The sequence below is a fragment of the Desmodus rotundus genome, chromosome 2, assembly GCF_022682495.2.
Source record: "Desmodus rotundus isolate HL8 chromosome 2, HLdesRot8A.1, whole genome shotgun sequence".
NCBI classification, from domain to species: Eukaryota; Metazoa; Chordata; class Mammalia; order Chiroptera; family Phyllostomidae; genus Desmodus; species Desmodus rotundus.
Genome location: NC_071388.1, coordinates 190,394,104 through 190,682,461, shown reverse-complemented (window position 1 = coordinate 190,682,461; position 288,358 = coordinate 190,394,104). Strand labels below are relative to the sequence as shown.

Genomic DNA, 288,358 nt, shown 5'->3' with positions numbered 1-288,358 from the left:
TGAGAAGATTTGTATAATTTGAAGGGCAAAATGAAGATACTACATTTATTATTGTGTGTTCTTAGTTAAGTAATTATAAGATTATTACTAATCATTGTTTTTCACTAAAATCACTTCGAAATATTTTTACTTTATGTCATTTACAGAATAGAAAAGTGAAATTTGTAGCATCAAGATGCACAATGAAGATGAGTAGAGACACTGTAAGTTGCAAAAGGAAGGATATTTTACTGACCTTATGATCCCCAACAGCCTCCTGGGGTCAGTTTATGTAATGTCTCTATTCTCGCTGACAGAAATAATTTTCCACGAAAGTTTATCAAGGCCAGTCCCTCTTTTCCACATCATAGTAGCTTCTTAGTTTCTCTGCCAATCCAGCTCCTTCCAGTATCGTAGCCACCTATATATTCAGGCAGCGCCATTACCAGGTAAGGCAGAATTCGGGCCTCTGGTATTTTATGTGCTACAGAAATTAGACCATGAAATCTCTGGATGCATCACAGCTCCGGACGGCTTCCTATATGAGAGTGCCATTAGAATTCCCTGTCCTCCCCCGCCTGGCAGGAACCTCACAACAAAGTCCTAAATTACGCATATCTCCCAGAACACCAAAGGAAAAAAAAGAGCTCTATCAACTTATTCCCATATACACCATCTAGGTTGTAAAAAAAGGAAAATCTCCTTCAGGGAGGGCTTGACTGAGTGGTATTAGGAAAGCTGTAGGTTGTGGGCAGAGGTATTCTCCAGTGTCAGGGCATTAACAAGGAGAAACAAAGAGTGACAGTCAATTACAGTTATTTAAAAAAAAACAACGACAAAGCATTTACTATGCAAGTCAATTACCAAATACAGTTTACTGTCTTTTGTTTAAACATCAAGCTACATAAAACCTGAACAATATGCTTTCCCAATATAAGGACTTTCCTTGGAAATCTGAATATAATATGGAAAAATAATAATAGTACCAATATGACCAATAATAATAGTACCCATAGTACCAATAGTACCAATAATAATATAGTACCAATAGTACCAACAGTACAAATTCTGCCTTACCAATACAATCTGGAAATAATAATAATAGTACCAATGTACCAATGATAATAATAGTACCAATATGACTAGTAATACAGATCCCTGTCTAGTTTTACAAATGAGGGAACTGTGCACAGAGAGGTTGGGAACTTCCCTAAGGATGCCAAGCAACCAAGTGATGCTGCAGGGATCAGAACGCTGGCAGCGGGCTCTGAACAACTTGGTTTTCCTTTCCACCTGGGAAGCACCTACAGCCCTGAACACTGGAGCCTCAGTTTTATTCTGTCCTTAGAGAACATTCTTATCTAATAAACCAACTGTCATTATTTCGTGCATTGAATGCTTACTGTGTACCAGACATGGTGCTAAACATTCTGTATGGATTAGACTTATCATAATCCATATCAAATAGTAAAATCTCCGTTTACAGAAAATGAGGAAGCTGAGGTACAGAAAAAGCATGTAACTTACCCATATTTCCTTAAACATAGGCTTGTCATGTGGTCCAGTTTAGGTACTTCCCCAGTAATTTTAGAACACACAGCCACATACGGACTTACATATATATGACGTTCATAGCAGTTTTACTTATGATGCCCAAGAACTGGAAATGACCCAAATACCCATCAACTGATGCATGCATAAACAAATCATGGCCCTACATTCAGTGAAATACAACTCAGCTATGACAGAAATAAATAATTTATAGACCTGCAACAACATGGATGAACCTCAAAAACATTATGCTAAGCTGAAAAGCCAGGTACAAAAACATACATACTGTCTGATTCCATTTGCAAGAAATTCTAGAACAGAAAAAATCAAGAGGGATCTTAATCCAGTGGGAATGCACTGTGTATCATAAATGTTACAAAATACTGGTTTTCTATATTGTGTTGGAGGGAGGAAGTAATGCAATATTAGAAAATCAGAACTCTTCACTCTTTGCTCCCCATGACCCAGGATAAATCTCCTGCCTCACTCCTCTTGCCCGCTCCAGCTCCCCATCTTTCCTGCAGCAGCAGCTGTAATGAAAACATGTTTGCTTCCAATGTTTCAGGGCCCCTCACATCTGCCTGTCACTTCCAAGGCTCTGAGCGAGGCCATGGAAATGTATTTCCACTGAAGTAAGTTTTTGTAAAATTTACAAAAAATAAGATGTTTTAACTACCATCAATGAAGGTAGTTAAAACTAAGTGGAAAACTCTTTCCACTTTCATGTCCTCCCTGTGATAATTCTACTTTGTTTGAGGGGATATTGAGGTGGCCACTGGCGTTTTGGGGATCCTGGCTGAGGGCAAGGTGAGTTGAGAGTATATTAGTTTGGGAAAAGTGGGCGATGTTTCTGTGGTTCCCAGTCCGTTTCTGGGTCTAATGAAGTGTTTGGTAGCCTTCCAGGTGTCCCATACCCAATGTGTCCCTTGTGGACTTACACAGGACTGGGGCAGTCATGCGAAGGGACAGAGGTTTTATGCCCATAGGCATGTGTCCTATGACACCGGGATTGCAAGGATGTGTGGAGTAGAAGAAGGAAACTATTGAAATGAGTGGATCTAGAAGCTAGTCTGTAGGAGATTCTTTCGATAATCAAACTTGTAATGTGAGCAAAGAGTTCACTTCTTATGGCTGGCTATTCAAAACCGAAATGTCCTCCTATTCTGAACAAACTCAATAACGCCACATGTGTTATTATTAATCATTATTAAACACTCCTCACATTTTATCTTTCTTCTGGTGGCAATCACTGAAATAGGATTTACCAGAATTTTTGAACAGGACTCCAGCCTGTAGCAACACTGAAAGCAGAAAACTGTCTGTGTATAAAATCATATGTTTTATGCATGACAATAATTGGATCACAAACATAACAAGTTGTGAGGCTGAAATCAACATCTCTTAACTATCAATGATAACAAATAAATGTCAATTGACCCAGGGTAGAAAAACACCTAAATTATCTATTTCCTCTATTAAAAATTAATGTTTTTTTTGCCCTGGCTGGTGTAGCTCAGTGGATTGAGCACCGGCCTGTGAAGCAAAGGGTCGCTGGTTTGATTTCCAGTCAGGGCACGTGCCTGGGTTTCAGGCCAGGTCCCCAGTGGGGGGTGCACAGGAGGCAACCACACATTGATGTTTCTCTCCCTCTCTTTGTCTCTCCCTTCCCCTCTCTCTAAAAATAAATTAATTAATTAAAAAAAAACTAATGATTTTTGCTCATCCTAGGAAGAGGTTTTCAAAGAATGTAGTCCAAAATGAGTGTTATAAACAGCTAATTATTAAATATATTATTTTTCCTGGGTTTTGTAATACTTTTTGTATTTCTCATCTTTAAAAATTTATAATTTCCTGCCATTTTCTCACTTACAATAATTATTAACTTTTATGCTTACTTATAGTTTTATAAAATTCTATATTCCTTATCTTACAGAAGGAGCCCAAATGATATAAACTTCAAGCCCTACGAAACTGGAATCTGCCCTCAGACATGTTGTAAGTCTTCACACAGAGTTTTGGAGCCTAGAATAAATAAAAATAATTCTGGAAGAGCATCGTAGGTAGAGTCAGAGATCTATAAAAAACCTATGCAGGAGTGCCTATTGGGGGTGGGAAACTTGGCCACCGCAGGGGCATTTGGCAAAGTCCAGAGACATGATTGACTCTCATGGCTGGAGGGAGGGCTCATGGCGTCCAGCAGGTAAAGGTCGAGATGCCCCTGCGATACCCAAGACAGTCCTGCACAGCTGCCCCCATACCTGAATTTGTCCAAATGTATTCTGGTCCAGACCGTCAACAGTAACAACACTGAGAAGCCCTGGCCTGTACTAAGAGTGCCAGAGAGAAGAGGAGCTTGTAATTATTTTATATCAGTGCTGATACCACTAAATGGCCATTCTGAAGTGGTCCAGTGTGACTCAAAGTGAGGTCGTGGACCACCCCAGCTTGCTAAAGCAGATGATGTGCAACTGGGGTGATGGCAGGAGAAGACCACGCCAGAATTGGGAAATCTGTTCCCCTGGCATCTGTGCCTAAAATTTCCGCTAATATCTCAGTGAGAGAAGATTGATAGGTAAGGCTGACTTCACACTGCCGTCTTGCCTCTCCATAATTTGTTGTTATGACATCCTGATCTTGCTAAATCTCATTTCTCACCTGTAAAATGATTCAAGAGTTGTTATACAGATGTTTAAAGTTCCTTGCACCCTTTCCTTGTAGAGTTTATTACATTGTGTTAAGAAAGCGAAGGTGCAGGAAGCACGAGCTACGTCTCCTTCCCATTTCACACTCCCACACACATCCATAACCCCGACGCCAGCATTGTCAGAGGGAGGGATGGCAATGGAAACACCAGAAAACCTAGAGCAAAGTTTTCCCTGAAGCTTTAAAAAGCCAGTCCAGGTGTAAAATATTCAGAAGAAGGCCCACTGAGGAAGGAGTTTGTTTTGCTTTGCTTTTTGCCTACCATGTCGATGAGATAAGAACTTCCAGAGAACAGAAGGAGGCAAAGTGAGACTGACCCCCTGGTGTGGAAAGTTCTGTGTCTCTCGTTCTCCTTTAGAGTGAGTGGGGGACGGAGCAGGAGCAGGTAGAGAAAAGACCTCTGAAGAAGACTGATGCTCCAAGAGTAATGAACAGCTCGCCATCCATTGCAAGCTCCTGGAAGCAGGAGCCTGGCATGTGCCACTATGCTACAGAGCAGGAGAGCAGAGAAGGCTGCAGGGGACAGTGGGACTGCATGAGGCAACTCCAGCAACTCTCTGAAACCCCAAAGAAGTACAGGAGAGGGGCGCCCCTTCCCAGTGTCCGTGAAGAAAGGGCAAAAGTTACCAGAGAGAGAGAGAGGAAAAGACTTAGCAGATGTCAGATTTGAGGAAGGGATGCCGCAATGACAAGAGGCTGAGCCCATCCCTCGGTAGTAAATGAGACCTGTGAAGTCGCAGCAGGTGCCAAGGCTAGAGAGCAACTGCGCATCTCCGCAGAGGCCTGCAGAGAACTGATGACCAGCCACCCTCCTAAGCCTGTGTCATCTCCGCGATTTAAAATCAAATTCCGAGAGAAAGAGGTATAATCCTGAATCTAACTGAGTTGAAACCTCGAGTCCCTGAGAGAAATCTGGGAAATAACTGAAATTGCCTGGACATAACTAGATCGCATTTTCTAAGTTTAGGGATAGGATTGCATAAGAGGCTTTAGAGCTTGTGAAAATCATCCACTATGTGCATATATAGTTTCAATACTTCTCAACGAATTTTTGTCTTGTCTTGATGAAGTCTCAAATTTAAAAACAAATGCAACCCTACAACAAAAATGCCCGGGTGTTTTTTAAAGAAGGGCACATAAGTTAAGTGGAACGGAATCCACGGTGTTTCAAGATCTTCCTGGTCCCCAGCGAGGATAAAACACAGTCAGTGCACAGCTTCGAGGGCAGGCGGGTGCGGGGAGCCCCCGATACATTAGACTTTGAAGAGCACGTTGTCAGGTTTGTCAGAGAGCCATCTGTCCTGTTAAAAGATTTAATAAACATTCGCTGAGCAATCTACTAGCCTATATAAAACACCATACTAATCATGGGGCACAATGAGAAATAAGAACCTTCCTTGACTCCAAGGGGCACATAAAGCCTTTTCTTATTTTGCATGTACTATGGCACCTACCATATCTGAAGAGAGAAAAGCTGTGTCTTAACAGATTCTGAGGAAAACAAAGAGGTCAAAGCCTTGAACCTGGCTGAATTGAACCAAATTGAAATAGAAATTAGAGATGATTTTGTCTCAAATAGCTCCACTTATTAATAAGCCTGAAGCATTCAATACCAGCAGCAGGCCATTTGGTATCTAATTTCAACCCTAAATATAAAGAACAACAGTAATTCGGTCCTGATTTGGTCACACCTATGGGAGAGCACAGTTGAACGATGCTAGGCATCTAAACAAAATGCCCCCTCCCTGTCCTTGAATATTCTTAGAAAATGTTATAGTTTTATATACACCATTTCTGCTTAAATATGAGACTGTCAAATCAGATATTTCAAAGGTAGCTTTCCTTCTTGGCTGTCATGGTAGATGAGATGTAACAAATGGGGGTCTCCCAGGGCACCCTCTTTGTACCCACATTATTTGAGATAAAATATGTTTTTGTAGCAGATGAAAGATATCCCAAGTATGCAGAAGAAAATCATACACATATACACAGGCCCGAACATGCATTTTCTGAGAGGGAAGCATAACAACACCTAAAACAAAAAAGGATAATCTCAGTGGAGTTTTCTCCACATTATTCTTTTATCGATACATTATTTCACACCATCAATCAACCATGAAAATCCTAGGAAGGCAAACTAGATATCTATGATTAAAGTAAAATGAAATCCTAGGATGGCGAACCTCTCTTTCTGATTGCAGCAGAACCAAAACTTTGCAAGAAGAGACTGACATGCTTAACTGCGCCTGTGACAGGAACATTAGCGAAATGCTTAGAAATCCATCCGCGTGTGTCTGCCACTAACGTGCGCCTTTTCAATCTACTAATCCATTCTTTAGTGACGAATGGCTGCCTCGGTGTTCAACTCGACACCACAAACAGAACCACCATTGCAGAGGAAAGTAGCAAACTTAGTTTCATTGTTGTTGCTATCATCGTTTTCCTTGTTTCACATTGACGAGAAAGCTGATAGGAGGTAATTTCGGGAATCGTAAGAAAATGCAAGAACAGGTAAACTTCTTAATGAAAACTGGGTTGACACTAACCTTTATGATCGCTGCTCCGGATAATGTAATGCTGTTGAAATGCCGTTGAAACACAAGTGAAAGGGATAATAAATATCAAAGATGAATAAGGACCATTCTTAGCCGTAACATGAAGGAAGAGATTTTTTCCTTAGCATCATTTCTGTAAGGCTTTGTTCTGTTATGCCATCAAAAGCATTGGAATCATTAAAAAAAAAAAATTACACATAAAAGAATAACTAAACCCCATGCAGCAGCAATTAGTTAATTCCAAAGGTATGAGGGAAATTATGGGCTTTTAAAACAGAGAGAATGAAACTTTGATATCAGTTCAAATTAATAATGACTTTCAAGGCTGATTCTTGGACAGTTGTGGTTTTTTTTCTTCTGAATGAAAAAATACGTGCACGCGTGGGCCTCTGCCACCCGAGGGAGCACATTGTTGGAAAATGACAATAGCGCCATCTGCTGTCAAAGTATAGTATCATTTCAAATGACTGGTAGATTTTAATACTATTTTGGTGGAAATCTTTAAATTATATAAAAATAAGTATATATTCTGCAAAATATACAGGAATATGAGAACACTCTTTTCATATAGATAAGAAGTCCATTCTATGCTTTTTTCCACCAGTTATTTTTGCATGCACATGTATATTATTTAAAGCACTGTTTCTACAAACAATATAGAAAAATAAATTGAAAATATACCTTATAAGATTACAGTAAAGATTTCAGGGATACTTTTGGACAAATTGCCCTCTCTTCTCAAATTTGTTTTTTTTCCATTAGTTTCCAGACTATTTTCTATATCTAATTAGCAATGAAAGTTTCCTTGTCAAATTTGGAGAATTTGTTTTTGGAGAAAACTGCATAAAGCAAGATAGTAAAGGAAACAGATGGGTTTATAACTTTGCTGTATTGCTGCTAAACATTGCCAATAATGAATTTTAAATGGTCATTGTGAATTCTTTAATGGGTCTTATATATTAACTATCTTGTAGAAGAGATAAGCCTTAAAGTCCCTGAATAAATAAACCACACACATAGAATTTTAATTAAAAGTCATACAGATTAATTGTGTTTGTTAACATTAGTCACTAAGAGTAACCTAGACAATGGCAAAATTCACCAGGCCTGGAAGAAAACAATAAGCTTTAGACAAGTACAGTTTTTTTAAATATGAAGTGTTTCCTGAAATTGTATACTATACTTGTGAAACCTATTGATATCGTTAAGTGCTACAATTGGCCAAGTAGTAAGAAAATTAGTTGGTTGTCTTTAAATCCATTTTAAAATTTTGGAATTAAGAATATCCTGCCATTTTTTAAAAATTCAGGCTGTTTCCAAGGTTTATATTTGGCTGGGATACAGGATGGGACACCTTCCCATCACATGCATCTTGCTGGCATGAATTTAACCATTGCCACATTCTTACCTCCTAGTTAAAGGACAGAGCTATGCTACTTAGTTACACAAGTGCTTCGTCAGTCATGAGCTAATATAAACACCAGAAGAAGGGATCCTTAGTAAAGTTCAGAAACTTCCTCAGTATGGTGTAGAAAACCTAGAGGTGAATGGGAGGGGCAAGGTGTAGCTGCATGGGAAGGTTGCTGATACACAGCAGAAAGCCCTGCTTTTGCTACCTGAAGTTCTGTCTCCCTTGGCTAGTCTAGGAGTTAGAAAATCTCTCCATCCACTTCCACACGTTATGGACAGTTTTTACCTTGCTCAGAGGCCCCTGAAGTCCATTCTTTTTTCTTTATTTCATTCTGACTCTCTAACCGTACGCCAAAGTGTTACTCAGGGATGCTGGTATATTAAAGACTAAAACTCTCATCTCTTTGGGTTCTCTCAGTACTCCCCTGGTCCCCCAGTCACAGAAGTGCCCTGGAATTAGTGGGTTGGGTTAACTAACGGGTTCATTTCTTTTTCATCTTATGTTTCTGTTTACAGTTCTGCTCCTTCATATTATCTTCTGTGGTGGCATGGCCCTGTCCTGAAGCGCACACACACACACACTAGATGTCCTCCCTTTTTTTTCTTTGCTGTCTAGTCCATTTTTATCCACTAGAAACTTAAGTGTAACTTAATGTTGGCGCATTTGCTGATTGTAAGCATGTGCATCGTCATCGACGTGTTTAAAACAAATCCCATTTTAATGAAATCAGATGCAGGTGGCAGACTTATCTCAAATAACAGATCCTAACTGACTCCTGTTAAATTAATAATTTGGCCCCAGGATTGATGCTAAGGGAAGCCTGTCAGCTCCAGAAAGCAATGAAAGAAAGATCTGCCTTTCTTTAGAGAAGGAGGACTTCTCTAATGAGACACAAGAAAATTCTGTTTGCAGGAGAAAGATCCTAGGGAAACCAAAGGTTTTGGAGGTGGAGACAGATGGTGACTTTAAATTTAGGTTTTCACTAGGTGGTGAAATAGAAAAGGAAATGTCGTTGTAGGAACTAGGAACACAGATAGGAGAATGACCCCCGTGCATTTGTGACATAGGGGAGCCTGGTCTGAGACAGGCGGAGAAGCTGCATTGGGAGACAAGGAACAACCAGTTAGCTAGTCAGGTGTCAGTGTCAGACCCACACAGGGCAAGTCACATCGGTTCAAGATTAGGCAATCAATGTCAGGTATGGAGGTGGTCTGGGAATTATCTACACACACGTGATGGACCCAAGTCGAAAAACTTAAGCAAGTATCAGAATTCATAGAATCCCACCACATGGCACAACAGGTTAGTGAAGCCAAAACACCCACCAGGGGTCTCAACAGGAGGGAGAAAGGCATTGAGGCATGTCCCCTCTAACATCCGTGGCTCAGGCGGCTGGTGGCGAGGGCAGGCCGCAGGAATCCGGAGCTCACGTTCACAGTCGGACGCAGCAGCGACCTGAATGCAGGCAGCTATTTCTGCAATAGACACAGCACCTCAGCAGCAGGAAAATCCCGATTTCAATGACAATGACGATAAGGACGTTCGGCCTCATCTCTGAAGGCTTTTAACAATTTTTAATGTTTGGAAGCGGAGACTAGCCTTAGAGCCAGTACAGCCTTGGTATTCACGAATACAAATGCGGTGACGTTTGCACAGGATGAAAATGGAAAGGAACGCGGGGAGAGAAAGGTTACGGGAAAGGACGTGTGCTGGGAAGGGCTCTGAGAGAAGGTCTCTGCAGGCCTTCAACACTGAAGCAGTGAGGACCTGGGGGATCCCAGCCCCCGGACCGCTGGAGGACAGGGGCGCTGGGAAGGGATTCCAGAGGAAGCAGCTGTTCTTGGAATACCGAAAAATATGTTTTTGTGGTTTAGCTCAAATCTCTTCTCTGCTTCACTGGTAGTCATAGTTTACAAAGGAGTCAAATACCTTCTGTTTGGAACACAGAACTCATGCTTGCCTTACAAGCTTCCTGCACTACGTGGAAATTCTGTTGTTCAAAAAGGTGGATGCTTTGAGCCTTCCTGTATGGGGGATGTGTAATCCTGAGGCCTAACAAAATGGTACAGGGAGGAGGGGTGGAAGGGAGAGGGAGTTATAAATCTCTTAATCTCCACTGTAGTAATGCTTTTAAATTCACTGAACTGCACATTTCTTTATTCATGAAATCCCAGCACATTCTGCTTAAAAAAAAAAGGCATTCATAATGTATATTGAAATAAATTCCATAAATGATTTACTCTTTATATTTTAGAATGGTCATTTATTACAAACAGTTTTTGCAAAATTATTAACTAGTTAAAGTCCAAACCGAGTAAAATGTTTATCTCCTCAAATTCTTAAAACGACCCAAAAATTATTTTAACATTTGTAAATTTTAAGCACATTCCAACTCTGAGTTTCATACACTAGGAAGCAAATGAATTAAATCTGCTCAGAGTCTTTCATAGTCATAAGAAAAAATAAATGTTACTTTTCATTCTGATAAAACTGTATTTTCATGGAAAATAAATTAGGCCTTAGAAATATTTTTAAAGTCAGATGTTGGGTACATTCCTATCTGTCCTCTAAAATATATTTAACAGTTCTTTACTGTGACAATATCTAAACATTTTAATCAGAAAACTTAAGTAACATCTCTACTGGAAATTATTTTCCAAAGACAGAGAATCTCCTACTACATTGTGGGCAGGCAGAAATTATATATACACCCTAAAAATCAGCTTATGTTACTGTTAACTCTAAATCATTACATTTATTTCTAAGAAAAGAAAAATTTGCTAATAGCAAATGATTTCAACTCGGAATTACACCTTTTACATTCACAGATCATTAGCACCCCCTTGTGGTCATAGGTAAGCATTTCTCATCAAAGTGCTTCCGTTCCTGAAAGAATACTTTTGAGATTTGAAGTGTCTTGCTTTGAACAGCTGATTTTAAACTGAATTCAAATAAAATGTTTATTTCTATGTAAATATGGAGTATAACATGCATCCAAGAATATATATGCATTTATATGCATATATATATATATATATATATATATATACTGTACATAGTACAATATACATAGGCAGATAAATCTCAAAATATTGTGCAGTTCACATACAGTCCATAAAATTTCCCGTAGCCTTAACAACATCTTCCAAGAATACCTGTTCACTTTTCTACTACTTGCAAAATTATACAGAAGCTTTCAGCTCCCGACAGCCATGACCTAAGACTGTTTCTCAATCCTTAGTCCATATTAGTGTTACTAGGGAATAATAATAATAATAGTAATAACAACCAAATACTAATACCCTCTCTGGGCATCCCACAGAACATTAAATCAGAACACCTGGATATGGGCCCAGGAATCCATAGTTTTAGAAGTGACTCAAATATAGCTCATATTTTAAGCCTCTGATCTAAAAGGCATGCATGAGGATTCTTCGGTTGGAAGAGAATGTATAAGATGGAGAGGAAGGATCAGTCCACATTACCTGGCAGTGTGAGCATGGGAAACTGTAGCAGCTCATGGTTCAGCACTAGCTGTTCCGCACAGGGGCTCTTAATCTGGAAGCACAAAAACGAAGACAGGTGTTTCCTCTTCTGGAGACTTAGAGATTGGTTTACCAATGCACCAGATCCATTCGTAAAAACGTATTAGTGTGTGCGATAAATAGAAATCATACAGAAATAGATATGGATGAGCTACGCTTTCCCGGGAAATCACTACTGGATTTGCACAAGTTCTGCCTTTCTATTTTAATCAGGCCCTCGCGAGTGGACAGGTGTTTATTTTTAAAGTTCTTAGGTATTTAGTCTGTAGTTCAAAACATTTCAAAGTGATTAGCACTTATATCTTAGATATTTAAAGGTATTTTGTGAATTTTGGGGTCATTTTTAAATGCCAGGCTTTTTTAAATGAAAAGGCTGGTTTTATTGCGAGTTCATACATCAAAAAACTACAGTTCATATTAATAAGACTGAACGTAATTGAATGTCAGCAGATATGGTGATTTATAAAGTATTTTGTACTCTGTGTATAATGAAAACTCTTGGCACTGAATCCTAACACTTGAGACATGATAGTGACTTTATTTCCAATAGCCAACTTGACCTAGAACCTTCTGTCATTTTTACAGTGAACTGCTTTACCCTGTTTCTACCTGTGACCCGTTTTCATCTATAGTTAAGGGGAAAAAGTACATTTTCAATTTTACCTTTCCCCCACTTTCTTCAGCTATTTGACATATTTGCAAGGCAACAGAATGAATATCTAAGCAAATGTATCAGAATTGTACGTATGTCTGAAGGTAGTAAACTCCTTGAGAGCAGACGCCTGGGGAAGCTGACATTTACCCCACTTGATACTGCCCTGACTTAAAAATATTTTTTGGAACTTGACATTGGAATCTGCTTAGTATGCTGGTAGCACATTTTTAAAACATCAATTTCTATGTCAAAACTTTGCTTTGGGTGGTATATTTCAGTTTTTTTGAGCAGCGTTAAAAGGCATTTGAAGTCAAGACTGGTGAGTAATTCGGTGAGATTGGGTAATGAGCAACTTCAAAGAAAACAAAATAAGGTACGTAGCATTAGATCTGGTACACAGTGGAGGCGGGCAACAGTTGTAAAGCAATCTCGATGTTTTATATTCACACATTTATTAAAAATGATGTACAAGAAAAATGTACCATGCAAAAACAAACAAAACCTGGGAAGAACACAACTGTAATTTAAAAAGCAAACTCCTAGTTCATGTTGGTCCATTCAAAATAAAATATTTTAATATTACAATAGAACACCTAACGGGGTCCTTTGACCATGCATACTTTATAAATACCTGGATAGTTAAATACTTCATGAGAAGAAAGTTGACAGAGAACAAGAAGTAAGACCCAAAATTTGGTAAGATCCCTAACACTTCCCCATATTTTTAAAATGCAAAATTCAAAGTTTAAAGAACACTTTTCTACGCATTTTTGGATAATGTTTGAATGTATATTTTTCTTCATTTTAAAGTCAAAAAAAGAGGCTCCCCTGACTTTAACCTCAACCATTACTGTGCATACCACCTACCTGGGGATATTGTTAAAAGGCACATCCTGGTTCAGGAGTCTGCATTTCTAAGCAGTTCCGCGTTGGTGCTCCTGCTGCTGCTGCTAGCTTCCCAATCTCAGCAGCCCGTGGGGCCTACCAGCTGTTACCAATACACTCACACAGCATTTTCTCCTCGTCCTTCCAGCTCTTCCGAATACGGTTCCCAGTCTCCAGACATGCCATTTCTTTTTCACTTTCTCTTTCTTTTCTGGTGGGTAAAAATGGATAAGGAAAAATCTCCTGATACTGTGGCTTGACTGAATTTATGTTCTCCATGGCAGAAATGTTCTCAAAAACCTCTCCCGCCTTGGCCCACTCTCCTCTCCTTCCCCAAACCTGCAGCTTCCCAGGTACCTTGATGCCAGAGCTTAGTCTCTGGCTCAGTTCGATGCCCATTTGAATTCTTGGTGTGATTCTGTGTAGTAAAATGAAACGGTAACATCAGTGTCCTGGGCACGTGAAGGTCAGAAAGCTGAATGATTCTGCTGTTAAAAAAAAAAAAATCAATTCTGTTTAAAACAAACAAACCCTGAGATAGCTGAGGCTGCTGTGTGCTGTAATAGAGCAGTTCATCTCCAAAGTACCGTTATCTGCTAAATTTTGAAATAATACTTGTTTTTATGTTTTGGTTGATATAAAAAATATTCATTCCTGCTATATCAATTTTGCAAGCCTGAGGTGGAATGATAATTACATGTGAAAAGAGGACTCTGCTAACTTTAAAGGTTACAAGGCAAAAACAGTATATAAAATTATGAATACAATTATGACTGGATAGAATATTAATAGCTTTGAATTAATATTTGAATTTTCAAGTAATACAGAAACCTATTCTGTATAAACTTCTACTTCAAAACTTTGTAATTAGGGCAATAATAGCACGGGAAAGTTCAAACCATGATAAAATAAAACCTCAAGAAATTTCTTAAAGGTTTTTATTTATTTACTTTTAGAGAGAAGGGAAGGGAGGGAGAAAAAAGGGAGAGAAACAACCAAGTGTGGTTGTCTCTCACGTGCCCCCTACCGTGGACCTGGCCTGCAACCCAGGCATGTGCCCTGACTGGGAATCGAACCAGCCACCCTTTGTTCACAGGTTGGCATTCAATCCACTGAGCCACACCAGCCAGGGCTCAAGAAATATCTTTAATGTCCAGTTTGGAGAATGCAAATAAGGGAAAAAATTATCAGTACAGTGAATATATTACATATTATACAGTAATATGCTTATAATGAAATTTTCAACCTGAAAATCTTATGATTGTTAAAAATCTATAATGAATTCATCTATAATCAACTCAGAGAAATGTATAAATAATAATCAGAAAAATCAATCAATTCTGTGGCTTTCCGAAAGTCCAAAACAAATTTGTGTATATTTTTACTGGATATGTCTGTGAATTGCTTCATTTTATATCTCCAGTTATCTAACAAATACTCTCTATATTAATGAAACAACAGTGACAAGTGCACAAGTCAAGAACAATTAAAAAACTGTATCTGCATTTCTGGGACGGCAGAAAGAGCTTCCGTTTGCGAATTGAACTCCTGGGGTCTAATTTTGGCCCCGGCACTGTTTAGCTTTTGATCTTGAAGGGGTCAACTAAGTTCTGATTTCTGGTGTCTGATTTGGTAGCCAATCTTTGAAGCTAGACAGGAAGATTTTAAGAATCCAAAGGTTCAGCTTGGAATCAAACCTCATTCTGATCTTAAACCCAGCTCCTAAAGAGTAGTTTCTTGCCTTAAGAAGCTAAGAACCTCAGAATTCAAGAGGAGACCTCTTTGTTCCCCCTCCTGGGAGCAGAGTCTTATTTGTCCCTTGCTGGTGGTGCTTCTGCCACCGTCCTTATTCGGGACTGTAGTGGCTCTAGGACTGAAATACAAACTTATTCCCCCAACACTTTCCTAATACTCAAGACTGTTCTAAGTCCCTGTGTCCTTCATCTTCCTCACTTTGACTCCTAGGCTGCCTAGGCTTTTGGTAAAGCATTCTTGCCAAAAGCCTCTTGATTTTGAGATTGATTCCTCTCCCTGGACTCCATCTGCTGCCAGACTGCTCCGCATCACCCAGCCAGTCTTACTCAGGTGTGCAGGACCCGCTCAGCAACCAGCCAGTGATAACATGGGCGGTGTTGAGGTACCACTCCTGGCATGGCCGTCTGAGGCTGACAGACCAGAAGACACTACTGCAGTGAGGCAAACAGGTCAGGTGGGAAAAAAAATGAGGAAGATGAATCTGTTTCATCACTTGAGTAGAATTTTTTCTTTACCATATATAATTGTCATGAAAAGTAGCAAATTAAGGAAACAAACACAGTTTAGCCAACTGCTTGCCAATGCCAGCCCTGAAATCATGGCACAGTGAGGTTTATGCTCCCATAGTTAAGTCAACTTCTGCTTTTTGGTTAAGTGTCAGTATTTATAAACGTCCTCTCTTCGAGGTAGCTTCATTTAGAAAAGTGGGACTACCCTGAAAGGAAGAACAGAAACAAATTTCAGCACTGACCATGGAGAATTTATTTGTGTTCATCTGTTTGCTGAAATTACCTCCTTTCCTTGATCTCTGTTGCGTACTGTGCCTGTACTTTACAAAAGCAAAAGCTCCAACAAGTGTAATAGATAGGAAGGTGTATAACAAGCCAATATCAAAACAGGGGGATTGCCTCGCATCTGGCACCTCTCATTTCAGCAAACACTATTTCAGTCAGTCACTATCATTTCTGATGACTTGATTACGTTTGATTATTTGTATAGTTGTAACAATAAATTCTTAGAAATAAACACTTGTCTGAGCATAAAAATATGGTTCCCTGGGTCCACAGAATTAGAATTTCCAGTTGTGAACTAGAATTTGCATTGACTAACTAATCGAGTCATTCTGGCGTTGCCTTTCTAGAGGCCACTAGAAAACCAGTGTTGTGTATTAACTTTAACTCAGTCACTCCAGTAAAATATTAGGGAGGCAAATGCTCTTGTGTGATGAGCACAGAGCTTTTAAAAACTGAAGACTGAACATATGCCAATGTCTCATGTCAAATCTAATATCAACCCAGCAACTCTAGAAGAGACTGCCAAGTCTGGCCCCTAGGAATTTGAACTTGCTACCCTTGATCTAAGTTATCCCAGGAAAATATTATTACTAGTTGCAAAGAGGTAATTAAAAAATAAGGGAGATAACTTACAGTGTCAATTTACGTCACTTTGTTTTAGCTAAGATTTCTTTCCTTTCTGTTCTGCAGATATTCCCAACTTGGATGTTCAATAGCTGTTTTTATTTAAATCTAAGAGTAAGGATCATCTTTCCATTAAATATTTTTTCCTAATGATGGGTAGACTGAACTACTTGGGCACAATGGTTTTAAAAGAAAGGCAACATACTTTCCCAAATTAATCTGTCATATTGAAAATAATAAAGTTACTACTGAATACTGAGCTATATTTTAAGTATGTGAAAAAATAATTTTACAAATTCAATAAATATTTATTTTATATCTACTATTATTGAATGAAATATTTTTAGACAAAATAGGGCAAAAACAGATTTAAATTAAAAATACATACTGTTTATAATCTTCTGTGGATTAGTGGGAGCTTATATGTAAATATATATTATGTATCCTTATTATATGTGTATACACATAAGATTGGTAGGTATATAACTTTTTTTTTTGTTTATTGTTATTCAATTACAGTTGTATGCCTTTTCTCCCCATCCCTCCACCCCACCCCAGGTGAACCCACCTCCCTCCCCCCTCTCCACCCTCCCCCTTGGTTTTGTCCATGTGTCCTTTATAGTAGTTCCTGTAATCCCTTCTACCCACTAAATGCTTATTGATTTTCACCTGACAAAAAATTTCTCTAATTATAATTACTTTATGGTGTCTTGAAGCATATCCTCACTTTATATGCAGTATAGAGGTCTGTCCAGAAAGTATCCAGCCATGTACTATGAAAACTAGGGACATTTATTGAAGAAGATGGAGATCTAAGAAACATTGGGCAATGACTACTCAGGCCCCTTCAGAGTAAGCACCTTGGGACCTCACACAGGTAGCCCAGCATCATTAGCGCCTGCAGCACCATGTTCCTTCTGCCCTGGTAGCAGAAGCCACAGAACAAATTTTGCCGTGATACCTTTCGTGTCAAGATCCTGTGTCAAAATCCCAGACACAGGAGTTTCTGGAATCCCCAGATCAGCTGTAGTTCTCACACTGTCAGTCGCTGATCTCTGTTGATTGCAGCCTGTACACGTCCAACGTTTTCAGGTGTTCTGGTTGCAGGCCTTCCAGAACGTGCATCACTTTCAACAGATTCTCAACCATCTCTGAAGCATCTGTGCCTCACTTTTATTTGCACTGCATTCATTGCATCATCCCTCAAAGCCTTCTGAGTCATTCAAATATGTTCCACAGAGGAGTGTTCAAGCTTAACGCAAAATTTGATGCAGATTTGTTGCTCTACTGGCTCAGTCATTTTCAATGAGATGGCCACACAGTACACATGCTCACTCAACAGTGTCTACTATCCCCACTGCCTAGTACAGTGAAATTGTCGTTCACGCATGTTCATTCCAGTCCACTCCCCTTGGCTACCAGGTTACATGGATGTCACACAAACCGTTCTCGTTATATTAACAATGGCTGGACTTTTTCTGGACAGACCTTGTATATAAGCAGGAGATAACAAAACTAACTATGTTTTAAAGTAGAAATGCCCCAAAACAAAATAGGCAGTGAGCCAAACACTGTTCTCTCAAAGGGGAGGTAGTTTTAGTTTTGAACATTTACTTAATTTGCAGGCTCAGTATTTTTTAAAAGTTGGGTATTAAGTCATATAAAAATGGAACCAACGTCTAAACATTAATCTTTCTCTTTTTCATTCCGCTTTTTATATATAGTTATTTTTAAATCAAAACCAAAGACTGCAGCAGCCACTGTCATTGTTCTGATATGGAAACAAGTGTTCAACTTGTGCCTGGTTTCCAAACACACAGCATGGGAGGAAATTCACCTTGTCTTTGCACTTTCACGAGGACTTGGTTTTTACAACTGATGTTTTTCATTTATGAGCCAGAAACACTAAAAACAAACTGCCTCTCTTTTTGGTTATCTGGGTGGTCCATTATAATCTGGAGATAAAAATAGCCCATTACGTTTGTCTCATTCCACAGTGTTCTGGAATGATTGCTATTTTTATAATGCGAGTTATTTCAGTCATTCTTGTGTCGGTAGGGCCCATGACACCTTGGTTTTGGAAAAATTGAGCTTTCCAGCCTGGCAACTGTAGAAAAGTTACAAATTGTCTCAGGAGAAGTAATTATTTGTATATTTCGCAGCCCTTGGATATGGAATGAGGACGAATCTTATATGCAGACACTTGTCTGTTGTGGCACTAACTCTCCAACTCTGGAGATGACTTTGGCACCCCCCACGCCTCAGTGCACAGGGTGTTAGGCATGTATCTGTTCAGATTCTAGGTTGAACAACAGAACTGCTTTTGTTCAAAGAATAACTAACAGATGAGTAATGTAGTGACTACCCAAAGCCAAATTCCATTGTCAATGAGGGGATATTTGGATTGTATAGTTTCATCTAACAACTATGTTGGAATTTAGATTTTTCCAACGAAAGTCAGAAAGCAACTGTTCTTTCAACGGTACCATTCTTTCTCAAGAAAACACCAGTAATTCATAAAGTATTTTCATCTGCTGCTCAGTTTTTTTTGAACTGGCTCTTGAACGTGTGTTATATTATAAACTTAACTTGTGAAACAATTTTGTGTTTTCCCTGTTTATTGTCAATAGAACTTTTTTCCCATAGAGTTTTGGAAGACTGTTAGGGCTTCTAGGTTTGGGTTTTTTTTTTTTTTCCTTGTTTTATTTGCTTCACTTTCTTTTTAAATAACTTCTAAGTGCTCATTTAGCAAAGAAGTCAAAGTGGAACTAGGAAGGCAATTCTTTAACAATGTTTTCCTCACTTAAAATTCCTGTGACCGTTACTCTGCTGTATAAATGATTTTGCCCTTAAGGCAGGATATAAATGGAATTAAGATACATCTTCTATCAGAGTGCAGAAATTAAGCTAAGTTCTTTGAGGTTTGGTGCCAGGGCAATATGTGTGTGTGTATGTGTGTGTGTGTGTGTACACATGTATGTATATATATGTACACACATACACATATATGTGCATATGTGTGTGTGTGTGCATATGTATATAAATATGTGGGGGGTCAAAATCGCATCTGTACATATGAAATTCCCAGAGCTTAGAGGGGTGTAAGTTGATATCAATTTCTCTGTAGCACTCTTGGTGGGTTCTCCCCAGTTCAGCTGATCTGGCACTTCTAAAAATAGAAATAAACTTTAACATAAAATAGATGAAAATATGCCTTTCGTTCTTTCATAGAGACCTCTATCATGCCATGCATGGAAAGCTGTCAAGCCGGTACGGATACATTTTTAGTATATGTATATATTTGTACAATCTTCAGTTTTAATTGTTATAGTACATTAACAGTGTCCCAGACACAAAATTATTTCTTGTCATTACTGTTTAAACTTTTAATACATTTCTTCACCTACTTTTTCATACCCTTCTATTGCCTTTCTCATCACATCTTACCTTTGCCTGACAACTGTTATTTCTAATGAATTTTGATTTTCACATGATTATGTTACATGTTCCTACAAGCTACCTTTCTTCTTCTTCTTTTTTTTTTTTTTTGTATTTTAGGGAGAGGGGAAGGGAGGGCCAGAGAAACACTGATGTGACAGCAAAATATTGACTGGTTGCCTTCCTTCCATAGGCGCCCTGACTGGGGACCGCATCTGCAACCCAGGCATGTGCCCTGACCAGGAATCAAACCACTGACCCTTCGGTTTATGAGACAATGCCCAATCACGTGAGTCACACCAGCCGGGGCTGGTAAGCCTTGGTCGTTGGTAAATGAAACTGAGGCTTATACTGGCTTTTATTTTAATTTAGCCTATCTTTGAGTTCGCATTCTATTATTATTATTATTATTATTATTATTATTTCTTCTCCATTTTTGAAGCTTTTCTTATATCCCAGAGTCAAAGGATTGTTTCTAGTTTCTAACTATAAAAGAACGCTAATTGTTTATTTGTATTGTACAAATAATTTGTAATTAGGCATTGTTTAGAACATGGCATTTTAGCACATACAATAAAAATGAGAAAGTAACCGTATCTTAAATCTATAAACTTTTCCAAAACCAGCACAACAGAACAGTCCCTACAAAATTTATGTTGAGGGTCATAAATGGTAGATCAATGTGTGAGTAAGAACACATGCATTTCCTTTTTGTCCCACAACCACGGCACAGTTAATCTAATAGTTTTCCACCGTTCTTTGAACCCTCAGGTAATGGTGATAGCTAAAGACAGGATATTAGGTCATCCAATTATCTGATTTATTGTTTTGTGTTCTACACGTTTATATTTTCAAATATTTCACTATGATGGCAGAAAATCTAGACCCAGATGAGGCTGTTACATGAAGTTTCTCTAACAGTCATTAGGTTTATCTAAGAACTCTAACGGATACTTTTGGTGTGGTCTCTCCTTAAAGCGCTGAAATTCAAAGTAATTAACTGAAGTAAAACCCTGTATTGTGCATGTGTTCTGAGTAATTAACTGAAGCAAAACATGTGTATTGCTAATTTTGCATGCTGTGATTAAGATAGAAATAAAGACATCCATCAAACTAGGTTACCTCTTCATCAAGGAGGAGCAGAAATATCTCCACGACTGTTTAGCTGATATCGGAGCCTCTTGGGTGGCAGGTTTAAGTGAGGCGCTATTTCTCCCCATTAAAAAAGAGAACACTAAAATAGCACAGTATACTTATCAGCATGTGAAAGGAATTACAACACATTTGAAGTTCTCTTCACTGGTAAAATCAGGTGAAGTTAAACAAACAAAAGGCATTTGTATGTTTACTGGTCTATTTTCACACTTTGAGGCATAAACGCAGAGCTGGGACGACCATCCATACCCTGAATCTATTATCAAATGTGTCCAAATGATTCCCTCTGGCCTCTCTTAAAAAACAACAACAACAAAAAAGGAACAGAAAATGATTCTATCTTCCTCATGTGAAATAGAAATCTAATTGATGACCCACAAAAAATGACAGTTGCTATATTTTCTTCAGGTTAACATTCCTCTGTCGAGTATGAATATAGGTTCTGAAAGCATTTGCTTATTCCAAAAAGAAGACCCACTTTCTTTACCAATTTTGTGGTTAGTTACTCAGAATTGCCCCTAGGAATATAAGCTTGGACTTCAGATCATTCAATAGGATTGGGGAACAGCAGAATAAGAGCACAAGTTGTTTCAGAATAATGAATAGTTTGGCACAAAGTAATTTCCTGAAAGCCAAAGTTACCGTTTCAGGAAATGCATTCTCCTGCGGTTCCCTGAGCCACAGCCATGAAGGAGGTGAACTGAACAGAATGAGAAGGAAGACCGGACATTTCATGGATATGAAGCCCTTTCTTCAGGTTTCTCAAAGTGCTGCAAGAAGCACTGTTTTAATATCACTCAGTGTGTGATAAATCTACTTAGTTTCACTTTAAAGAGTAAGTAAAAAACTGTAAACTTAAGAGATTTGAGGCAGAAATATATATATCAATATTCATAATTGCATGAACCAGTAAAAAACAAACCTTCCTATCTGATTATTTATAAATGTGTTAGCAATTATCTATGCAAAAAATAATTTTAATGAATTTCATGTTTTCTCTTCATTCTGTTGTACATTCAAAGATTCATATACATAAACATGACTTGAGACGCTTGGACCAGAAATCTCCAAGGCAGAGTGAGTTAGCTGCTCATGTGAGTAGAAACAGCAAATCTACGGTGAAAAAATGGCTGAACCCTATCTACTCCTTACTTGAACTGGACACGCAAATATTCATACTACCAAAAAAAAAAAAGACACTAAACAAAGTATTAATAGTGATGCTGAAAATGAGATGCATTTATTAGACAGAATTTAGATATTAAAAAGGAATAGCTCTATGCTCCACATTTTTAATCATAATTGCTGAATCAAGTGACAGCATTAATAACAAATGCATTGACAAAATATATGGTAAGGCAGAGAAAACAAAAACAATGGGAAATTGGAATATCTTATAATTAAAGATATAAAAATGAGCCTATTGACATGGAAAGATGTATATATTATGTTAAATTAAAAAACAAGTTGTAAAACAGTTTTATAGTCTATATTCTATTATATAATATATGATAAATAATATATTATATATAATAGTAATAGATAATATTAATATAGATATATTATCTATTGGCTTATAAATCACATATTCTAGAAGAATATACAATAACATTTTAACAGTAGCCATATAAAATGGTGAAAATGTATTTATAACTTTTAATCACCTCCTGTCTTCTAATTTTTCTACAATAAACATGTGATAATTTATGTAGAAAATATTTTTAATTCAATTCAAGAGACTTTGGGTTCATCCTGGCAGTTAATTACCATATGTGATTCAGTTTCCCCAGCCTTTCCAACAGAACATTTCCCAATGAAATAGCCATGGAAACACAACAAACAATGTAATTTCTCAACACACAGATAATTAAGAAGCTCCAGCAGCTAACTGGACACTTCTTGAAGGAAGTCCTCCTAAGTACCGTGTGAATGAAAGAAACAGAGAAACAGTGAGGGGCAGCCAACTCCTGGGGAGACCTCTCTCCCCACTCACCACCTGCTGCCCCCAAGCAGCCCCTACAACAGACATGGGGGACCTCAGACATGCGGCTGCCATATCATTCACAATTTGCCTCCTGAGATTGCCCCAGTGGTCTCCTATTGTTGCATTAGGTCTTCCCTTTTTACGACTACCGGGAAGGCTGAGCCCACAGTAACCCAAAGGGCCAGGGCATGAGAGTTACAGCAGTCTAAGACGGGAAGAAAGAGAAAGAGCACTTGGAGCATAAGAACCAAGAATGTCAAGAATACGTTTAAAGGAGAGTCCACACCGATCAGAACACTGTCTCTACCCCTTGGGGGCAGAGGCAAGTGTGGAGGCAGAGACTGCTTTCCCTTAGGAGGGGAAGGGAGCACGGAGTTTTCCTCCCCTGCTGGGTAGCCTTCCTTATTCCTGAAGCAAAGCCGTCATATAGAAATAATTGTATCAACTTCAGAGGAAGGCAACAAACCTCAGAAAGCTAAGTGCTTGACTCCAGATCACGTTAAAGTCATAATGAATTTCTGAACCCCCGTAATCAATCTTAGGGTTCCAAATAATGAAGTCAATGTGTTTAAGTACAAATGCCAAAGATAAAATTAAATGGTAGCACCAATAACCAATAAATAGAAAAAAATATGTTTTTATGTAATTTTGTTTTCTAACAATTTTTTTTTTTTTTTTTTTACTTAACTACTGGTCTGGTTCTCTCAAGCCAATGAAAGTGATGAAACTATCACTACTATTTTTTTATCTCAATATTTTTTCAAGGTTTATGTTTTATAAAAATATTATTATCCATTAGTAGGACAAGAAATATATAAGCAAATAGCCTCCAGACATACCTCGTCACCATGATACACTATTGTTTCGAAGTTGTTGATGGTGGAATTTAATTTGTCTCCACCATTAGTTTTTGAACTACTTGCGAAGAGGAATGAGACCTGTTGCGATGCAGATTTAATACCATGTTTTTTAATTGAAGATTAAAACTCTTAGGTGGCTTGTGGATGATGGTTGTGGGAGCCTTTCTATTTATCTGACTTTCTTTTAATTTCTCCTGAAATTGGTATTATAAATGATAATTCTACCTAAGTTCCATTTGGTAGAAAAACCAACGCTCTCAATCAAGATCAACATCACTTCAGTTCATATCAAATAGGAATTTAAGTGCTGCTAAATTCACTGCCAGCTAAGGCCAAACACAGATAAGGGGATGTAGATGTGAATCACTTTCCACTGACTACTGGAGAGCATTTTTATGTTAAAAGGGATAATCTTTTGCTGATAATCTAATATGCAAACTTCACAGTGTACAATTTATGCAATTGTGTCATTATTAAGTATAGCGTCCTGTATCTCTTACAGATTACTAAATATACCTCCTTTTATAACAGTCAGCAACCTCTCAAGAAGATGAAGTACTTTTTCCATAAGACAGGTAGAAAAGCCAAGTAGTCTAGGTCTTGCATCAGCTAGACTTTGATTTGATGCTTGATATTAATTGTTTTTAAGTGTGTGAATGTTATGTTATTTAGTGTGCGTAAACCACAAATGGCTCCTGGCAAGACCTCATACCATTAACAATGAGATTAGCGGAGGAAAACTCAAAAACACTCAGGGGGATTGTTTGTGCTGTTTTTTGTTGGGTATATTTTTGCTCTGTGGGATAGAAGACAGTTTAAAACAGCACGGCATGAAAAAAGAGGCGACTGACCGCAGGTTGCAAGCATGCTTCAGAGAAGCAGAGGCTTGTACAGCTCCTCTCAGCACAGGGGAGGTTTCTAACGGTCCCCTGCTGACTTCAAATGTGTTCACAGCCGGCACCAGCAGCCACAGTGGAAACTTACCGGTGTGATAATAATCACTTAGAGTGAGACTGTGGTGCAGACCCTTTTCCCCCTACCAGAAATCCCCTGAGTAAAAGCTTCATCCCCTGGGGAGACACAGAGAGTCAGAGACATGAAAACAGGTGTACATTTCCCTGACACTTAGAAAAATTGAGTAGGAACAGCTTTTCACTCTTGATATCCCCAAAGTCAAAAAAATTAGCACAAGTATGTTGCTACTTGAGCTTTAAGCATCTAACTTAGAAGTGACTTAAACAATTGTTAAGAACATTTTTCATAGGCAAAAAGTTATTTCTGCTAAATGAAAAATAAGCTTCTGGTCAGGGGGGAGAGACACTGAATATATGTGTAAGTAAAACCCCAGAATAATGCATAAAAATATATTAATTGATATTGCCTCTGGAACGTGGGGTGCAGGGCAGAGTAGGAACAATTCTCTTTTACTTTTTTAATTACTGCATTGCTCTCCTTTGTTACAATCAACATACAGAACTTTGGTAATTAATAGTAACCCTCTTTTTTTTTTTACAGTAACCTTGAACAATTTCTTCTAATGAAGGTGAAGTAGTTCTCTAAGGAAACTAACTCAACTTCTTCTAAAAGGTGAGGTTTAAGTAAATACACATAATCAAATTTCCTCAAGTTTAACATCCTATGGATCACTATTCAGGAAGGTAGTTTTTAATTAGATTACAAATCATTTCCAGATAATTCCTGTCTGTATTTTATACAACGGCCCTCTGAAGTGATGACTACACTAAGTTTAAGGAGTAGTATCATCATAGCAAATCAGAAAACGTTGGAGTTCTAGAAAACACTATGAACAATGAACATTTTTTTGTTACGTGACACTGAGCTTTCATGGAATGCCCCCAACCTCTAACAGAGAACCCTAAATTCTGGTGCCTGCACAGTATCAGTGATTGGCTCCTTTGGGAAAATTTTGGACGACAAGAGCACACAAACGCAGATCTAGCTGGCATGCAGGTGAGCCTGTTGCTGGACTCCACAAATCAAAATGTTCTATTCATTCTCCTCCACATCCTTTTGTTTTTGTTCCAGCCAAACACACAGAAGATTGGAAAACAAAATATCCGGGAAATCAATAGACTATTCTCCACAGATCAAGCTGCCAAGGCTGGGGCAGAGCTAACCTCCCCTCGGATTAAACAGGTCTGTGAAAGCCCCCATTCCAGTTTAGTGAAGGACACATTTCAGACTCACCGGTAGTCCATTTCAAGGGAATAGATCCCAGGGCAGGCCAGCACACGTCAGAATTTCTGGAGGTGAAGTCCTAGCACGCAAATGCATATTAAATATATGTTTATATTCGTCTCCATAGGTAACTATCATGCAGAGAAACCCAAGATCATAAAAAGAAAGCAAAAGTATCTGATGGAGAAATCATTCTTAAAGCATATACTCCGATTTTCCAATTCCAGAACGGAGAGTTAAGATCATTTACCTGCAGTTAATAAACGGAGTGCAATGATCACCTGAACCTGGGCCCTGAGATAGCGTCGCTCCGATCACACCTGCCCTCACGTCAGGTCCCGGTGGTCAAGTGGGTATTTGCTGAGTTCCTTTTTGTTAGTACGACCATTTTTCATTTTGTAAAAGTTAAATATCAGAAACTTTTATATAAAAACTCAACATGTTATCAAAAAAGTAAACTCCAATTAGATAAACACAGTTTCCTGTTTATAAGCATGTAGATAAAGCATCTTCTTTGTCACCAAAGCACTGTTCACTGACGCATACGCGATCTAATAGTGGAAGCCTTGTGTATGCTTTAGTGCCTTTCTCAAGAGAACTTGGGGTTTATGGACGCTCAACCCATCACTCCAAATTCCTATAGGGGGGAGAGGGAGTTAATTCTCTCTCTATATATATATGTATAAGACATTGAGGCATGCACATATTAATAAGTTAACAGGAGTCTGTAGCTAGGCCAGGAATAGAATCCAGGTTACGTATTTTTAGACTAGTGCCTCTGATTTTCACACACAATATGATACTTACCCATACACTTTAAAAGAAGCAGGAAAGAGAATTTGAGTAGCCCTAGGACTGAATAAAAATCGGCACGGCATAGCACACGTGTGTTCGAAGTCTTCTCTGTTAAGCAGGTAGCATGGTTTTCTCTATGTATTGGTCACAGCAGCCCTGCAAGGTAGGTATTATGCCCACTTTCTAAGTAGAGAGACTGAGGGTCCACAATTTGCCAAATGAAAACTCAAGTTGTCTAGGCACATGCCTGGGGGTAAGGAGAAGCTCTTCTGAGGGCACATACCCAGTGCTCAATAAACATCAGCTCTGCTCCTCCTCCAGGACTAACTCGGACACCTACACTGCTGGGGCCGATGATCTCCTCCGTTACCAGTAACGGCAGGCAATGTGGCCAAGTAATTTGAAACACATTTTGAATAATGTGATTTGGTATTAATGGGGAAGTAAAATGTGGTTCTTCTTACTCAAAAATAAAAATAACAGCAGAGAGCCAATCACAAAATACCCTTGGTTAATCACATGTCCTCAAATATATTAATACTTAATGTGGCATAATAAATATTTTTGTCCTCATTTTCTATAGGCCTGCATTGGTTTGCCGTTGTTCGAATTGCCTAACACTGATGGAGCGCTTAAGATTACCCAGATTCTAAGTGTATTAATGCACTTAATTCTCAGAACAACGTGAGGAAAAGTGCCGTTGTTGCAGATAACTTGCCATTTAGTAAGTAACAGATAGCAAGTGCGGGGCCAGCACTCAGACCCAGCCGTTCTGGCCATGCAGGGCACACACTCACGCCTTTCTCTCTGCTGCTTCCCTCTGGGCCATGTGATTCCAACCCCCTCGCTCTGCTTCACAGATGGCATCTATAAACTTGCTTTATGACCCTCTCCCCCGGCCTTTTAAAGCCCTGGCTTCTCCTGTCATGCGGACAGGCCTCCTCCAGCCTGAGTCATGGAAGAGAATAAAGGAAGATCTTGATTTCTTATTCCCTGACAGGACCTTTACTTTGGGATGATGGCATTCCTGAGATCCACCCCATCACACCATTTGCTGCTCAGCCCCCTTTATGTCAAGTCAGCACATTACTGATGTCCTCGGAGTCTTAAAAATTGAAAAACCGTGACCATAAAATTTGATACTGCTCATTAAATTAAATGTGAAATGAAAGTCTTGCATAAATAAAATTTAGTGTTAATTCTTTTTAACGTGAAAGGTGATATTTTAAGAATAGTGCATTTTAATACAATAAAAAAATTTCAACAGTAAAGATGTTGGGCTGTATGCAGCAAACGTGTTATCATAGTACAGGTTCTTCATGAAAGAGTTTTCTGTATTAATCCAAGTTTCCAAGCACTTATGTTATGTCAAACAGATTTGTTTCAAGGCTTCCCTGTTGTCTACAATTAGTTGGTCACCGAGAGTGAGACTATTTGTGAATAAGGATGGTAATTAAGTGCTCTTTCTCATAACAGGTACACACACACAGAGCAGGAGATGCCTTCTTGACGTATATTCAATATGTGACTGCGTGAGTTTAGCCTCATTTCCCCCCCAGGCTTAGACGTGTGTCTCAGCCCTGGGAGGTCCAGCAGGGGCCCACAGTGGCCTCAGTCATCTCACCTAAGTGCTCCACAGCACTGCAAGCGTATTGACATGCTCAATACGTACCTTCTGTGGCAAGGATGGGAAGTAGTGGCTACAATATTGCTCGGTGCTCTAGTTAAGTGTGTAAGTATATTAACCACCTGTGCACACCTACCCAATGAACAAGCTGTACAATTTGTAATTATTTTCCCAATGCTATATGTGTTGTAGTTATATTTATTGAGTTCTAATTTTGTTCTTTGCATCTAATAATAAAAAATAAAGCACTATTTTTTATTATTAGATGCAAAAACAAAAATTAATTTTCAAGTAAGTCATTCTTATTATTTTACAAAGGTGTCTATCCAAATGGGATTGGGTGTCAATGTTCTTTCAACATAGTTTGAGAAGGATTGCTCTAGGCTATATCTACCCAATGACGAGAAGGTTGACTCTGTGTTCAGCTCCTCTCCTGGTCGAATCTCCCCATGCTTATTTATATTCAAAGTGTCAGCTTGATTTTATTCTCTCAACACTCAAGCCAGCGATCTCACCTGCCCCCCTGAAGCTGAAGGAATCATAGTCTGTTCTTGATGGTGACTGCACTAGAACATGGGGCCTCGATACTGGTAGGGTCATCAGCCCCGAGGCCTGGTGTTTTATGTGAAGTCCGGCTGGTAGAAGGCATGCTTGCATTTGCTTCCACACGGCTAGTGAGAGAGCATTTTCCGCTTGCTGGCTGGAACCTTACCAGGGCTGACAACGTTACATGCTATTTGTCTGCACATTATCACTTCTGAAACCTCAACTGTCAAAACCCTTTTTGATTATTACCCTCAGTCTGGGCTGCCAGTGATCAGGCTGGTTGGACTGCCTCATGTGGCCTTTTCCCGACTCACAGGAGCAGTATGTGGGCCTCATTCCTTGTGGATTCAGCACCTTCTTTCTGACTCGCCCACCTGACCTGGCTGGCGGAGGGGCAGCCCTGCAGCCCCATTTCTTCCTATCGCTTAGACTGACTTACTCTTAGGGAGCAATTGCCCTTCTATGCTATAAAAACCTATATCAAGCTAACTCAGCTCATCCCGACAAATCGCAGAACTTCAAATGTCAAGTGGAAGGGGTGCAGGGTCTTGATCCCTTTCTTACCAGATAACAACTGGGCTTGATCACCTCCTTCACCGGCAAGCTTCAAGCTTTGCTCATTAATAGCCTTTTGCCAAAGAATAGACAGGGTTGGGCAAAAGTAGGTTTATAGTTGTTCATATGGAAAATAACATAATTAATAAGTAGATAAAAGAATAAACTGTGTGTTTGCATACTCACAACTGTAAACCTGCTTTTGCCCTACTCTGTATATTTCGCATAGCAGTAATTCTGCTTACCTGGAAACTCCCTTACATATTTTAAATTTTTTGTTAACCTTAACATTTTTTATATACCACAGTTCCTTTTAGACTTTGCACCTCTGACATTACCCTGACAGTCAGTATCACCATAATATTTAGGTATGTGGCCTTTCTTCTCGTGTTTGGCCAATTTAAAATCTGATCCTGTCAGTAATTTCCTGGGAGGTTACTCTGGTTCTTTTCAACGCCCTGTTCGTTCTTTTTTTATGCCTCCAATATGCAAATAATAGGTCAGGTTGCTAGTACCAATTTCCCTAATAACTTCCTTCACCTTTTACTGGATGAAACTATCAGCAAGCTAAGACAAAAATTAGCAAGTGCTCTGCTTTCAAGAAATGAGATTCTCAATGGAATGTGCACTTGAAGTCTGCCTTCGTCATTTGCACAAGGTGAATTCAATCTATTCACTTTCTTTGTCAGGTCCTCTCTAGTACACTTTACACTGATAGTAGTAGTTAATGTTTATTAAGCACCTGCTTTATGCCAGGAAATGTATGTTTAATCTCATTTAATCCTCACAGCAACCTTATGAGGTGGACAATGTCATCACCCACATTGTTCAGGCGAGGAATTTGAAGCACAGAGAAATTAAGTGAAGTGCACGTGGTCCCCCAGCTCTTGTGACAGACGCCAGACAGGAGTCCAGGCGGTCCAACTTCCAAGTTCAGCCTGGTGCCACTGGGATACTGCCTAATCCTGTTTCTAATCTCCATTCCGCCTCACACAAATACTCCCCATAATTCCATAGACTTTCAGGAAGGAATACACATTTTTAGTGTGTGGCACTTCGCTCTTCCCCACCAATCTTAATAACAGTCGTTTCTTTTGAACCAAATATTATATCCTTTCACTGTGTAGTTTAATATGGAACTTTTTTCTTCCCAGCCTCTCAGATCATATTCATTTCCTTACGTTACAACCTCTGTTTCATTTTGTTTATTAATCATGCTTTTCACCTACTCTTGGATCTATATGGCACACAGGAAAAAAATAAAAAAAACAGATAGCCTGACCAGATTAACTCAATGTACTTCCTTTAAAAGTCTATTAGGTTTGGAAACATACAGAGAAGAGCACATCCCTGTATTCCTATTACTTATCTGAAATATTTTTAAAGTGAAAATGTTGAAAAAAAGGTCATCTGTTAGGTTAAAGTTGACAGAGGTTTTGGAATTCATCTAGTTCAATACCACATATTACCTTTAGGGAAAAATGACACTGGGAAATGTCAAACGGCCTGCCTCTAGTTAGGCAGCTAGCTCCTTAAACGTTTTTTCCAACGCAATGCTTTCAGTAAATGATCAATAATTAAAATGATACTTAGCTTTAAATTTATTTATATTAACTATAGTTTCCAATACCCTCCCCATGGAATAGGTAGTAAATGTAAAATAGACCCTTTTGTCATTTTGCATTTTGAGTTTCTAGAGGTACAGTTATTCAATTATATCCATAGATGAAGACTCTGAATTCATAAAATGCTCATGGCATAGAACTTCTGTTTTAATTAGGCAACATATATTCTGAAAAATACATGCAAAAGAAGTACACACAACAAAATGTATAGCATCTCTCATGAAGAAAACTTTTAAAAATGTCAAACAGAGGCCAAAGGAAAATAAAAAGAGAACACTCGTTCTAAAAGCAATCTCAACAACAGGAAAGTAGCTATTGAATGAAAAATCACTCACCCACCTTTTTCTCTATTAGATTTTCTGTTCCCTCCCTGGATCTATAACAGATTTCTTCTCTCATTCAAGTAACACTGTATTTGTTGCCGTGGTTGTTAAATTCGTTATTTTGACATAAGTGTTATTTACTGACAGACTTTATTAAAAATATTCTGGTTTTAAATGTGAGCACTGACTTAAAAAAGAAACAAGGCATTATGAAGAAACATCTTCAAAATCTACAGCTTAATGATAAAAATCTGCACGAGCAGGTAAAGCTGAATATCCAGGAAGTCTGAGAAAATTAAAAATTGTGAAAAAACTCTGAAGTTTCGAAAGTGATATAGTTCTAATTATAACCGAACTCATATCCTTTCATGCATCTGATCCTCATATTAAAAATAAAACTCAAATATAATGTGGAAACTAAATTTCATTGCCTATTATAAGCTTCATTTATGAGAATAAAAGTTTGCAAACAGAAGCTTGAAGGATGAGATAATGGGAAAGTAATTATATTGACATAAAGAAGTTTGTTTTCAGCATTTTCCCTTGTCTTTTTTTTTTTTTTAATGGTACTCAACCACTTTAACAAGTGTCTCCTCCGTTTATCCCCCTTGGTGGGATTCACAGCTATTCTATGCTCCCTGAAGGGCTTATCTTCAGTCAGGAAGAGGCTGCAAGCTGACTAAAACTATACGGATTTTTTTCAGATCTATGGCTTCACACCTAGAAAGGAATATGTTGTAGAACGCAATTTTTTTAATAAAAATAGTTTTTAAAATAAAAATTAAGAAACTTAGTGTCACGGCCATTGCAAACAGCCTGGTTCCACAGGCATCCTCAGAAAAGCTGGGCATCTCACTGAAAGGAATGTTGGGTCAAAAATCGGAAGGGCTTGAGTTTTGGGCCAAATTTGTGCCTAAAAAAAAAACTGCTAATAAATCGAGGCAACTCACTTGCCTCTCTGTTCTAAAAACTTCCTCCTCTATAAAAAGAAAATTATTTTAATTATTGTACAGCCTTCACTTTTCATTCATATTACTTTTATTTGTATATTCACATCTCAATTGCATGTGAAAATAAATTTGAGGAGGTTTCCAAAGCAAATAGAAAAAGGTAAAGAAGAGGAAAAATATGAAGAGTAAATATACAGTGAAATTGGGGAAGGGTGGGTGGACAGTTAGTGTGGCATTCTGCCTGGGGGCAATGTTCTCTAACGCAATGACTCCATCCTAGAGACCGGCTTTCATGGTGGGAAAGAGTGAAGGAAACATGAGAATCCCTAAATTCCTAAGGGGTGTAGGTTAAAAAAAATCCATTAATTGGTTTCCTCTTTTGTTTCCATTAATAAATACCTAGAAAAGAAAGAAGCATATTTCTAAAACTTAATGTGGGCCAGTAGTATAATAACTTTGCCCTTGTATCCATATTATCATATATTTTTTAAATAAAAAAATCTCATAATTCCAAAAGTGAAAATATCTTTTTATTGATGCAGATGTAGAAAATAATACCATAAACACTTACTTTTTAGACACTACTACCATTAAAACATCAGAGAAAATTTTTATAGAAAAACAGAATTTTCAAGAATATCTAACACTTTCAAGTACTTTCCTTCATTTTTTGCCACTCTCCAATTTTTTTTTCCTCAGCCCCAAACTGCAGAAGCAGTTTTCAGTGTCTTACAGAGGCATTTCCCTCCAATCCAAAGTGAGCCTTAATAATGTATCATCAACTAGTTCCATAGCTGTTGCAGGAGCCTTTATTTACATGGACACATTTCTAGAGAAATCCTGTTTGTAACTCACAATAGTACAAAGAAACTTACACTAAAATTATATTTTGCATTTGGTAGAAGTGTAGGAGTGCTTCAAATATTTTGAGGATGTTTGTTAAGAGCTCTCCCTGGGTCAATTATGTTGTATTGTTTTGCTACGTAGCTCATGCAACTTGAAAGCAAGACTGGGTGACACTAACCGCTTGTAGCTAAGTGATATAAATGGCCATAATGCTCAAAAGATTTAAAAAACAGAATACCTTTGCCACTATATTTGGTAATTTTCTTTCTCACATGTAAAAAAAAAAGTATTTCTCTCAGAAAATCTGCTGAGTTAATACGGAAGACATTTCCACTACAGGTATTATACTAAAAAATAACAGTCCCCCTTATAGTTCATAGAAAGAAAATCAAATTCAATTTTAGTGAAGTTTTTATAACAGTCTTTTGGTTAATGATGTTGAAGCATCATGATATATTTAAGAGATATTAATTCTAGTAATAGCGATTTATCTTTGATGTCAGAGAGAGACAAAGGCTTGGGAAATAGATTTACGGTGACATATTATAGACTTACTTGGTAGGTGTTAGATTTTTTTAATCTTCCTCTGAAAAGACAGACAATGAAGTTTTATCAACTTCCTTTTACTAAGGCTAAAAATACATCCTATAATAAGATCATAAACATTTAATGAAACTCCCAGCTGTACTGAATTTTAAAATTAGGAGAGGATGGACAAGTAGTTCATAGAAAAGTAAATCAGCCTTACACATACATTATCAGTTGACAACCCAGTATTTTCATTCATCTCTGGGCCCGACCTCTCCCCTGAAGTCCAGGCATATATTTCCACCTTCCTAAATGAATCTGGATGTACAAAATGAGTTGATTTCCTTCCCCAGCACATCTAGACATCTGGGACATGTCACGGGAGAAAGCTCAAATTCAAGAAGATAGAACAAGATGACCGATCTTTCTTTTATTCTTTCATTGATTTCTGGGAAGAAGATTAAAATTCTTATTATCTCCGTTGTAAGTCAGGTTCCCCGTAAACAGATTCCTGTGAATGTGATTAATACTAAGTTTCCCCAGAAAAAAACACTGATAGAGGAGTAAGAAAATGGGACCAGTAAGGGGAGGAGAGTAGCACACATGTGTCACCAAGCTGTCTTATGGAGGGTAACTAGCTTTGTCCCACAAACAAGTCTGAAGATAGTGTAGGTCGTGCTTCCAATTCATCCTGACCATCCCGGCTGGAATTTACATACCCCTGCATCTGATAATCACTGGCCAAGAACTGTGCCTGGGGAGATGCAAAATCCCAAGTACTTCTAATAAAAAGGAGCAAAGTGAGGTCTTGCAGCCTGAGGCAAACGTTCCAACAAAGAGACACAGTGCTGACGATTTAAGAGTGAAACACATTGGGGAGCCAACCTGCATGGGATTGTAAAAAGATCCAAGCAAATTTGGGGGGTGGGCAGACTGACTGCTCCAATCTCCACACAGGTGACTACCTGAAAATATTTTCCTGGTACCTATCTTTATCCTTTCTTAATTTATTTATGCATATATTGTCTTCCCTTTATTTCTTTTCTGGGGTGAGAGGTTTCACTTGCTGGCAGCAGAGTGCTTTACATGGGCCGTGGTTACAGTACTTTCCACTCTTCATGTATGGAAGCTGTTCCACAGCTTCATGTGAGGCCAGTGGATGCGCATTATTGGTCGGCTCCGTGTCTTAACAACTCAAATATGAACACGCCCTCAGATGAGATATGTTTTCTCTAGTCCACCAGAATCTCCTAACAACATCAGTTACGATTTGATGCAGCTGTATATAACAAAAAAAAAAACACAAAGTAATAATGGTTCTCAAAGGATGGGGCCCAGACCAGCTGCATCGGCAGGACCTGGCAGTCAACAAATAATACGGTTCTTCTTTGTGATCAAGGCCCCAGTCCCCTTCCACCTTCGCAGCATAAAAGGCTGCTTTAGCAGCACCCATCACATCCCCTTGCCAAGCAGCAGGATGCAGAAAGATGCAAGAAAAAACATTGCTGGGGCTTCTGCAGGATGCTTTCTAAGGAGAGTGACACAGGTATATCTCCTTGTCCCAAAACGTAAGTGTGTTTGTATATGTCTGATAAATGGCCCTTCAATTTTCATACATAAATACTCTGGCCATGAGTAATTTACCAACTTGACGTCACTGAACAGACATGGGGAGAGATGTGCACAACGGACTTTCCACAGCCCAGCCAGCTCCTGCATACCACTGTCAAGAACGTTAATGCAGAGCCAATCCTAGCGACAAGGAAGGCTTTGAAATGAAGGCATCATTTCAAGGATATGCACTTAAAGACAGATTAAAATTCAAGGTCTATGGTTAAGCAGGAAAGAAAGAATGGATGCTGTGCGTCTCTCCACCCAGCCTTACTTACTTTGTCCCATGCCTGACTTACTATATCCATTTATGCTATCTGCTTGGATCTTATGGAGATAAGTCTCTGCCTCATTGGTGCCCAAATTCTAGTTAGATGGCTTTCAAACACAAATAGGTGCTAACATGAAAAGGCTGGGGAATAATTACAGGTGCCAAAATAGCCCAGAACACATTGCATATGATGATACTTGAGGAGCAGCATAAATAAAGCTCATTCAGTAACCAACAGTCATATACTTCTTCACAATAGGGAAAAACATAGAATGTTAAATTGTCCATTTTGTGAAGCTATGAGAAGTCACGTGCTGCACTAAAGAAAACAAGGACTCTGTTGACAGACAGACCTGATTTTAAACCACACCTCTTCCCCTTAGACTTTGTAAAAGTTTGTTCACATTCTAGAAAACTGTATATTTACACGTGAGCAAAGAATGAATTAAGTAAAACAAGGAACATGATATTTGGCACATAATTGCTCACATGTATGCAAACATCCCTTACCTGAAGGAGCAACATTAAAAAGGCATACTAGACACAGTTGCATAGCAACCTTCAATAAGAAAAGGTACTCCTCTTCTCTGTGTTCATGGGGTTAGATAATATCAGTGTAAAGAGCTTTTAGTAGCTTACTCTTTAGTTCAAGAATGTTCTCGTAGAAAATAAAGCTATTAAACTCTCCTGCCTCCTCCCCCCCATAAATTTCTACTAGTCCACACTTGGTACAATTTGTAGTCCCCTTTGCCAACCCACCTATCTGACCTCCTGGCATCCTTCTTTTGAGGACCCTTTTGATTACACTGGGTCCACCTGGATAATCCAGGATAATCTCCCCACTAGCATACCTTTAATTATGCATATCTGCAAAGCCCTTTTAGCCACATAAGGTAACATGACCGGGTTGCAGGGATTAGGAGGTGGACAGTGCTGTGAGAGCCATGGTTCAGCCCACCACAATCTGCCGTCTGGACCACAAAGACGCATGTGCATTCGATATGCCACACTCCAAAATCCCCCAAAGACTCAACTCATGACAGCGTCCACTCAAAGTGAAATATCAGCTAAGTATCACCTTCTCAAACATCCCAAATCTCATCATCTAAATCAGGTATGATGAAGATGCTGGGTATGGTCAATTTGGGAGCAAAATTTTTCTCTATCTCTAGACCTGTAGATCTAAAAAATAGTTATCAACTCCCATAATACATGGTGGAGCAGGTATAGGGTAACAGTTATTGACATTTTCATTCAGAAATGGAGAAAATGGAAAAAAAAAAAGGAGTTACCAGGAAGGGAAAACGGAGTCCCCAGTTCCAAGCAATTGAGACTGGTGATTCCTGTGCACGTGCCACACGTGAGGCAAACTTCCTGACTCCTCAGGTCGACGAGTATCCCAGGGGAGCTTTTCTTGGCTGTCTCTTTCCCTGTTCTCTTAAACTTCTGACTACTCCACAGTTTTGTTTGTGTTAGAGCTACCAGCCTCCTCTTGACTGATCTCCCCCAAGATTTCTGTCATTTGTGACAACACCAGTAGGTATGGATTCTCCACTCTCTGTTCCAGATAAGGCCAATTCTCTCAGGTAGAAGAGCAAAGCAGTGACCAGCTTTATGCCCTGGGAGGGGCCCCTGGGCCACTGCACCAGAGCTGGGGGCGGGGGCCTGCTTTTCCAGAAGCGATGCTTCCATTGTACAGGTGGTCATGGGGCAAGTGGTGGCTGCTCCAGTTTTCTTGGCTTTTCCTTCTCAACATGGAATTTCAGCTCTTTGAGTGAGATGGAAGTAAAGTGCAGAGGCTTACAAGCAGGGCCTCAATATACTTGGTGTTGTGATGGGGACAGAGCTTCTACCTTACAAACGGTGGCTGAGTGGGTAAGGAAGTCCTCTTGCTCATGCCTACTTCTACACCGTGGAATTGAGGGTAATAAAACTTCTGGAACCCTACTGCACACAGCAAGATGTCGGAGTCCCAGACAGGGAGCTGGGGAGTGAAGGCACTCCCCCTTAGATGCACACACTGGGACTAAGTTTACACAACACCATGTGAATAATGAAGTGAGTCGTGTATCAAACGCTGACTCTCATTGTTGTCACTGATATGAGTAGATTTTCTTGAATGAACACTTCCCCATTTGCTGTATGCCCTGAGGATAATTTTCTGAGGCTTACATGAATGCTTTTTATAATTTTCACCAGTTAATTGTTTTGCCAGAGAGAGAGAATTCTTATCATTCTGAAAGTCCTACTCTCCCCCCTCTTTAAGCCTCTTTTGCCTCATCTATAACGTGGAGATGATGGTAATGGTTGCATAAGGAGATGATGTGTTTTCCTGGGTTGGGAGATACTAAATACTTACAAAAAAGTTACCTGTAACTAGAAAAATAGGCAGTTATATTCTTCTTCCACTTTGAACACTTATATGTTGATAAGATTCCTTAGCTAACACAGAAGAAGTAGCAGTGTGTTGTGGATTAGAAAAATAGGGGATCTGATCCTCGTGTTATGGAATATTTCATAGTGCAGATACCCAACCTCTAATTTTAGTTCAGTCAGGGACTCCTAACGAAATTTTTGGTGGTTTACCACACAAAACTTGCTTCATATGTAGTCTTTTCCTTTACCTTCCGATTTTGCAAAATGGCCAGATGTGGAACCTGTCCTAATGAAAAAAATAACTTTCTAAAGGGATAGGACTCTTTTCTGCATGTGAAATGTAAATAGAGAAGATCATTTTGAAACATTCTGGCTAGGAAATAGCAGTGAGTTGAATAAATGCATCAATATCTGTGACATGGAGACAAAATGTTCTACAACCCAGAGGTAGTTCCATCTTTCTTCTTGGAATGCCGAAACTCTCTTTGACCCTGGAGGAAACCTGAAAGAACAACAATCAGCTATTTTAAAGAAAGATTAGCATTGTAGCATCTGGTGACTCACTTTGCAGTTGGACCCGCTCAAACTGGTTTTGACTATTTTTTCCTGCAGTACCCAGCCAAAAGATTATCCAGTGTAAGCTGGTTTTGATTTCTAACATGGACTAAACCTGTTAATTTTTTTAGTTATATAGATAAAGCTGTACTCATTCATCTTTAATTTCTTCCAAGAGCAAATTCTATGCATTTGTATGTCATAAAACCCAGATTGGGGCGGGTTAGAAACACTATCTTTGACCTTCACAACATCCTTTTTGCAAGGCCAACCTCGAGTGGAAACAACTCGCAAAATGTTTCTGAGTACTTAAAACCATATACATTTAAAAATACTTTGCCCTATAATTGATGCCTATGTTTGATGCCTATAATTCCATTAAAATATAATTTATCTGGTCATGAACAACTTACTGTTTTCTTTCCAACTGTGCAATTCTTTGAGATAAGTCTTTGGTAAATAGAGGAAGAGACTGAAAGCAAAAAAAAAAAAAAAAAAAAAAAAGTGCTCTGAGAATGGCTGCCAATGACTAGTCTTTGAACACTAGAAAAATGGAATCATGAAAGATTATATAGACCCCAGAAGGCGAATTAGGATCTCTTGCACACGCACAGAAAAATCAATCCCCTCACAATTGTCCCCAGGCCATTACAGAATCCCACCCAGCTATACCACGTTAAAGTTGTATGTGAAGGCATTCCAAAAGATAGCACTGAAGTGTGTGTCCCAAAACCTCCGTGATCGTTTGTCGGAGGCACTGATGCAGCGCTATTTTAACAAGCTTCAAAACCAGCATGAGTCAAATGAACAGCATGAAAGAATCTAGCATAAGACATAAGATTATTTTTCAACCGTCCATTTATATAGACCAACAAATATACATCATTAATTTATTTTAGTTACGTCCCCATTTTCCTTCCTAATATGGATTATTTGTATCTTCTCTTTTTGTTCTTAATGAATTTTTCAAGCCCTAACCATTTTTTATTTTATTGATCTTTGCTTATACTTTATTTTATTTCATTAATCTGTGCATTTGCTTATTATTTTCTACTTTCTTGCTTTTATTCTGTTGTTCTTATTCTAACTCCCTAAGTTCAGTGCTTACCCCATTATTTTTTATCTTTCTTGTTTTCCCTTGGATATGTATTCAATATAAAAAGTTAAAAATGTCTCTCTGGAAACTTCCAAAACTGTGTCCCACAAATTTGTAATTAATTACGTTTACTGATAGACAGTTCTAAATCCATAATTTGTATTATTATTTATTTTTTGACCCATAATTTTTTAGAATTTAGTTTCCTGGTTTGACAAGATGGGATCTTTCTTTCCTTATACACATATACATAGTATTTTCAAACCAAAATGCAATTAATTTATAAAATTTATACAATTTAAAAGTTTTCCTTTGAGCCCAATAGGTGGTTTAATTTTTCTGTAAATAATCCATGTTATTGAAAAGAATGTACATTTTGTTTGTTTTGAAGATCTATATTGAGCAGTAGATTGAGTTTTAAAATGTGTTATTAAAATTTCCTTTACCGTTACCACTTTTTGCTTAGCTTGAATTTATTAATATTTGAGCAAGTTGTTAAGTTACTCAAATATGACAGATTTGAACATTTCTTCTTATAATTCTGTCTATTTTGCCTGATATATTTAAGACAATGCTGTTTTATGCCACAGTCTCAGAAATGTTATATCTTTCTGGTGAATTGAAGCTTTATGATTAAATACATACCTTATTAACACTAATACTTATTTTCTTAAGGTCTATTTTTTCTTTTATTAATTCCTATGCCCAATTACTTTTGGTAAGTATTTTGTGATATTTCTTTTTCTATTCCGATACATTCAATCATAGTTTAAATGAATGTGAATCTTTTGTGCAATAAAATTTGTTTGAAAATCTTGGTCTTCTAACTAAGTTTACTAATGATATACATTATGATGATGTTACCTAGAGTATTTGGATTTGTTTATACCATATTATTGGAACTTTGCATTTGCTTTGATGTTTTTTCCATTCTTCCTGCCTTCTAGCAGGTAGATGATTTTCTTTCTTTGTTTTTCCTTAACTAATTTAGAAGTTTATATATTCCATTTTTATACTTTTAGTGAATATTGTTATAATGTAATGCAATGCTTGATTAACAAAATTTCAACATAATTACTCTATAGAGGGAACTAATTAAATAATTTATTTACTTCAAACAATAGGTTATATAATAAGTATTTCTTTTTTTGGATGTTCTTGAGTAAGTATTTTTAACAGGCATTCCTATGTGTACTGATACAGAACAATCGCTAATTATGCAGTTTAATAAGAAAATACAAGGAATGGTCATGGTGTTTATGACTTGTTACTATTTTTGCATACACACTTAGGCAAATAAATGAACAAAATATCTCTGGTATAAGAGTGGTTGACTCTGGAGAGCTGAAATTGGCATGTGTAAAATAAGTGTGGGAAGGAAAATACTTTTCTCTGAATATCCTTTGTACATTTAAAATTTTGTACATTTGTAAACTTTGTACATTTTCAAAAAAACAACAATAATTTCAAATATGTTAACCAATACCTCTTCTCCTAAATAATGCAAGAAACTTAGGATGTTTTAAATCCAATTTTCCCTGCTTTTACACCTAATATATCAGTTAGTATCTAATGCATTAGGCAAAGCTGCCTAACTGACAACTACAAAATCCCAGGAACACTCAACAGTGAGAAATCACTTCTCACTCATGCCTCTAGATCATTTGGGTGTGGCTGAGCGAGGCTGGACTGACCATTGGCTTCACACTGTGCATTGGATCCATATCTGCTCTAGAGGCTCTCATCTTCCTGGACCCAGTGGCTACCTGGAAGCATACTCTTCTCATTGCAAAAAGCAGGAGAGCAAGATCATCAGGAATGCACATTTCAAACTTTTTTCATTACATTACAACTGTTAGCATTTCATTGACTAAAGAAAGTTCCAAGTCCAAACCCAACATCAATTTGGTGAAGAAATATATTCCTCCCATGCATGTGAAGGATGAGAGTAGTAAGTGAGTATTTGTTGATTAATCATCAAATCAATCACATCTAGTATTTTAGCTCTTCTTTGCTTTGAAAGTCCCCTAAATAAGTCTCTTGTTAAGACTTGGTATTTAATTTGATTTGCTTAAGTCTTCAATAATTTCTTTGGCCAACATTGCTTTTTGAGTTTCATTCTTTTACACTGTTCAATTTCTATCTCACTATATAGTTCTCTCAGCAAGGCCCTTGCTAGTAAACTTCCAGTGTCTTTGTTTAAAAATGTCTTAGCTTGTTATAGATCAGAAATGGCTGGGATTTAGATTCCACAATCAAGTATGTTATAGTATTAAAATATAACTTGGATTCACAGCCCTGCCAAAACTTTTGTCTGAAAGTTAGAATTTGATTGGGAATGAATGGATCTTGAAGCACAGAATGAGCATGTTGGAGTATACTCAGACAAGCATAAGAGTTTGGAGCTGTCAAGTCTCCCTGAACCTCCCTTGCCTGCAGCAGTAGTTATTTCTCTACCACCTGAGAAGGCAAACATTTCCTCACATGAGGACCCTGCAAAAACCAACCTCACTAGCACAGTTACTGTGCAAAGTAAAGCTTATTCTTCTCAACATCCTCCAAAACTCTTCACTGATTTCAGACCAATAACCAGAGACATTTCCAAGCATATCCACCCTGCTAGGGGAAAGTACCTAATGAACTGTGAGATTTTTGTTAATTTATATTGACAAATTTCTGAAGAATGTGAATTCTAGCAATGTTAGATCAGTGGATGGAATAAACTTTGGGTCAGACCAAAGTTACAATATGATGTGCTCATTAAAAATTTTGAGTTCAATGTATAAACTCCAATAGCTGAATTGAAGTTCATTTGTTTAACTGAAATATGGAGTCAGTGATGGATTATGACTAATGAAGGTAAGATTCTAGAATTTTCCTTGCATAATGTAGAGGAAATAATCCTTCTATTTTTTATTTTAATCCCTCTATGCTTAGGAACATAGAAGTGTCAAATTGTACCTATCACACATGCCCTTTTTAGCATGTCTGGTAGGTGGGCTCAGAGTATGCACCTTTCTTTAAGATATAGAGAAATGCGTGAGAAGAGGCCACTCACAATCTTGAATAGCACTGTAAAATCTTACCCGTGCTGGTCAGGGAAGTTGGTAAGAAATGCCATCACTGGCATGTACTTCCTGACTTCAAAGAATATGATGGGTACGATTACCTAGTAGACAGCTATTATCTCGGCTGTGCCATAACTTATTGACTATATGAACAGAACACACAGATGTGAAGTGCTGTGATTTTTATTTACCCTTCCTCCCTACCCACTGGCCCACCATAGGTGGCAGAAGAGAGTAGGATGGGAGGGGTCCTTTCCTTACCAAAGACTAACAAGAGAGGAACTTTAAGAAAATCACTCATAAAAAATATATTGAAAGGGCTTGATGGAAGTGGAGAGTGACATCATCCAGCTCAGCTGATGGATTTTTTGTTTTAACTGAAGTCCACCTGAGCCAAGAAAAATATATACTTGGAAAATAATAACAGGACAAAAACAAGAAAGTAATGTATCACCCAGGTACTCTACCATTTATCATTGCAGGACTGCCTATATTTCCTGGGAGTCAAGAAACACAAGTGAAAAGTTTAATCTATCTTGTGCCACGTGGGGAGGTGATCAGCAGGGAGTAGCAGGGCAGATAACCACAGCAGAGGAAGAGCTCTGGAAGAGGAGAAACCTGGTCAATGACGGTACAGGGAACTCCAGGAGACTGGAATCTTCTCCAAATGTCATTCAGGGTTGGCAAAGTTTTGACCGTTGATTGAAAGCAGTGATTCAAGAAAAAATAAACTTTTTGGGGGGAGGGCGATTTGTATCCTATTAATTTCCAAAGGTTCAATGAATGAGTTATAAATCTGTAGGATACTAAGAGTAGCAGAAGGCAAGAAGAAATTAAGAAGACTGTGAGGTTTTAACTTTGGGCAACTTGGAAAATGATGGGTGTCCTGATGAAAGGACAGAGAGGGGGACACCCATTGGGAAGGGGCCGGAAAAGCTGATGGGATGAGTTTCAGACATTTGAGGTGCATTTAGACAATTGGGGTGTTGGGATTTCTGAATAGAAATGTCCAGAAATTAACTGGAAATGCATGAAAGAAAGTAAGAAAGGAGGTCAAGAAGTGCATATATGGTGGATGTCCAGAAAGTGATGATCTCCTTCTACATGAAAGGAATGAATTTTCCATAGCAGAGTGCTCATTAAGGACATCTCTCTAAGTCATAATGAAGAGCTCCTTTTGTCAAGAAAAATTTAAATATTTCAACTGCATTAAAGTAATGATGGAAAAATCAAAACTGGGTGGCCTGTGGCTTTTAACTATTCTTATTACTTTATTGATAGAATCTTAATCTCTTACATTTGATGATATTGTATTTCTAATAAAGTCTCTCCTATTTTTTTTTTATGAAAAGGACATGCCTTTCTTTTAAAGAGAGCCAAACTTTATTGAAAGATCCTGTCACTTAACAACTCCAGCTTTGCTATTTAAACAGCCTGGATTTGTCCTTAATGACCAGACAAGTGTCTGCCACTATAAAATTAGGCAAGTCAAACTTTTAACTTTTGGAAAGTTAAAGTTAACTTTCTGAGAACTGTTCTTCACAGGAATCAAGAAACAAAGGTGTAAGACTCTAATTTCCTGGATAGATAATTATTCCTCACCAAAAAAATTGCTATACGTATTTTCTTCTATAAGTTTGTTTTATATTGAACTTGAAATTCATTCATAAAAACTAAAATTCCACGAGGTTGTTCATTTCAAACAAGAGAAGTGCATGTAACTGGATGTCCATGGTGTTTAATAAAGCACACTCTAAAATGAATAAAGAAAAAACCATCTTTAGTCTGAAAGCAAGGGTGCCCCCCCCACTCATGGCACTTTGTGACACTTGGCAGCTCATTATCACACTTCACAGAGCCTCACGTCAGCATGTCAGATTTCTCTAAGTTCTGACAGAGTTACAGTAGTGCCATTTCACATCATCGATATTGCACAGCGAGTCAGGCAGGGGCTCCACAACAGAGTAACATTCTCAAAAGGCTTAATTACTGAACCGGGAAGATTTATTGCCATCTGGAAGTTCCTTCCCAAAGTTCTGTTCCTGAATTGTATGTAGGGTTCACAAAAATAACTTGGTCCATTTAGAAATCATGCCCTCGATTTGAAAATTAAAATTGTTATTTTGGGAATCTCATTTGGCCTAGAGATCATAGAAACCTTATGAAATATAAAGGAGCAATGGTAAATGCGACGGAAGGAAATAAAAGTGGGAGCTCTGGAAATTATTTTCTTTATGTAACATTTAAGAGTACCGACTTGGGAGCCAGATGGCTAGATTTCAAGTACCAGTTCCACCACTTATTAACCATGTGACCTTGGACAAGTTATTTAAACTTTGTGTGCCTGTTTCTTCATCTGGAAGATGAGGATACTAATAGCACTTACATTATGAGGTTAGAGTGAGGATTAAATGTGTTAGCATTTAAAAAGTGCTTGGAACCATGCATGATACATTGTGAACAAACAAGTGCTCATTATTATTTTTAGTACTAATATTTAAAAATTAATTTTTCCTCAAGATCGTTCTCATCCTAAGAGACAAATATACCATTTGAAAAGCACCTTCTAGGCTATTAAACTTTCTATGCCTAAGGACTAATAAGTTAGATATATGGAACCACCATCATTTCTTCAAAATTTTATAGCCAGGATCCCTCCTTTTGAGGAAAAGTTTGAATTAAATGTCCTCTAAATTCCATTCTAGTCTAAGAGTCTATGATTCTGTAAAATCAATTATAACAGGTGCTAGGGACTGAACTGCTATCTGTGGATGTGATGGTATTTGGAGATGGGGCCTTTGAGAGGTAATTAGATTTAGGATTGGTGTCCTCATAAGGAGGTCCCAGAAAGCTTGCTTTCTCAATCTCTCTCCACCATTGGAGATCACAGCCGCAAGCCACGAAGAGAGCCCTCTCTAGGGAAACTACCTGAAGGCACCTTAATCTTGGGCCTCGGGCCTCCAGAACTGTGATAAATAAATTCCTATTGTTTAAACCACCCAGACTATGAATATTTTGTTATGGCAGCCCAAGCTGACTAATGCAATGGGTTAAGTTACTGATAAGCAATTTCAGAAGAGAGAACTTTCATCCAAAAGAAACATTGATTCATTATCTTTTATCCTGAAGTTGCAATATCTATGAAGAAGAACAAGAAGAATGAGGAGAAGCAGAAGGAAGATGAGGAGGAGAATTTATTATTATTATTATTATTATTATTATTGAAATTCTTTATTGGTAGGAAGTTAGAAATAATTTCTGGAGAGGAAATAAGATCTTCTGTAGCCTGAGTAGAACCCTAGGGGGTAGATAGCAAGGTAAATAGAAAACAATAAATGACTATATATATATATATATACATATATATATATATACACACATATCTTAGTCATTTCCATAAATGAGGAAATTAGATAAAACAGAATTGATTTTATTAAATCATGTCATATATTGTTAAAATAACCAGGTTTTTCTGACTTAAAATTTGTTGTGAATATTTTCATATTATCACATATACTTCTATTATTGTGTTTTTTTTTGTTAAGACCCACAGCGTTTCATTAAATGGACATACTGCCATTTATTTAACAAATTTTGAAATGATGGGAATTTACAGTGCTTCCACTCCTTTCATGATATGATGAATGTGCTTCTGACTATAGTACTGGACACCTCTTAAGCAACCCTTTGGATCTTAGCATTCTTGACTGTCTTTATTTCAGACACCTCTGTGGCTGCCAGAAATGCACAGGCTCTGGTCAGCTTCACCCAGAAGCAACCAGATAGCATTTTGCCTCAGGTACCTGTGATGAGTCTCACTTCCCGTCCCAGGAATTCTTCACTGGCTCTAAGGCACAAGATTCCAAGGAATCCCTTGGGGCCCATTCTTCGTGGGATGAAATCATGACCAATAGGAATGAGAATTGGCGGTATATGCTTATCACCTTTCTCTCCTCTGATGAACAGACCTGATAATTTCAAAGGTTTCTCAGATGGCGTTACAGGATTTAGCAATGAGCTTTTCATAGTGATTTTCCTCTTTTTTTTAATCTTTGCCTCCCTTGACCAAGCTTCTTCAAATAAGGCACATATATATTAGTCTTTGTTTTAGGTTATGCCTCCTGGGGAACAAATCAAGAAACATGATATCAGAAATAACCTCAGAAAACATATCCTCAAAATAGGGTCTTCGACCTGGGTTACGTAATGGTCAGACATTGATGAGGACCCCCCTCTACCCGCCCCCCCACACACACAGAGGGTAAAACCCCCATTATGCAATAGCATCACAATTACTAAGCCTTCCTCCTTTGGCTGATAGAGATGAGTTGAAAGTAGAAGGTAAGACATCTGAATGGGGTGAGGGCAATTATAATTATTACAATTATAAGGATTGTGGTATAAGCTATCTATTGTTAACTGTGTTGGAAATGTTGAAAATTAAAATGAAGCCTCATAAGTCAGTTGTCAATGCTTGCAAACTATGAAACTCAGCCTCTGTGGAGTCTTTGATGGAGAAGCTCATCTCCTCCAGCTGCACAGCCCACTTGGCTGAATATCAGGCTCAAGATACAACGGTAGGGGTGGCAGAGCTTTAAGCAGATTATGAGGCAACATCTGGACAGATCTTCCGTATCAGAGTCAGGGCCCACATTGGTCAAGGTTTGGGCACGAGAACTGAAATAAGAACATTAAGATGGAAAAGCTTGAGAATCTCAAGCCTTACATTCTCCTGAACCTACCATTTGCTTGAAGCAATTCCTTTGCCAGAACAAAGGATGCTTCTCCTGCATAGAGAAAGTACAAGGACATCACCTGAGGCTGCTGTTTTGCAAGGTGATGTAAAAACCACCCTTGAAATGTGTCATTGCCCCCAGGCCAATAACCAGAGTCAAATCTCTGATTTACTATCATACACAGTCCCTGCTCTTGAGAGAATTAGCTTAAACACCAAAGGATTGCAGACATGGAATTTATATATTTACAAGGTTCAGGAGACATGTAGGCATGTACAACCAAGGCATTGGAATAAAAGTCTCGTCAGGAATATCTAAAGCTGGTCCCAATACTCTCCTGGGATGATTCCTTAAAATTTGGGATTATGAAAATCCAGAGAATGCATGTGACAGATTATGTTTTCCAAAGGTGACCACATTACTTCTTACCCCACATGCTATTCTATAAACTTGCCAATCTCTTATCAAGAGGTGGGGGTTTAGATCTGGGGAGGCTTGTGACTGCTTCTATGAACACAATGCAGCAGAACTGAAGCCACAAGAGTTCTGAGGTTAGGTTACTAACTGATCTACTATGTAAATGACATCACACTATTGGACCTGGTGAGCAGCTGATTCCCTAGAAAGACCCATGACCGCCAAAGGTTAGATGATAAAAGCCACAAAAATTCAAGAGCCTGCTACATCTGCACAGTTTGTAGGGGCCCACTGATCTGGAGCACGCTACAGTATCCTCTCTAAGTAGGAGCACGCGGCCCAGATACTCCATGTCAACCACTCTGTTGCATTGATACCTCTCAATCTCCTCAAACCTATGGCTTTACGGTGGTGGAGAGTCTTCCCTATAGTCCAGTTGATGGAGGAGAAACGTAATTGGGTCTGGTTCACAGATGGGGCAATACAATATTTTGATGTTTATTATAAATGGCTCACTGCTGCATTATAGCACCACTTGGGGGAAAAGCAAGTGACACAGGTAAAGGGAAATGCTTGCAATGGGCAGATGGTGAGAGTACACTTGACTGTCCCATTCCTATGGAAAGAAAAGTTACCTCAGGTAAGAATATTTAGAAAGCCCTACACAGTGGCAAATGGTTAGGCTGGTTTTTCAGTGGTCCACAAAGAACAAGTATGAGAACTGTGATAAGAAAATAGATGAAAGTGTAACAGAGGCATGTTACTGGGCATGGAACATGAGGATCTGTACCCAACTTCAGTGCCCACCAGAACACATCCACCACAAACAATGGAATGGCTTATCCTGAGATAACAGCTTGACCCTCTCCTTAGTAGGGCCAGTGCTGGGAATGCAGTGGATATAGTGGCAGTGATGGAAACCATGCACAAACCAAACAGTATGGCCTTCCTCTCATCTGGAATGACCCACCAGCTGCCACTGCTGAAGGACCAAAGGCCATCAGCCAAGAGTGATGGATGATACAGCATCGCTCCTTGAGGAGATCGGCCAGCCAGGTTGGGGCAAGTTGGTTATGCTGGATCCCTTTCCACACTGAGGGCCAAGGACTGGCTATTGGTGAGGGAAATCTTCGACTGGTGAAGAAGGGGAATGATAAAGAGCACTTACAATCTCAGGACAAATAACATCAGTGGAAATGGTTAGGTGTCTTATTTTGTTTGATCTTGTTTTTGTATGCTTGTTTTTTACTCATCTTCCAATATGGTCTTTACAGTTACTGAGACTGTCCTCTACCTTAACGGGTTCTTAACGGGCAAATTTGACTTGTACCTCTCCTTTTACAAGGGAGAAGTGAGGGCAACTTATTCTCACCAAACAATGAAGGCCCCAGAACCTGGTAGGGAGGTCTACACAACACGGGACACAAGCAGATTTCAGTGTTGCTAGGGATGGGCTTTGTTGGTATCACCCGTGGATCCTCCCCACCTCCTATTCCAGGCAACTCAAGGGCATTGATCAGTTCAGACAGGTGCTACCTGACAGCCCCTTACCTAAGGCCCAGGTAGAATGACATTCAAGTTGGATTTGGGACCCTGGGAGGGTGAGGGATACAGAGGAACTGTTTATGTGCAACCTGAAATTGTGGTAGCGTTAACTCTCTCAGGGGTGGACTCTCGCCGAATGGGAGATGGGAGTGGGTACCGAAGTGCTGCCTCTTTCCCCACAGATGGAAAACCTGGACACATCAAGCACCCTCCTGCCCATAACGGTGACTGAATTGATCAGGTATCTTTGGGCTGCTCTCTCTCCTTCCTTCTTTTACTCCCCGGCCCTCCCCTCTGCTCCATGGGATCACTCCAATAAAGGACTCACCCATAGGACTTTGTTTCAAGGTCTGCTCTGGGGGAACATGGGCAAAGACGTGACATTTCTTCACCTATTTATGTTTCCTTAGGATAAATTCTTATATGTGGAATCACTGTGTCAAAGCATATTTTTAAGCTTTTAAAGCATGTTGCCAAAATTTCTCTCCAGAATGATTTTGCATGAAGAATATATGAACAAGGCCACTTCCCCACACACTCATTAAGGATTGAGGCCATTTTTTACTATTTGGTGATTCAATGTGTAGAAATGGCATATCTTTGTTATAATTTTTAACATCAGAATAAATTTGGGCTTTATTCTTAACATGAGAATAAATTGGGACTCTATTAAATAAGCATCTGCTTATTGCCCACTTATTTATATTTGGAGAAGTTTTTATCTTTTGTCATTATATCCATTTTTTATGTAATTGCAAGACATCTTTATTCATTAAAGTTATGAGTAAATCCATTATCTTTCTTATGTGGTGAATGCATTTCACTAGTTTGCTCACCTTTTAATTTCACTTATGATGCTTTTGGACATCCATGCTTTTGTCATTATTGTTTTGGAGGTTTGTCCCACTGATGTGACGCTTTCTGCATCAGAATCACATTGTTTTATTATGGCAGTGTTAAAGTGTTTTAATATCTGATAAGTCTCCTATTTTCTTTATTAGTTTTTGAAAACCTTCTTGGCTATTCTTATAGTCATTCTTTCTAAAATTGCATTGCTGTGTGGCACTTAACAAGTAACTCTGGACATCTGAACCAGGTGTTTGTTTCATGTCTTTTTCATTGTGACTTATTTACATTGTGAATTATAGAAATATATCGCCAAATTTAGCAATTGTTTAATGCAGCAATTTTCAACCTTTTTCATCTCATGGCACATATAAACTAATTACTAAAATTCTGCAGCACACCAAAAAATGTATTTTTTTGCCAGTCTCACAAAATAAGTAGGTATAATTTTGATTCATTTACACTGGGCAGCTATTCTTGTGTTGGCTGTTGTCATTTTTTTGATTTGACAATTGAGAGAAAAGAGGCCGGTGCCCCTGACTAAAGAGTCAAGGATTGCGTGTTTTAAAACGTCCTGTGGTACACCAGTGTGCCTCCCCTGGCACTCAGGTTGAAAATCACTGGTTGACTGTCTTTAATAAACTTAACATGGTCTCTTTCTCTCTTTTCCCATTACTGCTACTTTAGTTCGTACCCTTATCATTTTTGTATCGGGCTTATTACAATTGCCTCCCAAAAGACTTACCATCCTACAGTCCTGCCCCCTCCCCCAACTCTAACATCTCTTCAAAGAATCAAATCTGGTGGGTTTTATTGGTTCTTCACATTCTTCAGTATGAAGTCCATTTAACATAGTGTACAAAGCCCATCATAATCTAGCCTTCGGATAGCTCTCCTGTTCCATCCCTCACCTCTTCCTCTCCTCTTTCCTATCCCAACACAAATGGGCCTCTGGGGTTCTTTAGTTGTTCTCAAAATGGGCACATTTTGGTGCCTCTGCCCAGGCTCCTGTTTCTTTAAAAAAAAAAAAAAAAAAAAAAGGAAGTCTCATTCTTTCACTGCTCATCTCTGCCTGTCTAATAACTATCCATACTTGGCTCAGCCCTCATGTTCTCTAAGACGCCCTTCTTGATCCAGCCTCACATTTGTTCTCTTATGCATTCCCGGCACATCCCACACATGCTGCTATCTTTTCAATGCTTATACTCCGTAGTCACTGTTGCTACATCTTTGGGGTCAAGAATGATGTTCACTGTCTTTTGAAACCCCAAAGTCTAGCACAGTACCTGGAGTATTAGAGTCAGTTAGTATATAATGTTAGATAAACCAAATAACTCTCAGTTTCCAGTCATGAATGGTGAGGGTGATATTTCAACTGAACAACATTACATAATAGAAAATTAGATAACTACATGAGAGGCTGTGAACACTGATCATTGGTACGCAAATGCAAGGCCAGAGTCAAAGATACAAAGTCGTATTCCCAAATGCTCAGACTGAGAGTGCTGTTACTTCCTAGATTAAAAAAGAAAATGTAACCATTTACAAATTGAATTTTGTTTCAAACCCATTGATTCTCAGGAATGATTTTGAGTTCATAAACATTTAATTTGTGATGTTTTCATTAGTACTTATAATGTGTTTATGATACATAATCACAGTTTTTTTTCCATCTAACTTTTACATTTTGTGACATTCTCTAGTTTAGAAACTTTCCCTTGTAAAAAGCTTATATTTAAAAAGTTTTTTACAAAGCAGTTTTGTTAATTACCTCAAAAGAAGAAGCTATATGTTTACAATATGGAAACTGTGGATATCATTTGGAAATGCTTTCAAAGGGCAAGTATGTATTCTAAATAACAAGTTATATATATATATTAAATAGTATAGTAAAAGTAAAAAAACTGATCATAAATGCATGAAGTTGCTAACACCCTTACCACATTAAAAAAAGAGCATATAGTGGAAAGTTTTTTAAGCTACCTGTTAAAAAGCAGTTTATAAATGGATTGAGAAAATGTGATCTCCTAAAACTTAAAAAAAGTAAAGACAAGGTTTCATGTTTAAAAATTTACCAAACTGATTTATAAACATGATTTAATTTTGCTGAATGCTTTTAAATATTTCTTCAGTAATATATGTACATATGCTTATTTTAATATAAATTTCATAATTCTTTAAGTTATTTTAGTGCAATATGTTTATGATAAATTTGTTGGGGGCAAGATTTCTTTAAGCACAAATATATAACTTAAGAAAGAGTGATCTGAATCCTATGCCCATTTAACATATTGACTAAATAACTAAGACTTTCAGAAATTTTTTATAAGATCTCACTTCTGATTTTCTTCCGTTGCAATCTTTCAAAAATGTATACTTTTTCCCATATCAAATTTTACTTTTTGAATGGCTTAAATTACTCTTATATTCTTGCTTCTTTTTAAATATCTTAATATCTTAAGGACATTGCTTTGATATCTCTTTTGAAATCTTTGCTGATGTTAGCTCTAAATATAATATATTGGAAAAGAAAAATTTTTATCTTTAAAATGTAATACATGTAATGGAAATTTTCAGTACAGTACTTGCTTCAAAATGTCACGCATTAAAAGAATACATCCGTCAGGAAAAAGCAAAGCGGTCCTATTGGATATGTATTAGGGGAAAGGAGAGACAGTGATTGTAGTTAAGAACTCCCAAATACTAACCTTCTCTGGCACTTAACAGGTCTCATCCTCCAACCTTTTTTATTTGTCTGCATTTCTCTTTCTGGCTTCCAGGGTTCGGATTCCATCTTCCACAGGGTCCGTATTTCCTTACACTTCATTCCCTCAGACGCCTGCCCTCTCTCACAGAGTTCTCAGCCCTTTCTTGCTGCTTCCTTACTGCCAAACACTTCATCAACCATACAGGAAAGCACACTTGAAGATGTGGCTGCAAATCAGCATGTACCTTTTTATTAAAAAAAGAAAAGAAAAGCAGAAACAAAAATGGGAGTAGTGGAGAGTATGATGTGTAATCAAAACCTAATAGTCATTCCTTTCTTGTTGATGTTCTCTTCAATACTAAATGCAAAGTCACACATGTTGGTACATAAAAGGAATCATAATAAATAAAAATATTTTTTCAGCATTTGGCACTGGGCTTGCTGAAAATAATTCAGTCTGCTGTTTCACTCCCATTTGAAATGCCAGCATGGAAATTTTAGCATCATGAGTATGTTATGGGATCAACAAAACAGAACGAGTATTCAGCCCATAACAAGTTAACTTGGCATAATTTTAAATATACTTTTTACTTATTAGGAAAGAAAAAAGTTAAAATTGACAAAAGTCATATAATATAGGTATAACATTGATCGCCGAAAAAGAACTTTCTTTAAGAAAAGAGGACATCTCAATATGTACTAAAAAGTTTTTATTGTTGACACTATTACAGGTGCCCCCCATGTCCCCTTGTTTTCCCCCATCCACCAAGCCCCAGCGCCCACCAGTGCCTTTCTATACCATATATAGTATGGACATGTTAGATCTTTTAATATCAGATATGTCCTTTATAAAATAAACTAAACAACCCTAAAGCTTGCTACATGACCAATACTTCATGTAGCAAGCAAAAAATACTTCATATAGTAAGAACGAGAAAAATTAAGTTTCTTTAATCTTAAGAACTGGTTCTGCCCTGGCTGGTGTGGCTCAGTGGATTGAGCTTAGGCCTGCAAACCAAATGGTCCCCCGTCATGGCACATACCTAGGTTGTGGGCCAGGTCCCCAGTAGGGAGTGCTTGAGAGGCAATCACACACTGATGTTTCTCTCCCTCTCCTTCTCCCTCCCTTCCCCCATCTAAAAAAATAAAATAAATTTTTTAAAAAAGAACTAGTTTTGACAACTTAAAAAATCTGATGCACACTTCTACACATTAGAGATAAACCTCCACTTGAAGCCATGCACTTCGAGGACAAACTTGGGGGGTGGCTGGGTGCCTCTCAAACTCTCTCTCTTGAGTGCAGGGACCCTTCTCAGTTACCACATTCCATCTACAGACAGCATAAAACTTCCACAGGAAAGCCCTGAGTGCGTGTCCCCAAATGTTGAAACCCACAGACCTGATTTTCTGAGCCTCCTCAAGCAAGAGTCTTTTATCTACTTTCATTTCCTGTCACTTTAAAAACGTCACCTGTAGTGTTTGCTAAATTCCCACTTGTATCTGTTCCTGGACTCTTTAATCTCCTCCCTTCACCTGCCTGTTTATTGCCGTGCTGGTATCGCACAGTAGTGCACTGCTTTAATGCCACACCTTAACAATATGGCTTAATATGTTGTCAGTAAATTCCTATTCATTACTCTTCTTTCTCAGAATGTTTCTAAGCATCCCTACCCCTGCAGTTTTCCAAACAAATGAGGATTATATTGTCATATCGAGAGAGAGAGAGAGAGAGAGAGAGAGAATCTTTGTGTTATATTTGCGAATACATTTGTGGAAAATTCACACCTTTATAATGCTTGTCATCCCAAAAAGAATAAATAATATCTTCCCATTCATTCTGATATCCCTTTATGCCCTTAATTTGGTTGATTGGTTTCTGTTTTTTCTTCATACAGGTTGTACATATTTCTGGTCAAGTTTATTCTTGGATTCTTTGTCCAGGGCTTGCACTTTGCATGGGAAGATAAGATGCCCTGTTGTGTTGGTTTGACTCTGAAATTTATTCCTCCTCCTGGGGACTGGCTTATTTCTAAAAATACCATTAGGAAAAACTCTGATAGGCTTTCAATCCATTTTGTTCTTGAGAACAAAATACAGAGCCAGAAATTTAGAAATGAGAAGCTTCTGCCTGCATTGCTACATCACCTTGTCACTGATTCTCAATAGCTGCAAATGCGACCTGAGAACGTGGCCTGCAAAGCTTTGGTTGCTTAGCAACAAATGGGACTAGCTCCTCCTCTCCCCATTCTTCTAGAAATAAAGGCTTAAGCCTTAGGGCCCTGAAGGGAAACATCAGTTAGAAGTCACAGTGAAGGGCCTTTCTTCCTTAATCTGCCTCCACTTACTTCCAAAAGCCCATCTTGCATTCCAAGCTTCGGTCACAGGACAGATTTATAAAAGGAAGTCTCATCACACCTGGGAGGGGACCACAGGGGAAAGTATTATACCTCGGGGAGGCCAGGCGCCAAAAATTCCCAGCTCCCCTCAATCTCCAGGATAACAACTTTCCCTGTTAGGAACCCAGTCTTAGCCAAAGCAGCACAGTATCATAGAGCCCCCACTGCTGTCACTCAGTGGTTTCAGAGCCGGAATCAGGGGCAGAAGCCACTTCCTGCTACAGGGTTACACTACCCCTGCATCTCCCTGTCTGTTCCCCATTGAACAAGCTTCCTTCCCTTTGTCCCTTTCCCCACTGTACTTCATTTAAGGCCACAAAGACTTACCAATGGACTCCAACAGTACCCTTCCACTGAGTTCATTTAATTCCCCAAATTCAAGAAATTAATCTGATCCTCTCCTTAGCCTTTTCAGCCAGGACACAAAGCACAGGCCACTAACTGGATCATGGCATCATTATCCTTGGTTAGCAGTCCACCCCTCAACCAAAAAGCTGTAGCCAGGGTGACGGGCCAGAATTAAGGGATGAAGAGTAGGGCCTGTATACCTCGGTTGGGAAGCAGCAATTAGCTTTTCTGTGAAACTGTCCTCATACTTTTCATTTTGAGCCACTTTGCTTCAGTTATCTCTCTTTAAATATCCCAGAGACTGTTTTCAACCTAACTTGAGGGTTCATCCTTTAAAAAATTAGTTAAGCACATTTTAATTTAGATTTAATAATAGCAATATTTAATTTAATAATTTAAACTAAATGTATTAAATTCTTTAATTTAATACAAGTGATCAGCATTTATGGAATTTCGTATGTACCAGGTGTTGTCATAGACCCTTCTTATATAAGTGACATATTATCATTTAACCCTTACATGTAAGGTGTTCATTATCCTCTTGTGCCAGATGAAGAAACTGAGGCACCAACTGGTTAAGAAACTTGCTCCATAGCACACAGAAACTGGCGATTCAGGATTGGAACCCGAGGTAACTGACTACACAGTGAGCTTTTCTCCATCATTTTAGTTTCAGTTTTCTGTGGTTTATGCTGCTTCCTCTTTTTTTGTTTTTAATGTTTTGTCCTGTGATTGATACTTTTTTCTCCACTTCCTCTGGTCTCCTTGTTCTTGTCCCTCTTCCTTTACAGGAGGGAGATTCCCTCCTTCATTGGAGGGACCTCAGGAAGCTACCAAAAGGCCAGATCAGAGCAACAAAGTGAGGAGGGGCTGGATACTCACTTTACATTCCAGGGATGCCAGTGGGGCCTAGGAATGCGGTTGAACTGTGCTGGGAAAGAGGCTCCAAGTCCCCATCCTTCCTCAGAGTCGACCTGCAGCTCTGGTCTGGGTCCCCCAGATATTAGCAGCGCTTGAGAGAATTTCCTTCCCTTTTCATAAGATTGTTATACTCTCTAAAGAAATGGCATCTTCCTTTCATTGGCTTCTAAACTCTACTCGATTTGGAAGAAATTATTTGACCGTCTGTGGTCTGTGTTTGGTATCATTTCCAAAATATTTTCCCCCTGCAAAATAAGTAACTCCCACCCCATCCCACTCCACCCTCTGTGGTTTCTTTACTTTGACCACAGGGCCCTTTTATGATTGGGGTAGAATTATGTGCTCCTATGTCGCCATTGTCCTGGAATTGTTAACTTCCTTTTGATTTATCCACCTTGAGCTAATCTTTAATTTGTTTCCATCCACATGAGGAATATTTTTCAGCTACCCAATATCACCATGAAAATTATGTTTAAATATTTTAGGAATGAACAATCAGCAAGAATGTACTGTTTCTGTACCCAGGCTCCATTTAACTAGGGTGCCTAGAAACTAATGTTAAAAAAATAACAATAATGATAATGAATGGTAATGTTAATATTTTATATAATGCAATCATTAAGTATATGTACATATTATAAATTAATGCTTATCTACCAGGAATCTAAATGTCATTATAAATGCTATGTATTTATCAAAAAATCCCATTGAGAACATTAAAAGATCATTAACCTGCTATATAGCACAAAGTTCACCAGTTTCTCGTTTGGAGTTTGTATTCTGGGATGTAGCAAAGAATTAGATTCTGGATGTCTGACAAAATTTCACTGACTGCAGTAAAAGTCAATGGAAGTTTTGCATGAATCAGATCATGTTCCTTAAGTTATTTAAAAACTAAGTATGAATTTGGACTAACAGATAGAAGAGAAATTGATTAAGGTCAAGCAGTTTATAATTAATGTGTAGACCAATAATCACTGCAGACAGTTTAATTCCAAAGGTTATTCTCAAGTAGGACAAAAATAATTTAAAAACTAACTGGGAGAGCTCTTACTGAACCTTACATTTTATTGGAAAATGTAAACAGAGTGGTACAATGGTGTCTTCTGTTAAAGGTATTGTACAGTACTAGCTGATAAATTCTCGTACTCCAGGTGGACTCATCTGCGACAAAAATACATCCCAGCATTCTACTAATAAAAGTAGAAATACACACACAGAGGCACACAAATGCGCATATGTTCCCTTAGTGTTTCACAGACTAGTGTAAGAAAATGGACTTCTTTAAGTTGTTCTACTATAAAAATACAGCAGTAAAAATGCTTAACTATAATAAATATAATCCTACTAAAACTCCCAAAACATCGAATTCTTTCTTACCACTAAAGTCTTAAAAGGGGGATGCAGCATGGTCAGAATTATTTCTGGTTTTGAAAACAACAATTATGAAAACCATTCGGATTGTGCTTTTACCAGCAACCGCTCACCACACATCTGGGAACTGGGTGATTTTTACAAATGAGGTAGCTAATGCAGTTTTGTGCTATAAAATAGTACCTCAAAATAGTACCGTACCTCTCAAGGAGCATCCTAGGTCTTGGAGATATTGAGTGCCAGGCAGGAAATTATCTCTGTGCTCTGCAGGAAAAAGAAAAATACCATAATACATGTAAACCTATGAAAGGAAAGGTAGATGGAGCAGAGAGAACGAGAGTCAGATGGAGAGATAAAAATGTAAAAAGGGAAAATTATGGCCTCCATTTGACTATAAAGTAATGATTTGGGGTTTAATGGGAAATATTTTCCTTTGCTTTTTAGTTATACTTCATACATCCTCCAGATGAGGAAAAATCACTTAAAAAATTATGGCATATGGCTGAAAGCTGACCTTATGTCCTCAGTGAGAGAGCAATTAATTCAGGCAACATTTCACATCCAATTGTAACCCTGTGATCCTTTCATTCACCTGCTGACAACTCTAGTTCATGACAGACAATTTGGAATGTAATTTTTCTACATGGAATCACTTCCATAATAAATTACCTTTGTGGCTCTTTTTATTGTATCTGAAATTATTGCTTTACTTAAAATATTAAGATAAAATGAGTCTCCTTTACCCATATTTTGAAAAGGACTTTTAGATATCCCTTTTTAAAAAAGACTTTATTTATTTATTTTTAGAGAGAAGGGAAGGGAGGGAGAAAGAAAGAGAAGGAGAAAAACATCCATCAGTTACCTTACAAGCCCCACCCCAGGACTGAACCCACAACCTGGGCATGTGCCCTGAGAGGGAGTCGAATCAGTGACCTTCTGCTTTGTGGGATGACACCCAACCAACTGAGTCACATCGGTCATGGCCAGATATCTCTTCCAACCTTTTGGTCTCAACTTTGAGAACTTATCAAAACTAATGTATTGATATTCCTTATATACCAATATTGTCCTCCCCAAGAAGATAACCCAAAACATGCATATTATTATTCAAAGCAATATAGTAATTTCTTTTGAAAACACACCTTCTGAGCCACTCCTCCCAACCCCCTGCAGCTACAGAGGGTACCGACTTCAACACGAAGAAACTAAATAATTTCAAGGTAATGAAAAATAATCTTTACATGCATTGAGAAATGTGCTTAGAAAGTAGAGTATTTCTAGCCTGTCCTTTTGCTACCACAGCTGACATTGGTCTGGACCTCAGCAAGCTGAGGCTAATGACACGATTTCACCAGCAATGTGACATTTGAGACAAATACCATGTAATACAGCATGGAGTAAATAAACAAAATAAAGAAGGACTACTCCTGTTTCACAAAGTCCAATGTCAAAAGGGCCAGACAGAGAATATAGTGACTAGAGCCTATATAAGTCCATTTGCACAGCCAATGGGCAGTGGGGACTGTGGCAAATTAGAGAGAGCAAGTCCTGTCCAAAAGAGTGGATTAATCTGCTGATAGCATATCTTTTCATGCAGTCATTCCTTAAGCACTTATTGGCACACTCCTGATAAACTCTCATTGGTCCATATCCTCATCCAGTCCCCTGACTTTCAAACCAAATATGGCCCTGACCAGTGTGGCTCAGTGGGATGGGCAACAGATCGATGTGTCTCTCACAATGATGTTTCTGTCCCTCTCTTTCTCTCTCCCTTCCCCTCTAAAAAACAAATAAACAAATGTTTAAAAAAACAAATATGCAAATGACAGCCAATGTTATATTCCAGTCAAAACTATTTACCTGAACTTTATAGTGCCATATCCAGCTGCCTACTTAACATCTTAACTTGGACATGTGCCAGGCATCTTAACAAGTTCTTGATCCTTGATTTTCCCCTCTGAAATAAGATCGTTCTCGTTCTTTTCCAGCTCAGTGAATGGCTGTACTACTTGTAGTTTTTCAAGTCAAAACCTTCAAGTAATTCATGATGTTTTTCTGTCTTCTCCTATCCTTTGAATCCAATCCATCAAGTCCTGGGGTTTTTCTTTAGAAACATGCTGAGTCAGGCTGCTCCTCATGATCACTGTTACCACTCAATTTCTGCATCCTGGACGATTCCAAACAGTCTCTTAACCATGTCCCTGCTTCCACTCTCGCTTCCTCCTCATAGTCTCTTCTCTGAACAGCAGCTAGAGATTCTCTTAGTTACTAAAATAAGGAAAATTTGAAGTGCCATAGAGACATTTAGTCTCAAGATAATCTTACTTGGAAATACAAAAATGTCTATAGTCAGGCTTCACATAACATTCAGTCAACAACAAACAGCGTATGTGACAGTGGTCACATAATATTATCATGCAGTGAAAAATTCCCATCACCAAGTGATGACGTAGCTGTCATAATGTCACAAAGAAATGCATTACTCATTTATTAGTGCTGATGCTGGTATGAAGTAACCTGTGATGCACCAGTCATATAAAAGTGCAGAAAGTGTAGCACATACAAGTATATCTAGTGTATAGTACTTGATAATGATAATAAAAACTATGTTACTGGTTTACTTATTTACTGTATTACTTTTTTCATTTTATAGTGTACTCTTTTTACTTATAAAACATGTTTGCTGTAAAACAGTCTGTTGTTTCCAGTAGCCTCACACATCTCACGTTGATGCCCCCTTGGCTACATCCCTTTCTCTTGTGCTTGACTTAATCTACTGTTGTTTTGCATAGTAACATGCAATAAAGACTTGTAGCCCAGGAGCAATAGGCTATACCATACAGCCACGGTGTGTAGGAGGTTGTGCCATCTACATCACCTAATGAAGCATTTCTCAAAATGTATTGCTGTTATTAAGAAGCGTATAACTGTATTCGATACTCTACCTTGGAGATTTGCCTTCTTTTTTCTCTTTGAATGCCACTAAATATGTAAATCAATCTCATCACAGCCACTGCTCTCCAGCACTTCAACATTATCTGACATATTGCACTTGTTCTCTAGAAGGGCAGGCTTTGCTTGTTTTCTTCACTGCTGTATTCACAGAGGCACACAGTGGTTCCTAAATAATGGATGGATGGATGGATGGATGGATGGATGGATGGATGGATGGATAGTTAGGATCCAAATCCAGGCACACAATTTTAAAGCTTATGCTTTTACCATCAAACGTCTTGACTCTCGGATGTGCCAGGTCATGAAGGGCCTTAGGAGTCAAAGAGTTTCGATTCTATTCTGGGAGCAAAAAGTTATTGAAGGGTTTAAAATAGAAGAGTGACATCATTAGATTCACACTTAAGCAGATTACTTTGACAGTATCCCTGGAGAATGTTTTGGGTGGAGGAAAACCATTTGGGCAGATTTGCAATAATCTAAGCACGGGAGGCTGATGGCCTGGAATAGGGTAGTGACAATGGAAATGGAGAGGAAAGGACTAATTAGACAATTTTTATGAGATGAATTCATCATGGCCTGGTGACTGACTGGCCATGGGAGTTCAGTGAACTGAGGAGCTAGGAATAATTTACATGTTTATCCCATTCTCTGCAGTAGGTTGGCTTGGGGGATTATTAGTTCAGTGTGGTCATGATAAGTTTAAATATCTGTAGAACATCCATATGGAATTATCATAAGGCCAGTAATAGAGAGGACTAGTCTAGTGGTTTAGATTTTAGAGTCATTTACCCTATAGATCAGGGGTATCAAACTCATATTCACCAGGGGCCACATCAGCCTTGTAGTTGCCTTCAAAGGGCCAAAAGTAATTTTAGGACTGTATAAATGTAACTACTCCTTAACTAGGGGCAAGGAGCTTGGCGCTGTCATCAGATAGAAACAAGGTGCTGAGCCAGATAAAACCAGGTGGAGGGCCGGATTCTGCCCACGGGCCTTATGTTTACCAGCTGTGCTATAAATTATAATTGGAGCTATTGGAGAAGAGCTCATCCAAGCAGACCATAAAGATTAGTATTTGAAGAGAATCTAGAACAAAAATATGAGGAAAACATGTAAAAGGCAGACAGAGGGAGAAAAGCTTGAAAAGGAGAATAAGGAGTAATCAGCAGATAAAAGGAAAACCTGCTATTTGCCCAGAGAGAACTTACTGGGCCAAGCAGCTTACTGAAGTGTCTAACATATTCTCAAGAAATAGTATGCACCAGGAGACTCTGAATCCAATTAAACCATCATTCAAAACAGCTAATGTGTAAAACCATCAGAACAGAGTAGATGGACAAGCTGGGAAGACATATGGGTTGATCAATACAATGCCATGTTTGGAATTAAATATGGTATATGATAAATAAGCAATCATGTTTAGGAAGGTGCTGGGAAATGTCTAGGAGAGAAATGATGGAGGAAATAAAAGAAAGAAATGGAATATTGTACCAAGGCCAACAGTCTATATACCCATTCTAGCTCAATCTTCCCATGACATTTGTTGCTGTAAAATTTTGCAATGCTCCAAGATCTCTGGAGATGACTCCTTATCAGCATATGGAGAAGAGGTAGCAAATTTTTGTTTGGGTTTCATGTAATTCTATTGTATACAGAGTCAATCAGCTCATCATTCATTCTGACAATAAAGTAGTCTAATAGCAAAATCAGCTCATTCTCAATGATTATTTCTGAGTATTATTGCAAGATCTCTGAGATGGCTCTCTTAACACTTACAAACACCCTTGTTCAGTATCCTTTCACATCATTCAGAAACTCAGGGTAAAAGCCGAGAATACTTTAAAGAAATATGTCTTGTTTAGTCACAGCTCACTTATTGAGCAATTAATATATACTTGGGAATCTATTTTTCATTATTTTTATTATTGATACTGTTGCAGATGTTCTCCTTCCCCCCACCCCCACTTTGCCCCTATCCTCCCAGCCTCCGTTCCTACTGCTCTCTGGCCATCACCACACTGTTGTCTGTGTCCATGGGTTATACATATGTGTTTTCAGTGTTGTACAGGCATCAGCTCATTGAACCTGCACAACAACTCTATAAAGTAGATGATGATGATGATTGCCATTTGACAAACAAGGAAGCTGAGGCCATGAGTGTCTGAGGGCTTTGCTTGCTGTTCCGGGACAGAGCCGGGAGCTCTTGGGCCCTGACCACAGCACCGTGCTTGTCTCCCTTTCAGTTACTTTGCCTGCAGTAGTTCATCGTGAGGACCATTCACTTATCAGCAGTTATTTTCTGGTGAGAGCTAAATGTCATACTCTGCCCCTCACACAATTACCCAGAATGTTACCTCTGTCATTTTATAGGGTGTGGTATAAATATTGTTTATGATGGTGCTAGCAGCAACTTCTTCGGTGCTGCTTTTTGAACTAAACAATCACACAGAAACTGAACTCGATAATGAAGCACTTACATATAGATTTTAATGTGAAATAAATATACAATTATGATCAATATTTCATCTCTTACAAATAATGGGTTTATTTCCATTTCCTGGTGAAAAAAACCTGGAGAGACGGTCTCAGCTGAGAGAACCAAGGACTGGGAAGGGGGCACAGCAAGGCAAGTGCTCTCTAACGTCGTTCCTGAGTGCTTTGCACTGACACCCTTTACGGGTTTGCAGCGCACCGTCTGAGTTCATCTTCCTACAGTTCCCTCTGGCTGCCATAAACTTCAAGGGCTCTGTAATTTCTCACACCTGATCAATGTACTTATTGGCCTGTAGGTAACTCTGACTACATAATTTTATTCTCAAAGGATACTGATCATCGTGATACTTTTTGTTTTTAATATTCTATATTAAAGTACAGTAAACATCTTTTTAATTTAAAATACAAATAAAATATAGTATGAATTTGTATTTTAATATTTTACATAAATAAACTTGAATGTCACGTACATCTGATAAACATGGATAAAATGTTGAGTATAAAAAGTGAAATAAAAATTTGGATTGATAAAGCCAGATAGCAAAGTCACTGGTTTGATGTTAATAATATTGAGTAGATCTCTGTAGTTCAAAGAAAAGACAATTGAGTGTGGAGTAAATAAATGCATGAGTTCTTGTATCCTCAATTATAGTCCAGATGGAAAAAATAAAAATGTGCAGATGCTAGAGAAATGTATGTACATTCCCAAGTATACAGAGTCAACTGTGTCTGTTAATGAGTGTTGCCCAAAGAAATTTCCTTCAGAAGCACATGACCGTTTGCAAAAAATTCTGGTCCCTTGTAATCTAGTAGTAGCATTGTTGGGGTACTTGGTGCACAAGGTTAATTTGCATATTCATTCACTGTAAGAAATTATTACTAAATTATTTGTAGTTCAAAATGTAAGTATAGAAAGGACTGCAGTGGAGTGTAGTGTCAAACTCTCAGTATCTTGACTGTGATATACACACACTCACAAACGAGGACAAGTAACATGGGAATCTAAAATTGCTGGTTGAATCAATGTCGATATCCTGGTTTAATATTATACAATAGTTTAGTAAAATGTTACCACTGGCAGAAACTGAACAAAATGTATAAGGGATCTCTCTGTATTAATTTTTACAACTCCATGAGTGTATATAATCATCTCAGTGAACTTTTAAATAAAAGGTAATTACATATGGGAAATAAAATAAAAATCAAATTAATTTTTAAAAAATCTACTTTTTATGAATTAAAAACATTTTATTGTTAAATTCCTTTTAAAGGTCATTGTGTGTTACCTTATTTAAAAATCACCTTAGGTTTATGTAATTATATGATTTTTTTGTAACTTTGGTATTCTTTTCTAAGGACGTCTTATTTGTTAATTTTTTAGTATGTAGACTTATTTCTTATATTGACATATGACTAAAAAGGAGCCCAGCCAGGTTTTATCTACAGCATACATGGGAAGATTGTTTTTTTTATTGAGAAGCAGCAAATACAACATTTTATAGCAACTAAAGGTAGAAATACTGGTTTTTACATGAAAAAAAAACTGCAGTTGTTTTCCAAATTATATGGTAATAACAATATCAGAACAAAGCTTTAGAACAATAAGAAGGAAGGGGGGAATGGAGAGGAAAAATAGTACTTATTATTTATTATAACTAATATTAATCTATGTGCCTTGTTTTCTTATTAACTCATTTGATCCTTATCACAATCTTATAAGATTGACAGTATAATGACTTCCATTTTATAGATGAGAAAACTGAGACCAAGGGTAACAAAATAATTCTGCTAAGGTCAAATATCTGGTAAGAGTCAAGGCTGAATTGAAAAGCAAGGTGAATTTCATTTAACTTTGGGCTATCTTCAGTGTACCCAAATTTCAATGTAAATTTCCTCTTTATCCAAGATAAGGCCTCATTAGCCATGTGAACATACTCAGCTTTGAGCTACAGTTACATCAGTAGAACAGATAACAATGATTATTTCTTGCTAATCTTTAGAACTTTAAATGAATTGTCCTGGCATCTTAGGAATTTTTGTGGTCCAAGGGGAAGAAAGTAAAAAACCAAATCATTGTTATAGCATCTCTATAACCAAGAAGAGAAACAAGCAAATAAACAAAATATCAAACAATAAACAATGATGTTTTTATACTGTTGATTCAACAGTTTTAGAATTATTAATATGTGTTAACTATAGTATGGTACTAATAAGATCAAATGCAGAAGTTTGACTTAATTCATTTTACAAATATTTATTAAGCACTACTAACTGCAGAGCCATATTCTGAAAACTAGGAGAAACAGGGAAATAAGAAAATTGCAATCCGTGTCCTCAAGGAGCTCAGTGTCTGTGCAGAAAGATAAGAAATGTAGGCAAATAAATTCAGGGTGAGACAGCCTGTGTTGAGATGCAAATAAACAGGCAAAATAAAATGTTTTAGTAGATGGGTATAAATGTAATTCAGAAAGGTGTCTCAGTTACTGTACTTAAGTAGCCTTGACAGTAAGGGGAATTTATTGACTCAAAAAACACAAAATTTTACTAGTAGTGAAAGTTGCAGGTAAGACTTGATCCAGCAGCTCTGTGGTATTTGTAAGTAACAGTTTAGTTTTTCTCTTCAGTTTCCTTTGTGTGGCAAACTTAATCCAAGGCTTGTTAACCTTATGGTTAAAAAATGGTTATCAATAACTACAATGAAAAGGTGTGACTGAGAGAAAAAGGGAATAAGAGAATGATGAATTGGTTAATTATTTCTACCGAAACAGCAACTGAAGTCTTGGACTTCCTTCTAACTGAACCACCTACATCCTCTACTGACCCTTGGATAACATCTCTGGCCCGGAGAATTCCAGGTATCAGGTAGGCTTAGGCCTCTGTCCACAGGACCCATAGTTCATGAACCAGTCTCTGCTCTAAGGACATGCCTGGCTGTGTCACTCCGACTGACATTAGCTCACAAGAGTCCGATTTTAGAGGAGCTGGACTGGCCTAATTTCATGCAAAATGGGTGGTTCCTAGATAAATGAGGGCAGTGTGAAAAGAATACAAGGCAGAAACCAAGTAGGACCACTACTGTCCACTCCATGCAGCCATAAACACCCCCCTCTCAGTATAAGAAGAGGCATTGGAGGTGACTCTTGAAGAGCAAGCAGTAAGCACACAACAATTCATTCTTTTCTTGATGTTTTCAGGGGGCACTTCAAACTCTCTTAGTAAGTTAAGGTCACCATTGGCTTCCATTTACTGGAGTGAAGACACCAGGAACTGTCAGGTTTTCGAGTTTCCCAGAGTCGTTCAGATTCAGGCAGAGAAGGCTGTTCCTAGGGGTAGAGTTGTTTTGACTTCTACATCTCTGGGACCTTCCTTTCCTCTCCCTAACTCCCCAAGTAAGCTCCCAAAGATGAGGTTTTCAAAACTGAAACCTCATCAGTCCAAGTGGATGCTTAATGTGCTATGAGACATTTAATTCTAGATATTGAAACCAACCCATATGGAGCCACGTTGGTGGAGAGGCTTGCTTCCCCTAATAGCCTGGGTCTGGTAATGTCTCCAATGGTCTTCTGAGGTCTCTGAACTAACTCCTCCCCATAAGTCCTCTTACTCATGTTACCATAAAGCAGTCAATTGGAGTGCTGGGGAGTCCCCCCTACCGGCCAAGATGGTGCCAGAGGAGGTACTTACACTGAGAGTGGAAAACTAGAAACATCAATGGTTAGAGTCCAAGCACACAAAAAGATTGCAAGGTAATTGGATAGGAAAACAGACCTGCCCTCCCTATCCCAGGAAGAACTGCAGGCTGAGGCAGGAAGATGAGACGGTCTTTGTGACGGAAGTCCACCATCTGCCCAGGTCGCGTGGCGCTTGAATAAAACCTCTTTTCTTTTGCACCAGCATCTGCCTCACGAGTTTGGCTTTTGTGGTGGCAGGCAGCCAAACTTCCATTTTTGTTCAGTTACACTCACACTATCTGAGGTCCAAAATTCCCCACCATCACTTCCCACCTCTCAAATTTGATTCTATCTTCTCTGTTTCCATTTCCCACAGTGAGTCCATTTTTTCCTACTATGTATTATAAAAGTATCTTTCACTGATATAAACTCTCCTTGCATAGTTCTATATTTATAACTGGCATCAACTTGAATACTAAATAAAATTGAGTTATCATCCTCTAATCTTATTTCATTACCCACTCTCCTTAAGTGAGACTTTCTTCAGAAAATATCACAGCGTGTATTTAGTCTGAAGATTACACATTTTCTTGCTCTCCTCATATCACTCAATGGGGAAAAGAGAAGTTGATTGATTCGTGGGTCTTCACATCCTTAACTCATCATTATTATTCCATTTTTCTTCCTTTGATGTTTAGAACATCCAATACCATTGTCTAACCTCTCTGTACTTCCTCCTTTCTTTTCTGCATCTACCTCCCTCCCACCCCAGGAAACACTGACCCTCCCTTGTGAGTTTCAGAATTTCAGAATCTGGCTCATATTTATTCTTGGTATTTAAAACTAGTGTCATCATCAACAATTTAAAACTCTTTGCTGGATGCTCACATTATATAATGAATTTATTATTCTTTGCTTTCTTCAATCCATTAAGTTACTGTCTTCTCTATAATAGCTCTGTAACAACATGACTGACTCCTTGTAGATGGCATTTTCCCAGGTTTCTTACCAAGATCTCTTTCTTGATCCTGTTCTCTCTTTCACCATAAACTCACCTGCCATCTTCCCCATTCCCACTGTTCCTTCTCTTACCCTCCATCCAGAACGTAATCATTTGACTCCTTCCACTTCACCTAGTCCAGCTGATCCTTGCTGATACAACCTTCTATCAGTAAGTCCCAGCTCCCTTCCCCTGCCGCATCAGGGTAAAGCTTTGGGTTCCTTCAAGACTTTCCTTACATGTTTCTAATTTTCAGTTTCTTTCACTGTTCCCCAATACAAATTATACATTCTAATTAAACTGCTTTAATTACTACCCCACAGACACATCAGTGATTATTATTGCCTTGCAATCTTATTTACTCTTTCCTGTTGGAAGAAGTAGGTGTAGAAGCAGGTTACTCCTACTTCTGTGTTTACCCAGTTTTACTCTCTATAAAGAATCACTTGGCTTCCACCTCCACAAGACTTCCCCTGCCCATTCAATCAGAGTGGTCCCTCTTTCTTCTGGACTTTATGGCATTTCTCTGACCACTCAGTTGGGACTTTATCATATAGTTTATGATTGTTTAATTTGTCATATGTATATGTATAGGCTCTTGTCCTCAAGTATAAAAGTTCCTTAAGGAAAGGGTCTATGTCTTTTATGTTTGTTTACTTGCATCCACTACACAGTGATGATAATATAAAAGGGACATAGCATAAAACTGTTGAATGAAGTAAATGAAGAAAAACTTGGTTCTAAGGCAGCAGACCCCAATTCAGATCTCCTATCATATGGCTATATACGTTTTATTGAAACTGTATTGTTTAGTGGCAGATACGGAAACAACATAAGAAGAAAGCACGTAGGGTAATTTTATCCAGTTTTTTAATGAATGTAACATAGCGATCAAGCTTGCAGACTCTGGAATCAACTAAATCTGATTTGAATCTGGCTTATTAGATGTGGAAGGATGAGCAAGATTCTTAACTTTTCTCTAAGGCTCAGTTCCTCATCTTTAAAATGAAAATTGTAATGCTACCAACCATATGGAGTTATTTTAAAATTAGAGCAAAGTATTTAGCACTCTGCTGAGCACTTATTAATTGCTCAAGAAATATTAAATATTATTATTATTATCAGATATCTATAACATAGAGTGAACCTGTTACTCTAAGGAATTCTTATGTGACTAGGTGGCTACCTAGAAACTACAAAATACTACACTCTGAACCCAAAGCATGTCAATAAATTATTACATGAAATATCAACATGTTTTGTAACAAGTAGCCTCCAAAGACCTAAAGTCTCATAATGTAAAAACAATGAGAATTCTCCAATGAACAAAATTTTTACACCAAATTCTATCCTTTCTTATAGGCAGTTTCAAAGCCATCCTAGGCAATGAATATCCTTGGTGGGATGATTGTTCGCTCTTATGCCCACATGTGATCTCACTATTGGCCTCTACTGACAAGACTTTTTAGCTGAATCCCCCCTCAGCCAGTGTCCTTCTTTGACTATACAACACACTGCATCATTTGGACATTCTAGATTTTAATAAGAAATGGTTTCCTGTGTTCTATGCAGGGACTGTTGACTTGTTTGGTTCGTGAACTATGTATGTGTTTTTTCCTGCATAATTCACAAGTTTAAAAATAGGAAGCTAAATTATGAAGTTCCCTCTCCTAAGGCATCTCTTTTCTGTTGAGGGCCCAGTAGCCTCTTCTTAATCTTTACGATGAGTAAGAATCACCAAGTTTCTTTTATTGAGTGCTAACCATGTGCCAGGTACAATTTCTATGTGGGAATTAGGACTTCTCCCCCCAAGGACCTTATGTCCTAAAGCTATGACATTGAGTGGCAAAGGGGCGGTCACACGCCTTCATTCTGAGTTCATTCATTCTCTTCTTTGGGTTATCGGGCAGCAAGCTTTTAAGCTATTGCAAACTCATCCCCAAAACTGGTGACTTTCCTAGCCTTTCAGAGATTGGTCTATTCCTCATGATGTATCTCCTTTCTTCTTCTGGGGCTGACAAGGAACTCCAGTAGACCTCAGGTTCACTCTCATTTAGCAACAAACAGAAATTGTCAGTCTCTGAGGGATATCAGTGACTAGCTGTACATTAAATGAAGTTGAATGCTCATCAGTTCCTAAAATATTTGCCCAGAGGGGCAGTTTTAAACTCTCCTAAATCTAGTTGAGAAGGCTAGAGGCTTAATAAACACCTGAATTATTACAATTAAGTGGAACTCTTATTCTAACTAAAATTCCTGGAATATGGAAGTGGTATCTTTTTACACAAATCTTGGAATTATTTTCATGAGCTGTTAAAGGAACATTAAATGCACATAATTTAAAAAGATTAAAAGCAAATTAACCCAACCAAATGAACAAACAAAATATTTTAAAAATATATTTGAAACTGAGCGCAAATTCTACATCCATTCACATTATCTTTACAACTATCTTTCCATAAACCTAAAACTATTCTAAAATTAAAAAGTTTATTTTAAAAATGGTTTCTGGGAAAAGAAAAGGAAGAAGAGCATGTAGATATCATTTAGGTTCTCATTTTAGACTTTCTATTGCTTGAGGTCCTCTTTGTACTATGAAGGCATTGGATACAAACATAAAATCCTGTTTATCATATAAATGACATCATAAAACGTTTCTTTTATTTCTTTTTAAAATCTCTTGCCTGATTTGCTGAGGATTAAGCAGACAAAAAAGTAAAAGTCTTTCTAACCTTCACACTACATCAAGACAAGACCTGAGTACATTGACACAACGTGTTGGACTTCATGTATGACTATAAGGCTGACAGACTGTCAATGCAACTCAGCTTCGCGGAGCTACCCACAAAGACCCAGAGAACATGTCCAGTGGAAGATGGGTGCACAGTTTGACTGGGAGGGGAATGGGCTAAGCTGATTCTGGTACACTTTGATGACAGTCAACATAGTTTTAAGGAAAACTAAACACAGGCTATGAAATTCTTCCTGCCTTTGGCCAGGATATTTAGCAGGAACCAAGCTAGGACTAACCTTACTATGTAGGTCCTATAGTTCAATAGTGGTTCAAGAGTGTACTTTTTAGCCCAATGGTGTAAAAAGTGGTATAGTATATGTACCCTAAGGGGTCTACAGAAAAATCTCTTGGTTTGAAAGTAAGAAAACATTAGCACTTGTACTCATATGCATTTTGATCGAAAAAGAAATATGTTATCTGGCTGGTGTGGCTCAACAGATTGAGCGCCAGTCTGTGAACTGAAAGGTCTCTGGTTTGATTCCCAGTCAGGGCACATGCCTGTGTTGTGGGCCAGGTCCGCAGCTGGGGGCATGGGAGAGGCAACCAATCAATCTATCTCTCACACATCGATGGCTGTCCCCTTCTCTTTCTCCTTCCCTTCCCCTCTCTCTAAAACTAAAAATAAATAAAATCTTTAAAAAAACTGAAAAGAAATACATTAAAATATACTGATGTTTAATATATGGGTCAACACTGGCATCCTCACGAGATCTGTTTGTTAAATATTATTTCAGTAGAAGGGGACATTGTTTTCTCACACATTGCTACTCTTAGAAAGGACTGTCTTAGTCAAATGTCTGGTCTCTGCACCCCTCTAAGCCAACACTGTCAGTCTAGCCAGTCCAGTCAGTACTGCCTACACTGGGTGAGTCTGCTAATTCTGGGGCTCAGTGGCAGGTCCATTTTGCTCTCAGATTAAGTGGCATCCTCTGAACTAGATTTTTGTAATAAAAATAATAATTTGTCTTCCTATGTCACATGTAACTTTATTTCTTTGTCTAGAAAAGAGGCCCTATCAGAGACTCTAACAATCTTTAATCACATACGATAATAGGAAGTTTCTGAGGGAAGTGTAGGAGCTGATGACTAGAGGGCTTGACAATGTCCTCTCATTCATTCATTTGCTTTCCATCTGTGTGTGAGTAAGTGGTTTTATGGGTGCATCAGGTATCTTTCACTGGCTCCTCCAGATCCAGTTTTCAACCCTGTTAACTGCCCTCTGCACCCTGGCTGACTGACCTCAATGTGCTGTACCTAAGAGCACGGCTCACCGTCAGCTTCCGGTTGGCCATATTTTTTCTGTGATAACTAGTGGCTATCCTGCCTAATCAATAGCAGCAGAAATGTAAATAATCAATCTCTTCAGGGTAGAGGTAATGTTTTAACGATGAGGGAAATAATAATTGCTTTAAAAAAGAACCTCATGCTATGGAGGTCATGTTTTGAAAAGGATGATTTCTACTACATATATATTTTATAAGTAAGACAGTGTAAGTAACTGTGACCTTTAAAAACACTTCACATATGCTGATATCTAGAACATTTAAAAACATAATTTTCTGACATGCTTAAAAATATTTTAGTGGGCTTGAAGTGCATTTGTCAAAAATGAAATGGTAAATCTTTTGATTACTTTGAAAAACTACTAAATGACATCAGGGAAAATTTAAACTTACAAATCAAAGTTAAACTACATTTTTGTGTAGATTTGTGAAGATGATTGAAAGTTGAGTATCTTCTTTTTTTTTTTTTTTAGTACAGGCAAATACATATTTCTTCCATTTGGTTCCACCTCTGGTTGGGAGGGGTCTTTTTCAACTATGACAGCTACCAAATGCAAGTGTTAAAGTAAACCCAAACCTTCTAAACAGACCTTTTAATTGCTTCAAAATTTTTTTTAAACCAAGATTTGCAAAAATATAAGTTTTGGTAGTACAAAATAACATAATTTAAGATGAAAGGAACCTGGTTGGCTCTCTTAATCACTGGGTAGTATATCTCTCATCATAAACCCACAGTAATGTATTATGTAAATAAAGGTGCGCCTTAGTATATTAAGGCACTGAGGTTTTAGTGTTTAGTTACAGCAGCTGTCCTACTTGATATGGAGAGTAATGGGTACTTTGACATGAGCTGCTTTTGTTACAAAATCCAGAAGCAAGTGGCATTGGTTCTGTGACTGGCCAGCTGAGGGGAAAGAGAACAGAGTGGGCTGGACGTGGGGGGATTTCCCTCCTATCACAGCAAAGGTTCAGTAAGCTGTCGTGGGAGAACCGGGAAGGCAGACCACATATCCCCTGAGTCTGTAGGGCTGGCGGAAGTAGGTGGAACCGTGAGTGAACCCTGTGCTGGCCACTACTTCAGCAAGAAAGACACACACTAAGGTGAGTTGGGACAGATTTTCGAGCAGAAACTGGCAACAGTAGAAAGTTCAGGGGTCAAGGGCCTTCCATGGTTGAAAAGTTGACAGCTGTGGGGCCTGAGATAAAAAATAGCCTAGAATGACAAAAGGCCAGTGAGATTTCTCAAACAACTCAGCCCTTCAGTAAACATCAGATTAAGAGAGGTACTTTTCCATCTTATATTGTTTCATATTGCCTCAAGGTAGCTGCCTTCACTTGAAGGGAAAACGTGAGGACCAGGAAATAAAGAATGAGGCAAGTTTAATAACTATTTTAAAACCTTGGCACATGGAACTAACAGAAAGCAAATAGATCAGGAACTTAAAAAATTTTATAAAAGAAATAGTAGTGCCAAAGGAACCATAAACCAGGGTTTAAAAAAAGGGGGTGGAGGCTATGACTACCTGTGGACGGGGAGATAAGAATGCTGCACAATCTACAAGGAGAGACAATCATTCTACAACAGTCATTCTATATTTCCTTGCAGGATAATGGTTAAGAAGAAAGCTCAGAGAGAGGAGCCAAGAACTACAGAAAGACGAATCAGAGACAGAACGAGAAATTGTCTACCTCGTGGGTAGTCACCCTTCACAGCATCTACTCAGAAGGATTTAATAATATCTATGAGTCATTGACTGCTTTGTGCATTTTATTCTTTCCTCTTCTAATTAGCAGCTTTTATTGCGGTAATACTGGGGGAAGGACATAGAGTACCAGACTCAGGGAAAGCTACTTAATTTGTGGGAGCCAGTGCAAAATGAAAATGTGGGGCCTCTTGTTCAATAAGTAAGGAAAACTTGCCATTAAAGCACTAAAATATAAAGCATTAGCTTTTTTTTTACAGTATGTTTGACTTACCATTGTATTTTATATTTGCTACTTAATGTCATCCTAAATAAATATTTAATTTTATTATTTATGTTTCTATTGTCCATTGCCAGTTTTAAATGAAAATACAACATTTAACTCAAATGTGGAACTACTGAAATGATACAATTCTTATTTCATCACTTGAACATGTATTTGTTCTTCCAGAACAGTGGAAATGTGGCATAGAACCAATTGGACTGTTTTTATTTTGCTTCTCAGGGTGTGTACATTGTTCAGTACTCTCCACCTTTGGCGGACAGATGAGTACGGAACGAAAGAAGGAACCATACTTGCTCTATCTTTCCTTTTCCTTCCATGACATCATTTCAGTGTAAATGGTTGGCTAATCCAGGGAAAGAGAGCACAAGAAAAAAGGGTATAATACAGTTTCTTGGTCTTTTGTGTTTCTTAGAACACCATTATCTTCTTTCTGTGTTTGAAGCAAATTTTTGGTTCAAATGGAAAGCCTGACTTTTCGGGGCTGTCAGTGCCCTGCTTACTCAACCCTAGATATAGCATGAGTACCTTGCACACACCCTGAGTATCACTAAACTCCCAAGCATCATAAATCCACCAGAATCCTGTGCTCGTGCGAATGGGGTAGCAAGAAATGGCAGGTGCACGTGGTGCACATACCTGCTCTGCTCATGTGCATGCTCTATTATCCCATTGGACTCCACTTGCAACACACAAGTTTAAAGATAAAGTGATTAGTAATTTCGTGACAGAGAGGACACAGCATTAAACCAATTGCAGGGGCCTGAGTGTGGAAACCTGTGCGACTGCATAAGCCCCGCACCCCTGAGGCTGGTCCTGACTGCACCTGAGAGGGCCACAGTGGACATGGGCCCAGGGATCCTGGACTTTTTGAGCTAGATTCTATGACGGGGATGGGGCCTTGGGTGATCTCACATGGGGAAAGGATATGTTCTTTGTGGGGGGAAAAGTGAAATGGAGTTTTGGTTGAATAAAAGATATGTTATTGTACTCACCAAAACCAGGGGAAAAATACATTAGATGGTATCCCCCAGACTTCCTCTTAGTTTGGTATGCCATGTGACTGAGCTCTGTCCAGCGGAATGTGGGCAGAAGGGATATCCAGCAATTCTGTGCATGGCTAATAAAAACTTCCCCCATCATGCTCTCCCTCTTCCTTTCCTTGTCTGCCAGACAGATGTGGAAAAGCCAGCAGAGGACTCCAGTCTCCCTAAGTGATGATTGAACAAGTTCAGAGGGGTCTTGAATCTCACCAAACATTTTTAACAGCAGACAAACTTCCCATGTGATGTTTGGGCTTTTTATTACAAATGTTAGCCTCTTCCAAATAGAAGAAACGTCTACCCTCAGAATAAGCTACTTCTAACTCAGACGTTATCATCACGAAGGCTTAAGTGAGGAGACAAATCAAATTAAGGATGTCAGCTGATCTTGAAGACTGGATGGACATACAGGATGATTCAGGGATGTAAAGGAGATTTTGTTGGTGAGAATCACTGGGTGCAGGGAGCACATTGGTTGCTTATAAAACCTGGGAATAAGGCTAACCATGGATATGTATGTTAAACAGCTATAGTTTTAAAGTTCGTGGGCCGCAGTGGTTGGGGGTGAGGGGTGGAGTCAAGATTAAAAAATAAATCAATGTTATGTCCTTTGAGAGGTCTTCAGTGATACCTGAGGAGCACCCCTCCACCCCCCACTCCTTTATTCCTTATCAAGACACCTTGTTTATTTCTGTTATGACACATAGTACACATTTTAATTATATGTCTATTTGCTGAATTAATTCTTCATTGGTTTACCCGGTATAATGTGTCTCATAAGGTCAACTTCATTAGTTTTCTTAACCCTGTGTCTAATAGAGTGTTTAGCACAGAATGAGGGAATTCATGAATACACACGTGCATATATGCATAAACTGTGCTCAATCGTGGGACGTTTAACACTTCGGACCCTCTCTGTTGGTTCCTGCCTCGTCCCCTGATAGTGCATGAGTGGCTATCCCATATCTGAGTTGCTTGGCTGGGTCCCTGACTCACACAGTTAGACCTCTACCCTATCGCGCTTCCCCCTGCTAAGACTCGCCTGCCATTCTGACCTTAGCTCAACAGCTTCCCCGCCTCTGCTGAGACAGATACCTTTGCCTTTCTTCCCTTCATTTAGATGATTTGTTCTCAGTGCTTGTGCCCCTCTTTTCATTCCTAATCTATCTTCAACACGCAATCCAGTGTTGGCAACCAATATAACTGACACTTGTTTCATACCCAGGTTCAAGATCACATATCTTAGCAGTGAATACGAATCCAAGTGTGCCCACAGGGCGGCTGTCTCTGAACCCTCTCTCTCCAAATTTCCTTCGTATTCAGGCTCAGCTCCTAAGCTGGCGTGGCTCATATCAAACATGCACACTTTATGAAATGAAATAAAACTCTTTAAACACAAGGGGAAATGATTTAAATAAAAAATATTTTAGTGCTGAAAGAAAAAGTGATACCAATAACTAGGCAGTAACCTCAGAGAAGGGATTGGGGGGTCAGGGATTGTGTGTGTACTCCCTGATATCACACCCAGCCCCCAAAACCATGCTATGCATAGCGAGTACAAAATAAATGTTTCCCTATGGGTTGTTCAGTCATTGTGACTAAAACTTCATAATTTTGACAACTATTGATGTAGTAGACATGCCACAAATTCTGTTCCTAATTCCAGTTCTCTACAGCATCCTCGGCTCGCTCCCCACACGATTATGCTCTGAGGTCTCTCGCAGACACATTTCCCCACGGTTGAGACAGCACCGAAGTGGGTGCGCAAACGTATGCCTGCTCATGAAATCCTTTCAAGCAAAGGGCTTCCGGATCCTTTCAGCTGTTAGTCAAATCTATCTCATTATTTACTCCAAAACACAAAACACCAAGGTCGCATACATTTCTTCCCTCGTTGAACTTACACTAGAAAAGCTATGTGACAGGACATTGAGGTACGATAAGGTTGGTCACTCAGAATTTGTTTCCTCAAGAATTCTAGTCTTTCTCTAAGTTGTGGATAATTGGAATTGATGGGCTCATTGACTGTAAGGGAATTAAAGGCATTAGGCTAGAGCTTTCACATGAATGTGCCCCATGCAGCAGGTACAAAAAACTGGGAAGTTATGTATCTGTTTTGAGATAAACATTTTGCTGCTACTTACATTCTATAACTTTTTTTCAGGATTAAAAAAAAATTGTTCTATTACAGTTGTCCCCAATTTTCCCCCTACATGCTGTAACTTTTTTATTGTATTTTCAATTGGTTGCCATAGAAATGATCATGATGTCACAGGGGAGGATGATGACTTCTCATAATCTACAAGAAGCAAGAGCAGATGTGCTTGTAAGAAACAAAGATCTTGTTTTCATACAAATGTTCTCAAAATAAAACACAAAGGCAAAAAAAAAAATACCCAGAGCACATAATGCAAAGAAAAAGAATTGCTTCTAAATAGAATGTTTTACAAAGTTTTCCATAAAGTCTCAGCTGCTCCTCAAAGCACAACCAGCTTGCACATGGATAGCAGACGTGAAATTACAGTGCTCACAAAATTAGTATTCAGGTTGCACAAGCCCTCTTTTCAAAGGCTCCAAGCATACTTTACGCATGCACGATTATAGAAGCAGGTAATGAGAGAGGTTCTGATTCTCCCCTATTGTTATGATTGTACTTAGCTAGATAAGGTTTGATAAACTTGCTTTGTTAAAAATAAATCTAAGCAATAATTTATTAACTCTATTGAGAAGATCTTTTGGCTTGTATTAATAGATTCCATGGATGTGGGTAGCAACGTATCAACTTGTAGTAAAGAATCAAAGCTCAGTAACAATAATCTGCAAGCTATAGTATTTTTTTTTACAATTTTATTACTTCACATTGCAATTAATTTTACTTCAATTATTAGAGATTTTTAAAAAGGATATTCAAAGTTTATGACTATGACCTCCTGAAATGCATGGATAGGATAAACAATATATCAAATGAATGGGTTGTGTCAAAATACAGTATAACGCTTTCATTACATCACTTTACAATTAACCCTATACTTTGATGGTCATTTGATGATACCCTCCTAAGATAATTCTTCTGATTCTCAAATATCATTCACCAAAAGCTCAAATATTTCTTAGAATTTATCAAAGTTTAAATAAAAATGAAATTAATTATAATAAAGTTCTCAATCCCTGAGGTAAAAAAAAAAAAAACAACTTGCAACACAGATTTGCCAATAAAAATTTAGAATTTTTATATAGCTAAATGAAATATATGAACTGAGTGGAAAGGAAGTAAAATAACAATTCTGACAATTCCTAAAATACATTGCTTCTAAAGAAATCTACTGTTGAACAATTTTTTAAATGAAAATGTAAAAGATAAGACTAACATACATTGGTCTAGAATTCTACATTACTATTGAGTGGTAGCATTTACATTTAACTTTACTTTCAATTTAATGTCCAAACTAATTATTCGTTTTCATTCAAATGAAAATTGAGTTGTCAGTTTCATTGAGAAATGCAAATAAAAATGGAAGAGTAAAAATTAAAACTTCATTAAGTTCTCTAGCCTGAGCTTTAAAAAATGAGAATAAGTAACAGGTATTTCTGAGATAGACTTTAATTCCAGCTTTAGTTCTATGGTCACACAGAAATCAACCCTACTTTAAGACGTAGGCTCACTTTTAAAAGTACATAATGTGAATACAGTCCTGTGAATGAACACCAAGGTTTGAGGTACATAGTGAGAACTGAAATACTATAGTAATATGCCTTCTAAAAAGGAGGACTAAAAACGCTTAAGAGACAGGGTCTTTATAAACACTAGAAAGGTTTAGGAGAAACCAAAGAAATGTTTGTTTAATAAGTGCAAAAGACAATAATAGCTTAGTTGATTTAGACAAAGTGTGAAGGCCTAAACTAAAAAAATAGCATAATACTTGAAAACAGAAAAAAGAAGAAAGGAAAATGCATTAAATGGCTTTTTAATGAACGAATGACTACACAGAATTGGGATATTTTGTGCCACTTTATTGATGAAGGATTCCATCTCTACGATAATTTTTATTAATAAAGATTGTACTAAATCTATGTAAATCACTATGTTAAGAAATAAGAACATCATAAAAGATGAGGACCCAGTCTTTCTCTAAAACTGCTCTAAGATGGTAAGGCAGATAAGATACATATGCATAAAAATATATCTTATCCTGAGATAAATGAAGACAGTATTGATGTAGATAGTAGATACTAAATAAGTTAACCTAAATGGAATTACAAAGCAAGTATTTATAATACATGGTAGCAACATAGTGCAGGGACACAAATCTTATAAAATGTGGTTTAATGATCAGTAGAACTAAAACTGCTTATAACGGTGATGGAATATGTTGTCTTTTCATATACAGAGGTTATTGTCTATAAACAGGGTTTTTTGTATCTTTGATTTCATTTGAAAGACTTTCAATGAAGACGAACAAACAACTGGGCAGTTTTTAGTCTTTGGGAGTCGTATCTTAGTTTGCAGACTACTGTAAACCTCTCACCCCTAGGTGAGAGTGGGTAATTTCGAGGTTGGTTGCTACGGGAGGTTTTCTGGGCTGTGACACTGATGCGCTAGTTTACAGTAGGCTGAGACCTGTACGAACAAATCTGAATCTGACATATTGTATTAGAGGCATTACATTTTGAAGACCACGCATGAGAAATGGATATTCCAATCCATGTGAGAGAGTATGTTTTTTATGACACTACAATAATTATCTGTTCAACTGCAATCACACTGATTTAAGAATGTCCTCTGCAAAACTGCTTTTCAGAATATTAGGTTGCTTAATTTATTGAAGAAACACAATATAACCTGAACTAGGTACTTCTCAGCCTTGATTTGATCAGTTACAAATATTGGCTCATTTAATCCTTATCTAATTAAAAAAACTTGTGAAGTAAATTCTATTATTACTGTACACTTTTAACAGATGAGGAAATGAGAGATGTAGAAATCTGACCAACTGTGAAGTAACAATGAAGTGGTATAGCTGGGATTTGACCCCGAGGCCTTCTGGACTGAAGGCTTTTCATCACTGTGGCACCAATGACACTTCTGTCTGTATCACCTGGCTCTTGGACAGTGAGCTAGGAAATTGTGTCTGTGTTTGGGCTTCCCAGACAATCACATCAATTAGTGTGTCTTTTGCCTGGTTGCTGTGAGTTCAGAACTAAGCTTTGTGTTCACTTGTGGCTTTTTCATAAACAGAATTTCTTGGTGGTTTTTCTTCCCCCTTTGCTTCTTGGTTTCTTTTAGGTTATATATAGCTCTTCTGAATTTACTGGGATTGCAAATTCTTTTAGGCAGTATTGGGGGACCAATCAATAATCAACTTCTAACAGTACCTCAAGTCAGTTTTGAATGGGACACAAGCCTGTTTTCCAATTTATAAATAAAAGATCTACAGGATACCAGACATGGCTTCTATCAATCACTTGAGACCAGCATGGCTAACCTAGACTGGAAGGTCCCCTGAAACCAGTGGTCTTAACTTCTTGTAATGTTCAACAATAAAAATATACACAAATTTAATTAGATTTGGCCTTTCTAACACATTCTTTCTTTCCTTCCGGGGCACTAGAAGAGCCATTTGTCCCTAGGCCAAAGAAATCAAACTTTATGTGGTGGATATGAGGTTAATTGTGACATGCTAATTTTCTCATTTGAGATAAAATGATGGCATGCCCTGTTACCTTTCATCAAAGGCAGAGTTAAATGGTAGAGAACGAAAGATTGTAATTCCAGATGACTTGCTGCCGTATAGCCTGACTTCTCCACTAACTAGCTGGTTACCATTGAGAAATTATTTAACTTCTATGGGTGGAATATTACGTGGTTAAAACACATCTTCATTACAAAATTCCACCTCTCCTTTTAGCGGGACACTTTGATCACTGTCTGATATTATCCCTTCATTTCATGTATGAAGAAAGAAGGACCAGAGAAATGAAGTGAATCCGTCAGAGTAAAACAGAACCACAGCTTCCTGACATCTAAAATCTTGATTATTAAGAAATCAGACATTGCAGGTACATCCCATCCTTCCTCTCAATGCAGAGGTTATGACAATTCTGAAAGTGGCATCTTTCTATTCCATTTTATTATACGCTTACTACATATACATAGGTAAATAAACCACATGTAGTATTGTTTTCAATGTTTTTAACAATGTAAGGGCACTTTTATAATTGGTTATTTCACCCAATATACATATTTCATATTTTATCCATGTTGATTTACATAGTAATATATAACTACTGAACAATATTTCAATGAAGTGATGTACCTCAATTTGTTTATCTTTTTTCTTGAACAGTGGCTTTCAACCATTTTTTTGACTATGCAATCCATAGGGGATAAAAATACATTTCATGTGAAGACCCCAGTAGATATGTTTATCTGAGAAATCAAAGATTACCTTTTTATCCACCCCTTTTATATGTGATATACTCTATCCATTCTATTTTATTTCTTAAAAGTAGTAGTTATGATACCCTAAATATAAAGCCCACAGGTGGGTTGCAACCTGACATTTGAAAAACCCTGTTCTAGGGAATAATTTTCAAACTGCTATACTTCCTATACTATACTCTGATACTTCCCTAGGATGGAATGGGAATCTAGGGGTGGGGAGTGAGTGCAGCTTAGAATTTTTCTAGGCAATGAAATGTGTAACTTAATAGGAATATATTAAACATGTGAATAGCTTGGGCGCAGAAAACAAGTTTGCGAACCATGATTTTCAGCAGTGAGGATGATTTCTTATCGTCAGGAAGTTCTGAAAAGTTGTGTACAGATTTTTGAATAAATGACTCATATTTAATTGATGTTGCAAGCTTACTACTTTCAAGACCCCTAAGAACAGTCTATTTGTAAGAATGACTATTTTTAAAACATGAATGAAAACCACTTATTTTAACTTATATATTTATTTGTCAAGGAGATTGATGAATGTCCATAGCTCAAGAAAATGGCTTTATCTCTATTTCCATAAACTACATCAATAAACTTTATGCCTTGGTTGTATTGCAGTATATATTTGCAGACTGCAATACAAATGGCTTCATTGATGTAAAGGTCTCCTATGAAGACGCTGTAATGGGAATTTCTGTGTTTAGCAGAAGTGGGAATTTTTTTTTTCTAAAAAGAATCTTCAATTCCAATATGGTTACATGTTATGTTGGTCTTTGAAGGTGCCTTTTAGCCCATGGTTGTGACTAGAGACATAACATTTTGCTTTTGGCAAGGTTGTTTATTCTGTTTTCTTTTTGGCATTGCCATCAGTTGACTGAACTAGTTCTTTCGTCATCAGCTCTCAATGTACAATGCTTGGCAATATCTAGTGACTTCAATGAATAAACCAGTCTTCCTATGATCCAGAGACCTTAGGCTGCCTTGTTTTCTTACGCTGATTTTGAAAGAAATAATGGAGCTGAGTTGGCAGAGAAAACTGAATCTGCCAAAAATCAGAAGAAAACCACTCAACACATAAGCACACGGGGAAGCAAGTGTTAGGGGGTATCATCCCAATTAGGAGCCATTTGATGGCAATGATCTGCAGGAACTGGACTCTGAAACCTTTATTTGACCCCAAAGGTGTGGCTACCCATCTTACTCGAGATTAAAGGAGGCAGGCAGCCAGTGGACAGGAAGACTGAAACAGCAGACTGGAGCTCCAGGTGAAGTCAACTCATCTCTTACACACTCTCAATTCAAACATTACTTGCCATCTGATTCGGTATCACACTGCTCCACCCCCTCCCAAACGGTTCCTACTATAGTCCTGGAAACTCCTCTCTGGAGCAAAAAAAAAAAAAAAAAAGAGCAAGCAAATCCATTCCATACCCTCTCACTTATTAAAACAAACCCCATGTATTTTCTAAATGAAAGCTCTTCCTTTAGGCCACTACTCCTCTTTAAAGTGGACTGAACATACAACCTAAAGAAACCAGGTCACTTGTAAGAGCAAAAGGGGGTACAATTAATAATTATGTCAGAAGTGTTATTGGCAAGCCAGGTGATATGGTCACCCTATTTATAGTCCTCCCAAGTGAGGGACACTCATTTTCCTATGATTCACCTAGCTTAGGATTAGAAAATGGGCTCCGCATTCCCCATACAACCCCAAACAAACCATTTTCACAATATTTATACTTCTGTATAAAACCCCCAGTACCTCTGATGTTCTTTGTTTCCTACACTTTCTCCTTGCTGTTATTTTTCAGTTTATCAGGGACTCATTCTTCAAAGCTTTGGCAACTAGTCCAGTATCTTCCTTTATTCTCCAAGACTCAAGACAATCTCCTGATTAACCTATCACTTTTCTGATAGTCCATCTCCTAATGGCCATGATGTCCCTCCCACCCTCTATTCTGGATCCTGGCATCTTACACTCCATGAGAAATATCTAGTTTTTGTTCACAGTCCTCTGTATGTTCGTATCTCCTACTCAGTAGTCCCTCTTAGACAAGTTCCTCAGCCTCACTGAGCTCCAAGGTCTCCATATCCCTCTACCTTTTCCCATCCATTAGTTGGTTCCCTGTTAGTATCCTTCTCTATGTAGCTTACTCAATGGTCCATGACTGCATTTTACTTTCAATTAAACCAATCTTCTTTGATTCCATTTCTTCCAGCTCCCTACCTGGTGAAATTTCTGTATTGGATCATCCCCTTCATATTTTCCAAGGTTACAGCTAGACTGAGTTTGGTTATAGCATCGAGAATGGTGGTGGCTTATTTGTGGTCACCAGCCTCAACTGGTACCTTTATTCTGCCCATCAATTTTTACCTATTTTTAGTCAGTTTCTTTCACATTCTTTACAGCAACTATTTCAAGATTGTTCACTCTTCTTAAATGTTCAATCCAGTTATTCTCCCCTTTACTGTCAGTAACACTGACCCCTTCTTCAAACCCTCCCAAACTTCTTATCATGTCAACTAACTTACTTGCATTTGTACCCATCCTTTCTTGCTTCTCTTTAGTACAAGAGGTATCCCCTCTCCTACTTGAAGCTCATTATTTTACTTGTGCTCTACATCCTTTTTCCTCTGGCCCCTCAAGGGCCTCATTTCACCAATTTTCTTCTGGTCTCAATGTCTTAATTGCTATTGACACCTTCTCATCAGCATTGTGACATGCTGAAGTTTCACTTAAAAACAAAAATTCCATATCTATGCAAACTGGGACCGAAAAAAAAACTAATTAAAATAATACAGTTTTACTTCCTACTCCAGTAATCACTCTATATTTGTAAATTCAAATTGGCTGAAAGGTCCTCATCTCCCAGTCTTAAGGGATCTGACGAAAATGTACAAATTGACCTTTACTACACACCGAGAGCTACTTTCCACTAGAAAAAAAAAACTGTTTCTTGAAATCCAAAATGTCATTTAAGAGTACCATAACCGTTAAGTCGCACTGTTCACAGAAAATCAGTAATTCATTCTTTGCACATACAGGTGAAGTACGTTTACAAAAGGGAGATGGATGATGCGTATGTTTTGAGAGCAATGAATCAGAGATGATTCCCTTCGAACAAAGTGTACAAGTATATTTGGGTATCCAGAATTTTAAGCTCTTCGTCACCATTGATTATTACTCAATTCTTTAGAGGGTGGTTATAATTTAATTCTTTCTCAGTGGTTCTCTCATCTCACTCACTTGATGAAGAGGTCAAGGTGGGTACAGATGAATATCCGATGTTAAAGTATTAGATGCCAAATAGGTCATGCTCCACACACACAGAAAGACACTGGATTGGGTAGAGTTCTATGTTGATAACACATTCAATTACCCGTCTAAGGCGGCCGGGGACATTCAGTTTTCCTTTCAAGTGGTTGAGCATGGGCATGTTACCCAACAGTTTGTTACCCAAAGAGCAGGATTTAACTATAGCAACGGGTCTGAACAATTAATAAATATATTTGACTGCTTAGGAGACAGTGTAACATGGTGGCTATTAAATGTACTTTCTAGAAGTTAACACATGCTTTTGAGTCCAGCTCTGACACTGTGAGACCCTGGACAAGATAATAATGTTTCTCAGCTTCAGTTTCTTCATGTGAAAATGGGGCTATTACCTCCCTTAAAAGTGACTGTGAGGGCTAAATGAGATAATGCATGCAACATGCTTACCATGATGCCTAGCATAGACGCCTACAATGACGACATACACGGCTTTTCCGGTCCCCCTGATGCTCCGCCTTCATTAAAATCTGTTACATCACCCATCTAAGCTATAGATACTGCACAGGATTTATTTCTCAGTAATGGTATATTGCAAATATAGTCTTCCAATGAAGCAGTTTCTGGAATCTAGTTTATAGGACTTTTGATGATATCCTTAGTCTACCAAGTGGGACTTTCCCAGGTGTCTAGTACCTCACCATGACGTCAACTTCGAAGCACCTTTTTGAACTTAACTGCTATGGGGAGAGACACTGATAGTGTTATTCTCATATTCACATTTCTTGTCTTAAGGCAGTTCAGAATGCCACACTAACCTCTATATTAAGCTAACCTTTCTCTAAACCACAAGTCATGAGAATTGGGGGAGGTGACATTTGACTTTACTACCTGTAAATGACCTTTCTCTGATTCATTTCCCTCTGCCACACCACAGGTCCTCTTTCAGGGTTATCATGCAGGAAATGGCTCTCCATTTCTATCCCTGTGTAGCTTTTAGTTCCCTAGGTTTCCACTCTGTTTGTAATGCCTTCTTCTATTTTCTTCCATCTATACAGGATTGTTTAAACATGTGATTAGACTTTACTGTGAAAGGATTTTAGTTTATAAAGAGTTGAGGGTTTTCACAAACAATGAACACGTAATTACACGAGTTTTTCACAGGATTAAAAAAAATAGGATCATACTCTTTCTGGCACTGGTTTACATGCCAAATATTCCCCTTGAGATGCAACCTGTCATCACCCTGCATTAGACTCTGCTTGTCTCCAGCAGAATCCGACCGTGGGTATTACAGATCTTTGGGCTAGCCTGTCCTGCTTTCACCACCCCATTCCAAAGTCAGATAACATTTTTGGTTTTCCTTTTTTTCCCCCAGGGGTGGTTATTATCCTGTATCTAAATTAATATGCACCAGACAATGTGTTCTTTTCCTGTTAACCTCTTTCTATTCCCGAGCTGTGTTTTCAGAAAGTTTAATCACTTTCTTTCCCCAATAACATCATTATACCTTTTGTTCAATAATTTGAGGGTGTCTTATAAGAATGTTCTTCCCAATGCCTTTTAGAGTTGTTTTTTTGAGTACAGCTACCTACATTTGACTCAGCTCAAAGTTCCTTCCTTTTTGAATTAATGGGACACATTTCTTCAAATTCTGAACACATCTACATTTTAAAGCAACTATGATAGCTTTTAGTGACTTCTTTAAAAATGTGTGCTTTCATTTTTCTTCAGAAACCTCTCTAGCCTTCACCCTCTTGGTCTAAGTTTAACTCCCAAAACTTGTAATTCTCATTTGGGATAGAGACAGCTTATCATCTGCTCTATATCAAAACATGCTCTCTAGAAGAAATCTGATATTATTCTATCAAAGTGTGAAGTTAAGTCATAATGTTACCCTTCCTAGGTACAAGCGCCTTATCTCTAATTGCAAAGTGACACTCTTCGGAATTGTTAAAAGAAACTATTGTTCCAGGTGGAGAGAATGAGCAGACCCTTCCATGTACAACTCAAATGCCACCCAGACAGACCCCAGACTTTCAACGAAGTCAGGGAGACAAAGTTGTCAGGTATTAATACACCTTATTTATGATCTTAGAATGTTTTCTTTGAGACTATGGTTCCAGTTCTGGCTTCCTTGCTTCTTCACAGTGCCAATCTAGGTCGCCAGGAGAAAAGTGAGGCCATTGTTCCACATCCCACTTAAAAAGAGAACACCACTTCAAAGAGAACAACACCATCTGACAAAAATAAAACAAATAATCAGTTTTAAAACATTGTGCTTATGTGTGCTTGTTAATCTCAACTTTTCAGAGATTCCAGGTATTTTAGGGCACCTACTCTAGATATTTACGTTCTACAGCTAGAACAATAAAGCCATTTAAATAAAAAATTAATATAAAATAATTTCTAAAACTTTTCCTTAATATTAGGAAAATACTGCAATGTTTCAAATTGTCCTCTTCTACCCTGTGCTGAAAATAAAACCCAAACTTAAAAACATAGAGTTAATTCCTTGAACAAACAAAAATGTGCTTTGATCCAAATTCCTTTAAAGGATAATAGGGCTTTTAAATCTAAAACAGATAAATAAGCCATCCAAAGAAAACACAATTAATACTTCATAATTTACTTTTTAGCTACAATGCCTTTTGAAATTTTTCTTTTGCTAATTGCACTTAGTGGTTATAGAATCAAATTTGTTTCATTCCTTGATAATCAGGTTGTTACATGAATTGTCAGTTATTAACATGAAAATCTGTTTATGAAACAGAAAGCACATAATGTATTTTACTCAAATCTATATTTGATATACAATTTTAACCTCCTTTACTATTTATAGTGGTGACATTCATATTATATCCACCAATTTATATCATATCACATTCTTCTCATGAACCATAAGCCAGAGCTAAGTATATTTGTAACGTAACTTATGATCCAAGATTTGACCAAATTCTTTACGGAATAAGAATGTACCTTTGATATTCTACCAATTTTGTCCCTTGAAAACAGTTTAACACATGGTAAGTAGGTATGTGATTAGCTCCACATTCACCCATCCAGTAAATGTTTATTGAGCAACAACTCACGTCAAACATTTTGCTAGTTCTAAGAAAACAATTGTTAGCAGGACACACATAATTCCTGCCCTTAAAAAAGGTGACATTCTAGTGGGGGAAGAGTTTGTCTCTTAAAAACTCAACAAGTGAATAAAATACTTACATGTTATATAATTTTCATTAGGGATAGAGATAACCAGAAGAAAAGATGAAATACTGCCATTTATGACATGGATGACCTTGAGGCTATTATTACACTAAGTGAAATTAAGCCAGTCAGAAAAAGCTAGGAACAATATTATTTTACTCCTATGTAGGATATAAAACTGAAATTCAGAGACACTGACAGACAACAGTAGGATGGTCACCAGGGGAAGGGGATGGGGAGATGGTAGAGGGTAAAGGGTCAGGTCAAATATATGGTGACGAAGATGACTTGACTTTGGGTGGTGGGCACACAATGCAATATACAGATCACGCACCATAGTCATGTGCACTTAAACCTATGTGACCATCTTAACCAATGTCACTCCCATAAATTTAATAAAAAAGAAAGAAATCTCAACAAATGAATAAAATATTTACAAATTGTACAGCAAAGGAAATGTGCAAGGTGCTAATACAGGGGTTGGTGCTGGGAAGGCGTAGTCTCAGTAGGGTAGGACAGAAAGGACCAGGAAGAACCAGCTATGTGAAAAATGGTGCGGGTCAAGTATGTTTCCTCCCCACCTCCTTACCCCTTCCCCGAAGTGAATGTTTCACTATCCACCTGAATACAGTAGGCAAAGAGGATGATACTCTACTTCCCTGATACTGCATTTTAATGCATAGTCCACCTAAATATGTACTGTTACAATGTGTGTGGTGTAGTTTATGGTGAAAGGTAGAAAATGTTCTCTAACCACTATAACAATGCTGTTGAGAAAAACTGTGAACAAAGTGAACTACGACAGTTTACACAAAGGTTCCTCCCCACTAGTGGAATTGAGAGTCTTGGAGCCAGGACTCTTCGATGGCAGGGGGTAAAACAGAACCCCTAGTTTTAGTCTGTACCATAAATATAATCTTGACTTCTTTGGGGTAAGTTGGATATACTGTGATCAGCAAATGAGAAAGGGGCATAGGATGTTAAAAAAGGGGACAAGTTTCCCTAAATGGTCTAATTCTCACAAGTGGTTATTTGCCATTCTAAAATCTGAGAGCCATTGCCCCCAGCCCAAATTCCACATTCTTGGGGAGTAAAGTACTATCCGAATGCTTAGCCACTAGAGGGAGAGAGTGTGCCTCTGGTGATTAGGAAGCCAAGGAAAGTAACTCATGAAAAGGATAGTCTTTCAAAACAGCTAAATTAAGCTCCAGTCGGCCAGGGGAGGAGGGCTTTATCCACTGTGGTAGTTTTGAGGAACTTTAGGATGATTCCTCAAGACTTCACCATGATTACTCTTCTATCAAAGAATTAAATTGCTTACACTATCCAGACATTTCATCTTAGTTTTCAATTTGTTTTAATTTCTTTCCTAAGGACCTCTGTAACTATAGAGACTTAAACACTTAGGCTTAGTTTTTAGGAGGGATTTATAACAATTTTTGAGAAGTTATGTTACCCTTTATATACTAGGACTCAACATTCCCTTTTTCTAATTTAAGATTAAAATATTCGCTATTGGGATGATTAAAATGATCTGTGTAATTCTATGTTGTCTTTTCCAAATATGACTTTTATTTAGATAATTGACAGGTTAAAAAAAAAACGGCTTTACAGGCATATGACTCACAGAAAGTGCAATTTTTCTTAAAATTGAGGTAAAGTCATTGCTAGCCAGAGCCCAAATGATTTGTTCTCCAATGAATATTGGATTACCTTGTTTGCAGTATGGCACCATCATTTTTTCATTACTTAATAACAACTCTATTGGTTACAATTGTCTAATAAATATGATGAATGAAATAAACTTGAAAATTCATTATAAAATATACATACAGTATTATACAAGTTTCATGGGTATCAATGTGACTGAATTCCTACCCCATCGCAACATCTAAAGGAAAGGCATTATCCAAAATTCCCCCGACATACGGAGTGGTGCTTAAGAAATAGTTGATAATTTTATTGCAAATGATCACTTTCTACCCTCAGCAGTGGAAAAAAAAAAAGAAAAGGAAAAAGAAAAAGAAAAAAAAAACCCACCAAAACTTAGCAGCTATTTCTGGGATTCTTGAAAGGAGGTGTTCAGTGCCTACTTTCAACATTGATTTTCTCCACAATCTGTGATATGGTTTCTCAAAAATGCTTTTTGGCAGTCCTAATAATTTTATGTGTTTCCAAATTTAAGCCACCCAGACTACACAGTTCAGTATTTTCGGTTCCTTTCATTTTCCTTTTCCCTTTAATTACAGAAGTCTCTATTCCCTCTTTTTGTAAACGTGGTCAAGAAAAATGCTAAATGCTAGTATTTGTAGCAAGAACACGCATTTAACAGGACGATCTATTTAAGTTCTTCCCAAATAAAAATGCTGTGCGATAACTAATTGATGATATTGATGGGCAACACTTTACTCCTAACAAGTTTTTGGACCCACGCGCGTTCCTTCGACTTTGATGGATGTGGCAGTTGCCTGGGGGAGAAAAACGCAAACAAATACTCTAATTGTAAACTTGCACTGGAAAGCACTTCCAAAATAGTAAGAGTTGAGCTTCATCTCAGACCTGAATTTCCTTCCCAATCCATTCCTGAGGATCCTTGTGTGCTGATTCGCGTCCTGGTCTATATGGTGCCATTCACTGGAATTGCATCGCATAGTTTATTGCGAAGCCTGAGTGGGTGGGTCCACGCGCACACCCCGACTCGGGCCAGGACGCCCAGCCCGGAGCTCCGCGTCGGGCGCCCGGATCGCCGTCAGCTCCCGTCGCCCGGCCTCGCCACAAATCCCAGTTGGAAAGAAAACTTCACGCGTCCGAAATGAGCCTCCCCTCACCGCTGCAACCCCTCTTTCCCGGCCGGCAGAGAACGTGAGATTTATCGTGACTCGGAGGGAGCGGGTCGGGGTGGCGGTGGCACTCTCGGAAGCGGGTTACCTGGGCCCGCTTTGGGGGCGGGATTCGCCGTCCGGGGTCTGCCGGGCGGGGGGCGACGCAGCCGGGCGCGCGGGTGGGCGCGAGGGAGTGCGCGCGTCGCCGAGCCGCCGGGCAGCACTTGTCCTGTAATCGATTGCCGAGCGCGCCGAGCGGCCCGGCGCGCAGACACGCGCACACGCGCACACGCTCCCTTGCCTGCCCGCGCGCGCACACTCACACACTCAGACACGCACAGGCGCCCAGGTCCCCGCACACGCGCGCGCACGCACGTCCGCCCGCTCGCCCGCGCCGGGGGCCCCGCCGCCCGCCGCCGCCTCCTCCAGCCCGCCCTCCGCCCGCGGGCGTCTGCGCGAGCCCGGCCGGCGGGGGAGATGTGCTCCGGCGGCGGCGGATCGGTTTCTCGGGGTTTGACCAGCTGTCCCGGGCTAACCCTGCTCCTCGCTGAAGATGGAGGAAGTAAAAACAGGATTACCCTTAGCTACAGATCCACTGCCTTAGTTTCCACCACCAACTGCAGTGCACAAACACACGTTAGGCACAGGAAAGAAAGAAAGAGAGAGGACACACTAACAGTAAACACAAACAAAAGGGTGATGGGATTATTTTACTGCATGCCCTGCTGAGGTAAATCTCCGTTTGGCTTTTGCGTGGTGAAGAACAGCTCTTGTTTTGTCTTCTTATTCATAGATTATATATAAATATATGTGTCTGATTTGCAGAGGGGGGGAGTGTTTTCAAAGTTAAGTGTAATTATATAGCATCTCGTTTTGCACTGTGATGTGATCAAATGACTTGTTGCTGTTAACCAGTAATAATAATGTAGATATTTTTCTCCGGGAGGGATGGCTTGTGGTTATGATTAGGGTAATAATTTCTGTAAAGGACGCTCAGGGAATCGGGATGAGGATGATGTCCTCTGCCTTAATTTATCGCCCCCCCACGGCCTGTAATCTGTTTCTGGGATGTTAATCGATTAATCAGTTCTCATCTCTATAGCTGTCATGGATTTGGACTTGTTTTGCTTTGTTTTAACTTGAATTCCAAGAAAGATTGGGTAGCTTGGCATACATTGCAGCTGTCCAGATAGAAGCTAATATGCAGATCATGTTGGAATTAAACAAGAAAAACACAGGTATGACACATGTGAAAAGGCAGCAGTTAAATCACTCTGACAGATTCTAGTACGGGCGAAAGAGATGAAATTAAGATTTATTTATTTATTTATTTATTTATTTATTTATTTAGCCAAGGGCGAAAAACAGTCTTGTGAAGTTGGCCTAGGTGCCTTGCTGGGTTCTGCCTGACTGTCTCTCCCCTCTAACCGCCACCCCCACCAACCCCCCCACCTTTTCTTTCAGTTTTCTTGTCTTAGCTTTTGGTCGATTCTTAAAGAACCGGTGGATCAAGTTTTTTCTCTTCTTGTTAATCGCATTGCTGTAGCACTGACTGACCTCTCTCTCTCTCTCTCTCTCTCTTTTTTTCCTCTTTCCTGAAAGTACGTGGTGCCATTCCTGAGTGACTTTTCCTACTAGACCATCCCAAAGGGACGAGGGGGAGGGGTGGAAGGAGGAGGAGGAGGTGGAGGAGGAGGAGAAGGGGGGTGTTCCTTCTCTCTCATTTCTTGGTTTTGTTTATCAGCGGATCTGTTTGCTGGATTTGGGCTCGGAATGACCCACCTGTAAAGTGCTTTTCCTTCCTCCTCGCCTTGAACTCTGCAGGGGGCTTGGCTTGGAGGGGGCAAGGGAGGGAAGGAGAGAAGGGGGAAACACAAAAAACTTCTTTCTTTCTCTCTCCGTTTATCTTCAGCCCGACATTGTCACCTCTTCTTTGAGGGGTTAGAAGAAGCTGAGATCTCCCGACAGAGCTGGAAATGGTGATGAATCTTTTTTAATCAAAGGACAATTTCTTTTGTATGTACATTTCGTTTCTCTTTCTCCTTTTCTTTTTCTTTCTTTCCTTCTCTGAGGGTTAATAACCATTTCATTGATGGGGCAGACTTCTTTCGCTTCTCCCTGACGTTTCTTTCTTTTTAATATGTGTGTGTTAAATGTGTACATTTTTAAAGAGATAAACTCATTTGTAAAATATCCGAAGAAACTGCGCCCCTTTTAAACTTTACGGATGCCTTTCTTTAAAGCCTTATGTAATCATAATTTGAAAGAATTTGATAACAGTACAGCAGGTTGAAATTTAAGTGCTATGTAGTGGCTGAGTTGGGAATTTGATCTGATTATTCCATAAAGAAAGAAAGAAAAGTTTTTTGGGGGGTAGGGAGGGTGGTGGTGAAGAAGGGGAGGGGAGGGAGAAGGGAAGTGGTTTTGGAGACAAGAAGTGAAGCTGCCTGTTTTCCAGTAAGTAATGGAGAAATTCCAGGAGCCAGGGCTAAATATACTTGGCGATCAATACAGAAATGGCTCATTGTGAATAATTTAGCTGCTGGTGCAGTGAGAGTTTTGAAACTAAAGGCAAAAAGGACCAGGGCCAAAGGAAAAAAAAAAATAAGTAAAAATCTCCTCAGGACATGTCAATTCTTTAAACTTTTTCCTTCAAAGAATACAGTTAGCTTATCGATCTTTTCATTATGTAAAATCAAAGCTAGGGGGTGTCATCTCATACAATTTACTTTTGTTTCTGAGAATTAAGTTCTTGTTTTGCGTCATTCATACAGGAGAATAATTCCCCAAACTTTGAAAAAGTGATTCCCCTCCCAACAGCAAAAACTTTATGAAATTTTCAAAATCAGAATGTATTAAGTAAACTTGGCATTTGTATCCAACCATACTCTGGCAGGAAATTAAGGTTACGTTGAACAGGTGCTTACAGAGAACTGGGGGTAGACTAAAATGTCAATACAAGTTCGGGAGTTGGGTAACTACTGCAGAAATCTTAAAGACATGCTTGGGCACTAAGTTTTTTGGTTTTGTTTTGTTTTTTTGTTTTCTTCTGTTTGTTTGTTCTCCCCCCTCCCTCTTAGAACATGATGAACCAACTTGCAACAATTGTGAATAGAGCTATCTGTGTACTAGGGAAGTCCTCAAACTGCAGTGTGATTGTGGGAAGTAAAGATGCTAAAATACTTAAATCCCATTTCAAGCTGGCACGTGTGAGATGGGACCCCCTATTTTTTTTTCCTTCGAATCAAGTATATTCTGATTAACAGAGTCATTCCTTTCTTGCTACAGCCCATCTCACAGCACACTTATCTTTCCTATCCTATCTCCAGCAGGAATCAGATCATTTGCAGAAAGAGTTCAGTGACTTGCAAATGAGCACATACAGTACACTGTAGTATGTTTCTTGGGCACAGGTTGCAGCAGCCTCAACATGGGCTGACTGCTTGGAGCTTCAAATAAGTTAAGCATTTAATGGCAGAACTGAAAGGAATCATTGTGCTAAGGGTATAATCTTTTGTGTTGCAGCACTGCACTTTGACTATGGAAACAGACGCTATTGATGGCTATATAACGTGTAAGTATTCATTTCCATGAATTTTTTATCGGTAATTATGCTTTTGTATTACCTGTGTTTTATAACTTGTCAATTGTAAGTTTTTATCACAGGTTCTATACTCTTATTTTCTATCAGTTCGCAGTTCCAACTTTAATGAGTTTGATAAAATAACAGCATACAATGAAATAGAAGAAAATATAGAAATATACTTACTATATTAAGGGTAGCATGTAAATCAGTGGTATCTTAGAATATCCACACTTTCCGACTTGATTACTAAGTTTAGAATAGGTCAGGTTAAATATATGTCTACTAATCTGGAGCGTACTAAGTATTTATTACTCAGTAGCCTAATTTTCCGGACACATACTGGGAAAGAAAGTTAGTTTCCTTAAGTTGACATGTTTTTTTTTTTGCCAACTCTCCTTTCAAACATCCAAATCTCAGCCAGCATTTTGGAAAATGCTCATTGTAAATACTGTATTTTCAATGATTAAATTGGATATTAATATAAGCTTATATTTTTCAACTAAAGGGTACTTTGGAAATCAGCTACTCCTAATTCCTCTTTATTTTATAGTTAAGATTATCATGATAATGAAGTTTTGTATTTTTATTTTATTGTGGGCTGGCTGTGGCTTTTCATTATTTCATTCATTTACTGTATATTTCTAAATGATATTTCCTTACAGTTTCTTTTGGGGAAAAATGTATTACATTAAAATTTTAAGGCTATTCGTGTCACTGCATGTATGAAACAGAGTTGGTAATTCGATGTTATATGACCAAGAACAGAGACCAAAACATTTTATTTTGTGAAAGCAGGTGACAATGAGCTTTCACCTGAAAGGGAGCACTCCAATATGGCCATTGACCTCACCTCAAGCACACCCAATGGACAGCATGCCTCACCAAGTCACATGACAAGCAGTAAGTCTTCTTTTTATGATTTTTTTCCTATTTCTCTGGCGACAGACTTGAATTTGTTAGGTCTGTGGGGTCCTCTCACATTGTTGTAGCTGCTGCTATAGATTTTGCTAAAGAAAGAACAACAGAGATTTATTCCTGTTCCTTCTAGTATCATAAAACATGAGTCTGCTTACTAGTCTGAACTATCCCAAGGTGGCATTTGGGAGCTGGTGCTTACCTGTCTCAGGTAAGAAATGTTAGGCTTTTCTGGTTATTGTTTTGACTTGCCAGGTTTATGACTAGATTTATTGTTGTTGTTGGATTAAAAAGAAAAGGATGGAAACGTCACGTCCAGAGGACTCTCCACAGTAAAAAAATTAAGTAATTTTATATTGCATTGGTCCAAAGCTAATCCATCAGTGGCAGAATTGCGGTGTTACTTGCTTTTTTTTTTTTTAACATGTGAAAGTTTTTCCTCCAAAGTGTTGGAAGTTACATGTAATTGAAAATTTGTAGAAGTCACTTACATCCATTTCTCTAACAAAGTGAATGTATTTTGTTTAGGACTATCCAGAAAAGAACTGAGAAAATTTGGAAGGGTGTTTTGAATTTACAGGAATAGACAGTTTAGGCTACTATTTTTGATGAAGAGTCATTCATTGGTATAGTAAACGTTTTTTGTGTAATAAAAGAGCAACTTACATGTTGTCAGTGACAGAAGACAACCTAATTTAAGCCCTAGTTTGTGTTCTCTTATAATGTTTTTATTAGTTTAGTTATCAAGTGCAAACACTCTATTATTCCTATTCAAACAAAATTTGAAATCTTGTGTTTCCCTTATAGTTTTAGTATATGTTATATACTTGTCTAGATAGGATGTCCAATTTATATTTAACTTAGAAGTTTTCTATTTGAGTGATATGTATTGGAAAGGCATTTTCTTTCCTTTTTCAAAATGAAGATTTAATAAGTAAAGAAAATGAATCATCTACTGAATTATAAGCATATTCTTAATTTTCATTTTCTGGAGAGAACAAATTTTCCTTTCTAATTCCCTCTTACAGTTCTCAAAACTTAAGGTTATTTTAAAGCTACTGGCTTTTTGTAAGTAGTAAAGACTAGTGAATTATAAGCAAAAATATATAGAATACTATTGAATATATTTTGCAATTTATTAACTTTAAGTGATTCTGCCTATTGACTTGAAATTTGATTGAACTATGTGAATTTACTTATTTAATAGTTTTCTTTCTTTTTATTAATGAGAAACACTTTCTAGGAAGATTTCGTTCTAGAAGCAGTTGTTGAAATTCTTTTATTACATAGAAAGAAAAATTAATAGTGAGTGAGTGAATGTATATTAAATTATACTGCTAATCACTTATAATGGATTTTGTAGCATTAACTTATTTTTTGCTAGTTGGCTATAGATTTGATAAAAGTTATATTACTACTGTAATATAAGCAGTACAAGTTTTACATTTTAACATTTTAACTATGTTACTAGTTCTTTGGTAGAATAGATTTTTTTATTTCTCAGATAATTTTTGCATAATTTCCTGAAGAGGAAAGATAGTTGAATATGCAATTTCTGTTAGCCAACTCTTTAACTATTGGCTTTAGAAACATTGACTATACGGGGTGGATATTAATGTTAATCATAGACTTTTGACTGTTATCCCCTAGCCACCACTAGAATAGCAGCAGGAAAATGTTTTTTAATTGGTTAATTGTCTCCTTTATTTGTGAATTTTTTTCTGGTTTAGCAAGCACCGGCTTGAAAAAGGTAGTTCACCCATATACTTTAAATACACAGTGCAGAGTGTAGGCTTGGTCAGTTTGAACACATAAGAGCTGTGCTTTTGACATTTGGGCTTTTCACACCCAATAACATTGGCATTATGTTTGGTAAAGAGGTTTTTGTTTTGTTTTTTTCTTTTTTTTTAAAAAAACTTACTAGCCTGTGGCAGTTTCATGTTAGTATGGTTTTTGGCTGAGCTGCACATGTTTTCGCGTTCTTTTCCAAAGAGTTGCAGGTTAAATATTTTGGCTCTCACTTCAGAGCTGTCTTGCATCCTTTATGTAGCCTCTATTTACAGTATCTAGGTTACCCACTTAGGTGTTAGATGCAGAAGATACCCATTTTTCCTTTCTGTTAGATCTAGGAGAATATCAGCATTTGATATTGCCAAAGCAAAAAAGTAGTAGCAGGAGACTCTTGTCTATTAATTTGAACAGGACACCGAGAATCTGTCACTCGTATTTTCCTGCAACTTGAAATAATTTTTTGTGTGTGTGTGTGACCTGTCAAATCACTTGTGTCTGAGATCACTGGTTTTTGTAAATCCCTTTGCATGCATTGTTGACTTCATTAAAAGCAAAGAACTTAATTTATTTTCTGCATGTTTTATATCCTAATATATAGTTCCTGAAAGGCTGTTGCTTCCAAAAACAGAATTGTAATTTTGATTGAAAGTATTAAAGCCAAAAGTAAAAGTGAAATTTTTTCTGCTAGATGGCTTCCAGTAGCAGCTAGGAGAGGACAGGAGTATATGTGTAAGAGGGAAAAAGTCATTTTCAAACAATTTAGAAAAAAATAAAAGAATTAAAACCTTTGATTTTTATAAAATAACTAACATTCTGGCAGTACAGTATTGATAAGATGTGATAGCCCACTTATTTTGGCTTTAGGAAAGTGGTCAGTTTTACTCTATGATCCTAGTCATTTGTTTAGGTTATTTGATGGCTATTCTGAGATGAAGAGTATCCGTACAACTCGCTGCCAGCTATTGTATAATAAATAATGACAGCAGCTATCACTGTTTGACAGGGCTAGAAGAGAGCATCGGCAACATGGGAGAGAACTAAAAATGTTATAATGCCTGACAGTTTTTGGTTTCAAAATTCAGCCTGTGAGATAACCTTAAAAAGAAGTAAGAGGTATTCGTGATCTTAACATTTTATAATGACGACTTCCTATGTTTTAGAATGAATTTCTTAGAGAACCTTAGACTTTTTCTTCTGAAATAAAGATCTCTTTGATAAGAAGATGAGCATTGTTGCCTGAGATCATTAGTGTACATATTGAGTCTGCTGACAGTCTTCGGTGTCAGGGATGACAGTACATGCCTTGATGGCTACTGGAAATACACAGTGTTAAGTTATTTTAAAAATAGATCCTGGAAGTTAAGAATCTGAGACAGACAACTCAGACAGAACAATATAAAAATAATCCATATTGTATTTCGGCCCATCAGATGAGACTTGCTTTGTGATTCCTTCTGTTTCTGGGCTAGCTCATTTCCAATTCTTGCAGAGTTGCTTCAGGATCGGGTTAAAACTGGTCTATACCTGCTGCTGACTATTGTGAAAAGAATTTTGAGGTTCAAAAATTTTTAATTAATTTTATTTTCCTTATCTACCTTTACAATGCCAATGAGTGAATTTTATCTGGAGATAGTTAAATGGAATGGAAATACATCCTGCCACAAACTTTGTTTCTATTACTTTAAAATCCTTATGTGGCTCAAGTTTGCAGTCAATACTATTTATCAGTCAGTTTGATGGCCAGGTGGCGTGTATGGAATTGGAAGAAGTAGTAATTCTAGTTTTATAAGACTGACCAATAATCAGGTCAGGGAATCTAGTTTATCCTTTGCAGAGTGCTTCACATTAATTTTTTTAGCTTAGTTTCCATTTTTAGAACCTAGTGAAGCAGAACTATGTTCTGATTTCCATTTTTCATATGTGGAAATGGAAGCTGAAAGAAGTCAGTTGGCCTTTTAGGTCCCTTAGCAGAAGGAAGAAGTTGTCAGGATTGGGACATAAAACTGTGATAATACCTTGTGAGGTAGTTGGATTACTCAACTGATATTTCTCTATAATGTCATTATGTCAGGATGCTCACCGTGTCCGATACTGACCCATGTTTTAGTGACAAAAGCAGTATTACAGAAGTAGAAGAGGGTTATTATCAGGGTGGAGTAATATCAGCTAATCTTTCTCTAGTGCACTTATAAAAATAACATATTGTGGGACTCACCAGCTTTCTGAGTTGTCTTCTGTAGCTTAGTTTGGCAGTCACCCTTGGTTGGATTTCCAGAGGATACACCCTACTGTAACGTCAGGTGGGCTTGATGCAAAAACTCACTGTTTTGAATTGTAGCGTTGAGGTTTGTGTAGATACCCGACATACCTTAGCTTTCACTTGTTAGGAAGTTGTTGTTTTTTTTAAGTTTGATTTGATTTTTTTTTTTTTTGATTTTTTAAATTTGATTTCTTATGCCTTATCAGATGTAAGTGTCATGGCTATGTACCAAATGAAAGAAAGAAGAGGGAATCAAAGGAAGTATGAATGTGCAGAGAATTAACAACAAAAAATGCTGTATTTTTTTCTTGTATTTTATTTTTCCCTTCCCCCATTTTTAGGCTGCTTCAGAGTAAGAATAAATGTCAGTCTTCAAGAAACAAAACAAATTTATTATAGAAGTGTTATCCTTATTGGCTCTATCTTTTTCCAAACCTGTCTTCCCCGCTGGAAATACATTAAAAAAAATGTAACCAAGTTAATTTGGTTCTATACGGAGTCTTAGTTCAAGCCCTAGTGGATTGAGATCTCTGGGTTTCATGCTCTTCTCCCCTAACTTTGAATATTGATATATTTTGATCTTATGATATTTTAAAAAATCAATAGCAGGGTCATAGTCCTGAAATGAATAGAATCTGTTGTTTTTCTTTGCTTTTATCTGTTTATATCAAATATACTTATTGATCCGGTAGTCTTTTCCTTCTGTGGATTAATCAATAGTGAAAATATTTGTGCTTTGAAGTAGGTAAGGAGTATTGAGGAACTATTTCCCTTATTATAAATGTTTAATCACTACTGGAATGAGAGATGGGAAAGGGGCATAATTTCTGAGTGTCTGTAGGATGCCCCTAGCTCTGTTCTCTATGTATCCATATTATTCCACTTAGTTTCCACAACAGCTCTGTGAGGTTAATAGTTCCTCTGTTTTATAATACAGAAAACTGATGGTCAGTGGTTAAGGTATGGGTTTGGAGTTCTGTGGGCCTGTGTTAGAATTCTTAATTGGCCACTAACGTACTATGATCTTATGCATGTTACTTCACATCTCTTAGTTTGTCTGTCGAATGGGGATAAGCAATCCCTACCTCAGTGGACTCTTGTGAGGTTGGAATGAGGCAATATATTCAAAATGCTCAGCACAGTTTCTGGCTCATCAAATAAGTAATCGCTGCTGCTATCAGAGCAGTCAGGTTACTTTTTCACTGCCCCATGACTCATAAGGAGAAAGAGTTTGTTGTCAAATCCAGACGTTTGAAACGCAGGTCTTTTTTTTCCTTTCCTTTTTACTACATAGGTCCATGGAACAGAGGCAGGCATTGCTAATAATTTAGGGTAAAGTCAAAGAAAAACCCTCTATTGTTTAAAGTATCTATGAAGATTTTGGTTAAGAAAGGAGTGGAGTTTGTCTATTTATTAGAAACTCTTTTTATTAGTTTCAGTGTTCCTGAGTTTTACATTTGGTTATATGTAAAGAAAAATCATTACTTACTATTGGTGTTCCAAAGACACCTGTCGTTAAGAATGGAAAAAGAAAGAGTCCTCTTAACAGAGTAACCTATCTGTATCTAGAACCAATTGCTTCTTAAAGAGTCTGCATCTAAAACTATACTTTATTGAGGCTGCTGATAGTACCATAAATTCTCAATTTGATGCTACAAATCAGATTGTAGGCCTGCTTGTTGCTAATAGTTAAGGTGTTTTAAATTTAAAGTAAGCTTAATTTTCACTTAATAGGCATTTGACATGCTGCTGTATTGTTCCAGTTGATTGATTCAACAGATACTGATAGACTACCTTTCATGTGTCAGGCATGGTAAGGTGAATCCAAAGGTGAATAGTATACCATCCTTGACCTCAGGAGCCTACACTCTAGTTTGAAAGACAGACCTCTAAACAGGGCATCAAACCGTGGTAAGCTCAGCGTTCTAACTATTGTGGAGAGTGGGGCAGGGAGGGTACTAGTTCTGAAGACATCCGAGAGCTGAGACATATTAAATGAATAGGATTTAGCAGAGAAGTAGAAGGTTTCTCAGTAAACTCACCTACAATGGTAGCTGAGAAGTAACAGATACATTCTGGGAAATCCAAATGGATTGGGATTTCTGGATTTGTAAAGTTTGAGTCTAGGAACCTGAGGCCAGAGATGACTCTAGAGAATTAATCAAAGCAACATGATGGCATATCTTGTATAAGAGGAATCTTGGATTTCATTTTCAAGGGAGCCAAAGCAGGTGACTTGTCTTTTGATTGACATGGATTACAGTAGCTGCAGTGTGGGAACAAAGATTTGGATGCGGACCAGTCTTGAGGCAGGGGCTTCTTTAACAGGCTGTTGAAAGGATTGAGTGGGAAGTCATGCAAGCTAGTGGCAATGGGGATAATAAGCAAGAGAAAGATTTGGGAAATATGTAATAGCTTCAAGTGGATAGGACTTGGGCAGTAGGATAAAGGACAGTAGTTCATGATGACCCCTAAGCTATTGGATAGATGGCAATAGGTCCCATCAGGGAGATGGGAAATACTGGAGCAGGTTTCGAGGAAAATATTTAGTTTAGTTTTATTCTAGATACAGAGAGTTTGAAGTACCTGTAGAATTTGGGAAAGAATAGCAGTCAGGCAGGTGGATAGATTAGATGCAAGCGTGAATTTTCCAAATTAAGAGAAATCTAATATGTATCTTGTGGTTTGGTTTCTTTTCCTTCTGTATTGCTTTAACAATAGTTTAGTATTTCTAAAAAACTTCCCAAGTAATTCTCAGCATTTGATCAGTGACCTTACTTTCATGACTGCCCTATTAAATCAAAATTCTATATTGAAATGTATGAGCACAGGTTTTAATGAACTCTCTTTGCTTAATGGAGTCCTTTTATGCTAGTCTCAGAAGTTGGATTAGTTGATGTGATTGACTCACTAATTTTTAAACAAAATATGCCAGCCCTTCTTAAAATTTCGTGACATATTTAATGTCATCCCTTCTATGGTTACGCATTTTTAAAAATTATAAGACTAACGTGTGCCATTTGCTCCAATGCCTCTACTGTAATGATTTGTCTTTATTCTATAACTTATAAAGATAAGTAAATATATAATTTCATATATTTATATATATAACTTGTTAATTAAATACTGAGCAGTTCTGCTGCATTAATAGTCAAGGAATTGAATAATGTTGTCTAGAACTTTTTTGAAAACTTTGAGATAAATATATATACATGATATATATTATTTGAAAATGGTGTGCTATATACTTAAATTTTTAAAAAGTTTATAATGTCATGCTACCTGGGGTAAAATTACCTAGAGGGAAGAAAAAGTTATATAAAAAACATCTTAACATATTTATTACCTCAAAAATATCTATTATGAAACTTCATCTTAAAAACGTGAGCTTTGATTACCCAAGACATCATGGAATTCCAAACGCATGTTAATGATGGAAATACTTCATCTGAGAGTTCCTGTATGTGGACATACAGAACTCTCTAGAGAGATATTTTTCATCTTTTAAACATTGATCCAGCCAGCATTTATTAAGCACTTACTTTGTGTGATGAACTGCTGATACTGGGGCATAAGAAATCTTAGTGTTTTGGGTAGAGAAGGATGTTATCTTTCAGGGTTCAAATGAATTCATGTTTTATTTGAGATTTTTTTCAGCTGTTTTTTGAGATACTTATTTGAGGTAATCCTATTGCAGTTAGAAGCAAATAAGTGTGACGTGCTCATTTTGATTTATATCCATTATAGATGAATGAAGTGCTTCTCACCTTTTAACGTCGAGAGTTCTTCAAAATTGTATAAATTTGAAAATGTGCAATAAAACAGACAAAAATAAAACCAGCTTTTAAGATAGGTTTCCACAGGAGAGCACATCCCCAAGAAATTTTTCATAATGCAAGATTAGGCTCTCCGCCTTCCGAGTTCCAAAACTTGGTCGGCATCACATTTAAGTAGGCTCATATCTCAGGGCTGGCTCACATTGAAAAACTCTGAAATTGATCTTGAAAATCATAATGCCAACGTATGTCTATACTTTGCCTAAAAAGAAAACAAAAGAAAACCCTGCAACCAACTAACATAGGATCTGGATCATTCCAGTTGGCCTGACCAGATCATTTTGTTACTGTGAATCGGACTTTATGGGTAATCAGCGAACGTCGTTTGGTTAGCAAGGAATCAGTACAAAGGAAGTTAGTTATGTAATTCAAGTACTTAATGGCATCACACTAAGAGAGCCTGATATGTTCACCGTCACATTAGAGATACTTTGCCATTTGGATCATGGTGGTTGAAGTGCTTTCTTGTATTCCTTCTTCCCTAGATGGATGTGGATTTAGATTCCTAGATATAGATACTCAGCCAAAATACTTCTTTTTTCTTTTTTTTCCCTCAGCTTCCTTGGCAAATCCCCAAGATTCAGTCTTTAACTTATATTACTATATATAATCAGGTCACAACCAATTCTTGTGCGGGCCTAAGATTCATTTATTTTCTTTAATGTAATTTTACATTTATTAAATGTTGATTTTATAGCTTAATTCTATGAATGCACTCTTGTAATGCCTATAAAGAATATCCCAACTATTACCATAACCTCAAACTTCCATTCACAGAAGTGTTGGAGGGGATGTAGTTTAAGAGGTATTAATGTTGATTATAGAAGAAGATAGAAAATAGCACTGCCACTTGAGAAAGGCACCTTAAGTCAACTGGGGATTTAGAAGGGCTTCTAGTTTATAGGTCGGCAGGAGCAGACATCACACCAGATTCATGAAACCATTGAAGTAGTCTGACTATAGCAAAGAGATTTTATAGAAAATTACAGTATTTTAGCTTAGTAAATAGGGAAGGCTATCTTAATTACTGAATATGAATTTAAGAGTATTTTTCAAAACATACAGCTTTATTTTGGGGTCACACATTGATTACAAAGAAGTGAATTGGAGATTTTGCATATGGAATCTTTGAGGAAAATTACCGTGTCTCATCTCTCTCTTCATCCCTGGTATATGGTGCCGTACTGGAACATCGTAGAAACCCAGTCATTAGTTATTAAATTAAGGAACTACTTATGATTAGCGTGTTGTGCGCATGTATTTAAATAATGTACTTCTGGCATATTTGAGGAAATTTGGAAACTTGACTTCTTAGATGTTGAAATAACTCTTAAACCCTAATTTACTTATTTTCTCTGTTTGGATATGCATATGTTAATCATGTCTCATTCTAAAAAGGATTTTGTAATCTTCTGATTAGTACCTTCTTATACCACACACAAGAACAAATTCAAAATGGATCAAACACTTAAATGTTAGATCTGAAACCATAAAAATCCTAGAAGAAAACATAGGCAGCAAAATCTCAGATATTGCTCACAGGATTTTTTTATCAGCTATGCCCCCCAGGCAAGGGGAACAAAAGGAAAAATAAGCAAATGGGACTACATCAAACTAAAAAGGTTTTACACAGCAAAGGAAAACATCAACAAAATAAAAGGACAACCCACAGAATGGGAGAACATGTTCATTGATACACCTGATAAGGAGTTAATATGTAAAATTTATAAAGTACTTATAAAACTCAACACCAATAAAAACAAACAACTCAATTAAAAAGTGGTCAAAGGACCTGAATAGACACTTCTCCGAAGAGGACATACAGATGGTCAATAGATATATGAAAAGATGCTCAATGTCACTAATTATCAGAAATACAAATTACAACCACGATGAGACACCATCTCAAACCTGTCAGAATGACTATCATTAATAAAGCAACAAGCAACAAGTGCTGGTGGGGATGTGGAGAAAGGGGAACCCTATTGCACTATTGTGGCGAATGCCTGCTGGTGCAGCCACTGTGGAAAGCAGTGTGGAGATACATCAAAAAATTAAAAATGGGTCTGGTTTTTGACCCAGCGATGCCCCTGCTAGGAATATATCCGAAGGAACCCAAAACACTAGTTCAAAAGAACATAAGCATCCCTAGGTTCACTGCAGCATTGTGTACAATTGCCAAAGTATGGAAGCAGCCCAAGCGTCCATCAGTAGATGAGTGAATAAACAACTACGGGACATTTACACAATGGAATTCTACTCAGCCGTAAAAAAAGAAAATTTTAGCCTTTGCATCAGTGTGGAAGGACCTGGAGAACATTATGATGAGTGAAATGAGCCAGTCAGAGAAAGACAACTACCATATGATTTTATTCATATATATGGAATCTAATGAACAAACTGAACTAACAAGGACAATGGAGACAGACTCACAGATGCAGAGCAGGATGACAGCTGGGGGCGGTGTTGGAGATTAGGGGGTGGAGGAATTGAGCAAAAAGAAGAAAGGACGCATGGACAAGGACCACAATGTGGTGATTGCTGGAGGTAGGGGGGTATAAGGGGACTAACTGGTAAGGGGGAAAATTCAATGAAGATTAAACTTTAAGAAAACTATGTGAATGAATATAGACAGAATGTATTCTTTTCTTTCTAGCTTCTTTCACTCAGCATTATGTTTTTGAATTTTGAAGCTGTAGTTTCTTCATTTTCCCGATTGAATAATATCTTATTATGTGTTCATTTCCCAGTTAACTTAATGTACTGTTTAGGGACATTGTTTCTAGTTTGGGGTTATTATACATAGTGCTTTTATACACATTCTTGTGCATATTTTTGTCACACTCATATTTGTATTTCATAACTTTTATATGTACCAGTGGGTTGGCTGGGCATAGGTTATGTGTTTGTTCAGCTTTGGAAATTGCTACCAGATTTACAGATTTCCAAATTTACATTCTCACAAGAATATATGATTTCTAGGGTTTTTTGGTAATGGCAGTCTGTTAATTTTAGCCACTATGAAGTGTGTGATGTATCTCATTGTGATTTTAATTTTTATTTTTGAAGTCCCTATTCAAGTCTTTTGGTCACTTCTCTGTTAGGTAACTTGATTTTTTTTTTTTTTTAATGTAGGAGTTTCAAAAATATTCTTGGTATGAGTCATTTTCAGGATATATGCATTTCAATTTTTTAAGGAAAGCTTAGATCAGCTTTCTTTTTGTTTTAAGATTTAATTAATTTATTTTTAGAGAGAGGAGAAAGGAGGGAGAAATAAAGGTAAAGAAACATCAATGCGTGGTTGCCTCTTGCATGCCCCCTACTGGGGACCTGGCCTGCAACCCAGGCTGTGCCGTGACTGGGAATCTAACCCACCACCGTTTGTTTCCCAGTCCTGCACTCAATCCACTGACCCACACCAGCCAGAGCCGTATTTTAGTTTTTATAGTGTGTATTTTCAGTCCTTTAAATGGTGTTTTTGATTAACAAAAGTTTTCAATTTAAAACAGAATAACAAAAAATTAATATTTTTGTGTTGTTTGTTTAAGAAATATGTACCTACCTCAAGGTCACAAGGATTGTCTTGCATGTTAGTGTGTAGAAACTGTATTGTTTTACCTTTCATGTTGAGATTTACCAGTCACCTAGGCTTGAGGTTTTTTGTGTTTTGGGATTTGTTTGTTTTTTTTTGCATTGAGAATCAAATTATTTTTTCAGTATGGATGTTCAGTTATTATTTGTTGAAAAAACTATTTATACTTCATAAACTCTTAGCTTTTTCATGAATCAACACACTATAATAAATGTGTGGGTCTATTTGTGGACTCTCTATTTAAAAAAGAAAAAGAGGATCTCTAAGATTCTAAAGCTCTTTAGTTTTCCGATTATATACAATCATGTGCAGTAGAACACAAGTTAATGTAAATGCTTCCGTGAATATTTTAGGGTTATCATCATCATCCAAATTACTGATATCTTTATATAGCAAATTTAGAGTATATAGTCCACATGCTGATAATTTTAAAATCAGTTCTCTATCACATAGTTTAAACTACTTTTAGTAGCATGTACAAAATGGAATGCTTCAATTAACTGTTACGCACTGTAGATATTTTGAGGAGCACATAATTAATCAGTGTGAAGTCACGTTCTAATAAATTAACATTCTGGGTGTCTGCACCTTTGACATTTTTGTCATTGCTCTCATATAATCACGGAAGCCGCAACTCTCCTTACACCTGATTATGTCAACTCTCCCTGCTTCTAAGACATCAGTATGCAGGGCTTGGTCAGATTTTGAAGAGCTAGGCTACTATATTGCGTTGTTTCCTTGAATTAACTTTACAAGTTTCTGGTTTAGTTTAAAGAGGCATCATTTCTCTACAACTATATAAAGCATTTTCTGTTATGGTCATTCTTATGAAGATCATTACTGATTTGTTTTTGTTGTTTAAAACAAACATTAATGAGTAATATTTACTCATTACATATGAAATGTATTTCTTTCATAAGATGTCTTATAAGTCTTTTAATCAGACATGTTAATATCTTTATCATCTAGATAGACGTAGATTACCTTATTTTCAATATATGTTATCTTTTGACTAAAAAGGATCATTTTTACCTATAGCTTTTAGGCCTGAACATATATGTTTAATTACTGGTTAAAATAGGTCCGTTTATTTTTATTATAAATGATTAGTTAGATCATTAGAAATTGGACTGTTTAAGCATGTTTAGGTATTAAAAGTAGGAAATAGTACATAATCATTTTAGGTACTGCTTTAAAATTACAAATATGTTAAAAACACTAATGCTAATGTATTATGTGGTAATATAAATTTAATTCTTTTATGTTTGCAAAATATTTGAAAGGAGTAATAGATTCTGTTGGGATATAACTGAGAGCTAGAAAAAGAAATATGAGGTATTTTGGGGAGTCTGCTGTTTTTAAACTCTCAAAATATGAATTACACATTGCCATCTGTCTGAACTATGACAGATTAATGACCTAATGGCAGTTTTTGGATTCAGTTCCTTGAAAACAAAAACAAGCAAAAAGGAAACACGCCCCTGTCCCCCAACAAAACACAATTTAAAATAACTTATTATACACAAAGTGTTATTACAGTAAGGTTGTTTGCATAAAACATTTTTGATGAAGTAAAGTAGTCTTAGTTGGTCTGACCATTTGAGTCCAATAGCTGGCAGCAGATTTGAAGAGATGGTATTTCTCTAGCAAATCAGAGAAACTATAGTTAGCTCAATAATTGCTTTCTTATAACTGGATGTTTAGAGAAAGTGCCATTTATGCTTCAAAAGCATATGTGCGTGCATGTGTAAATGCAAAGAATAAGTAGGTATCAGGCGGAAGCACTGAACTTTTGATAGAGTTCAGTTTGGGGCACATGAGGGTGAACTGGGTGCTTAATTGTTTATTCTAGATAGATCTACATTGTTTGGGTCTTCTTCAAAAGATCTATTATTTGTGTAATCAAAAAAAAAAAAAAAAAACAAACCAGTCAACCATCTTCTCAAATAAATAAAGTACGGAGTTATTCAGTAAGAGAGCCGGTGACACCTCTGATAACACAGGTCTAACAGTGAAATTTCAGCAATAGTATAGCCTCATCAAAGTAGACAACTGCCATTGGTGATAAATGCCGGCCGGGGGACTGTCATATACCACTGCTGTCTATGGACTTACGGAATATTGCTTTAGATTAAGTCCGAATGTAAGGTATTTTCTTTCTGGGGATAATACAGTGGGATGTGCAAACAAAGCTATATACTCTGTATTTTTTTTAGTGATTCATAGCCTGAGATGTAAACACTGTACATATAAGTGTACTTCTGCAATGGTAAGGAGACGCTGTAATGTTATGATGCCGGGAGGAATCTGAGTAGAACAAGTTAAAACTTACATTTACTTTGTTCTACGTCGTATATGATAATCCTGTTTACTTTTTAAAAAGAGATATAGTTGCCTTTTCATGGTTATCAACTTAAAACTTTCCTGAGTATTGCTAATTTTTTACATTGAAACTTGTGAAGATGCATTGTTTTTAGCAAGACAATTGTGGTATGTTGCTAGTGGGAATACGGCCTGTGAAAATGACTGCATTCGTATGAAAGAAAAGAGTAGAGGTGTGAAGTATAGAGAACATAGAAGAGACCTAGCTCGAAAAGAATAAAAAGGATGAATCCAAAAATGAGAAACAAGCCATAGAATGCACTAGAGTTAGTAGGTGTGCAGGGGTGTCCAAGTTTTTGGCATCTCTGGGTCACAATGGAAGAAAAAGAGTTGTCTTGGGCCACACATTAAACACATTGTGACATGTAATCACAAAACAAATCACATAATGTTTTAAGTAAATTTATGATTTTGTGTTGGACCACATTCATAGCCATCCTGTGGCCCGTGGGCTGTGGGTTGCACACCCCTAGACTGTAGAGGGAGGAGTAGGGCATATGAAAAATAAGATCTTTCCCACCTCCTTTTTCTTCTTTTAGAAAGCATAAATTAAGAAAAAAATGTGAATTTATAAGTTAATTAAAGAAGCTACCTGCTTGAGTGATGAGGAATGTGGCTGGAGGATAAGAATGGTTTCTGGTAGAAGATGTGATAAATACTGAGAGAGAGTCCATAGAAAGAAGCGAATTTCTTCTGGATCTGAAAGCCAGGGAGTGGAAGATGGTGGGGGATGGTGAGGAAAACTGGAGTTCAAAGATATCCAGAGTGGGGAGACTGGAAGATTGAAGCCATGTAAAAGGTGATTGTACCAAAATGAACAAGCGAGCAAAATAGAACCAGAGACATAGAAGTAAAGAACCAACTGCCAGTAACCAGAGGGAAGGGGGAAGGGGGTTAAGGGGGGAGAGAAGGGAAAGGGACATGAATAAAGGGCCCACGCACAAAGACAATGGGGTGGGGGGTATCGAAAGCTGGAGGTGGGGGGCAGGTAGGACAAGGGAGAGTAATGGGGGAAAATGGGGACAAGTGTAATTGAACAACAATAAAGAAAAATTGAAAGAAAAAAAAAAAGCAGTTGCACCAAGTGTAGATTGTTTTCTGTTGTAAACCAGTGGTGTTAACAGATGGCCTCACTGGACTAATCTATTGCTCTTGTATTTTGTGAAAGTGACTGTGTAATATATACATTGTGTGAGAGATATCCTAACTGGTTGTGTTAGTAAATTGTCACCCATGCAGTAGACTTTGGTCTTGTTCTTCATCTGCCTTTTTACTTCAAGTCAGTGGGAAAGAGTGTTGGGGAGTTAGGGAGACCATAAACCTGCCAGAAACAGTAAGAACTTTCTCTGCTTTCTTTTCTTTTTTTTCCTCTTGGGAGGTGGCAACGAAGAAGGAACTTGATACGGAGCAGATGAGATGGGGTTTTGCATCCAGTTTTTGTTCCCTGATCTGTTTTCCATTTTCCTTCTGAAGTATCTAAGACACAAGCCCCGAGTGTTTCAGAAGGCTTTCTCGAGATCCTGCTCTGTCAGAGATTTAGAATTCCCAAGTGGGCTTTTACCCACTAGAACACTCTTCAAAATTAACCTTGTGATAATACTGCAGTAAAAATTTATCATGTGAAACTCACACATGTATTATTGTTAAAGGAAAGGTTTGCTAAGCCCATAAGTAATAAAAACAAGATCAGAGTATGTGTTTTACTTTCCTAAGAAAACAAACTTTTTATAAGCCTATTAAAAGTAACATTTTGCTTGTAAGATACTTTATATTATCTGAAATACTTTCACATCTAACATACAATGTGCTCATTAAAACTTAACCTTAACATTTATTTAAACAGTCTCAGGGGAATCTACTCTTTTGGCATTACATAGCATTTTTATTTGTTACTAGTAAATAATAAACATTTAAAAAAACATACAGAACTGAATGAATTTTCCTCTTCCTTTTGTAGTATAAAAAAGTGAGCCTTAATAAACTTCAAATGTGTGACACTTACATACTTTTCTTGGAGTCTCAGTTTGTAAAACAGAGACATTAATATCTGCCTTTTCAGAAGAGTGGCAAACATTATAAATAACACATGTAACGTCTCCAGAATGGTGGCTGGCACGTGGTGAGATGGTCAGAATGGTAGCCGTTATTATTATTATTATCTATCATTATTTTAGTAGATAAAAAGAGTATGAGAAAAACCTCAAATGAAACAACTAAGAAACAGATCCCACCAACATGTTACATTAAATAGTCGTCCTTCTGGGAAGGGCATGCTTTTAGTCTGCTTTTTATCCAGGAGAATAGAAAAGGCCCAGAGCATTGCCGATAAAGCACAAGATATGCACATCACTGCCTGGATAGTTTTGCTCCTCCTCTGTCTGAGTGCTGTCAGACAGCCTCGTTCAGAAAGAAATGTGCGCGCAGAGAGGAGACAGTTATTAATTCTGTTGTGTTCAAATCAATTACTGAAGAAACAAAACTAAGATTGCCTAATTAAAGCAAATCACAAATAAATCTGCTCTGTGGTAGGTACAGTTGAAATGGTAATCATGTAGTAGTGACGCATTTCACTTCAGGATGGCAATTCAGAAGGCGTGTTTGGTGGCAGGGCTTGACCGCCAGTCGTGCCTCCCTCCTGACGGGGCCCAGAGTGACCTTTTAGCAGGGTCTTGTTTGCTAGATGTGTCGGTGAGGGAATTCCTGCTAAGGTTCTGAAGTATTACGAGCCTCCATACTCATGGTGCTGTGTGTCCTACATCATAATGCGTCTCTCTGCTCAGTTGTCTGGAATGCTGAGGACTACATGTCAGACCCCAGTGACATCCATTATTTTCCCTCTTGCCTTGTGAACAATCAAGGAGAAAAGTAGATATTTATTTAAAAAGATTGTTATAGCAGCCTAGATATAAACAGACTACCCATAGGTCATTTGGTTTAAAGGGGCAGAAATCTCTGTAAATCTCAATGAGATCATCTAGAGATACACATTTTGCTTTACATGTCTGAAATTTAACTTTTCTTGGGTCAGGGTTACTATTAGCGTAGAGACAGTGCAATGGGTCTTTAAAAGCAAATGATCCTTTTTATGTACAAGTAGTTTCTCCTGTAAAATCTAGGAAACTTTTATCCTTTTCTATCTCATTTTACCTTTACTCCTTGACTTATCTCCCCTGCAAGACTGGAATCGCCTTGAGGGTGGGGAAAATGACTGTAGTTTTTGCTGCCCGGGGGTAGCAGACAGAGCATGACTTGAGAGTTGAACAGATTTCTATTTATACCTTGTCTGTGCTGTGTATGAGTCCTCTTTTCTTCATTTGTAAAGTAGGGGAAGTTAGTGCTTGTCTCTTAGGGTTGTTGTGAGGATTAATAAAATAACTTTAGTAAAGTTTCTAGCACAGTGCCTAACACATTTCAAGAAATAATTTAGGAAATATTTTCCTCTTTTCCACAGAAGCTAGCTAGAACAGTGCCTTAAACATGCTCTTCTTGCAGTTAAGAAGGTTGCCTATTATTTTTAAATATACTATGAGTTATCATGTGTTGGTTGCCTGACTGGACACATTAGAGACATATCTCATGATTCTATCGATAGTATGTTATTACTCAGGTTAACCCCACAGATTTGGTCACTTCAGCACTCTGCGTGCTGAGGATACCAGAGTCCAAATCACCCGGCCGGTGTTTTTACCCACAGAGCAGTTACAAAGTAAATGCTCTAAAGTTAGTTCTAGCTTAGACTCTTAACTGTTCAGGACATTCATTCAGGCAGAATACTTTGTTGGACTAAAAGCCTCAAGCACTTAGAAACTTCACAAGGCTTCATAAAATTAGGCCTTTTCAGGCCAATGTTACTCTAGAATAGAGAGATTTTACAAAAAAACCCAAAAAACTTCAAAAGATTATGGAGTATCTTGATTATACGTGTACATATAACTAAAATTCACTTTGATCATTTTGGTTATTTGTTGGTAAGAAGTATGAGATAAGAGGCATTGTTAAGAAAATTTAAAGTTTTAAAATCATTACCACTGTTATCATTATTATTGACTAATGAAGGTTTCTAATATCCATGATTGAAGATCTGTCAAATCATACCCTGGCCAGCTGGCAGACGCATGTGAAAATGGGACACAACACCGCTGTCGCCCGTAGCCACCTCGTCCAGGAGCTCACCACCCCAGAGGCCATCTAAAAACCTGGGAATCAGGTGGCTGCTCCTTGAAACTGGCCACGGTTCTGTTCAGGCCAGATTTGGAGACCAGACCTCAGTTTTCTTGGAGCGCTTGTGATAACTATCACGTTTGTTCACGATATGACTATTATAACAGTACCGAGGATCAGATACACAGCCTTTATAAAAGTGTCTTTTTTCCAATCTTTATCTGAGTCCTTTCTTGAAATGTTGTTTAAATGTGTGCAAGCAATTTTTGATCAGCAGTCATTATCTAGTTTACAAGTATTTCTTTGTAGTCATTCCTATAGCTGTAGGAAGTAAGGCAGTGTACTTAACAGCTTTGAGAATACCGAATCTTCTCATTGTTTATATTGTGACAGATTATCTTCTGAAGAAGTAATTTTTTCATTGCTTCTGCGCATTGTTTTTCCTTTATTTTTTTAAAATGTCACAACAAAATCGTATGTTATTTGGAAGGTTACGAAATCTAGTTCACTTAGCATAAGTTTCTATAAATTAGACCCATAATATTTAACTGGCATGTATAGGAAAGCAGTGTACTTAAATCTTAACTAAACTGAAAGTGCATGTATCTGTATAGTAGCAATTGAATGATAAAAGATCATCTGCATTTTTAAGCAGAAAAGAACCCTTTGTGGTAATCTGTAATTTTCTGTTTTCCATTTTTTTTCATTATCGTGTGAGTGGTTGGTGCTGCATTCCTGTAAAACACTTTTAGCAAATAATAAGGTATTTTTAGTCAATTAAAGTGCATCGTTCCCTATTCTGGCGGTTCTTCATGTTCATATGGGTCTTCCACACTCCCCTTGAGGCTTGCTTTTCTAGTGTAGAGGTCATGGATGTTTTGGATATGACTGTAATTTCAGGATCACGTGTCTGGATGGTACAATCTGGTGATTGAAGCCTATTAATCATACTTACCACTTTATAGTAAAGCGTTCTATTGCTTTAAAATGTTCTCATGCTTTGAATTTGTTGTTTTTATTTCTTTGTTGACTATGAGAGACCCTGGGCTTGGTAATTATTATTTATTTCTATGTGTCTCTTTTTACCATGTTTTGAATTTCTAGATCGCTGGCTATTGAGATGAAGGAAATCACCTTCATCTATCAGCTGTCCTTATGTCACGATCTGTAGGTTCTTCCCTTCTCTTACTCTGTGTATTTTTTTAGGTACTGTGAAAAATCTGTTTAGATACTGTTTTACATCAGTTTAAAAGTACCGTTTGGGGTTGTTTCTTTCCTCAAACTCCACATCCATTCCATAAGATACCATTGGCTCCACTTCTAAAATACCTCCCGAATGTACATAATTCTCACCATGTTCATTCCTACAACTTTAGTTTGAGCTACTATGGCTTTCTTGTCCCCTAAGCCTAAACTCCTGTACAAACTTACACCTGTTCTTCCTGCCTTTATTCTTCTTTCTTTATTTCCCATAATCTACCCAATAGACAGAGCTAACGTTTCTAAAATCTAAGTCAGATTTTAACAATCTATTGCCTTAAACACAAAAGGTTTCTAATAAAACTAGAAAAAATTTAAGATTCCTTTTTAAAGTCTGTAAGATTCCAAAGGATGTGACTACTGCCTCCATGTCTGACCTCTTCCAACATTCTTCGTGTTCATTAAACTCTAGAAACAGCTTCTGTTTCTCTTCTCCTTGGACTTGGCAAGTTCATTTCCATTTGATGGTCTTTGTACTTTCCATTCCTTCTGACAGGAACACCCTTCCTTCATAAAATTGCACAAAAGCCTCCTTTTCTTAAACTCAATTGTAGCCCCTTAGATAGGCTTTCCCTAAGCACTCCATGTAACTAAACCCCTCTTAGGCATTCTATTAAATTATCCTACTTTATTTTCTTTGTTATGCTTAATAGTATCTGAAATTCTCATCTATTTATTCCTCTCTTCTCCCAATACACACTTGAAGAACATTTGTCTTGGTCACTGAAATAGCCCCAACACTCAGAATAGGGCTAGGAACTAGCCCTACTGATAATGAATGTGGACTCAAGGACCTACTAAATCCCTAAGCTTTCCCTTCTACTAATCGAATCCTCTGTGTGTATGTACCTATGTAGTAAACACAATAGTTTATGCTGTAATAGCCATTCCAAAGCCTGTATTTTAGAAATCTGTATATTGAGGCTCAAAGGACACCTAGAATGTAGTAGAACAATGAATTGAAACCTTGTCTTCTGGCTCTTGGCTTGGTGTTACTTCCCTTACATAATGTGCTCATTCCTGCTTTTCATTCATTTGTGTGTTTACTTCACTTATAAAAAAATATTGGGTATCTGTCTCTTTTGGAACATACCTGAGAGTACAGCTGTTCTCATATTTTGGGATGAAGTCCAATGGAAGTGGTGAAGAGTACTGACTTTCAAGTTACGTAGACCTGGGGTACAATGCTGGATCTGCTCCTTTACTTTAAGGTTAAATTTTAGGGAATTGTTTTTCAACTATATGACCTTGGGAATGTTCTTTGGATTTTTTACGTTCAGTTTCTTCAGCCATAAGTAATAATGCCTATCACAATGTTTTAAGAAATAAATACAATAACTAACAAAACACTGAGCTCATTTTCTGGCACAATAAACTGCTATTGTTTGTAGATTGTAAATGTTTACATGTGGTTTTTATACCTACTAGATATGGTTCTTAGTTGAAATAGAAGTAAAATCAACTTAGTCTAAAGTTATCTCTTGCCTTCTAGAGAATGTTTCTTTTTCTGATTTGATTGCCATACATTTAGAATATTCTTTTCCATTAAATAGACAAACAAAAAAGTTTGTCATCTGCGAATTTTACTGTTTTACAAAATCGTTTTGGTTTTTCACAAATCTATTTTATTTTATAATTATAACTTTGTTTAGGCTTTCTATTTAACTTTATAGTACACTTAATAGTATTTTAATTATTATGGTTAATTTAATAGTCTCTTAGAACTTAGAAAAGGGAATGCTTTAAAAAGCCATGAAATCTCATTTCTTTAGTTCCTAGGATGTTTTGGAAATACCTATTTTTAAGTTAGTGAGTTGTGTGGAAGAATTACAAGTTATAACTTTTTAGAAAAGAAAATTGATATGTCTAACCAAAAATGCTGATGATAGAATTGAATCTACAGAGAAAAGGAAAAGAAGCATACTATTGATTCCAAATTACCTTTATTTGGGTGGATTAAGTGTCTTCATTCCATGACTATGTGAGCATAATATAAACCTATAAAATGTTCAGAATGGGGTTAACTCTCTGGAAGGAAATGGTGTAATCTAAACCCTGTAAGTGGAAAGTGTAAGAATTAGAAACTAAGTTGATTAATACTGGATCACATTATTATCCAGTGATTAAAGAGTGCTCAGTAGAACTGATGTAACATGATTTTCTTTTTTGGAAAATAATATCTTAATTGTAATTGTGTTCCACTTGGTTTTTAGTTAAACTTCAGTTCACTGAGAATATACATGGGGTTTAGAAAGAGACCTAACCTCTGTAGCTTAGTGGTTTGGCACTTCTGGTGCACATTTTGGGAGTGGTTTGAAATTAGAATGTAAAGTCAGAACAGCATGACTTCAGCTAATGTACTATTTGCCCTTGACCCCTTCTCCACAACCTGCCAGTAAGGATACGTCTTTGACAAGTGTAACTGCCTCATGCCCATTTTATTTACAGTTTCCATAGCTAATGAATAATAAGAAAAAAGTCCACCAGGACCTGATTGTTTACCTCTCTAATAGCAATTTACAGATGGTGCATGCTGTGGCTGTTACAAACCATGTCCTGTAATAGCATTTGATGTAAGTAGCTGCACACCATGCTGTATTGTGGTTGGAGCTGGAGAAATAGAAAATTGGTCATTTCCCGGCAGATAGCAGTAAGTTTCAATTCAGTCAGAATGCTGTATGTACTGTGATAGGTTTATAATTATTACCCAAAGATTGATGGTTTCTTGGTGAGTGTAAATTTGTGCAGCAGTAATCCATTAAGAAATCAATAATCATTCCATTCTGATGTGTAGTTCCTATTCACTGTTATAAATGTGTACCCAGGGCTGAAACCAATGCCTTTTTAAAAAAATTGCAGTTGACACTATTGGAAATAAAGGGATTTATAACATTTTTTTCATCAATCAGATTCTTTTTCTTTGCCTGTGTTCTTCTGCCCCATATGGCATGGCTAATAAAAGGCCATGTATTTTCTTAACATTAAAAAAATTATTTAGACCTCTTTTAATGTCTTTGTCTCCTTTTCTTTGTCTTTTAATTAGTTGTTTAATGACAAATTACTTATAAGTTTAAAGTATGCTCATCTTTTTTCCTGTAATATGGAGGTGATTTTTCCCCCTAAATCTATGTGATCAGGAGAGTGGCAGGTTCTTCCTTTTAAAATAAAATTTTAACCTTAAGCTATAATCTTAACCTTAAACAATAATCTTCTCATAAAAAACAAATCTAACATTTATTTATTCCTGGTACCTACTAAGCACTGTGGGAGATGCCATTGGCGGAAGCAAAGATTATGACAGCATTAACCCTGCTCTCAGATGAGCTTGTGTTTTAGAGGCAGAGAGACAGAAAAGACAGAAATCAGCACCAGTAGCACAAGGATGTGAAGAAAGAAGAAAAGTGGTGGGGGAAATGTTGGCTCTGAAACCATCCATTACGTAAGTTCCGAACTGGAACTTCGGTGTTACGGTGTGATAGTGCTGGAGATGATGGGGTGTGGGTAGTGAGCTTCGTCCCACAGGGGATGTGGCCAGTGTTACAAAACTCTGCCATGGTTTGGGGCTGAAGGGCAGTCTAAGTGAAGATGAGAAATAAGAGTGGCGTAGGAACAGAGTTCAAGTTAAAACACCGGAGAAAATATAAAATGAATATTAAGTGCACCACTGCCCAACTAATGCCAGTTCTCAACTTCTCCTGTTACCAATTTCTGAATTATCCTTCCATACTTACTTAGTTTTCACTAGTAGGTTCAGTATAGTGCTAGCTCAGCTGGCATATAGACGACCATATCTGTATACCTATGTTTTTCTTCTAATACAAATAGGATTACACTGTGCATACTGACTTAGGGCTTGATTTTTCAATTGGGATTTCTTTTTTCACATCAATACTTAAAATTCCATTATATATTGAGGAAGTATCCAGCTTTACTTAGCTAGTGCCTCACTGATAAGCATTTAGTTTCTAGATTTCTGCTATTACATAAACAGTGGTTAGCATGCATGTTCTCGTCCATCCCTTTATTTTAGCATATATCCTCAGGATAACCTGGCTGTAGATTTACTATATTAAGAAATCTGTGCAGTGGCCATTTTGGTGGATAAAGTATGATCAGATTGCCCTTCAAAAAGCTCACTGATTTCCAATGCCAGTAGTTTGGGAGTTACTGTTCTCTAGCCTTTGACAACACTGAATTTTACCAGTTTTGATTAATATGAGAGGGAAAACTAGGATCTAGGAATATTTGACATTTTCTTAATTATGGTTACTTAAACATTATTTCATACATTTATTGGCAGAAATGTCTGTGTTTAATTTCTGTTCCTGAAGAACATTTTTCTTCAGCATTCAGGAGAAATTATCATTAAAAACTGTACTAATAACTAGGAAAAGGAAGAAAAAGGTTTTATTTGGTGTCTGTCTTTTGAGGAAAATTAAATGGGAGGATACTGATCATTTGATGTTAAGTAAAAACTTCCAAATGTTACTTACATACTCGACAGCAGAAGATGGAGCTTTTATGCCTGTCTCTGCTGTTATTTTTCTGATTCATTTTGATGAATCCCCTACCAAACCCACCCAAGGTATTTAGCATAGCACTTCAATAAAGTTCAAAGGTTAATGAAATTTTAATTATTATAATAATTAAAAAACCTGGCTACCCATGTAGCAGTGGTCCTTTTAAAAAGGAGAAAAGAATGTATTGAAAGAGTAGAGGTAACAAGCAAAGGATACAGAAATAAAAATAATGCTTTGCTTTTAAAAGTTACTTGATTCCATTTAAGTGCCAGATGTGAGGTATAAGAGGATAACTTGTCTCAGGTATAAGGAGCTTCCTGTGTTGGACCCAAGGTCTCTGTCTTTCCTATTTCAAGTTCTCTGAGCCTATCAATCAATAAGCAAGTTGAATACCTGGAAACTCCCAGACTAAGCCTGCTCCTGAGAGAAGCTGACGTCTAGTACTCTTTTTGTTTGTTTTCTTGTATACTTTTTCAGGAAAGTACTAGGTACGGACTTGCCCTGTGTTTTACTTACACGGGAAACTGAAAATGGCTTGAGAGCAGAGAAGGTTCTTTGCATGACAAACATGTTTTTCATGAGAAATTATGTATCTAGATACGTTCTGTAGCTTCACAGCTTCCAGTCTGTCCCAAGATCTAGACTGTGGACCCCTGTTAAAGAGTACGCTTGAAGTCACCAAGGACCTGGGCTTGTTCTTTCACTCAAAAAGAATTCTGGGGTGGAACAAAATTGCATCTCTTTTCCTTTCTGGCTCTCTAAAATGTCACTTTGAGGAGGTAGCTGATTCATCCTTTGCTTTTGTCTATAAAATCATATTTAAAAAATTTCAAGCCTCCAATCTCTCTCTGGGGCTGTGTGTGTGTGCGTGAGCGCGTGTGTGTATTCATGTCATTCATTTCAACACTGAGGATAACACTGATGAATCAAAACACTGCCTTGGAAATGACCCCAGAGGTCATTTAGAACAACTTCCTAAACAAAGCTAGCATGTCCTTGACAGCATGTGTGACAGGTGGTCTCTGGGATTTTCCTTGACCACTTCAGTGCTAGAGGAAGGTAGCTCATTGATGTATTGTTGATCAGCTCTAATTCTTAGAAAGTTCTCTATACCGAGCACTCATCTGCCTCTCTGGAATGCCTCTGCTTTTACTAAGACATATACTAAATATCTAAGGGGAGCCTTGCATTCTTTGTTCTATATTAGTGCTTATAGTTTAGGATTTCATGTAGGTTTTTAGAGTTTTGTGTTGGCCCTTGTCTTTAAAAGATTATCATGATTTCTTTTTTCTTTCTCTTTAGAATATTTTTATTCTCTTTTACAATTTTTTCCCATATTTTTTAAAAAGTTGTTTTTCAAGTACAGTTGTCTCCTTTTTCCCCCTATCCCTACCCCCTTCCCTGGCCATCCCCAACTCCCACCCTCCATCCTACAGCCCTTTGGCTTTGTCCGTGTGTCATTTATACATGTTTCTGACAACCCGACCCCCAATGGGGGATGAAATATTGTCATGATTTCTTTTCCAGAATAATACCACAGGTGTTATGCTACTTAACATACATATCTTGTTCTTTATGTCTTTACCCAAACAGCAACAAGTAAACCGTCTAAGTATGGTTACATAAAAAACAGAAACAAAACACAACAAAAAAATTCTGACTTTTTTCAGTAATTTACATCTTATTAATGTTATTTTTAGTTATTTTACCCTCAAATAACTTTGTCTTTTATTTAACAGTTCAGATTTAACTATAGTTAAAATGCTGATTGGCCTGGAAACTATGCATGTTTTAAAGACAGAAATCCATTGATTAAGTTTCCATTTCAAATGCAATGCAAAATTTTGGCCTTGTGCATAGAATTTTGAGTAGTTACTATTGTTACTCTAAAACTTGAAATAAAAGTGGGATTTATAAGTGAGGAGGAATACGGAGAGGTGTCGAAATTTGCATGAAGGAAATGGAATCGTCTTTCAGGGATTCATTTAGCTTAGGATGTGGAAACTTACCAAAATTTTCCAGCTGACATTTCTTATGAAAGATTCGTAGGTGAAAAAGATAATAAGAAGTCCCCAGGCAAGGGTTCTAGATATCCACATTTGTTCCTCTGAGAAAATTTGACTTGGCTTATGACTTTGTATTTCTCCCTTGCCTGAGTGGTAGTTTAACTGCGCCTTTATTGGATTTAGTATTGTAATTGGATATAGAATTGTGCCGGGAAGCATATATTTCAATATGTGCACCTAAGCAATCTAAATCATTAGGATGGTGACTCACTCGCATTTAACAGGGAAATTAGCAGGCTTTTTCTTTGTGTGAACATTTGGGGAGGAGCTGACACTCGCCAGCTGCAGAGATATACCAGTAGTGTTCCAGATCACCTGTGGCAAAACCTAGCCATGTGGAGGGTGGGGATTTCTCTAGATTTAGCCAAGCTAGGTTTTATCAGACATGTCTGCGCTCGATGTTGGAGAATTATCTGATTAGGGGATTCGTATATATATGTGTGTTAGCCCATTCATTTATGTTACTGCAGCCTTGATGAGGGTGCTTCAGCAAGTGCACACACCATCGTGGCAAGGGACATTATGAAATTCTTAGAAAAGAATAATATTTACAACCCAATTATTTTAAAAAATGGTTATGTCATAGAGTCTTGTTTCCCAAACTTGCTTGTTCATAAGAATTATTCTGGGATAATTATAAAAATAGAGTCCCATACCTCACCCCAGCTGTACAGAATCAAAGTCTTCAAGGAAGGCACTTATGATCTAGACTGAAATATGGGCATAGCTCGTTTTACAGGGTTTCATTTTAGTCTGCTTCACAGATGTGGCGTTTTTTACAAATTGAAGGGAAGCGCTCCACCAGCAAAAGATTATGACTGTCACTAATAGGAGACTCACTTTACTGCAGTGGTCTGGAACCGAACCTGCAATGTCTCTGATGTGTGCCTGTGGTATATATGCAGGGAACTGGAAAGGCCTGCACTGGGAGAGAAGGTGGTGGTTGCTCCAAGGAGCTAGGGAATTACACCACGTACTATCGAACAGTGAAATGCCCCTTTCTTCTCAATGATGGCATATGCAAGTGACTGAACTGTGTCTGATGGGTTTGCAGGGAATGGAGGGAAAGTGGATGTTTCTCTTTGAAACAAAACAAAACCTAAAATAAAACAACTACTATGTAAAGATATATTATCTTTTTAAAGTATTTTTTATTGATTATGCTATTACAGTTTTTCCAATTTTTCCCTCTTTATGCCCCCTCCACCCTGCCCCCTCCACCCTCTAGCATTCCCCCTGCTTAGTTCATGTCCATGGGTTGTACATATAAGTTCTTTGAGTTCTCTGTTTCCTATACGATTTTTTATCTCTCCCCGTCTATTTTATACCTACCAGTTATGCTTCTTCCTCCTGTACCTTTTCCCCCCTTTTCCTCCTTTCCCCCTCCCCACTGAAATCCCTCTCTGTGATGTCCATTTCTCTGATTCTGTTCCTGTTCTGCCTTTTTGCTTAGTTTTTGTTTTCGTTGTTTTTCTTTCCTTTTAGGTTCATTTGTTGATAGTTTTGAGTTTGTTGTCATTTTACTGTTCATATTTTTATCTTCTTTTTCTTAGATAAGTCCCTTTAACATTTCATATAATAATGGCTTGGTGATGATGAACTCCTGTAACTTGACCTTATCTGGGAAGCACTTTGTCTGCCCTTCCATTCTAAATGATAGCTTTGGTCATTTTTCTTTTTCTTGGCCTTCCGGGTTATTTGTTTGGAACGTTTTATAAAACCATGTGCAACATTTTCACACTGCATTTAATGGGACTGAATATTTTCTCCCTCCATGTCTTCCTCAGTTGTGTTCCTCAATCTGTTTATAAAAAATAGACACACGTTCCTGTTTCAGCCAGGGAGCTTGTGCATCTGTGACACTTCAGAAATAATCAGTTTAGATTTCAGCAGCTGATTAGTGCTCAGTTCTAACCAAACTGAGAAGGAACTCTTAAGAATGATAACATGTTATTCAACTTAGCTGTCTGTAGAAAAATGTAATAATGGTCATATTTAAGCAGTCCTGTGGTTATAAAAGGCTTTTGCTATAGTTATGTTTTTCTTTATTGTATGTCAAACAAGCTATTAAAACATTTAGTGACCAGTCTACCAAAAGCAGTTATTCCAAGAATAATCACAAAAATTTCATTAGGCTCCTTTCACTTATAGCAGGGGTGTCAAACTCATTTTCACCAGGAGCCACATCAGCCTCATAGTTGCCTTCAAAGGGCTGAATGTAGAGTTCCTTGCCCCTAGTTAAGGAGTAGGTACATTTACACAGTCCTAAAATTACACTCGGCCCTTTGAAAGCAACCACAAGGCTGATGTGGCCCCTGATGAAAATGAGTTTGACACCACTGACGTATAGCAACCCTGAATGTTAGGAAAAAGTATTGGTGGAATTCTAGGACTATTCTATATGATCTGCTAAACAATTTTACAGGGACTCCAACTTCCACATTGAATTACTACTGAATGTAAGAAATATAGCTAATGGTGTCAGTGTGGCACCCAAGTACTGATTTGCCTATAAGATAGGAAGCCGTATCCCCATGAGCTAGGGCCAAAAGGAAAGAAGAGATGCACGTTTTAAGTGTGCTTGTGCAAACATTTACCTGGTTGACCTTATATTTCTCCAATAGTCTGTGGAAATAGACTAGAAATAGAATCAGAGAACACAATAGGATTGATAGAAAAAATAGAATAGGTAGAAATAAAATCAGAAAGCATAAAACTGATTTTTAGTGTCTATAGGATAATTATCTAAATCAATTAGTGTGTATTTATTGAGTACTTTATGAAAAATACTGTATATAGGATAAAGAAGAGTATTCTTCCTGTAAAAAGAATGAAATTTACCATAAAGAAGTCAAGTAAATTAAAAATCAAATATCATTTGGATATTTTAAATGTGAGGTTGATTCATTTAGGCAAATATAACAGTTTTCCAATTACATCCATATGATTAAGGCAGAGGGTACCCTGATTTCTCAGGAGGAATTGGAGGTCATCTGCCTTCTGGTTATGTTCATAGAATTAGTCATTTCTTCTCTGTGATCTGGTCACCTGTTTCTGTGATGCAGCTCTGTCGTTCCTCTTCCTGAGAACCTTCATGACTCCCCTGCCCTGTGGGGAGCTACAAAGAGTTGTATTAGCTGTAAAGAACTAACCGCTCTTTAACATTTTATGCTACACCCTTTATTCAACAACACAGTCCATCTTTTCATTTTCATCTCCTGAAATTGCCTTTCACATATATCGTGTTTCAACCACAGTCACTTGTCATGTCTTGAACATATGTTCTTTGATGTTGCTTTATCTTTGCATAACCCTTTTCCTTGAATTCCTGTCCCTTTGTCTTGACCAGACAAGCTCCCAATCCTTCTCAAAGACCAAATGTTACTGCTTCTTTAAAACTGTAGCTACTCCTCTGTGTTCTAGTAGCACTGGTTATGTACATAGCTCTATTATAGTACTTACACATTCCGTCTTTACTGTTTTATGTCTCTCTCCCTTATTATACTTTAAAATCCTCCAGGACGGAGACTGTCTTGTTCATCTCTGTACCTGTAATGTTGCCACCGTACCTGTGGCAGAGTAGGTATACCCCTCCCCTGTGTTTTATGACCAAATGTACAAGGGAGAGTAAATGGGCTTGGGTGAAGTGGATGGGAGTAGGGGCTGCCTTGGAAGAAAGGGAAGTCTCCTTTAACGGGATGGGCAGGGGGAGAGAGATCAAGCAATAAAGGCCAGTTTTGATCTGATTTCACTTGCCCATTGTGAACAGGATGCAGTAGAGCTCCATATAGGATGGCGACCTCCGAATCCAGATCTGTAGAGATAGTCCTACACCCAACATTCAGGCCTTTTCAGGTCTCGCTTGGTGGTTATTCTTGTAATTTGGAGCCAGCCAAGATAGAATGTCTGTAGCTGGGCCTCATAGTAGGCTAGACTATTAATAAGCAAAATTCCTATGGACTTCCTTATATGTGTCATCTGGAACAGAATAATAACAGTGGTACACCCTTTCTCCTTTGTCCTTCTCATATTTCTTCTCTCCCACACTGTCTTCAGTCCTGTTCGTGCTGGCTCATGGATTTAGACTTCTAGTGAAACTTCCTCTGGCCAAACCTAGGGAGATTTGTTTCAGCTCAATCATTTGCCTTTGTCAAGTTGACCTATTTCATTAAAAAAAAATGAGGTTGTGGTGGGAAGAGTACTTAGAACGCAGGAAGGGGCATGCCACCAGTGCCCCAGCAAAGGTTATGTAGATAAGGCTAGCTGTAGTGAAGTACATGAATTGTCTCTGGGCCCCTTTTGCTATTCTTTCTTCCTTCTTAACACTCCCCTTCAGAAACCCACTTCCTTTGTGGTACTTTTCTTTGCTGCTTCGCTGTCCTGCTCAGTCCTGGCTTCCTTTCAGGGTTCTGATATGTCTCCACAATCCCTCTTCATCCAAAGCAATACCTGTCTATGGCACTAGGACCCCTTTTTACATTCTGTCCCGTCACAGAACAATTCAAGTAAACTCATTTAAAGCTGAGATTTTAAAGAGTGACATAGTTTAATAATTATTGTTGTCTTACAGTAGTATATGTCACATATATGGTTCAATAGAGGTTTTTCTAGAAATAGAAAAGTCTCAAGTCATTTTAACAAATTTCTCATAATGGGTCTCTCAGGCACCAGATCACACTGGAGGGTGTGGAGGAGAAATCTGGGACCGTGACAAATTAATAACATTGAAGTAACTTCTCTCAGCCCACAGGTGGTATCAAACCCGGGCTGAGACATTCTTTTTCATGAGTACAGAATATCAGCACTAACTTTATGGTTAGAAAAGTGCTAGAGAATTTTAGGGCCTGGAGATGACTTGTTGGACATTCTTTGACCCTGGCTGAATGCATTTTTTTTTGGTGGGGGGAGCCTCAGGTGGCATCTATAATGCATACAGAGCTTGAGCTAATAAGATTTGAAACTACCTTTTTTAGTTTGTTGGAGTTGGTATTGTTTACTTTTGTTTTATTTTAATGTGAGGAACTTCTGGTTTAGTTTTATAAATACAGGACACATTTCCCAATGTTCTCGAATACCATACAAATACACACTTGAAACCCTCACCCGGAGAGTCCTCCAGCCAGCCCGCGTCTGCGCGCGCAGTGCCCAGGGAGTGTGGGAAAGGTGTGCTCGTGTCAGAATGTCCACACTTGGGGGAAGTCTGCCGCGGAAAGAACTGCAACTGCTTTGCTAAGCCCCCTCTAAAACCTCAGCTTCTAAATATCTCTAAAGAACAAAATGCCACAGCTATAAAAATATGTTTTGTAAAAATATACCAAGCCTTTCTATTTTGGTATTCAATGCATTTGTCCTAAGAAGGAGGGAAAACCTGATCAGTTGGAAGACACGAAGCAAGAACTATTTATTCCAGGGCTTGCCTTTAAGTTCATTTATAAGCCTCTCCTCTTTTTTTCTTGAGAGTGTATTTTTGTTCTGTGTCCTGATTGTGGTGGTGGTTACGTGAATCTATGTGTGTTGTAGAACTGGACGCTAAAGGGGGGAGACTACTCAATTTTGTGTTGACAATAGAGATAAAATGATACTATAAATGGATGCACTTTTTATTTGAGACCATGGTAAAATGGTGGTTAAATTTCCAGAATAACCAGTGAAAAGGCTCAGTAAATATAACACGTATCTGATCGATGGTATTAATAGTATTATGCACACTAACCTTTAATGAGGAAATGCATTTTATTTTTATTTATTTATTTATTTATTTATTTTAGGCAATACATTTTAAATCACAAGTGAGAATTTGAAGAGTACATTTTTCTCTGGATAGCCAGGAGTGGGAACAGAGCTTTGGCAATTAGAGTTCTGGTGGTGGCTATGGTAATTCAGCTGCAGCAACTGTGATTTTGAGGCAGGGGCTCAGATGGAAAGTTGGAAGAGGATTGACTGGGAGTAATTGCTGAGAGACCCTGGCCTTCGCACATCAGGAGTCTTGACTGTGGGGCAGTCATCAGTTCCTTGATGCACCTAGCATTTTGCATGTAGTGGGTGCTGAATAGCTGGTGCCTGGAAGCTGGGGGTGAGGATCTGTCTAGGTTCAAATCCTGGCTCCACTAACCAGCTATGTGACCTTGGGTAACTTACTTACCCTCTCTGTGCTTCATCTCCGTCCATCTTAAAGATTGGGAAGAACACCTCTCTCATAGGCTGTTGGGAAGTTTAAATGAGATGAAGCATGAAGCTCTTAGCAGAGTTTGGGGCACCTAGTAAGTGACCTCGTAAATGTGAAATGCTATTATTAAGGAACTGCTTTGTGAATGGCAGTGGCTGCTGCTGCTTTCTGGGTTAGGGAGACAGTGGGAATAATGATAGCACGTTTACATACTGGTTTCTTTGTTGGGGTCAGGAGCCTTTGTGAAATTATTTTTTTCTCATAGAACAGCCCAGAAAACTCAGATGTCTAAACTTTTAATGTTTCTTTCCATTCCTATATACCTTTAATTCTCAGCTTTTCACATAATCAATTTTACCTTCAGTGCCATTGAGTAAAAATTATTTGGTATACCAGTTATTTGAAGCATTTATAGTAATATGGGTTTATTTTCCTGAATTGTGATGATTGGATGTGAAAATGATGATTTTAATAAAATATATTTTAATTATATACATTTTAAGTGTTTTTAATGGAATGAATGCAGGTTAATTAAGCAGAAAATAAAAAGTGCGTAAGTAAAAAGGAGTACTCAATCTCACAATTAGAGCCAATTATGGTGCAAAGTAATAATAGAAATTCTTCTATAGCATTTGCTGTGTATCAGGCATTATTCTAAGTGCTTTGCATATACTATAATTTATTTAACAACTCAAAGGATTTCTATCCAGGTCATTTTCTATCGCCATGTAAACACAAGAACGATTAGGATCTTATTATAAAAATTGTTTTTATGTGATTATTTTGTCCCAATAGTTTACATTCTATACACTGTTTTATGTCACTAAATGCACACATATATACACATTATGTTTTTAACAGCCACAGAATATTGTTTTCTGTGGTGATGAACCTACTGGCACATCTTTTTGTGCTCCTGTAACCAAGAGAGAGTTTGTCTCTTAAGATGTTGGTAATATGACTTTGTTTTTCCTACGAATAGTGCTTTTAACCAGAAAGTCCACAAAGTATCATCTATGATTATTTCTTATTAAGAGAGTTTTGGGCAGTGCTTTGCTCTAATTCTAAAGTTTTACCCTGCTTCTGTGTACCTGCTCTACCAAGTAAGAAAGCTCTGATGTTACATAGCTATGTTTTCATCGTAGACCCAAACGATGTGATTCTGAGATAGCTCTTGCTGCTCTAAAATGTTTTAAAGTAAAATAAGATCTAAGTATCTATTATGCTGTGTAAATAATTAGACTTTCTTGGTTTACTGACAGTTGGCATGTAAAGAAATTTCTTTTAGTTTTGGTGGGAAAAACTTGGTCTAATGTCAATTATGACTATTTCCTGGTTGTAATTGGGACATATTTGTTGAGATCCACATGGTTTGAGTCATGCAGTGCCTTCACCTATCCCTTTAATTTATTTTTAAGGCAGGAGATGAGAGTGATGGATTGGTTTCAGGGTGTGAACACAGTCTCTGATTGTAATTCGGGAGATATGTGGATCTGAAGTTGATGGGCAGGCTGCCTGGTTAGCCAGGTGAGCTTCCATTATCTCAAGAACCTGTACCAATTAGTCTGCTATCATATTGAGAGACCTCACTAGGAACACAGATATTTTCCCAGGGTGGCTGAGACATAAAAGATAATGTTCCATCTGAGACTTACCATTGCTTCAAGCCTATAGAATTTTATTTACCTGGATCTAACAAGGTTAGCATGTTTATTCAGGAGGGAACTGGAAGTCTTAATTTCCTCTCCAGTCACCATTTCCCTTCCTACTACCTCCAGTTAGGGCCAGTTCATAATTGAGGCATAAAAATGTATACTTTTATTTTGCTAGGCTAGCGTCTTGCCAAAACTAAAAGTTCAGTACACTTATTGAATATTGAGTGGACAAAATTAGATTAAGACCTATATAAATAACAACATGAAATGTGATTTATCATAATGTTTGTGATTGTATATATTTATTAAACAGCTTTTTCACAGCTGCTGAGTACAGTATTGTCTAATTTGGCTGTGATTTTTGCCTTCTTAGATTATTATCGAAACAGCTCTTTTACAGTTTTTAAGAGTTAATAGGCACTGGCTTTAATTCTAGAAAGCTTTCCTTGAGTAGGTTTATGTTTCTATTTCTTAAGAGGCTTATGCTTTGATCAGAATCATTAAATTAGATGCCTTGGAGAATCAGATCTTCACACTTTGGGAGGACTTTATGAAGGATTTCTTTTTTTTTTATGAGGAATTTCTTACCTGATTTTCACATATTCTTTCATATACTTTATATACTGAGTACATTTAATTTGTACAATGATGTACATCACAGAGTCAAATAATCTGACCATTAATAATTACATTTCTCATTTCCACCCAGCAGTGAATCAGTGGGTAGAACATGAAAGAAAAAAAAAACAGTCTTTCTCATTTACATTTTATTTTATCAAAATACTCTTTTAGATTTTTCCATAGCAATCACATTTAGGATCTATCAAAGTAAAATTGTCAGAGAACTTGGTCGGAGTAAAAAAAAAACACCTTTGTCCCTGCTTCACACATGGACACACACACTCCTCCCTTCTTGGTTTAGAGGAAGATCAGATTTTAGATTTCTCTGAAGAAGCTATCGATAGCGGATTTTTGCAGGAAACCTTATTGTCATCATTAGCAAATACCAGCACTGAAAATATATTTAAAAATTCCAGTCAGCTGTTACTTGAAGCTAAACTTTAGAGTTGGTTATCAGTGTGGAAGGAATTCAGGAAGTCATTTAAGGGCAGAGAACAAGGCCGCGTTAATGCATTAAGGAGGACTGATTACTCTAGGTATATTAGGAAGAGGGTGGTGGTGTAGTTTCTGGGAGATTGGTGTTCTGTTAGCCTGCCATCACCTGCCATCCATGTGATCAGCATAAAATTATCCATTTAGCTTTATTTCTATCAAACTTGTGTACCCTGCTCCTCCTTGCTGAATAAGATGCCAAATTGAAGAGTATAGTCCTAATCAGATTTAGGAACATGCTAAAACTAAACAAATCACATACATTTCTCCATCTCTCCGCCATAATTAGAAAAAAAAATATGCCACATGTCAATAGGTGAAATTGGACAGAAAGAGAGAGAGGAGAAAAAGCAAAACATTTTATATCAACAGTAAACAAACTTTCAACCCTGACTTTTTTTTCTTCTTGAGAAATAGACACTTGCATCGTTCGGGGGTTTCTTAACATTGTACTTGAAATTGTTGTAGCACGTTTACTAGAGGGAGTATAAGTGTTAATGCCATTTGACACGCATAGTGGATAGATTCCAAAAGTTGATGGAACAGTGGAATTAATGTCGAATAAATACCTATTCTTCATTAGCTCCAAATTTGCTTTGGAGAGGCTCTGGGAGTTCAGGAGGGAATGACATTACTCTTTCCTCTAGGGTGGGTTTAAAATGAGATACCTAAGTATCATAAAGATCAGGTGTCCCTGCCCACCATTTCAGACACTTTTAGAGTAGTGCCATCATCTGTTTCCTGGATTGTCCCTTGCTACAGCTGTGCTCAGGAGCCCGTGTGGGTGTAGATTAGTCTTGGTGGATAAACTAGACTCATTTCTTATTGTTGTGGGAATGATCACTGGATACCTATACCCTTTCGTACAAATCTTTATCACATGCCTATCTCCGCTTCATTTTAAATGCCCTAAGAATTTGCATATAAAATAAAGAAATAGAAACAGACTCAAGATACAGTGAACAGACTGATGGTTGCCAGAGGGGATTAAGAACTACAAACCAGCAGTTACGAACTACTCCCAGGATGTAAAGTACAGCATAGTGAAAATAATCAATAATATTTTAATAATTATGTACGGTGTCAGGGATGTAGTGGAAATATCAGGGGGACCATATATAAAGTACATGATTGTCTAACCACTGTGCTGCACATTGTAAAATAATATTGAATGTAAACTGTACCTGAAAAAGAAAATAAGATGAAGAATTTGCACATAAAAATGAAGAAGGAAAGCTCTCTCTATTCCTTAGGAGGATATTTGTTCACACCAGCTCTCTTCATGCCACCAGCTTCTCCAGTAGGAGTTCTGGGCAGAAGACACTGAACCCATAGATTCCAGGACTTGGTCACTGGGTTCTAACAACAAACGTGTAGTTATGGTGGGTGAACTGTCACCTCTTTCCCTAGTCAGTCCGAAGCAGTAAGGAGTAGAGGATAGGCAATAAGCCAGAAACTTTTCATAATTATCTTTAAGAAATGTGACATAAATATATTTCTTATCCAATTTGCAGATTTGAAAATCTGGAGCATAAGACTACATCTAGCAGAGATGTTTGCACGTTACTGTGGAATAGTTAAAAAGTATATAGCCGAGAGTCATACATATGGTGACTTCTTTTAATGTGCTGGTAAATCACGATTCGTTTAGCATGCTTATTGGTTTCATAAAGTCCTTAAACATACTTACTTGCATCTGTATATAAAGGGAATATAAAACAGAGGCTTTGATGCATATTTATTGATTATCTCCAAGGCCTTGGAAGGGAAGACATGTTTCAGATCAGATGTTCAGATCATATGAGAATGTTCCTAATTATTTCTAATACATGATAGAAAGTTTATATTTTTAATGATTTTTTTCTGAGTTTCTATATTTTAAGGATGCTGTTTTTCTTTTGGCAACTTTAGGGTCAAGGAAATGCTGTATTAAAGCAGTGAAATTTATTATTGAAACATGCATTTACAAGAATTGACTCATTTAATTTTCATAAAACCTATGAGGTGGATACTGTTGCCCTCATCTTATAGATCAGACACGGATGTACAATTAAAAGCCATTAAGAGGTACAGCTGTGATTGAAACCTAGGTTGTGTGGCTCCAGAATCCTTGTTCTTAGCTAGGATGACAATATTTCCCAAACTAAAGATTATAATTTATTACGAGCTGGAAATCAATATAGTGTGTTTCAACTAGCATTTTAATAAAAATAAATCATTGTATGTATATATTATGTGTAATAAGTATTGTTTTATGAAATCATTTTTTATAAATATGCTCCTCTATATTTGGACACATATAGATGTAGTTATATACTGAGTTGCAATAGAAAATATATTCTGATTGTGTACCTAGGTCAAAAAACATTTGCAAGCCCCTGAGCTACACTATAGAGCCATTCAGTACCTTGAAAATAGGTGTTCAGTAAATATTAAGTTGAATAAATGTATTATTAAATTAAAAAAAACCCTCACATAGTGTTAGGCTAAAAGGCTTCTGCTGAACATATAATTTTCCTGTGGAATAGGACTGAAAATGTTAGTCCCAAGTTCTTAATTAATAGAACGATAACACTCTGATGTAATCAATTAGTTTATATCCAATTCCCAACCTAAATTCAAGTTGTCTTCCCCCAAATTTTCTGGCTGGTAATTTTTTATTACTTTAAGACTGTCATAATAATCATAGTCCAAAAGAAGAGGCAATTCCTAAAAAATTAGTTAATCTGGGTTCCACAGAAGTAATGATCCATTATCAACAAGTGATGTTTATTTCAGCAATGCAAAGATGGTTCAATGGAAATGTGCAAATATTTATCATATTAAACTAAGTATGAAAATCATAGTATTATTTCTATGGACATTGAAAAGACATATGATAAAAATTAACAACCATTCTTTCACACTTAATAGGAATTAAAGGAGACTTCTTCAGTGGGATAAATATATATTTATATCACTTCACAAAGCCATTATGATTGATGGGAAAACACATGAAGTATACTCACTAGCATCAGAAATAAAAAAATAATTGGCTCACTTCCTTCACTGTTATTTACAATTGTGCCGGAGGAAATTGCCAGTGCTATTAGATGAAAGGAAGAAAGTAGGGTATTCAAATTAGAAAGGAAGTAGTGAAATAATTGTTCACAGAAGATAAGATTTTATATCCACAGCCCTCAGAGAATCCGTTGAAAAGTGATTGCAAACAACATATTAATTCGGTAATAGGAAAGTTCAAAATTAATGTATGTTTTATGTAATTGTATAATAGTCATATTAAAGAATATGCAGAACAACACTTAAAATAGGAAGAGATACTGTATTCTTTGATAGGTAGACTCATCATCCATGTCTCATACTGAACATCAGGAATTAGAACAAAGATCTAAATGTGAAAGATGAAACCATAAAAGCACTAGAGTTACCTCCTAGCTAGATAGCTCATTTGGTTAGAGCCTCATCCCCATATGCAAGGGTAGCGGGTTCGATCTCTGGTCAGGGCCCATACAAGTAGCAACCAATTAATGCATAAATAAGTAGAACAGCAAATATCTTTCTCTGTTTCTCTCTCTCTCCCTCCTCCCCCCTTTCTCCCCCCTCTCTAAAAATCCATAAATAAAATTTTTTAAAGTAGTAGAAGAAAATATGAATTTCTTCTAGTCTGAAATGGAGAAGACCATTTTAATAAAATTCAAAATTCGAAATTCAATTTAAACAGATTAATGTAGTTAAGTTTACAAACTTTAAAACTTCTACATGGCAAACAAATATGAGCAAAAGCAAAAGGTAAATAGGTTGGAGATAAAAATTGCAACTCATTATGAATAAGATCTAATCTCCCTAATACATAGCAACTCCTATTAATTGACTAGACCTAATGTAAATCTGGTTATATTAACAAATAGCTCACAGAAAAATACCACTGGCTTTTACACATATGAAGAGTTTCTCAACTTCTTTCAAAATAAAAGAAATCTATGACTACACTGATAGCATTTTTAACAAAATGCAGTACATTAGCAAAAATCCAAATGTATAATAGCACACTCTGTTGGCAAGGCTACGAGGAAACTCGGATTTTCATACACTGCTGATGAGAGGATGAGTTGATATAAATGTAAATTGGAACAAATGCATATGAGCTTTGATTTAGTATTCCTGTTTCTTCAAATTTATCTTGTAGTGTATTTGTAAAATGGTAACTGTACACATTTATCCATGGCTGCTTTGTTTTTAATAGCAAAAGGTGCAACACATTTTACAGTTAATGTCCATCAGTGGGGGACTGATGAAATAAACTAGGCACATCAATAATGGAATTTATATAGGTATACAAAAAAATGAGGAATCTTATGAATATGGATGGATTTCCAAAATATATTGCTAAGTTAAAAAAAGCAAGGGCAGAATAAAATAAGTTAATTTGTGCAAAAAAGAGAAATTACTGGTAGTTGTATTAAAAATCAGAAAACATACAAGAAAGCAATAAGCTGGTTATTTATTTTGGGGGTACATAAATAGAGGATTCATAGCTGAGCAGATAGGGGATTAGGATAGAGTTGAGACTTTTCATTATACACTTTTTAAAAGCAAGACTTTTCACTATATACTTAAACGTTTTTTAACCATTCAAATACATGGATGTATCTATTCAACAATAACAACAAAAAGAAAGAAAAGATAAATGCTAAAAATAACAAATGAACCATACCACTCACTAAACAATTGAACAAAAATTAGGACTGGAATTCATCTTAAAGATTACTGGACATTGTTATGCAACTCCAAAAATTACATTTATTAAAATGTGTGTGTTATACTTTGCTTATGCTTATCTCCTTGAAACATAAGATTGTCAAATCGCCATGCTATAACATGATGGTAATAATGATGGTGTTAGGAGTTCGTTCTCGTTACTATTAAAATTCACTAATATATAGTACATAACCACAAATGAGAGCATCAAACATCTGTTCAATATAGGATTCAAGAGTTGCATCTTAAATTTGGTAGGATTTACTTATTCTGTGAATTATTTAATAACCCTCCAGAAAGTTAATTTGTAAGAAAGACAGCAATACTTACCTCATAGAATTGTGGCCAAGATTAGAGTGAATGTCTTTATAAAACAACCTGATAAATACTGAATGCAAGCATTTATTATGCCCGTGATTGTGTTAATTATGATATGCAGCCTTAAAATTCTAAGGTAAACGTTAACAAGGAAAAATGCGCAGTTTGCCCTACTGATAATATTTGATTTATTTGAATAGGATAAAGGGGGGAGTTGGTTACAAAATTTTTGATGGTATGAGTTTGTGTCTACTTGCATTTTTTTTATTGACTAAGAATCTGATAGGATGAACTGTTCAAATCACTTTTAAAATAATCTCAAATTGAATATTTGACAAGGAAAATTAACTGTTATATTTAAATTCTTTGAAATAGTTTAGATTATAGTTGATTGTTTAAAAAATGGCACTGGATGGAATAAGATATAGTTATTAAAAATTAGGTAGGATTTCAAATTGGTAAATAAAAACCCACTCATCATGTATTTGAATTTCATAGGAAAAAAATAGGACTACATATCAAATTTTATTAGTGTTCATCTTTGAGTGTTGGAATTATAGTATTTGTTTTTTCTATATTCTTTTCTAGATTTCCAAATTTTCTGTTGAATACAATGAACATTGTTACTTTTGTATGTTTGTATGTGAAAAAGCAGTGTGTTTATGTTTTGAAAATGGATAATAAGATCTAAAAAGATGTCCCTATTCAAGAAAAACAGCTGAAAGCTGTACTGACTGTTAGTGGAATCTTACTCTAGAAGAGCAGAAGTTGGCACCTGGCGGGACTCCTGGCACTCCTGCGTGTTGAGGAGGGCTTTATTTTGGTAAAGTAACACGGCCACTGCAGCCTGGTGGCTACTGCAGTGGGATCAGATCTCAGGTCACATCGGTTCATTAGCTCAGCGTGTGGCTCTGCTCTCTGAAATTGTGGGCCACGCTCAGGGCCCACAGTTTCAAATTTTTTTTTAAATTAACTGGGATGACATTGGTTAATAAAATTATGCAGGTTTTAGGTAAACAATTCTATAATATATCATCTGTATATTGTTCTGCTTATTCACTACCCCAAGTCAAAACACTAACCATTTTTAGAAGGCGATCCCTGTTGTCTTTCATGCATGTACTTGTGCTTATTGAGACCAAATACAGATCACAGGGCATCAGGGATGGTAAAGTAGCTAATACAAGGAAGTAATTTTGTGCTCTGTAAATGGAAATGTAAAAGAAATGTGGAAAGTTCTTCTATCCTTCTGTTCCCTATTTAAAAATCCTCTAGTTTCCAGTGAAATAAGTATACATCCTAGAGGCTTCATTATTCCATTCTGAGCAGCTGGTGTTATTCTAGTTGACATCAGACATAGCTCCCATTTCGAATATTTTGGGGAATAGTCAGTGAACTAAACACTGAAAATGATGTCTTGTAGGTTTCTATTTAGTAATTTCAATAATTTTTCCGTGATTTATAGTGACTGCATCATCCTGAAAATTCAGTGTCCCTGCTGTCTTTATGTTACTTTTTGTCTAATTTAGGATCATGCCCCTGATTCTTTTCATTTCATTTAACCAGAGCTTTTGAGGGATTTTTCAGCCCCTTTCATTTTGGAGGTATGAAACAGACACAGAAAAGTTAGGGAATTGCCCAAGGCTACACAGGTAGTAAATACATAAAATTCAAGTCTTTTCACTTTCAATTCAGCGTGCATTATGCTCTATTATGTTGTAGTTATTATTTTTTAATTTTTCTAAAATGTTGAGAAAAGGCTAGGATATATCTGTTCTTTACCATATTGGGACTTGATAGGTGCAATGATAGATACTTTGCACAAAAATTACATTAAAATGTAAAAAAATCTTTTATCTTGGAAGTATTTAAAAAATGGAGAGATGCTTTTTAGTACCATTGTCCCAGTATTAATTACATCTTAAATACATGTATTATTTAATATGTTCATCATTGTGTTAAATATGAACAAGATACATGAAAGTGAGATTTGAGATATTTTTAGATTTTTCTAAGTGGCAGGGGCTGTTACATATTTGGTATCAGAATGGATAACCTACAAAGAACAAATTTATTTTCTTAAAAGTAGTTAGACCATCTTTTCATTTAGAAAAACAAGGATGGCCTAAGTTAAACAGGAAGAATTTGTCACCTCTCGTGTAACTTATTTGTTTAGAAACCACAGAAAAAATTTTAAAAAATAGCATTGGTGTCAAAAATATTTAAATACTACTTATTTGATTCATTATTTTCAGTTATTATAATAATGTCTTTTTCCCTAGAGAAGTAGCCAGTTGTGAAGCTTAATAATTTAAATAAAGTTTGGGAACTTTATATCTTAAAAAAATGGAATAATTCTTATCACTGGTTATAAAAATAGATGGATTGCAGAAAATGTTATCAAAAAGATTACAAATTTATCTTTTGTCCCAGGGATGTTTTATTATTTGAAGAAGGGAAAAATTAAATAGTTTCAGAGAAGTTTCAAAGCTCTTAAATCTTAATGCAAACATTGCAGTGAAATAGAGTTTTTTGAAATAGAGTTTGGTTAAATTGAGAGCATAGCATTCTTGCAACAGAGGTTTTGAGCATGGTGCCATTCTATCAATAGTTTGGCCAAAGTCCACCCCCCACCCCTCCAGAATTTCCAGTGTTTGGAGGAAAAAGTATCTTCACACTTCAGTCTTTTGACTTTGGTTACAGTTTTATAAGTTGGTAAACTTTCTGTAAGTTGTGTTGTTTTGCTTTAGACAAAATTATTTCATCAAGACATTTGGGAAAATTTGAGTCTATCTGCAGTGATATGATGTAATATGTTTAAAAAACCTTGCAGATAAGAGAAAAAAAGAATCAGGAATTAAAAATCATTCCTTCATCAGGAATTAAATACCATTCCTTCATCGTGTGTGTGTATGCGTGAGTGTGTTCCTTTGCTACAGTGGTTTTTGCTCCCCTCCTTCCCAAACCTTGTGTATGTTCACTAATAGTGATGTCAGGTTCTTTTGGGAACAGCTGGAAAGGAAAACAGCAGGAGAGAAGAGGATTGGATCTTTGGGGAATGATTGGGAGGGAAGGCAGTGGGGGAATTGGTTTCTATGGGTGGCTCATGGGAGAGAGCTCCGCCATAGGAGAGGAGTCAAACCTTTTGGGAGGTTTAGGGGAATAAGGGGTCAAGAATTTGACATTTCATGGAGTCATTGGAATTGAAAGAGAGAGAGCAATGAAGGAATTCACTTGGACACTCCTCAAAGGAGACTAGTGACGAAAGAATTGAGCTCGTCTCAGAGAAATCTGGTTTTGAAGCAGGGATGGGGGGAGGGATGGGCTCACACCATTACTTTTGTTGTTGGATCCACTTAGGTCCCTGGTGTAAGGAAGGATCCAGATAGCTGTAGTTACAAATGGGTCGGTCTATTTGTGTATGTAAGTGTTGTTCTGACTTCCTTTCCTTTTCACTGTCTTATCTGGGTATGGGAATGGCTGAAGGCTTTATTGCTATCTGTGTGTTTTATGCTCTGTGGATCTTTTAAGGCGTGACCTTATCAAAGTTGGCATCTAAATGCAAAGGAAAATGCAGGGCAAGCTTGTTCTAGTTGGGGCTCCTGTCACCAGACCATGGCAATGTGGAACAATGGATACATTACCCGAATTCAGTGGATGCAAGCAGAGTCCCTGCTTTCACGCTTGCCCTTATCAGTGTTTAAAATAGTGCCCAGTACTAAGAGTACTATCTATAAAGAGAACATCTCCTTCCCATTCTCTTCTTCTCCCTATCCTTTATGAATATTTTAGGGGGAAGGCTTTTGTTTGAGCAGTTAGAAATGTGGAAAAACAAGATTACAAGGTCGGGGTGAAAGTAGTACAAGATTGGAAGAATGAAACTCTTTTTCTTCACTCAGAGTAAAATGATACTTTTGGCTTGAGGCCAGAGAAACATAGGAGTTAGGATGGTGCAGACAGGACTGGCAACAAGTTTGTTAAGGAATGGGCTGAGAGCAAATGGGCTCGCCTCTGCTTTGTGGTTTACTGTTGTATTTGAGTTTTAACTCTTTGGTTTTTTGTCCGTTGGAAGCAGTGGTAAGAGAGATTACACTAAGCTTTAAAACCACAGCAAAACAAAACTTTTTAAAACACTTGTGTGGCAGCCTAAGAGACTAACAGGTTCTGTGTTCACTGTACTAATAATATCTTTCTGACAGTTTGCAGTACCTGTGGAATGGTTAACTCTTTTTTCTTTCCATTCTGTCTGTTTTATAAATAGAATCCAAGGTGTGTGAGCATTAAAGGAAACAATAGATTTTATGCAGAAAATACATACGTCTTCTGAAAGTGCCATTTATATGACATAATTAGCATTCCTTTTATTCAGTACATTTCCAAAATACTGTCTTCCCTTTAGAAAATTCAAAGAAAGTTTAACTTTTCTTTATAAATCTAGCTATTTATGATTAATAAATAATTTTATAGTATTTTTCAATCTGAATGTATTTCTGTAATAATTGTTATAATTGTAACAATGAAATCTTTAGCAAATATATATATATATATGCCTTAAAATTTTGTTTTACATATTTATTTTCCCTAATTATCCAAAGTTTACAAAACAAACCTTTATTGAAGATCGAGATATAATTTTAATGTTAGAACATATTTCCTTTCACACAATGCAGGCATTAATAATAAAGGTTAAAGAGATTTCCCATTCTTCCCTCAAAAAAAAAGCCATATATCCTTTATTACCTTGTTCTCACTTTATTCTCACTTTATTCTTCATTCATTCATTCATTCATTCATTTTTTTTAACTCAGTGTAGTACATATAGTAAGTGCCCATTAAACTTATAGTGTTTACTTTTTAGTCCGTTGATTTGATAAATCATAAGATTATCCTTTGTAATCATTAATAAAATATTTTTTGATTAGCCTTTAATACTTTAAAAAATTAAATTATTATTCCAGGCTTTGGAGACAGAAGTAGATTAAAATCCAACTGTGGTTACCTGTGATAAACATGTATGTAACTCTAGCTATCATCATTTATTACAATCTACTGTTAGCTACCCAAAAGAATAACTAGATACCGACTGAGTGACCTTGTGTCACTCACTGAGTGAGTAAATGAACATCTCTGAGCCTCAGTTGTCATACATGTATAAAGAGGAGTGATAATACTTATATCTGTTAGGATTGTTATAAATAGATGTATATTTAAGCCCTCTGTATATATGGGATGTATAAGTGCTTAGTTTTTAAACATTATAAGTGCTTGGTTACTTATTATTCTTTATATTATCATTCTTGTGACCACTGTGTGGACGAAAGCCTCCAGCTATTCCTGGCCTCCATGCCGTTTTCCCTGTGTTTCCGTCACTGCCTACTATGCTGTATCCTGAAGTTAAAAAGTGTCAGCTTCCCCATTTGTCACACTTGATTCCTTCCTGAGCCTCATGCATGCTCTGCACAGCAGCAGAGCAGTGCTAAGGAAGCACTGCCTTTTTTCCCCTCCCTTCTTCTCATATAGCTGGGAATGTGGCAGAAAGAGTGAAATATTTCATTAGCAGTTAAGCAACAATATATTTTTCTATATATTGAATATAAGTGAGACCCCTCCCCTTAAATATTATATATAGTCTTATTAAAATCATTTTGTAGTATCCTGTGGGTTTTTATGTGTTCTTGTTAGTTTCTGATAATGAGTTATTGAAATCTTAAGAGATTGACATCTTGTTTCTTTTTAAAATTCCATATGGTTTCCATGCTGGAAACAAAGAAAAGGTGCAAAAACAACTTCCAAACTTGTGTTGGTGAATTGCAACCTGCTCTGGTTTATTATGCTTTACTACATTTAATGTTCAAGTACTGTATTACACTTTACATTTTAATTTCATTCAGTCTTGAATTTTTGTCCTTTCCCACTTTCTTTTTATGCTTCGAGAGCTTAATACCTTTGCTCCAGCTGGATGAAAGTTGAGCAAACAGATTCCTTGACAACTGCTAACAGTACCACACCTTGGCTTTCCTGGGTACGGAGGATAGCCACTTATTTCCACGGTTAAACACCTGTCCTGTTTGAAAGATGTCAGTCACAAATTCCAATAAAATATATCATAATTGAAAAAGTGAAGTTGTCAAAACTTTAAAAATATATATTGTTGTATATGCTTCTTTCCCAGTTGTATATATACCAAAAAAAGTTAAAAAAAAACAAACAAAAAACTGTGTGGCAGATTGAGGTCAACAGCCTGGAAATCACTTCCTGGTGGCTTGTGTGGTGACACTGTTCTTCTAATTGCCAGTTTTAATACTAGTAACTGGTCATGGATCAGTTATCTGAAATGGCAGGTTTATTTGTTAAAGGAGGAATGACTATTTCCTGTCCTTTACACCGAGCTAAAGTGAGAATAAAGTGGTAAGAATGTTCTTCTGCACTTTAGCTGTGAATGTACTATCATTTGTGCTACTGATTCCATGACAACAGCTACTGCCATTAGTATGTTGGACCAAACGTGAGGCAAGCTGTACTGTATTTCCTGTGCGATGGAATACAGAGACTGATTAAAGGTGCTGGGAAAGGCACTGGGTTGTTCATTTGATAGCTGGTCGTGGCCTTGTATGCGGGGGGCTTAAAGTTGTTTTCATTTGTGGTCATTAAACACTTTTAATTGTTGCTTTTTGAAGTGAAATACAAATTTAATTTGGGCCTAGGAAAGGCTTGTCTCCATTTGACACTAATTTGGTTTGTAGTCCCGGAATCATCTCCATAGTAGGTAGTGAAGAGACCCTGTATAGTATATCAGGAGCCCTTTTCTTAGTGTCTTTCCCGGGCTACGTGGGTAAGGACACTTTTAGTTTGACATCTGAGAGCAGAAAATCTCTTTTGGATTGGAGAAATAATGAGTAATGCTGGGTTAGAGACTGTCTCTTATCTTTCTCTCCAATTCAGTCACTATATGGTATTATAAATAAGCAACGAAAAAATTTCATGGTTTCTGAGATTTCTTTTAAGGCAGGCTTGAAAGGTATGAAGTGATTTACTGATAAACCAAACTTTATCATTATAGGCGGAAGAATGTTTTCGCTCTGTCTCACTTTGCTTTATTGTATTCCACTCTTCTTAGGGGTAGGGATGTAGGAGATTTGTTTCACCAGTAAAGAGATTATATATATCTCCCTAATAAATTTCAACTGTGTAGGTAGCATCTGTAGTGTTAAATAATTTGCATTAATGCCAAAACTGATAAGAGGTTGTGTTGAAACCATAAAAGAAAAGAAAATACATAATAAGCATTTTTATACTATAATGAAATCAAACTTTTTAATACATTGTTTACTTTGTTGGCTTTATACTATTGGTATTTCTCTTAGATAACTCTATATAGGTACATAGAACTTTTTTTTTAATACTACCCAAAGTGACAAATAGTTCTGTTAAAGTTGCCAAGTGTTCCAAAATAAAATGTTTATTAGTGTGAGGAATTTCGTTAATAATTTAAATGTAAACCTGTGAGGTTACGCTTATTGTCTTGTTTTCCATAGTTTATTTGGTGGCTATTCTACAGGATAGAAGTTATTCTACACTGTTCTGTACTAAATCAGTATTAAGTTAAAATCCAATTGCTTCATTCAATAACCTTTTAAGATAGTGTATGAAATATGTGGTTTTTATGAGGGGTCAACATGCTATACTGGCTGTTTTTCTGTGTATTTTTAATTAGCATCTAAATTGTGTTGAAATCAATGTAAGTGGAACATCATTAGTAAGTGCAGGATTTTTAGTTTTTAATTTTAGTTTAATTCATTACAAAACAGCCACTCTCTGTTCCTTCCTAAAGTCAAGCACTTTTTGTTAACAGTCTTAAAGATGCGTATAGTCTGGGCACTGCTTTGTTGCCTGCCTGCCTTCAGATAAGCATAGAAATTGAGTTAGTATGTAAAACTTTTATAAAAATTGGACAGTAATAAAATTGGGACCTTGTATTTTATATATTTCAAATTTCACTTTTATTGTATTATACAGACGTGTTTAGAACAAATTGGAAATTAAATAAGTATATATTTTTCACAGATTGTTTGACAAGCACTGTTTAGAACAGTCTGACCTAAGGGGAGTCATCCATGTCCATTAATGACCTTGAATGCTGTACGTTATGATGTAAACATTTCCTAAACCACCTTACATTACTAACCTGCTCAGATAGATAACCATGCAATTTTATACAGGAACCTAAAGTGAAAATGAAAGCCAGCTCTTTATTGTCTCTGAAGCAGCAGACTTTTACTCATATGCCTAATAAGCATCATATATTAAATGCTTACAATGTGCCAGATACAACAGGTTTGCTTTATCTCACTGCTATAAAAGTGCATGGGAGTGGGTTCCATATTAGCCTCATTTTATTTATTTATTTTTTTTTCTTTTACTGAATCTAGAGAGAGGGGAAGGGAGGGAGGAAGAGAGGGAGAGAAACATTTATGTGAGAGAGAAACATTGATTGGTTGCCTCTTGCATGTACTCGGACAGGGGACTGTATACTTCAACCCAGGTGTGTGCCCTGATTGGGAATCAACCTGCTACCTTTGGTTTGCAAGACCAATGCCCAACCAACTGAGCCACACTAGCCAGGGTGCTATTAGCCTCATTTTAAAAATGAGGATGGGGAAGGTTGTTATACCTGTAAATTTTTTTATGGTAGGATAGGAGATAATGTTTTCTAATTTCCATTCTAGGCTTTTTAGAAATTCCTTTTTTAGTAATAGGAGGGAAAGATTACATTGTATTTTAGTAGATTTTAATAGTTTTATATGTATATGTTCTAACATCAAGAACTAGTTAGGGGTAGAAAAGGAAAAATCAGGTCTTTTCAGATTTTCCTTCAGTTATAAGTTGGTACATATGTTTAAGATGAGGCTTCATCACACATGTTGATTTTGACCACGGCGTCTGTTACTACTGATTATTGAAAAATGCAGACTTTTAGGGATAATGTATTCATGTTATAGTTGATACTATTTGTAAGGTGGAATCCTTTCCAAAAAGATGATGAGAGGTGATTTTTTTGGAGGGGTAGGAGAAGGAGGAAGGGTGACTTTCCTCATGCAGAGTCCACAACTAAATAAGCCTTCAGATCTTCATTAGTTATTGGATAAAGGCAGTTGGTTTACTAGTTTATTTTTTTCTTATCTAAAATTCTATAACTCAACTGGCTAATACTTAGTTGGATTTGTATTTTGTTTGTCTTCATTTGGTTAATTCTACCACTTGTCATTGATGTGTCCATCTGCCTGATAGCCTTTACACAGTGTTTAAAGATGAAGGATAAAAACTATCCAGGGGAAGACTAGAAGAGGTGACTGTGATTCTCTGGTGCCCTTGAAGGCACTGGATAATGGAGAAACAAGTGCCTGCATGTGTTGGATTTTGTTAATTGGATCCAGCTCCAGCAAAGAGACAACTGAGGTCGTGTCAACACCTTGGAAGGCTGGGAAGCTGGAACTGGAGCAGCTGAGCCAATCCCCAGACAAACAGGTTTTAACCAGGACAGAGAGAGAGAAAAAAAAAAGAGAGAGAGAATGAGAAAGAGAGAGGGGGAGAGAGAGAGAGAAAAGCTCTACTTTGGAGACTTCTTTGCACATCACCTGAGGCAGTGGTTCTGTTCACATCATTTCCTGCTTCTGTTCATTTATGTACCTAATAGTTCTTTTATAAAGACTTATTTCTCTTTATGGAGCGAAAGTAATTACTCATTTTTACGTTAGACTTTGAGGTCCTTTTTATTTTCTTCAGAGTGAGAAGCAAAGGAGAGACTAGTTCTGTAATTAGGTGTTATGATGGAAAGACTGCTTGTGGCTATGGTAAGGGTGACCCTTTGTTGATTATCGGCATTTGGCATAAGGTTCAATGCAGATTAAAGGTACCTGCTGCCTCAAAATTGTGTTTAAGTATTTCCAGGTTGTGTAATATCACACACTGAAACCACTTCTGACTCTAGAGTGAGATTTTTTTATAATTTCTAAATATGGAGACTTGGGTTTTAGTCTCAGCTCCATCACTGGCTTCCACCCAGACCAATTTAATCACAATCTTCAGGGGTGGACCTCAGGCATCTATAATGATTCTTTAATTCCCGTAGATAATTTTGCTGCACAGTGAAAGTCTGGAACCACATTCATAGAATGACAATAACTGACCTAACTTTTGGGATTTTCTGAAGTTAATTAATACATATTAACTGTACTCTTGCAGAAAGTACTATATAATTTATAGTGTCTTTTAGTTTTCAATATTGAATTGGAAAATGGTCCTTTGATATGAACCTGTACTTGGACAGATTACATTTAACCTTAAGGTTTCAAGATGTTTGGTGATGGATATCATAAATATATAATTATATCATATTTTATCACATGCTTAATTACAAATAAATAATTGATTTGCCAACTACTATGTACAGATGGATGGAAGGGTGGGAAAGCAATGAGTGAAGGGAGAGGGAACAACGTTTATTGAGCATCTCTGTGTGCTCTGTGCCAGGTTCTACAATACAATAACCTCTGATAAAGGAATCACTGTTCCCCTTATACATGAAGAAATCAGGGCTTATGAGGTGGTTGATTAAATTTAATTATATCTCATTAAGTCAGAGACTCTCATGGATATGATTGACCCTAAAAGTCATCTAAGTAGGTTATCTACTGCACATAAAGGCTAAATGTAGAGGTTTCTGGGTACTTTAAACATTAAATCAGGAATGAACCTTGAGATTTAAAATATTGTGTGTCAGCAAAAGTAAACATAGTTAAAAAAAAAGTCTTGAGAAAGAGAATAGGTACTATACAGATTATACAGTGCAACTATTTGTTTAACTGTGTTATTTTTAAATCCGTTTGGTAGTTACAGCAGAGATGAAATTTTACTTTAATTCCTTAGATGTGATTATTCATTATAAGGATGCTTTAAAATACTGTGTATCAATTTATAAATCTGATTATTTAGAACTAGTACATATTTTAGAACCACCATAGTTAACTTGATTATCTGAAATAATTCCATAGTTGTATACCAATTTTATTTACCAAGAACTTACTCCTGATAATCAGAGAAAAACTATTAAGGTTTACATATAATTTTCAGATGTTTTATTGGGGACAGGGCAAGCTTGATTTGCTATTCTTAGACCTTTCTAGAGTCAGTCTTTTAGCTATTGTTTGTGAAATTTGTGTCAAGACTAGAATATGATGCTCTCTTAATCAAGAACTTACCTTCAGAGAATGGGTTATAGGTTTTGTTTGGGGGTTTGGGTTTTTTTTTTTTTGAGATTTTAGCTATACATTCTTCTACAGTACTCCTTCTAGGCTCTTCTGGGGCTATTTTCCAGGTTACCTTCTCTACGGAATGTCTGCTATTTAGTAGTCATTGTAACCCAGAGGTGGGTTCCTTATGAATATCAACTAATACTATTAAGAAAACTGTAAATAGGATTCTTTTAACCATCATAATATTTACATTTTATGTTAAATATCTATAATTCTCTGTTTAGTAGATGGAAACAATATCCTTAGAGGAGCTAGACATACTAAATTAGGGCTTTTTCCTGAATTTTGCTTCTACTGAAATACATGCAATAACTTACTATTCTTTAGATTTAGTGAAACAGCAAAATATACTTCTTAGCATAACTTGAAATGTCAGTTTGTTCTTCACCCTTTCATAAACAGATATTTTTATCGTGGTAAAGCTAAATAGAAAGCAATTTCAATGTTGTATTAATTTTTATAAAAATGTTTTAAAGATATGTTTGAAATATTTATTTATACCTAACAGTTAAAGGTTCATTGCATAATTAAAATAAGTAATATATGCATAGTTTAACATTTTGACTTTTTAATGTTTATTTTTATTATCTAGATAAATCTTCATTGAAGAATATCTGTTTTTTTATTTTCTCATCTTGTTATATTTGACTTTATATGTTCTCTGTCAAGATTTTGTTCAGTCAGGCATGCATGCATTTCTCACTCGTTCATGTTTGTTCCTGCTCCAAACATTTACAGGGTGTTTACTGTGCAAGGGACACTTTTTTCCTAGGTCACAAATCTTCCTAGTAGAATATTTCATTTAAATTAGTTGGGTGTCGGAACTGGATATAGTTATTTTCGCAATCTTAGAATATGTTTTGGGCCACTGGTTCTCATTTAATTGGTCAAGCCTCAGTATATTGGTCTGTTCAGTCTCCGTAACAAAATACCTTAGCCTGCGTCGCTTTAACAACAGACATTTATTTTCTCATAATTCTGGAGGTGGGAAGTCTGAGATCAGGGTGCCAGCATGGCTGGGTCTGGTGAGGAGTCTTCAGGCTGCACACAGCCACCTTCTCTCTGTGTCCTCACAAGGGAGGGAGGGAGGGCGGGTGAACGAACATGGGCAGAGGCACCTGACGGCGGTGTGTGCAAGCTCTGTGATGCATCTTCTGAAAAGGGCACTTATCCTCTTTACGAGGACCCTGCTTCATGATCTCATTGAATCCTAATGACCTTCTGCGGGCCCCTTCTCCAAATACCATCATGTTGGGAGTTAGGGCTTCAACAAAATAATCTGGGGGACACAATTCAGTCCATACCAATCACTGTATTTTAAAAAGAAATACCTAAATGAATCTGCTATGCATCTTGGATTGAGGATCACTATTTTAAGTGAATCTTGAGTTTATTGAATGACTTTTATATTGCAGTATTATATAACATCCTAATTCTTAATTTAATAGTATGTTTTGGTCAATTTTAATTTACTTGATCCTAAAAGCTACCTCTACCAATCATTCATTATAATATTCACTTACTTAAAGAGCTTATTATGGTAATCATATTTATTCTGATTTTTTCTGGAGTCTGCAAGTTTGAGTTCAGTTCTGAATTTAAGATTTATGTTTGTAGCTGCCTTTAGAATGTTTAGAAATAACTATAAATAAATACACATTCTAAGCTCAGCAGATAGAATTCTCACATGACACTTTACTCAAACTTACCTTCTTTCCAAAATAGCTTATCTTTGTTATTAATATAACTCTCTATTCCTATGGCTCTTCAGGCTTGAAATCTTTACATCTTTGATTACTTAATATTTTTTGTTTCTCATATATGGTCAGTTCTCTGGTTTCTTATTTTTTCCCCTCAATATTTCTCTTGGTAGGATCCCGTCCTCTCTTATCCTACTGCTCCTTGTCTAAGCTTCCTTCACCTGGAGTTGATTTTCAGCACTCACAGGTATAGCTGTATTGGTTGCTAAATATTTAAAATGCTTTTTTGTTTTGTACAGGTTTGAGAAATAGCCTTTTCCCCAAGTCCCTTGAGTAACTCTTCTTTCCCAGCAAATGCCAAGGACCCAGGTGGGCTCCTGAAGACATGGGCTTCCCCTGCCAGCTCCTGTCTGCTGTTGCCTGTAGGAGCTGTAGCCTCTCTGTGGTGCACCTATGTATGTAGTTGTTAACCATGTTGAATATCTCCTGTCTGTACTTCAGGCTTCATAATTATTGTGGTAGTTTAGTCAAGTCATCCCTTACTGACCCTTTACCTCTAGCTACTTTTCCCTCTAACATATCCATCATATCTCGATGACTCTTCCTAATGTCATTACTCCTCTGACCAAGAGATGGGACTCCCTTCAGACCCTCTATCTACTGACCTTACCTTTGCTGCTTAACTGTTACTCCATGCGTCTCTCAGGTGAAGTCAGACTGGTTTCACACAGGATGTCCTCCTCTCCTGCTCTATCTTGTGCCATTCCAAGTCAGACTTTTAAGTTCTGTGCAGTTCTATCTCCATAGATAGTTCCTCATGAAACGTTTACTAACTTCCCAGACTATAATGATCTTCTCTTCTTAGAATCCAGATAGCAGCCTATCTCTTATAAAGTATTAGTTCTAGAAAGAGAAAGTTAGAGTTGATGCAGTTGATGTTTCTAATTCAGGAATCCTTTCTGCAAACCCTTGGGTGTGCAACAAAGATTTTTTCCAAGCCTGTAAAGCTGGTGGTTCTGTTATCGGGCACTTCTAATTATTATCCAGTTATTTAATGAAATATTTCTTGATGTTTACTGTGTGTCAGGCACTGAACTTCCTTTCCAATAATGATCAAAACAGATGCCGACTATGGGCTCTGTAAGTAGCTTATAGTCCTTCTTGTAGAGCTTGTAGTCCAGTGTGGGGAAGACATGCAAAATGTAAGCACACACAGGAGTGTATAATAATGATTTATGGTAGGTGCTAAGAAGGAAAGGAACAGGGGCAGTGAAAAAGAACAGTAAGGGCTTTGGTTTATATAGAATATTTAGAAAAGGTAACATTTAAGCTGAAGAGTAAGGAAGGAAGGGGAAACTCACAGAGCCATGGTGTGTGAGACTATTGTATGTATGTGTGCAAAGGCCCTAAGGTAGAAGAAGGTTGTTTTTGTTCAAAGTAGAATTGAAAGGAGGCAGGTGGGCCTAGTATATGAGAAAAAGATGAACATTGGGACATGTGGCTGGAGAGACAGGAAAGAGCCATATGGTGTATACTTTCTTGTAGGTCAGAGAAAGAAGTTTGAATTTTCATCCTAATGCATTGAGCAGCTATTGGGAAATTTTGATCACTGACTTGACCAGATTTTCTGGGGGGGGATGGTGGCAGGGTTTTAAATTTAGAAAGGCTGATTTTCTGTATTTCTGAAATGAGTTCCTTAGTTATAGAAATGTTGAGCAAGTACACAGCCATTGTCTTGCAGTAGAAAGTTTTCTGCCTTCATTAATAAAAGACTGCCACTCCCTGAGAATGCAGGTGTGTTCTGTTCTTTGTAAAGCTGGTTCCTGGGGAGGAGGAGGCCACTTTACATAAGATGCTCAGGGACTTCTGGGAGAGAAAGAGCTAATATAGTATTTGGTCTTTTGGGGGGTGGAGCTGTGTGGCCCTGACCAAAAAACAACAACAAACAAACAAACAAAAAACCCAGTATCGAGGGGGAAAAATGAGAGTGCTGAAATACATAAAATTACCTTAAGGAATGATTTACTTGAGGGCAGAGAAGGGGAACTCAGGAACCACCACTCAGAAGAGCTTTTCAGCTCATGGGGCTGATGCTGCAAAGTTGTACAGATGTCATCAGGTTAGTTTGTACTCGGAGGAAGAGCAGCTGGTAAGGGTTAGTGCAAACAGTAGAATTACAGCGCCCAGGACTGAGCTAGGCACCAGGTGAAACCGGATCATCAGGCTTGTATGGCTTAGCAGGGAGCCAGATGGGACAACATTGGTGGGTAGTAAAAGAGCTGCAGCGTTGGGAGTAGGGAGCGAATTAGTGCTTCCCACTCCTCCTTTAAGTATGGTATATAGAATGCTCTTCTAGGCCACATAGAGCTCTAAACAGTTATATATAAAGCAAACATTTAAATATGACCATAATTGTACCTCCAAGTGATGGAGCATGTCATTAGGGTTATAGTTTATAAAAGATGTATTTTTTTCCAGAAAATAGATTGGAAAATGCAAGAGGAAGAATGAGGAAGCTAGTGGACATGAGGAAAGCAGTAGTTAAATAAAATATATGGATTAAAACTGGAGTGATAGTGGTAGAAATAAGGGAAATATTGTTTCTTTTACTAAGATCTCAGAATATCCTGCAAGAACTTCATTGATCCTACACCTTCCACAGATCTTGCCTTGAGCTTTCATGTCTGCTTTCCCTGTTCTTTTCCCTCTGGTTAAACATTTCTAACTCCTCCGGTGATTCCTCAGATGATTTCTGGAATCCAGACTCAGCCATGTAGAGGATCAGGTTTCCTTATGAGCTGTGTGTCATCCACAGGTTTGTTAAACGTGCCTTGCATGTTTTGTTTTTTTTCTCCAGCCTGGTTAAAGGAGCCCTGTGGCATACAACTTGAGACCTCTCTTTAAGCTAACATCTTTCATGAATCAACACTTTAGGAGTGGTTGTTCAACCTGTTATGAATGTACCTAACTCATATTATTTCCTGCATATTTGGCCATTTTGACCTCAGGAATATCATGAGACATTTCTTCAAATGTGTAATTAAGTTCAGGATGAACAAAGTCCACTTTTTCTTTATCTCCCAATCTAACACTTGAATCAATAATAAAAATATTCTCAGTGAACCCATATTTGAGACCTTTTTTAAGTTGTTATACAAACATTTGCCTACTAATTTCAATGGGTTCATTTTAAGCTTACTTATCTGAGATTTGCAGAATTCACATTCTTTGTCTTTAAAAATAATAAAATTAGCCCACCTGTAGTGCTCTGGAACCTTTCCTATTCTCTGAAGGATTTCAAAAGGTTTTAGCAGTAGTTTCTTGATCACCTCTACATGTCCTTTGAGGTCCATGGAATATATGTCATCTGAGATTGAACCATAAAAGTTTATTTCTTCACAGATCTGGAGGATAGAAGTCTCAATCAAAGCTCAGCAGGGCTGGTTCCTTCTGAGGGCTGTGCAGGAGAATCTTCCCTGCATCTCCACTATCTGCTGGTGGTTTGCTACTCATCTTTGGCATCCATTGACTTGGAGATTCATCACCCTGATCTTTGCCTTCATAGTCACATGTCTTTCTCCCTGATGCATAACTGTGCTCAAATTTCCCATCTTTGTAAGGATGCCAGTCATGCCTTAATTAATTATATCTGTAATTAAGACAAATATCTTCAATTTTTAAATTAGTTTATTTCTTGGGGTAAATGAAGTATGATACAAAACCATTTTCATTTTATAATTCTCATTATGTATGGCCAGGGCATCAAATAAAAGTGTGACTGCCAAAGTAAATGAGCCTGCAGCTGGTGACACAAAAAGATCATGTTTGTTTAGCCTCCATGAGAAAGCTTAGATTAAAAGAAAAAATTGAACTTCACCTGTAGGCAGAACCTAAATGACTATAGGTTCATTTAAGCGAACCCATGTGCTTCAGTCCTCACCAGCCTGTGACTTCCGCATACAGACACATGCATTCTGATGTGTGAGCAGCTCCCCAGTAGCAGCCCCATTAGGCTGGTATACGGAAATTAGCCCTCTTCACAGTGTTCTCACTTCCTAGTTGCCTCTGGAAGTCTCCTCTTGCTTCGTGCATGTCTGGACGTCATTCTCTCAGCTGTCATACCACAAACTGCCTGCCATTCCTTCTCTGGCTTCCAAATTCCCACATCTACAGCTCACACGAAGTTCATTGACAAAGACCCTTTGTTGTCATTACCTATAGGAGGAAGCCAGCGCTCATATCAAGGATGCCATATGTGGCTTCTGAGATTTTTTTGTAGGAGCTCTCCCCCCAGCTCTGTGCCATGCCATGTCATCTCTGTCTTAATCAAACTCTGATAGTGCCAGAGTAACAGGAAGTACCTCTTGACCAGTTTCTGGCCATAATCTCTTTTCCAGAATTTCCTTTCTTATATAACACAGTTCCATCACATTTTGGCCCTCATTCCTCTTCTATAAGCATTTAATCTTAGGCAAGGAGTCCCATAGGGAACAGATACTAGGTTGTCCTCCCACCTCTGTACTTATCTGTTACTTTAGTTCAATTTTCTACTTCTTCTCCCCTTTCCAGAATAAAGGTTCTCATGCACATGAATAGTTACAAACAGATTTGGACTAGGGAGTGGAAGTTACTTTTTGGGCCCCAGATCAGTTAGCCAAAAATGGCCTGTTATATACAGTATTAGATTTACTACATGAAGGTGGATTAGGGTCATTCTTGAGAATTGTACAACTTTGTGTATTTGTTGTATTTGAGGAACAGCAAGACCAGGCTGGTTATAGTGGTGTGGATGAGAAGAATAGTAGAGGGTGACTTATAATTTAAAGAATCCACTCTGAATACTCTAGAGCGTAGCCGAAAGGAGCGGTAGTGTGACCAGAGCGAGGTTAAGGAGGCCTTTGTAGAGGTGATCTATGTGAAAGGCGTTTGTGGATCCAAGCAAAGCAGGAGCGGTGGAGACGGCAACAAGTGTTGTGTAGGTAGAGCCTGTTGGATTTGCTGATGGATTGGAAGTGGCTCACGAGGGAAAAAGAGATGTCAGGAATGAATGCTACTTTGTGACCTGAGCAAGGCAGTGAATAGTCATGTCATTTACTCCTGTGCGGAGGCTTGTGGCAAAGAGTGGACTTGGGGATTGGAGTGGAGAGCTTTGCCTTGAACAGGTGAAGTTTGAGATTCTTTTCAATGACATGCAGATAAATACCTTGACTCTTAATTAAAAGGATTGGAGAGCCAGAATGCCTTTGCAAAGTGGTGCAGTTTTGAAACTCTTTATAGTGTAATCAAGGTCCAAGCTGCCAAGTATTTGAATGCCATGTATGAACTTCCCTCCTGACATGCATGGCTGATCTTTTATGTGTGAGACACCCTTTCCCCTCCATCTTTATGTTTTTCTCCTCCCCAAATCTGTCCTCTGCAAGAGTTTGCTACTTAATAATTATAAGATTTGTCTAAGTTACTTAAGACTTGGTTTCTTTATCTATAAATGGCAATAATGTTACTGATTTCACTGGTTTGTTTGCTAATTACATTAGATAATGTTTGGGAAACTCCTAGAACAGCTCCTGGCATATAGTTATAACCTATTAAATATCTTCAGTTATTGTTATTATTTTTGCAAATGAATACTATTCTTAAAGCCAATTTTAAATATTTTGGAATGAAATAAGGTATAAATGAACAAATAATAATGGATCAACATTTTACACACACATACATATTCAATATGTAGTGATTTTTCCTTATTTAAATTAGTTGTATTTTTTCACCTTAGAGAACTACAAAATATTGAAATCAGTATCTTGAATTTTATAAGCACATATGGGGATTTTCTGAATTGTAAATATGATTAGTGATGTGAATTATTATTTGGTACCTCATAAGATCTGCCATAATCTTATGCAAATGAAAATTCACACAGAAATAATGAGTCAGAAATGCAGCAACAGGCAGTGTTGTGATCGCATTTTCTCTCTGCTCCATGGGGCTTGATCTCACCACGAGTTGTGCTCCAAGACCTTTTATTTGCTCAGGTTTTCTGTTGACTTTACTTCCCCTACCCTTTGTTTTAAAACTCAAGATTACTACTTGAAGTGTACAGGCATTATGAAAAAATTGTTTTCAGAACAGAGTAAATGTATGCTAGAGAATGTTATGTCGAGTCTCTTCCTATTTCATTAACAGACTCATCTTTAAGGAGGAAAGGCCTGACCACTTAATAAAACTAGTCTCTTTCGACTATCGTGTTGAACCTGGAAGAAAGCCAGATGTGGCCAGTATAAGGTTAGATTCCATTCCATCAGCATAATAGTTAATAATAGTTGACTGACAGGGATGTGAAGGGTGCCCTCTTTTCCTCCCCCCTCCAGCCCCATTCCAGCCTAACCTCTCTAGGGAATATGCCATTCCTTTCCCCATTCCTAAAATTCTTTGCTCAAGAGCACAGCCAGGGGCTGCTGGACTGGTGCCTTATTGTATAAGGGGTGGGGGTGTCTCTCCGAAAGAGCTGTGAGTCTCTGGTTTCTGCTGAGGGAGTCCAGAAATCTCCAAACATCTGTAGGGATATGGACGAAAGGTGAGCCTCCGCTGCCGTGGCTAGTGTTTATGTGTGAAAAATAACTGGACTCCTGTCAGTCACCTGGTCTAACTTAATACCACATCAAGATCATTTCTGTTTCCCTGCAGTCACAGGTGACATTTTTGTCTATGGAAATTTAGAGCTATTTTCATCTGTTTTTTGTGAATCATACCTCAGGTCACAGATTCTTTTGCATTGTTAAAACTATATATATTTGAGGAGCACAGTAGTGGTAAGTTAGTAACATTTGCAGCTTTCTTCCAGCCTTTTTTTTTTTTCTGGATGCAGGTATTTGCAGGATAGGAACTATTCAAACACTTAACAGCATTCCAGAGATTCTTTCCCTGGATTCAACATGCTTACGTTTCAGAGTTATATTTAAGCACTGAGAAGTACTTCTGAATACTGAAGCACGTACAATTCATTAGAATAGTGTTTAAGTAAAAATTCAAAAGTTTTTTTAAGTCCAGGTAATTCCTGTTCTTAGCTGGGTGATGATTCCTGCACAAAGCAGCCTTGAGTTCTGTAATTCCGTGAAGTTAATATCTGGTGTTCCCTGCAGTTTGGGTTAGCAATTATTCTTTACTTCACGTATCACCGCTACAGAGCCTCTTGCTAACTTTAATCACCACCTTCTCAAGTTTAAGAACTTGGCCAGAGAGATCCCGGAAAGTCTCAACATTTTCCAGTGAGTAAAGTCCATCTCTTCTGGAGATCTTGATACTGATCATTAACAAGACTGCACCCTCCTTAAGGATGTCAAGAATAGAGACCTGCTGTTCTGTACATTTAGCAAAACATAAAGTTCTACATCAGGATAATTCTTAAATAGGGCACATTGTATTGACTGGCAGACTGACCCAACATCATGCCACCTCCTTCATTCTACAGATTGTGTTGAGGGTTTCAAATGTTTTTCTCAGGTCAGTTTCCCTATCATTAATGCTGCAACACCTTTGCCGAGTAGATATCCACTCTCTCATTCTTTTATTACACCACAGTGAAACCAGCACGCTGACTCCCATGGGTTGATGAATAAACTCCAGTTTTACAGGCTTTTGTAAAATAAGCTTTAAAAAGAGTTTCTGGAATCAACATATGATGAAAAAAGTTCCTAAACCAGCCCTATTTAAATGATATTCCATTGAAATGTGTTAATGTGCTCATATGCGTGCCATTCATCCTCTAAGGTGTCAAAGGTGTCACCGACCTTACTGGCAAATTTGGCTGGTAACATGAGTGCCTGCACAAGCCTTGCTTTTTGATAATACATAATCTGGAAACTATTTAGTTGCTCTTTAGTGCCTTTTAATAAAGGAGGAGTTCATCTTTTTTATTTTTTAAGTGCTTACTAAAAATTGCTTTTAACATCACCTGCTCCTAAATGTTTTTATAACAAACTTGAAAGATAATGTTGGAAAGTATTCCATGTGATTCAGTGGACGTTTTCTGAATGTTACTATATGCTTGCGACTGTGTGCCATGTTTGGGATGCAGAAATGAAAGAGATAATTGTCAGGTCACAGTGCACAGTTTAATAGGAGAGGCAGGGTGTAGATTCACTACTCTGATAGCAGCTAATTTTGCCAAAACTGGTCAGAAAGGGGTATTCTTTCAGTGCGTAATGATGGGTTTGGACCTGGAATGATGAAAGCAAGAAAATGAGGACAAACACAGATATTCAATGAAAAGCAATACTCTGTGAGCAAAGAGTGTCATACCGGTGCATGGGAGGGAAACTGGGAAGAGCTGCAAAGATTGCAAAATATGACTCAACAAAGTTTAATGTTGTTGCTCTTTTTGAATTAGAGAAGTCATGACGATAGGTTTCACGAATGAAATGCCTTCTGGTAATGCTCATCTCCACATGATCGTGGAAGTTTGTAGCACCTTAGAAAATACAGAGTTGTTTGAAGGAACTTGTTATACTTTAAAATAGATGAACGGCAAAGGTTGAAAATGAGTACCAAAGAGGATATCCTGAGACTGAAGCCCCTTAATTTTTTATGGGAAAGTGAATTATAATGTCATTTGCACATTCACTAAGTAATTTTTTTGTACAAACAGCAATATTAGTGGACCATCTACTACAAGCCTGGTACTCTCCAAGCTGTTAGGAAGACACCAGGCGACTGAGATAGACATGCTACCTGCCCTCCTAGAACTTTGAGGTTAGGAAAAAGTCGTGACTTTTCTCTGCTCAAGTATCTTCCTGTTTTAGAGTTACCTAAATGATATTTTATTCATGTGTTTTATCATTTTATGATATTTCAGAAAATATTTTCTGCATACTTTGTTACTTCTATAAGATCTCATATACGTTCATTTCCTCTTCCCAAGCCATAATAAAATGAATTACTAAGCACTTTTCTAACACTGACTATAGGAACTAATGTAATATTGTGTAAGCAAACTGTAGTTTAGGAGAAACCTTTGGAGAATGAGGAATGGAATTAACATTTTTTTTAGTACCACTGTGTGCTAGACCCTATGTGAGAAAATTTCATATAGTTTATACCACTTAATGCTTATAGTTCCGCTGAGAAACAGCTGTTAGTATCTCGATTTTTTTAAACCAAAAAAACATTGTAGAAGAGGGAAACTGAGGGCAACTAATTTGTTCTATGATACATAACTGATGTGGCATTTGGACTTGAAATCAAGATGGTTGGGTTCCAAAGCTTTTTCTCACTTTATTATAGCTTAGACAGGGGTACTTGAATAATTAGCAAATAATAAATGTCAGTTTGTATATTTAAACCAAGGCCAGACAAGCTACAAAATTTATTTTAGTGTTCCCACTAGACTTTATGCAAGTTATTTAAACTTCAAATGTTGTAAAAGCAGAATGTTTTTATTACTTAATTTTACTATTTCTTGCCTTCCATGCTATAGTGTTTAATAGTTTTTACCTAGATGGTTCATTTTAAGTGAAGTAGAAAATTTCTTGTCTTGTATCAAAGGTATAAAATTACTATCATATAAGCAGACACATGAAGAAAAATATGAAATGCTTTTCTGGGACTTAAATGAATTACTAAAAACCTTGCAAAAACAAAACAAATCTATCCTTTCAAATTGTATTTTGCAATCATATTTTAGAATGAAGATGGAAAACTTGAATAATCAAAGGTAGTGGAAATGTCCCCAGCTTTTATGGATATATTAACTTAATTTGCTGAAAATCCCATTCAAAACAATTTTCACTAAAATCGGTGAGTCTTTTTAGTATCTGTGCAGAGTTTACAGCAGATATGTTTTTATTCACATACTCATCCAACTCTGAAGGACATTGTTAACTCCTGTTTCATAACAGGTATATTCAGCTGATCTGAATATTTCTTCATATCATTTATATGCTGAGAGCTTTGAGTAATTTGAATGGCACTGGGATATTGATTGTATATATAGGATCCAGCCCTAAAAACTTAGTTTTAGAATTGACTGGCCAGGGAATTTGCTTCATTGCTGTCATGAGCAGTGATTCTAGGGCTTTTACTCCTTTTCTCAGCATTATTCTTGTCATAAATCTTACGACTTGCGGCGTGAATACAAAACTGCAGGATGAGCTGTTGAAAAAGTACATGGGTAAAGAAAAGAAAGCACTTCCCTCGCACTGGTCCTGCGTTATATGTGTATTCATATATTTAGGCGGCCGTTTTATTTCTTTAATTTGGCTGTTAAATTCTTGAGTGTAAGGATCATTCTTCATCATTTCTTTTATTCTTCAAACTTAGCACATTAATTTTTATATTGCAAGCCTTCAGTCTATAGTTATTGCTGCTGGAGTTCATGGTAAATCATTTCAACACATAGTGCACAACAATGAGTAGAATACAACTAGAGAAAACTAATTTTCCCATTTGGCATGTTGTCAAAAATCCTAGCTCTGTCATAATTATTGGGTAACTTGTAGTCAGCTTTATTTACCTTTAACCTGACCATGTATTGCACTTGTTCTTTATAAACCTTTATTATGTCTATAGTTTAGTTTTACTCTAGTCCTTTTTGAAATGTATTTACCAATCTGCCTGACTTTGTAGCCTGACCTCTGACTTCAGCAGCTGAACATCCTTCATGGACTCAGATTCTGGATCCTAAGCAGAGAGAATTTAGGAGGTGTGTGGTGAGGGCCTGAGTTTGTGGTTTGCTCCTAGGGTTTTGAGTTTGTTGCCCTTAAATCCCACTTTCCCTATGACTAGTATCTGACCACCACTGTTTGCATTTCTCTTTTTCATACTTGACTGCCTTTGTAGGAATTATTCCCTCTGCCTGGATGTCCTCCCACCCAGTTTGACTGGCAAACTCTTTATGTTTCAAGATGGAATTTAGTCATCTTTTTTGAGAAGCCTTCCTTAACCCACCCAAATGTCTTTGGTAATTCCCTCCTTTATATCTTTTCCTCCATATAAGTCCATACCTCTATTAATGCACACATCACACCGAAGTCCCATTATTTGTTGACTTTCTGTCCCTACTGGACTTTATAGTTTTATGAATATTTGAAAAGAATGAATGATTTCTGCTACTTCATTCCGGATCTTTGCGGGTTGCTTGTCTTACATCTGCTTTGAGGGTAGTGTGGATACTAGTTGAATTGAATCTAATAATTACTTACTCATATACCTGTACATTTCCCCTTCTATTCTGGGTAATACTATGAACCCTTTGGGCCGTGCTCCAATTTGTTGATTGCTTGGATAACCACCAGATAGCTCCCTCCCAGTGTTGGGAGTCTTCCTGAGTATGTTTCCTCTTCAGTTTCGTGCGCTTTGGTTCCACTTTATTCATTTTTCTAGCCTATGGGCTTATGACTCGAACTTCATGAATGTTGGACAAATTCACAAAAACTCTTAATTGCTTTTTATCAGCTTTAATAGATTTATACTAAAAAATATCCCAGCCTAAAACTAAAAACAACCTTTATAAGAAGGATTTTTAATGGTTGGAACTAATTTAAGAAAGATTCCAGACTGTGCCAGACATTCCATCTCCTCTTTAAATGCATTCTGGAGAGAACGTAGCGAGTGGCCTTTCCCCCACGTGTGTTGAAGTTATTGAGGTTACTAGAGTTAGTTAGATTTTGAGTCACTGATACGTCTACTGTCATATAGTTTCAGACTATTTCTTTCCATGGCTAGTGCATACATTTCATCTTAAATCTGTCACTGTTTTGAAAATTAATGCTTTTTTTTAAGTGTTCATTGGATCTATGAAAATTTACTAGATTTAAGAAATTCTTTGAAAGCATTTTATAAACATTTAGTTCTCCTAGATTTTAAATGTAATTTTAATCACTTGATTTTTACTCCATAAGATTTATTTTTTGCTTCTTGATCACTTATTTTCTATTTCAACAATTTTGAAGGTCCTTTCCAAATTGCACTTACTGCATTTTTATAACTGTTGTACTTGCACTGAGTGATTAATCAATTGATTGAGTTTTTCTTCCCTTTTCCTCTTAACTTTCAATACAAAACAATTTAAATATAGAGAAGTATATGTTTAATGAATTCTCATATATCCATCACTCAGATTTAATAGTTATTAATTCTTGTTAGTCTTCTTTGAGCTATACTCCAAGCCACTTTCCCTCACAGATTATTTTAAAGCAGATTTCCAACTTCTTTGGAAGTTCACTAACACAATGTTTATAAGTTACTGCGTGAGCAAAAGACTTTCTATTCCACATCAGAACTGAACATAGCATATATGCACACATACACATTGAGCATATATAGTGGCTCAAGCTTGGTGTTTGTTACTTTTTCTCTTAAGAGTAATTTTATGCCCTGACCAGTGTGGCTCAGTTGGTTGGGTATTGTCCTGCAAAGCAAAAGGTCGCCCATTCAATTCCCAGTCATGGCACATGCCTGGGTAGCGGTTTCAGACCCCAGTGGAGGTGCATGTGAGAGGCAATTACTCAATGTTTTTCTCTCACATTGGTGTTTCTCTCCCACTCTTTCTCCCTTCTTTCCCCTCTCTCTAAAATAAATCCATAAAGACAATGTTTTTTTTAAGAGTATTTTTATTTCTTTTTGTTCCTCTGAACTTTTTATTTGTAAGTATAGGATATGGAATTGGGGTACACATGATTTTGAAGTGTTTTAATCAAGTTTTATGCTAGAAATAGCTCATCAGTTTTTCAAATTAGGTAATTGGTTTCCTAAGAGCTTTTGGAGGGGTTCCAAAGATTAGGGAAAATGATAGGTGAATTTTGATTTTTGCAGGCGATAGGGAAGCATATGCAGTGTTCCTTTACGAAACGCTATGGAAGCACAGATTAGAGAGTGGAAAAACGTATGGGCACTGACTGGGTGCCTTAAGGGTGTTAGCACTTTGGGTAAAATGAAAGTGGCTGCAAAAAATAAAAATGAAGGAAATGACGTACTTGGCCTATTTTATTCACACTTTATACAGTTTTACTTGGACTGGCAAACATATCCTGCCCAACACTGGTGAAGCCATATGAGCTTCCTCTGTGGGTTATGTGCAAGAAATTTATGATGGTGGTTTATGGATGGAGACTATTGGTGATACACACTTTCAGTTCAACCCTAAAACTAAAGAAAATTAAAGCAAAAAACCCGCCAATAACAAATGCAGTATTTGCAGTTTTCAACAGAGTTAATCTCATGGTGATGAGCTAGTCCTTTCATGTCATCCTGGTTTTTCAGAAGTCAGTACCCATCATGCAGCTGTTGCCCTTCATGGATCTGGAAACAGAAAAGTCTTAGGGAAGATTGTTTGGACCCAAGGTTGACATATGAGTAAGAGAGAAGAATGAACGAGGTATCTCAGGAAATGACAACAGATTCCACTCTGTTTGGCGCATCGTTCATCTGCCCCGTGCTTATGAGGCAGGTAATTGAGAATTTAATGGTCAAAATTAGGTAGCCACTCACTTTATTTCACTGAATTGTAAAATTCCTTTTGTGGCCTCACATTTCAAAGGGAAGAACAAGTACAGCATTTGGATTAATAGCAAAAACAACAGACCAATAAAATCAAAGCTCAGCCCTTCAACTAATTTGTTAGGATTTTACTCGAGTCAGTTGAGTGTTTTTGAATTCAGCTTCCTTATATGTGTAGGAGTTGCATATACCTCATATTACAGTGTGAAGGCCTAAAGAGATGACGGATTTGACAATGCTCGAGAGCTATGTGGAACTACCTAAGTATAAGTTACATTATAATATAAACTCAGGCATAATAATAGTCTTGTATTCTGTGTAAGACATAATTTGTTTCCGAAAGAACATAATAGTTGTTGCTATGGTTCAAAGAACTAATGTAACATAAAGGGGGAGATCCTTCATATTTTTTTAAAAGTGTTATTTTTCTTTTAACATTTCAAGAGAGTGTAAAATATTGCTATCCATATATTCAAATTTCCTTAATTTCAGCCATTTTTTATACTTCTAAAATTCACATAATTAAACATAAATTCATGTATTCATGAATTGTTTCTTTCCAAAGGATGCAAGAGTAATCTGTTTACAGTTAAAGATTTGAGGGTACAAGAATGTATAGAGTTATTAAAAGGATTCCTTGTGGGATCATAAAGCTTTAAAGTCTTAAAGGAAATGACAACAGATTCCACTCTGTTTGGCGCATCGTTCATCTGCCCCGTGCTTATGAGGCAGGTAATTGAGAATTTAATGGTCAAAATTAGGTAGCCAGTTAAAAAGAAATATAAGATTTCCTCATTGAACACACTTATGTTATAGGTAAAAACACAGTAGATTTCAGAGAGAAATAAAGAATGATTCTATCATTCAAAGTAGCTGTGAACATGATCTTTTTTTTCTTTCTATAAATACAAAGAAGGAAATCATAACTAGAAGCCCACAGCTCACTTAAAAAAAGAAACAAAAAACTTACAAACTAAAGATGTTAGACAGTTTTCCATTTTTTTGTCACATATTATTTGCTATTTTCATACATTTTGTGTTTGCCACATTCACTTTAGATAAAAGGAAGTTAATATAGGAGTGGTTTAATATAAATTCTTATAAAAATTTTAAATTGAAAAGTTGTAGAAATTGACTTTCTGTGATGGGAAAAGACCATCATTACTTTAGCTGTGTTATAATTTGACTTAGCATGTGGTGGAAACCTTGTGCTTTTCAGGAGTACATTATAAGAAGCAATAATGTGAACAAATGACAAATTAGAATACATATTTTTCCTCCATTATGATACTCATTTGATGTTAGAATTCTGAAATTGTACAATTAGGTCATTAAGAAATCATTAAAATAAGACTTTTCTACACCAGAATTGGGGAATTTTACTTATATAAGATGGAAATTTTTATTCTTCAGCAGTCTACATAAAGACGTTCTACAGACTTTTTGGTAAATTCCTGCCAATGTGTAATCATATTTTCTTTAAGGGAACCAGGTTTTCCTTGAAACGATTGTTTTGAATTAGTTATATGCTTTCTGATTTTCGAAGTTCGTATCCTTTGATTTTTTTTTATTGTGAATTGCAGAATTTGAATATAGAAGTTGGAACATCTCTCAAGCTTCCTCTAATTTAAAATTATATTAGAAAATTTCCTGAAATATTGAAAATGAATTACTGCTCCATAGTGTTGAATACAAAGAAATGACTATCCAATTTATTACCATTTATATATTAAATATGTAATTCTAAAACACAATAATTATAGTTTACACATCCTTATGACTTCAGCGTTAAAAAGCACTGCACATGCATTATTTCATTTAATTTAAATAAAGGACAAAGTACAAACGCTAGATCCATAGGTGGATGCTATGACAGTATAATTACATTGCTAATTATCATATTTAATTTTCATTTTAGCATTAGATGCCTGGTACACTTTATTTGCCTCCAAATAGTTCTCTGTTTCATTCATACCTTAGTTGTATCTTGTATTTAGGATTGCTATTATTATTTTTAGAAATAACAATATACAGTAGGAAACCTGTCCTGCTTCACTGTTTAGGAAGAATTGGAATATCTACAAGTAGGTTTTTTCTATATGTGATAAACTAGGTAGTAATCAACATGACAACTCCATCCTTGGAAATAATTTGAGATTTTTAATGGGGGTTTACAAGGCTTAATTCATTTTCTTTCCGACTATTTACAAAAGTCTAGTATTAGTTTAAATGATTCCATGTGTAGAAAAGTCTTAGGGCACAAACCTATATTAATTTGATAGTGATCATTTACATAGTGATTTAAAAGCATAATCATTATTGTGTCTTTGTGTTTTAAAACCTGTGTATGAGTCGACTGTCTCTGTTGTGTTAATCACAGCGTATTCATATGATAATTGGCTGAGAAACAGTTTAGGATTATTCCCTAGGGAAGCATACAGAGAGTCAGACCTGAAGTCATTGGATGGTCAGGGCTCATGCCTGTTACTCTAGACAGAGTAAATCAGGCTTAACTTTAGTGAGCCTTTAAGCAAATTTGTCCTAATAATTTTCTGTATCACTGTAGTGACAAGCTAAAACTTTGGATGAGTGAAATTTTTACAAACTATATAATGGGATTTTTTTCTAATTGGAATAGTTGCACAAAATTTGTTCTATTTGTCTAGCAAAACCAAATAGATACTGAAGTATATAGCACTTAATCTGGATTCCAAGTGAAGTTTAACATTAGCTTCTATACTGTGATTAATGCTATGTCAGTCTTTAAAAATAACACAAGTTTTGTTGTGTTTTTGTCAATTCTAACTCATGTTTAGTATGAATTTTAATCTTTTACATAAACATTTGTTTATACTTACAAACATGTCAGGATAAATGTATTTCTTTCTATTTAGTTTTATATTGGGTTACTAGTGAAAAAAGCATGAGAAACAAATACTAATGTGTTTCTGTTTTCGGTTAGAGATGGATCTGTCTCGTTGAAGTTCTTTTTTCTTACTTTTTGCTATTTTATTATATCTTAATGGGTCTGACCAATGCTCCGGACATTTGCAACACAATAATAAAAATTGTTCCTTTATTAAGTTTGAGAGGATATTAAAATACATACATTCAAGGGGCTGGAGGAATATGGTTACAGAAATTGGGTTGAATAGGTGCAAGTTTCAGAACCCCAGAGATAAATAAGTGAAACAGAAATTCACTTTTTCTTAGCCTCTAGATTTTGTTTGTTGGACATAGTTCTTCTCATTCCAAATTTTCTTAATTTACCTTATTTATAAGCTTTTATAGACCTTTGGTTCCTTAGAAGCTAATGTGGTTTTCACTTCCCTGATTTGAATTTTATATATTTAATATGAGCTTTTCATTTTGGAAAGATAAAAGTGTTAGTTGATTTTCTGCTCCTTTTATTGTGGTATAAAAGATACATCCTTCAAGAGTGTGACATGCTCACTATCAATTGCCCATCAAGTGTTGAATAATTTTGTGCCATAACTAAAAAGCATTTTTATGGTTATAAGGAAACATTTGTATAATACTTCCCTAGAAGTGTTTTCCGTGTGACTTTTGTGAAGTTCTTCTATGGTACATATGGAGTTAGTTTATTTCCATTTACTCATTGGAAAACTAAGATACATAATGTTTACCTTCATTTTTACTCATTGAAATCCATTACTAACCGGCAGTAAAATCTAGACATCTTACTTCTATTTCTGTGGTTGGTTTATTGTATGTATATCATTTCCTAGTATTACATAACTATATTTGTTTCCTTTATTAACCTTTATGATGTTTCTCAAGGAATGGAAAAAATAGTTTACATTTTCCTCTTCCCTCAAATCATGAAGATTATGGACTCATGACATATTATTATTTAAGTAGGTTTTAAGGTCTTTAAGGAAATTATGTAAATCCAACTCTTTAAACCTTCTGTCTTCTTATAATATTTGAAGAGATCACCTGTGGTAACAGGAAAAAAAGCAAAAGTAAGGAATCTAAAACTCATCTTTTTTGACCCATTAGCGACAGAGGTTTCTGAGTTACCCCTTCATTTTTTAAAATTTTTCATCATTAGTTGATTCGATTAGAAGAAGAGATTTTAATTTTACCTTTGTCATACCTAGCAGGAATTCATTGTTTCAAAATGGAACTGACAAGTGAATTCCATTAAGACGAATAATATGGCAGCACAGTGAAAGCTTGCAACTATTATCAGCATGTAGAAATTTTAAACAAGCTATTACTTTTTGACCAAATGTTCCATTACTTGTCACAGTGATCTTGTATGCAATGGTGGTGAAGAGAATTGATTGAAGAGCTTTCATTTTAGGTTTTCTTTAAAATTGTGTGTGTTTGTGTGTGTGTTTTGTTTTAGTTTGGAGGAGTTCACTTTGTGGGGCTACACCTTCATGGTGAAAAAAAGAATTTAGATAATTTGTATCTGTGGTGGAGACAATGTAGGAATTAGTAGAAAAATGCCAACTGATACTTACATGTATATTTTCAACGGTAAATACTGCTTTGTTTACTTTTTTTACATATAAAGCAAAAATTCACATCACTAAAACAGTAATGAAACACAGTTACGACTGAAAAAGAGATTTATGGTAGAGCTACCAGTCCTTAGTTCCAGGAATTTTAGTGAATTGCTCTGGGGCTTTCTCGTTCCAGATTCCTCCTCCCTCGACAAACAGAGACTCTTGCAGGATTGCTGCCTCCCCATGTATATCTTCACCTGTATGAGCAGGACATGAAAGCAAAGATTGTGTATGATTTGAATGTCACTGTAGCTTAGGTGCTTAGCAGAGTGTATGATACAGAAGGGGTACCCCATGTGTATTTGCAGTATTAATAAGCACTCACACTTTTACACCTTTTCAAAGTAGGCAGGAAAGTTCAGTTTTTGGACCCATTCATTATATTCAGTTCCCTTTCTCTGCAAATTCTTTGCACTCTTGTCTTTATTATGTTGCATTTCATTTGTTTGCACATAAACTCAGTAAATGAGTTTATGTTTTGCTTAATGTAGCGTATCTGTATTCTGTATTATTCTGAGGTCAGTTACTAATAAATATTTGTTTGGTACCTAGTAAAATATGTATGTCATAAGATGGTGCCATCAATAGAAAATGAACACTGAATTCCCCTGTTTGTGGGAGCTGGGTCCCTGCCCCCATTTGGTGGCCTTTGTATTCAATGATACACATTATGAGGGTTTTTGGCTGGTTCAGAAACACAGTATTATTCAGTATTACGATGAAGAAAAGACTTGGTTTGAAATTAAATGGCTCATATTGAAGGACACCCAACAAAATGAGCCTTCACTCAATGGTAGTACTTCTCCCTATCTTTTTATCTACTCCCTCCATTGCTGGCCATTTTAAGCCAGTCCACATAATGAATGAGGCTCTATGGCCCTGTTGGTGCTGGATTTAACCTTTAAGATCCTTAACAATCTTTCTTTTTCAGCATTACTGTTTTGAGAAACCTGGACACAATCATTGGCTCTCCTGTCTTGTTCTTCCTCTCAAACTCTGTGTGTTTTGTCACTGAGACCTGTGTTCCCCTGCCACTGTATTCCTAAGAACTACCAACATTATGGGGATCCTCTCCATCTCGAACCAGACTATAAGCCAGCCAGGCTGTCTTGTTAACCTTTGTATCGCCAACACTCAGCAGTATCTAGTGTATAGACTGTACACTACAAGTACATATTGGATGAGCAAATAGACTTGCTTATTCATCTACCTATTTTTATGGGAAAGGAGGATGAGAAGGTGACATCCTAAAAGCCAGTGAGGTCCCTGATCTTGGAGTGCAGCCCAGTGCACTCCCAAGCACACACCGTAGGACATAAGCAGTGACAAGAATGTTAATATCTGAAGAAAGAAGCTAAGTTTCCTGTCTTTAAAATCTACTCATTGGAATCCGATACCCTGATTTGTTTTGCTTTGTATGGTTGAAGATATGCAAGTTAAACCTTACTTGATCTATGCACATCTCTTTTTTAAATAATACATCTCTCTTTGCCAGAATTGGGCATAGTTAAAATTACAAGTCATATGCTCTCTATATTATCTGAAAAACTGTATGAAGATTTTATTGTATTCTTATTAGCCTTATAAATCTGTAATTCTAGTGTCAGCTAGGATGTTACAACTTAATGAGTTTAAGGTAGTTACAACTTTATGAGTTTAAGGTAGTTCAAATTTTGGAGCAGTATTTTATTATTCTTTCAGAATGTAAAATTCAAACCAGACATTTGAAAGTAATTTCAATCCTGAAATGTGTGAATATAATAGAAGTACTGGACATATAATTTAAAAATACTATTGCCAAATTAAAGGAAGGCTTTCTGGCTGTTAGGTAAATTAATCACACAAGTTTAAACTACTTGCAAATAGCACTATGAGGAAGAAAATAAAATTAATCCAAATGATAGTTGCAGATTTTATTTATTTTTATATATATATGACTAACTCTTGCCAGGCATATTGTTAACTTTTCTCAGGTGGCAGCTTTTGTGGTTTGTTTTAGTTTCAACTTGCCCCGGATGGTATCGCTGCACTGCGAAGGTGTTAAGCAGTGCAAGAAGTGCAGTAATGGAACCGGAGATTAAATGGAAGGCTCATAAAAATATCTATCATTTGGGCCTTCCTGGAGAAACCTCACTTGAATTTCCAAGTGGTCAGCTTGACATTTTAAAAAGGGAGAGGTTGTGTCATTACTTCTAGAATACTACAGTAGTTAGAGAAGAAGGATTTGAAGTTCATTGCAGTAATTGCTGACAGCTTCCCCAGAATGAGGTGCCTTGAGGAAGCACGTGCTGCCTTGAAAAAAGGCAGCCTCTTAGGAACATGGACGACCACAGTGAGCTTCAAAAGATGAATGTGACAAAAATGTAGATTGGGGCATTCTTGTGTCCCTAAAGTAATTAAATTGATTTTGAAAGTGGAAAAGAAGTACAACCACTTTTATCAGTTCGTGTGTTCATTGTCTTCAAGCAAAGGAAGACTCTAGGCCTTTGAAACTTACAACTTGTATATTTTCAGTAACTTAAAGTACACAGCCTGGTGGCCAGTTATCCCAGCAGCAAGGTAGCTGGTATCCCTGGGCTTGGACTAGGCCATGTGAAGAGCTGAGGCCATCCCTGCTATGGCAGCATCACAGCATCCTCCTTCCCTGGAAACCTGCAGTTTGCCTCTTCATCCAAGATGGGGAGGAAACTTGCAAGCACCCACAAACCATCCATAATGGCAGGGTTCACATCCTCACAAAGGAGAAAAAAGGAAAAATTCAAGAGTCTTCATAGCATTGTTTGAGTTAAGGACTTTATGCTTTTGTGAAGGCTGTTGTAGCACTTGTTTTGTTCATTTGTTGAAGTCTTGAGGATGTTGTGTTTGCTTTGCCTGTTTCCCACTCCTGGATACTGGCCAATATTCAAAACTGAACAAAGCACATGAAGATGGCATATTAATCATACAGTACTATCTTCTGCTTAATAAAGAACATCATACACACATACCACCCAGGTTACCGTATATGTACAGTGTGTAAATGTACATTCACATTTAAACATGCTTTTATTTATGACCTTCAGAAATACATTGAGACATAGATTTAGGAATGCTTAGTTAAGCAATATATCCATCACCTCACATATATTATTATTATTTCTTCTTCTCCTTCCCCTCCTTCTTCTTCCTCTTCTTCTTCCTCTTCTACTTCCTCTTCTCCTCCTCCTCCTCCTCCTCCTCCTCCTTCTTCTTCTTCTTCTTCTTCTTTGGTGGGAACATTTAAGTGCTACACTCTTAGCAAAATTTAATTATCCAATACACTGTTATCAACTGTAGTCACCATATTTTACATTAGATCCCCAGTCTTCATGCATTTTATAGCTGAAAGTTTTACCCTTTTACCACCCTCTCTCTATTTTTCCCATCCTCCAGCCCCTGACAACACACCCTTCTACTCTCTGAAATCATAAAACTGCTAGAATAAAACATGGAGGGTGGGGGAAGCTCCTTGACATCAGTCATGCCAACAATTTTTTATATAAAGAAATTTATATTGAGACACTAAGTAGCTAATAATTATTACCCATTACACAAAATATATTTTACATAAAATCTCAAGCATAGCAAGTTACATCCTAGAATCAGATATACCACAGACTAAAGGGACCTCAAGAACCTTGGCCTCAGGCGGGTAGGCTTTTAATCATTTTGCCTGTGTGAATAAGTAGTATTATCTCCATTTCACAGATAAGGAAGCTAAGTCTCTTAGAAGGTAACTTGCCCCTTTATAAGTGACAAAGATGCAATATCAGCACTAAATGTTAAGTTAATAGAAGGAGAAATAAAACTCAGTTTGTATACATTTAGTCTACTCATGTTAGGACCAGAAAGCATCAAGTATTTTAAAAGAAATATGTTTAAAATGACTCAGGAATTCTCTCACATCTGATAAATGTAATAACTTACCTTCATAGCTTTTTTTGTTAAAGCTATTTGTGTGCCCTTAAACTATACTGGATATGTTTGTTTAATCTGCTTTCTATGCTACATGGAACTATGCCATCATTTAAGAATATTTTGTCTACTTTAGTTAGGAGCTTTAGAAAGCTGGCTTAAAATGTTCTAGAAATGGAGACAGACTCCTCATTGAATAATCAAAACTTGAGTTCACAGACAGATGACATGCTTAAAGTAACTTCTTATAATTCAGAAAAAGCTAACTTTTTGAAATAGTGATCTTATGAGACTATTTCTTGATCGTTTATGCTCTACATTTTGCACTGGGATTTTATAGTATCAACATATTCTGGGGCGAGGGCTCACATATCATTGTATTTCTCATCACAGTATTTTACTGTGAATAGTTCCTCCTTTATAAAAGCAAAATACAGATATACATATATACTTATATATATATATATATATATACACACATGCATGCATAAATTTCAGAAGTGCCATGAAAGCAGGCACCATATTTATCTTATTCACTGTTGCTTTGTGGTGCCTGGTACAGAGCAGCTGCTCAGTGAGTACTTTTGAATGGATGAATGAAAAATTCTGAGGAGTTTCCTCCTTCATACTGTTTCTTGAAACTCAAGTCTATTAATAAGCTGTCAAGTCATCTTTGAAACTACTGCTCTACATGCATTAATTCTCTTAATACTCTGTTTTAATTCTCTAAAATATTCTACTTTAAACTCTCTTTGATTTTAGAATATTTTCTATCTATCTTCCCTGTTGAATGAATGCCTTCCAGAAGAAATGGTGTCACTCTAAACCATCATGGACCCATGCCTTCTCCTCTCTTCATGCTTGCCCCAATCTTGAGTGCCATCTATCTTCTTTATTACATAAAGCACATCCAACCTGTAAGTGCTATCTCAAATGCCATTTCCTTTGTGAAGCCTTCTGTATCATCCTGGTACTTCTCTGTAGTAACCGTGCCCCTACCTTGGTATTCTACACTTCACAATATACTTCATATAGTAGATCTATAATATGAGGTAAAATAGCTCTAAGAGAGTTGTATATACAATTGTACTTAATACTCAGAACAGCCCTAGGGTGGAAGTATGATCATTATCTTGATACTTAAAGATGAGAAAAATGAGACTAAGAGAGGTTTTATAAGGTCACGTGACTTATAAATGAAAGAACCTGGTCTTGAACATCAGGGCACTGAATCTCTTTCTCTAGCTGTGAGCTGTACTGCCTGTTCTGTGTGACTGCGTGCTTTCTCAGTCTTGGGATTTTTATGCAAAGAATGTTATCCTCACTTTACATAATAAGAAACAGGGAAATATTAAGTGACTTCTTAATATTCATACTTGTAAACAATTTAAACACAGGTATTCTAATCTACCACTTCTGTTATTTACCTACTTGCTTTGTAATTATTTTTTACCTTTTAACGTGTATTCTATATGACTATCTATAGTGTCTTATTCATTCCATGTAGGAAAGTAGGTATGACCATTGAAAAGAAACAGCTGCTCCTTTGTGGAAAATAAAAAATCTGCAATTGATCCTTAAAATTTGCTGAGTGGTTGTCCAGATTTACTTTCCTTAATCATCACTACAAATTTTTTCTTCTTTGTTACTACTTCATGTTTTACTGGTTTTACATTTTTAACTGACCAATCCTGCAGCCTGGGGCCAGATGTTGACTGTTTATTTTGCACAATTGGTGAAGTGTTCATAGAGAACACCAGGGAAAGAAAGTCTGTAGCCTTGGTTGTCAGTATGTTCCAGATTTTGGCAACCAGCATTGACATACTTGAACCCACGGTATGGAAAGCTGTTGAGTTCCCCTGTCACTTTAGCTCAGAGATTCAGCAAAGCTGCTGAAATGCTTCTCTCGGCTTTGGTCCTTCCCTCGGCTTTGGTCCTTCCCTCGGTTGCTGTCGCCCCGTAATAGAAACCCTGCTCCATTTCTTATCTCTGTCTCTTTAGCATGCCGGCAGCACTGCCTTCTGACCTGGTTTAAGCGTCCTTAGTGACCTCTGGGGATACAATGTGTGGGTCCCTTCGGGAATATGCCCACTCAGCTGGATTGTATAGTAATGATTTTACTTTTCAGAAGTTTGGTTAAAATTTTTATACTACCCTTATTAAATAGATAATTTCACAATGTAATTTGCTTCACAACCCCCCCCCCCAGTTATAGTAAGGAGATGGCTGCCGAACACCAGTTCAATTTCATGTAAGATTGCTCTTATATGAAATAAAATCCATGCTCAGAAAAGCCTGGCAGTGTAAGCTGGGCTTCTTCCAAAGCAGACTCTCCGACAAAGTTCTCTTCACTCAAAGCTGGCAAACTACTGCACCTGTATTAGACCTGTGGAAAAAGCATGTCAGATGAAACACATTGGCACTAAGTTAGTTTTCTTCAGCATGCTGTTTTTTTTTATCAGTAACTAGTAACTGCTTTGCTTTTGTTGACAAAGGGAGAGTAGCAGGAATTCGTTCATTGGTTAGTTCTGGGTTCCATCTCAGATCTGGTTCCCAATAGGTGTGTGGCTTGGACATATAAGTGGTGTCACTCATCCTGAGCTTTAGTGTTCTCATCTGTAAAATGAGCATGATGTTTACCTTACAGAGTGGCTGTCATGATTATGTCAGGCAAAACATACAATGTGCCTAGTCTTTCCTGTCATACAGTAGTCCTGTACTTAATGTTATATTGATGATATTTAGTGTTTGAAACCTAGCTCATTATTGCTATATTCATTTGTTACTTGTGGTTATTTTATGCATGGTCTCTGTAACTTAAAAAGGACAAGTATAATAGAAAATCAGCCCTGGCCAAGTGGCTCAGTTGGTTGGGCCATTGTCCCATACACCAAAAAGGTTGAGGGTTTGATCCCTTGTCAGGGCTCATTCCTGAGTTGAAGGTTTGATCCCTGGTTGGGACGCAAATAGGGGAGGCAACCTATTGATGCTTCTCTTTCACATCGATGTTTCTCTCCTTGATGTTTCTCTCTGTCTTTCCCTCTCTTCCTTCCTCTTTCTCTAAAATCAATGACTATGCTCGGGTGAGGATTTAAAAAAAAGAAAATCAGCAACAGCAGTTCAACAAACACAAATTGAGCACCTCGAGTACGTAAAGATGAGATGGTTTTCAAACTGTGAATAAAGGTGCTCCCTTTCAAGCATCGTACACTCTAGGGAGTAAGGACCTTATACCATTGGGAGTCTAGAGTTAAGGCAAATACTCTGCTAACATCTCTGTAATGGGTCTGTGCTCAGGCAACACTTCATGAAAAACGGTAGCAGGTGAGTGAGCCTTGAATAGGATGCTAATGGTGATAGAATGGAGGAAGGGTTCCAGTAAATAATAACAGGAGGCGGGGGGAAAGTAAGTAGAGCTGTAAGGGGTGAGTTCCAGAAAGAATGACTGGAAAGTGACTGGGAAAGGTACGAATAACTGAGGGACTGATAGGATGAATGTCCGGGGGATATGAGGGAGCTGTGCTGTGCATGACCTGAAATTCTACACCAACGCCTTTGTGTTTAATTTGTGGATAATGGGCAGTCATTTAAGATATTTTTTAAAAAGTAATAGGAGCTTTTCTTTAGAAAGATTAATCTAACAACTATTCAGGATGAGTTGGGGGAGTGGAGTGTGGCAAAATACAAAAGGACCAGTGAGAAGGCTGTTGAAATTGCTCTAGGTAAGAGGTCACGGGGCATCTTAAAGAAGGTCTGTGTTGCTTGTGAAGGTGCAGGAAAGGAATTGGACATGCAAGACAAGGCAGACATTGAATCTTTAGGGCTCGGCAAATAAAACCATTCATTTACAGGATGGAAAAACGGAAAGACTATTTATTGTTTGCCTGTGGCATTTCTATTTAAACTAGGCTTATTTTCTCCACACTGTACATTTCTCATGAAATAGTAGTCTACCAAAAAAAAAAAAAAATAGAAGCTTCATCCTTGGCCTACAGTGGTGCCACAGTGAGGGTCAGCGAACCTGTGGTGTTTGCTGCTGAGCGTGCTGTATAAGCTTTCATGTGTTGTGGGAGACCCTCAGAGAGTCAGCTGTCCTGCCCTCCTTTGTTTTACTTTTATTCAAGGAGGTAGAAAGGACAATTATTTTGTGTTTGTTTTGTTGTGAACATCTCTATAAGTGCAAGTGAAATGCTCCATGAGCTGATCGTAGGTATGAGTTTTGTTTAATAAAAATAATTGACACAAGACCGTCAAACAACCACAATGGAAGTCCTAAAATGCCTTCCGCCATAAACTGTTGGTTTAGAGATTAAAGCTGATTCATAGTGACTTATTTCTCAAAGAGCTGTCTTTACCTACCACTGGTAAGTCAGAGCATGACAAAGGAACATTGAAAAAGTGGGGGACAGGTGGCCTGTCAAATATTGACAGATTCTTCAGGAACTAGTCGTACTATATGGACCTATCCTTAAACCAAAGCAAATTTTCAAATTAAGAGGTAGTTGTTTTGAGTGGGTATATGCATCCCAGGCTTAATAGAAAGGGTCATTAAGTAGGCCTGTTTGTGGAAACTTGAATTCTTATTCTATCTAACCATTGTGGACTTGAATTCCTCGTATCCTCTTCAACTAATGGGCATGGTTTTATAGTATCTGAGAGATCTGTGCACCCATAAGTGCTATTTGTCCTTAGTTTAACACTAATATTAGTTATTTGTTTAGTTGAAGAGCCAGTATCATGTCGTAGAAAGATGGCTGGGCAAAGAGGCTCATCTTGAGTTGATAGCAGTCTCGTATTTACTTACTTTGTGTCCTTGAGAAAGTCTCTTCACACCCATGGTTCTAATCGTTTATCTGTTCTGCCCTACCCCCATTCACCATTGTTTGAGTATCACATGAGACAGAAGTTGTCTTTTTTAAATTATAAAAATTATAATAAGTTTCTCTTTTAATATTATTATTAGCATTATTACTATTACTATTACCATTATTAGGGCCCTAAATCCTTAGTCTTAAAGAGACTGTTTTGTCCCACCTAACATTTTTAGGAATACCAAGTGTTATTACTTTGCATATTTCAGATGATGCAGTTGACTAAGTTGAAATAAATTCCCCAAAGTCCCACAATGAGGTAAGTGGTAGAAGCACAGGTAAAGACCCTGGTTTTCTGCCTTCAGGTGCAGGGTAACCTTCTACTACACTATTCATAGAACAATAACAGTGTTTCAGAAATCAGCACAGTCTTAATCTAGTTTTCCTAGTGGGTGTTAAAAATACATATTCTAACCATATTGCAAGGGAAGAGGGTGGAGATAGAGAGAAGGGCGGTGTTCTGACCCTGAACGCTGCCCACGGTGGCTGTGCTGCGTTCAGCGACCACCCGTGTCTGGACTTGCCCACCCGTTTATAAACGACCACTTTAAGGGTGTTGTGGGCAGCCCTTTGTCAAGACTTACCCATTTACTTATTCACAGTTCAATAAAGTTTTATATTGTATGAAATTTTGTTGAGGAAATTTGAAAAAATTGAACATACCTTAAGATAATTTTTGTTATGTTACTTTTACTTTAATTATTTAGACTGTCCGGAAGTTCTTAGTAAATAATTGTGCTTTACAAAAGTGTTTTGAGGGCAGTTTGTTTTTCTAACACGTTATTTAAACAGCTGCTGGGCTGTTAACATGGGTGTAATCATATTTAGTGTTTCTGTTTCAAACGTTTAAGTGGGAGAAAGATATATGTGCTCAGAAGGGACTTCAACAGATGATTAGACGTACTGCTTCCATCAGTGCGCATAACACCATTCTAGTATCATGGCACAGACAGGGAGAAACTGATGCTTGTAAGTGATAACGGCCCGTAGGGTCCCCTTAGTATTTATTAAGCAAATTCAGTTTTGGCCCTTCTTTCTTATTGGTTGAGGGGGGTGACTTTTACAAGCATGAGGCCTATTGGTAAATGGAACAACATTGTGTATTTTGTTTTTAAATGGTATATATTTGGATTTTTAATTATTTTTTAAATTTTCAAAATGTCATAGTGGCAAAGAAAATGTTCATTAAGATATAGACTAAATTAAGATAATTTGTGTTTAACAGCTTCACAAAAAGTTTTCCCCATTTGTTTTTCTACACTCCCCTCTTTTTTTTGCAGTGATCTATATATGTTTGCCTGTGTAAATGATGTCTATATTACATTATCCTTATAAACGCATAGTTCTTTAGAGGAAGAGAAGATTACTAAAGTTTACCATTTCTTCTATTTTAGTTCTAGCAAATATGTACTATTTTGAATATTCATTTCAAATTTATTCTTCTGTTGACAGAACTTTCTAGCTATAATTGTAATATCCAATAATTTTTAAAATGATATTTTATGTATGTTGATATTATATTTTGATGTCCATATTATAGTATTCTCATTGGGGAAACTATGATAAAATAATGTAACATCAAGTCATACTGTTAATAATTCTGTGCCATTTTTAAATTTAAGAAACCACTGTTTAAGATTCAAAAGCATCTCTTTAAGATACCCATTTCTTCAGTTCCCGAAATGGAATGCTGGTAGACTTTATATTCATTAAATATATCATATCAGATGTTGACTAGTTTATGAATATAAATGATGGCAATTCTGTGAAGTTTGTAATCTTTAGTACATCACTTAAAACAAACGTATGGGACAGTTTGCTTATAGATTGGCACATGAAGTAATGCTCTATAAAATCATACTTCAATTGTTTTCTTTTCAATTTCTTCTTTATTTTTTTTTAAATTTTTTATTTCTTTTTAGAGAGGGGAAGGGAGGGAGGAAGAGAAAGAGAGAAACATCAGTGCATGGTTGCCTCTCATGTACCCCCTACTGGGGACCTGGCCCACAACCCAGGCATGTGCCCTGTCTGGGAATAGAACTTGCAACCCTTTGGTTCACAGGCTGGCACTCAATCCACTGAACCACACCAGCAAGGGCTCAATTTTTTTTTAAATGACAATTATGGGATTAAATATGGTAACCAAATAATGTTTACACTGAGTAGAAAAATCTTCCTTCCCAGTAAAAATATCATGGAAGAATTTCTTAGAGTATGGAAAAACCTGTTGAAACAAGGTACAAAATCCAGAAGCCATCATTGAAACCTTAAAAAATTCAGAATTTACATTTAGCATGCATGCTAATAAATAGCGATGAGTAAAAAGATAAACCAAAATGTTTTCAAAACATTTCAAACACAAAGCTAAGTTCCTTAGTATATAAAGCATTTAAATACAGTGAGATAAGACTGACAACCTAGAAAAATGGGCAAAGAGCTTTGATAGTTCTCAAAAAAACCCAAAATTTCAAAATAGAAAATAATGCATAACTTCACTCATAATAAAAAATGCAGATTAAATACTAGAATAAAATACCAATTATTATTTATCAGATTGATAGTTCCTTATGGTTTTATATAATATGCCTATAATATCAATAGAAATAATCTTACATTTCTACTGACAGAACCTATATGAATAAATTACATTTGTAACCTGGAGTATTTGCAGGTATTAAAAAAGAACAATGTAGGTTTCTGGGTACTAATAAGGAAGACATTACAGAGGTCTTTTTAAATGAAGAAAGCAAACTTAGAGTGAGGTGAATGTACACACACAACGCTGAATTAAAAAATGAGCATAATGCTTTCATTTGAGACTACAACTAAGGGATGGTGAACTGTGGGTAGAAAAGGACTTCATTTTTCTTCTTTTATGTTGATTAACTTTTCTCTACTATGTTCATAGATTCTTTTTTTTTCAATAAGTGATTAATTTATTTGATTTCCTCTCATTAAAGTTGACTTCATTGAGGTATATTTTACCCTGTAATTTTTTTTACCTTTTTATTTTCAAACAGTTATCAATTCACAGTAAGTTTCCAAAATAGTACAGAGAGGTCCAAGTCCCCTCCTCCCACTTTCCCCCAATGGTTACACTTTTTATGACATTAGTACAATTATCCAAACTATTTAGAAAATTGGATTGGTAGAATGTGTGTGTATTGTTCTATGCCATTTTATTTCATTTGCGGACTCAGGTAGCTACCACCACAATCCAGATGCAGAATCATTCCACTGTCACAAAGATTTCCTTTTTGTTACCTCTTTATAGTCAGACCCACCCCTTTCCTTCCTACCATCTCTCAGCACTGGCAGCACCGCTAACTAATCTTCGGTCCATCACTGCAATTTTGTCACCTGGAGAACATTATATAAGTGGAGTCATACAGCATGTGACTTTTCTTTAACCTTTTCAGATTGGCACTTTTTTTGTACTTAGCACAAGGCTCTTAAGATCCATCCAAGATTTTGTTTAAACTTATAAAACATGTTTAAAGAAGTAAAATTTGTAAACAATTAAGTAAAACACCTAATTGGTTACTGCCTGCAATACCTCCTATATGCCACAAGTTTCTTGATTTTGTTTGGGATATTAAGATAAATAAAATATTGTTTCTACTTTTTCAAAAATCAGTAAAGTAGTACTGATATGTAAATAGGGTAAAACTCAGTGTAGTAGGCATTCTCTTAGAGATGGGGCCAGAAAGCCTATATATCCCTTTTAAATCTCAGAGTAGTTTACATCCTATAATTTAATTAATCTGCACAAAAACCTTATGGAATAGAGCACTGTCAGTCCAGAGAAAATAGCAGTCAAGCCCATTTTTTAAATATTTACTCATTGAATGCTCACAGCAACTCTGGGAAGAGAGTACCATTATTAACCCCATTTTAATAGAGGACAAAGAGAACTTAGGTAACATGCAGAAGGTGACGCCGCTTGTGCTAAGTGCCATTGCTAGTATTCCAATCCAGATTACAGGACCCTCTGTTTTAATAGCTACACTATTCTGTTCAAACTTTATTCCATAGTCTGAATTCATCTCCACTTTGCAAATGAGAGATCTAAGACTCAGAGGTTAAAGAATTAGTTTAAGACTATACTGCTAGTAAATGTCAAAGCCAGTACTAGAGCCATGTTCTCCTGACTACATCCAGGGATCTCCTGCTTGCATACACTGCCTCCAGTTGGAAGGGGAGTTCCAAGGAGGGGACAGAGGAAGCACCATTTTGGTAGTGCTACCCATCATTAGTACCAATAACAAATCCCAGAATGTGTGGTTTCTCTAAGAAAACAATTGTAATGAAAAGAACTTCCTTTTTATGAAAATGTTTCCTGTACTCAAGCAATACCAAATAATTTGTTTTGCTCAGTAACTGTGATATTATTTCTTAAGAAATGATCAGGATTACTGGATACATAGCTGGTATTCATTTAAAACTTGCGTCTGCTTTGTGAAAAGACTTTGTCAGCAATCCAGAATGAGGGCTGTGTCACCCAAATTCCAACTTTTCTGTGGGATGATCCAAAAACAGCAAACAGAGGGCATCAAATTTCTTAGCAGTCACAAGTGCATGAACGCATGCCATGCTGTTCTTGTCATTCATTGCTTTTCGGTGCGCACATTTTAAAGCTGAAATACGTTGATTTGCAGACTACTGTGTTCCATGGAGAACTTTATTCATATAGGATAAAAAAGCAGAGTAGCTTAAGAGCATGTGAGGTCTGTGTACTCTACCCTGCATTTATACAGCTCTTAATGTATGTATCACAGCTCTGAATGTATGCATTTACCTTGGATAATTGGCCTTGGTGGTGTGCCTTCATGTGTCTAAGACATTTGCTGGATTAAGATCCTGAGTTGTTTCTCTTGCGCCTCTCAGAGACAGGTTTATACATTGACTCTGAAGTAAAACACAGACTATGAAGTGTGTGTGTATGTGTGTGTAAAATGATTGTTAAATTAAGATTAAGCAATATCTAATCTTCTCTCTTCCATAACCCTATCTCAGTTTCAGTAGCTTTAACCACAAACTCGAAAGCCAGAATTATTGGGTTGGCCAAAAAGTCCATCATGTTTTTTCCATATAATAAAAGACACATTTTTCATTTTCACCAATAACTTTATTGATTTGGATATTTTGAGTATGTCAGCTATCTCCTGCTATTAGCTTCTAGTGCATAGAGGCTGGGGTGCTACTAAACATCTTCCAATGCATAAGACAGCCCCACAGCAAAGAATTATTTGCCCAAATATCAATAGTACCAAGAAACTTTATAAACCACTTGTGACACATTTGATCAGTCACAGTACTTTCTCCATACACACAAATCAACTTTTGTGTTTCATTTGCATTTTTACCTTTCTTGAAATAATAAAACATAAAATGCCAACAATGTTGCATATCTTCTTCCATCTTCAATATTTAAATGGCTGCACAAAAATTCACCAACTTTAATGTTTTTTTTCCTAAAATGCACACTGATATGACAGCTGTCACAATAAGTGTAACAAAATTGTTTCAATTGAAGTTAAAGACAACTAAGCTCTAGTAGAGGCATCCTTTGGAAAAAACATAACCAACTTTTTGGCCAACTCAATATTTGGAGACTTGCTTTAGAAGTATATAACTGATTTAATTCATTTATGGGATTTAAAACTGAACAAAACAAATGAACAAATAATAAAAACAAACAAGTGAAAACTCATAGACACAGACAACAGTATGGTGGCTATGAGAGGGAAGAGGGGTGGGGGGCGGATAGTGAGGGCAAAGGGGGTCAAATATATGGTGACGGAAGAAGATTTGACTTTGTAGTGAGCACATAATGCAATACACATGATGCACCATAGAATTGTACACTTGAAACCCATACAATCTTATTTACCAATGTCACCCCAATAAATTTAATTTTAAAATATGGAAAAAAGAAAGAAACGTATGCAGAAATAAAGCTGGTTCTCTTCACACAGAGCTTTCCTGATCCATCTTCACCTTCATGCCAAAGCTTCTCTAAAATCTCAGAGTATAGTATGTGTTAACTTTGCATTGGTGATGGACTATGTTTTACTTTATAGAGCATTTCCAACCATGTTAATAGAACAGCAGTAGATGGAAGGAAGAGAGGTGTAGGTGACAACATAACATGCATTAAAATGTCTCCTTGCTTCTTTTTAAATTACAGCAAATTCAGTAAAGCTAGAAATGCAGAGTGATGAAGAGTGTGACAGGAAACCCCTGAGCCGCGAAGATGATATCAGGGGACATGATGAGGGCAGCAGCCTAGAAGAACCCCTAATTGAGAGCAGCGAGGTGGCCGACAACAGGAAAGTCCAGGAGCTTCAAGGCGAGGGAGGAATCCGGCTTCCGAATGGTAAACTGAAATGTGACGTCTGTGGCATGGTTTGCATTGGGCCCAATGTGCTTATGGTACATAAAAGGAGTCACACTGGTAAGCAGCTGAAAGAATAACCTGATGACTGCCTGTGACATCTGATGTTGATATTACCTGACATCTATTCTCTTTCCTTTTTATTCAGGGGTGGCAATGGTGAAACTACCTTTTCAGAATTCTGCTAGTATTGGATTGCTGAAAAGCAGAGAGTAGCCTGGGTCTTGACTTCCAGCCTTCAAATCTGAATAGCATATCAGGAAAGAAGTTTGGGATTCAGTTTCCACAGCTCTTAATATAGCAATAATATGATAAGGGTTCAAAAGGTAGAGGAGAATTGCATTGTGCAACTTAATCTTTGTGTATTACTATACATATTTTACCATACCCATGGGCAGGTAATACAGTTTTCAGGCTGAGCGTTTGTACTCTAAAACGGAACTCATGCATTTATATAGGGGTGGATCGTTTTCACCCTATCTAGTTAATTTCCTGGAATACAATTTCCAATCAACCTTTGCCTACCATGGGTCTCTGTAATAGGCAGATACTTATTTTCCCTAGTTTGAGGATTTTACCAACTTCCTATATATTTTTTCATAAATCCTGCAAGGAGATAGGTAGAGTGGGTTCAACAAACGGTGGTGGGTGTGCAGGTAGAACCTGTAATCATAAAATAGGGGGAGGAAAAAGACCTCCAATTAATTTAATATATACTAAAAGTATATAAAAAGTCTAAGAGACTTGAGTCATGTGAAAAACCAGCCAAATAAGAAGGCCTTATTTAAATCTGTATACATCCTTTGGCAAAACATTTTTATTTTTTTTAAAAAATCAGCAATTTGATTGTGGCAGATAAAAAACTCTTAAAAAAATTTTCAAGTTCATATGAAAATTGATTTAAAAATAACTCTAGCTTTAACTATAATGCAAAGTAGTATTATTTAGCAAAATACTAATAACATACTCAGAGCTTTAAAATATGAGACTCTTCTGGAAGAGAAATAAATTATAATAAAGACATTGATTTAAAATACTTATTTGTAAATAATCGACTTCATAAGTCAGTGCTTAAAACATGAGAGATACAAGGTACATTGAAGTTTGTAGTCTAAACCTCTCATTTACACTGGAAGAAACTGAAGCCCAAAAGGGTCAAGTGATTTATCCATTGTCCCTTATGTTGCGAAGGGCATTGTGAGGCTAGAGCCAATTTCGTGATACCCAGTGTGGGCTTGTTCAAATATGCTATGCTTGGTAACCTGCATTTTATGATGGGGTATTACTATAAGGCTAATATCTTAAAAATTATAGTGAGAAGTTACATGTTAAAATCAGTGTTAATTTAATCAAAATCATCAACTTTATAAGGATTAAAGATTACTCCAACCATATAGGCAGTAACATTTTTACTTTTTGTTTTGTTTTGAATTTTCTTTTTAAATATTTTTATTTAAAATTTTATATTAATAATATTTATAATCTAGTGCAAATTTTTTCTTTAATTTTTAAAAATGTCTTACAGAAGAATTAAAAGGTCAAGATTGAACACCATATTTGATAAGATAAAAAAGGAAAAGACTATGAAATAATGAATCTATGCCCATGAAATCATTCTAACTGCAGTTCTGAAAGAAGAGTTGCACAAATTTATAATGTATTCATTATCTCCGACAGATTATACTAAGGAAGGTGATACCCATTCAGATGTCTAACTTCTCCCATCTAAAACATACAAACTAAACAAAATTAGTGTAATGACTTCCAGTTGAGTTGTCTATAGTGTTCATTTGGAGGCTGAAAAGTATACTACAAACAATTTTTGTAAAATTTTAATAAACCTTTTGTGGTCTAAATTAAGAAAATTCAAAGAACTTGAGGATGCCCTTTTGAAAATTTGGGTTAATCAATGTTTCACTGTCTGCAGCAATTTTCACGAGGATTGTTGACATGTAAACAGTAATAATTACCTACCCCACTGTCATTTGATATTTACTACTGTAGTAGAGTTGAATTATTTTGATTCTGAAATCTTCTAATTAACATGGAAAATATTTCTAAATAGTTATGAAGATTTCCCTAAGTCCTAGGAGATTCACTCAGCTAGTAAAGGCAAGGAGAATGGACTAAATAAACCAAAGTACTCTTGCAACTGTGTGAACCTTTTACTGTTAATGAATATTTATCAGAGTATTATAAAAATTCTTACACATTCCTCAAATATGGAAGGTTTTGTTAAAGTAATCGTCATTCATAGAGGGGCTTGGTATATCTGCCACATTGTTGACCTTGAAATGGTGATATATTTTTAAATTAGCTATTTTTATACATATTTCTGCTGATTCCGCTTACGTACCTGAGTGGGTCATGACATTTTCTACACCATTTTAGTACTAGAATAGAATATCTACTTTTATTTCTTTAATTTAAACTAGATGGAAAATATGCAGTCAGAATCTAGTCACTAAATGTTTTCTCCTTAATACCATGAACTGCTGGGTTCACTTTAGAACTTCTACCTCTCACCAATTAATTAGAGCTCGTATAAATGGCACTGTCTTAAATCTTTGTCAAGCCTTTGGAAAACATATGTTTTTGTGTTTTTAGCTCAAACCTACCTAATATAAAATTCATAATGAAAAAAGATACACAACCACCCAATTCATTAAATGACATGGAGTATCAGATCAAATTCGCTTCTTCTTTTTCACTCTACTAAAGTGCCAATTCCAGTATCTTATTAATGGGTTGGTGTTATTTCTTTGGTATTGTTACTTTAGTAGGTAATCAGGTAATATTGTCATCGGATACTCCAGGCACTCTTTGCTGGGAATACAGGGAGAAGAAAAGAAGTAGGGGCAATAAATCAATTTATGCATACCTAAACACAAATTGATGTAAACATTATAAATATAGAATATTCTTAATTTTGCCCCTCTTCAGGGAGAGTCCTCCCATGTTTGTAACTTCAAGTTTTCATCACTGTATTTTATACATTTCAGCTTTGTGGCGCCATTCTCTTGCTCCAAAGCCCTGTCTCCAGGCGCTTGGGATTTTCACATTCACAGTTCGACACAGGGACACCCTCTGTTGTGATTCACCAAAGCAAACTGATGCATGTACTCCTGCATTCCAATGTTTATGAAAGTACCTAAAATGTTGAAATATAATTTACTTATTCCATTATAAGCATAATAGATAACTTCATCCAGTGAATAACTAAAAAGGGTCCTTGATGATATTAATAGATAAATTTATAAAAACAAAAAACAGAATGAGAATGGATTCACAATGGTTAATCCGGACTTTTGTATCCACCTACAGGAGGGTTAGTTATCACTGATGCAATAGCCTTCTTTGATTTTTTTAATTTAATTGCTCCATAATGTCACTAATGTGTTTCATAAATTTGTGGGCTTTTCCCAAAATGTGTTTTTATTTACACCTGAAGAAGGACATTATTAGGGTTTTCAGACAAGGTCTAAACTGACTTAAAAAGGACCCATTGACTCAGTCTGTTTATTAAACAGATTATTAAAAAAGAAATAATTGAGATGTGTTATTTCAAGTTACATAGACAATATAGGTAGTTAACTGAACTTTTTACTTAATTTTCAAATCATTTTACACATTTCTGTAATGCCTAGGACAGAGAAACTCCAAATCATTTAATAAATGGATTGCTCGCATTTTACAGGAACAGCTTTTTAGAAAAAATTAGTCAATCTACTTATTTTTGATTTGTTATTAAACAGATTTGGACATGACTCCTGTATTTGGATTATTCCTAGAGTATAATGATGTATACAAAAAAGAAGTCTCAGACGTCAAACTCTGTTTTCATCTTTGACTCCAGTAGTAGTGTCACCGAGGGTTTTCAGTGTAATTCCAACTAGATTTAGTGTGGAACACATGCAAAAAATGTAGAGGATTGTGGAAAAAATTATTATTTACATAATCAAGAAATTAAGAGTAGTTAAGCATATTGCAGCCCGAAATGAGTAAAGCTATAGAATTATTATCCAAGAATTTTTTAAAAATCTAGACAATTCATGTAAAGCAGGTCTGTATTTTTCAAAGATCCATCTGATTGAAATCAAAGTACATTATTAACATTGCCTCTTCCCTCTATTCAAAATGGGAACAGGGCTGTTCACCCTCAGCATGCTTCTTTCTTTACTTTCCAAGGCCAGGGGAGCACAGGAAATGCCTCCACACTAATTCTTATGCACGCAGCAATACGGCAAGATTTCCTGACACACCTAAACCCCTTTTGTTTCTCCTATTCCTTTAAGGATGGCTATATAAATTCAAAAGCAATTCTTATTAAAAAGTATTTGAAGGTATCTAGAGTATTTTGCAAATGTAAAAACTAAATCACCCTGTCATTAGTCCCATAAACTCAATTAGATGAATTTAAAAATTATTTTAAAAGAGTCATTCTTATTCTTTTTTAGTTTTTGATTAGCATTATATTGAATAATAAAGTCAGTTCTCTAAATTGGGGATCTTAAAATATTTCAGTTGTAGGAGTTAATCAAGAAAATCTGATTAACATGCTAGGGGAGTATTTTCCAAAGGCAAACATGATTTCAATGTTTTTGTTCACTACCCTAATTTAACTCATTTTAAAGTTCTTGCACACTGATTTCTTACTTGCCTGGGCAACCCTGCATAGACAGACTTCAAAAGTAAAATAAAAGTGAAAAATAAAATATTTGGAGTGAAAATTCTAATTTAAATTTGCTGTTTTCCTACTGTCTAAAAAGTTAATTTCATGGAGAAAGTGCCTCCTTCTTTCTTTTTATTACTATTTCCATGGCAGGGTTGGGTAGTAGAAAACCCAGATTTTAAAGTTGTAGAACGCTATTCCATTGGGAAAAAAGTCAAAGACTTCAATTTATATGTGTGTTACATGTGTGTTCATGTGTGTGTGCATATGTATGTGTAAAATAAAAAAGGTTTACCAAATTAGATTTATTTTAAATTGTTGACTATTTTTAAGACAGTTAATGAGAGGTTTTATGTCAAGTATTTTTTTAAAACTTACTTCATGTTGATTTAATTTGCCAGTTTTAGCAAATGAATCAAAAAAGTTAATTATGGTTAAACATAAGGCAACTTTAACATGACAAATACTTTTTTCAACCTAATAATCATTATAGGACATTTTGCCAACTTAGTTTATGAGATCTCCAGATTTCTTAAGAAAACAACTTAACTTTTTCTACATACAGAGAGACCACAGTTTTTGATGTGTATCTTACTACATTTCAAAATGAGCAAGTACGACATAACTTGAGATACACCTGATTTATCCATGTTTAATTTCTTTAGTGTTTCTATCAAATATGCAGTGGCAGCTGTTAGGAAGGGACCAGTTTATTTTCTTTGTGAATTTTAGATTTTTTTTTCTTTTTTTGCATTCATTATATTAAAAGTCCCACCAAAATGTAGAGGTTTTATTATTTACTATTATTATAAATGTTTCAGTTAGCTATATAAAACATGACAATTCAGTTCAAAAAATTTTTAAACTATTAAAATTGTAGTAATTATCTAACTTCAAGTACAGAAGTGGTCCAGTTCAGTCAAAATGGAATTGTTTTTTTAATTTTATTTTTATTCCAAACTTTGAGCTTTAATATGTTATATTTATACTATTTATTAATTTACAGTATGTTTCATGTCTATCTTTAGAAATAGACAAACTTAAATAATAGAGTTTTCTTCATGGTTTAATTAGCTGAGTCTGATCCGCACGCCTGTTCTACTGCTTCATCGACACTATGGTTGCTGATGCCAGCTGGTTGCTGACAACAAAGTGAACGGATAATTACAGCTGAACAGCTTTATAGCAATATCAGTAATAGGAGGAAAAATGCCTATCAAACAGATGATTTTCACAACAAAAAGAAATGCCTGAATGAATAATTTTCATGGATTTTCCCTGATTATATAAGGAAGTTTTGCCAAGGCCCTTCCTGTGACTGGAACTGAGAGACCTGAGCTGTACTTGGAGGTTTTGTGGTAATGGGCTTTGTAACCTGGTTCAGTCACTGAACCTCTTGTCCCCTGACAAGAAAATTATCAACTAAATGAGAGAATTAGACTAAAGGTGCCTTTCAACTGAAAATGTATGTGATTTCTAATGAGAGCATGGTACAGTTAAGGAAAACAAGATATAGTCGATCTGACCAAGAATCAGCTTGGGTACTTCTAAACTCTGTGACTATCATCAGATACTTTTATACTTGAACTTCAGTTCCTTCATTTATAAACTGGAACCATAGATACCTGATTGGGTATATCATTATGAGGACTGAAATACTATATGTAAAGCAACCAGCAGCATCAGTAAAGCGATGACACCTAGTCATTCAATCACTTGTCAATCCTGTTACTGTTATTCTTTTGAATCAATGACAGGGATTCTGTAAAATTTATATGAAGGCAGAAAACTACACTTGACCTAAAACTTGAGACTTCAGGTTTGAAAAGCAAATTCTAGGAAGGTAAAAGTTTAGAAGACCTCGCAGGGAGATGAATATTCTCAGCACGAGGGTCTGGCTCTAGTTAACAGTGTATGGCGAATTAGTCCCGTGCATATAACCTACTTGGCCTTTCTCATCTCTTTTCCTTTTCCCAGGTGAACGTCCCTTCCACTGTAACCAGTGTGGGGCTTCTTTTACTCAGAAGGGCAATCTTCTGAGACACATCAAGTTACACTCTGGAGAGAAGCCGTTCAAATGCCCTTTCTGTAGCTATGCGTGTAGAAGAAGGGATGCTCTCACAGGACACCTCAGGACCCACTCTGGTAAGTGTCGGCAACGCTCTGAGAAGAAAGCTGAAGTCTGAGAGTTCAGGAGAGTGCTGTGGATAAGACAAAGTAACTTACAGCTTTGGTACATAGCTAGGAATGACCTAGACAGTATTTGTATTTGTGTGCTTTGAAAAACCGGTAAACGTTGCAAGATGCACGTGGCCCGTATGGATTTGGAAAAGGGAGCACTGTCAACCGAAGTCTGTTATTTGAAGCCACTGAAGTAAGAAAGCAGCTGTTATATAGGTTTTCTCTGATTTTTTAATTTTATAATTAGTAACCCAATAATTATGATTAATTCAGGATAATGTGAAATATCTTTACATGCTGATGATACCTTTCATTGAGATGAAAGATGTGATTTTTTATTATTATTTTTTGACTGATTATAGCACCCAGGCTGGGACCTCAGTGGGCAGTCAAATATTGCTATTTTTAAACTTGAAAATATTATGCTCATTAGAAACTAGGCTATTGAAATATACTATATTTCCCTTTAACTCTTGTTCTTGTTGTTGTTTTAACTCTCAAACGGTAGTCACTGGATGCTTTCTGCATTTATTCTCTGCATCATAAATCATCATTAAAATCTGGAATAGGTTTGATTTTTTTTAAATGCCAGAATATAGTACCTAAAAGAGAAAGAATGATTAGAAATTTGAATGATTCTCATTTGACTTTTAGCGTGAATTGCCATAACCAAGAAGTTAAAGGTGGAAAATTAATATAGAATGCTCTCAAGCTAGTTTTATATGCTCCTTCTATTTCTAGTGACATTAACATTTAATTTTGTTACAAAGCTATGATGAAAGTGATGTGTTCACTTACACTGACAAATGTGTTAGAGAGTCCTGTGGACTGTGAGGTAATGATTGTATTATCTTTCTGTACATTTTTTCCTATTAAGTCTTAAAGTTTTATCTAGTCTTTTAACATGAATGTGAAATATGTAAAACTATTTAGATATTAACTCAAATTTGGGGCAGTTACAGAAAAATGAAATTAATGCAGTCATTAAAACAAAATACTTTATATATTTTACTTTCATTTCTGACTCAAAGTAATTCATTTATTTCCAATGATGATATTTTATATTTTATTTTGAAATTAGGCTATGAAAACTATATCTGAAAGTGATGTTTTATTATAAAAATCATTATCTATCATAAGATTAAGACATGACAATTATTTTTTTTAGCTAGCCATGTACTCTGGCTTATTAACATGTTATCAAATTGCCCAAGGGTTATATAAAACATAGCTTTTCACAAACATATCTATTACATGAAGTTGAGGCAAAAATAATTTAAAATATCTATTATATATTTTTTAAAATGTGCTGCTTTTAATATTATGGTCTAGTGTACACATGTTTCTTTACCTGGTGATCGGTATCTTCTTAGAAGGTTCAATGCCTGGTGGCACCTCTGGAAGGCATTCGATATTCATCTTGATTTCCGTTTCCTTGCGTTCCGTTTTGTTCTTTTCACAGATTTTTCCCTGTGGGTGGTGTCTCACAAGTGAAACAACTTGGTTTTTGTGTTAGATTGAGCTGGGCAGTTTCAGTTAGCTTCGCTATGCAAATTAGGCATGGCCCATCTGAAGCATCTGGTTGGTGGGTGATAAAGTGAGGGGAGGGAGAGATGTCCCTCCAAAAGTAGGCGCACTCATTAGCTTTGGCCAAGCCAGACCCTTAACATTATTTACATGGTTCTGTGTAATTGTAAAGTTTGTGTGTATAAATTGAAGCTGTTTCTGTGAAACTGTGTATTTTATAAATAAATATATTGCTACTTTGAGGTTCCCCCCCAAAATCATGGCCCCTATAAATACAATCATGCTGATTTTGCAGTTTGGTATATAAAGGCATGATTTTTGCTAATATAAATAGCAAATTCAAACCAGCTAATTAAAGTGAGTTTAATGGAGTGAGAGGGAGAGAAGGTTGTCATTCAGCTACTGCATCATCAAGGAGTGATATTAATTCAGTCACCCTTCCAACTGGAATCTAAAATATTAGCCATCACCAGTGCTTTTCGTAATAGGTGAAACATGAAACAAAGCTGCTGAAGTCTGTGCTTCTCTCGTTGGTCAGGAAGCTTGAATTGATCATCACAGCGTTCTTCTTCCATTACCCATCCTAGCTTCCCCTTAGGCCCTGGACAGGTTTCTTTATCTGATGGGTGACCCAAACCTTAATTTCTACAAGTACTGTGGTCCTGCCTTTGTTTTACAATAACCAGGATTATTGAGCAAGTTTATTTTAAAGAAGTGCTCTAGTGAATCTCCCGAATTCCAAACACAGTTGTCTTTGCCCCTATCATAGAGAAATAACCCCATATCATCTTAGTATCCAGAAAAATCAACCAGTAGCCCACTTCTCTCCCTATAGTTCAGCAGCTTGAAATGTCCCAGAAAACCAGGAAGTAGTCTCTGCTTCCAAAACAACAGTACCAGAACTCTAATCCACGGTGGAAACATTCTTCCCAATGGCACTGAGGTCTCCAAAACCACCAATCCCGAGATTTCAGCACAGGGAGAAAAATCCTTTAAATGAGTTATTGGATATATTTGTGTTGTGGCCATTCCTACCTTAACTTCTTTGTTCTCAGACTCATGCATTGTGGCTGTGGAGGAGACGGCATTAGGGATATATCATATCCTATAAAACACACCCAAGCTTCTCACAGCAGGAAACCACACGTGGACCACTCCACTGGTAGGCCATTTTAGCCCTCTGTTTAGCCAGGTGATTCTGGATCACAGAACTTGAAGCATGGCCAGTGGAATGTATAGGTTTGAGCCCATTGCTCTATTTCCTTTGCCATAAAATGTGTTTCCTGGTTGAAAGGAATATTTTAAGAAATACCATGGTACTTAATTAAGACATTCTGTTAAATCCAGGTGTAGAGGAGCTTGCAAAAGTATTGAAGGAAAGGAACATAAATCTGTATCCAGAATATCTATTACATCTATGAGGATAAATTTCTCCCTCCCTCATATTGCAAGCTGCCCAATGCCACCTCCTTGCTACCAATTGATGTTAATCTTCCTGGGATAGTCAGGGTCTCCACTTTAGAAAGCTGTGTGGTCAGCACTGGTGGTAGTAAATTGGTCATAGAGCGGGAAAAGTCTGTGTTGTTGAATCCATAACATAGCTTTCCCCTTGTCACTTCGTACGTGGGCCACTTCCTTGAGCAGGCACAACAGTAGCTAAGACAAGACTCTGACCGACATTCGTAAAATAGATGGTCTGATTGGTTTGGGTCACGCATCAGATACTCCTGTCCAGGTTACTGAGAGCCTTCTCCACAGTGGATACCTTCTAGAGGGTATCACATGGGACATGTCATCACACTCTGTACCGATTCTGAGAGGCTCATTCCTATAACTCTCTCTTAGGCCTTCTAGCACCAATTTTTTAGTCTTGTTCTTCCAAGTCCTTGACCATATGGCCATACCAGGTGTCTTACCTTAGATAGCTCTCCTCCCATGAAGGGTGTACAGTCTAAAATTCTGCTGGGGGTATCCTTTCACTGTTGTATTTCAGGGCCAGTGCCCCTCAGTGAGCCTGAAACACAGTGATTACAGCTCATACCAAATACCATGCCCTCTGTTTACAGCCAGGTCCACACAGTCTCATTCTCCATGTATTAGTCAGAGAACACCCCATGGGGCCATACATGTGGTTTGAGGAGGGATTGTGGAGCAGTGGTAGCAGGTATCAGGAATGCCTGAGCTGCTTATAAAGTTAACTTGGGCTTCCCAAACCTGCATGGTCCCAGTTGCATTTACAATGAAATGCTCTTGTGGACATCTTATCCAATGTTATACTGAATCAGATAACACCTAGTTCATTTTTTTGTCATTTGGGCCACATAGTCAATGGAGTTCGGTGGCTGAGTACTCTCAGTGTTAAACAGAGTCCAATATGAAATTAGAACAGAGTTTTAAGGAGAATAGTTAGCCCTGGCTGGTTGGTTCAGTTGGTTGGAGTGTTGTCCCGTAAACCGAAAGGTCATGGGGTTCAATTCCCAGTGAGGGCATGTGCCTACATTGTGGATTTGGTCCCCAGTCGGGGCACATGCAAGAGGCAACTGATTGATGTTTCTCACATCGATGTTTCTCTTCCCCCGTCTCTCTTTCCCTCCCTTCTTCTTTCTCTAAAATCAATAAGCATGTCCTTAGGTAAGGATTTAAAAAGGGGGGGAGAATAGTTATTGGTTGTATGTGTTTGATTGTATGTGTTTTCTTCAAAAAAAAAAAAAAAACCCAAAACAGTTCTGCACTCTGATCCCTCTGTTGACAGAGAGAGATATTTCACAGCCACAAACATTTCCAAAAATCACTGCATTTCTGGATCTTAGAGCCAAAGGCATAGGATAGCTTTCATCATAGCAGAGGTATGTGCTGCAGATCCTTTCCTCCCCGCCAGTCCTCTCTCAGCGCTGACAGCCTGTGGAATACCTGGTACGTGCATCAGAGCAGCATACCCCATGTGCAGTATCTTTTTCCAAAGTCCAAAGAATGCACTGCATTTGTGCCTTCTCCTGCACGATATGTGCAAGGGGCAGCAATCTGCCATTGGCTCTAGAGGATCACTTTCAACATGCCCAGGCCACTAGGCCCGTAACATTTCACCAGTGCTGCAAGTCTCTGGACTTTTCCGGGAGCTTATCTCCGGTCCTCCAGCATGTATCTTCCTGAGGCATCTTAGGTATTTACCATTTCCTGCTCATCAAGTCCAATCAGTATACCATGTTCCAGCTAGATGTTCTGTGAGATGTCAAGATGAACAAGATTTCTTTGGACTATATTATGACAAAGAGAGGAGAGTTGACCTAACCCTCAGGTAAGATAGTGAAAGTATGCCGTTCCTGTAATGCAAAGGCAAACTGCTTCTGATTATCTTTGTTGATAAGGCATTATTTTAAAAAGAAATTGTTAATACCTTCATACCTGGTGTCAGGGGCTATTTTAATATGATCCAGTGAAGATACTGGAGCTAGAAGTGCATCTGCAGTTGGCATTATGAGGTCATTAAGTCTGCTCTCATCCACAGAACCATCTAGATCTTACATTAGCCTAAAAAACAACAACCAAAAAAACAGTTTAAATGGGTATGTTTTAGGAATCACCACCTCAACATCTTTCAGTTTGTTACTGTCTTGGGAGAGGTGAAATTCTAGGGCTGTGCTCTCCGATGTGGTAGCCATGAGCGACATGTGGCTATTAATCACCTAAATATGCTAGTGCACATGTTGAAATATTTTTGATTAAATGAAACACAGGGGAGGGCAAAAGTAGGTTTATAGTTGTGAGTATGGGAAACAGTTAATAAAGCTGTCGTAATAACCTGCATGCCTTTCTCCACATGAGTAACTGCAAACCTACTGTTGCCCACCCCGTCCATTTAAATCAGGGAGCCCAGATCTGTTTGCACGTCCAGCCCAGCGAAGACGGTTACCATAAAGATCTTTCAGCACGCTGGTTCTTTCCTCATCTGTGTAATTGTTTGGTTAAGGGTGTATCCCACAGGCCCTTCCAGGGGTGCGGTAAGGATAGATTGAACAGGATGCAATAAGGATAGGTTGAACAGGATGATTCATAATATATACTTTCCAATATTCTTACTTGAGCCTTTGGATTTATTACACTTTGATCTGCCAGGAAAGTTTTGGTGTTTCAACTTCTTACTTACTATGTAAGCCTTCACTGAATCAAGGATGCAGTTAATCAGTCAGCCCTACCTCTTCTAGGCAATATGCTAAACCTCAAATCCCAGATGAATGCACATATATTGATACATGTGGCCCGATCGAGCATTTTAGTTCATTTTTTGGTATAAAACTCTTAGAATCAATCTCCTCTATTCCCCTACCTGCTAGCTAGACTCCTGCTGGTACAAACTGACAAAGTTTTATAAATCTTTCAGTGAATAGGATGTCATTTCCTAGATCAGGTCTTGGTTTTTGACTCTATTAGGATCTAACTTGTTATGAGCCTAAGGTCAATGAGAAGTAATAGGAGTAAGTCCTGAAAAGAATTGCCGTTTTCTGTTTGGTTTCTGACTTAACTGAAACAATTGAAAGTTGTCTTATTACATGGAAATGATGTTGGTTTCCTTAGATGGAAGAGTGGGGGGTGAGGATGGTTGTGTCTTCTGGTAAGGATGGCTCAGGAAGGTTTGGGGGCTCAAAATTCTGAGCCTTTTCAGTGTTTGATCAGATAGTACCATCCCCTGGCTGACTCTTTCCCCGTCAGGACCCCATTACCAAGACCGGTGGCATTGGTACTGCCTGTTTCATGTAGCACAGCAATTCCCTAAGCCTTCCAACTCGATTCAGGAGTTGGTCTTCAGCCTTACTTGCCCTGAGGCTTAAGTAAATAAAGACTGTTTTAAAGCTGACTGAGAAACCTTCTGATTGTTTATGTCTGCTTTGATTTGGCCATTCAAAGCCTTCGATTTGTTCTTTCTCCTTGGTATTTTTCTTAAGGCCATCGGTAGCCATCCCTCACCACCACCACTTTTGCTTTAGCAAGTAAAGACCACAGCACCTAAAGCCTGGCCTTGTGTGTGCACTTTATTCCATGCTACCACCAGGGATAATACGAGTAATCATGTTGTCAACACATGCCTAGAATTAACAGTATTTTATTAACTCCCTGGTAAGGCGGCCACCCTGTTCTCAAGTACGAGCAACCATGGCAGAATGTCATTTTGATGGACTTTGGCCTTGGGCCACTCCTGCTACTCATAACTATCAATCAGGGTCCTGACAGGATGGCCCTGAGACACTGAAATGGGGAAAATTCGGAGATGCCCTGTGAAAGGACTGATATTTGCAAAAGAATGGTTAGGTGTAAAGGAAGCCAATGAAGGATGGTTGAAGTGCTCTGAGGCCAGCAATAGCAGGAGGTAATTAGCCCCAGGTCTAAGGGGCCAGAGGATGGAGAGGCCCCTGGAATTAAGAGAGGTGGGAGACTGACTTTCAGGAGAGGAATGCACACCTGTTAACCTGTGACTGAGGAGCAAACACCTTGACCGCTCTCCTTCCACCCTCCAATCTCTTGCTGATGACTCACTTTAACTGACCTAAAAGGAGCCTGTTGAGGACTCCAATAGAAATTAGCTTTTTGCAGGAACAGAGTGAAAATGACTATGGAGGTGAAACAGAGACTGTGCCACAGACTGACTAAAATTTAAGAACTAGTGCTTAAAATAACTAATATAAGGTATCTAGTGTACTGTAAGGATTTCAGTTTTTATGGATATTAATGTTATTAGAAAGTATTGTGCTCCCACCCCCCTCTTTGGGTAATGACTGTTCATTGTTTTGTTTTAATTACTGTGTTCTCTAGTAGTATTACCGCATCTCTATGGCCTGTATTTTAGATTTAAAATTTTCCATCTAGTAGGTTGGTAACAATGGGCCCAGAGTTTATGTGCACTTCTGTTTCTGTGAGATTATATGCATAGGAAAGGGGCCCCCTACTCGGAATTATCTTCTGGAGGGCAGGCCCCTTGAAATACAGGCTTCTCCCACTAGGTGAGAGTTCTAGGAACCCATCTGTATCTGCTGGTGTTATTTTGAGAGGCGGTGTTCGGCTTCAGTGAATTTCTTTTGAAGACTCTTTCAGTGCATTTGCCCGTTTCATGATGGGCGATTTCGGAGCGCACCTGCCCACACTGCACTGAGTGTTCAGCAGTTTTTAACCAAAACCTAGCATGACCCTCGTGGCTCAACTTCTCTATTCACTAGATCTTGCCCCGAGTGACTTTTTTTCTGTTTCCCTGAATGGAAAAAGTCCTCAAAGAGAAACATTTTGCTGATGTAGAAGAGGTGAAACAAAAAACAGCAAAGGCACTAAAAGGCATCAAAATTGATGAGTTCAAAAACTGTTTTGCTAGTGGTAAAAAAGTCTTGATAGGTGTATTGCATCAAATGGAGAGTACTTTGAAGGTGACTGAAGTTTAAACATGTAAGAATAAATACACAATTTTTTATAAATAAATTCTGTTTTTTAGGGTCCCCTTTCATATGTATGTTTAAAAAATGAAAAAGACACTTAGAAAAATATACAGCATATAATATACATTCTTTGATTATCGTTGCCCACCTCCAATTCTTTAATATTTGTTTTTATCAGCCCACCATTATCAAATCTTTCTAAAGTGATAAATTAGTTTTTATAGCAAGAACTTTCTTTTGTACTTATTTTATTGGAAAATGGATGTTTTAACAATTTACATGATTACAATAACAGATGCAGCTGGCATTAATAGATGTGGCTAGAATCATCACTGAATCTTAGTGCATGTCTAGTTCAACTGCTGGAGTTATTGATCTTTATGTGGGCATACCTAAGAGAGGCCTGTGTGACAGGAATTCAGTGTTTCAGGTCCCCCATCAGTATGTTTTTCCAAGGGGATGAAGACAGTCAGTCAAGAAAGATTCTTGCTATTACTATTTCTATTTTAGAGCAGAGGGTACTGAGGCCCCAGAGAGGTCATGTAGGCAGAACCAGGATTCAAATTCCAAATTCTGTACTTTATGCTGCATGTAAATGATAATAGTTTATTCTATAAAACTTTAACTTGACTAAATCAACTCACGTGATAAAGAAAAAAGAATACTATCTGGAAGTCAAGATGTTGACTTTAAGGTTCTAGAATGGGCTCATAGCAAATTAGCTGTGTGACTTTGACAAGTCACTTAATTTAATCTTCAAATCTCCCTGCACTACTAACATTGTATGATGCTAACTACAATGTTATCTTTCCTACCATGACTTTGCTGATCAGTCTCTATGACCAGATTTTAAAGAGAGTAGTCCCCACTCTGCGATTGTTTTTACTGTTTTAACTGTTAAAATAGATTTGCAGAACATGGAGTAGATTTTAAGTTGGAGTTTTCAAGTGATCTTCACAGTGCCGATATTACTTCTCTGTTACTGGCTGCTAACTTAAATTTAAGCAATATCCCCGATATAGTTTCTGGTTTTCCATTTGTGGTTCCACTCATAGTTGGTTTACTCAAAATACATTCACTTTTAATAAATGTTTGAAAAAGCTCCCTTTGTCTTCTGAAAACCAGGAGAAGTATAAAAAATGTTGAATTCCCCCTCCTCCACACTGTAATAGAAAATGGGATTAAGTACAAAGTCTGATTAATTGATTTGCTTGCACGTTTTAAATCGTCATTATAGTCATTGATAACATTTTTAAATTTTGAAAGGTTGCTCAGGTTTACCAAAAATAAATCATATCCCTTTAAAGAGCAAAAATACTTCGGTAGTATTTACCAGTATTTTGTATGGTAAAGTTTGTTTACTAGAAATAATATTTTTTATCCTCACCTGATGACATGCTTAGAGAGGAAGGGAGGGAGACAGAGAGGGAGAAAACATCACGTGAAAGAAACATCATTTGGTTATCTCTCGCACACACCCTGACTGGGGACCGAACCTGCAACCCAGGCGAGTGCCCTAGAATGAAACCCTCAGTCTTTCAGTTTATGGGACAACGCTCCAACCAACTGGCTGGCACAGCAACAATTTTTTCAGTGTAATTTTATTATTTCTGGAAATATATCAAACTGATAGCAGATGATTTTTTTTCAGTAGCAGATAATTCCCGTCAACAACTCCTGTACTTTATTCCCCACTTCTTAGGATAACGACGAAAGAAATCATAACCTTTTATTTGTACAATGATCATCAGTGTTTGATTTTTTAAAAATATTTTTATTTATTATGGGTTATTTAGATTTATTCAATTTATATTGATACTGGGCATATTATTAGAATTCCTTTATTTTATTTCATTATTTTGGCTAAATTTACATATTACTAAAAAGTGCATCCCTTTTTCTACTTTTTCCCCTTTGCAACAATAAGAACAAAATGAATGGCTGAACAAGGGGTAAAAAAAGATCTTTTTACATGTGAAAATTAAATGATATATTAAGAGAGAATGGAAAGAGAAGGAGAGAGAAATAAAAAGTTGGAATGTGTCATCAACAATATATCAGCTGAAAATTTCTAGCCCAGTGAGAAAATAAAATACACATTTATAAACACATCCCAACCTTAGACATAAAGTTGTGAGAAAGTAAAAGATACTACTATTTCAAACTCTCTATTCTTTAATCGTAAGATTTACCACACAAGTCATCTAATTTTCTTTATCTAAATTTATAACATAGCATAGTATTTTTGAGGTTTTAATGATGAATCAGTGTGGTTCTAAAAAAATCAAATAATTTTTAAATTAGCTTTGGTTCTTAGAGTTTTTAATTTGACAAGTGAGTATAGTTATTTCATTCCTAGAAATTTGATTAGTTTGCTTCAAACATTACATATATCACTCCTTTTGTCTTTATTATACCCAATACACTGGGGAAATTGTGTTTCAATGAAATCCTGGACCCCCGTTAATCAAAGTAATATTAACATACTTGCTCTCTTTTAAATCTAGGAGGAACTAGAATTGCATATTTTTTCTAATTAGCATTTCAGGTATATTTCTCACATACTCTAATGCTGTGCCCAAGTTAAATATTTAAAACAGTATAGAAGAGTACGTATTTTTAATATATGGAAACATATTATACATGTGTTATAAATTCATTTGTATAAATTATAAAAGAGACAGTAAATATGCTTTTCACACAGTCTGAAGTGTTTTTATTCCATATCTAAAATTCAACTTTGGTCGTTGGATTATACTGGACTCAGATTATCATAAAAATTATGTGTTTCATAAAGATGGACTTTTTGGAAACATTTGAAAATGAAAACTAATATTTCAAGGAAACTTGTTCATCTCTTGATTCTACAAAAGTCAAATATTCCTTAATACTAGCATATTTTTAAGATACTTATTTATTTTAACACTAATATATTGTGCCAAGATATATAAATAAAAAAAAAGTCCCTGAATACGCAGATCAATGCAGGAATTTTACAGATTTTTTGCTCATCTCATTATAAGAAAATGAGAATTACTTTGTTTTTTAATAAGACCTGTTATAAAATTCTAAGTAAAATGTTTGCTTTCAATTAAACCAGTATTTGGTATACAATATAGCATTTTATTTGAATATAGCACCTGAAAATAAATACTTAGTAAAAATAGTTTACCTTATACAGTCTGGTGCCACTTAACAGCGGGGGTTATATTCTGAGAAGTGTGTCATTAGGCACTTCTGTTATTATGCAGACCTCACAGAGTGCACTCTCACTAACCTAGAAGGTGGAGCCAATCTCCATAATTTTAGGTGCTATCCTTTTGTAGCACTGACAGCACACATTCCTTTCTACCAGCACCACCACGAACACCTGAGAAGTGCATTGCACAGAAAAGTTCCGGCGGCTACGACATCACTAGGTGATAGGAGTTTTTCAGCTCCGTATAATCTTACAGGACCACGTCGTATATGTGGCCCGTCTTTGACTGAAGTGTCGTCATGCGGTGTGTGTCCCTGTATCTGTATAAGACAGCCCTGCAGTAATAGCTACTTGAGGAAATTTCCAGTGTGAAAGTCCTCCTTTGACTTAGGATCAGTAAGTCTACATTTGTGAACAAATATCTAGTTTATTTCCAAATGCCACCAAGGAATGTTGAATTTTACAACAATACTTTATAACTTGTTCAATGTTTGATAGTTTTCAGCTTAAGAAGTTTGTTCTTTATGTCTAATTGTCGTTTTAAAGCTATTTGGTCTTATAAAAAGGAACTGGACCAAATGTACCACATAAATATCTATCTGTTAAAACAGCAACAACTTCCTCCTCATTGCACATTTTTAGTTATTTTTTATAAGGACTGTCTTTTTATTTTACAAGACGCTGTTAATTCCAAGGACTTTATTTTATCCATTAAATAGCTCAGAACTATGCTTGTATTCATTCCTAATGTTGATTTTTTAAACTGTATCAGTTGAATAGTACTATGCTGCTGCAAACTCACTTAAAAGTTTGCCTTTTGTTTTCAACTCTAGTTTGTCTTGTTCAGTTATGCCCTTAACTACAAAATAAAACATTATGACTTACCTGCTCTGGAATATATTTGGATATTCACCTTTAGTAGAATGTTAAACCAACTAACAGGCATTTTAAAGGTATAAACTACACAGTCTCAAGGAAGTTGTTAAGAAGAGATAGCTTTCTCCTCATATTCAAATTTCTTGAAAATAAAATGCAAAAGTATCATCTGGCTTGGATTGAGATAGGGCTAACCTTTGACCATATTGTTAAAGAAACAATGTAATGTCAAATGTTCTAGTTATATGCCTCATATGGGACAGTCTGTTAAATTGGCATGAGAATGCTACACCCTCAAATACATTGTCACTTCCTACTGAAAGATGCGCTACCACAGCCACATACATCATTTCCTTAAATTGCTGACTGATACTGGTCAGGAATTCCATTAGACTGAAAGGTATTCTAAAGTACGTGTAGCATTTGTAAGCACTCACTCTGCTTTCTAATACACCCTCTTTCCATCTTGTTTTGTTCAAAGTATCTTCCTCTCTTGTCTCTGCTTTTGCCTTCTATTCTTTCTTTTGTCTTTCTCTTAGATTTCCGCCCCTCCAAAGCCTTCAATGTTCCCTTTAATATTACTTCACTGTATTTGTTGAGGAGGCTGCTAGCAAAAGTACATAAATAAGTACCTTCAGTTTATATTACATCAAAATGATTTGTATAACATGGAGTTACTACAGGTTATAAACTTTGAGGTGTTAATAGTACTTATTATTTTGTGAAATGACTGGAGAGTAGAAAATATCTAAAAATTAAGTACTTGGCCAAAAGATTATCATCATCAGTTATATTCATATTGATATTATTTTAAAACCTGATCACCATGACTTCTCTACCAGATTTGCCGAAGAGATCTACTTAAAAAATACTAATCCATGGGCCTATATATAATAGACATAGTGGATAAAATCATGCAGGTTCAGAAACTGAATCTAGTGCAACTCATTCATAATAATGATAGTGCATTAAGTATAGTATAATTTGTCCTGCAGGCTTCCCATGAGAAGGAACTGTTTTCACCTGATTGTAGACTGGGCACCTGGCCCACTTTCTCGGCGATCTCCCAAGTGTGAACTTTCCCCACCCTCCACCCCCTCCTTTGCTTCCTGGAGGTGGTTGATAGAGGTGGATTGCCCTGACAATTACACAAGCCGTGTCAGTTGCACACATGATTTGCATAACTGTGCTATACTGATTTCATCTATCAAGTCCCAATACTGATGCCCTTGGTGCCTTCTCTGTAGGCATTGCAATAAATACAGAAGAGAGGAGGTGGGATTAGTATCTTCATTTTTGATTCTTAAAACACACACTTAGGGCCCCGCCCATTGAAATTTGATGAGGAAGGAAAAGCCACTTTCAGTTAGGTCAGCTGTTAAAACAATCCATGTGATTTACACAAAGTAGAACACCTTTTTAATTTTTTTCCACCAAACAAATAATCACTTTATAGTCTACCCTATGTTCCTTAATGAAAAAAAAATTAAAAAATTAAATAACATAAGATAGCATATTTCAAATGAAAATTTTTTCAGGTTAATCAATCTTCTTTAAATTTCAGTCACTTTAATTTCACTAAAGCATTATTAAAGAGAAGTCTTTCTCCTGTAACACATACTTATCTGATGTTGCTCTCCCATTTGGCCCAAAAAGAATGATTAGGTGAGTTTATTGCTAGAAACTTTCTTCCTTACCTTTTTCTATTCTCAGGGGTTCTAAAGTAAGAGGCAAAAATCAAGGCCCTATTTCTTATTCTTCTTAATCTTCTGCAGACATAGTCCTCATTTCCAAGCTTACCCTATAGTGTTTTATATCCTACACATATCCTACAAGTTCAGGACAGCCTGAACTTGTGGCCAGTACACGTTTTCCCTTTGACATCACTGAGCCTGCAGGCCAGCATCTTTGGAACTCCAGGGCAGAAGCGGAAGGGCTGCATGCTAACTTCATTGTTCCTCAGTGTCCAAGAGCACACATCACACTTTTTTTTGGAGAGGGTGGGAGTAAGCTAACCTCCCCCCTCTCCTGTTATTTTCCTACTCGGTCCGTGTATGTGAGTCAAGGAAAGCTCTTTATCCACAGCCTGTACTATCTTGCCAAATCTTGTAAGTAAACTCCCAAGTGGTAGAAAATCATACAAATGAGGTAAATAAAAACCAATGTCATTCATTATAAGAATATAAAATATAAGTGAAAAAATTAAATTTGTATTTAAGGTATCACATGTCATCTGTCAGAGTGTTATCCCTTTACGCTGTACAGAAATATGATGATGTAAGCCTATAGATAAGAATGAAAGATCCTTCAGCATCTTGAAACAAGAGATCTTGTTATATTCTATTTCACATCTGCATCCCTTATACTGTATCGATTGGATGAAAGGATGAATCTGTGGACACTTTCAGTTCAACATTCTTGCATTAAATAGAAAGTTCATTTCTTAATACTAGTGGAGGTCTGTGGTGGTTATATCTATTTTCTAGGAGATGATAAATTTCAATTCATTATAAAAATAAAAGTTAATGGCTAACATTAGTAGTCTCTTATTTTGTGACAAGCACTATTTTAAAGCCCTTAATTTCCTTAAGATAAGGAAAGTCAAATTTTAAGAGAGAGGTGCTGCCTAATATCCCCACAATATGTAGTTTTAAATATTATATGCATGGTCCCATATGTAAAGCTTTATTTTATTAAGGTTATTACACTTTTACCTTATTTTTTGTTTACATTTTTCCAACAGTGTATTATTTGGATCAGATTTTAAACACACACACACACACACACACAAGTGCTGAGCATAATGAAACTAAAGGTTGTATCATGCTCAAATAAACAAAACATGTTCCATAATGCTTGACGACATAGAGAAATTTAGAATAAAATTAAAAATCTAGGGATAGTATAAATTATCCTTGTGAGAGTAGTTTTTAAAAGTTGTGCTATTATATAGTAAAAATCTTTCCACCATAACCATACGTGCACACTGTCTGCGACTTCCGATATGCTCAGGGGAAGTTGGGAGGTAAACTCTGCTTTGCCTGACCCCGGAGCCTGTGCTCTCAGTCACCACACCCCTACTGTCCAACCTGTTCTCCATACAGCAGCCACAGTGTTGTTTTCAAACCCATTTTAGGTCATGTCATCCTTCTGCTTAAGATATCTTAATGGCTTTCCATTGTTCTCACGATAGAGTCAAACTGCTTATCATGGCCCATGGAAGCTCTGCCCACTCTACTCTCAGTCTGCTTTCCTTGCCGGCCCAGGTTCGTGTATTCTTTGCTACCCGTGGGATATTGCACTGATGATCCTAGAAGTCTTTACCTTCAGCTGTTTCCCCAGTTCTTGGCACGATGGCCTCATTATCCTTTCAGATAGTAGGCTTCTATAAGCACCCTACCTAAAGCACCCTCCTAGTTGTTATCTTTCCGGCTCTATGTTAAAGTCCTAGAAAGCTTCCATTGGGATCTTTGGTTATCTTGGCCTTTTGTTCATGCATCTGTTGTCTGTCTGTACCTCCTCCCACCCCCCACCCCCCACCCCAGCCCCTGCCATTCTAATGTAACCTCTGTGAGGTCATGGACCTCCTCTGCCTTACTAATTACCCAACTCTTTGAATGGTGCTTGGCATATAATAGGTAATAAAAACATTGTTAATTAATTGAATAAGGCGAGTCTTATGGTATATACTTGATCTAAAAAGAAATTCCATAAATGAAAAGACAAACACTAAGCTGTTATAATTTCCAGAAGGTCAGCAAATGCATATTTTTGAAGTTTGTGAATCACAAATATAAGTAATACATTTAGATAATGTTTTCTTGTGGAATTAGATGTAGCTCAAGAGTGTTCTTTTCACTCACTCCTGGATGATAAACCTAGCATGCATGGTGTCTTCCAGTTGAAAATTCTTGGTACCAGGTGAAAAAGCCTAAGAAAGCTCCAATAATGAAATGATATTATTGGATACACATGTATCTTTTACACATATTCTTGAGTGTCTTTGTGTCAGGCATATTCCTAGGCACTTGAGATACAACAGTGAAGAAAAAAAGATCTGACCGCATGGAACTTACATTCTAATGACAGGAGATGGGCAGTCAGCAGTGAACACAATAAGTCAGTGCAGTGTATAGTGTGTTAGAAGGGGATGAATGCTCAGGGGCAGGGGAGAGATGCCATTGATTGAACACTTACTGTGTGTCAAGGACCTTGTTAAGTTTTCCATAAGCATATTTTTGTATTTTCCACAAAAGTGCTATGAGGCATAACAATTTACTCATTTAACTTAACTCAGGGTTCACAGCTAGTAAGTGTTACGGCTATAAATTGGAAACCAAGTATAAATCCATGTATATCCATAATGTTATGGATATACATGCACCCACATTATTTACTCTATATGAATACCTCGTAAATTAAAGCAAATTGTCAGCTTCCAAATTGATTGGACCTATTTAATATCCAAATTTCTCACTTACCTTGGTTAGAATAATATTCGAAAGCCTTGCTACTTACCTGAGTTACATTGGAAAGTCAGGTAAGAAAAACTGCTTAGAGAAAGAATAGAGATCATATTTAAAAGGAAAATTTCATGTGATTTTGTTATTACTTTATTCTGTATGCCTCAAAAGTTCTTACTTGGCTTTCTGTTTACTTTTTATTCTGCATGATAAATGTTTTGTACCTTTGTAATAACAAAAGTTTCAAATGTATCTGTCTTCTGTATTAGATTTCTATTTTATCATTTTCCTTGCTGCATTATAACTCTTTATATCCTTATAATTTCTGCAGCTCCTTTTCTTACATTCACTAATCACTCAAATTAACTTGAGAATTAATGTTATTACATTGTAAAACAAATGGACATATGTGAATGGCTAAATAATGCATGGATGGACCTGGAGAGTATTATGCTCAGTGAAATAAGGCAGTCTGAGAAAGACAACTACCACATAATTTCACTTATATGTGGAATCTAATGAACAAAATAAACTAACAAAATAGAAATAGACTCATAGATAGAACAGACTGACAGCTGTTAGAGGGGAGAGGGGTTATGGGATTAGATGAAAAAGGTGAAGGGATTAAGCAAAGAAAAAAGAAAACTCATAAATACAGACAACAGTATGGTTATTACCAGAGAGAAAGGGGGTGGGAAGAATTAGAAGAGGGTAAAGGGGGGATAAATGATGATAAAAGAAGATGACTTTGGGTGGTAAACACACAATATAACATACAGATGATATATTATAAAATCATATACCTGAAAACTATATAATTTCATTACCAATGTCACCCCAATAAATTCAATAAAAATTTTTTTTAAAGAAATGTGATGTAAGGTTGAAATTGTGAGTGAGGAGTCTCCATGGTGTCTGAGGGGTGTAGAAAATTATTTCCTTCAAACATTTGAAATATCCTATGCTTCTTTTACTTTAAAATATCTGTCCTAAGAGTTTGCTTCAGTGACCTCAAAGCACCTTGCTACAATCTGAGGATCACTGGCCCAGCAAGTTACTGGAGAATTTATTAATTTAATAACAGTCCTTGTTGAGAGTTGGTGCAATGGCTTTCTCATACACCAGCAGTGTGAATATGAACTGGCAGTGTAACGATAGTGATCAAGAACGTTCAAGTTGTTTATATAGGGGGTTCATACAATAAAAGAGACCACTAATTCAGGCAAAGTATAACTTATGAGTACTAAAAACAGAAAACAATTAATGTCATTTGCACATTTCAGTGCTCATCTTTCTGCAGATTAATTTATAAATCTGTAAGCAACTACCAAATAAAATCAGACATCAAGTTCCCATTTTTTTCATTATAAGTATATAAAGTAACTGCATTTAATTTGTTAAAGGAAAAAGAATGTGATATATATATATAATACTGTTGCTGATTTTGTGTTATGACAAATGATAATTATATTTGCTGTACATAGATGTGTTTGTGTGTCTCTGTACACGTAGACACATACATCTCTATAACGAGTAAGACATTACCACGTGTGTTAGTGCTGTTGTAATTCGTCCCATAGGTTTCACTAAGATAGCTCTTGATGTGACATATTCCAAGAAACTGTAAGTGAACAAAACTTGGATGTACTAATTGTTTTCATAACCTCTATGAATTTGTGGTAAGCGTTACTACTTTAACATTCTTTATGGCTATTTGATTTGTTTTTCCTTTTGGGTACGTATATGGGATTCTTAGGAGTATAGAAAGGGACAGGCCTTTTTTATTTTTAACTCCTTGTAATGGCAGATGGAGATAATCTCAGTAAATGCTAGCAATTTTTTTTAATTAAATAGTTTTCAGGATTTTCAAATTTTCTTTACTGAATCTTCAATATACAATTAACTGCCCAGGTCAGTAATCTGTATCTATAGCTCTGACAGATTTATACTGAATGTCCTTTTTTTGTGAGGTACAAGTGTAGGATTTTTATGAGGTACAGTATGTCAAGGAAGAGACTGTGTGTTAACTTTTGAGGTAGTTGGGAGTATTGGCCCTGTTATCTTCTGTGTCTTAGAATCCTTAGTATTATATATTCTTAGAATTATATTTTTAAGAAACTTTATTTCACTTACATGAATTGCATTGGTATTTAAACTTATCATGTTAGTGTGACTTTCTTGGTATTAAATCCAATTAAAAATAGAGCTTTTACATCCAGTCATGATGAAGTATTTGGGATCAGATAACCTTCCTGCCTTGAACAACTAGAATACCAGACAATGTACATGAAATGACATTGAGACATTAAACGATAGCCACTGCAGGACTGTGATCCCTGGGAGAAGAAAACAAAGGTGGTGAGTTCTACCATTTCCCCAGCTTACTTCTGGGAGGCAGTTTCCAGGCCCAGCTCAGGACCAGCAAACCCACACAGAGCAGGCAGCCTTGGTGAACTGAGGAGTCTGGGGAGACCTATGTGCTTTAGAGTATGGGAGGCAAGGTGTCAGGCAGGAAGAGGCTGCACAGAAAAAGCTCTGCAGTTCTGGAGGGTGCCCCTTAAATCTTTCACAAAATAGTTTGTACTTATGTGTATGAGGAAACTACCTAGGGGGAAGAAACACCAGAAAGCGTAAACTCAAACAATTCCTAGAGCTTATTATGTGGGGCTGGGAGTTGCTAAGTATCACCAGCCAGTGTGGAAAGATTTTTATAACATGCAGGGCATTGAGTAAAGTCTTCAGAAGGTTGTCATCTTAGTGCTGGGGCTCAATTAGTCTTTCTATCAAAGCATGCTCTGTATCTGCCTTAAAGCAGAAAGGCGGTATCAGAAGGATAAATATCTAAAGGATAAATTGAAATGTAACAGCATAACCCAAAAATACACTTTAAAGAAATTTAGAACACACTCATATAAAATTTACAATATCCTGCATTGAGAACAATCAATCAGTAGAAACAGACCTAAATAACTAAATGGTAAAAATAGCAGACATGATTGATAAAACAACTATTTTAATATACTCCAAACATTTAAAAATATAAAGGAAAACATGAACATAGGAATAGAAGTGGTACTTGGGTGGAAATGTATAGCATTAAGTGCTTATATTAGAAAAATAAAATGCCCTCAACCTAATTAACTAATTAACCTAATTCTTTCTTAAGAAATTACAAAAGAAGAGCAAATTAAGTCTAGAGTATGTAAAGTAAGGAAATAATATGATAAAGGCAGAGATCAATGAAAGAGAAGACAGAAAAATAATAAAGAAAAACCAATAAAATCAGAGGCTGATTCTGTGAAAAGATCAATAAAATGGATAAACTTCTAGCCCAAATCAATCAATGCTAAGAGAGAGTGCTCAATTTACCAACATCAGAAATGAAAACGTGACATCACTAAAACTCCTATAACTCCTATTATATCTCCTGTTGGAAATATAATATAGGAATATTATGAACAAGTTTGTGTCAATAAATTTGAGCAGATAAAATTAATAAATTCACTAAAACATGGAAATCATTGAAGCTCACTAAAAAAGAAATACTCTGAATAGCCTTATATTTATTCCAAGAATTGAAATTATAGTAAAAATACCTTCCCAGAAAGAAATAGTTTAAGGAAACATTTAAGTAACAAGTTCTTCTAGAGAATAAAAGTGGGATGAATTATGAGTTCAGCGTTATCCTGATACTAAAACCAAAAACATTACAATAAAAGAAAACTATATAGCAATATCCTTCATGAACATAGGTGCAAAAATTCTTAACAAAATTTTAGCAAATACAATCCAGAAATAATATGAAAAAAGAATAATGTATCATGGCCAAGTAGGGTTTATCTCAAGAATTCAGTTGATTAAATACTGGAAAAAAATCAGTCAATGTAATTCTCCAGATTAACAGACTAAAAAAAGGAAAACCATATAATCCTGTTCATAGATGCTGAAAAAGAATTTGATGTAATTCAGTATCTACTCATGATAAATTTGCAGCAATAAAAAGGAACTTCTTTGACATGATAATGGCCATCCTCGGAAAAGTAATACTAATAACAAATGAATGAAAATGTACCCTTGGGAGTAGAAACAAGGCAAGACTGCTCTCTCCACTTATATTCAATGTCATACTGGGAGTCTTGTCAATGGAGCATGGAAACAGAAAGAAAAGACAAATTGGAAAAGAACAAGTAAAATTGTATTTAATTTTATTTTATATGGTTATCTATATAGAAAATACCAAAGAATCAGCCAAAAAAAAGATAAAACTTAATGAGTGATTTTATTAAGATTGCAAGATTCAAGGTCGATAGGAAGGAATCCGGTGTTTTTCTGTATGATAGCAATGGACAATTGAAAACTGGAGTTTAGAAAGCAATGGCATTTATTATTGCATACAAAAAGAAATGAAATACATTGAGACACATCCGATACTATATACAACACTTAGAGATAAATTGAAACCAATTATGTTCAAGAAAAATTATAAAATATTACTGAGAGAAATTAAAGATCTAAATAAATGGTAGGACAATAACATGACCATGGTTTAAACAATTCAATACTGTTAAGATATTAATTCTCATAAATTTGAGACTATCAGTTCAATGCAATCCTGATCAAAATTCTAGCAGATTTTCTTTTGTAGAAATTGACAAATTGATTCCAAATTTTTTTTGGAAATATAAAAGACCTAAAATAGCAAAAGTAATTTTGAAAACAAGCAAAAAAGTTGGATAATTTACACTACTTACAAAGACTAACTCTATTAGTAAGACCTACTCTTTGGGTTTAAGGATATGCATAGAGGTTAATGGAATAGAATAGAGAGTCCAGAAATATATGCAAAAATACATGATCAATGATTTTCAGCAAAGGTACTGAAACAATTTAAGGAGACAAGAATACTTTCTATAAAAGGAGCTAAAACAATCCAATATCCACATTTTTTAACAGAAAGTCTTTACTTTACACCACACACAAAAATTAAGTTGAAATGAGTCAGAGACCTAAATGTAAGAGCTAACACATCCAACTTCTAGAAGAAAACAAAGGGGAAATTATTCTGACATTTGTTTAGTCAAAGATTTCTTGCACAGAAGACACACAAAAAAACACAAAGCCCAGATGGAACTATTGATAAATTGGAGTTATTCAAAATTGAAAACTGAGTTCTTCAACAGAAACTCAAATAAAAAAGCAAGCCACATTTATAGAAAATATTTGCAAAGCATATACCTCATGAAAGACTTCATCTAGAATGACAAAAACTCTTTCAACTCAATAATAAAATTAGAGATAAACATTAAAAAAATAGCAAGAGGTTTGAACAGCTACTTCGCCAAAGAAAATAATGTGAATGGCAGAAGATTAGTCTCCTGAGACGTTAGAAAAACACACGACATCATGAAATACCACTGCGTACCTACTAGAATGGGTAAAATAAGAAGAAGATCGACAATGCCATGCCTGCATGGATGCGGAACAGCTGTTAACTCTAATAGGCGCAGTGCTGTGGAAATGCACAGTGAGCCATTTTGGAAAACAGGCAGTTTCTTATAAAGTTAATCAGATCCCTACCATGTGAACCAGCAATTCCACTTCCAGGTATTTACCTAAGAGAAATGAAAACAAAGGCTTGCTTGCAAATGTTTGTAGAAGCTGTATTCCTAATAGCCATAACCTAGAAACATCCCAAATGAGTGAACATACTGTGGTATCTTCATATAATGAAATAGAACTCAGCAATAAAGTAATCAACTACCAATACATGTAACAACATGGATGAATCTCAGAGTCATTATGCTGAGTGAAAGAAGCCAGTTGCAAAAGACTACATAGTGCATGATTCGGTGCCTATAAAATCCTTAAAAAGGGAAAACTGTCATTATAGAAGCAGATCAGTGGTTGCCATGGAGTGACTGTGGGGAAGAGAGTTGTTGCAAAAGAGCAAGAGAGAATTTTTTAGGGGATGGAGATGTTCTATATTTTCGTTGTGGTGGTGGTTACAAACTATACACTTTTAAACTTATTGAAAATACACTTAAAGTGGGTGGATTTTATTTTATGTAAATTATACCTCAATAAAGCCAATTTTAAAATGGCTATGTTGAATTTTAGATTTCAGAGGAATATGCATGAGGCAGTACTTAGAAAGTATTTGGAAGTATGAATTTCAAGTGCAGTCATTCAGCAACTACACACTGAGCGTCTTCTGTGTTTAACGACTGCTGTGTGCACTGTCAATTCAAAACCGGGTAAAACGTGACCTCTCCCTACAGCAGAGCTCGCTGTTTGAATTAGGGAAACAAATTATCATCAAATGGACAACTACACCGCAGTTGTCATGTGTGTCACACGTGTCAGCAGAGCACTGTGAAAGCCCAGAGGAGAAAGCCATGTGCTCACCAAGATCATTTACAAAAAGGTTTAAATGATAAGTCGGAGTTTACAAATACAGACAATTTTCCAGGCATAATTTGGATGTTTCTTAGAAATGAGAGCTTAATCTAGAGGGAAAAGAGAGAGACTACTGTACTGAGGACAGAATCTGGATGTACATATGTATTTGTCACAAAGTAAGAAGTAGAGAAGACAATGAGGGGGACATAGCACCTGATCCCAGACACTAAATAGAACAGGAGATTCAAGACCCATGAAAGCTTGATAATAACCAAGAAATAAGGAAGATTCAGGACTGATTAAAGTCCACTGTATGTAGTGGTTCAGAGGCTACAGATGACTTCTTAAAATGTTTCAGTAACATCAGAATGAAGGTGTTTGAGATAATGAGAAGGTGTAATAATTGATAAAAGTGAAAGTAACAAAATATGTGTCCTCTTCAGTGAATATATATATATGATACATTTTAACTCATAGTTTGTAAGTATTATACAGATAAACTCATCATATAGAGAGAAAATGTAACCCACATTTTCATGTACGTGATTTTGAAGAAATATCAAAGAAATGACAGGAAATGGTCTTACAGAGACAGTAGAGCCATTAGATTTGGCAGGGATTGTTAATGATGTTTGAAAATAATTTTCTAAAGACTAGTAAGGGCATGATCTAGACTTTGAAGGAGCTAAGGACGTGAGAGCAAACAGAAAGAGATGATGGCAGTTCCCAGAACCTCTGACACGCTGCCTCTCCTCCACTCCACCCCCGAGCCCCATGATCTGACTAACCTCTACTTTTCCTTCAGCTATCAGCCTGAATGTTCCTCCCTCAGGAGGACCTTCCTGTTCAGCCTTCTCCAGCTAAATTAGATTCCCCACTTACACCAGCACAGCATTCTTTTGCTTTGCAGAAGCTACCACAATTTGTCAAACAAATGTTTGCTCATTGCCTGTCTTCCTCCACGGTCAGTTGCATGAGGATAGGTACCATGAGATTTGTTATCCATTTTACAATCCAGCTTCATCACAGTGTTGATACGTAGTAGGCTCCTTATCGGTCTGTAGTAAGTGAGAAGAAATAGGTGGAGCATTTCCAGAGCAAATTTCTTAGAGGTAGATACATGATGTCAGAGTCCAGCATGTCACCAGTATGTGGATTGCTGAAGTGGGTGCAGGTGAAGAACTAGGAAATTCGGGGTTATACTTTCAGAAAATGTTACTCTAATTCCTTGGACTCACTGAGAACACGGATGGTACGAAGAGGCAAGAGTGATGTTTTGAAGCAGATGACAATTTGGGAGAAGCAGAAGTGAAGCAAACGGGTAGAATTCAAAAATGAGGGGAGTAAAAAAATGAGTCTTGAAAGCAGTAAAAAATATACTGTCTTTTCCTCCTTGTCTCTCAAGTGAATTGAGAGTTGATAAAGGGTTGCGAATCAAGGGGAATAAAGGGGAACTACATTTAAATAAGTTGAGAAGGTATCAAGTTTGCTTGTATGATTTAGGGGAAGAAAGTGTAGGGTGTTATGTTTACAGTAAAACAGGTTTCATAGGACACAATGTGACAGGAATAATAGAGGAAGATGATGGAACTAGTTTATAGTGGGCAGTTAATGTCAGTGCGTGTGCTTAATAAGTATTAATTGTTTAATAGACTTGTTCAGTGGGAATTCCTTACTTATTTCTAGAGAAGCAGCACTAAAGAACCCAAAGTTGGGTAGTGGTTATAGGAAACACTGGCTTTTTCTTCTGTGTAGCCTCTTATCGTGGAATATAATTATGTGTAAATATATTGTTTGCACCAAATGTTTCTGACTAAAAGTATTTGCTTGTATTTTTCGATGCTCTTACACAATGATACACATTCTTCACAATATACACAGCTGCCTGGTTTCGACTTCTCAGAAATCCTTGGTTCTGAATAATAGAAGTTACTTTGCCTAGTATTTTTAGAAATGAGTAATCATGCCTTAGAAGCTTTTGTTTAAGATTTACCAAAAAAACTATAATAATGAAACAACTTATTTTAGTTTATGTGAACCTCAAATATAAACTAAAGGTTTTGTTTAAAACAAAAATCAGTGCGGGAAACATTTACGTAGCTGTGAAGACCTTGCCTTGTTACAGTATTTCAGTCCCACTTACACCCAGTGTCATAGCATGGAAGGTGACTGGTCAGGAGTGCCGCATTAGCCGTGAAAAAGAGCAGGCCACTTGTCCTCGGGGCGAAGCACGGTGATTCCCCTGGGAGTCGAGGGAGAGCCACTCACCGGGTTCACTCTGCGCTTTGCTCCCGAGGCTTCGGCCCAGAACGCCTGGTGTGGTATGCTTCTCTTCCCACTATTCAAGACCAGGAATCAAAGTGCTCTGTGACAGCCTTGTGAATAGTTATACATTAAAACATGCTTCTTTCCATAAATGTGTTTTTCCTTCTTAATCAATTTTGTGAAGTTTTTTTTTTCTTTTTAATGTGATCATCACAGTATTGTACCAGGTATACTGAGATAGGTCTCTGTGTATTAGGAAATAAGTTATTTTCTGAATGTGAAATATGTTGGGAAATACTATGATCATTGTATAACTAAATATGTTAGGGCTTCAGTGGTTGTTGTTAATAATCCTGACGCAAAGCACCCAGGAGCTTAATTCTTGGTAACATAAGAACAGGGTTCATGTGGGAGAGAACACACTTTGTCTGCTGCAAAGTTTTGCATGTGTGAATAGTTATTACCAAGGTGGAAAAAAAAGAGAAACTCTGCTTTTATCTGTACTTTTTCTCATCACTTGAATTCCTTTTAGTCTTCTTGGTACCCATGAATAATTTCTTCATTAAACAATGACATTTCAAGTTGTTGCATTTTGGTTTCCTCCAGTGTGATTCTCTGTCCTTACCACCACCACCCCCCCCAAAAAATAAGTAAAAAATAATTCTCGTCATGTATCTAGCTGAGAGAACTGTGTTAAGAGTAACTGTTAGTGTTAAGAGTCAGATAATTTGAAAACTGATCATCTAGGATACAGTCAGAGCATGAATTGGATTCAGTTTTTCCCCTGTCACCAAAGGTACCATCTGCCTTATCTTCTTTCTGTGTTTTAGTCTTGGTAGAGATTTATTATCTAAATCGGAGTGTGGAGGAAGAAGAGATTTAACTCTGAAAAGCATATAAATGTTTCCTCCAGACTGTCAGAAGTTAGCTGTTCATTTTGCCCTGGATGAGACTGGCCGCACACTAATCCTGAACTCTCTTCTCAGTGGGTAAACCTCACAAGTGCAACTACTGTGGACGAAGCTACAAGCAGCGCAGTTCACTGGAGGAGCACAAGGAGCGCTGCCACAACTATCTCCAGAACGTCAGCATGGAGGCCGCGGGGCAGGTCATGAGTCACCATGGTGGGTAGAAACGGCCTTCACAATCTTCATCCTCCTCTCTACTGCTCTTGTCGTTTGCTGTGGGGTAAATAGTTCTGTCTACCCTTCGGCAAGGAGATGGAATCGTACTTTGTTTAAAGCAATTGTAGATCACATTAACTTCGCATGGGATTATATTCTTGAGAATTTGAAACGAGTTGAGCTTTGGGACACTTTGCAAACAAGCTATACTGAGTTTTTGTGATACTCCCAAATTGTTTCTCCTAACATGTGTTTGCATAAACAGAATAATAGCAGGCACCCTTGCATACAACAAACAAAGGTACTATGTATTCTTCCTAACAGTTAGAGACGGTTCCACATAAGTCTCCAGGTTTCCTAATAGATTTAGCTGGTTATTTGTGCCTTTGCATTTCTCTTAGGTAAGTGATCAGTGATATAATTGGAATTTTCTCCGGTCTGTCTTGTGATTTATCTTGGAAATTACTGATTTTGCTTTCTGTAAGTGTGGGACACAAACTAGGTCAAAATTAGGCACCCCTTCCCTCCACAAAAATCAAAACCCAAGCAAAACACCCTGATCTCAACAACACACAGTAGCATATAGAAAGGCGGTCTCTAAGATTTATCAGTTAATAATCCTCTACTGCTGATAAATTAATGTTAGTAAATCAGCTTCACAAAGAAAATTACTAATTTCAGTTATGTATATTTGGAGCCATCTTGACTTGTCTTATCCTTCTAATTATATGTTTTTTATTTTATTATTCATACAAGTACATACAAAAATCTTAACTTATTGGTGTTTTATAGCTGTTACATAAAAAAGATTTGACCAATATTAAATAGTGCAATTGGAGAATGCTATGGTGACTTAAAGTATAAATATCTATTGAGCAATTTATAGACAGATCTAAGATTATTTGTGGGGCTTTTATTTGTTTTATACAGTGTATACTATGGAACTGTGCTTATTAGCAGTTAGTGATTATATGTTGTTGGGAATTCCTTTTGATTAAAATATTTTGTTATTGTGAATAATTAAAGCATTTCTTTGTATTGAGGGTACTCGATCAGATTTGATTCCATTTATCATTGTGAGTCTATTAGTTTATATTATTATTAACTAAAAAATTATAAAACCTTTCTGTTTTAAGTCTTAGCGAATTTGATATTGCAAGTTTGCATTACCTGGCTTATGAGTGTAGCATAGGTTTCATAGCACAGAGGTTGAAGTGATGAACCTAGGAGTTCGACAAATGCAGTCTAGCTATGTGGTGTCTAAGTGTGCACAGGCTTGGCATGATAATTAAATGTTATTGGGTGTGCAATAAACACCCAATAAATAGTTCTTTTTACTGTTGCATTTCTGGGCATTAAATATTAAGAAGTTGTAAATGTTCCATCCCCTTTAAAGTTATGTTACTTCCTGGCATTAATTTAGACATTGGAGGTTTCATTTGCCTACCAAGCACACTATTTTTGTTTAAATAGTTGGTTTTAGAGGTGGCTTGCGGCAAGGTAGCTGATAGAGGCTTGGGGACATGCCCAAGATTTCCAAAGACACCTTATGGCCCTGCTACTTTTTCCATATAATGATCCCTTATTGCAGTTGTACATTTGATTGGATTGTTAATTCTATTAATTCATTTTTCTACTGATATAGGGAAATAGGTGTACATAAATAATTATAGTCAACATTTAACTATCTGTTGGCAGATTAACCAGTTACAGATTAAGTGCTTACAAGCAATTTAAACAGTATTTTGGGAGAGGAAAATACTTTTTCCTAAAGTGCTGCAACCTCAGCATCAACCCCATTTTCAGCTTGCTTAGCTCTTCCCAGCAGAGGCCCTTTACAGTGGGACTAGTAAATGGGACTAGTCTGAAATTGTGCTGGTGAAGGGAGAGTGGGGAAAGTGGGAGAGACACTCAGCTCCTGGGGAGAGCATGGGCAAAGCCAAGGAGGAGGGGGTGGGTTTCCATATCATTTAGAAACCCGAATATTTGTTCCTCAGTATTAGATACTGATTTAACCACCTAAGGTTATATTAATGCCATTTAATACTATAATTTTTCTAGGTATTTTGTAATAACAAATTGAAATTTTCCTTGCTTTCCTTTTCCCTTTTCTAACATACTTAGTGGGGAATTAAATGTGTGGGGTAGGGATTGATAGATGCTATAAGAGAGAAAAATATAGGTAAATGCTGCTCGAGTTCATTGTTAACCTTGTCTCATGTTGGGAACCTCATATACATTACTTGGCATGTGTCTCCTTTTAAACAGAGCCACAGGGAAATCCTTTCTATCCCCTTCCCTCTCTTACTATCTTGTTCCATGCAGTCTATATATTTTTTGTCTTTTCCTCTGATGGTTTATGTGGGAGTTGCTATCATTTTGATAGCCATTAGCTCCTTGAAATTAATTACTGTTCTTTTATTTTCATATCTGACATAGTTATATTTCCTAGCCTTTCTTGCAAAACATGTTATTCCTCATATTAGCTCTTACAGTGAGAAAGTGTCTGAAGCGGCATTCTTTCACTCACTCAGGAAACATTTATAAAGAGCTTATGTGCTAAATTCTATGGAACATTCTGGGGATATAAAGGTAAATGGAATAGATGCAATTTCTTTCTTATGTTTATAGTCCAGTAGGAAATACATACTTAAAAAGTGAAATGAAGTGAAGCACATGCAGTTGTGAAGGTGTATATATGCTTCTCCGGGGCACAGATGCGGAACTGACCTCCCTGTCTGGAGAAGTCAGGGAAAGCTCCATAGTACAGTGTTTTACCCATGGAGGAGGAAGAGAAAAATTGTGTTGTTTGGACAGATTCACAGAGAATGTACTGTCCAGGCAGGTAGTTACCACAGGCTAAGACTTAGAAGTATGAAAAGAACACTAGCAGGTTTCTGGAGGTTAAAACATAGTTGGACCTCAAGGAGTGGTAGGAAATGAGATTGAAATAGTAAATTGTGAAGTAAAGATAGATCCTTTTATGCTAATCCAGTGTTTGGATTTCACTGGGGTAATCAATTTGTGTCTCCTAAAGAAATATGTCACCAATGTAGAATACAAAGTGGTTGGCTGACAGGCATGCTTGGGGAGACGGGAGGGAGAATGCCGAGGAGGAGGAACAAACAGGGGGAAACGCTGAACACATATTCAGCAGGTGAAATAAAAGGGTCTTTAGTTTGATGGGAAGGGAAAAATAATGACTTGTACTTTTGCAAATAAAGATAATAATGCATTTGGTTTTATGGTAGATTATTTGAAAATTATTTTATGCTCATTTTCAATTCTGTTCAACTTGAAGAAAAAGCTTTAAAATCAAAGTACATTATTAATATCCCCTCCTTGCCTAAAGACAAAAATGAAAGTCTGAACCGGAAAGAGAGCAAGCACACTTTTAAAGAAAAATATATATTTCTAGATTTATGGTTTGATTATTTGGTAAAGGGAATTTCTTTATTGCAAGTATGGAGACATAATTGGGAATGTGTAAACTTTCTAGTAAGCATTCTCCACGTATTTCCCTTGGGTGACATTCCTTTCATTAGGTCATTTAGAAAACATCCATTGGATAGTATATTTGTCTCATATCCTAAAAGATACTACAGATACAAAGTCAAATAAGATGCAGTCTCTACCCTAAGGTTATTTATCAACATTTGGAGGAAATGGACCAGTAAACCAACTGTTAGAACACTGTGTCTTATGTGATAAGCATTCCGGAGACACAGGATAGATCACACTGGGTATCCCAGAGAAATTTCTAGGGAAGGTTATGTTTTAGTGGAGTTTTGAAAGACAAGATAACTAGCTAGCTGAATAAGTGAAGAAGGGGGTTTCATGCAGAAAGAACAGCATGTGTGAAGAAACAGAAGTCTAAAAGTGTTGTGGGTTGAGGATCTAGAAGCAGCTCTGTATAATTAGAGCCCAGTTTGTAAGGGAAGAAAAATTGGAAGGTGGTAAGGCTAGAGATACAGGCTGTGAACAGAGCTTCAAGGGCTTATCGTGCTAAGTGAAGAATTTTTAATTTATCCCCCAAAACATTATTACATTGACATTTTGTTGCTAGAAATGTGGGAGGTAGATCAGAAGAGTCAAGATTAGAGGCAAGGAGACTATTACAACAGTCTGCTGATTGATTGAGTTGGGCCTAGTGGCCTGCAGTATGCAGAAAAGTTGGTTAATTGGGAGCAACTATAGATGTAGAATCTAAAATACTTGGGAACTCCCTGTATACTTAAGGAGAGGTGGCAAGGAAGAGGAGGGGCTGGACGCTGGGTGAAAGGAAGGAATCTAGGATCTGCCACAATTACCTAGCATGGATGAGCAGGTAGGTAGTAGTGCTGTTCACTGAGATGGAAATTAAAGTAATAGAAAGTTTGGATTAGGGAAATGGAGATTTCAGTTTTTGAACATAGTATGCTTTAAGTACCTGTGAGAGTTAGCCAAGCTAGCCAAGTGAAACTAAAAAGAAGTTGAATATATATCATATATACTATATGATATATATACATCATATATATATATAAGTATATATATATATAATCAAACTCTCAAGAGAGAAATGGATAGAAAATTGTGGGAGCCATCATTATATAGATAGTAGCTGGAAGTAACAGGCTTTATAAAGTTATATGGGTAAGTATAGAGTGAGACATCTAGAAGGCCAAGAATATACCAGGAAGGGGAAAAAAAAAACAAATAAAAAAAAGAGCCATGAAGATGAGTAAGAGCAGAAGGCTTGAAAATGGAAAGAGTGATTTTATAGAAGCCAAAGAAAGTATCAGCACTGTTGAATGTTCTCAAGGAAATAACTAAGATAACTGAAAAGTTTCTTTTAGATTCAGCAACATGGAGAAAATGTGTGACAAAATAGAAGACATCTGTTGTTTTTGCCTGCCTCACATACCTTCCTTCTCCTTTCGATAACAAGACTTTCATTTCCCTTTAGAGAACTCTCTCCCATTGCGTGAGCCGTGGCGGGTTGTCAGCCTAGGCGGCCGCCCCTCTGGCCACAGGATGGCCGTATGACCTAATCTGGGTGTCTCTGTGTTGGGAACCCTATGGTTCTGTCTGTATGATTTATCAATGTGATGAGATAATGAAATAATGCAAGTATAAATCAATTTTTTCCTGGTTATAACTTCAAAAATAACTTCAAGGAAGATATCTGGTTATGAAACTTGCTCCAACCAGTGAAGTTAACATGTCGTTATATTCTTAGCCCAGATGATCGCTTCACTATGGGAGCAAACCTCCCTGAGTGAGCCAGACAGCTTGTTTTATGTTTCAGGCAATGTACAAAGTGGGCAAAAGTAGGTTCACAGTTGTGAGTAAGCAGAGCACAGAGTTTATTCTTTATTATTTATTGTCATTATTTCCCATACAAACAACTGTAAGCCTACTTTTGCCCACCTCCTGTATATCCAGAAACATTTTTGATGAGTTACACCCAGATTCATGAAAGCAAAAAATTCCGATTAGTTAGTAATTGAGAAAATATATAAGCTATTTTCCCAATGGCAGACCTTAAAATATATTAAACTTGTTTATATAAAGTAAAAATTCAAGTTAATTCTACAAAGAATACCATGGATAGTGGCCCAGAGCCCAGCCACGTAGGTTCAGCCATACATCCATTACTAACTAGAAGTGAACTCTGAGGAAATAGCGTCTCTGGGTCTTTGCTTTCCCATCTGTAACATGGAGATGGTAATGATACCTATCTTGGTTGGGGGGACGGTGTTGAAACATTAAATGAATTATTAAATGCAAATCCTTAAAACAGTACTTAACACACATGTCAGCTGTTGTTGTTGCTGTTGTTATTGATCATTGCCAATATGGTAGAAACAAGATCTCCATTTGATATGTAAAGGACTGTTGTAAAGAAGAATTCAGACCAGAGCTCTGCCGAAGTCATTATTTTCTGTTCACATGAGCTTCATTGAACTTGGGACAAATCATCTGAATTGAGGTGGATGTGGTATGGGACAGTTCCCACACCCAGGTTTCGTTTTGAATGTTAAGTGTGTGCAAATATGAAAATTCAAGGTGAGACTTAGAGCAAAACTGCTAAGTTTTAAGACTACTCATTTCAAAACTAATTAGTATATTCAATTCGGGGGCAAACCCTGTTAACCAGTTTTGCTGTTTTTTAGCAAAATTTACAACAACAAACTTTTTTTCTTTCCTTCTTTCATTTTGGATCTTGGTCCGTGACATATTTTTCATCTTTGGTCTATAGTTATTTGGTCTATAACTACTTTCTTAATAACTTAATAAATGCCTGCAAATCCACCCAAAACAAAACAAAAATTAAGATTTTGATAATAATCTATGCAATTATATTGTTCCCCACCACATCACTGCTTTTCCATCCTCCTGGATCCCCCTTATTTGATGTTAGGGTCTTCCTTTCTTTGCTTTACTTTTTTAGTTTTTTTTCTTTTTTAATTTTAGTTTGTAAGATAGGACATAATGTTTTATGTAATGTAGGCGGTCAGACTTTTTCTACTTGACAAATATTATATATCAATATAGAAAATGAGTTGTTTCCTTGTTTCTGAATCTCATTCTTGGAATTTTTTGCCAAATTAACACCCAGTAATTGCAGAATCCCTTGCCATTAGTAACCAGAGAGCCTGTTATAAAACAGAGATTTAAGATTAAATTTTCCTAGTGCATCTACTAGACTATATTAGGTTAACCTAAAACTTAGATTGAATATCAATCTCTTTAAACATGTCCAATTTAGGAAAACAATTTTCTGATGCTGTTTTTAATTTTTTTTTAATTTGGAACCTGTATTGCTTATTAAATAGGTCATCTGAATTGTGCCCTGGATTTTCTTAACTTTCATCTCTTGCTTTTTCACTCTATTTTAGCATCCACCCTTATAAATGAGGGTGCATTGTGTTTTGCACAATGAAACTATCCTTTTCTAATTCAAGGAGGGGAATAAATCATTTTACGGCTCCTAAGATATGAAACCTTTTTTTTCAAGCAGTGTTGGCACAGGTACCATTGGAGAAAGCAACAATAACCGAGAAGCAATATGTTACGGTCTTTCCTGTGAACACTGGTTATAATCTGCTGATCTCACGCTGTCTCAGATGTTACTCCGTCCTTAGTTAAATGTTCTGTGACAGTGTTTGTATTCAAAGGGAAATTTTATAAGTTCTTTGTGTACACTATGAATACCAGTATCCAACCTATGAGCTAGTATATTAGCCTGTAGCAACTGAAATGGGATGAAGAGGGAGCAGGACGGAAAGTGTGCGTCAGTGAATCAGAGCAGTTCAGTGAGAAAATATACCTATTTGGGAATAGATTCTTCTGTCTTGCTGCAGAGCTCTTCTTAAAGTAAATTACAACTATGGAGCTGCCACAGTTTACTACGCACGTTCAGAACTGGATCTCCTTCCCCCAGGCTGCCTTGTGCAGGTATTTAGCTGCTGCCAGTAGGGCTACCAGCTCTCTCAGCTCATCCCATAGAAAATCTGTTACAAGAAAATACATGGCTGAAAAAAAAATCTGGTTAAATACTGTATTGTTATTCTGTGTGTCTGTTGAAGCTTTCCTCCAAACTAGTTGACTTACTTAAATTGTTTTACAAAAATAAACTCCAAGAGCCTTGAGAATAGTGCAGTCTTAAAGTAGTATTGATTTTAGTCAATGTCAAAAACACTTTCAGAGGAATAAGATGAGAAGCAAGATGAACATGTTTGCCACCAAGAGTGGCAACAGTTTATGTCATTGATCTGAGAGAGGCTCAGATAAAAACAAATCCTCTGTGTGTCAGAGTAAAATTTCTGGGTGCCCGAACACTGGAGGTTACCTTTCTACTTGCTTGTATTTGAGCATGCTAGCTTGTTTGTCTAACACATACTGAGAGGGCGAATCCAGCTTTGTATCTTTCCAATGTTGAAGAAATTATCAGATTGCGTTTTTTGTATGGTTTTATATAGTACCTCCTATAGAAGATTGTAAGGAACAAGAGCCTATTATGGACAACAATATTTCTCTGGTGCCTTTTGAGAGACCTGCTGTCATAGAGAAGCTCACGGGGAATATGGGAAAACGTAAAAGCTCCACTCCACAAAAGTTTGTGGGTAAGCATTACAAATGCTTTTATTTCTTTAAAAGGGTGATTTTAATGGGCAAAGACATGTTCCCGTGTATTAGAAATATATACAGTGTATTTCAGTTCATGAAATGAATGTCAGTCTCTTTTCTTCATTATTCTTTTCTACTTTATGCCACTCCATGTATGTCATCCACACGCACACACACACACTTAAGTCTATGAGCTTAAGGAAAGAAATACTGATAGTCGTAAGTTGCTGTCTCAAAATGAAATAATATATAAACTAAAGTAGCATGTAAAAACAAAATGTTGATTTATTAAAAAAAATAATGACACTTAAGGGAAAAAGAGTGTCTGTTAGACAGTTTTGGGTAGTGTTTTTAAATTTGCATTAGCACCTGGTTTTTGAACTGTTTCTTTACATGATGTTAATGTTTCTAGTATTTGATCTAGGGTGAAAGGAAATCTCTTTTTTTAAATTCTGCATTAGAAAAGTAATGCAGCAGCCTACATTTAAGACGTTGTTTATATTGGTTCTGTATTTCGTATTTTGATCTTTGTTTTCATCCAGTCTATTATTTTGAACTGAAAAGACTAAATATGACGTGTTAGACTCTCCTTTTTCACTTGCCAGCCCTTGGATAGTCTTTGGTGTACTCACAGTTGGCATCGTTCTGCATACTGTTCAGTCATAAAGTATCTCTGAGCATGCAAAAGGCATCTAAGTTCTAAAAAGACTGTGAATAAGAGATTCAATATAAAGAATTGTCATTAATTGCACATGTAATATCTATTTCTATAGACCTTCTGTAGGGTAGAAATTAGAAGAAATAAAATTATTTAAATAGATTCTCACATTCTATAGTAAAAATCATTGTGGAACATCTTATATGAGTTGAGTGATAACTGGGGGGGAATCTTCGGTTATTTCAAAATGGGAAGAAAGGGTAATAAAATCCTATTACTCCAGTAAACACTAAGAGAAGGTTTCCTTTCAATCTAAAATTGAAGAACTAACAAATTATCAAAATATCACTTTAAGAGAAGCAGGCAAGATTAATGGACAGAGCTTCTTGAAAGAAGACCGGTTGTAGCCCCAGGATCCCTAGTTTACCGTAGTTCAGTGTGAGCCCCTGAGAGCGCACTCAAAGGCTGGCCATGGGCCCTTGGTAACTTCTTTCTCTCTCTTTCTTTGTATAAATGACTTCTAAAAAATGCTATTCATCTGTTTTTAAAATTGGTTAATTTGATGGATGTCCACTAAGTGCCCATATCTCAGCTAGACACTAGTGTAGTTGGGAAAATATGAAATTCATTTCTATTTTTTTCTGTCTTCTGAATTTATTTAGTTCTGCTTTTGAAAACATTTTCATTTTTTTATGATTTAGGGATGCTACTCTCAATTGGATTTTATTACATTTCTTAGAAAAGAGGGACAGATTTTTAAATTTACATTTTGGTTCTAAAGTAATGACATTACATTTTTACTAGGAATTTGAAGTTTTGTTTTTCTAATTTGGATTCTGCCCTAGCAGTAATATATTATATAACAATTGCATAGAAACTCCTTCTATGTCTGAAATGGAAAACATTTTATTATTACACACTTACCATAAATTCCTTTTTTCTATGTCCTTCAGTTAAATACTATTCTCTGACCTTATTAAGGTCTCCCAGCCAATGACCCCTGAGCTTCCTTCCTATTTGTCTCTTCTTTTCTTATCCAGCTTTGATCCTGTGATCACTTTTTCTATTCTTTTGCCAAAATTTTTGACTCTCCTGATTTGTTGTCTTTCTATCACCTTCTCCTGGTGAAACCCCACTCTCTGGTGAAGCCAGCTGAGCCTCTTACCCATATCTACACAGCGGCTAGTACTTCTGGAGTAAAGCTCACTGGGTACAATTTGGTGTCACTATAAATAAATGAATAACTGATCTCAAACATCCATTGCCCCGCCCATGCTATGCAGCAGCCCTCCTTCGGTTTGGTCCTCAACAGCCTTCTCTCCTGCTTACCACTGTGGCCATTTCAACTTTTCTCTCTGTAAATATGGCGCCTCACTCCTTGATGGTATTATGTCCAGATTCACAGGGAATAAAATCAGTTGAGGTGATTGCAGTATAATATCACTAATCCCACAGGACGATGTGCATCTCCATGAATACTTTCTTCTTCTTGTTTCAAAGGACGAGTGTCTCTCTTTCTGATTAAGCTTAATTCCTCTAATTGTGCTCTGGGATTCTCCTATCCCAGCCCCCCAAATACCTTACACTATTATTTTTCCTCTTCCTCACTTATATGTCAACTTCCCACCTCCACTGGAATTTTTATTTTAGCATTTAATGTGATAAACTCTCATCATTAAAAAAAAAATCTTTCCTCAGACCCAAGCCTCCTTCCAGGTACTATCTCCGTTCACCTTCTCTTCAAAGATGGAGTTCTTGAAAGTGTTCTCTCTGCTTGTCTTCTATAATTTCTTTCTTTCTACTCATACCCTGGCTTTCTTCCCTGTGTCCCACTGAAATTATTCTCATTGACGTCACCACTAGCTTCCATAGTGCCAAGTTCAGTGGATCTTTTTTAGGCTATCTCACACAACTATAGAACATTTGCCACTATTGATTAATTCCATTCGAAGTACCTCTTTCCCTGGTTTCGATGACATTGACTTTTTTGCATTTTCTCCACCTTCGTGACTGCTCCGCTCAGCATCCTTTATGGATTTACCCCTAATAGCTATACAAATGGGGGCAAAGGTACTAATGGAGGCCTCCATTCATATGCCTAAATATTTTAGTATAAATCAAAGTGAAAAGCTGTTATGGTTTACCTTTCTAACTTAGAAGACTGAGTTCTAATAAATGTGGAATTCTCAGGTACCTTGGAGTTCCACACCAGACCTTGGCTGCATGAGCAGAACTGCCTCCTTGCCTGGAGCCAGGCCCCTCTCTTAGGCACATTCTCAGTCTCTTAGTTCTGTCCAGTTTCAGAAGGAGGCTCAGCACACATGTGTACACACCTCAGCCTGCACATCCAAGTTCTTTTCACGTTGTACCCACATGCAGTGCATGAAGAGTGGAGTGTGGGCCATTCCTCAAGCTGAAAAGCATGCATCCAGCAACACAGTTGGTATGAAGAAGACTGCTAACCCACTGCTCACCCCGGGAGCAACTTCAGAGCCATTTGGGCAAGGAATTCTGGGGTCAGAGTATGGTCTAGGGAGCAAGCTCAAGGTAGTCATGTTCCCTTGGCCCTGCACACTTCTCATTCCATGAGGAGCAAAGCACAGGGCACTTTAAATATGGGACTCAGTGCAGGAATCCCACTTGCCCCACTTGCGCTGGTCTATGGGCATCCATGAAAATCTTGGTGTTTTCAGTTTCTATCCTTGAATTTCTCTTCTTTACACTTTCTCTACCATGTGTGATACCGTGTATTCCCATGGCATCAGAAGTTAATTTCCCTAAGCCCGTGACTCTCATTTCTACATTGCAAGACCAGACCTCCCTCATGTGAGTTTGAGACTGTAACTCTGTACATACTGGACATGACTATTACTTACAGTCTACCCTGACCTGAATTCATCATCTTTAATGTCTCATTGACATCCACTAAGTTTCCTGGGCCAGAGTTGTGGGTGTCATGATTAACTTCTTTCTCTTTCTTATTCTCTATGTCTAGATAACTTCCAGGCCCTAGCAACTATGTTTTCTAAGTTTTTCTCCTTTTCATCGGATTTTCTCCATTTCCATTGCCACTCCACCAGTTCAGGCCGCCATGGTCTCAATAGCAACAACTTCCTAAACCATCTTGTTGAATAACTGTCTAGTCAAGTCATTTCCCTGTTTAATCCTTTCAACGTTTATTGCCTTCAGGATAAAATTCAAATTTCTTAGCTGTTGAATGAGCCCTAAATTGTATAACTCCGTCTTTCCCATCTATTTTGTCTCTGAGCCTTCCTGCCTTCTGCTCCCCCCGCACATTCCTTTACTTGGCTAATATTTGCCATCATGTTCATATCTCTGATACCACTTCTTTCAAGAAGTCTTCTTTTACCCCCCTGGTATGAGATATGAATTCTTCTTGTATGATTGCATAGCACATATATCACACTATGTTATAAATGATCCCTAGATTACTATCACTGACTCTAAACTGTAGACTCTTTGAGAATATAAAGTTTGTGTGGCTTAACTTTTAAACCTTTGACATTGCAGTATCTTACATTGGATACCATGAGATAATTTCTCATTTTATCCTTCTGTTTTCATTGTTCTAATCATTACCCTGACCATACTTTGGGGACTTTTCTTCAGACATGAGACAATACTAGCTACTTGGAAGTGACTTCCAGAATGCAGTTCTGTGGACTGATATGTTCTATCGACATTGCCAGTGGAGGGTGCATCTACAACATACTAAGTATTTATAAGAGCCCACAGATATTTTTAAGAAACAGTTATCTATAAGATTTACCTATCAGAGAAACTGGGTAATTAGTAGAAGACCACCACATTATTTTCGTGGTAGAAATTTAAAAAGATAAAATATTCTATTCAAATTTGGTAATGTTTGAAGGAGAAAAATTAAAGTTTCTTCTCATATTCTATGTACCAAACTCTTTATAGTTAGTCTTTAGGTATTATACTGAAATAAAATTAAATTAATTGCAGTTAATATTAAAGGGAAAACCAGAAACATACTTCAGTCAAGAAAAACTATAGAAAATGGACAGAGGATCATAGCAGAACCAGTTTCATACATGCCTGAATAAGACAGGAGTAATGTAAAACTAAGTAATTATTTTTTTGAGATGCAAAACAACAAAAGAAAATACTTTCCAAATTTATAAGTACTTTTGGAAGTTAACTCATATTTTAAAGAGCCCCAAATTTTATTGATCAGACAGTACAAATTTTTAAAGTTCTTTAATTGGGACTCTTGAACTCTCCAGAATGACATACGTTTACTCTGTAATTGTTTTCTTAATAGAGCAGCTAAATCAACCAGATTAGCCCTACACAAAAGTGAGATGACAGATTTTATAACCGGATCACAACTTCTGGTTGTGTGGCTTGGTCACCGATGTTTAAAATATGCAAAAGCAAGCATAGTCTCTGACTTATTTTCACATGGTATTTGTTCTTCCTCCTATAGTTGCTGACTTAGTTTCACAGTCTCTGACTATTTTCACCTGGTATTTGTTTCATTCTCATATAGTTCCTGAGCTCTAGACAAGTGGACGTTTTAATAGTGAATAAAAATAAGATAACGCAGTCAATCGTACTTTTCAGGCTGGGTGCATTTTCCCAATGGTATTAGAACAAGTACAAATGGCTTGTGAATTTTTTTTACTAATCCCCTTTGTAGGCTTAGAGTTTTTGTGAGTCTCAGCAGAATTAAAGAGCCTCAATATTTGATCTAAGGAATAAGATACACCATATTATGGAAAATGGATTTGATTAGTTGGCTTTGTAGTTTTGTATTTTTAATCCAACCACTAATTTTGTTGTATCATTTTTTGTTTCCTTTTTTCCTTTTCTCCCCCTCTCCCTTTCAGGGGAAAAGCTCATGAGATTCAGCTACCCAGACATTCACTTTGATATGAACTTGACATATGAGAAGGAGGCTGAGCTGATGCAGTCTCACATGATGGACCAAGCCATCAACAATGCAATCACCTACCTTGGAGCTGAGGCCCTTCACCCTCTGATGCAGCACCCGCCAAGCACAATCGCTGAGGTGGCCCCAGTTATAAGCTCAGCTTATTCTCAGGTCTATCATCCAAATCGGATAGAAAGACCCATTAGCAGGGAAACCTCCGATAGTCATGAAAACAACATGGATGGCCCTATCTCTCTCATCAGACCAAAGAGTCGACCCCAGGAAAGAGAGGCCTCTCCCAGCAATAGCTGCCTGGATTCTACTGACTCAGAAAGCAGCCATGATGACCACCAGTCCTACCAAGGAAACCCTGCCTTAAATCCCAAGAGGAAACAAAGCCCAGCTTATATGAAGGAGGATGTCAAGACTTTGGACACCACCAAGGCTCCTAAGGGCTCTCTGAAGGACATCTACAAAGTCTTCAATGGAGAAGGAGAACAGATTAGGGCCTTTAAGTGTGAGCACTGCCGAGTCCTTTTCCTAGACCATGTCATGTACACCATTCACATGGGTTGCCATGGCTACCGGGACCCACTGGAATGCAACATCTGTGGCTACAGAAGCCAGGACCGTTACGAGTTTTCATCACACATTGTTCGAGGGGAGCACACATTCCACTAGGCCTTTTCATTCCAAAGGGGACCCCTATGAAGTAACGAACTGCACATGAAGAAATACTGCACTTACAATCCCACCTTCCCTATGATGTTGACATACCTTTTTTAAAAAAAATATTATCACTGTCATGAATTCTTATTTTGTGGACGCGGTGTCTTCGCTCTGCCTAATTACAATTAGGAAGAAACAGAAGAGAGAAAGGACAGGGACAGGGGATATTGTTTCTTAATAACTTGGTTTGTTTATTTTGTGGGAATTTTGAGAGCAGTTCATTTCTGCCATGCATAGGTATAAGGCATATTGTGCTTTGAAAAAAACATCACTTGATTCGTACAGGTTCACGTAAAAGATTCTGATTTGCCACTGATGCTCAGAATTATGATTGAAGGCAGGAAAGTTTAGCTTTCTGGGTAGGACTTTCTCAGTTTAAAATGGGATAAGTAATTTAACGCTTCAAAGAATTTATTTCAAAATGTAAACTGTTGTGTTTTTTTTTTTTTTCTCTAGAGATCATGGAGCAGAAACACATTGTTCTTTTCAGTGGTAACTCCTTGGTTGGGTGGTTGTTGTGGGTTCTATGTTTACTTCCCCTCTGGAATTTATAATACGGTATGTTATACACTGTACCATAGAGCAAAACTTTTAAACTACAGGTAGTTAAGGGTACCTACAACACATCTGAGGTCCTATGATCTTATTTTTCTAAACTGAAGCACTGTTTTTCCATAGTTTTGATGACTGGCATTTTATAGACACCCTGGCAGCCTTACTTTTAACACCGTTAATGAATAGTATTTTTAACTAGTTTTCAGAATAACATATGGTCTAAGAGTGGCTAACAGGCAGTCAGTAGTTTCCAGAAGGGACCTCTACTTTTCATAAATTTGTTTGGGATGTTTTCTTTTAACATTGCGATGTGATGGCCGCATAGTATACATATTTGTTTCTAAAAGTATGCTTACAATTGTCACTTTATCAGCATTGAATCAGTGTTAACTAGTCAGCAGAAAAATATAATTAGGCTAACAGTAGGGGGAAAAACCCACTCAGAAATCCCTTTCCTGGTATATTTCTCTTTTCACTTGTGTTTTTCAAGCTGTGACCACCCAGTGTTCTGTCCATAGTCCATTCATCTTTTACTCTCCCAGCAGAAGGTTCTACAGACCTTACTGTAGGCTATTTCTTTCCAACTCTCCTCCAAGCAATTGCTAATTTGATCTGAATGTGTAATCTGAACCATGTAAGGTTATGGAACCAGGGCTATTTATTCTAGCATTTCTCCAATAACAACATCTACCACTTTTGGTGCAAGAAAAGGAAAATTCTTTGTTACCTTTACATTGTACTGCAGATAAAACAAACAAAAAGCTTATTTTCACTGATCTTGGAGTATAGAATGTGACCGAACCTCCAAGTGAAAGCGACTGTGCCCTGCAAATTTTTCTGTCTCAAAAACACTCAACTATTTATAAGTCCTTGTCGGAAATGGAACTCTATTCCATTGTACAGAATTTCTCTTCTTTTAATGAATACATGTTGTCATAGTTCATGTGCACATTTTAATCTCTTTTATATGGGTGCTCTACTTGTTCTTGGCAGTCCTACAGCATTAGAGGGAAGCAGCCCAGTGAATTCGATTCAGGTCGTTCTGGGGGACAAACCTGGAGGCACGACTCGCTGTCCGTGTGTAGAGAGGGCAGCGCTGACCATGACTGGACGGTCTGATACCCGTGTATGAACACTGCAATTCTCTCAGCAGTAACTGATAGCTGCTCTAAAAAATTACTAAATAGGATGCAGCAACTGTGTTTCTTAATGCAGATAATGCAAGAATTAGCAAGACTAGAGAACTGTGGACAGATAAGCAACTCTGGCCTCAACACTGCTCTTCACTCATTTTCTAGTTTCCCATCTGCTCATTTAAGCAACGCCGAAGCACTGACACAGCCCAAGCTAAGCAAAAACGGGTGCAGCGCAGTTCTCCTCCACTAGCCCCTGTTGTAATTATTTTTGGAGAAATATCCAAATTGTTTCTTTAAATCTAAGAGCAGCACCAAAAGAGAGATGTGAAATGTTTTAATTAGAATGTCAACTGTCTTTTTTTCCCCTCTGCATGCTTTGGTACTTTGGTACATTATGAACATATAATTTATTCAAAGATAAAGCATGTCTGTGAGACTTCCTCGCCCCACTCACCCTGACCACTCATAAGTAATTGAAATTTTATTTTATTTTCATTTTGGTGGTAGTTTAAATAATTTAAGTTAGTGATTTTGTGTTTTACTGTAATTTAAGGAAACATTTGGATGGCAGTCAATATGTTCATAACTTTGGCTGTGTGTGAATTTCTGCTGGCATTATCTATGAATTTTCTTCCTGCTTACAATTTTTTTCAATATGTGAACGAGTATGTACCTTCCCTGGGGTAAAACTGAATTTAGGTGGATCTGAAGAGTTGTGTAGCACCCCATGAGGACAGTAGTCAGGCACTCTCCTCTGAGTTCATCTTTTTAGGCATCTGTTTTATCGAAGGGACTTCGTATTTATGAGAGTGCATTTGCTACAAGCGTGTGCTTGTACTCTCTTAGCCTTCTGATACAAGGAACAGGGAGAGGGAAAGATGGCTTAGGGTGTGACAGGGTCAAATGAGGACAAGGTCAATCCCAATGTGTAGGTCAGGAAGAATTTTGTGGACACAGTGCTTTCTGGGAAAGTCTGGGTGGCTGTATTTGCATGCCTCTTCTTCACAATAGGAAGTAAGAATCGTGGTAGCACCTAAAAATAAGTATGAGCTTCGGACACCAAATCAATCAAGTTTTATATAACAGTTATATGCCCAGTTTATTCAGGTGAGATTTCACAATACAGAGTATGTAAGGGACAGGAAAATGGGTTAGGTCTGTGTTCTCCATTTTGGCAAAAATTCAGAACTTCATCATACTGCTTTGCCCTAATTTTGCTGAGAATTGTATCTCCAGCTCTTGGAGAAGTGTGTGGCCTTTCTCTAATAGTGGTTCATCACTTAAAAAGCCATTCTAATCTGGCTTTTAAAAAGTGTAAATGGCCAATAAGCAGGCTGGAAGAAATTTCACGTTGTTGAAACATTTCGTGGAGGATTTTCTGGAGGGACAAAATGGAAGAATGAGAGACCAGGGTTTAGATTTGGCTACAAAGTAAGAAGTATCTTTCCTATATACACACAAGCACATACATTCTTTTACAGAAAATTCATGAAAAGAAGCAATTAGAGTGACCAGATGTGTTGCAAAAACATACAGAGTTAATCACTGTTAACACCAGAGCAGTTTAGTAGGCTTACTTTTTACCAGATTGCATTAAGAAGTATTAAGGAAGTCACTAGTGTGTCTTTAGAACTATTTGCAATAATCAGTGAAAAAAGCAGAGATTTTAACCTGATTTGATACAACCACCAAAGTGACAGAAACAAATTACCCTTGGATAGGAAGATACAGAAGAAAAATTGTCAGCTGTTATTTATTGCAAATGGAGGAAGACAAGAATATTTTCGTAAGCTTGATATGTTCGATGTCTCAGTTGTATACCTCACAAAACCACCGCGAAGTCTTTCTGGTAGTTTGTATAAATATTTGACACAAGTTACATCAGTGAAGGTATTTTGATGAAAATTGGTCTGTTTTCCAATGTTAATTTATTGGGTCTCCAAACTGATTCCTCAAGGTAGAAAAGGAAAAGGCTGCAAAAATAGAAACAAAAGACCACATGCCCTTAAGTTTCAAGACACATCTTAGATTATGAGATACTGGCTATGTTATTCCTAAACTTTAAATAGTTCATTTTACAAAAATGAATGTTACATCTGTGATCATCTTTAGTTGTATTTTATGTTTTATTTTAGAAAGTACTAACTTATTAAGACTATTCTACAACAGAAATTCCCCAAATGCACAGGAAAAAAAAAGAGTGGCAGTGAAATTGTAATTTGTATATATGAAAGTTATCTTAGAAATGTTTTTAAACCTCCAGTTTCTGCAAATTAATTAAAATATACAGTAACGGGTCTCTTAAGACCCTGAACTCAATGTATTAAATACTTAGAAAATGTCCTTCTGTCGGTGCCTTTTTAAAACGCAGTGAGTGGTGCCTTAGATGTTGCAGCACCACGACACTGTTGCTATGTATTTTTAAAAATCACTTAAAATCGAGCACTATATAATTTATCTTCGTGTTTTTAGGGCAGCACTGTTAGAGGAATTTTCCATACAGAGACATTGAGCTCACCTGTGTAAAGCAAAAGGAAATTTTGAAGTGATTTTAATATCTTTTTAGTTAGGTAGTATTTCTGAATACTGTTATAAGGGTATGCCGGTGAAGTAGGAGGTAGATGGGAATTTTAGCTGTGGATTGCATTATGGTATGTGTTTTGTCTTGTTCTTAAGGAAAAGTAAGTTCTAATATCCTGCAAGGCCTTATTAGTGGGGTTTTTGCTTATTAAAATGAAGTATTGTTTAGAACTTCCTCAAATGACTAGCATCGTACTAGTCTTAGACCCTCTGGCCTCTAATCTGTTCATGTTTTATGGAGTCATGTAAAGAAGCAGGTAATTAATTCTCCTTGAACAAAACAAAACTGAACAGTCATATCACATTGCTGTTCTCCAAAGCATAATCTCAAATGCTGCCTGCCATGGTTGCGTATTACTTGCAGTGAATGTGTTAGGGTATGACAGCTTTTTAAAAAAAAATAATAAGCTGCTTGTTATATGAAGCAAATGTCATATGACCAAGAAGCTGTGATATGCTAGTGTTTCTTTATATCATAGTGTATTGCTAGGCCAAATGATGGCACCTTAAAATTTTTACATTTATTGCAGAAACCTAAAATTTTGAAATTTCCATAAAATTTTTATGTAACATTCTATTTCGAGCTTTTTAGTTTTCTCTTGCTGTACTGTACGTTTGTGGATATTTTTCACATGCACTCTTAGAAGTAAGTTCTTAATTCTGTTTATGGGGTTTTCCTCCCATAATGTTGCTTTTGTATATTTTCTGTATAAATTTTTTGTGAATTAACCTTTATCCCCTATAGAGAATGGTATGTGAATGACTAGTTTTCTAAGATGTCCTTTTATTGTGAATGAAAGAAAATTTAGAGGCCCTCTGCTAAACCACATAAAATATAGCATATAACTTCGTACAGGTACAGAGAAGCCAGTTTGCAGTTAACTGGGCCCTTCAAATTACCTCAAGTGATACACAGTAAGCAAAGCGTCTCGGACGGGTGGAGGTCACTGAACCCCCTACTATGCACTTACCAGGATTCTACTTAATTGAATTTACTGGAAATGAATTTTAAAAATTGAATACACTGTAATAAGGGAAGGACTCTGGGTTTTGTCTTTGTTGTTATTTTATTCTTTTATGTTTTATTTTTTAAGTAGTTCAATTTCTGAAACTGTGATAAAAAAAAATTGACTGTCAAGCACTCTCAGATTATCAACAGCAATCATTTCCCCTTCTGTGTAAAAAAGTTCTCTCTGTTATCTCTCAAATTTTGTCTGCCCTCCTCCACTTCTTCCTCCTGTCTGTCCATATCTCTTCCATCATCGTGTTTGGGCTTCTCTGCCGCTCTTTTCCCCCTACTAGTTTGAAGATTAGGTCAACTCTTATTTCTGATTCGTCGGTCCCTTAAGTCTTAATTTTGTGTGTGTGATTTTTGTTGGCTGTATAATCTGCTGACATATTTTTATACTCAAGTGTAGTTTTATATTTAAAAAAAATAGTTGGATTAAAAATGGTAAGGTATGTAACCTTTGTATTACTTTCACTTTCAAATACTGGGCACCTAAAATGTGACCTCAGAGATTATATCATCATAACACGGTATGTTTGCCTTCCTTTTTTTGTTGAATTTTGTGTTCTGATTTGGTTTTCCTCCTAAAGTGTATATAATGAGAGATTAAACAATTTTTGCAAGTATTTAGGAAGATGTTAAAAATGTAAAGCAAAAAGTCTTAACTGATTCCCTGTTGGGAGAACATGCTTTAACGTTTCTATAATATTATTCCAGGTCGAGAGGGGGCTCTTCGGGCTCCACATTTGCTCTTACTAGTTGGACCTTTTAGACCATGTGTTATTTGCAATTCCAGAACAATTGCTTCTATTTAGTTGAAAAAATATTTTTCTTTATTTTCTGTACAAGTGCAATACTTTCCTTGAAGTCTTAAAAACTATGGTTATTTTGTTTTGTTTTTTGACCTATTCTTTCTTTAGTTAATGAAAAAAGAAACCCCTGAAAATCATGATATGTTAGTTAAAGGACAAAGCAAGCAAAGAGAAAAACACTCCACAAAGAATCAGAGAATGTGAGGCCCTCTGCTAAACCACATAAAAACTGTTGATCTAATCTTGTGGTACCTTAATTAGGCTGAATTTTCATTAAAATTAGTATCTTTTGCCTGAGAAGTATGTCCTGAAGTTGAAATTCTTAAAGATGGAATTTTTTTCTTAGGTCCTTGCCCAGTGTTTTAAATTAAGAACATGATATTTTTATTTCAATTTTTTTCCTTTTGAAAATGAACTTTTAAAATGAAAGCAAAGCACTTAGCTCAATTTTGGACACCTATCACTTATTGAAGAAAATGTTTAAGAAATATTTGGAGCACTCCTGTTTTCATACAAATTTAAGTAAGAAGTATTTTTCGTATCATGCATATTTATATGCAGTTTGTTGGTTTTCTTTTTTTATACCTGTGTCCCTGTAGTAAAACTGCTATAATGTAAATACATATTTTGTTAAAATATAACATTTCTTTGGCATTTCTCTTAAAGGCAGTTACTGCATTTGTACAGTATATGTCTTGGCCATTTTAGATTTTTTTTTCCTTTAACAATACCAAAGGTAATTAGACTACTTTAAAAACTAATTGCTTGACAGTTTCTAGGATTTTGAGTTTTAGAAGCAAAAAATAAATAGGTCAAACCAGTAAACCTCATAATTTTTTTCAAACTAATAATTTGGGAAAATAAAAACTATTGTTTTAAAAAGAAATATATATATAAATATATATGTAAAATTGAAATTCCAGACCTTGTATGTCAGGTTTGCTCAGTGTAATGTTTTTTTAAGGCTCAAATACCTTACCTCAGAAAATGAGGTTTACTATGGAAATACTGCAGCCGTCTTTGCAGCTGTGTGGCAAGTCGCTCTGCTAGGTACCGATTTGGAGACCTCCAATATCACTGCAGACTAAATCATGGGACTTGTATTTTCTTTGTTTTTAATGCACACGCATACATGTTCTGCGCATGTATGTGGGTACTGTGTATACGTGTATGAGTGTTGTATATGCATGTGTGAGTGTGCGTCTGTCTGTGTGTACCACTAAAAAGCTGCAGAAACTTTGTAATACTTTGTGAAAGGATTATATTATAAAGGTTTGTACTGTCTGAGTGCACAGCTACTGGAATAAATTTAGGGAATCTCAGGAACAAGCATATAATTTGTCCAAGATTTATTTCTTCTCAGAAGTGTAAGTGCAGTTTTTAATTCTGTATATTATTTAATATTTTACCAATAAAATAAACTTCTGACATAAAAGTTTGCTATAAAAACTTTCTGGTGAACATTCTGTACACGAACATCTTGCAAAGCAGAAGATTATTAAACTTACTCCTGTTATCTTGGCCATAGTGTGTGCGCCGTTCTCCCTGACCCAAGACTGGGGTGCGGGTGGTCTCAGAAATCCCCGTCCTCACTGCGTCCCCGCCAGAGCAGAGAACCAAGTACTCCACGGCTTGTTAAGGATGGCATCTCTTTTTCTCTTCAGAAACGTTACATCTTATTCTACCACTGAAACAAGACTCAGAGGCCTGTACTTAAGAGCCTGTGCCCTATTTACAGAAGAAAAAAGAGAGACCTGGGGGAAGAAGAGTTGTGACTTGCTCCAAAGGTCCAAGTAGTGTTCACCAGCTGTATTAGAAACCAGCATTTCTTAGGAGTCAGACCAAGATTAAATTAGAGTTTAAGTCGTAGAGATTGTTCAGTCACAATAGCAAAAATGTGGTGGTCTGTTCTGCTTCGGGTTATACTACGACTGTGTGAGTCCACGTTTCCCCCAGATTTCACAAATGAAGTTTGTCTTAACACTAGAAGTTTCCTCTGTTACAAATATCTTCATAACCAGGATGCAAAAAGGCACTATGATTTGCAAACTTGTTTTCTTTACCTTTTTTCTTTTTTTAAATTTATTTATTGTTATTCAGTGACAGTTGTCCCTCCTTTTTCCCCATGGCTCAGCCCCACCCCGACTCCCCACTCCCACAACAACCCCCCTGTGTTTGGATCATCCGTGCCAACCTCACGTCCACCATCACATTTGAGAGAGCTATGAGAATTTTGCTTCATCAATAAGTGGTCACAGAATCTCATGGATCTTTATCCTATTTCTAATTTCACTTCCACAGGCCACACAAAATGAAAAATACTACAAATTCACATGAAATTTTACTTCCTGGACCATGTTTAATTCAAATTCTAATGTGGGGGGAAAGTACAAAGAGACTAACAAGACCAAAAAAAGAGATCGATAAAGTACTCTCTAGTATTAAGTTTATGATGGATCCCTTCAAGATCTGCATGGAATATTTATCAAATTTTCTTGGTTTATAGTATTGACAGGAGCAAAATGAAAAAGTTGAAGAAAAAAACATGCCACATGTTCTTGGTTTTTCTATTGCATTAAGGTGGGAGAGATGATAGCTAATTGAAAACTTGACATGACTGTGAGACTTTTTATCAGTTTGTTCAAGCCAAAGGGTGTCCTTGGGGTGTGAGCCCCTTGGTGAAGGCAGTTCATTTAGAATTTTAGCAACTCTACCCCTTAGTATAAGGGTTTCTAAGGTGGACCCATTAAACTCCCAACAAAACCTTGTGTTTTGTTAATAGCTCTACTAACAGTTCCCAGTGTGATTTTTGTAACTTCTCACTAGAGGTACAAGTATCCTCATTAGGATATCCTCATTAGGATACAACTGGTGAAATTGAACTTAACTGCTTTTCTCTGATTGGACACAAAAACTGAAGGAGGTTCTTCCATAAACAAGCCTAACAGGCAGATGTAGAAGAATTGACAAGATTAAGTGTCTGTAATCCCGTACAAAAATTGGCAAAAGTAGGGGGAGATCCTGGAACATAAAAAATATGCCCAGTCTGAGAAAAAGAAATGATCGCTTTTTTCTTTTCATCCTCACTACTGTTCCATAATCCTAGAATATTCTTGGATCAGACCAACTGCCTCTAACTTGAAATTTTGTCAGGCATGGACAAATCCCTCAAAACAGTAAAAACAGATACAGCCCAGATTGGTGTTGAGTTGTTTGTTCTAGAAACCCTTAAAAGAGCTGTATGAACCTCACCATCTGACCAACCGGAACACAGGCAAAGAAGCAAGATTTTCAGTGCTCCAGGAAGGACTAAAGGGAAAAAAGAAGGAAGGTAAGCAGGTATGTGTTGGGCTCTATTGGCCTTAGGTAAGCTTATGACCTGAGTCATTCATTGTCATTTTGCCTCAGCTGATGGCCACTGGGACCAGAATCAGCTGTCTCCACTGGGTGTGCTTCATGAAATACCGTGATGGTGAAGCAGGAGAATGTAAGACAAAATGGGAATAAAGTCAATAGTATGTCAATGCCCTGGGTCCACATACCGGTTCTGGTTGGTGGATTTAAAAACTTAAAAAGGCTATGGCCAACACAGCTTTTCTCAGTGATGGAGGAGTTCCCAGCTCTGACATTTCCCATTCAAAAGTAGGGACTGGGAACCAAGGGCAGTTAGCTTTTAGAACAGGAAAAGTGGGTGCATATTTTGGAAGTGAAATATCCCAGTCTAGGGAGTGAGTGGCCTTCTTTTCTTCCCTAGTTTTTTTTTCTTTTCCTGTCCTTTTCTCATTATGTCATGTAAGTCATCCACATTTCTTTCCAGGTCCTTTCTCACTCCCTCATCTGTCTACATCAACCTTTTTATTCTCCCCCAACTCTTCTGTACACAACCTGTTTTTGCTCTCTGTTCTTTACCCTGTCACAACTTTGATGAACTGACTTGAAATAGTCTCTTTCAATATAAGTAATTTAACGCAACCAGAATATATATGTGAGGTTTTTTTATTTTTTGTCTCCATTTCCCCCCACCCTAACCCTAACCCTCACCCCAGCCATCCCTACCTCCCACCCTCGATCCTACCCCATTTAGCTTTGTCCATGTGTCCTTTATACATGTTCCTTGATGACCCTTCCCCCTTTCCCCCCCACAATCCCTTCCCGCCTCCCCTCTGGTTACTGTCAGTTTGTTCTTTATTTCAATGTCTCTGGTTATATTTTGCTTGCTTGTTTGTTTTGTTGATTAGGTTCCACTTACAGGTGAGATCATATTTGTCTTTCACCGCCTAGCTTACTTCACTTAGCATAATGCTCTCCAGTTCCATCCGTGCTGTTGCAAAGGGTAGGAGCTCCTTTCTTCCTGCTGTGTAGTATTCCATCGTATGCCCTTTTTTACAAGTACTTTACAAATCAGCACAATTGTTACTGGCTTTATCTAATTCACTTGCAAAATTCTCATGGATGTGTGAGGTATCTGATAATATATTTTTTTGATAAGGAAACAGGTTATGTTGGTTATGATTTTCTTCATAAGCACCACAAATAGGTGAAAAAACTAGAACTATTATCTAATTCTGGATATACTTAGTCTAGTGTTTTATTTTCTAAAGATGTTTATTCAGCATTTGATTGATGAGCCCCATTAACACAGGGAATAGCAAATCTATTGTGTGAATCCCACCCCCCAAATTCATGTGTTGATATCTTAATGCCAATTTGATGACCTTAGAAGGTGGGGGCTTTGGGGCTGAATAGGTCATAAGGGTGGAGCCCTCATGAATGGGATTAATGCCCTTATAAAACAGAACCTACAGAGTTCCCTAGTCCCTTCCACCTTGTGACAGCAAGACGACACCAGCTATGGACAAGGAAGAGGGCCTTCACTGGAGCATGACCATGCTGGCATCTTGATCTTGGACTTCCAGCCTCCAGAACTGTGAGAAATAAATTTCTGTTTTATATAAGTGACCCGGTGTTTTGTTATAGTGACCTGAACGGACTAAGACAGCAAATACAGGGTCCGGCACAAATAACACCCCTTTTTATTACAAAATCTTTTATTACAAAATCACAATCATGTAATTCTGTAACATAACAATATCACACTCAAGCACACCCTATTACATTTTAGGAGAAGCGTTCAAATTAAAACCATAAATTATTATACTTATATTATTACCATACCAACCACATTCAAGCTGGTGTTACTTCTGCTGGATCCTATATTATAAAGTACTGGGGAAAATTATGTTTCAGACACATATCTGATGAGTAATGTTTTGCTTATTCTAATTTTTAAACAGAATATTCCCAAATGAATTAACTGCTTTACATAATCAGGAAGGATGAGAAATACAACATTATGTAGCAGGGCAAAACAACCTGGAATTAAAGTTTTTCTACAGAAACTTTAAGAAATGGATAAATTATTGTAAGTAGGTCTTTTAAAGACTCCTTTTTGTACTTAATTTAAATAAATGTGGAGTTTAAATTATTCACCAAATTTCCTTCATAAATGATGAAATTCTTTACCCATTTCTAAAACACTCTATCTGTATCCCGTTATGCATTTCTTTTCTTATTGCAAAGTGTAATTTCCAACCTTTATAGTTTGTTTTCTGAGTCCTTTTTACTTAAAACCCTTGAGCTGGCTCATCATGAGTAATAAGGAGTTATCAGTACTGGAAGCTCTGGGCATGGTATCCAAATACTTGTCATTTTATTATATCTCCCCAATTCAGTGAGCAGCCTGGGCATTATGCTTATTTTTCTTGGATGTTCAACCTAGTACTAACTTAGCTCTTTACTGTTAATTCTATAGCATAAGGGCATTTCCCAGATTCTCCCACAGTTCCAACTCTATCTGTTGTGAAGGGATACACTTACAATAAAACCCAATTTCATGTTGTCTACCCTTAGGAATGAGACATGTACAACTATTTGGAATTTTTGGCCTTGACCTGACAAGTTTCCCCAGTCTTCAGGGATGGTTGCTGTAGTTACGCCTGCCATCATATACTCCTTGTCTTATTTGGACAATGTAAGTAACCAGATATTTTGGCCTTCAGACAGTCTGTTCTTTGTCTCCCCACCCTGCCTCTCTTCACTGTTTTGTTTATTTATTTATTTATTTGCATCAGATTGTAACATGCATATGTATTACCATCATTTGATAACAGTCAAGGGGAAAAAAAAAACTGGGACAGCAAATGACTCATGTTTTTCCAAACTCTTAGCCAAATTGCTTTGTAGTCATCCTAACAAATGGTAGTTTGGCTATATCGTAACACCGATACATTTCCCAGGCTACCAGAGTCTTGTGCTTTCCCTTCAGAGTTTTGACAAGTCTGATTACAGCTAAGATCTATGATCACTTGATCATGTAATGCGCACGCGGACAACTCTGCTTTCATGGCTAAAGGGCCAACATCACTTTATTCTCAAGAAGAGTTCTAGTAGCTTTCTTGGGTCTTTGAGACATGAAGTGGGTCATTGCCTTATTCTTTTGAAACAAAGATGAGTTCTAGGGCATAATATCTCTTAATAGAAACTCTAAAATGGTCATATAATATTATCTATTTAAATTATAGTGTGCTCAAGAACATGTTCTGCCTTAATTATAAAAATGTGTTTGGCTTTTTAAAAAATTATTACTAATCATTATCTTGAGAGACCATTATCACACCATATTCAGCATGATATCTCTCAGCTTTAATCAAATGCTGATTTGTGCCCATGTATTTTGAATTTTTCTTAGAGCTCCGATTTTCAACCGGTGTGCCACAAGAATGTTTAAAAAATGCAGTACCTGACTCTTTGGCCAGGGGCACTGACCTCTTCCCCTTAGATTGTCAGATGAAACGATGACAACTGCCAATACAATAGCTGTCTGGTGCGAATGATCAAAATTATACCTATTTTTTGGTCAGATTGGCAAAAAGTATATTTTTTGGCGTGCCACAGAATTTTAGTAATTCGTTTCTGTGTCCCATGAGATAAAAAAGGTTGAAGGGCAAGCGCTGGAGTGATTCATCATGGTTCTAAATTTCTAACCTACAGAAAATTTAACACTAAAGACCTCGGTATGGTGTGTGACTTTGGGGTGTATATAAATTTACTAGCATATTGATGGAACTAGCATCGTTCCATCAATATAAATGATCATAATGATGTGTTTTTTATAGACGAAGTATGTTACAATGTGCTTGGGTTACTTCTGTTAGTCTCCTTCCTGTGTCAGACTCAGAACATGGCAAATTAGCCCAGTTCAACAAAAATAGCCTGCAAAAGTGACCAAGATAATGAAGCGTACGTGTTTTCCTCTCGGTGAGCCCGTGGCTCATTAGTATCACCAGGCCTTGCCAGCCACGTTTCCATGTGTGCATAACCCAGCTGCAGTTATTAGTCACCACTTAGACGTTTATGCATAAGCAGCTGTGTGCGGTGCTAGTGCCCCGTGGAAACCCAGCACATCGAAGCCATCGCAGGTCGGTCATGGCATCGGTCAGCCTGCTATTGGACAGCGGGTGTCACCTACGCCAGCACGAGGTTCAAATACAGCTCATAAAATGTATTCTCATGTTATATCATAAATCTGTAGACTGTAGTTTCTGTTTATCTGCTGTCTGTTCTGTCGTTCTCTGGAGGCTGAGTTATAAATAACCCTTGTATTTCTCACACAGAAAGACTTTTCCTACTTTTCTTATTTTTAAGTAAGACTTATTTTCACTATTTGAAACTGTGTAAATGACAAATGCAATAGGCTGAGAAGAGAAAAGAGCTTTAGCTTCTACATTTGTTTTGGTCTGTGAGATCTGAATTCATCCCATTTGTCCAGCTACTATGGCAGGACTCCATAATGAACCTAATTGGGAGAAACAAGGGCAGCTACATCCCTGGCCGCCTGAATGACAGAGAGTGAATGGTTTACCCGCCCCGTCTATCACAGTGCACGAAGCAGGTCTGATTTATATGTGGTAACGCCTAACTCAGGACACGGCAAGGCCTTCTGGTACTTTACTACAACTAAATTAAGCTGACATATGAGTCTAAGCATGAAAAATACCCTTTACACTTCTATTGAATAATATTAAACAGAGTATTTAGAAGACATAGTTATGAAAGAACATACACATTTTAAAACCTAAATTTAAATCTGATTCTGTCAAGGTAAATGGAGTAAATCGTTGTCATTTGAAGATAGAAGGTGTGTTTTGTTTTGCTTTTTTAAGAACCCTGAAGAAATGACTTGGTAAATAGGACTAGAAGAACGAAAAATAAGCAACATCAAGTTGTCATTACCATTCTGGCCCCGTGAACATAACTTATTTTGGGCTTCTTGGTGATGTCACTTTGTATCCTTGGAGAGCTTAAGCAAATGTCTACAGAATTAGCCTATAGGATGAGACTTTCGGAGGATATAATGTACAGGCTTTTTAGTTTCCAAAATTAAAATTAAGTCCATTTGGAAAGTCCAAGGAAAATGTAAGGTCTGTCCCTTTCCTTTCTATGCTCTTCCTGCAGTATGTTACAGTATTCGCTGGTAAAATAATCTAAAATTCAAGGGATTGCAATGCCTAGTACGTGCAACCACTTTGCTAAGTACTATAGTGTGTTCGTTCATATACTTAGTACTTCCAGTGTGCCAGTACTTCCTGTTCCCAGGAAATGACCTTCCACTGGGGAAACAAACAAAAAATGAGGGATAAAACATTGTAGTTCTCATTATAAATGTAAAAATAAAATGCCATGGAAACAATGGCAGGTGACCCTAACTTAGCCTTGGAGTGAGGAAATGTGTCCTGATGGAAGTGACATCTAAGCTGAGCCTGAAGTGATAAATGTAAGTGCTTTTGATGATGGTGGAAAGCTGAGAGAGGAAGATAGAAAGTGTGTCCTAAGCAGAGGGAACAGGTCTGTAAAGTCCTAGAGGGGATGGTGGAGAGAAAGAGAGACAGACAGACAACGGGGAGGCGACAAAGGAGAGCCAGAGAGATAAGAAAACAGAAGAGAGAGAGAATAAGTACAAATGGTTACCTTCAGGGGTTGCATGTTGAATGTGGCTGGAGCGTAGAAGTAGAATGAGAACAGGACATAGCAAGCAACAAAACTGGAGTGATGAATAGAGTCGGGTAGTAGGGCTTTGTTTTCCTAACTCAAGGAATTTGAAATCATAGCAAGGGAAACAAAGACCCATAAAAGTTGTATTGGGAGTGACATGATTAGATTTGCAAAATTGCTTGGGCTTGAAAATGAGGCTAGTTTGGAGGGATGCCAGACTGGGAGGGGAAACTGCTGCCGTGAATTCCAGGGAAGGTCATGGTCAGTTGTGCTGTGGCGGTGGGTCTGAATCAGGGAGATGTGGTTAGGCACCAAAGGTGTTTAAAAGGCAGAATGCACCGGACTGTTGATTGATTGCAGGTAGGTAGGGAGAGAGAGGGATATACAAGGGTGATACCCTAGTTTCTGGGTTGGAAAAGTAGATGCACGATGGTGCCATTTACCTCAGGGGGAGAAATAGATTTGAGAGGTACAGAGATGAGGAATATATTGAACATGTTGAGTGTGAAATACCAGTGTGACATTAGAGTGGAGATGTCTGGTAGGACATCAGGTGAGGGATCTGAGCTTAATTTTTTTATTTAAAAAAAGTATGCATATATATACGCACACATGCAAACACAGGGGATTAAAGTATAAAGTATAAAAAGAGCTCTATTCAGAAAAGCACAAAACATTAGAAGGAATACGACTGTATAGAAATGACAATAAAGAAAAGCTGTCACCAAGGGTCAAAACAATGGCACAGAAAACCCGGGAGCTCATAGTGGGAGAAGGTTTAGGCACCAAGAATGGCCTCATAGGAAAGGTATTTATGAGAGTTTTTGGAAATTTTGGGGGGAAGTTTTTAAAAGGCAACTAAAAAGTTAGGTTGAAATTGTGTGACAAGGACTTCAAGAGAAATGTACTTCAATTTTCAGTTCCTCTCAATTTGAATTGTCTAAGAAAGAGATACAAAGAGAAGAACCAGGGAGCCCAGACCTGCACAGACGTAGAGCACTGCTTGGCCAGAGAGGGAGGCCCCACGTACCTCCGCTGACCTGGGAGACAGTGGATCTAGTCCTGTGTGTCTTCTCTCATGAACGTGCAGGCAGGCTCTTGATTCTCTTGGTGCTCTCTATGGTAGACTAATATTTAGAAATATTCTTTGAAAATTCTGGCATATATAAATGTACAAACTAGGTATCTGTTTACACTCATTTAAATAGGCCAAGTAGTATCATCTTACTTTGAGCTGGAGGTTATTGGAGATCATCTCAATTCAGAGACAGAAATTGAGGCCCTTATTACGAGCCTTTTTGTGTATTTATTTATTCAAGACTTTTTTCTTCACAACTAGTTAATCACATGGCTGGGGGCTGGGGCTCCATCATAGTCAGATGATGCTCAAGGTCACACTAAGAGGCAGGACGTACAGTCATAGAGCAGCCCTCTAGGAGCACACAGCTTTTAGACGGTCTGTTTTACTTACCCAGCCTTCTCCGGGACCGCATTTTAACCACAAGTTATTACTGTTCTTCTGGTAACCTGCATGCCATATAGCAAAACTGACTAAGTTTTCTCATTTACTATCATGCACTTATCCACAATTAATTGAGTACCTGAATATATGATGCCGAAGTAAATCTTAAATATTATTTTCATAGGCTACATATAAGGAGGGGATTTGATAAGTATGATATCAAAAGAATTTTAAATTATAATATATTCATCAGTCATTTAAAATCTATAATCCTAAGAGATAACCTTCTATATATCTTATAACAAAAGGCCTCAGAATGTTTTATATGTGCATATAAGAATAATAAAAGTTCATTATGAGTAACATTTCTGAGATAGAAAGGTCACAGGACTTCTGAGTAAACCTAAACCCACTCGTGAGTTTGCGATTATCAATAGGGACAGCGTGCTGTGCGAAAGCAATGTCGTATGTGCTACAAATACACGCCACACATGCAATTATTTTTTTCTGGTAATCACATTAAAAAATTAGGTGAAGTTAATTTTAATGCATTTTATTTAATCCAGTATATCTAAAATATTATCATTTTAAAATATAAGCATATACATTTTATGAAATAACTTACCTCCTTAGTTTTTCATAAAGGTTTTGAAATCCAGTTTGTACTTTACATTTGTAGTGCATCTCAGTTTGGACCAGTTAACATTTCAAGGGTTTAGTAGTAGATCCGTGATCCATCCTAGTAATTGAAGTCAACTGTATAAATGCTCCTGTGTAAAAATAATGACCCCTGCTGCCATCTGAGTCCTTATCATGCAGCAGTCACTGTGGTGATTTCCACGTCTTTCTTATCCATTCTCAAAACAGTCATGTGATGTAGATGCCATTGCCAAATTCAGTTACTAAAATGAGTAACAAGAGACTCAAAAGGACACAGTGGCTTGCCTGAATCTATGACGTTGACAAGTGACAGGCCAGGGATTCAAATATGAAAATTTTTAAAGTATGTTGAGATAATATTTATATTGTATGCTTTTAGATGACTTTATAGTTTTATTTTTAAGTGAAGATGGCCAATTTGATTTTAGGGGAAGTAAATTTGTGGTAAAGTAATTTCAATGAATTGGTAGTTGGTAAAGTGAGAGACCACTGACCTATCCTGCTTGTTAAGGGGATATGTAAGTAGTAAAGAAAAATAAAGGAGAGGATGTTACAGAGATGACATTGAACAAAGTGACAACAGGGACATATATATTTGCTAAATAAAACTAAAAATGAGCCCTGGCTAGTGCAGCTCAGTGGATCACGCACAGGCCTGCAAACCAAAGGGTTGCTGGTTCGATTCCCAGTTTGGGCACATGCCTGGGTTGTGGGCCAGGTCCCCAGCTGGAGGCATGCAAGAGGCAACAACACACTGATGTTTCTCTCCTTCTCTTTCTCCTTCCCTTCCCCTCTCTCTGAAAATAAATAAATAAAATTAAAAAAAAAAACCTAAAAATGAGTAGACATAGGAAGGATAGTAGTGTATCCTGGATATGCTTTAATCAGATGATACCGAAGAGAACTAATTTGTAGTGAAACCCCAAAAGATGAATCTCTACATTATTAAGCATATGAAAAAAACAGTTATAGAAGTGTTAGGTAAATTGGAAAATCGACTTTAGGTCTAAATTTTCTAAAATATGAAGTTGCTAGTCTGAGATCAAAGAGATTTGCATGGGATATGGTATTTGAAGAATTAAATATGAGTATTAAGCAAGCCTAATTTGGATAAACTCAAAGATGAGTGCAGAGGTCAATGGTATGGTGTTGGAGGTAAAGGAAAATCATTAATAAAAAAAAATATTCTGTTTTTCTTCTCTTGACCCTATGGAGATTCTCCACTGATCATTATAATATTTCAATGGCTCTTTCTTCACTTTGTTCATCATCACAATTTATCTTTTTTTCTTTTTTATTGGTGTCGGTTCCTTCAATATCACTGGCCTTTCAGACTGCAGATTAAATCCCCTTTTCAAACACTAAGCTGCATTTTTCTCCATAATTCAAGATACCACTTGGAAACAGTCTACTCTAGGAAGCCTTTCCAAGCCACAGATGGGAAATACTGTATCCTCCATGGAGGGGAGCAATGGCATGGATAATTTATACAAATGTTCTCATTCTACAAGCTAATATTGCCATAGGGTAAATTTGTCTGATACACTTTATATAATTTCTGTCCCACCTCAACCTCCTCATTCCTCTAATTCAAACCACATACTCTTCCTTATTGCTCAGGTTTGTATCCTTTTCACTAAGCATTCTTCATCTGCCCTTCCTCCTTGCTGTTTACCAGTGAGTCTATAAACCATCAAACAAAGAAAATATTAATATTTGCAAATGGCTGGCAAGTAAGAATTGATTGGGGCCAGGAAATGCTTTAGTTCCATTAATAAAAGAGGTTCTGTATTAACTAGGTGATTGACGGGGACATAATAGAGTTGAAAGACAGCAGAAGCATTAGTGTCCAAACACCAAGGAGACCCCCAGACTTATTGCTTTGTGATATTACTTAAGATATTTAAACTTACTGGTTTCAGTTTTCTCATCCTAAGTTGTGATGAGAATACATGGCAGAGCTATTTTATTTATTAATGTATTTCCTTGGACAAATAGCACATACCATTCATATATTAAACATAAAAACAGTGTCCTGCCTTCATTAGTTCATATGCAATGGAACGAAGAGAAATAGAAACAAATGTTAGTAGGAGTACTCTAAAGTGGTGGGCTGGGAGCAGGTGCAGAGGGCACTGGGGCAGAAAAAGGGAAGTTAAGCATTTTACTTTGGAGGATGGAGAGATCAGTCAGGAAAGTCAGGCTATTTAAAGCAGTTGACACGAGCTGTTGTGGAGGAAGAACAGAGCAGGAGGGGTAGGTAGTCCACCTGTTCAATAATATGATCGATTCTTCAGGAAAGATTTATGGTGCGCCCAGCACGTGGTGGCGAACACAGTGGTGAATAGAAAGAGAGACAGCCCTTTTCGAGGACCTGCGTGCTTCTCCTGTCCTCACAGAGCTTCCTGTCAATGTGGAAGAGAGAGAACAGTGTACACAGACCTCCACTTAACTGACCGGGCAAGTTGACCAATATTTCCAGCTGCCTCTGAAAAACAAACTGATTAATACCCAAAGCTCAGTGAAACCTCACAGCCAAGAGGCTAATTTCAGTAAGCTCACACGCTTCTCTCATTGGTTGAATTGCATGCTTGCCAAGAATTAGTTGTGTTTATGCCCAAACTATTTATGACAGTTGAGTTATTAATATAATAATTAAACATTGCTTACATAATTTAATAAAACAAAGTGTAAAATGAGAGAGTTCTTTCTTTGAAAATTAAATTGAATATTTTGGAAAAACTAAGTAGAATCTTTAAAAATGTTTCTATCAAAGTTAGGTATAGGAGATACAACCAGAAAAGACTCGGAAAAAATTCTGGATAATTTAAACAAGTCTACTTTCGGATTGGTTTGCAAATGTCTTTAAGTTTTCACCCCACTTTAAATAAAGTGAAACTAGAACTTAGACACAGTGCACTGTGGTAAAGAAAGACTAAACGGATCCTCAGTGGACCCATCTCCAAATTTAAGGCCATAGCCCTACATTTAGAAAAAAGTGAATGATTGTACATTGACACGTATTGGGTTAAATGTTTGAGGGGTGTAGGTAACATTTTCATAGTTCTCCTATTTGGACCTACTTTAATTATTAGTGATCATATTGGTAAGAGCTTCTGATAAGGAAATATGATGCAATAATACAGACAGTACTGGGATCTCAGAAATCTACAGGAGGGGGGCATAATCAGTCCTACAGCATAAGAACTCAGAAGTAGGAGAAAGTGGGGGAAAGGAGTAGGGAGAGGAGAGCATCCCAGGCAGGGAAAACAGGAACAGACAGAGACGTGGAGACCAGAATAAAGCTCAGGTAGCTGGGCTGTACAGTGGTGAGAGCCAACATGGCAAGGGGTCTGGACTGGTAGGGGGGCCAAACCCAGCTGCTGGAAAGCCTTATAAATCATGTTCAGTCTTAATCTCACCTTGTGAAAGATTTTAAATTAGGGGCTATATTAACAGATGGGATTGAGGTAAAATAACTAGCTGAGTGTAGACAATGGGTGGATGAGGAGCAAAGTGAGAGGAAGGAGATGAATTATTCTAAGATAGTGACAACATGGGTTAAGGCAAGCAGCACTGGATTTGGAGACGGGCAGCAGATTTTAGAGATATTTGTGAGGTGGCATAAACCAGGTATGCTAACTGGCTGGAATTTAGGGCTCAAAACACAGTGGAAGGAATGAAATACAGCTTCTCCTAGGTTTTTGGCTTAAGAAATCAGGTGGGCAGTGCCATTTATAAAAACATGCAACTTCAGTAAGAGAAGGTTGTTTGGGGAGTGTGGGGGATGATGAAGCCCCTTCTGGGGACACTGTGCTTCTCTCACAAGGCCATCTGGTGGGAAAGTCCTGTGAGCCATTGGCTATAAAGGGTGCAGGAAAAGGGGAAGGCTTAGAAATAGAGAATTTGTTGGGATCTGCATAAACAAATTGTAATTGGAACCGTGAAAAGTAGAGATAATCTCCCAAAGACAGTTAGTATAATATAAAGAAAGAAGAACAGAGAAGAAATGAAAACTCATAGCAGAGTACTGGCAGAGGAATACTAAAGTACAGGTAGGAAACAAGAAGCCAAAAGTGTGATTAATAAAGATGCAGCCGAAGAATTAGGAGGAAGGGCAGTGTTTGAAGTATCCGTTGCTGCTGAGTGAAGAGCACACACCGGCTTCAGCAGTATCCAGGTCATGGGTGCTCTGGGAGAAGGGTGCACTCAAGGGAGCACCTGGAACCTATGGGGAAACAGAGTGGGATGAAGAGTGAGGGGCAGAGTCTTATGCGTTATCATGCTGTTTTGAGAGTGATATGCTGTTTTAAGGTGCAGTATAGAAAGAAAAAAGCCTGAAGAAGCTGAAAGGGGCCAGGACTGGAAGGGCTTGGATGCCAAACTAAAGTGGGTTGAACTTTGTCCCATAATAAATGTTGGGGACCTAGTAAAATCTGCATACTAATAGAAACTAGCTCCCTTTGATAAGGAAATTAGTGTGGGGTAAGAGAATTGGTAAAGAAGCTGGTTAGCACAAAGCTTTCCACCTTGATGCAGTGGCACACAGGTGTGCTCCTAGCAGTTTGTTACTAAAAATATGGTACCCAAGTTAACCTCTTTCATAATGTCACTCTTACTTGTATTCCAGTACGTTTTCTAGCAGCATGGGAAAGAAAAGGGCGGAGTTATTAAACTTCTAGAATTATACTTAACATTAACTGTGCCTGAGGGAGTGACTCACAAGTGAACATCATCCATCCTTTGTGTTGATGTCAGGAAAAAAAAGTTAAGGATCATTAAGTTAGACAAAATTGCAACCATTGGAACAGAGATGACTAGATCCTAATTAGGTATTATCGGTAGGGATGGTGAAGAGAGAAAGGACTGTTGGAGCAAAGTTGCAGAGCTGGAAGCAACAGGATTCAGAAGCTGAATGGATGTGGGACATTATCCCCCAAATAGCAATGTGCTTTATTAAATGCCTTTAGTATATCAGGAACTCCAATAGGAACTACCCATCATCACATTTCATCTTCTCAACAACCTTACAAAGCAGGTATTTCTGTGCTCATTTTATAAATAATAAAACTGGAGTTTAGAGAGTTTAAGCAACTTTGCCAAAGGCATCCAGATTTGAAGGTGCCCAGATACGGGTCAAACCGATATTTCTCTGATTCAGAATCATTCCTACTCATCATCACCCTCTACTGCATCCCGAGTCTAGGATGCATGTTATGTTAGTCACTGGGTTGTATACAATGGTAGCATCGTATTATGGTGGTAAATACAAGATGAGCAGGCTCAGGGGGAAATGATGAGTTCAATTTGAAACACGTTCTGTGTTAAAAAGCCTGAAGACAATCCCTGGCAATGAATAATAGTTCTTGGAGGGGGTATTGGGGTGGGGGGGGCGAGCAAAAAAGGAAAGGACTCGTGGCTGTGGACAACAGCGTGGTGATTGTGGGGGTGGGGAATACAGAGGACAAATGGGAATGGGGGAAAAATACAATAAAGATAAATTTTTAAGAGCCTGGAGAATATCCCTGGTGAGGATGTCTAATAGTTACATATATCTCTAGAATTTAGGGGAGATGTCTATGAGGAAATAATTTTTTAGGCATTAGCATTTAAATTGTTAAAGTCACGGGAATAGATGAGACTTTAGTAGAGGGAAATCAAGTGGAGAGCTAAGGAACACTACAACTAAAAGGAGGTCAGAGAGAAGTTTCAGAAAAGGAGACAGAGAAGAAATGTTAACACAAGTTAGACAGAAGTAGCGAAGGGCGAATGCCACCAAAGCCGGGGAAAGTGGAGAAGCAGGAGAAGGAAGTGATCAAATAGTATCAAATGCTATGGAGTACTCAAGGAAGATGACTGAAAAAGTCCCCTAGATTAAGAAGATTGTGAATGGGAAACAGGTTAAAACAGCATGAGATTTGTGAATGTTAATTTTGAATGTTAACACCCAGTATCGTCTATGGTCTGGAAATATACAGATTGTGGGAAAGAAAAGTATCAACCTTTGGAAGGTCAACTGCCAATACCTTTGAAAAGCCAGCATTCTCATTCTAGGATTATTCTGAAGGAAAAATAAGGAATGGGGGCACTCACAGCAGCACTGATCCCGAGGGCCACCATGTCACAGTCGTGAAGAGCCCTCACTCCTGGGCCAGGCAGCCTGGGCTGCAAGCCGCCGGTTCCCGGCTCTGTGACTGTGGGCGAGTTACTCAAACTTTGTGTGCCTCATGTTCTCTATCTGTAAGATGCTAAAAAGACTACTGTTATCAGTAATGTTATTATAGCCTAATCTTGTGTCATAAGAATTAAGTGAGCAAATACGATAAAGAATTTATGTTGAGTATTTGTTAAATAAATACAAAAGTAACCAATATTCCATGGTAAGATTGATTTAAAAATCTTATATGTCCATGCCTTGCGGTAGCATGCAACTAAGAAAAATTACATAGTTAACTATTTAGCATTATGGGAAGGTACGGACAGATTGTCGTTGGAAGAAAGTTATAAACCAACTGGATGGAGTGACTCCATTAGTGAATAAACAATGTATACATATGCATTGTATGTGACGAATATTTTTAGAAAACCATATATCCGAGTGCTCATGTCTGGATGGTTGGAATATCAATTTATTTTATTTTGCTTTTTTAATTTTTACATATTTCTAAATTATATAATTATTTATATAACTCATAAACATAAATTTGTATATACAGAGAGAGTGATTTTTAAGATAAGAAAGACATTAAAATCATCCTGGAGGTCAGGGTATAGAATAGCAACTGATAATTACTCTTTGGCAAAACTTGTCTGGGAAAGGAAGCAGAGTAGGGGGTTGGGAGCTACAGCTGATTTACAACTAGTAGAGACGCAGCGTACCTAGAATGCTGAACAGAGTCCTGCCACCTAGGAGGCTTCCTATAAATGAGGGCTGTTATTATTTCTACTACTATTATTTTTATCATCATCAAAGGTTTCTCAGGCCTCAGACTTTCACTACCAGCTGAACTACTGTGTAGCCAAGGGCAAGAACTGAAAGTAAAAATTTAAATAGGGAGCATTCTAGGGAAAAAGATCACTTAGTAGAACATTCTGGACGCTGTGCCTGGTGGTCAGAGCGGTGTCCAAGAACTAATTATCTATAGGAAGAGCCTCAGGACCAGAGGAGATAAGCCTCCCGTTGCCAGACCATCTGTAAAGTCGCTAAGATAACAAAGAATAAATTGCTTTAAGATCTTTCTTCCCACCTCCCATTTGTACAGACTGGTTTTTGTATCTAACCATTTAGGCTATAAATGTGCCGCTTTATCTCTCAGACAGTATAGATTATAAACCCCAACAGGTCTAGAAATATTATCCAGCCTATAGTGCATCCTCCCATGCTAGTCCTGTTACATATTCAGAAAACATCTTAAGCAATTAATGGCATGAGCAGAATAAACATAACTACAATTAAAATCATTTCAATTAGCCCCTAAAATAATTTTAAGGGCCTACTTTAAAAGATGTCATGTAATTTTGAATTTCTGATTTCTTGGTTCTATGATGGACTGAGATATTAAAAGTAATGACAAGATCCCAGGAAAACCTGTGGCCATGGCTGTCATCCGGGAAAACCAAGAAAAAAAAAAACTTGGTGACCATAGAACTTTGTCAATTTTAATAATTATAGTTTAAAAACCATGTCTGAACCAGTTATATCACCAAATTAGAGCAGTATGAAAGTAGAAGTTCTTGTAATTATAATCTTTTAAAGCAAAGGAGTTGAAATGAACTAAAAACAACTTTAAAAAGAAACTCAGAATATACTGTGCTTCAGAGAAAAGATAAACATACCATTTAAAGAGGAGTTAAGTTCAGATGTCATTTCCTTCAAGTTTTGAGTCAGTGGCCCAACCAGTTAGTCACTGTCTTAAAATTTTAGACTAGGATAATAAGCCTTTCCAAGTCACCTAAATGCTCTAGATATTTAAGTCTCCATATCAGAGAGAAACACAGCCATGTTATCTAAACAGACAAGTCTCACAATTTCAAAGTTCAGGTAGAGGCATAACACAAACCAAGGACTTCTCACAACATTAGTGGTTTGCCACAACTCCATAAGTAAGCTCCCGTCCCCCTTTTCAGCTCGGCCTCCCCATCCTAGTCTATAGACAAACAAGCTCTCCAATCGGATTCTTATCAAGATGGAAACAGGGCCAGACCTGCTCTTCTAGATAAAATGCTTTGGCTTCTAACCGCCTGGCTGCTTATCTTTCATCTTGCAGAGTTAACCATAACCCCTTTCCTGACCTGCTCTACTTCTTGTTTTCAGATGAGCACTAAGGACTGGGGGAAAAACATGCTTAAATGGACAAGTTCACTCTCTTCTGTCCCTCTCCATTCCTTTTGCATTCTGTTCAAACCTTTTCATGCTCAAATTCTCTTTCTAAAATTATCAGAAGTCACGTTGCATGTACAGCATGTAATTTGATTTATTGCTAAGTCTCTTTTTCAACTTTTACTCTTCCTAGTCTACATCATCATCATGCATATATTTTTAGTTAAAATTTCTAGTTGACTTTTTGTTTGGGGGGGAAGGGGAATTGGGTTGTCAGAGGAATAGAAAACACGTTTTTGTTTTTTTTTTTCTCTACTTTCCTTTTTTCCCCCCATTTGCCTGCCTAAGTCCTAATAAGCTGAATCATCTTGGCTAAGCTGTTTGGTTTGGCTTACCTGAATTCCTGTGTTTTCATCCAAACAAAGCATTGCACTTTCCTTCTCTTTCCTGAGCAGGTGAAAGTTAATGCACTATGGGTCTTGAGTAGTCAGGCACTGTTTTGGCTAGCCTGCTTCGTGAGGCTATCTGTGGCACTGCCCTTCTTCGACCCTTGTTTCCTATACATGAAATGGGAAGAAAAACTAAGTCTCCTTCTATTCAGGAGAATTCTAGGAAACTCAATTCTTCTGTAATTTGAAACAACCGTGAAGGTGTGCTGTGTGAGATTGTACAGGGCTCGGTGTTGTAAACACCATGTTCTGGTTATGACACCTTTACCCCACACAAACTCGTGCACCTGAACCTGCCTGTCCTTGAAAGTACGGGAGTCTTTCCAAAAGAACTTGCACTCCTTGGGAGAAACTCATTGTATTACAACATGCTGATGAGGTTTTTTCCCTTAATTTTTACCTTCTAGCATTTATAAATAAATCTACGTTAGACATCAGAAAATTATCTCATAGGCGCCTGCTCTGCTCTAGGTCTTTTATTCTATTTTCTTAGCTTAGAAAAGATTGAACCTGGAAATATCCTGTCTCTTTTCATTTTCTTCAACCAATTTAGGGAACTAATTGATCCTTTGAAGCCAGTTTTTGTTTTTAACTGTGTCAGTATTATTAATATTGTGGGGAAAGTATCATTGAATTCAATTTTTAAATTATATATTATATACTTCTTATGTATAAGGTATCTTGTTAGGTGCTTGGGAAGAAATAAATACCTGCCTTTAGAGAGTTAATAATTTTGTGCCAGAATAACCAACTCTGACACTTTTCCCTGATATGGCATTTTGATAACATTAATGATTCCATGGTCAGGATACACATTCTTAAAAACTGGGAAAAAATATATTTCTTAGTTCATGTCCCTTTGTGTTCACAAGCAAGGTTCTAATGTTTCTTTTATTCTCAAAATAATTGATATCAAACATCACGGTTTTTAAAGGAGACTCATAATTACTAGAAAATATTTTATTCCTCATCTCTTCTGCAAAATCTCAGAAGGAAGTAAACTTTTAAACTTTGTTTCAATTATGATAAATGTTACTTTCCCATGACTTTCAACTACAGCTGGGAAGTCTAAAGAGTAATTGGGCACTTACCTAAATCAAGCTTAACTACATTTGTTGAATTTTTAACTGTAAATACCATATGATCTCACCTGTAAGTGGAACCTAATCAACAAAACAAACAAGTGAGCAAAACAGAACTGGAGACTTGGAAATAAAGAACAAACTGACAGTGAGCAGAGGGAAGGGAGGAGGGAGATAACAGGGGAAAGAAGGGGAAGAGGGAGGCCAAGGAACAGGAATAGAGGACTCATGGACATGGATGATGGGGGAATTGAATGTGAGAGGTGGGGCAGGTTAGGGGTGAGCAATGAGGAAAAAGATGGGATAACTGTAACTGAAAAACAATAAATGAAAAATAAAATTTTAAAAAGAGTAATTGGGCATTTACCTAAGTTAGGCTTAACTACATTTGTTGAACTTTTAATTGAAGCAAGGGGATCTTTAGTAACCTGTCCCTTCTGCAAAGCCTCCTTTAGTTGCCTATGGTCCCAGGAATTTGTCCTCTTTACGACAGAACACTAGTCACCACTGGTCTACTTCTGTCTTAGAGACATGAGATCATTTTTACTAGACCTTTTTGGCTATTTTTGTAACCTATAGTAGGCTCTCATATGACTAGAGGGCAAGGGGCAAGTTAAAAAACTTTTCTCCATTGTCAAGTGATCAGGTGTGTTTCAGTCTAATGAAAACTCTAAAAGTACAGTTTAAACAGAGTAGTAGAACTAGGAACCAAATTCTGTGATAGCTCCTGGATTTCACAGCATTTCTATAAAGTCTTTAAATGAACATAACTTACAGTCCCCTCTACTTAGAAAATACTTTCTTAAAAAACTAGTCAGTTTCATGTGTGAAGGAGAGTAAAAAAAAAAAAAACCAACAACAACTAGACAGGAGCAAGTTAGAAGATGAAAGTTAAAGGGGAAGCAAGCTGGAAAGGAAAACTTCTGGGCAGGGGTGTGACTTGCGAACAGATTTGCTCTAGGAAGACAAATCTGAGAGAATGGCTGGGGCAGGAAGAGTCTGGAAGTGGGATGGTCGGCTGGGCTTTCCCTCAGTCATTCAGGTATGAGAAAATGGGACTATGAATTGACTGTGAGAATGGAGAAGAGAACCATACATGAACTTATATATAATTATATATATAATTATATATATATTGAGTTTTTTAATATTCTATTTTTTAATTTTATTTTTCAATGCAGTTTATATTCAATATTATTTTGTATTAGTTTCAGGTATACAACATAGTAGTTAAACAATCATATACTTTACAACGTGGTCCCCTCAGTATTTCAAGTACCTGCCTGGAACCGTGCATAGTTATGACAATAGCACTGACTCTTTTCCCAATGCTATGTTTACATCACCACCACTGTTTTGTAATTACCAATTTGTATTTCCTAATCCCTTCGCCTCTTCCACCCAGCCCCTCAACCCTCTTCCCGGTATGACCATCAGTCTGATCTCTGTACCTACGAGTCAGTTTCTATTTTGTTCATCTGTTTATTTTGCTCTTTCGATTCTATATATGAGGGAAATCTTAGGATATTTGTCTTTCTCTGATTTATTTCACTGAGCATAATATCCTCTAGGTCCATCCATGCTGTAGCAAATGGTAAGATTTCATTCTGTTTCATGGCTGGGTATTATTCCACTGTATTTATGAGCATGAACCCCTACTTTTCTATCCACTCATCTATTGATGGACACTTAGGTTGCCTCTGTGGCTTGGCCATTGTAACTAATGCTGCTGTGAACACAAGGGTGCTATATTCTTTGGATTAACTGTTTTAGGTTTCTTTGCATATATTCCAGAAGTGGAGCCACTGGGTCATAAGGCATTTCCATGTTTAATTTGTTGAAGAACCTCCCTAGTGTTTTCCATAGAGGCTGCACCAGTCTGCATTCCCACCGACAGTGCAAGAGGCTTCCCTTTTCTCCACATCTTCACCAGCATCTGTTTGTTGATTCATTGATAATAGCCACTCTGACAGGTGCGAGGAGATATCTTACATGAATTTAATTTGCATTTCTCCAATGACTAGCAAAATTGAGTATCTTTTCTTATCTATTGGTCATACATACAATCTCTTTAGAGAATTGTCTAATCAGGTCATCTGCCCATTGTTTAATTGGATGTTTGGGGGGGTTGGTATTGATTGTATGATTTTTTAATAAATTTTGGATATTAACCCCTTATTGGATGTATCATGGCAAATATCTGTGTTCATTCAATAGGCGGTCTTTTTGTATTGTTGATGGTTTCCTTTGCTGTGAAAAGCTTTTTAGTTTGATGTATTCCCATTTGTTTATTTGCCTTTTAAATCTTTTTTATATTTTATTTTTTATTATATTCTATTGTTTATGCTATTACAGTTGTCCTAGTTTTTTCCCCTTTTGGCGATTATCTTCCTGGCACTGGAACCCTGGGCTGGGGAGCCTAGTGTGGGGCTGGGACTCCTTGCTCCTGAGCTATCCCTCCTGATTTTTACCTGCCGCACACAGATGTGGTACCAGCTGGTTCAGTGTCTCCACCACTTCGTTTCCTTTGAGCAAGGAGGTATGTCAGAAAAAATATTGCTAAGAGAAACGTCAGAGATTTTACTGCTTATGTTTTCTTCTAGGATATTTATGCTTTCAAGTCTAATGGTTAAGTCTTTAATCCATTTTGAGTTCATTCTTGTATGTGGTATAAGAAGGTGGCCTGGTTTCATTTTTTGGCATGGATCTGTCCAGCTTTCTTAAGACTATTTATTGAATAGACTGTTTTTACCCTATTGTATGTTCTTGCCACCTTTGTCTGTATTCATTGATCATACAGGAATATGTTTATTTCTGGGCTCTCTATTCTGTTCCATTAATGTATATGTCTGTTTTTATGCCAGTACCATGCTGTTTAATTACTATGTCCTTTAATATAATTTGATATCAGGTAGTGTGATTCCTCCAACTTTGTTCTTCTTTCTCAAGATGGCTATGTTTATTTGGGGGTCTTTTGTAGTTCCATATAAATTTTTGAAATATTTATTTTAGTTCTGTGAAATATTACATTGGTATTTTAATAGGAATTACATTGAATCTATATATTGCTTGAGTAGTATGGACATTTCAATGATGGTAATTCTACCTATCCATGAGCACAGTATATGCTTCCATTTATTTGCGTTTTTTTCCTTAAATATCCTATAATTTTCTGAGTACAAATTATTTTACCTTCATCATTAAATTTATTTCTAGGTATTTTTTTTTTAGTGTAACTGTGAATGGTGTTGTTTTATTCGTTTTCCTTTCTGAGAGTTCATTATCGGTATGTAAATATGCAACTGATTTCTGAAGATTTATTTTGTTGCCTCCTACTTTACTAAACTTGTGTATCATCACTAGCAGTTTTGTTGCTGTTGTTGTTGTTGTTTTGGTAGGGTCTTTAGGGTGCTGTATAGACAGACAGTAACATGTCATCTGCAAATAATGAGAACTTTACATTTTCCTTTCAAATTTGGATGCTGTTTATTTCTTCTTCTTGTCTGATTTCTGTGGCTAAGACTTCCAATACTACGTTGAATAAGTATGGTGAAAGTGGACACCTCGGCCTTGTTTCTGATCTTAAAGGAAATGTTTTACTTTTTCCCTGTTGAGTATGTTGTTAGCCGTGGACTTGTCATATATGGCCTTCATTACATTAAGGTATGTTTCCTCTATTCCCACTCTGCTGGATTTTGTCAAATGCTTTTTTGCATCTATTGATATGATCATAAAATTTTTATCCTTCATTTTGCTTATGGCGTGTATCACATTAATTGATTTGTGGATATTGTTCCAACCTTGCATCCCAGGAACAAATTTTATTCGATCATGGTATATGATGTTTTTAATGTATTGCTATATTTGGCCTGCCAATATTTTGTTGAGGATTATTGCATCTATGTTCATCAGGGATATTGGTCTATAATTCACTTTTTTTGTAGTGTCTTTACCTGGTTTTGGAATTAGGATACTGCTGGCCTTGTAAAATACACATGGGAGTTTTCCCTCCTCTTGAATTTTTTGGAATAGTTTGAGAAGGATGGGTGTTAGTTCCTTTTTGAGTGTTTGGTAAAATTCATCTGTGAAGCTGTGTGGTTCAGGACTTTGTTGGGAGGTTTTTTTGTTTGTTTTTTGTTTTAATTCTTGCTTCTGTGTCATTAGTTGTAATCTGCCTGCTGGGTTTTCTGTTCTTTCTTGATTCAGTTTTGAAAGATTGTATGTTTCTAGGAATTTATCTATTTCTTCCAGATTATCCAGTTTGTTGGCAGATAGTTGCTCATAATATTTTCTTAAACCCTTTACTTTTCTGTGGTGTCAATTGTTACTTCTCCTTCATTTCAGATTTTATTTATTTGGGCCCTTTCTCCTTTTTTCTTGATGGGTCTGTTTAAAAGTTTTTCAATCTTGTTTATGTTTTCAAAGAACTAGTTCTTGGTTTCATTGATCTTTTTTATTGATTTTTTAGACTATTTTTTTATACTCTGATCTTTATTCTGTTTTTCCCTCTACTTAGTCTGGGCTTTTTTTGTTGTTCTTTTTCTAGTTCATTCAGGTGTAAGTTTAGATTGTTTATATGAGATCTCTCTCATTTCTTGTGGCAGGCTATGAATTTCCCCCTTAGGGCTGCTTTCACTGTGTCTCATAGATTTTGTGTTGCTGTGTTTATGTTTTCATTTGTCTTTAGGTATCTTTCCCTTGCCCTCACTGTCAAGCCATGTATTGTTTAATAACATGCTATTTAGCCTCCATGTGTTTGTGTGTTTTTCAGGTTCTTTCTTGTCATTGATTCCTAGTTTCACACCATTCTGGTCTGAGAAAATGCTTGATATGATTCATGAAATATATTTTGAATAGAAAAATGGCCAGCATAGGGCGATTTATTGGATTAGGGGAAGTAGGAAATAGCTACGTGAAAGATGGAGTTTCAAGTCTGAGTGACAGAGACAAGACTCGTGGAGAGGCTCACGAAAGCAACCAGGAGGGAGAGCTCGTGGGAGGTGTCAGATGAGAATTTCAAAAACTCAGAGCTTGAAGAAATCAAATTTCCACTATAGGTTTCTGTATATTGGAAGAGCTATAGACCTAGCAGTTCTGCTAGGGTTTGTGGAAATTGTGAGAATGTTTCCAGAATTCACTAAGGCCAGTCACATTTAGAGAGAAAAGTTCAAGTCAACAATAGTGCAACAGGAATAGCCACAGCTGCGGGATTGGAAAAGGAAGGGAAAGAAGGGAAAAGTTGGAGGCTAATGCTACCTAATCAAGATTTATTTTTAAGATAAGGTAGTGAAGATGTGATATTGGTATAATAATAAACAAATAAACCAATGACATTAAACAGAAAGAAATCCATACACATATAGGCAACTGAATTTTGACATAGTTGCTGGCCAATTTATTGATGAAAGGGTGGTCTTTTTGACAAATGGTGCCTTAAACCGTTGGACATCCATATGCCATGAGATGACCATAGATTCATGCCCCACATAGTATATAAAAATAATATCTAAAAATTGGAACACAAACCTTAATGGAACACAAAAATTAAAATTTCTAAAGCAAAGCACACATTTTTTTTTGATTTGGGGTTAGGCAAAGATTTCTTAGATATAAGACCAAAACATGACACATCAAAGAAAAAAATTGATAAAATGAATGCCATTCAAATTAAAAAGTTTTTGAAATACACAGTTAAGAAGAAAGTTGCAAACTGGAAGAAAATTATTTGAAAATTGCATATCTGGTAAAGGATTTGTATCAGAATAAATAAAGAATTCTCAAACTCAGCATAAGAAAACAAAACAAAACAACAACAAAAATAATTAAAAATAAACTCGTAAAAAGTTGAAAAAGTCATATCACCAAAGTATATATACAGATAGCAAACACATGAGAAAATGTTCAACATAAAATAGTCATTAGAAAAATACAAATTAAAACTACGATGAGACACTAATGCACATAAAATTGTTAAAATTAAAATATCGACCACACCGAGTGTTAGGGAGGGTTTGGAGGAACCGAAACTCAGACACTGCTGCCGGGAATGTGAAACGTGCAGCACTTTGGAGATCTGCTTACCAGTTTTTCAAAAGGTAAACATGCTGCCATGTGACTTATTCATTTCACTCTTCATTATGTGTTTATCCAGTAGAAATGAAAGCGTATGTTCAGCAGAAGCCCTGCACACAAACATTCATAGAAGCTTTGTACATAGTAACCCCAAACTGGAAGTAGTCAAAAAAAGTCTATCAAAGAGTAGATAAAACTGAAATGAGTGGACAAATTCTAGTATATTTTTACAATGAATTCAAACTTAACAATAAAGAACAAACTATTAATACGTACAACAGGAATTCAAAACCTTTATGCTCAGTGAAAAAAGCCAGTCCAAATAAAGAGCGGGAATCCCGTGGCATTCTGTTTATTAAAAAGTCTGGAAGATGAACACTAACGCATAGTGGCAGAAACCAGCTTTGTGGTTGCTTAGGGATGAAACGGGTAGCAGTTGAGGAGAGAGCGGTCACAAAAGGTCATGAGCGATCTTTGGGGGGTGATGGATATGTTTACTCTCTTTATTGCAATGATAGTTTCATGGGTGTATAAATATATCAAAACATCCAGTTGAACACTTTAAGTCTGTTCAGTTTACTGTGCATCAATTTTATCTCTAAAGCTGCTAAAAAGATTAATAAACTCATTAAGTCACCACTACATAGAAGCTCTAAAATATAGATGAACATAATTTAAAAAAAGAAAAGAAAAGAAGGTAGACAGCTACTGAAAGTAATAGGAGGAGACAAGGAAACCAAGAAAAGCCAGTGTTTCAAAGAGGAGTGAGCAGTTAAAATAATATGACACAGCTATAATAGGAATGGAGGCTGTCCAGGGTATTTGGCAGAGAGCAAACCACTAAACATCCACAGAGGCGAGTGGGGTGGGAGCCAGAAAGTCAGAGGCTGAGGGGAGGCTGCCTGAACCAAAGGTGACAGTGGCATATTGAAACCATTTGTTTCAAAAGCTGGCAAATGAAAAGGAGAGAAAGAATATGGCAGCCGGAGGGGACAGCAAAACAAATTAAACTTTTTGTTGGGTGCAGTTTGAAGTCAGAAAACAATAAAAGGGGGATGAAGAAGAACACTGAATATCCTAGAGATGAAGGTAGAACATGTGGAAACAAGTTCCTAGAGGAATTTGGAAGTGGCGGGATCTGAGGCACAGGTGCCAGAGCGAACCTTGGAAACAAGCCTGTCATTGTTAACTCCTGACAGTCCTCCAAAGTGATGGGCCACAGGGCACCTAAGTGGATGATTCTAAACTCTGAGGGAAAAAAAATTCTTTTGCTGGCAGATTTCTTAGAAAACATGAATGGCTGGACATTTTGACATTTCTTAAAACTGATCTGGATAAAAGAAGACATTATATTAATCATCACCTCTAACCCCCGAAATGTTACCTTTTCAGGCTGTAATCTACTGACCACAACCCTTAGGTCGCTGTCCCAAGTGATGTAATAGTACTTCCAATTCATTAATCTCAGTGCCGTGCTGCTTCAGGAAGATTACTCTGAGTCAGATGTTTTAGAAGGGACAGAGGGCAGGAGAACAGTCTGGGATGAACTGTGTGTTTATGTGTACAAAGTAATGGGGAAACTCCATGGAGGAAAAACACAACCATTACTGGATGTCTGAAAGGCATCGCTAGGGCTTACAGAGTAGTGGAAAGGACATGAACTTCAGAACCAGGCAGACTTAGTCTTGAACCCAGGCTCTGCTTCCTAGATATGCTACGACCGCAGGTATATTTTTTGCTTCCATTAATTTTGTCTCATCTGTGTAGTGTGTATACTGTTTACCTTACACAGTTGTTCAAAGAATTAAATAACTTGTTGGATTTAAGTATTTAGTAGAAAATAGGCAAGCAATATAAGGTAGCTATATTTCTTATACTATCACATAGTAAGTGTTCTTAACCCATAAAAAAATACCCAAGCTGTCTTATTTCCATCATTTGTCTCCATTGAAGGTTAATTACTGCCTGTTGATATTCAAGTGATTGTTTAGCAGTCCTCTCTGTAAAAGAGTGGCACACTGTCTAATGTTTAGATAACACATCAGCGTGCAAGGATGAAGCATAAATGCAAACAACTGGCCTTTCTCTACATCACCAAGGTGCTTTCTCTCTCGATGCATACTAAGACTCGGCACAACCATTTTCCCTTGTTACTAGAAGTGAAAACCTGGAAGGAGAAGACAGTAACGAGGAAGGGTTCTGTGACATTGGAAGTTGAATCCCTGAGGAGGAGCGGAATCCCTCAAGTTCTTGATATTTTGTAAGGATGGGAAATATGGCTCATGTTCCAGCATGCGCTTACATTTTAAAATGTGTCAGTATAGATTCTTATCCAGAAGTGAAGGCTAGGAACTCAACTACTCACTGGGAACCTCTCTGTAAAGTAAATTATCCTTGAAATGCATATAGCACAGGACCTTGAGCCTACTTTAATTATAACATTAGGCCCACTGCAGAATTATGGTTTTTTGATGTCATTGGACTGTGCGTTTTTAGAATGACTTGAAGTATATTTCAGGCATTCGCTGTCTGGCAATGTAAAGGACCTAGAATTTGTGGACTGTATCTATTCTCAATTTATCAAGGTAAAAGAATAATGTTTATGATAAATCCTTAGAGTAAATGCACAGACTCAGTAATAAGGTCTCCGAATCATTCCTGGAAATGCAAATACCATATCATGATAACCTTAATCATTGGTGTGTGAGGGTAGATCAGCTCGTCTCCAGTTTTTACGCGACCGTCAAGAATTAGTTCAAGTGCAAAAGGGAACGTGGTCTTAGTGATCAGGATACATTTGCTAAAGATAGTACACCCCTTGCCCATCTGATCCTCCTGGTGGCAGTTCTCAGCATACTGAGTCCTATGACTTAAGAGCTATAAAGGGTCTGGCATGAACCTGTCTCTGCTCTATATCATGGCTAGAATTAGTTGATAGCTCAATCCCGGGCTTTGGTGTGTGGCCCTTGGCGCTAATAAATTAAGTATATTACTGCTTGAGGGACTGCCACAGAAAATGTTGTATTCATTTTCTAGGATTGTAGAGACTCTGCGATTGGGCAGAATATCATCGAAGCAAATATTTTCTTTGAGGTAAAAGAGAGGAAAATATCTTCCATGAGTCCAAACCTATTAAAAGTGCCCAAACTTGAACTGAGCTAATTGTGTAAACATTGTAAAGTTAGTATTGTAAAGTTAATTTGACACGTGCTTAATGATACACATTATTGCGCTACATGGTAATTAGGCATAAGTGGTAAGCAATTAATATATATGGCTGAAATTAGAAGTTTTACACTGCTGGACCAAGTTCCAATGGATCTTTTTCTTCTTGCTTCATTAATTTCCCATTTTTTATAAATGGCATCAGTGTTGACAGCTTCTCTGACACCTCGCCTTAGGAATCTCAGTAGAATATTGTTGTGCTGTTTTACAGATGCACTCACATCACTTGTTCAGGGCTTTGCACTGCTCACCAACCCATACAGGCAGCATAGATACTTATGATACAGCATTCTTTAATGTAAATTTTATTTTTCAACCACAGCTATTATTCAATATTACTTTGTATTAGTTGCAGGTAGCACAATGGTTAGGCAATCATATACTTGACCAAGGGATCCCCCTGACATTTCCAGGGCCCACCTGGCACCGTACGTGGTTATGACAGTATTTCTGACTGTGTTCCCTATGCTCTGACTGTGTTACATCCCTGTGACTGTTCTGTAACTACCAATCTGCACTTCCTAAGTTTTTTCAAATTACGTGCTGAATAACCTCAGGGCTTGTGCTCTGTTCTCTGCACCGTCTGTGACCTGGGGAGCTGCAGTGCTCCACTCCACCCGTGAGCCCTCGTCTCTGACTCCCAGACACGTGGATGAGGGAATGCTGACAGGGAGGGACACGTGAGGCCTCAGGGCCCAGCACCCCAGGATTTCTGAGGTTCAGCTCCCTCTCGCTGCCTCTCCACATCACCCTGTTTGTCTCCAGGTTCCGAACTGCCCTCTGTCCCCTGCCCCTGCAGGCCCAGGGGCTGAGCAGAGCGCTGCTCTGGCACCAGGCACGGCACTGTCCCTTTTACGAGCTGGCACTCCCTCCCAGCTCATAAGAGGGCCGCAATGCTCTTCTCAAACTCTCCCAATTAGAATATGCCCACTGTTTTGTGCTTGGACCCTGACTAATTCAGAGGTATGGTTTCTTACCTATAAGCATTTGGTTTGTCCTGGTTAACAAAAAGCAAGTTCTCATTTATATCCCAGTGTTTGTTTTGCTTCTGCTGCATTTTAGCCGTCTTGGTGTGTGGAATGTGGTAGGTACTGAGTGTCTACTTGTTGATTGATTGCCAGGTAATGTATAATATTTCCTGAATTACAGTGTCTAACATCAGTATAATTCCAGGAAGACAATTAATGATCACACTGTATGTTGTGTAGAGAGTAGCAGAGACAAAGAATGATTGTTTTGCCATGGCTGCTGAGAGAGAGGAATAAAAAGTGTGCTCTAGTTTGCAGTCACACTAATGAATTTACCAACCACCTGCATAATTCATACTAAAACCTTGTTTTCCAAATTGAGTTTCTTAAACTTTACATTGTCAAGCTGTACCTTCTCGCTTACAGCATAACAATGACGGAATCATTGGAATCACCAAGGTATCTGTCTTTCTTTGCAGGAAATACATGCTTCGTAAAGTCAGTGCACCAGCCAGTTACTGAGCGCCTAGCCCAGGTAAAATCATTTGAACAGTCACGTGGAGAAGGAATTGGACAGGGCAGCGTGGAGGTAGAGAGATTAGGAATCTACTGCAGTATTCCAAGACAAGCTAAATATTTACCGAGCTTTGTCATGGCTGTGCTTCTGCTGTTTCAGTCCTGCTTAGTTTTGGGGTGGGGCTTGTGGAGCAAAGCTGGTATTTGAGTTGTTCTGGCAAATTCTTCTGACTGGCAGTGTTTACTTTGTTTTTCTGCATTACCTTTCCTCTTCTTTCTTTGGTTAACCAATTAAACAAGAAAAACTTGAAACGTCTTACAATCTAGTTGGGAAACAAAATACTGACACGGGAAAAGTAATAGCAAACTATTAATGCAGAAGAGGAGTTATCAGAATGTGACTTGAGATTAATATCCAAGTCCATGGAATGGCAATAAATGCCAGAATTTTATGAGACTAAGAGGCAGGCGTGGGCTGGGTACCTTGGGACATTTTCATGGAGAGCTTGGTGCTGAATTATAGGCAGAGAGCTAGAAAGAGAAAGGAAGACCTTCATGGAAAGACGAATTCCAAGAAAGGCAGGGTTGCAAAAAAAAATGTCTTATTTTTCTTATCTTTTGTTTTATCCTTTGTCCTCTTGTCTTCAAAGTGCAGAGCTGTCAGAGTTAAGAGCAGGGCGAAGAGGTGTTATCTCTGAATGGGGGAAGCCATTTCACTTCCTTTTCCCCATTCCTCAAGGCTTAGCCAGATGTGAAATGCTTGTCCAGCATGCTGAGTTACCACATGTGTCCAAGTCTGGTCTAAGTTCACGGTAAAGACCCACTTAAATTTCCAGCAGGAGCTAAAATTAAATTTATTTTACATTTTAATTCTAAAGCTCATAGGAATGCTATGTCTTTCAGGAATGTTGTATCGATGGAAGCTATCTGTATATTCTTTAAATCGCTCTAAAAGTCATGAGGAAAAATTAAAATGCATTACTACAAAGGAGAGTTGCAGAAAGAAGTTGCATTTACTAAGTGCAGATCAGTTAGAGTACTGATTGGAGTGATATACATATATATTCATTTATTATATATAATATATTATTATAGTCAAGTAAATGAATATAGCAATTCAAATAAATGAATATACATAAGTTCACTTATGTATATTCATTTATTATATATTCATATATACATTTGTTTATATATCTTCATTTATTCCTTGCAACAAGTCATCTCCATTCTGCAGGCAGAAAACCACGGCGCAGAGAGGTAAATGTGCTAATGCCCTGCCCACCAGTGGAAAATGCTGAAGCCAGTAACCAAACTGAGGTCATCTGACTCCCAGGCTTTCGCCCTGAAATTCCTTGAGAAGTTATTCAAGTGATCCGCTTCCTTGTCTGTAAAATCTGCGGTTTGCCTTGGGAGGTTCAGTTAGATAATCTTGACATCTACCCTCCTGTTAAAAACTAAGTGTTTGGTTCACAGCCTCAATTTCTACTTTGCTTATCGGACTCCAGGTTGCAGCCCGCTGTCCTCACTTCCAGAGGGATTCGTGCGCTCTCCCTTCAGGGAAGCACTGGCCTTGATTGTTCGGGGTTTTTGAATGACTTAAAGAGGACCAGATTGCAGGTCAGCGATGAGCAAGCAGCTCCTGACTCAGATCCTCAATCTTCCCGAGTTGCCCCTGTGGTAGAGGACCTGTTTTCAGTGGGCAGGGAGAAAATCGCCCTGCGTGATGGCAAACGTTCATGTGTTAGAAACCAAATGTGGCTCCAGTGTTGTTACTGACACTAAATAAGGAATCTAAATTGAGTGAGTATACCTCCTGTCACGAAGACCAAATGAATTATTCTCCTATTGAATTTTTTAAGTGGCTTGTACACCGTTTTTTTTCTGAATGGGTCCAGAGGAAAAAGACAATTTCTGTCCTTTGCACTAGTTCCTGACCTATGTGTCACCGGCCTTGTAGGATGTATGGAGTATCTTTCCCAGCTACTTCAGAATCTGAGTGACCGCAGGCACCAGAACAGGAAGCAGAGAGGCCTGGGGTGGGGGAGGTAGAAGAGGGCAAAGGGAAATAAATGGCGACAGAAGGAGACTTGACTTCAAGTGGTGAGCGCACCACACAGTGTGCAGACGATGTGTTATAGAACCGTACGCCTGAAGCCTGCATAATTTTGGTAACCAATCCACCCCAATAAATTCAATAAAATTTTAAAAAGAAAGAAAGGTAGCTCTGGCCAGTTTGGCTCAGTTGATTGGAACATTGTCCCCTGGACCAAAAGTGTCACAGACTCGATACCTCGACAGGGCACATACCCAGGCTGCTGATTCAGTCCCTGGTGAGGGAGCGTAAGGGAGGCAGCCAATCCATGTGTCTCTCACATCGATGTATGTGTGTGTGTGTGTGTCTCTCTCTCTCCCCCTTCCTCTCTCTCTAAAAGCAATGAAAAACTGTCCTTGGATGAAGATAAGAAAATGTTTTTAATTAAAACGTAAAAGGAAGAGAGGTAAGGCCCGGTTTAGAAGCAGAATGAACCCCTGCTTGTTCATCAGGAGTTCCCCGTCTCAGTTCTGACCAGAAGAATTTCAAACCAGCCTCCAGTTCCATTGTGATTTATACCTCCTGCAAATGGGTGTACAGCAGCGGCCCTGGGAGCAGCCTCTTGCACGGCCTCCAATGCAAAAGAGAACATGGGGATGAGAGCAAAAATCACCCTCCACTACCACTTCCTCTATTTGGAACTCAGTGAAGGAAGTTTACTCTCAGAGCCCTTTTCTTAAGTCAACATGACACAATAACTGAAATATCTTCGGGACAGAGCTTCACAATGCGGAACTGGAGGCAAGGGTTAAAATGCAAAGTCCCCTGAAGGAAGCAGCCGCTGATAGGACTTGAGGACAGTGTACATGAGAGAGGAGCGGGCAGAGAGTTTTCTAGCTGAGATCCCAAAGGGGGAAAAGAGGACAGAATTGGGGTGGAGATCTAAAGACAAATGTTGCATTCGGAACTCTTTTCGGTTACTAAACTAAAAAGATTCCACGTGTTTAGGATTTTCTTTCTTGAATAACAATGAAAAGGCAGCCAAAGGAGTCATTGATTGGATCTGTAAGAAGCCTAGAAGATTATTCTTCACGTCATTGTTCAAGTTCCCACAATAAATATGAAACATCTAAATTTAGAAAAAAAGAACACATTATGTTGTCCCTTTTTACGGCACACGTTACTCACAGGGAAACAGTCTATAGGGAAGAACACGGGAGGTGGGGTTGGGTGTTTGGGGGTAGGGGGTCTACTTTCAGAATTTAGCCCCTCATTTTGTTTTGGCAACATAGGAATAAGAGGAGACCGGTCAGAACTATGGCCTTGGAATTCAGGGAAGTGTCACCAAGCGTGGGAAGCAAGAGCCAAGGAGCAGGATGGTCTCCCCAGGAGGCTGGTAGAATGGAGTGTGGATGAAGTCCTGAAGTTAGAAGCTTCACAGTGTCTTGGTATTTTCTATATTAGGTCTTGTCTTTCTTCCTAGTTTCCTTTTATTTATTTTCTCTTAGCAACCTACACAAAGTCTAATGTGTTTCCATCACCTTTACACTTTTTTTTTCCTGTTATATGTATGAGTTACCCTTTAATATTTAAAGGTATTTAAAGGTAGTTCCTATCTTACATTATATTAGCTCTGGAAAACATTTTTTTGCCCTCCCCCACCCCCCTTCCCTTACCACTGCATGGTTCCTCTGGTCATGCTAGGGGAAGAACTTCTGCTTGCAGTTGTGTTTTGGTTCTTTTTCTCTTTTCTTTCCTTTTCTCTTTTCTTTTCTTTTCTTTTCTTCTCTTCTCTTCTCTTCTCTTCTCTTCTCTTCTCTTCTCTCCTCTTCTCTTCTCTTGTTTTCTCTTCTCTTCTCTTCTTTCCTCCCTCTCTTTCTTTCTTTCTTTCTTTCTCTTTCTTTTTCTGAATGGCAGGGTCTCTCAGTCTGAAACATTGATGGTTATTACATTGAATAGAGAGAGTTTGGATCTGGGAGACTTCTAGGTCATGGATGAACATACTATATTTCATAGCAGTTTTTGACTTCACCCAGAAGCCAAGAAACAAAGTGAAATATTGGTAAAATGGAAATTCGTGCTAACTACCACATATAGGATAGGATAATGGTTATGTATGGCACTGATAATTCAATATAAGGGAGGGGAGCAAAGACACATTTAAATTACTCTTTTAAAATGTAACTGCTGGAGGAGAATTCAAGTTTCAACATGATTCATGAACAATGACTGGATTTAATTGTCCTACCTACGTGCATCATTCTAAATATATTAATTGCAGCTAGACTACTAAAGAACTTTGAGGAATTAAATCCAAAATGAAAATACGTGTGAGCCCACCTGCATATTTGGTCTTTTGGCTAATATGTTACATCATCAATCTCTTCCTGTTCACCTGTTAGCACCAGGAAGATTCCACAGGGGGGCTTTTCTTCAGAAGCTTACCTTATAAGCATAAAAGATAAATAGTCATATTTGCTTTATTTAGCTTTTCACTCTATTTTGAAAACATATCTATAATTATCTAAATTTCTACTAGTTTCCTCTTAGCTGAAAGTCCTAACAAGTCTCAAACAAAATCATTGAGTATGGGTTCTACTTCAGTGGTAACAATTTGTTTGGAGTCAATAGTTCACTGAAGAGTCTTTCTTGTCTCCCCTGCTAAGACTGGGAAAGAATGAGGGTCTCAATATACCACTTTCCAAGCAAAGAGAAACATATTCTCAGTGGTAACGTAAAGAACAAAGACACTCAGATGTTAATTTAAGGGTTACACAGATTAGGGCAAACACAAGGACTCTGAGAACAATTCCACATTCTATAGAGAAGAGACGTCTACCCTATAATCGCGAAGTTAGTTTCACTGAATCTATGTGGTGCGGTACTGACGTGAATCAACTTTTTCTAAATCCTGAGTAATGAGGAAAACGAACAAGTTGGGTGGAGCTCAGAAATAAACAGAAAATAGTTTGCATGTACAGGCGCGATTTAGACTGGTATCAGCTTCGAGGGAGGAGGGGATCTATTTGTAAACAATTTGCAAACTGACTGTTGCAAACAGTTTGCAAACAAATCAGAATAGGTAGTGTACTGTAAGTCTACAAGTCAGTTGCGTGAAATTAACATTTTTATTTTAAAAGAAATAGAAAGCAGAATTGCTGGATTTCTTGTGCCCTTGAAGTTCTTCCTTGTCCCTGGAACAGTCAAGTTATCCATCTACCCCAGAATTCTGTACGCTAGGGCGGAGTGTAGACTTTGTGCTTTGTAGAGTATTCTACTGGGCTGTCTTCTCGACGTGATATTCTGACTCTCTGTGTGAGTCCTGACTAATTGCTCAGCACCTCCAGGCCCCTGGTTTCCCACAGCAGCATAGTAAGTGCTTACTTGCAACAATGTCCATGCACAAAAATTTGTGTGAAACACCCACTTAGAGATAATTCATAAACATGTTTTAGAATTATAAGGATTCTTGTATTAAGTACATTTAAAAGTTTTGGTTTTCACGTGGACTATTAAAGTGTCTTCATAACCCCCAGCCTTTGTTGCCTCCTCTTCTTCCTAGGGGTTAAATTTATAAGTACCTGTAGGGTTGCCTTCAGAATTTGAATAAATTCCTGCAAACTGTCTAATGGTTCCTGCAGGGTAGGAACTTCCTCTCACATACAGCATATGATGTTTTCACTGATCTGTTTGGTGATTCCAGGTTTATTACCCTAATTATGAGCTAATGAGCACACAGCCTTGCAAGGAAATTTGCATTACTTGCTTAAGTAGGACAAATTATCAGCTTAACCAAGATAAAACATCTTTTATTGTTTGAGACCCTTTAACTCACCAAAAGAGATGCCTATCATTTAGCCAAGTTAAATCAGCTTTCAGAGAAGCATGCTCACTGCTACCTTGAAAGCAATAACTACTGCAATTTTAAGGAGTTTGCTGAACAGGGTCCAAACGATCCCCTTTCAATGCCTATTTCCGTTTAGCACCTCCATCCCCATCCCCTACCACTGAAATAAAAGAAGTGGCCAGTCTCCTTGCAACTAAAACGGGAGTGCAGGAGCAATTTCACACAAGAAAATATAGCACAAGTGCAGACTTTTTACATCAAATGTTAAGTTTTCTTCTCTTCACAAAGTGCCAATTATTGCATTTTAATGTGTTTTGCTCTTGGAGCCAGAAAAAATAGAGCTGTACATTTTATCTTCATGCCTCTTTCCTTCATATTTTCATATACAGAGAAACAACTTTGGGATTTGTTTTGGAGTTAGATAATCCTGACTTTAATAAATAAATTGAAGACCTTAATCTGAACATTTCTTACCTCTTCTCAAGGACATCCTTCTTATTGTAAGTATTATTTTGAGAATTTTCTGAGAAATGATGCAAATTGTAATATAAGGGGCCGCCAGGATGTCCCTAAGAGATTAAGTGGAAAAGGTGAGTCGGCATATCAGTCAGATAAATTAACTAGTTGTTTCAGAAGACGTGGGCTCTTTACTGCCATCACATTATGCCTCGTTAGCTCCATTAGTTGCTTGACATTGTCATTATTCTACCTCCTTCTCTCTGTACAGTTTCACCATGTCAGCTTTGATTTCCCCTGTACTTACTTTTTTTCCAACTTAAAGCTATTATATCACCTTCCAGGAGCATTGATTTTTCGTCAGGTGTCACCAATTTCCCACTCATCATTTCCTTGCAAGCATAAAACCGACGACTGCTGCTAATGCTGCAGCCTTTCATTATTTCGGAGTTAATCACTTACTCCTATCCACCGGTTCGAGCGTCCTCCTCCCCTATTAAACTCGATGTGTAATTGTCAAATGTGTTAATTGACAAACATTGGAATAACTTCCCATCCCTGTGGTTTGATACAAATAAATGACTAAGAGGGCAAGGAGAAGGTGGATGATAGAAACGTTGGTGTAAAACAGGCAGACATTTGTAGAGCATCTAGCATTTGTCCAGATTGTAATAGATGAGGTTGGAGGGGTGACAGAAATCTAAAATGTCATCACTCCTAACCCCCGTAGTACTTAAAATCTTGCTGTGTGAAGCAATTTTGAAAGGTTTAGAACCTGGACTCTAAAGTTCACGGTCTTCATGCTTAGCTTAGTTTTAACTTGGCTGATCACTTTCATAATTTAGAAAATGCCAGGAACCAGTGAAGGAGTTCTATTTTTGTTTTTTTGTGTGTTTTCACAATGTAAGTAGCAGTGCTTTTTCAGAATCTCAAGCAATATATTGACATTTTAGACACAAACGATAAAAAGCGTTGCAAGTTGAAACTTCAGTGCGGTCTCACTAGAGGAGCTAACAGACCCATACAAAAATACCGCACATCTCTGAAAAGTTGGTGTGTACACTACTGCCTCACTGATTTGTTTGGACTGAATACATTTGTTAATGAACAATTTTTTTTATTTCTCTAGAGAAATAAAAGCTAAAATTAGCAAAATTTCCTAGAAAAACACTCTTTCGCAATAGTATCTGTCTTAACAGGCATGCAGCGCATTGCTTCTTAAGATGATGCAAATTCACAGGACACAGCCACGTAGAGGGCACGGCATGTGTAGACAGTACTTCTAAGAAGGGCATAGATATTATAAATATAGTCACTTCATTTTGGCAAGTGTTGTGCATCACCAGGTGGGAAATGGTGACAATGGTGATTTCAGGGAAAAAGAGTGAGGGCAGTGGCCCGGAGGAATTTCTATCATGATCCATTAAAATTCAGATATTTTAAGCTTCTTTTTGAGAAGTTTAAAGTAGTAAAGAATACTCTTCAAGGATGTAAGGTATATAAAAATATGATAAGAGCAAATGTTATTTCTCCAAAGCATAAGAGGTTGGATTACAAATGCTGACCAAACCAACCCAAAGAATCATAAAACTGATTGATCTTCAACTGGCAAGCCACCCGTCTGTCTCTTTAAAATAATTTCTTCTGTTCAGGGTCATTTCCAACTTTTTACTGATGTTCATCCTGCTTCTCCTGTTAAAAGACAGGCAGCCAGCTTGATAGAGAGAACATCGAAGTGGTAGAGTTGTGGTCTGAATACAAATCCCGTATTTCCCTCCTTGGGCAGGTAGCAGGCTCATTTTCTACAGTGAAATGTGAATAATTCTAAAGGCCAAATTTACCCATATCATAGGAATGTTGTTAAAATGAAAGAAGGTAATGGGTTTGAAAGTACACTGAGGAAAAACACTTTTATCCAAATGCCAAGTGATACTCTATTCTCTCTACAGTTTGTGAACTTCTGCTTCTCTACATTTCCAAGTCATGAATTCTGCGCTTACATATGGTATATTTAAGCTCAATTAAACTTGAAAGCACTGTGGGAAATACCATTGAAACGGTAGTGGGATGCATTATAGTAAAGAAAAACTTGAGGAAAGGACTTTACACCTGACTGCTAACCTTTAGTGATGCTTGAGCGGCTTTTCAGTGGTTTTCTAGATGGGCATTCCTGTTTCAGATGCCATTCAGAGTTCAGAGTATCCTGAGTTCAGTGTCTGACTGAGTTATATTGGTTTTCATATTTTTATTTTTAACTGAATTATATGGAATGTTATAAATATGCCATACAACTTTCAATACAATATATCATTTGACGTTGTAAGAAATAACTATGAAGTTCCCTTGTTGTTTGTTCCATTGATTCTAATACACCGTGTAGCGTACTTTGTTAAACACCTAACCGTCTGCAGTCTTTCCTGAGGGGACTTTCCTGCTTACACACCTGTTACCATGTTACATATTCTGTTAAATGGGCAGCATATGAAGCATGCTGTACAAGTAGTAATACAATACCAGGGTATCATATACCTAGGACAGATAATTTTTTTCTTTTGCTATTTTTTGTGTGATTACACAGCAATTTTAGAAATTCCAATTTTGTTTGCTCTATTACTTAAGACAGATCAAAATGTAATATTGGCCAGAAATTGATAAATTTAATATATATTTTTTACATGCAGTATCTGATAGTACTTGGCAACTGTGATTCTATTATTTAATTTGAAAGACAGCAAACATTTCTTACTTGTTCAATGTGACTTGGAGTTACTATTGTTTCCAATCCCATGTATCACATCAGGAGACCCCCTGTGCCCCACCCCAAAAGAGCTAGAGAATGTAGAGTAATTGACACTTTAGCATATCTCTTCTGGAGTAAATAGTAGTTTCAAGGTTACTGTGAAGCCTTATGGAAAAAGATGCATCTTCAGGCTTTGAGCTTGATGCTTTTTGGGAATGTGCACCCTGACCTACATATCTGTGCACTCTTTATGTGTTTATGGGCTCAAAATATGATTCCTTTTAATTCATGAATCTTCTAACCAAGATACCTTAAGATAAAGGCTTTTCCAGTCATATACAGAAATATGAGTATAACAAGATTATCTTGCATTTATGCTAATATTGCTCAAGATTCCCATCATACAAAAATTACTCATCACCTCCATGGAAACACAGATAGATTAAAATTATTGCAATAATGGCTAAGAAATGCAGAAAATGATTCAAAATATTAATTTTTCTGCCCTAGTATTTCTAAATCCAACCATGCATGTTTATAGAACTTTCTAGTTCTAACGTCATGAAGCTCTTTCTTTTCTGAATCTTCTTCTTTTCTTTTTTAAATAAAATTGCTATCTAGGTGATTGCCGATGTACTTTAAGGTTAAATTTGTCTAGCAAATCCTCAAATTCCATATTTTTTCTTTCTCATGTGGCCGCCATTTCACACTAGTTTTTATCTTAAATCATTCATGCTTTCAAACAATTACATTGAACAATATCATATATAATGTGCAATCAAGGTTTTTAAATTTAAGACAGAAAGATGTGAACTAGAATATCTATAGAGAACAATAATTCAACGTATAGAAAAACATGGAAAGCCCCTTGCATAGTACTCAACTTTGAAGATACCTAATAATTGTTAAACATCTCCCTACGTATCCCTTTCAACATTTTAAATAATAAACATAAGTGTTATAAGAGATGGAAGTTCCTCATGAATCAGAGAACTATAGGACTAGATATCATATAATTCAATTTTGTATGTCGTACTTTACTTATTTAAATTAGAATGAAATCTGCTAGCAAAGGCACAGGGGAGAAGAGGAAGAAGAGGGGAAGAACACCTCACTTCATTAACTATTGACAGAGCCAGCATTTGACCCGCAGCCGTGGTCTTTTCTTTTCCCGGAATATTCGGACATGTCAGGCCCCAGTGAATTCCAATCTTTAACAATGAGTTTATCATACGTATTATATTTTGCTATTTTATATTGTCATAGTCACATTTCTCACATGGGTTTTGATTATCTTTGCTGTAAGCTATTTTTCTTGGTTCACCATTTATATTCAAGACCCTTTTTGCTACAGATATATTCATCTAAATGCTACTAACTGGTTTCCATCACTGGGATCACATAATTCTTTGCTGAAAATCCCTTAAGTGCCTGAATTGGGTTTTGAGGTCATCTAGCAACATTCCCATTGTTATACCTGCCTGGCTATTGCTCTATTTTCCTACCTGCTTCACCATGACCTGGTCTTTAGGTACACATTTGGAAAAAAAAAAAAGATTTTATTTATTTATTTTAGAGAGAGGGAAAGGGAGGGAGAGAAACATCAGTGTGTGGTTGCCTCTTGCACACCCCCTGCTGGGGACCTGGCCCACAACCCAGGCATGTGCCCTGACTGGGAATTGAACTGGTGACCCTTTGGTTCCCAGGCCGGCACTAAATCCACTGAGCCACACCAGCCAGGGGTAGGTACACTCTTTATCTACATTCATTTCTAAACATTTTTTCAACACTCAGCTCAAAACCCACTTTATCCATAAAGCCTTTCTCGGTTTTTGGAAAGGCAAATGGAGCCCTTGGGCTGTCTCAGAGATTTCCAACTTGACCAGTGCACTCTTTTCCCTGCCTAAAGTGAGTTTGGAGATATGTGATGTACAATCATGTGTGTTTAATTGACTCTTCTTTATCAGATTACCCCAAATGTAGAGACTGCCCTGTAGCAAATACATTAGGCTTCTCACCACGGCTCAAATGCATTGGTAGAAGCATCAAGCTTGCACTTAAAACATATTTTCCATGGCTCGTAAATAAAACCTATGTTGACCTATGATCAGGTGCATAGATCCAAAGTTAAGATGGCAAACATTAACCTTCCCCCATTTGTCTACAGCTCCCTAATCACCACTGCACTCCACTTCAGTTCTGTCTCTTATCTTTCTAAAGAATAGGTAGGATTCCCAGATGCTTGGCAATGGGATTCTTAGTATTGGCAAGTGGGGCAGTGAAAATACAATCTTTGGGATAACTATTTTTTCATGTTCTTTTGTAAGGGTCAAAATGTTCTCAGGAGTAATGTTATAGTTTGTAGTGTTTGATTTACTTCTTTTCCATAGTCTTCCTAATCTTTGATAGCTAAATCACATCTGCTTGATCGCTAGTTTATTAGCTTAGCCAAAGGCACACAGGCCTAAAGCCTGAGTTAGGATAAAACCACAAGTCTGAAGTCTCCTTAGAAGGTATCACGTGATTCACAGAGAGGTAGGCTAGTCACCAGCTGCTAATGGAGATAATCTCGCTACCCTTTTGTCTTTGCACCTGAAGCAGTCTCCATATCCTCTGCACACCACAGAGTGAGTGCTTTGAATCCCTGGCTAATTTTTCTAGATGAGAAATAATTTCTAGTAAGTAACCTCAAGTGTTCACGTAAACAACCAACCAAGATGACTGTGGAATTGGGAAACAGGAGGCGAAGTGGAGTCACTTAAAATGGCATGAAGTCCCTGGATAAGATCAAAGAAAGTTCCCTTTTCGGTTGATACCACTTCTGGGATGGGAAATGGCATCTCGCTGTGGTCAGCACTTACTGTCTGCGCAAGCCTGAGACAGCTCTTATCTCTGCACCCACAGTGTGAAGGCCTTTGAAGTAGACCTGGGCTACCCAAGAGAGTGCTGGAGCAGAGGAGATGGCGGGGACCACGGCAGTCCTGCCAGCAGGCAGCTCTGTTAGGGGTATTTTGGGATTATCTATAGACAGCATTATACATAGTGGAAAAGTTGTTTCTGGCTCATGCTTCTGTACTGGAAAAGTATTTCTAACATTTTATTCCTAATTATATGCCCAGAGACTGGTGTATTTAAAAAACAAAACAAAACTGGTATACAATTGCTTAACAGCAGTTAGTTAAAAGCCTCCTTCACAAATATAGCTTAGAACTTCAAGTGTAGAAACTTATGTCTTCCTTTAGTCAGTCGTAGTTTCTAAAAACATAATTCCCTTTGGAGATTTTCACCTGCAGCGTCCTAACCGAAATTCCCTTCCTCCTCCTTCCTTCACCGTGGGGCCATCGTTTGCTTTGCAAACTTCCCATAAAACTCACTCCATACGTTTATTTCCTATTTTCATGTGTTTATTCCTTAGAAATAGACACTGAGCAAACAAACTGACACTGAAAACATCTTAAGATAGCAATCGTACCTCTCATCTGTAGAGATAAAGGACTACAGGTGAGAAACAGGAGACTGGAACTTTAACACTCGTGAACGGAGAAGATAATGCCCTCCTAAGAGAAACGCTTTCAATACGTCCATAAAAATCCATAGAAAAACATCAACAACAAATATGGGTGATATCTATGTCACGGGTTTGGATTTTATAGAAACCCAATACCTCTTAGATTTTTAGAACTAGAGGGAACCAGAACTTAGATTTTAGAACAGAAGGTTGGCCTGTATCAAATAGACCAATCTTTTCCCTTTACAGGTGAGAGAACTGAGTTTCAGGGGGCAAAGGGGTCACCGCCAGGCCCCACAGCTGGGGAGGTCCCCCCCCCCATTCTCTCTCATTGTATTTCTCTTTCTAACCAACCACAGTGTTTCTGGTAGAAGAGTGTGAGAATGAAAAGAAATGGTTGTGCCGTAAAGGCATGTATATGCCTAAGCACTCACTGGGAAATGAAAAAGACAGAATATGTTCCAGTTAAAGGTGAGATCATATGGTATTTGTCCCTCACCACCTGGTTAACAACAATAAAGTAATTCATTTAAAAAAAAGAATAAAAACTGTTAAAAAAAGAGGAAGATGAACACATATTTAATAATTAAACCTAGACTGTAGTTATCCCAATTGTATTACTTTTTAGAAGAGCCTGTTTTAAAAGAAATGAAACAAGCCCATATTGTGATACATCACCGTCATACACAGTCAGTGCAAACCTCCTAGGAAGGCGCTAGAGGTTAGAAACTACGTAACCAGTGCTCCAGGAGACTCTTTCCCTCACGTAGGATTGCTCTCAAATGATTATTTTTTCAGTGCTCATTACCTACTTTAATTCTATGGCTTCATTCTGTTCTTTGGAAATATCATTTCAGTGTCATTTGTCTTGAGGATCAAGCTAGGATACTTAGGAAGCTGATGCGCCCCACAGAAAACCTTTCACGTGGCATCTGATAAGGGGGCCACCCATCGCTAACTTAAGATGTGAAATCACCCGGGAATCTCCCAACATCACTTAACAAGAGACATATAACCAGGGCAAGGAACATGACTGCATTTCTCATTAAGCAGCCAGGACCATTTTGTAATTGGAATATCATCTGGAAGGGACAGGCATCCAGGATGCCTGAAGTGTGAAGTGTATTCAGGCCCGGATGAACTCCCAGGGGAAGGAAGTACGCAGTGCAGCTACTTGGATGCCTTGTGAGGAGTCACTAGCCAGCTGAGCGGAGTGGGTGACAGTTGGTTGCTGGGGGTGCGGGCACATTACCCCAGGCAATCTGGCTTTCTTTTTCTCTCGCATTTGTTTGGCAAACCCAGCCATCGCTCCTCACGACCCCCCCCTCATATCTGAAGTAGTCATCCTGGGGTGAGAGGACGTGCTGTGAACTTCACATAGTATTGCTTACAGAGCTTTCCAGGGGAAGCAGGTCCTCCTGTAAACCACGGCCCGGTCCAAGAGGAATGGATGGCTGCCCCACTCTGGCTTGGCCTGACGGACCTCCCATCTTGGCTTCCCTGTGTTCCTGGGACCTTTGTATTTTTACATGAGCCCTAATCAAGTTGCAACCTCTTTAGATAGGAGAGAGAGAACACACCATGAGACAGAAGCTTCATTTTCCCCAAGAAGCTGAGAAGCTTTGAGGCTTAGAAGGAAGAAAGGCATTCAGTCATTTTCTTTGTTTACTGCTTCTATTTAGGGTAAGGTCAGGGTTTCCTCATCCTGATAAAGGGTGGCAAGGAGAGTGCATATTCCCAGGAGACTTCTTGGTTTTTAGGTTTCTTTGTTCCTCCTGTGTCTGACCTGCTTAATTCAGGTCAAACTCAGGGAATTAGCTGGAAGGAATTCTCCGGTGCAACAGAGGTCAAAGGAGGGAAGACACAGGCGGGCAAGCACCCATGTGCACACAAATAAGTGGGGGCTGTTTGTTCGCCCGTGTCACAGACAACCTTTTGATTTCCTTTGCACTTGGACCATAAGTAGGGCATGTGACTAGGACAAGGAGGTTACCGTTTGAAGGTGGTAATGGAATGGGTTACATTTGTTCCATTTCCTATGCCCTTTACATTCATGAGATCATTATCATGAAAACGGATTTGTGCTGTGCCATTTCCTGTTCTTGCTACAATCTTTATCACGACAAGAAGGTGCCAGGTTTTAACGCCCAGTATTATGGTTAACTGTTTTCAATTACTGCTGTGGAGTGTGACTTTTCCTCCCATATGTGTTGTCTCCTTGAGGGGAAAATGTGGGTGCTATCTGGGTGTTTGCGTGATGGTAAACTGAGGCTCTAAAATATCCAGATAGGGAAGCACACCTTCGGCCTAACCAATGGGAGGACTTTCACAAGAGGCTCTGACTTGCTACTGTAGCCTCCTCATTGACTTCAGATACCCACTCTTCTTATCCCCGGCTCTTTATAGCCCAACTGACACCCCAGTGACAGTCAGATTGTATAACTTAAGGGGCACGGCAGTGCAGTTTCCAATTATCATCAAAGAATTTCCCCAGCATTACCATGCTGAGACTTCAGGCTGTTGATATGGATTAGATCAAAAATAGAACATGGTATAATAAGAACCTTTGCTTCCTGGCATGGACTAGAATCGGAATAGCTAATAGTACAACACTTTCAAGCTCTTTCCCTCTCTCTCTTTAAAGTAGGTTTAGTTCTTGTGCAAGCTGCTGAATTGACAGCTCAGAATACTACGAATAGAAAAATGATAAGCTTTTTCTCTACATTTTTCCCAGTATACCTTTGGCCTGCCCTGGAGGAAATGTCTCGAGAAGAGAGAGGTTAGTTCTTTCTCCAGATACTTTTAATCTTTGAATTCAGGAGTAGGAGTATTATCCAAGCTGCTTATTATGAAGGATGTATCAAGATGTGGCTATGTGTTTCCTAAGATCAAAGCTAAAATTGACTAATCATTTCATATAGGCAACTGTAAAACCGCCAAGCTACAGCCAGTTTTGAAATCACGTGCATCTTTCTCATATGTGAATTCCTGAGTGCTCCACGTGAGTTGCAATGAATTGTTTGTGGTTAAAATTTTAAGAACTCAACTTTTAGAGGAGGGTAGGGTAGAGCATTTGCTTCATAATCAACACTTATGAAGAATTCAGTGATTGCTACTGATGACCAGCCCGTATTTCGTGATAGCAGAACTCGGAGCAATGGGGCTGACTAGGAAAACCTAGATTTCAGCCATAGGCTGAGGGGTAGTGGGGCATGCAAAGTCTTCCAAATCTTGGTAGAGGTAAACATTTCCACCTTTCATTACACAGGATTTACCTGATATTCAATAACTTTTGGGTGAGGGACCATTGCACATGTCAGAGGGTTCTGAAATTCCTGAGATCCTATATAATATTTCTTGTGAGCGTATAAACACTCTTTTTCTGTTCAGTGTATCTTCCTCGTTATTATCAAATTTTCAAGGAAATCTGTGACATCCCACAACGTTTGACCCTCCTCTCCTTTCCTGACCAAGAGATTTAAACAGAGAAACCCTATTTCAGGAAGAACTAAAGATGTCGCCTTAGCGTAATTTGAATTGAGTGTGATAATAAGAGGGCTTCAGGCAGATACCCCTGACGAGATGCACTGGGTGCCCTTGTTTCTGAGTCACCTAGCCAGGACTTGCCTGCCATGAGTGTTCTGCGTTCTCAACTACCTATAAATCAGCCCATTCTGACTTCTGACATCCAGTGCCCCGCCCTCCTCCCCTTCCTCCTCTGTCCCAGGATGTCCTATGTACCCAAAGCTGCCTCCCTCTCTGCAATTTTCATAGAATTGTCATGCCTATGTGAGTTCCTATGCACATGGATTCAACTTGAATTTCCTCCTATTAAAAAAAGAATCCCACAGTTTAAGAGCCACTGCTTGAGACGGTAACGTCTCATCCCTCACTTTTCTCTACTCAGAAAACACTTAGAGAAAAAAGGGAGGAGATCACCGAGAACACAGTGGTGTCCTCTTAAACTATTGGAGTGCATCTGCAGTAATGACATGTTCATGTCCAGCACCAGCCCCCGTAAGGAAAGAATATTTCCCTTAAGGAACACTACCATTTTAAGAAAGGGAAACAAACAAACAAAAAATCAGTCTATAAGGGATGAATGGCCATCATAAAACATAACAATTCCATCCAAGAGATAGTCTGTGAGTGCCAATATAAAAAGAACCACATAACTGCTATGCTCTAATTTGAGAGAGAGAGATTGAGAGAGAGAGAGGGAGAGAGCAAGTTAAGGGGAACGGCTCCTCCGTTTCCATCTAATATTGTTCTGGGGAGTTCATAAGGTCGGGAACTTGACACTGGTTTCGAGTAGAAGCCAGTCAAGCAGGATTTCTTTGCCCTCTGGACAAATGGTTGGCCTACTTCAGGAATTTTGAATAATTATTGCTATTCTCTTCAGCCAGGAGAAGTTTACCTTTCACAAAGAGAAGAGTGTGTGGCATGCATTTCATCCCATTTCCTGAGCACAGAAAATCAGTTTTGCTCTCAAAGTTATAGTTCCTGGTCTATGAGTCTGAGACCTCTTTCATCTTGCTTTTTGGGGTCCTCATGAAGACAAAGCAGTCACAGTGCTGCTTAGAGATGGACATGATGCCCAGCCCCCTCACTCCCCAGAAGGAAACTCCTTCACAAATGCCAGGTAGTGAGAGGAACATGCTGCTCTTCCTGCTACGTGCAATGTCCTTTTTCTCTAGGGGAAGCAACTTTGCACCTGCAACCGTGACACCCAGGAAATTGTCATCCTTGCTCTTTTCCCACTAGAACTACCCCACATAGTTCCCTTACAGATCATCCTATAGCAGCTGACCAATCTGTAGCACCAGAGAGTAAGAAGTCAGTGTGCCTGTTCTGAGATCATTATTGTGATGAAACAAGTGGTTGAATAAACTAAAATTTTCCATAGTCAGGTTCTTGAAGAAAAACAGCATCTAAGATTGTGTGAAGAGGATATAGTACTGGTAACCACTGGCCAAAACTGTGGGCAGCTCTCTTTTCGCCAGAAAAGCAAGGTTCCCTTCATTTTTAACTCCCTCTGACTATTCCTTGGTGATTTGTATTGTTTTGGAATCATTCTCTATCATGCATAACAAGTACTTTAACCATATGGGATTAGCCATCCAAATTCCCAGGGAACAGAGAGTAGCTGTGAATAGTTTTGTATGCTTGCTATATATTATTGCCTTAATGCTGCCTCAGATGGCTAGAATAATTTTCACCAAGAATCTTCAAACAAGTGAGGTCTCAGGAATTATTCTGCTTCTAATGAGAAGCCCAGTAGGTCTGAGGAAGAATATATTATTGTTTTGCAGCTACTGTGTTGACTTAAATATGTGTGTGTGTGTGTATGCACACACTTTGATATAGTATAGAAAAATCTTGTATTGGTCATCTGTATGGTTTTTAAAATTTGTGTGTGTGTGTGTGTGTGTGTGTTTCATAACATCAGTCAATCCAAGGAATTTAGCCTTTCAGCCCAGTAAAAACATGCACAGCACAAATCCCCCAAAATGTTTTTGCAACCTATGCAACTGACCCTGTATCTGACCGAGCAGGCAAGAAGACCAGTGTTTTGCACAGAGTTAATTTCTCAGTGCTGTTGACTCGTGTTTGCTGAGTGCTTTATCATCATTTCAGTACCATAAAGGGTTTCTAGATTTCTTAAAATATAGCTTAGCTCAGTGAACTCTTGTGCAATTTGCTTTGGTGTCTTCCAACTGGAGATTTTCATGTGCATCTTTATATCACCCTTTCACGGACACAGTAAGCAACCAGCAAAGGTTAATGGCATTTATTTACTTACCAAGTGTTTTGAACTCCTTAGATAAAATTAAATATTCACAAAGATCATCAAATGAGCATTTGATTATGTAGGTAGGCCTCACTTTTGAGATGGGGCAGAGTTAAGTTGGTGGGCCAGCTGTATTTCAGATTCTGTTTCTTATAGCATATATTCTAGGCCATGTAAACTCAGGTGGTCTCAAACTGAGAAACCCTGATTTAGAAGCCTTCACTTCTTTTGCTCAAAAGAACCCAGAATTTTTAAACAGATTTTTAAAACCTGTGGTAACATGAGCTCTACCCTCTTAACAAAAATTTAACTGCACAATACAGTATCGTTGACTTTAGCCACTATGCTGTACAGACCTCCGGAACGGATTCATCTTCCATTACTGACACTTCATACCCTTCGACTAACTAACAACTCGCTATCCCCCCATCTTCCAGACCCCGGTAACCAGCACTCTACTCCCTACTTCTATCAGTTTGATTATTTTATAATCTTCATATATGTGGAGTATTTGTCATAAAGTATTTGTCCTTCTGTGACTGGCTTATTTCACTTAGTGTAATGTCCTCAAAGCTTATCTGTGTTTTCCATATGGCAGGATTACCTTCTTTAAGGTTGAATAATATTCTGTTTTATGGATATACCACATTTCCATTATCCACTCATCTGTAGATGGACATTTAGGTTGTTACCACATCTTGAATACTGTAAAAATGCTTCAATGAACATAGAAGTGCAAATATCTCATGGAGATCCTTATTTCAATTGTTTTATGTAACTACGCAGAAGTGGGGTTACTGGATCACCTGCCTACTCCTGCTCCTGCTCCATTGTATTTCAAAGGCATCGTCCCAATAAGTCTCTTGTACTTCTATCTCCACTGCTTCCCAGATGACCTACCTAGCACAATTCTCTTGAGTCCCAAATCAATCCCTCTCTTATTATAACCCCATTTCTCTGTTCTGCTCTGTAATCTGTGCACAAGAGTCATCTAAGGCTGTGGTTTTCATTTCCTTCTTCCTGCTTACTTGATAACCCCCATCTCTCTGTCTTCTATTACCATCATTACCCTGAAAAAACTATCTCCGCTGAAAGGACCTACCTTCATGTGACAAATGCAATGGATACTATCCTCTCACCTTATTTTCTTTCTTAGTGATATTTGACACATTTTTCTGAAGGGGATGAAAAAGCTATTTTTCCTTTGCAAATTAGTGAGCAATGTTGAGTTCTAGTTAAGAATATGTCCTTTAGAATTAGATTAAGTCCAAGATCTGCCACTTATGAGCTGTGTGAACTTGGGCAAAATGGTTAATTCACTGTGCCTCAGTTTCCCTGTCTGTAAAATTCTATAATAATGGCACCTAGTTCTTGAAATTGTAAGAAGTAAAATAGTTTAAGACAATTAAAGCAACATTTGGACAGGACTTGCTAGGAATCACGGTTATGATTCTATTACACATTCTTTGGTTTTTCTCCTACTTCTCACAATCGTTTTTTCTTTGCTGGTTCCTTCTTACAAATAAGGCCTCTCAATGTTGGAGGCCATGCTTTCTCCTAACCTAGAGAATTTATATTTCACCTAGATACCATTAGCCCTTAAATGGCATTAGCTTTGACCCATATCCAACAGTGTATTTGACATTTGTACTTGTGTAGTATAAACATATCAAGTTTAACATATCAAACATTATACTCTTGATAATGCTTCATCTTGTCAAAACCTATACTAGGCTTCCCCCCAACCAATTTGTTTTCACTTGCTCAAGTTGACTATGTAAGAGTCTATGATTCCTCCCCTTCTCTTCAGCTCTACTACCACCACCTTCATCTAAACCCCATTCGCTCTAGCCTGGATTATGGAAATAGCCACCAACCTAGACTCCTAAATTGTTGTCACCCTTTGCAGCAGATTAAGCACACAATTACCAAGTTTATTGTTTAATATGTAGTAAAATTATGTCATTCTCCTTAAAATCTTCTTGGGTTACTGATTGAATTTCAAATAAAATCTAAACATTCTCCTTTGGACTACATAACAGTAGATGACCTGGTGCCTGCCTACTTCCCCCATCTCCTTCCAGGCTGGCTTATTCAGCATGCTCCCAGCCCTACTGACCTGCTCACTGGTCTCTGAATATGCTGTACTCTTATCTGTCTTGGGGTCTCGGGTTTGCTCTTTCCTCTTAACACACCATCCTTTCTTGTCTCTTTTACCTGGCTGGTTGCTCAGTGGAAATTTCAGGCTTTTGCTAGAGGGCACCCCCTCTAGAGGCACCCCCCAGACCAGAAATGTAACGGAATATATACCACTCTGCATGGACTATTTGTCAACATTTTCTAGCACTTTTGAAAATATGAAATTGTTTTGATTGTTTATTTGCTTGTTTATTTTCTGTCATTCTGCACTGGAATTTAACCTTTTTCAAGGGATAGACCTTATCTGTGTTATTCATGTCTATAGGCCCCCCACCTAGGACAGTGTCTGGTACAGAGCAGACGCTTAATAAATGTTGGCTCAATTAATAAATGACTGAATCTCAGCAGACAGTGAACATTACAGCAGAAGAGTGACATAACAATGATTAACAGCTTCAAGGGCCACCCTGGATAATAGAATATAGGTACCCACCCCTTACTGTCTGCACTAGAAATTGGAGAGGTCAGATGGTAGAACAAAATGATAATATTAAAAATCTAAACTAATATCTAAAATTAAAATGTTAACATTTTTGTCATGGACTTCTACATACAATTTAGATTATGTTAAAGTTTACATAGATATTAGGGTGAGGGGAA

The 288,358-nt window shown here is 37.3% G+C and overlaps 1 protein-coding gene and 1 long non-coding RNA gene across 25 annotated transcripts; one reads left to right on the top strand and one right to left on the bottom strand.

Annotated features, from left to right (window-relative positions):
• Positions 1 to 52,824: 52,824 nt before the first annotated feature.
• LOC123480105 (uncharacterized) lies at positions 52,825 to 61,218 on the bottom strand. Its single transcript, XR_006655973.2, has 3 exons — positions 61,101 to 61,218; positions 58,357 to 58,419; positions 52,825 to 53,361 (listed from the first exon to the last, which is right to left on the bottom strand). It is a non-coding gene; the product is annotated as an uncharacterized lncRNA (long non-coding RNA).
• A 29,736-nt stretch (positions 61,219 to 90,954) lies between these two features.
• On the top strand, positions 90,955 to 229,426 carry IKZF2 (IKAROS family zinc finger 2). 24 transcript variants are annotated; one of them, XM_053919037.1, is made up of 9 exons: positions 90,955 to 91,165; positions 93,038 to 93,104; positions 94,651 to 94,699; positions 95,504 to 95,611; positions 181,540 to 181,806; positions 188,396 to 188,563; positions 214,731 to 214,868; positions 222,836 to 222,979; positions 228,516 to 229,426. In XM_053919037.1, exons 2-9 carry the CDS (start codon positions 93,102 to 93,104, stop codon positions 229,238 to 229,240), a joined length of 1,602 nt encoding a protein of 533 aa, XP_053775012.1. In that variant the 5' UTR covers positions 90,955 to 91,165; positions 93,038 to 93,101; the 3' UTR covers positions 229,241 to 229,426. The 24 variants fall into 24 exon arrangements, with proteins under 24 accessions (XP_053775012.1, XP_053775018.1, XP_053775024.1 ...); XM_053919043.1 differs by having other exon boundaries at positions 93,038 to 93,141; XM_045197960.2 differs by having other exon boundaries at positions 90,956 to 91,165; positions 95,507 to 95,611.
• The last annotated feature ends 58,932 nt before the right edge of the window (positions 229,427 to 288,358 follow it).

Coding starts and splice junctions, on each gene's coding strand:
- IKZF2 (XM_053919037.1), top strand. Junction 95,612..181,539: donor ACCAAGTCACATGACAAGCA/GTAAGTCTTCTT, acceptor TTTAAATTACAG/CAAATTCAGTAAAGCTAGAA. Junction 181,807..188,395: donor ACATAAAAGGAGTCACACTG/GTAAGCAGCTGA, acceptor TCCTTTTCCCAG/GTGAACGTCCCTTCCACTGT.